This window comes from Oenanthe melanoleuca, chromosome Z (genome assembly GCF_029582105.1).
Source record: "Oenanthe melanoleuca isolate GR-GAL-2019-014 chromosome Z, OMel1.0, whole genome shotgun sequence".
Taxonomy (NCBI): domain Eukaryota; kingdom Metazoa; phylum Chordata; class Aves; order Passeriformes; family Muscicapidae; genus Oenanthe; species Oenanthe melanoleuca.
In genome coordinates this window covers 21,875,169-22,163,526 of record NC_079362.1, presented here as the reverse complement: position 1 = coordinate 22,163,526, position 288,358 = coordinate 21,875,169, and the positions used below count along the sequence as shown (strand labels likewise).

The following is a 288,358-nucleotide window of genomic DNA, read 5'->3' as shown; positions in this document are numbered from 1 at the left end:
AAGAGAAATCAATTTTCAAATAAAAAAGCTGTACAGGTAAACTGTCTACTTTTGTTATCATCTGAGATCACTTCCTCCCACTAGCCAAAATCACGCATTTTCAGACGCGTGCCTCCAGGTTTTGTGTAAAAAGTATCTATTAAAAGTAACTACAACCTGGCCTGCAGAAGGTGACAGTGATAGAAATTTAAGAACTCAGACTGTAGAGATAAAGAGTTGCTGTGCCACGTGCCATGTTATACACCCAAAGACGACAAAACAAAAAGGAGCAGCCAGAATTGAACTTGGGCAGACTCAACTCAGGTATAAGAAACTGTCTTTTTGGGAAGTGTTTCAGAACCAGAATAAAATTCTAGCAAAATGGAAACCGGTTCTCCCTCTCCTGGATTCGCAAATCATGACTAAGCAACTTTACAGAATACATGTTTTACTAAAACTCCAGGATTTTACGTCTACACGAAGATTTTGCTAGGCCATCTACTAAAAAAATGCTGTTAACTTGAAAATGGTTTGCCTCATAGTCAAGATGTATGTGTTTAACTTGGGATGCCAAATTGAAGCTATTTTGTGATATTGTTTCTTTACTGATTATTTGGTATGAGCGACAATTCTCTAAAAAATTAGCTAAGCAGGACAAGGCTGCATTTCACTACAACTGGATTTAAATTCTCCTGCTCTGACGCTCATCGCAGCGGGCGGGGGTCGGGGGGGGGGAAGCAAACAAACTTTCTCTCTTTGATAGAAGGCACGTCTTTGAATCAGCTTGTGAAAAACCTTTTTATACTTTTATTTGAGAGGTTTTCCACTACAGTTCCACGCCCCTATCGGACATTCCGCGCCACAGCACAGCCGCGGGCTCTCAGGCCAGGAGGTCCGGGCCGGTACCGGGGCGGGGCAGTGCCCGGGAGAGGCGGGTCCGGGCCGGGACCGGGACGGTGCGGGGCGGTGCCGCGGCACAGGAGAGGCGGTGCCCGGGGTGGTGCCGGGGCGGGGTAGTGCCCAGGAGAGGCGGGTCCAGGCCGGCACTGGGACAGCGCGGGGCGGTGCCGCGGCCGAGGAGTGGCGGTGCCCGGGGCGGTGCAGAGGCAGTGTCGGGGCGGTGCGGGGCGGTGCCGCGTCTCAGGAGAGGCGGTGCCGGGGCGGTGTCGGGCAGTGCGGGACGGTGCTGCGGCCCAGGAGAGGCGGTGCCGGGGCGGTGTGTGGGGCGGTGCGAAGGCAGTGCCGGGGCGGTGTGTGGGGCGGTGCGAAGGCGGTGCCGGGGCGGTGTGTGGGGCGGTGCGAAGGCAGTGCCGGGGCGGTGTGTGGGGCGGTGCCGGCGGCGGAAGCGGCGGGGCCGGCGTTGCCGGGCGGAAGCGGCGGCAGTTGGTGTTTAAAGGCTCCGCGGCGGCAAAAGGGCGGCGAGTGGCGGCAGGGCGGGCGGAGCGGCCCGAGGGCTCCCGGTTCCCTCCGCTCCGCCTCGGGAGCGGCAGAGTCCGGCCGCAGCGGGGAGATGGTCTCCAGAGCCGCCGATCGGCTGCTGATCGTCGTCTCCGTGCTGGAAGGTAACCGGGCGGGGCGGGAGGGTCGCGGCCTCTCTGTCCCCAGTGGAAGATGAGGGCTGGTCGCTGCCTTCGCGGTGTTTTCTCTGGTGGCGTGAGCGGGGCAAGCCGAGCAGCCTTGAGTAAACCGATTTTATTAATAACGCTTTGGACGTGCGTATCTTAAGGCCAGGGTTGGCTACCCTCCCTTAGGTTTTGGAGATATTTACGCAATGTACTGTTTTAAAGGAATGAGAAAAGTAGCTATCCTTCCGTGAGGGCTTAGGTCTTGTTGTTTTGCTTGGGTTTTTTTAAAGTAGTAAAAAGGGATGTTTCTACCCCTTCATAGCAATCCGCTCTAAGCTTTCTTTTTTTTTTTTTTTTTTTTTTTTCTGTATCATTGGCTCAAACGTATATCTAGTTATTCATCTTGCATTTCTACAGCGTTTAGTTTCTGTGGTTTGTGCGTGTGAATTGTTTGTTGGCATGTCTTTTTCTGCTTTAGGATATTTTGATGATCAGTGAGGGTTTGGGTTGTTGTGGCTGAATACTTTCTTTTTGTCAAGCAAATCCTGTTATCTCTCTGTCCCTTTATGTAGTTTCCAGAGGAGCTTCCAAATAAGATCCCGTTGTCTGATATGCTTGTAGTATCATCTCCCCACAATGTGATATAAGTAAATTTTTATTTTATTTCAAATAAGAATACTGGATGATCCTGAACCCAGGACCGATCCCATACAGTTTTAGGCACTCTCCTAATCTGGTAATGATTTTTATTTTTTTAGCAAGTGGCAGGAAAAACACCTTTCACTACTTTTATAAGATCGTGTTTTTCTATTTTGATGTCAGACAGTCATAACATCTTCACTTGAAGTAAAACATTCAGTCTCTTTCTCATGCCTGCTCCTTTACCTATTGCCAATCATTAGATTTCTCATATAATTCTAATTGCTTACTACTTTGTTCTTTGTTACTTAATTTCCTGTCTCTTCACAAATAGTCTGTTTCATGTTACGTTCTTTCATGTTTCTGCATAGTGCAGACGCTTTTTCTTTAAAGAACAGGGCAGGGAGGGCGATATAGGAAATTAATTTCACATAGCTGGTTTATGGCATAAATCAGAGCTCTTGTATATCTTTTAGTGATTGTGCATGCAGTGCTACTTTTTTACAGGACGCTGTTTCCCAAAACGACCCAAGCACGTGCTTATAGTTGAAGCCAGATTAGATGGTGAGCAGTTGGCTACTGACCCTGTGGAGCATACAGATCAGCCAGAATTTGCTACAGAATTGGCCTGGGAACTTGATAGGAAAGCACTTCATCAGCACAGGTAATATTAAAAACGGAAGTCTAATTTGCAGATAAAATTTAATTTTCTTGTTTTTGCAGTTAGTAAAATACAATTTTTGTGTTACTGTACTCTGAATTGGTTTTTAGAAACTTTCTTTTACTTTTATCTACCATAATGTTGTGAAAAAATGTTGTAATGTACAAAAAAAAAAAAAGTATGTGGCTGATAAATGGTGTTTAAAAATTCTAAAGGGTATATTTTTTCACTACTAAACAACACCCTGCAAGCTTTTAGAGCAAATTTATAATGCTATAATTCAAATATTGCAGTCAAGCTTCCTTATGTATACTGTGACACAAAAATAATTTAACTTCAAATCCGAAAAGCCTATGTAAATAGTTTTTGAATATGTCATGGAATTTCTCATTTTGTGAGAAATTGAATGTTTCCATAACTGTAATTTGATTTTACAAGTCTTATACCCTGTTGTAATATGTTATAATATTATGATATTATTATTAAAGAAGTTAGGCTGTATTGTTTTTATTTGACACAGATACCTACATTTGCCAGACGTCTTATCTGTGCCTCGAAGTAGTCAGGTGCTTTACACAAAAATATTCTCCACAAGTCCTGTCTCTAAGATGCCCCTAAAAGTGAAATTCAAATTTTGTATGAGGCTTGGTGCTTATTTCTTTTATGTGGATGAGGTATTTATTTGTTGCTGATGTCTTTTTAATAGTGCTTGAGACTCTGAGAAACCAACGCACTCTTCTTAAAAAATTAAGCTGTATGTTCCTTCCCTCATTTAATGATTTTTTATATGCTCAATATAAATTCAGTTTCTGACCTAATGAAACTAGTTATATAGCAAGTTTTGTATCATTGGCTTGCTGGAAACCTAGGAACTGTCTTTGAGAACTGTTTTCAGAGATCCTGATTATTAATATTTCAATTGCATTACTTTTTCAGGCTCCAGCGTACACCTATCAAACTCCAGTGTTTTGCATTGGATGCTGTATCTTCAGCTAAAGAGAATATAGGCTATATTGTACTGGATTTGAGGGCTGCACATGAAAAGAAGCAGGTATGTTACGGGATGTAGAGATTTAAAAATTTGTTTTGACAACAACACTATTACAGATAATATGATTTGAATTAAAGCATAGGCTAAACATTTGAGTCCCATTTTGGAGTATGACTGATCTTCTATGGGAGATTTTGTTGCTTTTCTTAAGAGAAGAGATATCTTGACTCTGAGAACATGTGCAAATGAAAAAATACTGTTGGTACTAATCTTGCTTACTTCTGAATTGGATAATTTGATCACTAGCAACCAATTAATCTACACAGTCTCATTATTCAATCAACTGGAAAGTTTTATCTAAGCAATAGATGTGGAGCAATTGAATTGAGTCTCCATCATCAAATCATCTCTTAAGTTGGTTTTTTTTTCAGTGGGCCTCCATGGAAAAAGATGCATTAGGTGATCATTTCTAGCCCCTTAATACAGCATAGAGTAAGCACAATATAACTGTTTATATAAATTTAATTAGCTCGTATCAAGCTTGATCAAAACATAACTTTGATATGGGTCATTCGAGGAGGCTGGTATCCTATTTTGCAATCACTCTTCTAGAGAATTTTCAACTGCCTATTGTGCAGTTGGGGACTTGAAGGTTTTCTAAATAAGATTTATGATAGAGAAATATATCTAACTTTTGCACTAAGTCAGTAGAAAAAACTCAGTATGTTGAACTAGTTATCCAGTAACTATTCTATAGAATATTTTATTGTGCTAAATAGACCAAAATAGAAATAAAAACCAAAGTGTATTTCTGTAGATGATGAAGTAGGAGTGTTAGATTAAGACTAAGTTTTCTGTAATAGTAGTATATTATTTTTTTTCTGTGGTTTTTAAACACTTTTGGGTCTCTTTTTTTTTTTTCACTATGTAGGCACCTAAATGGTATCCTTTGCTTAGTAACAAGTACCCTAAGTTTAAACCCGAAATACAAATTGGTGTTGCATTGGAGGCAGATTCAAAAGCACTAGTTGAAGATTTTAAAGCAAAGGAGGCACCCCCTAGAGAAGGGAAGGGTAAGTAACATGACATCATTTTGAATTAAAAATCTTCCTATGCCAGATGAGATCACTTGTTGCAAATGTGTTTCTTTAAGTCTCAAGAGAATTTTAATTTCACAGCAGTTCCTGTGTAAATCCTTTGCAGCTGATTAATGTACCTTGCGGAAGTAAGTTTTTCAAGGATTCCTTACTATGGTAATTGTGTGACTTTTAGGGGTATTTAAAATGACAATCAGGGGCTCATAGTTAACTCCTTTGGGTATTTAACTTGTATTTATGGGCCTTGGAAAGTTATGAAAGAAATAAAAAAATAGTTCTTTATAGAAGGTAAAGTTTCGGTAATTGGGGCTTGGAACATTAGTAAAATGTCTCATTTGTTGGGTAGGTTTGCTTCTTTTTTGGAGGGTTCCTCTTCTAATCTTTAGGCGTTTAAATTATTTACTATTGTTAGGGTTTTTTTGTAGTAGTGTCTGCTTACTGTTGGAACTCATTCCAATTCTGGATTCTCTAGTTCATTTTTCTCAAAAAAAAAATCAGTGAAATGTGTCAAATCTATTGCAACTCAAATGTTAACACTAGTAGGTACCTTTATGTGCTGTATTTTCAAATCACTTTTTCATCTGTGACTTTTTTTTTTAAACACAATTTTGTAGTTGTTAAAAAAAACAAAAACAAGGTCTTAGAAACCTGATTTAAAGAGCACCAAAACAAAAATGTATTTCCATCTTGCCCTGATCTCTCACCCAAATGCATGTCAACTTTTTGAAAAATGAGCCTTTTGGTACAACTAGTGGATTTTCTCCTGCATACCTTACAATACATTTTATTCTTGCCCTGAAGGTACCTTTTCCCTTATTCTAAATCCATCATCTATCTGCTGATGTTCTGTGGCTGTGATTTTGTAAAAGCAGAGTGGTCAGTGGCAGTAAGTGTTTTACAAGCTTCTGGCCCAGAATTCACTGGCTTGGCTGCATTTCAAGATTGGTTAAGACAGGATTTATGCTTCGGTGTAAGATAGCTTACTACATTCTTTCAGGTTTACAACAAAACACAGGGAACTTTACACATTGTGAAATCTATTAAGGAGGAAAAGAGCCACAGTAAATTATTCTTTAGTCTGCACTACTCATGTGGTCTTTTTGCCTACAAGTTCTCCTATTCCTCATGACACTGGCAAAAAATAAAAGACCTTTCTGTCTTTACTTATCACTGTTTCCCATTTTATGCTTTCTGTGGTATAATAGGTACAAACAAATGTGCCAGCTTTTTGTTTTCTTTCATCATGTCAAAATTAGTCAATATCATATTTATGTAATGGGAAAAACAAACTTCTGTGTTTTCACAGTTGTAAAGTTAATGTTCCAGGGATTGGGTATGACAAAGCTGGATTACCTTGTTCTAGTCTAGTCAGATACTTTTCTATTTAGTATTCTTATATCCTTTTTTCCTTTTCTGGCTTAAGTTGTCTAAAGCTTCCAGTATTTGAAATGGAGCATTTTTGTTCATCAAATGCTAACCTGGGGGCTGGATGCATTGAATTACTGGCTCTATAGAACAGAAACTAACAAACCAGCATACAGTGTTTTATGCATTGAGGATTTCAGGTGAAAAATCTTTAAATGAAATGTTCTAAAGATCTGTGGTATGGCACACCATACTTGTTCTAATAAGTTGCATTTTGCAGTTACTGTCGTGCATTTTCTTTAATGAGCACAGTAAAGAAAGAGCATGGTGTACTCTAGCCTAGTGAAATAAACTTCTAGTCACTTTAATGTTTCTCATTGTAATACAAAATAAAAATAGGAACTAGAATTCTGTCTAGTATGGTGTTCAACATAATAGTTGTGAATATAAGTTAATTTCAGAATTTTTATAGCTGTTCTGAAGTATACCCAGGGACGTTTTTATGTTTTGGAAAACTTTGATACCAGGCATCAAAATCTTTATTTGTAATTTTTCTTTCTGCATGTAATTTCCATGTGTAATGCTTAAAAATAAAATTGCAATTATATATCAGATTGCTGAAGCAATTATAAAGACCACTAGTCACTTATGTTTATTTCTTATCTCTTAGCACTCACCCTTTTTCCTGGACTAGACCCTAAAAGTATTGTGCCAGTCTTGAATGAAGAAGAGGGCTATCATCAAATTGGACCAGCAGAGTATTGCAGAGATCACTTTGTCTTGTCTGTAACCATTGCATTTGCCACACAGTTGGAACAGGTCTGTTTCCTTGCTCTGTGTAGTTTTTAAGAAGTATTATCCCACATTAGTATTTTCATCTCCCATTCCTCATTTGTAATTAGTTTTTTTCTATTATTTTCTAAGTTTATTTCAAGAAATAACCTTGTCCCATAGTGAATTTATATTCATTTTAAAAGTTTATTAAATTCTTAATGTGTCAGACTGCAGATGAAATACAAGTCTTTTGAAATGCTAAAGCTGTATTTACTTTAAATTATGCAATTTGATGAAATATATACTTCTCTACTGCAATATAGTTTAAAAACTCTGTGTATGGATACCAGTCTTCAGCGTGGTGCCCATGCACTGGGGTTCAAACGAGGTGAAATAGTTTTTAAGTATTTAAGACAGAGTTCATATATTGCCTGAGGGAAGGACTTACTAGCTTGGATGAAGTGCCATGCTAGTGGTTGTTTCAGCTTTAAACCTCAGCTGCTGTGTTTATGCTGTACTGACAGCATGGTTTTAATTGGTCTAGAACTTATGGTGTATGATAAACTCTCTTCAGCCTTGTCATCTTTCTTTTTTTCAGGGAAAATAATTTTCCATTTCAGAATTACAGGACCTTGAGAAGTAAAATTTATTATGATCATTCTGGTGAGGCTTATGCCTTTTTAGGCATTGAACTCACTGTTGCAGTTGCCTACAGGATGAAGTAGCTGTTTGTCTTTTTCAGTCTTTTATTCCATCACATAAATCATACAACAGTATCTAATATGCATTATTTATATTGGAAATATTTTATGAAAGCACAGCTTATTTCTGAGTATTTGTGCAGTACTTGATGTTATTAAATACATGTCTGTTAGAGCCGTTGGTGTTGTCAAGTCTTAAAGTTAATTCAGAATATTTTGCAAGTTGCTGTTATGCTTGTAAATTAAAGTTTGCTCTTTTTATTTCAAAAGAAGTAAAACATTTTTGAGTATCAATATAATAAATTATATGTGGAGTGCAAGCTGGGATTTAGGTCAGCTGGTCACTTTAAGCTTTAATTTCCAATCTAATGCTTCAGAATTACTCTTTCAGAAGGAAGGAGATACATTACTCTCTTCTTCATCTCTTCCAGTTAGTTCCTAGTACTATGAAGCTCCCTGATCGACAACCAGAGTTTTTTTTCTACTACTCATTACTGGGAAATGATGTCACAAATGAACCTTTTACTGATTTAATTAATCCAAACTTTGAGCCAGAAAGAGCTTCAGTTCGAATACGTAGTACAGTAGAAATTCTTCAAGTTTATTTTTGTGCACAGTCAAAATTGCAGGTAAGTTTTAATTTCAAATGTGTATGAAAATAAATAATTAAAGAAATAAAGTCTGTCTCAGGCTGTATCTATGAAGCATTTCTGTTTCCAAAGCTAAGATTGTATTATAGTATTTTAGCTCAAATATAAGTTGATTCTCTTGCTGATATGAGGGAAACCATAGCAGCAAGTTTCCTAGCTCAGGTGGAGTGCTGTTCTTTTAATTAGTTGCTGTTACAGCAAGCTGGTTTACGTGTAGTGATAAAAGGTGTTGTTGAAATATGATCTTCCCAAAGAGCTAATGTGCCACTCTCAAGAGTTCTGAGCTTTGGGGCCTGCCCTGTAATCAGACCATCTGCAACCCAGCGTCCTGCTTTGTGCTGCTACCTATGCCAGCTATGGTAGTCCTGTGCCAGCTGCTCAGGTCACTCTTGCCTAAGTTCTAAAATCACTTGGTAGCCAAGTGCTGTTTCTAAATACACTACAGACAGTTTTGGTCTGTTACGGGATATTGCTTATCTTTAGCTTTGCCTTTAAATGGGGGACGTGGTTTACTGGTGGGTTAGCAGTGTTAGGTTAACAGCTGGACTCAGAAGTCTTGAGGGTCTTTTCCAAACTAAATCAATCTATGATTCTAAATATCAGGTAGTACTTAGAGTGTTTATGGCCATCTGTGCATGGCTCAAACTAATTACGAAACAAGAGACTGCTTCATTGAGTGAGGGTGGTGTAAGGTTTCTGATAATGTAGCTGGTAAATAAGACAGTATTAGTTACACAAAATTTGTGGGTCTGGAACTTTAAAAAGTTACTTTTCTCTAGGTTTATACACTCCATTCTAGGAGTTTTATGCAGGTGATTTAAGAATGCTTTTATTTAAATCTTGTGTTGTTTCAGGGGTTTTTTTTGCTGCAACTTTAAATATTTTTTAAGCAACACATGCGCTGGCATCTTTGAATTCATTCTACCTCTACAGTCTTAAAATAAAGTGTTTAATACAGCATATATGATACATATGTGCATATATGGAGAACTATGCATGTTTGCATCATGCATAAAGAATGACTTTTTGAAATAAAATGTGGTCAGATCCACATTTTGATTAACAGTTTTCTTTCTTTGATTTCTCACTCAGCATCTTAAATCTTTGGATATATGATCAGAGCACTGTGTTCTGATTCTTAACTTCAACATATTTTTCCAAAAACGAAGACTTTGGTTGTAAAAGGTGCTTGTTGCCAGACTAGGGTGTGTGTCTAAATGCATTGTATGGCTGTATTTGTATGTATGTGTATAAATATACACATTGGTGTATATATACTGACAGCTCACCCTTTCAGCCGTTTTCCTTAAGTGCAATAAATATTAAGGATGAAATTAGTGGTCTGATCTGCTAAATCAAAACTGAAGTGACTCTTATTTGGGAAAAAGCAAGTTAGTATTTAAGTTTCAAAGAGTAACTTTGAGGGAAATAGATTACCTTAGTGTATCTTGGTTTTTCTTAAAATCCATCTTTCCCTTGTATGTATAAATATTAAGCTGAGTAAGGAAAAAACAATTGAGTCAAGTTTTCAAATAATTATATTTACCAGGAATTAAAACCACAGTTACTTAATTCCAAAAATCCTTGCTACTTAAGTGGTGTCTAAATATATGCCCAAAGCCTTGAAGTAACCTTTTTTATTACATTGCAGTCATGCATTTTATATGCCTATACATTAAGGGCGAGAATCTGTGCTGTTTAGAAGCCACAGAGTTCTGAATTTATCGTACAGAAGGAATGATGGGACAGTCCTCAGAAGGGCAGTGATTTGCTGCTGCCCTGTCAGTGAGCAAATCCCACCTGCTCAAAACTGACATTTCACAGCTGTTCTTATTTTCAGTGTGCAGGGACTAGGCTAGGGGGTGATAACTTGTTGTATTTATGCTACCTTTAGTGGAGGGTGTACAGATAGTTCCAGTGCAAATCACATATCCCAGTTACTTTCTAGCGCCTTTGTGTATGTGCAGATCCATCTTTGCTGTGGGGACCACTCTCTTGGAAGCACTGAAGTTCCCCTGTCTGGACTACTAAAGAAAGGAAATGTGGAGATTGACCAACACCCTGTGGCAATAGAAGGACCATTTGTTCTTGTTCCACCAAATAGAGCTAAACAGAAACTGTCACAACTGCCTTTGGATCTGGCTCCTACTGTTGGGGTATCTGTAATTCTTCAAAGGGAGAGTCTGACTACCCAGGTATGTCTTACCCATTCATTGTTGGTTTAGACACTGTTTCACAATTTCATGTTAAAAAAAATTATTGGTATTTTTTAATCAATTTTGACTGGTTTGTGTTAAAAAAAACAAACCTAAAAGAATTAATTGCTTTATATGAATAATCCTTCCATTGGCATTCTTCTGTGTCTGAAAAATAATCTCATTCTATGAAATTTCATAGACAGAATTTTTCAATGCAAGCCATGACTAATAAGAAAACTAATTTAATTCAGCCTTTGATTCCCTTAAATGCTGCAACTGAGCCCAAACAGCCACAGGAGAAAGAGCTTTCTCCTGTTAGTGGACAAGCAGAAAACCAGCAGCAGAGATCCCAGAATGTCCCATCTCAAGCTGACAAGTCTTCTTCAAAAGAAGATGTAGCAACAGAAAGTGAAGTGGAAAGTCTTAAGTTTGAAAAAGGCACAAAACCAAGGAAAAGAGGTATGTGGTATATAATTTTTTGCCCAGTTGCCAGGTGTGGGTCTTGAATCCTGTACTACTCCTTTCTAGTATATTCATGAAGTAGTATTCATTCCTGGTGATGAATTTCAAGCAAGTCAGAATTATTTGCATAAAACAAATAACAGAAGGGGGATAAATGTTGTGATTAGAACGTGATTGTTGTTAAATACATTTGCAAGAGCCAGATTAGGGATTTGGGGGTGTGTAGATTACAAGTAATGTGGATGGTCATCAGCTTCAAAAATCCTAAAAAAAGTTTTTGGAATTTCCTGAAGTTGTGAATGAGGTGGTTTAGTGCAAAACTTATGAAGAAACCGAACTTCTTAATAAGGTGAAATGGTCTAATGTTAATTTATTCAATAGAATATGCGATTTTTAAGTTTTATAAGGGATTTACTATGTGGGTAATAATTTGTAGACAAATATTTGTATGGTATTTTGTCCAGATTCCTGGACAAAACCAAGCAACTGGATTATTCTGTTTGTTTTTACATGATCCTTTTGTTTGCATTGGTAGCCCAAGCTCTAGGAAGACTTATTTCTGATTTGAGAACTGGGTAGTGGAAAAGTGGAAGAGGAATAGAGATAAGAAGTTCTATAACAGAATAAATCTCAAAAAAAATGTTGTTTTGCTAAACAACATGATTCTTACATGTTACTGAACGTGAATCTTCTTAAGAGATGGTTTATAAATGAAGTGGAATTTTTTTTTTTTTCTAATGATATTTGTATTTCTGATCTCTTGAGATTCGTCCTAAAGGCACACAGTTCTGTAGAGGAAATTCTGTGTCCTAGAATGGGCTTTCAGGATATGTCTGCTAATTCAGCCAAATTTTCTTTTAATCCTAACTGATCTTTTCTAAGCAAGGATTAAGTCCTTTATATGGAATATAAAAAAAAAAAAAAAAAAAAAGTGTTGTGAGCACAGCAGCTGGTTTGAATCTCTTGTTAGGAAATTCAGGATTGTGCTTTTTTATTAATAGTAGTAGTAATTTTATAATTTTGTTTTGCTGAGATGTAAAGCATATCATTTTACATTTATCTTTCAGGGCTAGTGGCTGGCTGCCCTCAAGAGGTTAACAAAAAGTCTCTTGAAGAGCTTCCAGCTTTGAAGTCACAGAGCAAAGCAAAGTCGCCTCCATTAGATCTGCAAAATCCCAGTAAGGCAAAATTTATTGAATTTAGTACATTAAATGAAATTTGACTATAGTACCAACAGTAAACCGTATGGACTTTTTTGTTTTGTGATGACCTTAAAATTCTACTCAGCCACTTCTTTGTACCGAACAATCTACTAACATTTTACCTGAATCACTTAAAATTGTTTAATTCATACATTGTATTAACTAACTGATGTTGAAATATTACTGCATTTTTCTTTTTTGTTATCAATGCAAATAAAACCCTTAGAAAAAGGAGGAAAGAATAAAGTCTATGCTAGTAATGATGTATTTCTTTAAAAATTACAAAAGTGGAAGTGTTATAAATAATTATGAAGGAAGTATCAGAACAAGTAGCACTCACAAAAGGCAGTTGAGTTCTTATATGACACTTTAATTCCCTCTTTTTGTAGGGGCTTGGTAGCCCAAATAGTCCTTAAAGACTTAAACAAAATGTCCTGAATGTTTTTCAAGAACACCTTTTGGAGATGTGTCTGTGGAACTTGTAGTTTGATGTTTTTGATGTCTGAGGGCAGTATTGGGTCTCAATGTATAGGTGTGAGATGTGCCTGGATGCAATCGGGCAGTTGCTTCTGCTTCCTAAATTATAAAATGCATGTCACAATATGTGTGTTCTTTGACAGAAGCAGATGTGCTTTGCACATATTAGTTTGCCTCAGCTTGGGGCCAAGGGTGGTGATGCATTGCATGGGCACTGTAATTGATATGTTAATCTGTCTTTGCAATTCCCCTAAAGAAGTTAGTTAATTTTAAAAAACCCTGAATTGCTAAAAATATTTTTTCCTATGCATGCCCTCAAGTTGGCTATAAGCAATTAATATAAACTGAGGTCTTATGACATCTTTCTGAAGAATTTCATATCTTTGATCTTGGTATAAACTTTTTTTCAGCAAGTTAAACCTACATGGTTTCAGAGATTAATAAAGAAAGAAAAAATATTATGATGCTATTAGAAGATTTAAAGTATATTGGGGCTTTGGTGTTTTTTTTCTTGGAAGCAGTAATTTACAGGAGGAGTGGTTATTTTTCACAATATTCATTTATTTTACGAGAAATAGAAATCTCTTAGGGAAGCAACCTATCTACTTGCATTTAATATGTGGCACTAATCTTTGATATATTTTGCTTTTTAGGCAGAGCAAGTTTAAAAAATGTACATGAATTCTCTTTTGTGTTTTCAGCTGATAGTGGTCCAGTAGCTATATCTCAGCCGAACCCTGTGGGTGTGTCCAGTTCTTCTGAGCCTGTGGCAGCACAGAAAATTGTTATTCCAGCAGCCTCTCACCATTTTTGCTTTTCAATAGACTTAAGAAGTATACGTGGTCTGGAAGTTGGATTTCCAATAAATTGCATGTTAAGGTACAATTAATTTTTGTTATTCTTGGTAAATACAAAGCCTTCATAATCTGAATGATTGCTGGCATTATGCTTCTCTCCTTCTTGCCTTTTACGTATTATTTTATGATTTTCAGTTGCAAAATACTTTACAGTGTTCATCTGCCTTATCACTAAACTGAGCATTAAAGATTAGTGTGTAAAGCTTTACCTTTTACTGTAACTGGTATTAAATCTCATTTAATTGTCTGAGCTCAGACAACAAGGAACATGAGTCTTTAAACAAAGAGAAGAATTACTTTTCATGTTACTTTCTGGCTACATTTCCAGCTGATTATTTTTTCTTTTTCTTTTTTTTTTTCTTAGTTTTCCAAATTCCACCAAGAGCTACTTATAGTATTTTAGTAAGAGATAGATCACTGGTTTGTGTATGAATCCAAGGGAAGCACATTCTAATTGTAATAGAGATTCAGTGTATTAAATGCATTTCTGAGAGATTTGTAGATACAGGGATGATTTTGGTAGTTTAAAAAATAAATTCTACTTTTGTTGTATTAATTGTTGGTGGTGTATTTGAAGTCAGTGATTAATAACAGTTTCTACAATTTATCTTCCCATTTCCGTCAGGGTGCTTTTGGTGTTTGTGATGAAATAAATCTTTAAATGGTGATTCAGTCTGAAAGCATTGAGGGTTTCTGGCTGGGGAGGTGCCTCTGCACTTACTCTGCCTCTTTTCTGTCAGAGCTTGATTCATACAGTTTTAACTGGGAAGTCTAGTTGTGGTGGTGATTCTTGTGGTTTAAATTTTGTCTGAACAAGCTTGAAGAGGTGTGGATAGGATGTAGGGGTGGAATATTTTAAAATACTGCTAATACAGAGTACATCATTAATAAGTATTTTCATATAGGCTACATTACTAAATAGTATGTTAAAGCAATGTACAATGTTCTGCAACATTTCAAGAATTAATTTGTTTCAGAACACTAACAACACACAGGTTTTTTTTTAGTTTCATGCACTTGACTTTTAATAGTCAGTGATGAACATGGCTGGAAGGCAAAGAGGAGAAACTTCCAGATACATAAATATTAAGAAAAATTGCAAGGTAAAAAATTGCATATTCACTGTAGACTGGAAACATTATTTTTTTCTAGTCTAAACAAGCTTGCTCAACAGCTCTATGAAAGGGGAAGAATGCAATTTTTATATAGAGAGGCATCATTTGATACAGCTTTATATTTTTTTTAGGAACTTAGCTGACAGCTGTCATCATCAGTTTGAACAAAATGAAGTTTCGGAGGCTCATGGCCTCCCCTTTGTTGCTGTTTATCATACACTGAAATATGCTGGTAGAGTAGATTGAGGCCACTTTTTAGGTCATATTGTAAAGTGATTTGACTCACCTTTTAGTCAATTAAACTGTAGAAATGAAAAGTTAATGAAACTTTCTAATGGTTGTGACACTGTGTATGTATACCTAGTTATCAGTTATTGCATGTTAGTCTGGTCTGAACTGTAAGTGTAGTTACAGATGTTCTCAAGTAGCAATCTACATGTGAATAGAAGTTTTTCTTCTGTTTGCTCAGGTATATAATAATTGCAGAGTTCTAGTAAAATATGAATTCATCTGGTTGTGAACATACAAATTATTAAAACTTGTTTTGTCGAAGCAACAGCCAATATAAGGAAGCTGGACCATCCCTGAAGTAAATGAAAACATGAATACTTGAGAACTAAGTTCTGCTGTTCTATGTACAAGTATAAATTCGTCAAACATGGATACCAGTCATGCTTTAGTAAATGATGTCTAAACTGGTTTTAGGTATAAGAAAATTATCTATTTGTAGAATTATTATTTTTCTAATTGTTTTTATTAGGTACTCCTACCCATTTTTTGGCAGTGCGGCACCTATTATGACTAGTCCACCTGTAGAAGTTAGAAAGAACATGGAAGTCTTTCTTCCAAAGTCATATTGTGCATTTGACTTTGCAACTATACCTCATCAGCTTCAAGATACATTCTTCAGGTAGTAATTTGCAATTTTTTATCTTAATTATGCATTGCTAGATTTTGTTGTAAATGCAGTCATATTAAGATTATCAATTCTAGAATTTAGTAAATAATTCAAGGGCTAGTGCCAATAAATTCTTAATACCCTATTCTTCCAGTTTCTCTATAAATTACATTTAAAGTCAAGAATTCTATAGTTCTTGGTTTTATTGCTTGCATAATTAGGTATTGTTGCTTACAGAAACAAAATTTTAAAAGTAAAAATTGATAGCATCACTTTTGGCAAAGTACTTCTTGAAATATATAGATTTTTTTTTTTTTTCTTTTTAATATGCAATGACTGATATCTTTGAAAATACAGCAGGTATCTGGAAACCTCATGGTGTTTTCATCTGGAAAGCTCATGGTATTGGGGGCTGTAAAAAGCAGTTCTTGCAGTAGTTCTACCAGCTTTCAATAAAAGATTAAGATGTAAAAAAATAGCTTTATTTTGAAAGTAGGAGTGGAGGGAAATGTATTTTGGGTGACAGTGGCTAAAGTTCGTTTGTAAGTATTTGTAAATGAAGATGATCAAGTTGTGTTAACATTATTCTGTCAGTCGCTGTCACCATAACATTTTTAGTTCTTAATAATTGAAGAAAGGAGTGATAATCTGACTGAACCAAGTGATTGAGAAGATACAAAGTCAGTCGGTCTTATTCACTCTAGGTAAAAGGCAGTAAAACCAACTCATTGTTTGACATTTGCAGCCATCTCTGATTTACAAAGTTACTTTTAGAACATGAGGCTTTTCTGAATAAGAGCGCTTCCTCTCTCATTTTGATGCCTGACGCTAAGATAATTTCTTTGTTCCAGATTGCCTCTGCTAGTTGAATTGTGGCACAAGGATAAAACAGCCAAAGACTTACTTCTGGGAGTGGCAAGGCTTCAGCTTTCAAATGTTTTGGCTTCAGAAAAAACACGCTTCTTAAGTGGGAATGGTGAACAATGCTGGCGTCAGATTTGTAATGAAACAGTCAATTTCACAGCAGCACAAGGGTAAAACTATTTAAATATTACTTAACTCTGTAACAAGTTTTCTAGAGTTATCTATTTAGTATTTCTCTGAAAAAGAGCAAGCTTTTCCTGCTTATCTTTTTTGAATAGGGTGAACAGGCTGTAGAGTACTGCAGTATGCAGAGTGGGGAGTATCCAAGAGATGAAAAGCTAAATTGCCACTTCATATTGGGCAATATCTATGCTACTTCCAAAGTCATTGTAGTAAATCTTTATATAATCATGATTCTGGTAAATTAAACTTCACAGACAGATTAAGAAATACTTAATTGGAAAAAACTGTTATTGAGGCACTTCCTTAAGTAAGTTACTCAATTATAGAAAGTGTTGTTATTCCACAAAATAGTTAACATTGTTTGTTCATATTATGCTTTTAGATGCAATTAACGAGTGAAAGTTAGAAGGACAGATACACCCAGAAAATGGAGACATCTCCTGTTTTCAGTATAGTAGCAGGCGTTTCAGCCTGTGTACATCAGAAGGAGCAGCATTAGCTAATATTCTGTCTGAAGACTGGTGTTCATCTACATAGAGAAGTGATAGGGTTTTATATATATGTATAATCTCTGTGTATACATACATTTAAAAAAAATTGTAGTTACTTCTGTGTCATTGTTGAAGATAAATAGTGTTCACAATCAGTGTCTAGACCCTCATCTTTTCTGTGTGATGATAGAACTTGATTATGCACTTAAAAATAAATGCAATTGCTATTACGCCTGAGGTCAGTTTTAAACCGCTAATGCAACAGATTTTTAAAAATGTATGTTGTATTTTCTCACAGGAAATTTCATGTTAGTGACTGATGTCCCCCTCCTCCTCCCAACTTAATAGAAAATTAACCTCTGGCTTTGTGTAAACTTCAGTGGAAAAGCCAGCATGACCTGATTCTGTTAAGAGTTACTTTAAAGTCTCACTATACGTTAAGCTTTATACTTCTAGAGTTCTTTAACTGAAACCTGGTTTTGCACAAAACTTAACCACTAGATGGCATTCTCAAAATGTAATCAGGTCTGTGTTTTACTGAACTGACCCCTTCTTATCCTTGCTCTTGTTGGTGTAACCTTCTTTTTACACTGGTATGTTCAACAGACTTGTTGAGTCAATTACTCAGATTTCTGATGTCCACTAATATGAATCTTGTTTTCTTTTTTAGTTAGTGGCTGATGGAAAGAATTTAATGCTGCAATTTATTTTAAGTGAAGTACAAGCATTTATTGGTTTTTTTCCTTTGCAAATAACTGCAGAAGGCTGCACCCTTGTTAAAATCATTTTAGTGCTGTCTATCTATATTTGCTGAAAGTCAATTTCTGTGAGAGCTTTAGCTGTGGTTAATTCCTTCAGCATCTTGTTGCTTGATGCGTTTTGCAGCTTCCAGGTGACAAGTGATTGTGTAATTTGCCTTACTGAGTTATCACTGAAATCAGAGGTTTTCTGTTGAGCAAGGTCTACACTGCAGCATACTTTCATATGAAACTTTTGTTGATTTAAAGTTAGAGGACTTCTGTGTCTTCCTTTATACCTTTCTGTGCAGAAGACTGACTTTGTTTGCTACATTTTGACTGCGATTAGAGATGAGGCAGTTGGAAACAAATTGCTCTGCAGAAACCTCACCTGCTTTTAAATTATTAGAATATCTGTTACCTAGGCATTGTTCCACTGTACAAGGGCAGGTGGAAATTTTAGCCTCTAAGTTACTTAAAGTTGCCAGTTCCCTGTGCTGAAGCTTCCAGAAATGTGTTTTTTAATAATCCAAGGACAAATTATATGCTAAGATACTTATATTGTGGTTAGCTAGAAGGTTACTGTTAAAGTCTAAATAAGGAAAGCTAAGGAAATTTAATGAGTGTCTTAAGTTGAAGTCAGCAGCAATGCCTGTATATTAACAGTTATGTCATTAGAAAGATTTAAGACTGTAGATACAATTTTTTATTATTCCCTTGTTGCAATGATGTGTTGATTATAGTAATCTGTTAATTAAGTAGGTTTCCAATGGCAAATTATCTGTTTAAGTCAGAAAGCTTGCTGCACATTCACAAACTAGGCCCTAACAACAACATACATAGAAAAGCATGTGTGGGTTCTGACATAGGCAACTGTTTAGAGATTCTGAGCTTGCACAGAACGACTTCAACTTTGCTGTTTTGTGTGTTGCCTTACAATTCTCATTTTGTATCTTTAGGCAGTTTTAATTAAAATAACACTCTAATGCTATTTATAGGTCAGGCAGCAGGATAGCAGAGCTTTCGTATGTCATCACCTTGGAAGACTACGGACTTGTCAAAGTGCAAGAAGTTTTGGTGTCAGATTCTTCTCAAGTAAATTTTATATAAATCCTTTCTTTTTCCTATGAACATTTCTTTGAAAAGTTGAGGTTCCAATGAAAAATCCATTCTTATTATGTCAGGATATAGGTGCTTGTCTACAACAGCATGTCCCTCACACTCAACCTCGCCGTGCCCCAGGAGACCATGCAGAACCTCGAGAAACTCTGGAATACAAAGCAGCACTGGAGTTAGAAATGTGGAAGGAAATGCAAGAGGACATTTTTGAAAATCAGGTTTTTGCTCTTTTTCATTACCCAAATTACATGACTGTCAGAGAAGGTTTAGCAGAATTGGTACGGAGAATAACATCAATTATATTCTACTTTACCATTTCAAGTAAGAACTAAATTTACTCATACAGAATATTAAAACTTCAGATGTAAACTACTCCATCCACAAATTCTGTGGTGTTAAGGAAGAAGGTTAATTTGAAGTAAACTAAGGTGCTAGGTTTGAACTGCAGAATACCATCTTCACGATTTCCCCTTACTCTTTATAAAGTAAAATAGATTCAAGATTCAAGCTGTTGATGCTAAGTATTAATTCTGTATTCCTTTAGTTGTGTCTCCACAACCATTGCTGTCTACTCTTAAAGTCATTCAAGGTGTTTTTGTTTACATGCTTCTTTTTAAAAGGCAGTGAAAATCTAGTATCTCTTTGTTTGGATATTTTTCTCAAACATGCATTTTGTACTTCAGTGTAAGAAATCTTTCAGTATCAGAATCATATCTTGAGCTGTACAAGTCAGCTTACAAAATTCGTGTTTGAAGACTTAGGTCTGCTAGTACTCTAAAGCTGCACTTCCAACGGTTTTGATCTGTTTTGGGGGTTTTGTTTCTTTTTTTTCATTGAAAAGCTTAAAAAGAAGGAAATGGTCCATATGCAAGCACTTGCTGATGAATGGAAGAAAAGAGATAGAGAAAGAGAGGCATTAGTGAAGAAAAAGGTAAGGAAATTCCTCCTTATATTTGCAAAAAGTCTAAATTGTTAAAAATTTAACAAGGCATTTGGTAACATGTAACAAAGGATGTTGGCCTTTGCACCTATTGATATGCATACATCTAGTCTACAACAGTGCAAAAGAATTAAAAGTAGCCTTTAATCACAGAATATTTGTTAGAAGTTTCCTTAAGTTAGCTTGCTGTGTTTGGGAGCTCTTTATTTGCATTTGCTTGCTGGTTGAAAAGCTCTTCTATGGCCTGGCTGTGTATGACAACCCATTAGCCTGTAGTGAGTTAGAAGGATTCTCCATTGCAAGTTCTTAATTAAGAGCTGGAGATTTGTTTTATATTTCTAAAATATAAATTTCTAAATAAAAACTATCAGTATTTTCCACTTTTTCCTTCCTTTATTTAGGTAGCAGAATATAATGTTTTGGAAGAACAGCTTCAGAAAACCCTGAGAGATCTTGATAAGCGAGAGCGACAGCTTTTTAGTGCTGAATCAGAGGTAAAAACTGTTCATATTAAACAGTGTAATTGCATTAGCTACTTCTATAAGTTTTGAGTTTTCACATAGTGACAACGGTGCTCTGTGTGCAAGATATTAAATAGCCAGATTCATAGTGATACATAGATGAACACTAGTAATTAAGCCAAGTTTTGTTACTACTACATTTTTTTACTGAAAGAGAAATTCAGTGAACTTTTAAATGGATTGCTAGAATTACATAACTGTAAACCTTCTGTTCTTGACAGAATTAGTGTCAGTGCAGACATTTATGTAACATTAGCATGTCAGTTTTAAGTTTAGTACTGTCAGGTGAGTATTCACCTGAGGCTCACAAGAGCACCTCACTTCAGAAAGTAATTGCTAGATTAATTGTTGAAGTAGGAGAAGGTGACAAGGAGATCTGGGAGAAACTTCAGGTTATCCAACATTTTCATAGTTCCTACATCTGTTTATTGTTTTTTTAATAGTGACAGGGTCTAAGAGGATGCAGGAGAAACCAGTAACTACCAGTGTACTAAAACCCCCAATCTGAGGAAGTGAGGTGTGACTTCAGAGGTGCTGATCATATGAAAAAAGAAAATAAATTGCCTTTCAGTATTTCAGAAGTATTTCAGAAAAAGTATTTCAGAAAAAACTGAAAATTATGTAGCTAAAACACTGTGGTGTTTTAGCTGCCCAACAAACTTTCTCTTTCCTCATTGTAAATCAGATTAATTTTCCTAGCCTACTAATCCCTTCTGTGCCTGTAACAAAATTGAGAACTCCCAGCACAGAACTGGCTGGCTGAGCCTGTGTCCTGTTCAGTACTCAGGTTATCTGTACCTCAAGGTGTAGTTTGTGCTGTAAATAATGTTTTGACTTTAGTTTCTGTGCAGGAAAAATCTGGTGCTCAGGTTTGGCCAAGTAGATTTCAGTCTGAGTAAAAGTGGCTATTTTGAATGTCATGTATATTTCTCCAAAACTTTCTCAAAGGTTAGTGAGATTCTAACCTGAGAGCTAGATATGATAAAAATCAGTGGATGCAAAAAACATCTGGTCAAAATGATGTAGTGTTCTGTTAGCAATAGCAGTTTGAGAAATGGGCCATTGGAGAAGTTTCTATCCTGTTAGCAGTTATTTGGGACAGTAGCATCTTTCTAAATAGTTCAAACATGTCAAGGATTGTTCTTCTATTTAGCTTGATGAGAAATTATCATAACATGCTCAGTTTGAGCAGTGCAGTCTCACTGACCTAAAGACATTTTGGCTGCAGCTGTGACTTCCACAGTCTCTGCAGTGAATTGAAGTTGTTAGCTTTCCATTTGTAGTAGGAAGGTAGATGTGAAATCTACTCTGAGCAAACATGTAGAATGTACAGAAGAGCTCCAGAGAGCTCTGTTTTCACAGTAGTCAAGCAAGGTTACATTTGTAGCTCACATAATAATGAACATTTGGACAATGGGAATTTTATTGTTTAATTTCAGAAATTAATGACAATTTTTCTGTCGTGAATAACAGTAACAGTTGTAAGAGACTTTTCAGGTTAAACTCTCACTCCTATGGATTAATATAAATGACTCTTTTTAAGCTTCAAAGAGTAAAGAAGGAGCTGCAGGCAGAGCATGAACGAAATCTGCAAGTGCTTCAGGATTCTGTGCGTAGAGCCAGGGAGGAATGTGCACACCAGCTAGAGCTAGAAAGGTCAAAAATCAAACAACTGGAAGAAGACAAGCTTCGCTTACATCAGCAGGTAAGTACACTTATGTTTTCTAATAAAAGTGAGCATTTTTCTATGTATATTGAGTTAAGCAGTGTTAGGAGGCAATTGTATTGTGGCAACTTTGTAAGAAACATTTTATTTAAATTGGGGAGCTCTATGCTGAGATCCATCCATGTTTGTCTTGCTCAGTTGTATGGCCAGTTTGCAGTTCAGCGCTTGTAATTATTTTTTCAGCAGTGAAAATCAAGTTTCATTTAAAAGCATCCATTACTTGAAGAACCTGAACAGCACTGTACATTTCAGTAACTTAAAAAATTGTTGGCAGCTAACATCTAAGTAGATTGACTGTGAGGTTAGTTTTATTCTTCTATTGCAAAATAATATTTCTAGTATCCTTATTGGGACAGAGGGGGAAACTCTCTTGTTATTGCAGTCTTCTATTCTGAGAGTAGTACTTTCTAAACAGAAAATTTAGACCATGTTCTGTTGCCCCGTAAGATGACTTTGGCACTAACAACAAGGATAGTCTAGCTATTTTTCCTGACTATAAAATAAACCATAGAAGTATTTATATTTTTTTAGCTGTTATAACATTAGACACTTAATTTGTTATTACGTAGATTAAATCTTACTAATGCCTAAGTGTTCTGAAAAGTACTTTGTTTGTGTAGATTTACTTGCATTGCTGTTTTTCATGTCTGATAAGTGATAGTGATAATCCCATATTAGCTTTCCCTGTTTGAAGAGCTGTGTCAGCCAAAGCCACATTTTTGTATTTAGGAAGAGTTGTGATTGGTTTTCATGTGTTTTTTTGTTCTGTGTTCAACACTGATATTAGTGTACTTGTTTTCTTGTTAGCATATGTTAACTGCAGTACAGTGAAATTTTTTTAAAATATAGCTGATACAAAGATGTTGCTAACCTCAAAGATACTCCTTTTGACTATGCTGCTCGTGCAGTCACTGAGATGAACAGTTTCACACTTCAGAATGCAGTTGTCTTCAAAATGATAGGTGGATCACTTTTGCACTTTATATGTTATTGGCAGTTACCAGTCCAGACATGACAGCCAGTAGTTCCTCTTGCTCTAGTGGCTAAATGCCATCAGCTTGTATTCTTATTTCAAATTCATTCTTTCAGCTCCCACTGGCCATTCTTAGCTTCAGCAGACCTTTTCTAAATAAAACATCACAATCACTTTATTTTTCCTCATCAGAACAGACATACAGTTGTCAGACCAAAGATCATTTAGCTCAGTATTATGGAGCAGCAATGGCTGGATTTAGAGGATGAGAAAATAAGAAGTGAGACTGTGGAAAAAATGTAATTTTGATATATCCAGCAATACCATCAAGGGTTATATGTACTCTTTGCCAGAGTACTTACTAGCCATCAATGAAAGTTTTCTTTGTGATTTCATATGATTCCTTTTAAAAAGTATTTAGTATTGCAACATCCTATGGCAGTAAGGTCTAAAATTTAATTATGTCTTTTATATTTGAAAACTTTTTTGTTCATTTGAAGCATGTTTCTTAATAATTATGAAGAATCCTTTAGTGCCTGTGGAACATTCTGTTCCTGACTGCATAGGTGGTTGTCATCCTGTCATACTCTCTTCCAAATACAAGCTTCACTATGTTTTCTCTTGTTTTATATGAATGCAGTTTTTTCCAGACCATCCTGGCTGTCTTCCTCTGTGCTGTTCCTGCTATGCTTCAGTATGTGGTGGTTGTTGCCACATATTGTACGTGAGACAGGCTTTTTTTCTTTAGCGTTGTTGGGGGTTGGGTTTTGTTTGCTTACTTTGGAGTTTCACTCCAAGACCCTGCTTTTTGTATTGTGCATGAACAGAAACTTTGTTGCTACCAGATCAGTCTTTTTTATTTTAAGACCTTTTTGGATGTGGAGTTTTTGGTGTGCGTGGCTTTTTTTGTGTTGTTGCTTTTGGTTTTGTAACACAGAATGTTCTAGAATAAGTAATCTTATTTCATACCTTTTAAAGGGATTTGTCAATACACAATTTCCACACTTAGATATTTAGAGAACTGTAGAATTCAACTTGTTTTGAGGTAAGCCCCACTCTGTACAAGAGAAGATCCTTGAAGCATCCAGTTCGAAGAACACCCTTACTTTTCGAATAAGGAAGTTGCACTTTGTGGGATTTTTATAGTTTCCTCATGTCCACATTTCTGAGGTCTCATGAGAAATTCAATTTTTTAAAGTGTTTCCAGAACCAAACGAGAAATTTAGACATTGTTCTAGAAGTTCTAAGGAGAACTGATATTTCTAATAGCAAAACAAATTAGTTATTGTCTTTGGCATCATGTCTGTAGTCTGCTTTAAAAATAAATAGGTAAAAATGAAAGGTGTTAAACAGTGGTATTTTTGTTCAAGTTCAATAGGCTATTGTAGTTCTGTGAGAAAAACAATAGCAGCAAACTCTGGTTTTGTATGGCTCCCTCGGAAATGTCTTTGCTTTCTTACATCCATTCTGTAACAATTATAAATGAAAAAAAGCAGAAATTTGGGAGAAAAATAGAGGTGATCCAGTTAGAAGATCCAAAGAATTAAAATATTGTTGTACAGAGAAATTGTTGTCTTTGAAACAGAAATGTGTTCTCTAAGGCATTTTCTCCCAGTATTTAAACTGTTGGATACAATTCATTGAAGTAATTACATTATCTAGTTGGACATAAATAGAAGATCAGCATGTGGAATCATATTCTGGTAAGGAATGCTTCAGTTCCATCAGGTGTATTAAGGCTGAGTAATATTTAACAGAAGAAAACATTACAAGATATTCGTAGTATCTTTTAATATATTATAAAAAAATGCTGTTAAACATCTGACTTCCTTACTTTCTCTGTAGCAAGTAATTGCATATGTCATCATTTTTCAAATTACCCATTGCCTGTAAAAAGCAAAGCACTCTGTTTATAAAAATCTTGGAACTGTGGAAGTACACAGTGAGGGCAGAGGTACCCAGCATTAAGTCATTAGTCACTGAAGCCTTTCTGCATCAGCCTTTCTTCTAAATCATTTGACTGTACAAAGTATTAGTAGTTTCCTTTTGAAGACATTCCTAAAAAAGTTGTGCTATGAAATTGAGTAAGTAATAAAACTTCATATAGTAGATAATGCTGGCTTTCGTTAAAGGATGTCTAAATCTTAGTATTATGCTTTCTGTATTTCTTCTGCAAGTTGTTTTAGAAATGAGAACAAAAATGTGCATAAGTCTTCTTCTTATGTTTATGAGGACAGACTTGTTTTTTTCTTTCCAGTACTGAGGAAAGATCCTATTTAAAACTCTTCCTATGAAAACATTGCTGTGTGCCATCATCAAGAAATCATTAATTATGAATGTGTAACTTTCAGTGTCTGTTTTATATCAGATAATTGACAGTAAAATGTTTGTTCCAGGGACTAAGAAGTAACTTAAATTTTTGATCTGTTTGTCTGTGAATGGGCTTTTCTGCTAACTTGCATTTTGCTTTCTTTAATGTAGCTTTATGAAGCAGAAAATAAGTATAAGACTTTGGAGAAGGAGTTCCAGCAATACAAAGAACAACAAAGTACCAAACCAGAAATCCAGCTACAATCAGAAATAAATCTTCTCACTTTAGAAAAGGTATATTGAATTTTTCTAGTATTTAAAAATTGTCACAATGGTGTGTTCACTGATAAAGGGGATGTAGAATAATACTGTGTGATGAAGTAGTTAACCTGTCCATTTTGGTTTACTTTTTCCAATAATTTTTTTAGAGTTTAAATATTCAGATACAATTAAGGTCAACTGTGGCCTTATTTCTATAGATGAAGCAGTAACATTAGAGGCTAAAGCAGGAAAAAGTCTAACCTTTATCTTTAAATAATGAATTATGTTGAGGTCTCTGAACATGCTGTTTAAAAAACAGAAAGATTATTATTTTCTTGAGGATTAATTTGAGGTTTTCCATTATGTGCATTTTCATAATTAAGTATTTCTGCAAAGAGATTGTGTTACTTATAAGTAAAATAGAATCACTGTCATAAGTTGATTTTCTTAAAAGCCCTATATTCCCACAGTAGAGAATTGAATTAAAACCACAGATGTGGACATTTAATGCTCAGAATTATTGTGAACTTTGAGTAAAATTGTTGGTGAAATAAGCTGAAAGAAAATTAAGCCAGCCTTTTTGGCACAAAATATACTCAGTGATATGGCCAATCTGTATGTTACTTTGTGTTTTAATAACGTCTAATTATGCAAGCAACTGATGCAAAATATTTTTGTTTCTACAGACTTTTTAAGTTGTGCATTTTTAGATTTCCTATTTTAGTTAGATGCATTAAATGAATCAGTGCTTTAAGATCTTCAAAATGCAATGAAAATTTGTCAGATTAAAAAAAAATTACTCCCTCAGATGTTAAAAATACCTAATTTTTATTGTGTTTTGTATGCTTCCTAAATATTTTCTTTTACTTTTAATACATTTTTTTGCATAAATAATAAAATAAATCTTTTTAGTGGCAAAAATTTTTAGATATTTATTTAGTTAGTAAAATCAAAAGGTCACACTAGATCCAGAGATTTTGAAGAGTGGTTTAAGCAGATGGTCTTTCAGAGAAAAGAATGTAGGACATATCATCCATCAGCAAACTAAAAAAAGTCTATATACCTCTTTAAGAGAGATTTATCCATCAGCATTTTGTTAAATTAGTATTTATAACCTTACTTTGAATAAAAAAAGGAATGAGGGGACGGCTGATTTGAGAATCTTAAATTTAGAGGTTACATCAGCAGATTTAGTGCTAAAAACTAATCTTTTTCTTTTTGTATAGACGGCCATCCAATAAAAATAAGGTTATATTTTAAACATGAAAATGTTCTTCTGCCATAATATTTATGTTATATTGTATAACAGCTTTAGATGATGTTGTATATTATGCTACGTAAACACTTTTCTTAAACCAGACCCTTTGTATATATACATCTTTCAGTGATTGTTACTGCTGTTATTGCTTCAGCTGATATGATTTTAATTGCTTTTAGGTTGAACTTGAAAGAAAGTTAGAGTCAGCTACCAAGTCAAAGCTCCACTACAAACAGCAATGGACAAGGGCTTTGAAAGAACTTGCAAGGTTAAAACAGGTATGCAGGTTTCCTTTGGTCACATTAGACAACCAAGTTATTGTCATGTTGGAAGCTACTAGGATTACTGTTAACTACTGTTTTCATGTTAGTAGCGTTTGTTTTTGCAAAGTAAAGCTCAGCTATGCTTTTAATAAAAATGAGAATAGCAAAACTGGCTTGTGTTTGATTTTGAACTCAGGAAAGGCCACAGCTCAGACCTGCGAAGTAGGCTGAATTAGTTAAAAGCAGATGTGATTTTTAAAAGTAAAAGGTTTGATTTAATCCCAAATAATTCTTGTGCTTCAGCACTTTCAGGGAAATATTTTGCCACAATCCCAACCATCTTGGTCAGTTACAGTCCTAATAGCTGTTTTGTATTTTAATTGTATAGTGAATGAAGGATAAAGGTGAGAAACAAAGCCTCACTTCTGGAAATAAGGGTTTGAGTTTTGATGAATGCAGTAAAATGAAGAACTCAACTTAAACTGGAAGTGAAATTTTTCTCTGCTTTCAGAAATTCTAACCTCTTACTAATGTGACAGGCTATTTTACTGCTAGGTTTTAAGAGCTCTCTATCAAGTCTGTAGGCATCTATATAAATACAGTTACATACTTTTGGCTTGAAATTACTCTGTTTAAACTTGTAGTAGAAGCTGCTTCATCCTTGTTGAATCTGTATTACATGTTGTGTTTTGTCTTCGTCTGTCTTTCATGAATTCTAGTAAACATTAGCTAAACAATGTTCTTAAGAATGGTTAGCATTTCCATTGACCCTGAAAAACAAATTAGTAATTCGTTAATCCCAATTTATTCATTAACAAACATTGACATGAATACACGAACACAAAGAATTCAAGTTTAGTAAAAGGTTTTTGTTGCCTGTATTCACACTTCCTTCCAGCTTGGGAACAATGTTGGGTTTTCTTAAAGATTGTGGTATCTACTTCATTTCTACTGATAGAATAATCAGGTTTTGGAGAGGAAGAAGTTTAACCCATGCTCTTCTAACTTATAATGCTTCTTTAATCTGTTTTTCAGTTTGAAGAGTCAATGCACCCTGTAGTCATTATTAGTAAGTTAAAACTAACCTTCATTTGCAATCTTCAAATTGTACCTTTTTTGCCCAGTGATAAAAGGAGTCATCTCTGATTTTTGAAACATCTATGCTTGAGAAGGTGATAGGAAGAAGAATACTCTGATCATACTGATTAAGATTTCTTCAGCAGTCACGAAATATCCAGCCTATTTTTTCTTGCCATGTTTTGAAATTCTCATAGAGTAAAAGCAACTTACCACACTAACACTAATGTATATCACTATCAGGTTCTTGTTACAAATTTCATCACCATAGACCTGATGATCTGAATTTATTGATGTGTTGATGGTTTCAACTGAGCCTCTTGATGAAAGTCTGACCATGAAATAAGCTGGCAGGTACAGTGTATTAGGCTACCTAAAAGTTCTACAACAGAACAAACACTTTCAAAGTAGTTTTTTGCGGTTTTTCTACTCCTGTGCTTCCTCTATACTTAGTCTATTGATAAAAGCTTTAATTGACTTTAAAGAGCCAGATAAAAGTTGAAGCAAATCTGATAAAAAAAAATTTACTGCGTTTTAAATATAAATTTGGAAACTGTACTTTAAGGAATTTTAGATTTCCTTTAGTCCAGATGATTTGTGCAATTGCGCATAGTCTGACCAATTTCTTGTTTGAATTGGATTAGTACCATGTTAATTTTGCGTTGCCTCTGGTGAATAGCCACAGGGCTGTAATCTGTGCCAGTAATTTGTCACACCAAAGCTCTCTAGAGAACTATACAAAACATTTGTGTAGTGAGGATTAGACGCTGAAAGCCGTATCTTAGATTGTTAATAAATGTTAATGACAAAACCCAGCTGGTAAGCCTTGGAAATAAGATCTAATGCTTTGTGCCCATTGCCAAAAAAATGTTTAAACAGAGATTTCCATTACTTAAAGGTGACCTGGTGCAGTCAATTTGTGAATTAAAGAAGCATAATCTACAGGCTAAGCATTTAGTAAAATGCTCTTCTTATTTGCAACCATAAAAGTCAATGTTTCCTTAATTAAAAAGTTTTCTTTTACTTTGGAACTAGTTCTTAGCACACATCTGGGATAGTTTTATATTTTGCAGAATATGAGAGACACAGCACATAACTTAAAGTATGGGACCGTTAATAGAATATGATCTAAGCTTCTCTGTGGGTAGGATTTTGAATGCCAAATACGGTGCCAGTTTTACTGAAGTACATGAAGGCACACATATATCACACTTACCTGTGCTTAGAAAATAGAGAAGTTAGTTAAATTTAAACAGCTTGTAAAACTAAGTGACAATAGTCTTCACCCAGCTTACTTTTCTTCTCTCTGTTACTCTGTAAGTCTGTATTACTACTTCAATTGTTATATCCCTATTCAACTTCTAAGGAGAAAAAAATATCATCAAATTAGCTACATATCTGTGCACCCAGGTAAATGTTATAATTTCTGGAGATTTCAAAAACTCTTTCAATGTTTGCTGATTGGGTGATCTTAATACTACACAAATGAGATTTACCATTTTTTTTTTAAATTTATGTGAGTGTTAGTTCTCAGAGGAATCCCAGCTATTTACACGAAATTTCATCCATGCTTACACAGAACTTATATATATATATATTATATATCAAATTTAGTACCTGTCCGGGTGCAACAAAGATTATATCAAAACAAAAATCAAAACTGGCAGAAATGTAATTTTCAGCAGTTGATAATCAGTTAGATTTAATCCAAATAGTCAAAATCTCAAAATGTGCATGCATCCAGTGTTCTGGAAGTATTTTTAGAAGTTTTCTAATGTGTTTGTGTCCTATAGACCTGTTAGAACCAGCACTGAGGTATTTGTTTAAAAGAGCATAGACCATATTGGCTGGCTGACAATTCATTCTGTCTTGTCCAGTATCTTGCTTACCCACTCAATAATTAATTTGATTAATTTATAAGTAATTTAGCCAAGGATAGGATGTAAATCTTTGTTAAAAAAAGTAAAAAGGCACACACACGCACACAAAAAAATCCTACAGTTGAAAGTCTAAATCTTGGTTAAAAACTGTGTCTTGAAACCATCCAGGCCCTCCTACTGACTTGTCAGCTCTGGGTTATTTTCAGAAAACTTTACTTGAGTTCCTTAGCTTCAATTGTAAGTTTTTCCCACAGACTTGCATGGTATGTATGAGTGGGAGAATGAATAGTGGCTGCTATTTAGCCATTGTTTAGTCTAGCGTATGTATGTTTACATCTCCCTTTTGGATTTATAGGCAGCTATGGCAAAATAAAGATTGTGCTTCCTTGATTGAAGAGCCTCTTAACTAAAGCACCTGGTGGCATACAGGGATTCTTTAATGATCTGATTATAATTCAAATTTTGATGGCTTTTTATTTTCGGTTAATTTTTATTAAATGCTGATATTTCTGTAGTATCATAGGTTTCAAAACGTGATTGAGATTTCTACCACACAGGCTTCTAAACAGTATTCCATTCCTCAAGTACTACATAAGAGATGAAAACTGGTGAAAAAAAAAATAGTGAAAACCTTGGAGTAAATTACCTGATAATTAGAATGCAGACTTGTTTAGTATGGGTTTATTTTGTTTGTGGAGGAGGATGGCAAAATATGAAATTAATAAGTGAAAGGAATATTGGTGATGAGTTTTACTAAAGGAGGTGAGAGGGGAGCTGAAGGAAAAGGACCAGGAGGAATAGCAGGATTAGCAGTGCTGAGAAGGTACCTGGACCAACTAATACATATTGCAGAGATAATTCTTAGTATTCTTTCACATAATATTCTTGATTCATCTGTTACTGCCCTGCTATGGGATTGTTGCTGATATTTGGGTGATGGTGCAAGTGTAATATATTTCCAAGTGTTCAGAGTTTATGGTTTTATATTCTACTCACAAAGTTGCCTGTAGTCCAGCAGCTGATGATTCTGGATCTTAGATGAAATGTTTAGAAACAAAAATTCTCATACTTCTTATTGAGATTTTAAATAGCCTGACTGTCTAGAATAAGCGGTTGGGAATAAATCTGAAATGTTACTTATTTTAGGATATATCATAGGAGTAAAGTTTGGAAAGTTAGCCAGAAGATCTTGACTGAGAATTTTCAGCATGCAGCATGTATGTTTAAACTTGAGTGTGCTGAGATACACGTAGCGAATACCAAGTATTCAAATATATCTTAATTTTTCAGTATACTCAGAATATAATGAAGGGAGGTTACAAGGGGATTTAGAAATGTTTGACTTAATTTTATGCGAAGTAAAAGAGCAGAAGTGTTTTGTTAATATTGTTTTTTTACTTCAAAACATCTCACAATAAATTCTGCTACATTTCAAATCCTACTACACAGTAGAGATCTGTTCCTTCTCTATTTAAAAAAGAAAAGTGTTTGTTGCTCAATGGATTATTACATTATCATGGGAGAAGTGGATTTAATACCTGAGTGTCTGACAAAGTGACACCGCGGGTTTCATCAATGAGATGAATAAGATATCCTTCCTTCTCTTTCACCATAACAAAATACAATCTTTTTATGGTCCCTCAACATATCATAACAAATTTGTATATAAATTAATTTAAAGTGAGCATGCCTCCCTTCTTATCAAACTGTTGTAAATCCTTTGACATCTTCTTGTATTGATGGATTATTAGGAAATGGGTTTCTCTTGCTCTGCTATGAATGGTGTACATAGAACAAGTTTTCTGTTATGTACCCTACAAATTGTTATGACAGACTTTTTAAAGGAGTCAAAGACTAATGTTGGGAAAGACATTTGAAAATCACAATATGAAGTGTGTAATGTAAATTGCACACAGGATCCATCATGAAAGAATCCCTTCTCACTTGTTTTAGTGTCTGTTTTCCAAGCTGTACTGTCATGAACTGAATGATAGAAAAAATCTTACTTCAGCAAGTGTTGTTTTTTACTGTTTTTTAAATTTAATATTATTGTGCCTAAATGTTGCTATTCAGGGCCATAGCACGGCATGCCTCTAAAATTCTTGACTTTCAGCAACTTAAATTAATCTGGGCTTTTCCCTCAACACACCAAATAAGTGCATCACAACTGTATTAGTAATCAAGTTAAATATCAAATCACATTTATCTGAAAGGAATTCCTACCCAACATTAGCTTGGAGACAAAATGTACTGATAAAGGTGTTTCTCTCCTCTATTGAGAAGACAAGAATTAAGCACACACTGTATTTTATCTTGCTTCCCTACGAATCTGGGGCTATTATCCTTAGCAAAGAGTGTGCTCACTAGTGACACTGATTTTGGTTGGTTTTGTGTTTGTTGGATTTTTTTGATAGAATTTTTCTCCAGAGAAAAATATCAAAAGAAGCAGGAACTGAGCAAAGGATTCTGCAGAAAATTGCTTTTCCTTCTTCTCTCATTGGCTTCATCATTCTATATTGTCTTTTTCTTGGTTTAATTAGACATTAAAACATTTCTTAGAGTTGTGGTTCCAAAATGAACTCGTTCAGTGAGGATATGAAGTACCTATCTATTAAATAAGGTCTGATCAATAGGAAAGCATTGGGACTAGTGTGTCCTCTTTCTGGTCTGATTGAGCTTCAGGCATTGTTCTGGTAACCTTAAATATATGTACTTCTTCTAACATATACCTCTCCTATGAGCTAGTCTTAAAAAAAAAAAAAAAAAAAGAAGCTGTTTTAGATCTCAAATTGCCATTGTGAACATGTTGCTGGACAGCAGAAAGGTATGGATCGTTGAACTTCCCTACCTCAAATAGTAACACATCAACATGTCATGAAACCTGTGGTCCCACACGCTGCTTCTGGCCAGAATGCAGTTAGTTATGCCTTTCTTCTGCAATGCAGGTAGAAGAACACTTTCAAAATTTTCTCTCATGAATCTGAGTAATATACTTTGCAAACTGAAGGACTGGATTAGAAGGCTTCTCAGTGTAGTCACAGCTATGTGATGATTTGTGTTTATATGAAAGTATTGCTGTTCTAGTAACAAGTGCTACTCTGTTTTACATTAGTTTTGCAGTATTTAGTTTTTGGTCAATTTTTGCACAATGTTACCTGCAAAATTAATTCTCTCATAGAATTTTTGGGATACACGAATTTGGCAGACTTAAGATTGATACGCCAGCTTCTCATGACAGTAGCCCTAGTTTAAAATGGGACAATGAGAGCATGAATAAATTGAATTGCAGAAGGAGTTTTCTAAACTTAATCCTTGTCTCACAATTTTTAAAAAAATTTATTGGACTGTAAAATGATCGTATTGCAAATCAGCATAAGTTGATAGGCTGATAAAAGAGGTAATGGCAATTAAAAGTCCTCTCTTGTATAGTGTTGAATTTTTGACATCATCTAAGAGGAAAATAGTCTCATCCTCCACGTAACAGGATGGTTTTCCTACAGCTAAGTCAATTTCCTGTAAATGATACTATATAATTTGTTTTGAGTCTTTCAAGACTCTTACTGCAGTTAGATAATGTCAATGGGAAAGCCAGGATGTACTAGACATTAATTTCAAAGCCACAGTTTGGATATGCAGGGTATACTGTATCTATTTCAGTGATATCTGTTGTTTCTTATATTTGTTGTCAAATCTGGAGAAGTAGCTAATCACCAGCCTGAATTTCTGGCTTCTTTACCTGTAGAGACAGATAACTAGAAATTTCTGAATTTGTTCTACCTGTTCTGTATTTATACAGGTCAAGGACTCCTCCCCTGAGACTAAATAGGACTTCACAAAGGAGATTTAGAGTACTCAAAATTTTAGGTCTCATGTTTGAGTTAAGGTCTTAGTAGCAACTTTTTTTTTCCTGAAACAGAGGTATTTTAATTTGCTTAATTTTGTAAAGGATTTAGCTTAGGAAATTGAATGGGGACACTGAGGATAGTGATTGATGGTCTCAAGAAGTAAATACTAGCTTGTCCTCATACTTTTAGATTCTGTTATTGAGGTAGTCAGATTAACTATCAGTATATGCACTTGTTCTGTTAACTGAAGGTGAGATGGTTTTGTAGTAACCTGCTTAAGACAAGATGCTCGGTGTGTTTTCTTACTACCTGCATTTGGCAAAATAAACATTATTTCAACTATCAAAATAGTTATGATAATTCCATTCTTCCTCACAGCCCATTTATTCCATTTTATACTTGAAATATGGCTTTACTTTCTGGGTACTGTTGCCTATTGGCAACAGACATATTTGGGAGCCAGAGAATAACATTGTGATATTTGCTGGGGCTTTAGGGGAAAGAAAAAAAACAAACCAACAAAACCCACTCTCTGCCTCTTCTTTTCAATACTTGAACAGTACTGCTTTATTTTTTTCAAGAATAGATGTCTATCTTCATTCAAAACTTTCTGTGATCAAGAAGCTCCTAGCATGCTCAAGCATGTTGCTTAAGTGATTAATTTCCACTCTTAGTAACTTGAATCATGTCTCTAATTGGAATATACCTAATTTTGAGGTTTCAGCCATGCTTTCATTGGATGGGAAAGACTCAGCTAGTGAACCGATGTGAAATGTCAGTCTGGTCCATACAGAGGCTGGCAGTAGATGCACAAGATCTTAAAACAAGATATCTTGGATATCTTTGAATAGCTTCCAGCATCCCCCAGTCAGTCAGTTAAGTACATTGTGAGCCAGTAGTTGCATTCAGACTATTGTCTTTAATGGGCATAAGTGAATGTTTCCTTTTCATTTTTGTCTCTGTAATGTCCCATTCTATTCTTCTGCTTTTTCCACACTGAATTGCATTGTATCAGCAGCAAACTTACATAGGGATTTTTTCATTTATGGATATGTTGAAGAGTAGATTCCTGTGGAATTTCCCTGTTACCTTCTTGCTCTTGTAGAGATAATCAATTGCTATGCTTTCCCTGGTGTTACAAACCCCGAGTCAGCAGAGAGTACTTTTAGCTGTGGCTGCTTCGTTGTGTGTTTGGTAGGAGATTTCTTTAGTGTGGTGTTTGGTTGATTAGCATGTTAAGATTAGCAGGAAGAGTGACATTTCTATAAAAGCTAGATTCATTCTTCTTGATCTACCCATACACTCTGTTAAGTTTGGATTTAGTTACGGTTCAACCAGTTCAGCCACTATGGAAGTTAAGTTCTGCTGGTACTTTCTGGGTATTTCGAAAGCCCCTGTTTAAAGAAAGAATAAAATAAAAAATGGAAAAACTGTGCTGTCAGCACCAGTTATGGTGAAGGATTAAGACTAATTTCCAGTCAGTATCACAACTTTTTGTTTGAATTTCCTTAGAGCTCTTGAAAATTCTGTATAGTAACTGTTCTGTAGTAACTTGTTTTAATATTGACTTTATGTATTTGTCGATTATTATTAGGGTAAAGCAGAACAGGTTTTATTATCGTATTCTTCTACTCTTTCCCATATAAAAAAGGGTTTCTCTCACATGGGAATGCCCTTCTGCAATGAATTCTTGATGGGGAAGGAAGGACTATGGCCTTATCTTCACCAAGTGCTTTTTTTATGCTTCAGTCATCTATCAGCTGTAGACTCTTTGGCAGGATTCCTGCTTCTGGTTTTTTTATTAGTATGTATCTCTTTAGCAAGGTGTTCTTCAAGATTTATAACCTGTCTCACTGAAGTTCTAACATTTAATTTGGCTGCCTAGTGTATTGAATGTAGTATAAAAACAAAGTTTTTAGAATCTTTAGGGTTGATTTCTTGTGGCATACTCATCTATTGCATTGTCTATTCACATTAGCAGTTAAAGTCTTTTTTTAATATCAATTTCTTTTGAAATTCAGATTTTCTTGCCCTTTATTGATCATCAACAGGTAGTGTTTAAAACTCAGGCAGCTGGAATTCAGGAAACTACCCGATTAAAGTCTTTAAAATATTATGAGGTTAACTGTATAAATAATATGCTTACACATATCAAACAAAAAAATTACCTTTTTTTACCTGCATTGTAAATATTATACTGATTCTATTAACATAATCAAACACTCCAGATGAAAGCAATGTCAGAATTGCAAAGATAAACTTGCACTTCATGATATGCCTAGATCCAGGATGTTTGTGTAACCTCTTGTCTTATTTTTTAACTACTTGAGGTCTTCTGTCTTATTCTGTGCATTAGACTGACTGCACTCAGTTAGTGCAAAAGTATGGAAAATGACTGGGAGGAAAACAAGTGGAGAGAGGACCACGTTTACTAAACCACTTTAATGTCATGTAGTGGTAGTGGATCCAAACATTAGTTTTTTAAATATCTGTATAGAGCTTAAAAATTTAGAGCCAAGCAATCTTTTAGAATGGATAGACTGATTTAATTAAATCCACAAAATAAGTTATCTGAACCTTTACATAGTGCTGTACAAATGTGAAAGCACATCTTGCCAGAATTTTGTTTCCAAGCCTTATTTTTTAACTACAAGTTAAAATTTCAAAAAGCAGTTCTTGAAGCTTTTATACTAGGCACTATGGGGCTGATGATGGAAGTTTCCTGCAGCTATTTCATTTTTATTTTCTGGAAAAAAAAAAAATCATATACTATATACTGAAGAAGTAAATACTCAGTAGCTCAGTTCCAGAGTTGTAAGTTTTGTATCTACCAACTTAAGCCAGAGTTAGTAAGAGGGTTTGTTAATAATTTTGCTGTTTTGTTAAAGGGAGGATATCTGTGATTGTGCTGCAGGTGATCCAGCTTGGACAGGTTTACTGTGATGGTGATAGTCACTGATCTTAAGCATTATAGATATCACTAGCTAAGACATTGTTAACTCCTACATTTCCAAGACCCCTGGAGATGGAATTGTCATGACTTCATTCCTAAAGTTCTGCTCTGTTGCTATAATTAGCACTTTTACATGTAATCACATAGTCAACTGAGTTATGTCTTCACCCTTTCCCACGCAGCGTGAACAGGAAAATGCAATGGCTCACCTTAAAAAGCAGCAACAAGAGCTCGAGCACATGAGGTTGCGCTATTTGGCAGCAGAAGAAAAAGAGCTGGGGAAAACAGACCGACAAGAGCTAGAGGATATCAGAAATGAACTTAACAGGTATAAAAAGTATTTGTAAGATCCTTCCCCAACTGTCCCCTTTCCTTTTTTTTTTTTCTTGCTGTCAGTCTCAAAGCAGTAGAATATGCAATTAAACCAAGATTGTAACTGGCCATCAGTTCAGTGAAAGAACATAACTTAGTGTGTCCCTTGGGTAAAGATTGGAGATTTGTAAAACGCAGCAGTACAGCGGTATAGAAAAATCCATGTTTAACACTACCTTTATTTTTTTAAAGTCATAGATGTATAGCACCAAGCTTTTTTCTATTTTAAACCTTCAGTTCTAAGCACAGCTGCTATGTTAAGAAAAGAACAAGGTGCATTTTATTCTTATTTTGAATACATTAAAATTTTAAATTTATCTAATGTTGTTCTCCAAAAGCTGTCTGCACTGGTTTTGTATGTTGAACCCTTTTGAGTGCAGTTTACATTACTGAGCAGAAGCGTTGACAGTGAATATCATAGTTATATATGCACAGATAAAAGGTTTTGTTAGTATTTAAGTATTATATTAGTATTTCTTTTAGGTGTAGTTGTTTTCCCTAGAGACAGAATAATTTTTTACATCTTACAGATTTCTTTATTTTACTTAGCAGTTCAGTAGATAAACTAAAAACTTAATGCAAAGACATTCGAAGTGGGGATTAATATTCTCTAATTCTTTCTATTTTATTGATATCAGGCTAAAGCAACAAGAAGAGAGAAAGAAATTGCAGGATGCTAGAGATAATTCTGCTGATAGAGTGGACAGTCTTCATTGTAGAAAACTAAATGAGAATACAGATGATTATCTTTCTCGTCTGATAGAAGAGAGGGATACCCTGTTGAGAACAGGAGTCTATAATCATGAAGACCATATTGTAAGTGAACTTGATCGTCAAATCAGGGAAGCTATTGCAAAACGGAACATTAATATTTAAAAGCAAAAAGTTTTTAGAGCCAGAATCTGAATAGAGAGACTTTTATAAGCCTATAGTACTTTATGAACTATGTAACATCATGCTTTGTTTTGCACATTATGGTCAGCTCTCTTTGAAGTCAATGTAAATATTTGCAACATGTCAAGTTAAGCACAGTTGTAAGTTTTATGGGGGCAATGACTGGTTTTTAATGTTTTTATACTCGTATGTATATATAATTGTGTGTGCTTGTGTGTGTGTAAATATATTTATCTTGTGCACCCTCTTCTGAAATGTTTCTTTTTGCATCACCCTGACTAGGTTTATTTGTAATAGTTTTAGTATTGATTCTAAGAGTTTTTAGTCAATAATGTTATGATTTCATTCGGTTTTTAAAAATATCTCTTCAGCTCTAATGCGGCAAAATTGCATGAGCTGTTTGCTCTGACAAAACTCTTAATTCTGGACTGAATTAAAGCAACCAATGTTAGTTTTTTTACTAAATGCAAAGTAGTAAGTTTTTGCTTCTTTGCAGATAACATAACTAAGTTATGTTAGCTGCAGTGAGAGAAGCAGTCAGTAAATAAGCAACAAGATTTTGAGTGTGAGGGGGAAAAAATCAAACTGTATGAAACTAAAGCCGAATCAGTAATTAACTATCTTGATTGTACAGGGTTGCCCCAGCAGTTTTGCACATGTCCTGGTAGGGGTATACCCATAAAGGTGAAGACCTTATTCAGAAGTATTCATGCATTCTTGTATCAATCCCTAATGCAGAAAGATACTTGAAGCCATAATTCTGAAACAAACATAAAACAAGAGCTTTTCTAAGTCAAGATGTTTTTTTAATCAGGATGTAACCACTTTCAAGTTACTTAACAAGTATTTCAAAACATGTTATCTCATTACCAGTTAAATTGTACGTAAAGTTTTGTTTGATTATGGAAGTACAAACAGCGTGCAAGGGGGAAATCTACAATTAATGTTAGTTTGTGCATAATTGCAATTGAAAAACTTTAGTTTTCCAGCTTTCATTCCATTTCTGTTACGTTTGGTGGATTTACCTAAATAACATTAACTTACTTACCACTGTCCATTCAATAGGCATTCCTGTCTGTCCTGTAGTCACAACTGTTTCCACTTGAATGTCAAGTACAAAAATCATCTTAGGATTTATTACTTTTAGAATGAATGAAGATACCAACGGAAAAAGTAGTGGTTTGGGGATTTTGCATAAAATAGTGAACTTTCATAGAGAGGCTTGTATACATGTGACCTTCCTGTTTTGTGTGGTATTAATTATAAAATGGGAGGAGGGATATTTGGATCTGGCTTTACCTCTCCATGAATTGTTTCTCCTCCTCTTTACCATGAGTGTAGGTCCTGCTGAATAAACTATTCATTTAGACTCCTTAGATAAGTTACAAACAAGCTGTATAAATACTGAGATCATATTCCCTGAGGAATACTTGAATACTTCTCAATACCAGACTTTGTAAGACTTTTGTAAATGTATTTTTCTAAGTAGTATGCTTAGAAATCCCTCTCCACTAGTTAAGAAAATATCACCCTCTTAAATCCCATAGAAATCCATGAAATGCAATTTTACATCATGCTGTGTCATATCACTGATGCAGGGTTATATGCAATTATTGTAAATGATGCAGGGAGCTTCTATCTTGACAGGAAAACTTGTTCATGGCTTTTTTTCTTCAAATGCTTGTGTAGTTTCTTCTCTAGACACTGGAGGGTGCCTGAGACTTAAATATTGCAAAGACAGTGTTGAGTAAATTTTTGTAACTGGTTGGTTTTTGAACTGGTATTTTGACTTTTCAGGTGTATTGTTTTATGAAATAAAATTCAATTTTCAAGTAAATATTAAGGACTTTGCATTTATTTCTAACTATGTATTTGAGCTAATAGTTTTGTTTACTATTTTCAGTCATATTACAGATTTTAGTGCTTGAATTTATAAAATAATAAACTTGTTAATCAAAGTTAATTTAACTTTTTGGTTTTTTAATAATTATTTTTTAATAGTCTCTTCTGTGGCATGTAAAAAAATTGCAATCATGTTGCTGCATATTTTGAAAAGGAACTTGAGTTTTCTTTCTAGCAAATCAAAGTACTGAGTAAATTAAACAGAATGCTGTTTAACAACATTTATAAACGTCATAATTTAGGCTATTTGCATCCATTTAGCCATTTGAAAGATCACAGCTTACAAGGTGCAAAGCATTAATTTTATGATTATTAAAACAACTTATGTCAAACATTTGTTTTGTTTTATAATCATTACTCATAGTGTTCATTGTTTATATTAGAATGAGGAAATTAATGATAATCTGAGCTGTATGTTTCAATTTAATTTTTTCCAGCACAATTTGTCTCTGCCTCAGTCTGAAGTAGTCCAGAAGCAAAATATATGTTTGTAGTAGATATGTCGCAGACATGAGCTCAATATTTCTCTCTTTCAAAGAAAATTTTTATGTTTGGTTCCATTTGCTTTTTATTGTCTCAAAGCCATTTTAGAGCTTAAAGTTATTCAGTGGAAAGACCAAATGCCAATTTTTAATCAGAAATGTTTCACAATTTTTATCTTAATCTCTCTTCATTGCACAAGAAATGTAATTTCAGCCAGATGCACAGGATAAGAAGCCCATTTTAATTTACCCAGCATAAAAAGGCTGCTGGAAGTGGGACCTGTGTTTGCAGGTTCAGTCTTGGTTCCATAGGCCAGAGAAAATGGTGCTAGATCCTCCTGGAATTCTGGCAAAGTACTGTTGATTATTTTGCACCCAGGTTTCACTAGGGAAGCTGATGGAATTACTTCAAAACAAGTTCTCTTGCCGAAATGTTTCTGTGAACCCGGGTGGCGGGTGTGTCAGTTCCATGTCAAATCAGTTCCAGCTTCATCTGCCTTAGGATTTGGGCCCAGAACTTGCAGTTCACTTTGAATAAGGAAAATTTGGTTATGGCCTGTACCTGTGCAGTCTAATCTAGCAAAAGCATTAGTCCACTTTGAAATTAGGGCATTTAGAAACACTGTTGTTTTTTCATTATGATTTTCGGGAAGATGATCCCTCCCTGTGTCTTTATGTAGTAATTTTTCTTCCAGTGGTAAGGACTTGCTGTTGCCTCAAATTACTTACTCTGGGTTTAAATGTAGGGAAGGAAACCTGAATGTAGTGTTTGATAAGGAACATTCGCTAGAATTTGAGAAATCTTACAAAGGAATAGAACTTTTTTCCCCTGATAATTGTTAGGCTGTTTCATAGAAAAATTGTGTCTAAATTCTTATTTACATATTAAAGCAGTGAAATGATTATACATATATTTATGAAAAAAATATGTCCAGTTATTTCAGAAATAATATTGTTTTGTTTTGCTTTGAATCTGAATTATATAAGTTTATAGTTACATATTACTGATCTTTATAGTATTTTTTTATTTTGGAGTGAATCTCTAACTGCTGTTTCTATAATATTTCAGCAGTGATCCAACACTTTTAACACTAATACACTTTCTAAACTGCTGTTGCAGAAAAGAAGCATTGTTGTATCTGGCACTGAGCTTTCAAGTATTCAATCTGCAGTTCTCTTTCATTGCAGTTTAAATGCCTCTCCCTTCCATCCCCCGAGATAAACCTTAATGCACGGCTAAAAACAGAAGTCCTTTATCATATCTTCTAAGTGCTACTGGAGTATTTATACCAGTTATTACATATTTACACAATTATTTATTTTGCTACTACTGTGCCTAAATGATTGTGACCTGTGTCAAGGCTTGGATGGGTAGCACTAGCCTCGCTATTGTTAAAGACAGAGCTGTAGAAAGGCGGCTGCATACTTAGATCTCATTTCATTTGTTTCTCCAGGGGGTTGTATTAGTAGTGTTTTCATTAGAAATGTTTTTACAGATGTCGGCTATCCAGATATGAAGTCCCTGTAGTGGAGAAGCAGTCAGGAGTTTGGCATTCAGAACAGAAAGGGGGAAAAAAATCATCTTTGAGAGACTAATTTATAGAAAAATAATTTACTGACTTTCTGATGTATAAATGTACAGTAACCCCATGGCAGCTTTAATGCAGAGTAATTGAATTCTTGCGAGTTCGGTTATTTTCTATTCTGAACTTGAAAAAATGCTACAGCCTGTCGTTCTCTGTCACTGAAGACTAAAATAGTCCCCATTAATAATGCTGCTGGAAAAGTGATGTCCCTTGCTTTGTAGTCCAGTACTCCTTTTTCCAAGTGAAAAACGTGTAGTAGTTTTAAACAATTTATGTATTGCTACAAAAAAGTTTTGTTCTAACAACAGACATAGCGAGTAGATGGTTATGGAAGTATAGTGTCACTGGGTGTTTGATCAAAAGGCTTTAATGCAGTTAGTGAGACATAACTGCATTGACAAAATAATATGGCATCAAAATTTAGAGTGGGCTTACTGGGGCAGATGGAGTCTAGGAGAACAGTCCATAGTCTTCCAGCAGTTACCATACATTCCTTATAGCTTGAAATGCACAATAAAAAAAACTGTTAAGATTTGAAAATTGTTATGCATGGTGAATATCAAAAATTTTGGCTTACAAAGACAGATGTAAATAAAGCAGCAAAATTAAATTACCAGGGTTTTGAGGAGCAGGCAATGAAGCTAATAGGTGGGGTTTTTTAATATAAAATTTGAGTTTAAGAGGTAATGGTAAATCTTCAACACTTGTGTATTTGCTTGATAGCAGAAGTGAGGGTCATTTTTTGGTTTGGTTTTCTGATCTGGAGAAAATAATTTTATTCATCTCATGTGAAGAGATGTTTCTTGTACAGACACCAGACCAACAGTATGTTTCCCTGAAAAAGCTACTTTTTACTGTAATACAATAGGTCATCCAGATCAGGGCTGGAAGGCACCATGAGCTGCTACTTGCTTTATAATTAAGGGTGGACACAGCCAAAGTTGTGTCACATCCATGTGAGATACAAAGTGGACACGATGCTTCTCATCCAAATGAATAACTTAGCTTAGTAGTTTGCTAGAGCCAGCACTGTGGATATGTTCTCATGAATACCAGTGTGCATTTGGTGTAAACCACAGAGCCTACCTACTGCTCCAGGAGCCCTTCAGGAGAGGTATAGGGCATATTTGGTCTAGACAGCATTTTTGATGTTCCCATAGCAATAATGGTTTTTACTGCAGTTTACCTGAATATGGATGCAATGATTTAAATACTCTAACTTACTGTTTTTTCCTGAGTCTCTGATAATGAACTTAAAAAAAAGGGCTAATAATCCAAAGTAAAAAAAAAAAAGCAAAATGTAGAATATCAGAAGCAAGAACATACCTGTACACTAGGGAACTGGTAGATACATTTCTGTAAGAGGGCACTGCAGTTTGTGGAAAAAGTTGCACACCTGAGCAGCATGATTATGTGTCTCTAAAGTGAGTTTTACCTCCTGTCCCGTCCTAATACATCTTGCAGAACACATGGTTCTTTTTTTTTTTCTTTTTTTTTTGGCTGACTATTTTCTTACTGCATATGTACAGCAAATCATTAAAATGTTCCTAAACTTTTACCTGAGGATACAGCATTTATACTACTGATCCCATTTAATTTACTTGTATCATCATCAAGGCAGATGGCTTGTAACTGCCTAATTAGAAATAGATAGGCTTAGCAGGAGTGCATCTTAAAAGCCATTATCTGTCAAACACTGTGTAAGGGGCTAGCAATGCTTTGCCATCCTGACCAAGAGCTTAGCTTGTGTTGCAGTACTTTGTGCAGCACAGCAAAATCTCTCCTGAGTTACTCATGAAGGTGATCCCGCTGGTAGGCTGAGGGTTGGACGCCAAGTCTGTGGTTTCTCTGCCCATCTTGGTTATAGGGGTGTTGAGTGATCTTAAACAGGGCTCTAGGCTTTCACTTCCTATCAGCAAAATGAGAATAATGTGGGAAAAGCTTTTCTGTGTAAGTGGTTCACAAACTGCTTTAAACTTCAGCTATTTGTGTTGTTTGCAGTTGTCTTAATGCCCTTAAAGGGGTAGATACTGGCTTCTACTGAGATGCTTCTTCAGCAAATGAGTACGAGCTATTTACTTTGCTCTTTTATAGTAGATAAAGCAGAACATTCTTTCATTCTTCTTGCTAATTACCAATTCACCTGAAACCTTTAGAAAAAAGCAAAAATTACTTCAGTCCTTCTTTATAACTCTAATTTCTGGGGAGGTTAAGGGAGTCGAAGGCTGCAGCTTTCCCTGAAAGGCTAGGTTAATCTTTTGATTAAGACATTATTTAAATAATATTATTTGATGAGGGCAGGAAGAAGGATAAAATATCTGAAGTTTTGGGTCTGCCCCAAATAAGATTTTTTGCTGCTATGAGACAGTACTACTTACTCTTGTTTCTCTCTTGGTAAGATGAAGGTGATTCCTCATTATACTGATGCTTTGATGAATAGCTAGTTAATACTTGGTTGTTACAGCTATTTGAAAAAGAAAAGGTCAAGCATTTTTTGCCATATCCCATTTATTGAGTAAATAAGTAATTGCAAGGATTTTAGTGAAAACTTTTATAGGAAAATCATTTCATGACTTATTATTATTGAAATACTAATAAAACCAAATTCCTATTATCCTAACAAACGTGACAAATACTTCTGGAAATGAATCTTGAAGGTGGGGGGAGGCCAACTCTTATCTAAATAACTCTCCAATGCTGTGAAATCAACAGGCCACTGCCCACTTGCCAAATGGGACTGTGCCCATGAGATGATCACAAACTCTCTATCCTGACCTGGAGCTCTGTACAAAAACCTGAGTGTTGCTGGGCCCCAGTGGGGGGAGGAGGTGACTTTGCATCATTGTACTTTCCATCACATGCTGCTCACCAAACCTTAGCCTTGCCTGTGTGGCAAGAAATTCCCATTTCTTTGCCAGAGTTTAGACACACACCCTTTTTTCTTTATTTCCCCCCTCTCCTTTTCCTGTTATCAAATATAACCACATGATGATGAGAATAGCAGATTTCTCTACCAAAAAATTAATTGAGCTGTTTTTATACAGTGAATAATAGAAAAGTTTAATAATAAACATGCAGAGAAATTATGTGCTATTTTTATTATTGTATTTGATCAAGCAACCTTGATCAAATAATTATTATATGAAGAGCAGTATCTACGTAAAATGTTTATTTGCATTTTAAAGATAATTTTTATGCTTACTCAAGCAATCTTTCACTAAGGTTGGGGGGTTTTCATGAGTTTTCTTTTTTGCTCTTCCTTTAATGCTCATTGAGTAAGTCATTCACATCATCTGCACCATTATTCCTGGAAGTATCTCACCACTCTAAAAGTAGAATATCTTTGCAAAAATAAATGCTAGTAGAATAAAACAACAGCAACAAAGAGAGAAAAGCCTGTGCTTGTGTTTAATTTGATTGCTGCTTATTTTTCCACTCAAGTTTCAGATAAAAAGGCATTTCATGCTTTATGGAATGCAATTTTTTACAGAGCATGGACAGCATACTAACTTATGTACCACAAAATAACAAGCTTGTATGAGTACAGGCAGGGCTGCTGTTTGTACTGCCAGATTCAAACTTTAAGTCAGATAGTTTTTGGCAGAGAAAGCACCTAGTCTGTTACTTACACACCAGTTAATCCTGACTTAGAAAAAAATTATAGTCCATCTAGGGCCTTTAAAACCTTAGCTAACTTTTATACTGTGTTAAGAGATGATTTAGAATATGTCACATTAAAGACTATAATTCTTAAAATCTTCCCGCTGTTGTGGGCATTAGGTCTTAAAATGCTAACACTTTTTTTTTACACAAAAATGTAAGAATTGATACTAAGCCAAAATACAAGTAAACTTTTAGTGGGCTTAGCTTAAAATTTGCTCTGTGCTAACATAGAGCTGAGGAGAAAGCAGGCATTTTGTGTTGTCTGCTTTTTTAACAGAGGAGCAAGGACTGCAATGAAGAATAGCAGCATGAAGGAAATGGACTAACCTATGTGGTTTGAACAAAAGTGTGTATATATGTGTGTGTGTGTGTAAATATGCTAATAGAAGAAGAAATATAGTAAAAAGAATCCACAGAGGTTTGCTGTGGTTTTTTTTAAGGCAGAGAAACTTTCTTATCTCGTGGTGCTTTCTTGATTTTCTTCTGTAGGACAGAGCAGTACTTTAATGGCTCAGCAGCCAGATTACATAAAGTCATTTTAGAAAGAAACAAAACTCTCTTTGGGGACACAAGAGGCAACATATAATCTGTTTCACAATATCTTCCACTTCTATTTCTCTGCTTATGAAAAAGAAACCCCAACTAAATCAAATCCACCCGTCTTTTGAGGGTTTCCTTACAGAGATTTCTCAAATCTTGCATTTATTCATATAAGTCTTATCAATACATATTTTTAAAATATAACAACCTTGACTCCCTTTTCTAACTCCATTTTTATTATCACAATATCTATTTTAATGGCTATTAAGCTCCAATGTCCCTACCTTATCTTTGTCAGTTAATGTATCTAATTCCACCATCCCAGAGGGAATAAACCTGAAGCTAAAGCCTGCAATATATTATAGAATCAAGAACGCTTATGCAGAACAAACAGAGGATTTAGCTTGGATAAACAGCAGAGAGCTCAGTGTCTTTTATGTCCAGAGCTCGGGACTGGATGAAGAAAATGACTATAAATCATCCCTGAGAAACAACATAACATAAATGTTGTATGTTTATTTAAAACTTTATACAATCATTTATCTGGGCTATAGCTCAGTTTCAAAAAGTGGTCTGCTGTAATGAGGTACTGAGTCTAGCAGTGATCAAGAGCAAAATGATATATAGTCTTCAACCAGAATTTGCTTATGGGAAGAATGGAAAGCACTTAAGCAGACACCAAGTATCTATAGCTAGTAGATCAAGCGGGAGGATAATGCAATAATAACAAAAACTTTGATAAATTTTTTCCTGTTTCTCTTCAAAATATCACATTTCTTGTGGTGTGACATTGTTTTGAGAGCTAAGCAGCCAGCAATTTATGCCTAAATTTTCACATTTGAATAAAGGCTGATTTGTTGTGAGTGTCTGAGGTTTGATGTGATCTTCCACCAGACTTAAATTTTTTTAAAAAGAGGCTAAATCTTTGTCTTGCCTTGCATTCCAGGGACAAGCGCTCTTTAAAATGTGCTGCTGCTTTGTTGTGGTTTTTTTTCTCACAGGAGCAATCACTTCTGTGATTTCATGGCTAGTAATGGCTAATTTTTTTACTTTGGGCAAGTTAAGAGCCATTGATGATACATTTACTACCTAAAGGAGACAGGCAAAAAAATATGATGCTGCTTTTACTTCAGAAGGAGATTTTTCCTGCAGGTACTTTGCACCCTGGAGTGCTCCAGAGGAGATCCTGTGATGTCCCAGAAGATGCCAGTGTTTGGCCCCAGGAGTGCCCAAGCAGCCATGAGGCTCCAGGGCAGGGTTGGCTGTGACATCTCCAGCAGGACTGGCGCTCCTCCCATGGCGTGTGGGCACACTCTGGCACACCACACTTCCCAACACAGTGCCTTTTGCTTTGCATCTCAGTGCTGTTCCAGCAGACTTCCTTCGTGGAGAAGATCCTGTGTTCTGTGGCACAGAAGGTCCCACCCAAACCTTGGAAAAGTGTCTGTGGCAGTGGCAGATTCTGATGTGACTGCAGGCACTGTCCCTCTTCCCAGGTGCTGCATGCAAAAATTTTCAACTCTGCCTGACAAACCTCTCATCACCTTGACAGTGCATTTGGGCCTGAAACTCTATAAATTGTTCATTTCCTCCAGAGATGACCCAGTGGCAATTCAAAACCTACTCTCTCTTGCCAAATTAATGTTAATTCAAGATCTCTCAGTTACTAAATCAATGTAAATTAAGCTGCTCTGTGTCACTCTAGCAGTATTGCTGGACTAATGTCAATTTGTTAGTTACTGAAGAACCAACCACCAAAAAAAAAAAGTAAGTCAAGTCACACCATTTTCACCTAGATATTTTTATTTATTTCGTGGTCCATGAAGTTGCAGACCTGCAGAGATGGGGCTGTCAGAAGCACTGTATCTCCTGACAAGAACATCAGAGGTGAAACCTTCTACCTCCTGTTTTCCCTCCACAGTTGACAGCACCCTGTAAAACAGTGCTGCAAAGAGCACAGGCTCATAAATACTTCTATGCCTATGCAGCTCCGGATGTTTTCAAGCAAATATATTTATTATGTCAATAACTATTAAAAAAAAGATTACTTATTCAATAATTCATAATGGTTTCAGAGCTGCTGGAGGCTAACATGGCTCACTTTACTTTAGATAACTTATAAATGTAGATTATTTTCATGACAGACTGAAATTACTTTCTGGTGAATATTTACTTAAGCTTTAATTTTCATATTAACCCAACATGTGCTAGAAAAGAAGCTGATGGTGCTACTGTCTGTCTTGTGCTGCTCTCCCAGACACAAATAGCAAACTCTATGAGAAGTGTTAGTGGAAGCAAGGCCTTAAAAATTCCTCCATGCCATCAACAGCAGAGCAAGCTCTTGTTGGTTTTTTTGGTAGCTGACATTGTTTTGTATTTCCAGTATCTGAGTATAAACAAACATCTCTATAAGAGTGCTGGGCCACTGCTCCCCCCATGAGAGCTACTCCTGAACCCTGCAGCAGCACTTGCACAATGCCCAGGTGCCCAGGACAGCCCTGGCAGAGCTGGAGCATCCTTTGTGGCCAAGGCACCTGAGGGAGGGATGGGACAGTTTGGAGACAAGATAATGTGTCAGGCACTTGCATATCCTAAGGGATGCAGGACACTGCAACAATCAGACCCCTCCAAACCTCATCCACATGGGATAATGGCCTGATCCTGGTCTGCCCTTTGCTTGCACATGGCACATACTGAAACAGAAGAGGCGTCCAAAATCCTAAAAATAGTTTAAATTGCCTCTGGAGTTTTCCTCTTCAGAGTAAGTAAAAGCTGGAATATCTTCTGGAGAGGAGAAGCAGCAGAAAGCAGTCGGAAGAGGAAAGAACCCCACACAGAAAAACTCAGCACTTGTCCCTATGGCAGGCTGACTTCCTTCTCTTTTTCCCTAGGTGAAATATCGAATATAAGATACTCTGTTAAGTGTGTATCTATGTCCCAACAACCACAACATTCTAAGTGAGAACTGCTGTGATGGTGCTTGAGCCATCTGAAGGAAGTTTTAATTTTACACACAGGAAAACATACTGGGAGCAAGTTAAGCGTGGCTTTTCTAGCTTATTGTTAAAAGTTAAACTGTACAAATGAATAAGTTTTGAATTTATGAATGCCTTTTCCACAATCTCTTTATTTCAAACAGGACACATCTATTCTATTCTTCTCCAACATGAAATTGTTTCATTAATTTAATCTTGCACATGCAAGAAATATGCAAGCACGGGAATCCATAAATACAGGCACGTTAAAAATAAACCTTGCCCTAACACCAATAAAAGCCAGCAACAAGTATTTGAAAACTTGAACTCTGCACAAATATGCAAGAAATCCACTTAGAGCCAGCTTGGAGCCAGTTTCTGGGCAGAGAAGGGTGACAGAGGAGCGTGTCTGAGGCCGTGCACCCCTGGCCAGAGCTGGGGTTGTGCGCACGTGGCAAACCTTCCCAAAACGCGCTGCCGGCTGCTCGGACAGAGAGCACCCTCTCTCTTTAATCACTTAAGAAGTTACTTATGATATGCAACTAAATATTTAGTTGTGCAGAGGACAGCTTGTCACAGACAGCTTTGTTGCTAATGTATACAAATGCTGGTATGGCACTGGCTTCCTCCCTGCGCGCACAGAGCTGCACACACACTGACCACAGCCTAAATAAGCTGATTTATTTGTTTCAGTTATTTGATAAGTGCATCATACCTCAAACCCTACGAAACCACTTTAAGAGGATTATAAGTTTTATGATGTGAAAAGATTACCCTGAGTGTGCTGGGCAAAGTTTATGTTCAGACTGCGCAGGAGGTGAGGCGTTCACAGAGGCTGGAGAAAGAGGGGCTTGATAGATCAAAAAGGGATTTTCTTTGTTGCTGAACCACTTGCTGAATTTTTTTCTTCCATTAAAAGAATGGCAAGCCCCAGATTTGCTCACCTTGTGACACTCCTCTGCCAGACTCTCAACAATGGGAATTTCAGAATCCACATTTTTTTTAAAAGTAAGAAGCCATCATTGCACTGGCAAATGAAGAGAGGGGAGAGTTGACTCTGGGGGTTACCTGCAAAGCGTGTCTGTGAGCCTAATCCTGAACTGGGAGTGTGGGGACAGAGGCTCAGCCCAGTTTCCCTCAGGATTCCATGAGTACACGACTGCCAAGCACAGTGCCCAAGGAGGCTGGAGCAAACAGGGCACCTGTAGAGAAGCCAAGGACTCACCCAGTCTTTGGGAGGGCTGTCCCATCACCCTTCCCCATGGTGGGAAGCCAGCATCCACCAGCCTCAGTGCAGCTGAGAGTCCAGAGTGGTCAGCAGGTGAAGAGAGAGGTGACAACAGGGCTTGGCTTTGGCTTTGAACTGACAAAGTTGTGCTCATCTCATGTGGCTTTGTTGGGTTCAACACCAGTGTCATGGCATGGCAGAGAGAGGAAAATAATTTAGCCTTCTTACCCTTATTGTTTAATGTTTGACAGATGCTCAGGGAATAACTGTAAATAGGAGGAGGAACAAAATTGCTGGTGTATGTTTCCACCCATCCTTTTGAAAGGAATGGTCTTTCACAGCAAAGGTTTAATACTGTGCTCTAATGATGTTCTTATACTAAAAGGGCAATGTGAATGAAAAGGGCAGCACAAGAAAGAAAACAGGAACAGCAAGCAGAGGTAGTGCACATAACATCATAGGGGTCTGCTGTTCTGAGAGAGCTTTGCTCAGGTGCTGGGGCAGCACTCAGGGAGGGTGCCTGAGGGTTTACCTTTCCCATAAAGTCCTCTGGGTCCTGCCTGACCTTGTCCTTTCTGTTCTGGCTGCATAAGAGGAGGATCCCTTATTACCCTCATCCCCACCTCCCTCCATCATGTGGTTGGGCAGTGCTGCCCCATGGAGCTCTATCAGAAAACATGCCCTGCACTGCACAGTCCACACTACTCTGCTATTACTAAAAAAGCATTTATATTATATTCTGTCTCCTGTGTCTTTCATAAGGGAGTTTTTATGTGTCACCAGAAAATACTGGGTAACACACTTTATTAGCCTCATGATACTGTGGCCCATCAATACTTGTCGAGGCCTGATGAGATCATGCTACGATTGTTAATCAGAGCAAAGGAAGGAGGAGGAGTAGTGGGAAATACCTTTAGGAAAGAATCAATTAGAGAGAACAGTACTGCAGGTAAGCATGCAATGTGTTTTCCAGTGTGAAACAGCAGGCAGCTGCTCAGCCCATCACTGAAATTTAAACATAACTTTCATTTAATAACAAACATTCCTTTATTCAAGGAGAGAATAAATACTGCGTTAGCAGAATATGCTTGTGATCAGTGTGTGGCTCTTTCAACCAATATCAGCCTCCTTAAGATCTGTTATTTAGGAAAGTACTTGGGTGCACAGCTGGCTTTAAACAGATGGAGTGTTGTTGGGACAATCTCATTTATTCTTTGTTAGACTAAAAGGTTTCAGCTTCAAAGACCTTGCCCGGCACAGTTCAGGACTGATTACTCACTTGGAAGGGTGCTCTTGACTTGGGCTTTTCCTCTTCAGTGAGGACTGGTTTCCTGGAGAGGGAGGTGAATTATTTTTCCTTCTTTGCATCTTCTTAAAAACTCAGAGCAAAGGCTGAATGCCAAAGTGATCTGGGTGTCACACAGGTGAGGTGAAGGGTGTGGCGAGATGGTCAGGATGTGTTTAAGCAGTGTGGCTTAATTGGTTTTCAAAGCCCACTATTGTTGCTTGATACTGAGAGTGCACAGTTCTTCTCTGATGTATTTTTCATCCTGTCCAGGGTCAGAGGAGGGTAAAGTTTTTTGTGACAGAACAATGAGATTTAGTACTCATATGACTTTTCTTGGGCTGCAGCAGAAGTCTGCAGCTCTAGTGCTCACCTCTCGTCTCTCCAAACTCTTGCTTGAGCTCCTAGGAGGACTCTTTATGTTTTTGGTCAGTGTGAAAAGCCCAAGATACTTCGATGACAGCTTGGGTAAAAACCACGGAATTTACAGACCTGTAAATTTACACGCCTGGCTAAGAATGGGACAAGGAGTTCAGTGGTTCTCATCCCTCCAAGTAATGCAGACCAGGCTAATGACAGATGCCAGGCTGATTTCTCTGGTTTAAGAAGTAAAAGTATCTGTTGCTCAGAGATTCCTTGATGATTTGGTGCCAAGTGGAGAATTTCAGGGAAAAATGAGGAAAGAATCAGATCAGACCCTGGTAAATCACACTGGCAGAGTGCTTGAAACACATCTCCCTATACTTTTCTGAAGACACAAATGGGAATGAATCTTGCATGGCTGGAACCAGCCATCTTTTACTAGGAGAAACCTAGAAATCCTATTGCATTATTAGTACAGCAACATCCTACTCTATTAATTTGGATCCTAGAGCATTCCTGTTGAGAAACAAATGGGTGCTTAACAGTCCTAGCAGATCAAATACAGAAAAATAAGCAGTAAACAATAATACCTCCTTAAACAGCTGAATATTTCAGAGTCCCCAGAGTTATTTTAGGAAATTCTCATAGACAACCCTTGATCTGATCTGTGTCAGCACTTCTGAGATTTCATAAGGACTCTTGGCAGAAGATACCTCATCAGTGGTTAATACTGTCTCTATCTTCACAGCACAGTGAAAGCTCTCATGAATGTTAGACACAGCACCAAACTTGGGGCTTTCATTAGAGGGCAGATGTAGTTGGGTTTTTTAGTGTATTTCTCCAAGTTTGAATTAAATACATAGGTTCAGTAAGTAAAAAGAGAGCAAGAAATCTCAAAAACAAAATTCCAAGTGATAAAAATCCCACACCACTAAAACAAACAGAACAACAGAGCAACCACAAAACAGAAAGAAACAACTCTCTAGAAACCAGAGGGCAGCAATCATGAATCTGTAGAGGCTTTCACAAGCCAAACATACTTAGTTTTACTAAAAGACACCTTCCTGAGCTACTGACCAAGGGAATAGAAATCAGTGGACCTCAATGAGCTGAAGATACATTTCCCTGTGACCCCTAGGAGCTGATTATCTTGCTGTGTATCTGTACTCTCATCTGCCCTGAAAAGAGCTGGGACTCTGCATTTAGCAACAGCAACCTCATTCCATAGCTTTTCTAGAGCAGATGTAGTCAAAAGCATTTCTGTGCAAGTCCTGATGTATTTGATGACTGCACTGGGTACAGGGACCACAAAGCTGTTTAAAAGTATAAATTTACTGTCCATTGATTAGCACAATTCCAGAAGGTCCCATGATTTTTTTTTTTTTTTAGTGGATATTAGGTACAAGAAAAAATCTGTGAAATGAAATACAAATCTGCTTTACTGAGGGCAAAATTCTGTGTTCATATTTAATTCCTATGTGTCGTAGAACTATTGCAATTAACAGAGCATCTGATAAATGGGAAAAAAAAAGTCCTAAATGCTCCAGTTTTGATGGAACATTTCAGTTCAGAAGGGACCATTAGATCATGCAATCTCATTTTTGTTCATTAGGGGGCTTTCTATTTAATCTAGCTATACTTGGGTAGGGCCCAGTGGTCCCTTTGGCTAGAGAACACTTGCTTTGACTTAACCATATCTTCTAGAAACATTCTCTAGCCTAATTTGAGGACATAGGCTTAGACACTAATCATCCTGCCTGCCCACATGCAAAACCTATATATCTCTGCCAGGTTGATGGGAAGGGAACTCTTCAGTAAGTCTGAGCAGGGCCAGATCCTGGAGCAGCCAGCAAAAGGGAGAAAATTTTTCTAAGCCCATTTGCAAACAATTTTCACTAAACACTTCCGTAAACCTTCTGGGCTCTGTAATTCAACACTGGCTTTGAGCTCCAGCCTTTTATTGGCAGTGTATCTTGGCTTGAACTTATGCCTCCAATGTTAAAAGCCAAGTTTTGAAAATTAAACTGTTGGGTTGACTATGGGTTAGATACACCCTCGATCCAAGTACAGCAGTTTTTGGATCTGTTTGTACTGATTTACAATGAAATCAGTCTCTTTTTTTCCCAGTTTTTCCTCTTTTTCTATAAGAATAAATAATAAAATCTGTTCCTTTAAACTGCCTTGCTTTCTATTGAATTCTGGAATCCTTATGGACATACGTGGCTCTGACTGCTGTAAGACTGATGTTTCCAGTGCTTTCAGGTAATTCCCTCCCCCAGTCCCTCTCATGGCAAGTGAACATTTGCTGTGAGTAGAGCAAAAGGTGATGGAAACAAAAGAGAGTGTGCAATGGAGACATACTTCAGGAAGCAGGTAAAGATGGAAAGAGTGAAGAGCAAAGATGGAATCCATACTCCTCCTGATCAGCAGTGAGAAGGAATGAAAGCTCTTTGTTTAGATCTTGCAGTTCACTTGTCACGGGCAAGAGAACCTGGTGAGATAAACTAGTTTTGGATTTAATATAAAGAAATATTCACACAATTTTTTTTATTACCTGTGGGCCTCATGTGACACCTCACTCTCATGTTTCCATGTGTTCTGCCATACACTGACATTCACTTTTCATTTTGTCCTTCTCATGGACAAGAGATGATCTCTCTGTTCCCAGCACTCAGGGCTACTGAGCATACTGGCAGTGCATTGGACTTCCTGTGCCCTTAAAATAAAATGCAGACAGGAGGCAAACAATGAAAGACTTGCCACCTGTGTCTGGGATAAGGGCAATTTAAAGCAAACAGAAGACATATGTATGTATGAAATATGTATATGCTTGTCCAGATTTTTTTTTTTACTGGCTTGTGTTACTCCCTTCATTTTTGCCTGTCTAATAATACAATACCCTGTTAGTTTAAAGCTAACTTAGGAAACTATGCAGCATAAGGGACTCATAACTTTGTATTCTTCTGGGAACTTGCCGACACACTCAAAGTGTTCCCACAATAAGGTGGACTAAGTGTTTGCTGGTGAGACATCATATGGCAGCTTTGAGATGTCTATCACTCACCATACCAGTTTTCTAATTTTTTCCTTACAATTCACTATATCTCTTGGGAAAGTTTACCTTAGAAAACTGTTGTGGGAGTAGAACGAATTGTTTTGGTCTGGTAAATGGAAATGTGAAGTTTTGATCACTTTCCTCACCCTAAATACCACAGAAGCTCAGCACAGCTCTCCTGTCAACCATCCTCATCAACCAGACAGGTGCTGCTCTACTTCTGCATTCATTTAATCCAGGGCACGTTTGCATTTCCCATTAATTTGTCAGCTTCCATTTGGGGAGCATTCTTTCACAAATACTTGCAGGGGCTGTGCCTAATAGGATCATTCAGGCAGCTGTTGACCATAGTGTCCCAGGGATGGGAACACATCCTTGGAGAAAGCTCATGCACATTTGAGTGTGCACAAACTTGTGCACTCCTCCTCACACACCCCTTCTTTCCTCTGCTCCTTGGAAACCTACAGGGACACACGTGGCCTCAGTGCATGTGCTGTGCTAGGATATCACTGAAGCTAGAGTTTAACTTCCTCATATGAATAAAACTAATGGTGGTATTTAAATACAATAAAAACACGCAGAGCTTCTCTGCCAAGTTGTGCAAGGTCACACTGCAATGTGTCGGCTGTAAAGATTTCTGAGGAGCCTGTTTTCTTGAGTAATAGCAGTTGGAGAAATGCACTTATCTGAAGAATGAGACTGTTAGAGGTTTCTGTAAATCAAACCCTAGCCAAAGAGCAGCTCCTTAACATCCATTTTCCACTCCAACACTTTGACTGTGGCACACACACTGGGCTAAATCCTGCCCAGCTCACACAAGCAGCCCACTCAAATTGATGCCAGCATGACCAGCCCTGTGTAAATGTAGGAGACAGCTCAAGTCACTCCATGCAAGCAGGAATGGAAGGGTTTGCTGCTCTCTGCTCACGAATACTGGAAGCAATGCCAGTCCCAAATTTCTCTTTTAGGTGGGCTCAAGCCATACAGGGCTGCAGATAAATGAAGCTCGTGGGAAGTAATGTAAATCTGGTGGACTGAAGTATAAAAAAGCAGTGGATCCACAACTGCCTCCTTTTGGGGTTCTATCACCCCTCCTGCACTCTCCTTGGGGTTCACAGTGGGTGATCACTGAAAGCTCTTCAAGGTGCTTTTGGGATGGCTGTAAAGTACTTTTCCCTTTAAATCTCCTCTTGTGGTTGTCAGTGTCAGGGAAATGAAGCTCCCATCCAGCACAGCTTCTTGCCACAGGTGTGCATGAGGCTGGCTCAGCTTCCTCCTGTTTGGGGAATATTTGGGCAGGATGAAGAGAGCTGCTCTGGGGAACGCCCTCTTGTGCAGAGCTCCCACGAGCAGTAGGTGTCAGTGGGATGTGGTGTGGCAGGGTCCAGTGTGGGAGTGGGAGTCCATTTGGGAGTGGGAGCTGGCCCGTGGCATCCCGCTGCTCCCGGCACCCAGCGCTGTGCCCAGCATGTGGGGCTGCCTCCTGGGGCAGCCCTGCCAGCCAAACACACAGGCATCTGCAAAGGGCTTCTTACAGATCCTGTTAAATGCCATTATTCACAGGAAGCCTTAGAAAAATCTAACACTGCATTCACTTCTGAGGTATAATAGATGTAAAGTCTTTTTTTTAAATCATTTTAATGCGATCATTTGTTGGGCCTTAGGGTAAAATTACATTTCACAGCTCCCTTGTTCCCATGCTATGTTAAAAAAGAGATTGATGTCTGAAATTTCAACTGTATTTGTCTTACGAATTTGTCCGACTCCCTGGAGAATAATTGTCTCATATCATTTGAAGGCTGGTAATTCCTTTGGAATGACCTCTGTGTTATAATTACAGCAAGAGTACTCGCATGTAGCTAGGCAAAGTGAAAGTTAATGTTCTTGGTTTCTAGCTTTGTTATTTTTATTAAACTGTTCCCCTTTAAAAGAAATACCTGGAGATATGGACTCTTACTCAACAGGGCTTTTTGCAGATAACACAGAATGTCGTTTTTCCTGCAAAACACTTACATGCATTAACAATTATCTGAAGGTTGCAATGTATTCTTAAAGTCATGTGCTTTTCTGGAATATATTAGAAGAATTGGAGGCTTCAACATGTCATTTGCCTCAGGATTATTTATTTTATCCCACTTCAAATGTTTTGAAATTTTTTGAATATATATTCAGCCACAGCTCACATCGTTTTTCTATCATGATATGGGATTGAACTGAGAATAACTTAAATATACCTTCTCCTTAGGAAAGAAAATCCTGCAGAGCTGGGAAGAAATCTGGAGAAAACTGGTGAGCAGATCAAAAGGCATAGAGAATTAGAGATGCACTTGCAGAAGTAACGAGAAAGAGGATGCAATTTGGCATCCAGCTTTGTCCTGTTTGTGTTGGTCCCTGTGGACCACCAGCCCTGAGTCTGAGCCGTGCTGGGGCTGCATGGGGGGGTGCAGAGGGAAAACCCTCCCTGCAGCCCTGGGGGCACTCTCACTGAAGTGCAGGCACTGGGATGTAGAATTACTGTTACCATTACAACGATTTACATGCTCAAATCCTGTCTGCCTCAGCAAGGTGATAAATACCTCAAAATATTATACATTATAGGGCCTATTCTATTCTTGATTTACAGGGTCAATTGCCTATACTAGCCTCTCTTAATGCTGGTGGGAATTTATTTTATAAATTTTCAGCACACCCAGAAAGGACATGGGAGTTAATCTGTCGTGATTATTCTCTTTAGGGGCAGGACCAGCATCTTACTTCTCCCAGCCATAGTCCTTACGCACATTTTTGGGTGATATTTGAAGGTAAAAATGTGGTTTGGTGAGTGGGATGGGACTGCATGCTTCATTTAAAAAGAAAACATAGACTCTGCTTAATACATTTACTGCATTATAGTTCTAACATGGGAACATTTATCATTTGTTTTACTAATAGCTGAGATATTATTAGTATTTTTTTAGCCTCTGCCCACTGTGAAACTACAATATCTTATAGTGGATATCCATTATTTATTAGTGGATAGGTTTTCATACAGGTTATGGCCTTAGAACAGCCCAGTTACAGCACTGAAACATTAGAGTAGCCTATTTTCACTATTAAGAGATGCATATCTATAACTGTTTAATAATGACTAAAAAAAGTAACACTCCATCTTTTGTATTCTCTTGGACAATGTCATTGCTCAATGTCCTTAAGCAATGTCTTCTTTTGTCTAGTGAGTGCAAAACCAAAACTGAGACTTCTGAAAGCAGCTGATGAATCTTAAAGGATAGTCCTTGCTCTTGCAGGCGACAAGAAAGTTTTGATCTGTGTTTCAGCAGTTGAGTTAATCTTTATTTTTTCTTCATATTCTCTGATAATTCTAGAGGGCTATGCCTAGTTTCCAACCTAGTAATTACAGTATGTAATTTCATATTTTTTGGCTGATTTAAAACATATATGCTTTTTTTTTTTTTTTTTTTTTTTTTTTTTTACTTAACAAGAGGAGGGGCTCAAATTCGTGTCATAAATGGCCTAGAACACTCACAAATGTATGGGCATAAAGTCACTAAAAATAAAGCTTCCCTAAGTTCTTTTAGTTAAATGACTGGATATATTTGTAAAGCAGTCTTGCATGGAGGCAGTATGGTGACAGAATTAAAGGAAAATGAGAAACTTTGTTGAAGCCTAATGAGAATTAATGTTTTGGCCATTGAACTTGATGGATATGTTGGAAAAATAGTTAAAGTGCTTGCTGTGTTAATGTCAGCTGACATAACAATTGTTTCCAGAGAACTAGACTTCTGAATCCTCATATAAAGCACTGGGGAACATGAACAACACAAAAGAATGTAAGGTTTGGAGAGAATGGGGGCAGGGGAAGGAAAGAAAAACATTATATAAGTTTAGCTACTTCCAGCTCATTTTTCCCCATTGAAATAATGAACATAAGGGTGTCTCAGCAGCAGTCCAAGCCAAGTTTGGAGAGAGCTTCAAGACTGCTATCTTAAGGATAAGAACCATCCCATGCACTTACCAAAGAGTCTTTAATTCATGTTTGTAGTCCTACATTGAAATGAAAAATGGGTTTATTGGATGAAAGGTAATAATGACCTTGGGGAAAAAAACTAAGCTCTGGACTAGCTGAAAACTGCTCTCCTCACTGAACTCAGAGGAGCCAAACGCAGTGCTCAGAGCCTGGTGCTGTGCATGCACAGCAGGGAGGCAGAAAGACAGCCCTGACCTTTTTACACAGCACAAGCCCACCACTGTCCCGCTCATGGAGATGGGGGAAACAAGAAGTATCTTCAGTGGCTGCAGCCTTGGACCCAAACTCTCCATTGCTCTGAAGTTTTCAGTCTTCATCTGCGTTGTGCTTCAGCACCCAGGCACCAGCCATGCCCTGGGGGTCCCCAACAGCTCCCAGACATCTCACACCCTTTGTAAACTCTTTCTGCAAGGAAATTTAGAAATTTTTTTTTTTCCCCCCTAAGTGCATCATATAATTCAAGATGCTACAGAGCAACTTTATTTGGTCTGGATCAACTGGTGTTTGAGCTGGCAACTGGTCCCACAAAGGTCCTCTGCCATAGTTATCATGTTGCATACACTCATTAACCTCCCTGTATAAAATAATGGGTAGAATATGCACAATGTTACCAGTTTTTTGTAAGTTCAAAATCCAGAAGAACACAAAAACCACCAGAGGGATAGTTTTCAGCATTGGGGTAAATTGGAGGACACATCTATTACTGAGCCAGAACCAAAAAAAAAAAAAAAAAAAAAAAGGCATTTTCATTCTGAAGAAAGATGTCTTCATTCTCACACCACACATGTGAAAAATAATATCCTGATGGTTTCCCATGGACTGGAAACCTACCAGTGGAAAACGAAAATATATATACTATCTCTACCTTCTCTCCCTCTCACTTTTTCTGAAGCCATGAAGAAGCCTTTATGCCATTTGTTTGGAATTGTTCATGTATCAGGGCCTTGAGTGGATCTAAACAACACATTTTGTCCAAAGAGGAGCTTTGTAGCTCTTGCCTCAACTCCAGTGTTCAGCTCTTGTGATCCAGCACAGCTGAGAAAGGGGTTTTGATGGAATGACTCCTGGTTCCCACCCACTACTGGAGCTGTGATAATCCAGGTTGTTGTCCCAGTCTATTTCAGTGACTGCCAGAGGCAGCTGTGAATCATTGTGAAATATAATATGTCCTTACTGCATCTTTTTGAAAAGCCTGACCTAATGAGGGCAAGTTCTTCATTACAGACTTAAAGTTTAGGTTTTAAAGCTCTCCTGATCCCCATACAGGACAACCCTGCAGGCTGCTCATACACTAATTTTGCTTACATATAAGGCACCTCCATCACTTTCTAAGTAGCCAGCTTCATTGCCTAAAATGCTTAAATACCCACAGATTGTATTTCACAAGATAACAGCTCTGATTATTCCAATCTGCATATAAGTATTTTTGGTCATGGTGAGTGTTAGCTGTTTCTAGAAAAGCAAGAGGGGTGACCCTGGTAACAGCAAGCCTGTCAGTCTCAGTTAAGTTACTGGTAAAATCACAAAGATTCTTCTGGTAGTTGAAGGAAAGTACCTGAAAGACACGATTGTCCTGCTCTGCTGCTCACATGGCCTTACATGCAGTTTTGAGCACCACAACACAAAGACACTGAGCTGTCAGAGAGTGTCCAAAGGAGCCGTGAGGGTGTGAAGGGTTTGGAGGGGAAGCCGTGTGAGGAGGGGCTGAGGGCACTTGGTCTGTTCAGCCTGGAGGAGACTGAGGGGAGACCTCACTGCAGTCACAGCTTCTTGTGAGGGAGCAGGAGGGGCAGGCACTGATCCCTGCTCTGTGGGGACAGGGACAGGACACGGGGAATGGGCTGAAGTTGTGTTAGAGGAGGTTCATGTTATCATGTTATCATGGATATCAGAAGTTCTTCACCCAGAGGGTGGCTGGGCACTGAACAGGCTTCCCAGAGAAGTGGTCACAGCACCAGCCTGACCAGAGCTCAAGAAGAATTTGGACAACATTCTTGGTCACACAGTATGATTCTTGGAGTTGTCCTGTGCAGGGCCAGGAGCTGAATTTTGATGATCCTTATGGGTTCATTTCAACTCAGCATATTCTACAATTCTATGATTTTCAAGTCTCATTGTAAACCTCATTTTAGAAGAGTTTACCAGCCCCAGTTCCAACTTTTCCATCTTTCCTCACATAGATAACATGAGAAAAACACGAGTCCCTTTCCTTGCATGGGAAACAGATTGCTGGCAAACCAAACCCTACAGCAGCCTTGCAGCAATTCCACTTACCAAGAGGAACATAATTTCTGTTTGGCAAAGGCCCTACTGAACACCATACTGCCCACATTTTTTCCTTTTCCTTTTTCTGTCAGTGTCCAGTACAGGCTGAATGAGCAAGACAGAGCTGTGCTCACATCACAACCCCTCTTTCAGAAGGATGTTAGTAGCTAGGATGTTGTTAGCCTTAGGGGCTGAGTTCCCCAGGCTGCCATCAGAGACTCTCTGAAGGCAAAATTTAGGAACAATTTAGAAATTATAGACCAGATCATAGAGCTATCATAAAGCTTTCATCAGTCAATAAAACAGGCTTTCCTTTTCATAAAAAATGCTCTCAAACATTTTTGTCTTATAAAAAGAATATTGATGCTGGAACCCTGAAAACTTAATCTGAACTTTTATTTTCTCTGCTTCTCTTTTCATTTCCTGTTTTTCTTTTCTTTCTATGTGGTGAGTGCTTTCATGAGACCTTTAATGCTTTTTGATCCACTTATGGGTGAGGTGTCTCAAATAACACCTCCATGTTGCCTATCTCTGATTTCTACCAGCAGGTCACCAGGCAGCCATGACCTCTTAGAAGTTGTGAGGGGGATGTCATCTTCACTCCACTGCATCATCCAAAGCTGAGGAAGAGATTAGGTGGGGAGAAGTATGGCAGTTCTAATTCCTCTACCTTTTTTAACACTGTGAGAATGGCACACACTGAACGACCTTCTTGCTGTCTTTGCAAGGAAAACCTTCTTCCTGAGAAGCGCTTGAGCCAATATCATCACAAGATACTCCAGCCAACACACAGAGCAGGTGTCATATTTTTCCATTTCAGTTAATGTTCCCTTCACAGGTGGAAAACACAAGCCAGTTGTCCAGCATTCCCCTCTGGCTGAGCCCCACCTTGCCTCATGCTGCAGCCTGCAGAGCTGCTGGTGTTTTTGCTGCTGAGGCTGGAGCCCCAGCCCTGAGCACAGGGTAAACACATTGTGGCTATCCCATTCATGAAGGCAGTATTCAGGAAATATTTGGCTGTGTTTCTCCAGTGTTTGTACTGTGGTTAAGCTTTTTTTTTTTTTAAATTTAAATCTTTCTTGTTGGGATAAAGGCAGTGCTTATGCCTGTTTGTGTTATACCCAGAGGTTGAGTGTCTGCTTTTAATTGTTGACAATCAAATATTACTAGAGTAAATAATGATAGCAAAGAATTACAGCTGTTTTCCCCAGGGTGGTGCTGCATAGGTAAAGCAGAGAGCTTTTCATATGATTTGATTACTGTAATATACTCATTTAGTATTTGTTGACACATTAGTATTTCAGCACAAATCCTACTAAGAGTTTTGACAGCATAAATATTTTGAGTCTATCTGTCATGAAGATATATAAAGAAATCAGGACCACAGGGAAAAAAAAAAGAAAAAGAGAAAAATTAATCACATAACCTATTTACAGTGAATAATTTGGTTCACTCCATCTCTAACTCTGTACAGGCAATACTGTACAGCAGTTGAAAGCCCTGGGTTGGTGACAGTCAGGAAATCAGTTCTCTGCACCATTGTCCTCTTTCCATGACTCAAACTTTTACAATTTAATAGTAAGGGATTTTAAATTATTGCCGGACAGTTGATTGAAAGTTGCTGTACCTGTTTTCAAAATGTTGTAAGTAAAAATTGATGTGATTTTGAAAATGGAAAACTATTGTATGAAACTCTTTTGCATCAAGAGAGCTTCCTGGACTATAGCCATAAGCTGCATTTGCTCAAGTCAATTTTGCATTAATCAGTGTGCCTGGAAGATTACGTCCTATGTTTTTTTATTTAGTGGGTCATATATTTTAAAAAGTGCCTTTAAGTGTTTTGATGAAACACATTAAAAATCCACTGTAATGCCTAGGTGGCTGACAGTGTTAATATATAGCAGGTACCTTTGCCTTTGCTGTTTAAATAATCTGGAGGAGATGCTTCCTTATTTATTTTTAAATTTTATCACCAGAGATCTGTAATATCTGAAAATCAAAGTTATGGTGGTTGTCTCCACTATTTTCTAAAATACTAATGAATGTTTTCCAGTCACTCAACCACAAAATCAGACTTTTAAAGGAAGTTTTCCAACTAGAAATTACATAAATGATCTGATATTCTTTTACACTACCAAGAGAGCATGCAAATTGACCCTGTCTGTCTTTGTACTGCCTATAGAGTCCACAGAAGGCGTAGTGTAACTTTTAGTGAAATGGCAAAGGTCAGGCCAAGGTGTATCCTGATTTTCTAAATATTCATGGGTCTGTTGTTTTTCTGTATCCTGTCCAAACATTTTGGTCACAAAATGGACTCTTCACAACAACCAGACTTTATCTGAATTTCCTAGTTTTTTTGTGAAGAGATCTGGCTGTCTTCTACCAGCAGTGGAAGCACTTTGTAGCCTCACCTCCATTCCTGGCTTATAGGTGAGTACATGAATTAAAGGCTTTTGGGTTCAACCCTCCATTCTAAGTTTAGACAAATATGTGGAGGCATGTCCTCTTCAACAGACAGATGACAATCATGAGAGACAAAGCAGTGTGCACATGCTGCTTTAGCCAGTAAAAATCTCTTGGTGCCTCACATTGGCACAAGCTGGTGGTGCCTCCACACAACTCCCCTGTGCCCTGGCTGTGGAGGGAAGAGCTCCCTCCCATGCCCTGGCCAGGAAGAATGGAAGTTTTCTGTTTCAGACTGCAAGTTGCAGAGGCATGAAGAGACCTCCCAAGACAGCCTCGGAGTCTCCAGGGGTGTGCCAGAACTGTGTGAGTGTGGAAGAGAGGTGAGAGCAGCCACGCCGAGAGGTGTACTTCAGTCACTCCTCAGTAGGAGCCCAGACAGTGGGTTTTTTAGGGCTCTCTAGAACATCTTTGCAGGGAAAAGACCAGCCCAAACCCCTGCAGTAAGAGCAGCCTTGTTCACGTCCTGGAGCTGCCTGTCTGCTGAGCTGAACCCCTGTGGGGAGGAAACCTTCTCCTGCGAAGGGGCCTCCACGGTGGGGAGAGAGGATGGCTGCAGCAATTGCAGGGACCCAAGCTGTGAATATGAATATTCACAAAAGTTATACTCACAGCTAAATGCAAAGGACTGGCTTCAGCTCAGTCTAGGATTTGAGCACATATTTTGTTTCAATGCTAGTCTATCCAAACTAATTTGTCCATCTCTAGTAATTTTGCCCAGTGGGCCCCATCTCACAGCTTTTAGTCTTTATTCAGGCTATAAGCCCATTGACCTCAGTAAAAGCTGTGCCAGGATAAAGATTGAATGAGGACCGCAGGATTCAGGCTGAATATCTTGAATAGCATTTAGATATGATTTCCTGTATAAAGTTCTCCAGATTTTTTAAAATAAAATCATGGAGAAGTGGGAGGATGATAACAACTTCAGTGACATGGTTCAGAATAATCACTTCTCAAATGTAGACATTAGGTAAAAGATAGGAAATTAACCTTGTGAAAGAAATACAGCCTATGTAACATGCTGGGAGTGGTCAATGGGTAAACAAGTGCTGGCAGTGGTGAAGTTATGTGAATACACAGGAATTATTTAGTACTTTCCTCTGACTAGAAGCAGGACCACACAAATACAGGCCTGTCACAAATATATATGAAGGGCACGATGACTCCAATTCATTACATTTAGTAGGATTCCCTGTGTTTTGCTGGGCTCCTGACCTACTGCAACAGTATTAAAATGCACTGGGGCGCATTTTTTAAATTACAGAGGAAAAATGAGAGGAGCCTTTAAAAAGGCTTTGCATGTACAGCCAAATCCACAGTGGGTGCAGCTCTCTGAGGCTGTACTACCAGTAAGGCTGAGTAAAGTCCTGGGACTGGAACAGAAGTATTCTGCTGTCCTGCAGAAGGTCATTTAGCAGGTTTTACAAGCTGTTCTCTAGCCATATTTGAGCTACTCTAATTTTGCATTATTGTGCAGTTTTACATCCCTTTCTATGTCCAGCCACTTTTGGAGGTTTTTCTGTTCTTGGTTGCCATTTGTTAAAAACAGAGGGAGTCTGGAGTGGTTCACTCAGAATGCAAGAGAAGAAAATATGAGAGGGCTGCATGCAGGGCTTTGAAGAAATTAAAGCTGCAGATCTAGTAAGCCTGAACTCCTCCATTTTGGCTAGCTCTGAAGTTGAAATTTGTGGAGTTTTCTTGGCCTTCTGTCCAGATCTGACCTATCCTCTGAGAGTATGTGGATATTTTTGGCTTTTTAGAATATACTGCACAGATCACAGATCAAAAAAATTACAGCTGGCAAAAACTTTTCCTCATTTAGCTTGGCTGTCTGTCTGAGAAGGATCGTTCCCTAGAGTCTGTTTTTTGTAGAATTCATAACACCATCTAGAACTAGTGAAAAGGGGAAAGTTTGTCCAGAGAAGTCTGCTATTTAAGAGAAGGGCTTGATTTGGATTTTTATTTTTGGTTGTTGCTGTTTTATTTTGTCTGGATGAAATGCACTAAAATTTACACTGAGAATTGTTGAGCAACTCTGTTTGCCTTGGTACAGGAGAAGATTTGCATGGCTATTTATTTTTGGGGTAACTTATGCTTCAGACAGATCTGAAGAATCTGTTAACCACCATCACAGCTGATATCCACCTGGGTGAGAATGAAGGACCAGTGCATGACATGTGAATAATGCATCACAATAGAGGCTGTAATCTAGTATTTGCACTGCAGTAGCACTTTCCAGTCCTTCAGAATACACAGTCACAGGTAAACAGTGCCCAAACCAAGATTATGACTATAACAAGGCAACATCTTTCACATCCCATAAAGTCAAACAAACAAACAAACAAACCCCAAAGATACAAAACACTTAATAGAACCTCCAAAATGCCTGCAGTCCTTCTGTCTTGATTGCTTCTAGGTCACATGGGAATGCACTTCAGGGAAGCTCCCACAGTGCCTACCCAGAAATGGGGGCTCCAGGTGGTAAAAATCCCTTAGGCAGCCTGGTTGCACAGCCTTTTTCTCCCTGCTTTTCACACCATGTGGAGTTTGTAGGCTCAGCCCTCTAGATCTTGCCTGGCAAATGGATAAGTCACAAAACAGCACACTGCTGGTCTGATTGGTAATGAGAAGGTGATTATATAATATCCTCACAGAATTGTATTAAACTTCCCTTTTTCCGTGTTGAAACTGAGAAAAATAACCTCTGCTTTTCTCTTGCTTTGGATTACCAGTCCAAGGTTTAACATAATGCTTTACAAATTGCATGAGCCCCATATTGTAGCTGCTTTTTGACAGGTCTGACTATGCTTCATTAGCTGGCTCCTTCTGGCATAACACTTTCACCCATCAAATTTACCTGTTCTTAACTGTCTTGAAACTCCAAACTGTGAGTAGCAGTTAATACTTCTCTCTGTACCACATCTGGTATTGCTTAAGTTTATGCATAGGCTCTTAATAGTCATTTTCCTTTCTGAAGTACAAAATGAAACATATTGATTATAATTTGTTTCCACTCCCTTTTATCTTTTTTTTTTTTTTTAAATCAGAACTTGGAAGAAAAATATTCAGAGAGTGCTTTTCTCTACTTTTTCTTTGTTTCTGTAGCAAGCTAATTTCTATGAAAAGTAACTTTCAATGAAGGCAAAAGGATAATTTTCATTGTGACTTTGCCAGATGCATGCTTTCCCTTATGAGAATCATCTAATAATCTCAAAATATTGGATAGAGATATTAGAGTTAGGGCACAGAATATAAATCTAAGCATCCCTCAGAGTTCTGTGGCATTATGAACCAATCTAATTTTGCTGTTGGGTTATCACAATGACTTTGTGAATCATGTGGATGGCTTTCAAGGTGGACTGAAGGGCCAGAGTCAGGAAATGTTACTGTCTTACAAACAAATGAGTACAGCAGCATAAATCTGAGAACATGAAATCTCAGTGAAGTCAGTGGGATTTACATTGCTCATGAATGAGGAACTGAAAGGGAAATTGGCAGCTGACAAAAGTTTCTTCTGTCCTATGCCCCTTGATAACTGCTCGACTCTGGATTTGCTTTTCAGTTTTTTCCTATTTTCTAATTAAAAAAAAATAGATTACAGCATGTTTAAGGATCCAATTAGCTTCTGTAACAGATCTGGCATCCAAATTATTAAAGAGAGAAGAGTTTGTTTAGTAAAGTACTGTGCTTATGTTGCTTTTGATTTGGAATTTTTCTTAATATCCTCTGTTACTGCAGAGGAGGAATCAACAAAGACCTTCCAATGATAGGGCTCAATCTAACCTGGGAGATGTTTTAACAGTTTAAACCCATTTTTTTTAAACAGTTTTAACCTGGTTCCCATGAGAGGTGTCCCATCTGACTCTGAAATGCAATGGGGTCCAGTAACTATTGGACCCTTTTTCCCTACTTCAACCACCTCTGCACACTCCAGCCATATCCCTAATCCAGATAAAAAATGGAGATGAAACTGTGGCATGTGCCATGCAGTGCACCTCTCCCTGACCCAACCTGGAGGACTATTTTAAGCTTTATTAAGTTAATTAAGGCTTTGAACTGAATTTTAAGAGATTTTCTTTCATCATATTAGCTTTTAAACTATTCCCTAACAGTACACCCTTTCGACCTATGGAAGAGCTTTGCTACAGCCCATTGCAGGTGTTCTTCAAGCTACTTCCATTTCTATTTCTTAATCTGTTTCCCCTTCTTTCTTTCTTTCTTTCTTTTCTTTCTTTCTTTCTTTCTTTCTCTCTTTCTGTGTTTCTCTCTTTCTCTCTTTCTCTCTTTCTTTCTTGTATTTCTCTTGCACCAGATTTACCATCACCCCCTTGCCTCTTTCCTGACATGTTTTTCCCATGAGGAGTTCCCCAGCTGGGCCTTGGTATTAGGAAGAGAGAGAGTCTGACCAGTCTTTCATACTGTGAATAGTGTTTGAATGTGCTTTCTGCATTTCCAGCAGCAAAAGAAACACCAAAATTCCAGGAAAATGAGAACTATATCTTCTCAATTCATTCCTTTGCTTCTGTCTTCCTCAGTGTCTTTATTAGGGAGTGGGATTATTTGGGAACAGCTTTCCTGGCAAGGACAAATATTACTGTAGTGATGCAGCCATACTATTCCTTGGCCTCTTGGCTGGTGAATTTCCATTTCTTATACCATATCCAAAACATGCCTAATTTGATCACTTCTTTACTCTAAGAGATATTTGCAAATGATTCTAATGTGATATTTATGGAAAACATCTTCTTTATTCTGTTAAGTTTATCTGAAAAAGAAATATAAACAGTGAATAAGGTACAAATGTTTTTGAGAATAGCCTTATGGAATGGTAATTGAATTATCCAATAGAGATGGTATGTGCCTTTCTTTGCACAGTGAAATTTTGTTTTTTGATCACACTTTTCATGAATAGAAGATGTTTAAGTGCCACCAGTATTACCAAGAGATTCGCTATACTTGTGGTACCACAGGATGATGAATTCAGGCATATCTGCTGGGAACCAGGCATTATCAAGAGGACTTCACAGAAGAAAACTAATTATTTAAAGGAGCAGCTGAAATGTATTTCTGTTCTGAATGTCCCCTAGAGCCTGGCTAGTAGGGACATTCAGCCCATAAATATGGACTAAACTCTATTTTCATAATTGATTTGCAGTACATCTCTAAGTGCTAAGGAGGCCAGGTGGTTCAGCAGTGACTGCAGCTTGATTCCTGTACAATAAAGAATCTGTGCATGCTGCACTCAGGCAAGTTATACCATGGACAGTAGAGGCCAATAGGAATCCATGTAATAATTCTCACTCCATCATTTTCGAACATTAGTGACTTACAGGTCCTGATCTTAGTTCTGAATTTGCCTTCGTTTTCATTGATTTTGTGGTATATCTCATGCCCACTGCAGTAAATTACTGAGATCATAAATGATGACTCATGAAGCTGAGAGTGAAGTCAATCCCATTGGGGTGAACAAAATTAATGGATGCTGGTGGATGATCTTTGTGCTTTCCTGTATCTGTTGTTTGAACCTTTTCATTGCACATGGGCCTTAGGAAGCCTGGGGATGTGATCATGAAAAATAGCTCCATGGCTCAGAGTTTTCTTTTACCTCAGTAAATGAGCAGGGGGCTGAGGAAAGAATTTCAGTCATTTTTAAAAACTTCTTTATTTTTTAGGTAACAAGGTGATGCCGATATAGTAGTACCAGGATTGTGATCTTTACAGCATTAGGCCAGCAGAAATTGACATAACATTACCTAAGAAAGTTATAAACTTCCAGCAGCATAAGGTTCACCTATATTTGGAATATTTTCCTCCTTTTTCAGGGCAGGAGGGAAGAATTCTTACTGTCATATTTATTGACAGTACTGCTGAGGCAATCTTGTTGCCCAAAAGCCTGGCATTATCTTTCCTTAGGAGGCCAAGTCACTCACAGCAAACAATAGTGGACTCTTTGAGAAATGCTTTGCATATTGCTTAATACACACATTGGGAAAAATGTTTCACTTTCCACTAGAGATTCTTTTTTAAGGAGGAAAATGTAGTCCAACTGGGAGCAAAGGATCTTACATGGACTTAAAAAAATAAAGGGCTCTTTGATAGAATTAAACCAGCTGCTACCACAGACACCACAGAACAACATCTCTGGTCATATGATGTGCAGCAATAGAGGTTGCATTAATTTGCAGTTTAGTGACTGCAAAGTAACCATCAGTGTTTGGATGGCTGTGCTCCATGACACAGACACAAGTCAGCATTTGCCACCATGGATGTGATGTGGATCTTTCATAATCCTGGTCACATCAAAAGACCCTTCCAGAAATGATGGCCAGTTGTCTCCTGTCAGTGACAGTGCCCCTTTTGTGGAGAATACTGGGTTTTCAAGTACTGCAAGGTCAGTCAGAAGGCTCCTAGACATGTCTGCACCCAGCAGGGGCATCACATGAAAGTAGTCTCAAGAACAAAAAATCTGATGTTTAAACAAAGAAACTATTTTAACTAAGCATAAACAATACCTGAAAGAAACAGACTGGGATTTAAAATTACATAATTCCTTGTTGCTTTTGGCATTTTGATGTTGCCACCATTGCAGTGGTCAGCTGTGGAACAGCACTTGAATGGGAAAGCATTTGGTCACGCAGTGACCCCTCTGATCACATACAATGCCAGTGCAAGTCTTGGGATTCCCAACATTATAAGCCATATAGAGAAGCATTGTTACAGAAAACTTGCCAAATCTAAAAGACCTTTTAAATTCTCAAATAAAAAGCCTAAGAAATTTATGACTGTGTTGCTAGATGTGGAGGCCAAATAAACTCACAATGTTGATCTTAGTTGTGTTTAAATTTCTCCTGCCTTCTGGCACTTTGAGCTGTAGTGGAAAGAAATCTAGCAGCTTTCTAGCAGCTTTAAGCGTTTGGAAACACAGGGGCAACATGGAAGAGCATTAAAAACATAAATTAAGTGGTACAAATGGTCCCAGAACTGGTGTTGGGTGCCTTCCCTCTCAGACACTGCAGATCTACAGTGACATATGTGGGCACATTAAGGAAAAGCCCTGAACAAAATTCACCAGCCCTTGGGTTACTGGCTTTCAATGTCAGGCTCACTTAAAACTCCGTTGCAAGCAAACAAATAAACACAAACTTTGAGCTTCTAACCCTGAAGTTCCTTGCTGTAAACATGATTGCCTTTGTTAGGCAGTTGATATTCAAAGGCATTCTTTGTTTATCTGTATATATGCATCCTTTTTGAACATAGTTACGTTTGGAATATGGAATATAGAATGCGGTCTTCCTCTTCTTGGGCTTTTAATTGCTCTGCAAGTTTCACATTTAGGAAAGAATCTATTCAGCTCTTCACCCTATTAGAGATGAGAGGCTACAGAGAACTCCTGGAGCCCCCAGAGCAGGGCAGCTGAGCAGTGAGGGTGCAGTCCCCCTCTCCAAGGCAGGATATGCTGGATGAAATCTCCTGGAGCAGAATAGCAGTCATCCATCTCCTTTGGAAAGGTTTTGGTTAAAAGAAGCTTATTTTTCATTCCTTTATGGTGCATTTAATTTTAAATGCGGGGTAAAGATTGTCAAAAAGCCCCAAGTACTACTGTGTGTAAGAACAGTCAGATGATCTATCATGTGGAAGATTACCTTGATTTAATGCAAGGCAAAATGCAGTTTGTTGAACTCGGGGAAAAATTAAACACTTATCTCAAAAGTAAATTTAATGAAAAAATTATGCGTGACATATTAATGTTCTGGTTAAGATTATTAAACTTAGTAAGATTTCCCAGTAGAAATTTTCTTTCTTGTTTTAACAAGATCTCAACTATATCACTTTATTCCCTTACCTTTGCACTCTCTTTTCACTCTGAAAAATCTGAACCCTTTGAAGAAGAAAGAATTAATAAAGATTAGGGAGGGAGAGAATGAGGGTGAATGCCTGCATGTGTACCTGGACACACACAAGGAAGAGAGTGTGTCATCCATGAGTTACACAGATCAGTAAGACTATATGCTGCTAAAGACACTTATTAAGAAAAATATTATAGGTAAAAAGAATATAAAACCAATATGTCTTAAATCTGGCCTAGATCTTCAGTTGTGTTCAATGTGATTAAACCATCTCTTAAATTCGTTACAAGCCATGCTACATTTCCAAACGTGAAAACATTTATTTCTATGCAATCAGGATTTTTTCGTGTTGCTTTTTTTCCCACCTTTCATTTATTTTCTTTTTTATGCCCCCCCAAAAAACCAAAAGATATTTTAGCTTGAAAAGGTATGTTTCTCTTTCCTCATTGCAAGTCCTTGGTTTTGTACTACGCACAAGACCTGAGCAAAAAAATCTATGCAAGAAAAAAAATCTCTTTACTCTCTGACCAAAATTTCATGTGATTCTGTCCAGAAAAGATTAGTCGCTGAAGTTTCATTTTTTAATGTAATGAGATCTAGTGTTTTTCTTTGTTTAAGTACAGAATGACTGCATTCTTCAGCAGCAGAGACTATTATTATTAGTTTATTCCATTTCTCGTGATCAGTCTATTAAAATGCATGATTATAGTTAGCCAGAATCACAGGTACATTTTATTTTATATTGAAGCTGAATAATTTTTCTGAAAGTTCACTGGCTGTGTTCTCTGAGCAAGAATATGTTGCCTGCAAAAATAGATCAGTGAGGAAAGAAAAGAGATTTGGTGAGGCTGTGTTTATTGTTCAATAAATCACAGTCACTATAAGTGACCTGCTGACTTCAAGTTCTTTAGGTCAAGGAACCCTTTGCTATTCTGCAACTTCACCTCTTTGCTGAGCCTCTTAATCAAAAGTGTAAAGCCAGAAAGAACATCAAACAATCAAGAGCTGGATGATTGGATTGGTTATTTTAAATGACTACAGCTATGGTTGTGACAGATTTGAGGATAGATTGCATCATCTCAGCCTGACTAAGTAGGTTGAATAGGTTGAGCATTTTGTGAAAAACAGCTCCCCTTCCTCCAAAAAAAAATTTACATGAAACCATCACTCAAGGTACTTTGACAATTAATTTACTACTCGTGTAAAAACTGCAGGGATTAGAAAAAATTTCCAGTATAGTGACACATCAGCTTTGCTGTAATAGAAATGAAAGTTATTTTTTAATGTCTTTATTAACATATATTTGCTGTGCTTTTTTATTCAGGCTTATATCCTGATTCAACCTGGTAGTTTGTATTGGTTCCTGTGATTTTACCTGTGCTGTTAATGACACATTCAAATATGAGAGGGCTGCAAACAAAATTAAGGCACAAAGAGATTAAGATTGATGCAGATTCCCTTTCTCCTCTGCAATTTCTGAGATGTGTGATCTCCATGATAGCAAACATCACAGTAGAAAACAAGGTAAAATGAAAACCATCATCTGGATCATTACCATGGGATTGTTTTAGGTGATGAACCAATAACATAAAGGAAGCTATGCTGCCTTTTACTGGGGTGGAAGCAGATCTGGGAATTTTTATATTTGAAGACAATCTAGAAGTAGCATGCTTCTAGTATGCTACTTACTGAAGCATCCATGGGGCTGCCATGGGATTTTGTGGGCAAAGAGCCTTGTGCTTGAGCTGTTGGCAGAAAGGGAGCTAACCTTATTTAACACAGGAAAATCCTAAACTAGAAAGTTGCCAGCAAACAAAGGAGACAGAAGAGAAAAGCCACACAAGGCTCAGAATTTTTCCATAATCTACAGTATAACTTTTTAATACATATCATGTGCACAATGCATTCCCTCCATTAGGACTTAACCTGGGGTGAATTAAGGCCATATGACCATGCAAGGCTGATAAAAAATTATTTTTGCAGCCACAGTAAAAATAAAGATAAAGATTTTAAAATCAACGATATTACTCAAAAGCTTGCATAGAAGAACCAGCCACTAAACTCTATGGAGAGTCATGATTCGTGGTATAAAAGCGTTCATAATTTTTTGCTTTAGTAATTAGGTCTAGACAGGAAGCTTCTCCTGAAATATTTTTTGATGAAAATGAGCTCTTGAAGAGAGGACTCTTGCACAAATCAGCCCGTTTTATAGAGATATTTTACATTATTTCCCCCTGAAACTTATAGAAGATATTTCTCTATTCCTGTTTCTTTTTCTCTTATTTTTTCTCTTTTTTTCCACCACTTCAAGCAAACCCTTTACTTTTCTAGAGAGCAAATTCCTACAGCAGAAATGAAAAAGTGCCTGAAAAATCTTTATTGATAATGTGCACTTGAAGGAATCTCTTTCTCTAGGAGCTCTACCATAAACACAGAGCAAAGCAGAACCAGGAGGATGGAGGGCAGACACAGTGTGGTTCTAAACTTCCTTCAGAGCTTAAATGCCCCAGGTCTGCTTCCTCCCAAAAAAGATGAGTGCACACACTCTCCTACCATTAGCTTTTAAATAAAAACAAGCTCAACAAACTGATGTTAATAGCCAGATACTGCTTTCAGTTGTGTCTGCCTATGGTCATGGAACATATATCTTTGTCATATAAGCTATTCCAAAGATTGAGATGGGAGTTACATGGTGTTGTTATCACAGGCTGGTCAGACACTACTGCAGCACTTCTTTGTGCAGAACTATGGTGCATCTACTATTACAGCAATATCTTATCCCCATTCTTGAAGATTTTATGCATAAGTAGAAGAAATTTGCTTTATATATTTTAAAGAAAAAAAAAAAACCAACAAGGAGAAAATTAAGAGAGACCCAAACAAACATACAGACATTACAAATATGGCTCACTGTATGCATTTATTGCACTCTTTTTTTTTTTTTTTTTTTTTTTTGCTTGATAAAAAGTATTTTTCTAATGAAAATTTTAATCTACTGCATATATAATCACTGTTATGCCATGGGAAATACAGAAAACGATTGTCCTGTTACAAGGCTAATAAAAAAGAAAAAAAGCTAAATAGCTTCCAGAAGAATTATTTGATCTCTTTAGTGTGTGCTTTAGGCTAAAATGTTCTTGGCTTCCTAAAAAAAAAATAAATTCCAGGTTGAAAACTCTGCATGACTATTACAGTTTGACTCATTCTATTGAGGCTAAGATTATAAAAAAATGTATTTCTGTGACTTGTTGTGCCAATATAAACAAATACAAGTTCCTTCCCTGGTCATTTGCAAACTTATTTGGAGAAACTCTAGAGATGAGAAGAATGATTGAATGCAGTAATGTCAGAGGGGAAAAGAAAAATAGAAGTATAATAGATGAAAATTATAAAAGGCAAGATGGGAGGAGGGGAGAAGACTGAAGACTGGAAAAAAGTTTAAATCCATGGAGAAGTATTGCTAACATTCATCTGCTGTGGTTAGTGGAGAAGACAATACTGGGGAGAAAGGCAGTGATGCAGCTACAGCTATAATGGATGGCCCAGGCTTTATCCCAAGACAGCAGGTGTCTCTAAAGTTATGTTATCTGCAATAAAATTAGTTTAAATAAAAATTAAGGTTTAAATAAAAATTAAGGTAAATGCCTTCTTCAAATATAAGACACACTGAGTGTGAAGATTTTGGTTCCTTTCGTGTTAGGATGTATGTTGCTCTTCCCCTCCTATGTCCTTGGACCAGTTACAACCGTATTTGGTTATCTAGGTCTTCTTCACTGTTAGTTTTCTGATGACCGACCTTACACAGGTAGGAAATCACCTGGTATCTGTGGTCATTGTGTTATGCCTACAAAAGTGATCCAGACTTAGAGCAAAGCAGCCACCTGTGGCTGTCCCTTGACTGGCTGCCCAGGGGTTGTCCTCAGGGCTGACATTAGGAAATACAGAGAAAAAAAATAAAGCCCCCATCTGATGCACAGGTTTGTAGCATGTCTGATTTTTAGGGAACTAATTATTATTGTGCAAGAGTTGGTGTCTATTTTCACCAGACATCTGGGCATGTTAAGCACCCTGCATTGTATTTGGCTAGTCCAAAATGCTGCCAGATCCCCTGCAACCAGGGAACACTAGGCTGGACAAGCTTGCTCTCAAAATGTTTTGCTTTTAGCTAATATGAAAAGAAGTAAGTCTGAGGAGGGGGAAATCGATGCTGGAGGTACATGGAGGTCAGAGTGCAGCTTCAGCATCTGTATGTCTTCAGGTCAAGTGTGGCTTGGGTTTGTGGTGTTAAGAAGTCATCATTCTTGCTCTAACTGGCCAAGGCTTTTTGGTGGCAAGGAGGCAACCTAAGCAGCGTGTGCAGTGACTTGGGTGCTGCTGGTGTCTTGTCTACTAGTTTGGGAATATGTGTCCACTTTATTTGGACAAAAAAACATCAAAAACCAAACATTAAAATTGATGCTGTCTAGCTTTCCTGGTCTTTTGCTCTTTAATATTCGATTCATTCTTCCTCAGATCTCAGTGAACACAATCAGAAAAGTAAGAAAGCAGCACACTGCTGGTCCTCAGTGCTGCTAAAAGAGTTCAGTAGATGAGTTAAAAGAAAAATATTAGCAGAACTGAGACTCACCCCTTCTAAATCATGCACCAAAGAGTTTCAAGGTGGTGGACCCCAGGACTTTTCTGTATCATGGACTGGGCCATCAGCCAAAGGACTCCTCTACCTGCCACCCCCTTCAGACGTTTGTGTCTCATTAACTCCTGACAGATTATGCAGGTTTGGTGATATAATCTCATATAGCATGACTCAATACAATACTTTTTAGAAAGAACTTTCCTCATATGTGTGGAAACTTGCCTTGAATGATTGACTATCCCTGCTACTTGTAAATCAGCAGGCAGTCTGCTGGCCGATTTACCTGAGTACTTTCTCAAATACAGTAGTTTTGCACAATTGTTCCACCATGGTTGTTCTTGTGCTTATGTAAAAGGTCATAAAACATGAAAAATGACAGAAACTGACATACTTTTCGCATACTCAAGTGATTTTTTTTCAAGTGGAACAAGGGATAACTTAGTAAACTAATTGCTGCTGTTTGACACACACAATGGCAGTGAAATAATGCTGAAAAAGGCACTTAGCAGTGGAGCATGGTTACTGCTTTTAGCTATGGATTTAGAGTGATTTAGGAATGAGTTCAGAGTCCACATCAACTGAAGTTTGAAATTCTGCCTTAGTCCACTAGATGGTGGTCCTTTTAATCAGGATTCAGATAACCAAAAATGACTGAAGCCATCAACCACAAAAAAGCCCAGCGCTCGAGTGGAAAGAATAGAAGAATTTGGTTATAATATGGCATGACTTACATCATAATCTGTACAAAAGTACCCCAAAATACCTTTGAGAAGTTGCTTGAGCACGACTGCAGCATTTTCTCAGCAGGTGACTCAGTGACCAAGAAACCTAAACTTGATCTCATTCTCTTCTGACTGCAAGAGTTTGCAACTTCCAAGCTGCAAATACCTTTTGGAAGCTGATAATGACAACTACACCCAGGCATGCTGATTATTTGAGGCTACCTTCAATGCATGATCATTCAAGCATATTTGATTTTCTGCAGACCACAGACAAAAGTCCACATGTAATACTGACATAAGACAAAGGCTCAGGGTACAGTAATAGAAATGTTTTATTAATCAAATATATTTACATTTCTTCATCTTCTTTTTGAATGTGTGCCTGTTATTTTCATTTAAACACAATGTAATCTTTACATTTGATATCACAAGAATACAGCTACATGCATATGACTTAATTGGTCCTTTACAGTAAAAAAGAGGCAATTTTATGAAGTTTAAAAAATGCAAGCAAAGTATTGATCTTTCTAATTACAGTGTTATTATTTTCATTACAACACAGGACCCCTTCAGCATACTCTACATCTATAGGGTGGATTTATGGACTTTTTCAGATTGACTTGATGATGTTGAAACTTCCAAAATTTAGGAAGAAAAAAAATTTTATGCAGTCCCAGAATATTATATTTTCTGGAAACTTATCCCCAGAAAGGACTTGCATGGAACAGAATATCATTCTAATTGTAATTTCTAAATAAATCAGAGCAACTTAACTACTCTTAAAAGCAATGAGGACTTGATTTTGGACATTCACCTATTTATTTGTTTGAAATCACACCATTTTTTCAGCTAAAAGACAGCATCACATAATGCAATGGCACCATACAAAAAAATAAATATTAATTTAAAGGAGAGATAATGTTACCAAAAGTAAAAGGGATACACATAATTTCTTGTAAATTTCTAGTACATAACGTGCTGTAATTTATATTATTCCAAATTCAGGTTTCATTCATGGGAAGAAAATCAAATTGTATTTAAAACTATCATCTTTAGGGGCTGTAAGTAGGCTTATAAAGGACCTAAAGTCTTTCTGAAAGGTATAACTCTATGAACACATAAAATTTAATTTCACACTGAAAAAGAACTAGGCACAATTTTTAAATATGATTTCCAACATGTTCAGGGTTGGACCAAAAAAAAAAAAAAAATCAAAACCAAAAGCTTGTATTTTTTTTACCAGACTATAAAACAGAGATGCCAAGTGCTTCAGAAATTCTGAAATGGCAGGCACATAATCACTACATTTAAAGATAATTGTATTACACTTACTGCTTCAGATTACTGTGTGCAAACACATATTGTATGCATAATAGACCTAAATGTACAGTTGTTCTGCTGATACATTAACTGAAACTCACTCAGCATTTGGGAAGCCCAGACTGGAACTGAATTCTGTTTAATCCAAACCTAGAACGCATTTCAGCTTGTTCAACATTGTTTTTTCATTTGCCATACTGTATCAGAATGCCAAATGTGGTGCTCGAGAAAACCCCACTATCAAATAATGGATTTTCACTGTATTGCTTTTGTATGCTGCCAAATCTATTGTGAAAATGCAATGCATAAAATAATACAATAATTCAAATTTGTTTTAGGCATATGGAACAACATAGTGATTTACACTAGAAAGAATTATTTGGAAGGAAAATAAAGTAAGTTCTGCAGACATACTACTCTAGTGCATTTTTTAAAAAAATCCAGTACAATATTGAAACAATTGACCTTTACTTCACACCCATTCAGCAGAATATTTAGACATGTTTAAATGAAAACATACAAGTAAGCCTACCTGTAGTCAGCAGGGAACTTGCAATATCTGTAAGCACATACTTAGGTACTATTTGCACTACAGGATTTGAATACAGTGGAGTGCTCTTCACTGCCACAAACCTCACCCCTGACCATAAGAGCATGGTTGGATAATGCAACAGCACAACTCACTGATCTAACACAGCTCACATTTGCTTTTCAGAGCATGACATTTTCCCACTTACTCCATTTGTATATTTCCTGATCTCTTGTTCTTTAACTGTTTGCTTGCAGAAATGACCAATAGGTACCGTTCAAGTAGTTAACTAAAAGTTGGTGCTCCACCAGAATGTTCCTTTACATTAAGTCACTTAAATAAACGAAAATATGAACTACCAGGCATGAGTGTCTGAAAGGTTTAGGATTTTATTTTGGTTTCTTCTGTTTCATTAACCTTGCTAGGAACAAAACAATGTTCAAATAGTCACCTTTAAGTTACAAGTCTTCCTACCCAGCTTCCCATGCTTCTTTGAACCTAAAAACAAACAAACAAACAAACACATTTATATAGTAGCTAAGAGTTTCTCATAGTTTTGAGGATAGAATCAGGCAGGTGACAGAATCGCTCACTCCCCATGTCTCTGCACTCAGAAATACAGCTGAAAACTCACAGGGATGAAGCTTCTTTATGAGATAATCTGGTGTTAGAACAAAGATTAAAAAATCTTTTTTCCCCACAATAGTTTTTACATTACCAAACATAAATACTCCTGAAGTAATTCCCTGCAAAGCTTTGGAAACTCCATATTCTGCAGTGTAGCTTTTACCATATAGTAAATTAACATCATGCAGTATGGATGTCTTAGCTTTTAAACTCCTTTTAAATGCATTTGAATTTTACTGTAAGCTCTTTTTCTGCTTGAGCTCTTTGCAGAATTTCATAAATGGTCTGAACCTGGTGTTAAATTTGTAGCTGATTCTGTCTAGCCCTTTACAGAACTGGATACTTTATTCTCTACATATTTAAAGTCATCCCCATAAATGTGTTTAAAATATTTAATATAATCAACTGAGCCCTTATGAGCCACTCAGCACTTCAGTTTTGGTGCAAAACTGAATTATTCTGTTTTAATCCCCATATTCTCCACAATTTTATTTTGTAGTTTTACCTTATGATAAAGCATGACCTCAGACTGTTTAGGTTTTTCTTCTTGGTCGTTGTGATTTTGCTTCTTTTATTTTTATTTTTTTTTTCTCTTTTTTTTTTTCAGGTTTTTTTTTTTTCTTTTTTTGTAACATTTTTATCAATCTACAGCTCTAGCATTGAGACATTCAATATATAAACAAACGCTGCTGGTCTCTAAAAGTGAAAACATAACTTGATTAGACAAAATTGTGAAATCTGAAATACATCATGGAAATAAAGCATGGAAAAAAGCCAATATGGAAATTGTTAAATCAAACCAATGTAATGACATCTAAGCTTTTTACATTTATGTTGGGAATATTTTGGCTTTCCTTCATTCACTGCACCAGGCAAATTTCCAGGAAGTGAATGCTATGAAGCCTCCAAGAAGTTTACAGAGTATTTGTATTCAGATTTATCTTTTATTTTGCAGCTCAGCCCAACTGTATTGAAAGCTTCATCTAATACAGGAGCATTCTCCAATTTGATCTCGATAACAGACAAAAAATATCAATGGACTATAGTTTGGATTTCAGTTTGGTTTTCCTAGAAATCAACATGACACTAAATCAGTTACCTAAATCAAAAGTATTTTCTTGGTTTTCTGCTCCTTGTAATATGATTTACACATGGACTGGAATATTTAGTGTTCAAAATACTTTCTACCACCTCTGTCTTTCATAGCTATTAGGCTGAATTTGGAAGCTCTATTAGTTTAACACAGTTTTCCTACTAGTTTCTTTATATAATGTATATTTGCAGATATACAACATTCAGTTATTTTACTATATTTTCTTTTTGGTTTTGTTTTTTTCTTTCTTTCCCAGAATATCTATGCCAATGCCAATGCAAACTACCTGCATGAAAAAGTGCACACAGTGTGAGGCATGAGACTATGGAAATGGAATGCCCTTTGGTCTGAGGTGGCTGACACTGACCCAGGTATAGCTCATGATCATTTTCCATCCCACACAGCAATTTCTATTACAGCCATGTCAAGATCAGCCCAGCCCAGCCAAATGTACAGGTAACATCTGGGTCCTTTGAGTCACATACAAAAAAAGGTGCAACAATAAACAAGCCCATGTGCATTCTCAGTCATAACTATGAGCAGAAGAACCCTTGAGATTCCTCACTTTGGCATTAAATAACAATTATAAAGGCTTTTAGAATTAAAGCAATACATGAAGGGACTTGAAATGTTAACAGTCCCAGGTAACTTGTCAATTGAAATAAGACTCATCCCTAGTCATAAATAAATAATCTCTTTCCTGGTCTCACTTCCATGCCAGGATCAATATCTCTTAACATCTTACTTATTTTATTACTGCTTTTGGTTTTCTGGGACTGATTGAAAGTTGCTCAGAGGAAATCTTTGGTTTTGCTTAAGTGTCCGTGACATTTAATCATGACTTTCCTTGCAGTTTAATTCCAACCAGTCAATCAGTTAATCCACTTCAATTGATTCTGTGCTCTCTGTTATTGGCTTGCACTCATTGGGCATCCTCTGGTGTCGACTCAGCTGGGTGGCTTGTGTGAAGCTCCTCTCACACCTCTCGCACCTGGTGAAGGCAAGAGAGAAAATTGAGACCAGGGAGCTGCCCCAGGGGGGGTGATGGGCTTTGTCTCATCCTGCCTAATCAGAACAGACACTCAAAAGTGGCTTCAGATTTTACTGGCTCAAGAGGTTTAATTGGTGGCTACTTCCAAGGCCTTGATGCCTATGATGGGACAAGGCCTGTCTGATTCAGAACAGAGGAATCTGTCAATAGACAGGGGGAAGGTGATTTCTCCAGAGAGGCCTGTCCTGCTGTAGCTCTGATCACTGTCAGTTCAAATAGATAAAGAACAAAAAGAGATTTTTAGGAGTGAGCCATCAAAGAGGCAGCTTGTCTGCAGTTTTCTGCTCTGTACCCCCTAAGAGAAATTGATGACAAATAGAATTTCACCTGCTTTTTTAAAATCCACAATTGCCTATTGGAGGATTAGAAATCACCAAACGGTAATCGTTCAGTCCTAGAACAGGAGAAAACTCTTTGTTTATCTGATGTGACCATGTAATGGGATTAATTTTAAAAAGGCACATAGAGATAGTCGTTGCTTAATTATCTGCAAACATCCACACTATCTGAGTAATCTGTCGGTTGAGCAAGAACTCAAAACAGCCATCAGTGCTGCTTCAGTTTTGTATTGTCTCTCTTTCTACCCTGTCCTTTCTTAGAGAGCCAGAATCTGCAAGAAAAATACTGTGTGAATGTATGAACAAAGCCATTGAATTTTGCAGAGGACAGGGGCTATTGTTGCCTTGGAATTAGTCCCTTATCCCTGCTCTTAAAGACAAACTACTTATTTAATCTCCAAATGCTGCCTTCGTGATTTGCATTCTGAACACAAGAGAGGGTGTTTGATGAGTGACAAACATGGATGGAGCAGATCCATCTTGTATGGTGCTTGCTCCAAAAGCCATCTTTATTTTAATGGTACCATGTGATGTTTATCTCCAAATAAGATTTTCATAAAGGTATCACTGCAATGAATTCTTCACCTTCAAAGGACAAGTGAGGACAACAATGGACTCAGTGAATACATTTTAATCTTTCTCTCTTCACTGATGTGAATGCTAGAAAGTGAACTGTCAGTGATCTGCTTTAAAAAAAAAAAAAAAAAGATTTTTACACATATTTATAATTGTGGGTATTCTTCACATTAATAATTTAGTGATAAAGTTCCTCTTTATCAGGAATATTTAGCACAGACATTACAGAGTCATTCATCCAGGTTACTGTACCAATCTAAAATGTCAACACTTTGAAGTTGTATTTCCTTGATTGTCTTTCATGGAATATTTTTAGCATCCTATGCCACTGTTAAAAACTGCACTGTGATCTTGACAAATGTAAAATGTCAGCTTTAATGTATCAGACCTATCAGCTCAATGAAAATAACTCAGAAGTATTGATTACTTAATGATTTTTGGGGTATTCATTAAAGTCTATGTGCAGATCATCCACTCTCCAGAGCTCCTGAAGTGCTGATGACACATTAGTGCACTGCTGATTGTTTATTAGAAAACTGATTACTTACTGGATTAGTGTGTCGAAATATACTACCTTTCATTGCCTGACAAACTTGCAAATTATTGTATTATTTTTATATACATACATATATATCTATCACAGAGGCATCACAATCAATTTTAAGGCTGGGGGTTTGACTTAGTCTGTGTGAGATATTACCGTCTACTTGAACTTGATAGTTTTGTTATTTTGATGTCTACAAAGACAAGTACTTTGCTTGATGAGTAATAGGAGCCTTGCATCCTTGCCTAACTAAGCTGCAAGTGATACAGTTGCAAAAAAACCTATAAAATCAGGTGTGGCAAATCTTGATTTTAAGAGCCTGGCCAAATAAACAAAATACAAGGGAACAGGGTGCCAGGCAGCATTAGTGACTCAGATAAAGGCTATAGACAGTGTTACCCACTAAAATAATTTGCTGTGGCAGGCCTCCTTACCCTTTCTGGAGCTTGTCTGGGAGGCTAGAATTGGGCAGGCATCAGCTCAGTACCTTGCACTGCTAGTGAAAAAGTGCAGGGCAAGGTTTACTGTATTTCTTTAAAATACAACTTCCCATCCTTTATCTACAAGATTCTTCTGTTGTGGGAGTGCTCTACCTTCCTAGCTACCGGCTGATGCAGTAACACAAAGGCACAGGAAAGAAGGATGGTAAAGAGAGAAGAGAAAAAGGATAGATGTCGTGATACAAGCATCTACTCTTTATGAATAGGAGGGCTCTGGGTGCCAAGCACTGCTGCTGGTCAAACTGTGATGTCTGCCCTTACACAGCCCCTGGGCAAAAGTCAGAATGAAGCCTCTGGAAAGGCACTTAGTTTCCCTGTCCTTCTCTGGTACTTGGATAACCTTCAGATAGTACCCAAGCTGCTAGGATTTTCTAGGCACTTCCAAATGGTGTGGGTGGTGCTTTCAGGACCATAGGTTTGGATATATAAGTACCTGGCTTATGGGCAGAGATCTGTATTAGGCTCCTGATTCCTCTTTTCAATGCGGTCCAGAGAGGCTGTTGCTGGATACAAACTGATAGAAAAGGTGAAGATAATAGTGTCACAGCAGTCAGCATTACTGTCTCACAGTAGGTAGGAATGGGAGGAAGGGCAGGAATATTTTTTTTCTGGATTGTGATGTACTCTAGGCAGTCTCTCCCTCTACTAACCATTCTTTCCCAACACATCACAGCAGAATAACCACTCCCATAAGCTCTGTCCATGAGACTGGTGAGTATGTGTGTGTTTTTGTGTGCACACTACTGTAACATAACACATACATGTTTAACTTTGTGTTGGAAAGTCGAACAGTAGTCAAAATTGTCAGAAAGCAAAAGGAATCCTAATCTCATGTGATCACACATCAGGCAACCATGGGGCTGAGCCCAAGCCTGAATGCTAGATATTCCATATTTTGGCTAAGCCTGCACTGTAGATACATATATTGGCAATAATTACACTTCATGACACTGATACACAATTTAATTTTCACTTAGGGCCATCTGATGGCAGTTGAATGGAATTTAAATACGTCCAAAGCAATTCCAAATTTCTCAAACAATAAGATATCATCAGTGAAAACCGGATCCATGTTACCTTCTTTTACAATGTATGTGTACATTGTAATTGTGAGGAACGATGTACTATAGCAGTCTATCTCCTCAGCCTCAAGGCTTCACTCTGCCACAAGGCTTCCTGGTATGGTTTGCTTGGGTGGAGCTGGTAAATAGGATTGTTCTTAAGTTCACAAAGTGCACCAATAGTGCTGGGATATTTCTACAGTACTGGGGTTTCTGGTTTTGTTTAGATAGTCTTCATTGTTACTGGTCTGCTTATTTGCTTCACAGTGCTTTCAAAACATTGGCAGTGAGGATTATAGAGAGGATTGGTTTAATTTGCACGTTTATGTCAACCCCTGTGAAAGACTTTGGATAGAGAAAATGCTGAGGATCTGGTTTAGAGAAAAAGGCATTAATTTGATACTCTCAAAATAAGCATTTTAAGATTTCATTCAAGTACATTTCACACTACATTATAAACTCCTTTGGAAGGGTATCAAAAATCCAAGAAAAACTATCAACCAAAGAGACTCCCCCTTGTCAATACTGAGATGTCACTGCAGGTACAACATACATATTCAACCTAAAATGAATTGCTCCTCAGCTTTGCATGTCAGTAAGAAACAATGTTAAAAGAGTGAGCTATTGCTGGCTGAAAGAATCTTTCCTCTTAGTTCTTTTGGGCTGACTCCTAAATATAAGATCTTTGCATAACCGTGATTCTGCAGGCAAGTCCTCTCACTATTTTTCAATTTTGCTGAAATGGAAACAGGAAGGGGGTGAGAAAAATTTAAGAGAACAGAGGTGACAAATAATTTTCCTTTTTCTCCTGCATTTTAATTTACTTAAGATCTTTGTTCCCAGACTAGCAGCCATAGTGGAGACTTCAGTAAGATAAGAATACACAAAAACTTTACAGTGGTCAGGCTGGCTTGATAGCTTGTGATGACATGAAAAGTCAAATTCAGCTAAAGCTTTGACTACAGATAACCTCACTTAGCATTGTTATCTTAATGAAAAGCAAATACAAAAGTTTTCCACCATACGTCCAAATTTACCAAGGACCTACAAAGAAAATGCTCTTTCACAGAAAAAGCTTTTTAACCAATCCCAAACATCCTCTTATAAAACAATTAATCTGAAATATTTTTTAAAATACTGTGACCATATGTTCACCATTTTTAAAGCCAACTTCTGGAAATAATATGCATACAAACATACTTAGTATTTAACATTGCTGACTTAATCCATGCTCACTGTAATTTGTTTATATACCACTTATGAACATAGCTGCCTTACCGCATTAGAAATCATGAGATTACATTCACAGCAAAAGATTTTAAAACTGAACTTAGTAACACTTTTTAAATTATACCTGTTATTTTAAAAATAACTTAGCTAAAATTTAAGAAATTTATCATTATTCTTGCATGGCAATTCTTTCTAATATTAAAAATAATATTTTAAAGAAATGTGTACATCACCACAAATATAAACTTCTCTGAGGTACAAAAATACTATCTCATTGGACTTTTCCATCTTGGTTGTTTTTTTCAGGTTTTTTTTTTTGTTTTATCATTTTTGTAAGTGTACACTCAACATTCCTTCATAAGCAAACATTTCAAACCTAAATTGCATGATCAAGAGATAGAAATTTTGTTTGTTCTATTTATGTTCTATATATGTCCTATTTATGTTCTTGCTTAATAGAATTTGTTGAGGGCTTTTCCCTGAACTTTCTTAATACCAGATCTTGTGCACTCTTTTCCAAAGGAGGATATGAACTGTTAAGAGACATCTAGATGAGCTGCAGCTCTCTCTTTTTCCTCCGGCAGAGATAATAGATGATTTCTGGATAAGTTTTCTGCCCCTCCTCTCTCAAATGCAAGCAGTCCTGCATGAGACAAATCTGTCCTTTTGAACAGCTTGCAGGATCAAGCCTTGTGTTTCCTCTTATCTGACTAGCAGGGATGGGAAGATCTGCAGCTCCAGTTTTAGCTTCACATGAAGTTACTAGTCAGCTTACTGCAAGTATTTCAACAAGCCTTCCAGAGAGAAAATAAAACTACTGTTTCTTGTGCGTAAGGAAGAAACTGAAGGAAGATCTTGCACAATTACAATTATGTCATACATCATAAAGAATCAGTACAAAGCACACACTTTTTTTTTTTTTTTTTGTTACTCTGTCCTGCAACTTAAGGAATAGTCAGAACGTCCTAGAATACTTATACGCTTCCACACGAGCAGGGTAAAACAAAACAAAACAAAACAAAAGCAGAACCCAAACAAACAAATCCCAGACCTCTGGTTAGTTGTGCTACATACATTAAGCTCTTTCACAAATGAAATGGTGCTGTAATCAAGCCCATTTTGGAAAAGGGTAAAAAAATTAGTTAACCAAAGGGGAAAAATAATGACTCTAAATGGGACAAAACAGCAGATCTATTGGAAACATGACAAAAACAGGATGTTAAGGAAAAAAATTAAGTGGAGTCAACAAGGTTACACATAAGTAACACCTTAACATTAAACGAAATCTATTTTCCATTTTGACCTGGAAACCTCTTCCAGTAATTACTAAAATCTATTTACACAGCAACTAGATAAAATCAATCTGATTGCTCACACCATTTTTGGCTCACTTTCTGTGGGCTCTGACATTCAACAGACTGGCTCGAGAGAAGTCGATACTTGGATGTCCCGAGTTTCCATGTTTTGCTTCCTACAACACTATCCTGTCAAGGATTTCTGCTACGCAAGTTTTTCTGTAGTGGATCTGCAGCGTTTTGTTCCTGGCTCTGTCCCCTTGCCCCCAGCAAAGACATGGATGTATGGAGAGCACGCTTCCTCCCAGCCTTATAAGGAGGCAAAGCGTGCTCTCCAGTATCTCTGTCGGGCTTGTTATGAGGGGTTCTGACAGGCCCCACCACCGAGCTCCCTTACACTAACCAGATCAAAAGCACAGTTTGGCAAAAGTAGGAAAAAAAAAAAAAAAAAAAGACAAACAGAGAAAAGCAGACAGAGAACAGACAGGACTCGGAGAACTGGGAGAGACAAAAACCTTCTACACTATTCCACTTCCTCCTAGGAACATCCAGGAAGTTTCCAAAAGAGGTGATATCAATACATTAGGTGGAACTGCCCCAGTGGCCACATACTCTGAGCCTGTCAGTTCAGCCAAGGCAAAGACACAAGTATGGGATATATTTCTTCTGCTTTGGAGAACACCTCCTGTCACGTAGGCAGGGTCTTGCACAACAGAAGGTAAAACATACCTGGATCAGCTGTACTATGGCTAGAAATGAGGGCTGCTGGAAGATTTCTGAGACAGATATGTGCTTAGCTTTAATATCAGTAATTAAAAACTTCAAAAATTAACAGGTGACTTTTCTTTTTCTTCTGTCTTGAACAGCTGAAGACTATCAATTTATTACTACCATCTTTCAAAACTTGCGCCACAAGCCAGAGCTACATTTTCTATCCAGTGATTCTGAGACTAAAAGAAGGTGCATATTTTTTGCCCATATATAACTGGAGCAAAATCAGCTTTTAAGTGAAGCTCCATCCACCTCAGCATATAGACATCAAAGAATCATATGAATGTTTTTACAGCATGGCCTGTCTCTTGATCATATTTTCAGCTGCGGCTCCCTGGCAGCAGCTTGCCACTTAATTACGAAAATCAAAGTATCGTTAGAGATCAGAAAATTGTGCAAGGCTTTCAAGAAACCCAAAACCAAACCCGTATAAATTCCGATTTTAACAGCACCACCAGCTGTTTCACCTCGCGCTGTGACCTCGGCTTCCAGGGGAGCCTCTGCCGAGCGCCGGCGGCGCTGCAGCGAGCAGCAGCAAGGCGTTCCCCAGTCTAATCCCAGAGCTGCTGGCCCCGTACTCACTTGAAGGGCTTTTCCCCGGTGTGCGTGCGGATGTGGTTGTTGAGCGTGGTGGCGCCCGCGAAGGCGCGCCCGCAGTAGCCGCACTTGAAGGGCCTGTCGCTGGAGTGCGTCACCACGTGGTTCCTCAGCTCCGACGGCTGCGAGAAGGACTGCGAGCAGTGGCCGCACTGGTAGGGCCTGCGGGGGAAACACAAACAGCGCCGTCAGGGCCTGCCGCCTGCAGCCCCCGAACACAGCTGTGGGTGCTCCTCCCCAGAACTTCACCAGCTCTTTAACAAGTGCGGAATTCTTGGGCGGGATTTAGCTGAGGGCCTGTGGGGCCCACGAGAACCGCCATGCAGCCAACTGCGCTGCACACCAAATGTCTGCCTCAGTTCTCTCAATCTCGGTACTCCTTAGTCGAAAAAAAAAAAAATCCACACACATTGGAGCTGAGGGACTCAGGAAATCCTCTGTCTGTTGATGCCAGCTGCACTCTTACTTGTAAATGCGTATCTAATGATTATTTTTATGTCCAATCTGTGCTTTGTAGCTATTCACAATTAAACTCCTCATATTCCTTTGCAGTTTTTAAAATACCACCTATTTCAATAAGAAACTTAGAAAAAAGTGACCACCGTATTGCAATTATTTTCCTGTTTTCTTATTTCAGTTGAAAATCTTTAAATTTTATTCATGCTTTTCTCCCATCCAGACTGAAAATGCCCTTTTTGGGGACCTTGAAAGGAAACCCAGAACCTGGATTTTCAACACATCATGCTAAAATAAACATGACAAACAGACACACAAAATTGACTGATATATTGCAAATTCAGAATCATAAGAAGCAGACGGCAAACAGAAAAAAAGGGTACAAAACAGCAATGTGAGACTGGTCTGCTGAAATGCTAATTAAAATAAAATGCCAAGAAAACATGTCTATATATTTCTCTTCAGTAAAAGTGGCTTAATACCAGAATCCTAAGAGGGTGTTTTTTTCCATTGCACATTTGTTTTAAGTTAGTAGCAGAGGCCTGAACACTTATCAGACTTTTTGCTAAGAAAATTAAGGTTTTTTTCTGGACGGATAATGATTTTTACCCTACACAACATTTTAACTCTTGATGTCTGAGTTTCCAGAGCCACTGGCCAACACAGCTTAATTGCTCTCTCTATAATAAATGTATATGTTTAAATGGCTAGAAACCAAAGCTAAAGGGAAAGAGACAATGGTGACCAGGCATGTACAATTCAATTAGGTGCAAAATAAAGTGAACTATCTCATTTGTCAAGTGAACTGCTTAATTGTGGCTACTTGCATCACTGAACACAAATACTATTATTTTACAGTGCTTCAGAGCACTGAACCCTGATTGTAGAATTTTTTAGCTTGATTAATAGCTCGGTATTCATCAATAACTCAATAGCTTACAATTTTAATTACTTGCATTTGAAAATCTAACCACTCTCCAACAAGTTTGAAAGTGATATATAAAAGCTGTGGAAAGGTAATTTAGATGATATGGCCCTTAAAGATATACAGATATATGTAAAATAATATTTTAAAAAAACCAACAAAACAACAAAAAACCCCAAGAAAGTGTTTCTCTGTTTGTCTTACTGGAAGACAAGTAATAACATGTCTAGTTTTCACCTTCCTTGGAGTCCAAAGTTAATTTGTACAGAAAATATTTATCAAATTTGGTAAGAAATTTCAAGAGTTGGTAAAACAGAGATAATTGGTGAATGCAGTAATCAAACGTGTTTAAACAAAATAGTGAAGTAATATATTCCATATCAAAGAAACATTGATTTTTTTAATAGTGAAGGAGACCATTAACATCTATTAGCCTCTGGTTATCTATTTTTAATGGCAACCACAAAAAATGATACAATACTACATAAAACCAATTAATCTTTTTTTTTAAAGTGAGAAATAAATCAATGTGATTAATTTAACATAGTGAAGATTCACAATGTAACTTGTCTGCAAACAGTCGAAATTTCAAACCAGATATAAGTGAACATTGTGATGCCAAACAATATGGGTTCATTGGCTCAGAACCAAATGTCTTCTTTACAAAATACTCAGAATATATTTCACTGGCTTATGTTTAAGAAAATATACCCTGGAGAAGATCCTCTATCCAACAATCCTATTGTTGGGTTGCTTCAACTGCATTTTTCTGATTCATCCACATATTGGGAGAAAAATTGTTAAAGAAATTACACTTCTCTTTGCTGAGGGTGCATTTATCCAATTTATACTCAAGTAATTCTAATTAATACTAAAATGAGTAATTTTTTTAAAGCTTAGATAAATGACACACATTGGGTAAAATTAATTTTAAAAAGGGAGCCTAAAAGTGCAGTCAAATACTGTAACATCTTAAAATGCTCTAATTTGCACCACTGCAGATTTAAGCATGCCAACTTCTGACAACTTTGGGATTTTTCAAAGAGAAAAGAAAAATTAAATTCAATAAGTACGAAAGTACAAAAGTTATTCTGTTCTCTGGTAGCCGTTTTACTGTGCTCAGAATTTTTTTTTTCCCTTGGAAGAAAATAAAATCAATATGTTATTTTTCAAAAAAAAATGAAAGTGGTGCTGAAGGACTGAGCGCAAGCAGTGCTCGGTTCAGTGAGTACATTGACATGGGCAGAGCATGCCTGCCTTTGATGTAGCAGTTATGTCTTCTGCCATCACTTTTGTCTGCACTGGGACAATGAATTAAGATGGTGACCTCGCTATAGCAGAGTTTTGCAGACAAGAAGGAGCAGCAGCAAAGTGACAGAAATGCTGGTCTTCATAGGCTGTCCTTTCAAAAATCCACTGCTGGACTGAATGCACTCCCTGCTCAGAAAAACTCATTTCCTTGGAATAACCAGTACATGTATTGTACTCTTTTGAGCTTCACAGTACCCATGTGAATCAAAATCTTATCAGATAGTAATTTTAAATTACAGTTAAGAGTAGCTAAACTGATTACAGCAATGTGCAGAGGAGAATGATGTTCTGACAGCCACCAAAAGTGGTTGTAATGTTTTTATTAAACACCTAGTTACATGGGAGCTTTTAGTTCCACATCTTTTTGAGCTTAAAAAAGGGAAATCTACTTACTGAGAAGAAAATTTTCCTGCTGGAAAAGTTACACTGTTGTTACTAATCCCATGCATCTTGATAAACTATCTAGGTTTACTGACCTTTGGAATCCATCAGCTTTTTCTAGAGACCCTAATCCTACAGTCTCTGGCTGTATGATGGCCATACAGGAAGACAGGCCATCTAAAATTAAATTCTGAGAGCAATTCTAATGTAATAGTTTTCAGGATTTGTGGTAATTTATACTTTGAGCTTTTCTGAGTTGCGAAAGACACATTTTTCAGAATGAGAACACTAAAGAATAAATTCTGCTCTCTAAGCTAGAGAATCTCTTGAATGATTTTGCCCTTTGATGATGTCTTTCCCTGTCTTAAAATTTTCTTTTGCAGCTGATATTTTTCTGGGTGAAATTACATCATGTACAGGACCAGCAAAAAACTCATGCTTCCCTATAAGGCCTACTGAACCTCACCAAAGCTCATGTTTTGGGCAGGGAATTTAGAACCCCTAACATTTACAAAGCATGTTAAGAGAATAGAAAAATCCATATGATTTCACCTGAAATACTTACTGAGAGACAGTTACACATTCAGATTAAATCTTTCTATATTTCCGTTTAGCAAAACTGACGTAGTTTTATTTGTCTTTTACCATACCTCTGCCAAAATAATATATTTTCCAAATTCTGACTCCTAAGTATATCTAAGTGTTATAAATTTATTTCCTATGTCATAAATTATTAACTCTTTGAATTTTTAGAACCTTGAAAAACCCAGTCATTATTTTCCACTCCTTTTTCTAATTATTTCTTTTATGATGAAGAGATTTTTAGTGTGGCCTCTTCAGAAGGGAATTTGTCCTTTTCAAGGGGCATATGTAATTCTAGTTCAAAACTTAGAAGAGAAATTGCTTGTAAGAGGGAGTTCCTGAATATTTGTAACTTTGTCATTGAAATTCTCTCAGCCCAATGAGACAAAATAGCACAAAATATTTTCACTCAGAAAGAAGAAGAAAAACACCAATTGAGAGACTGCCATGTGATTGAAAATATTTTTGTCTCTTGTTGAAGACTAAGAAGCGAAAAACTAACATGACCATAGAGTTATAAAATGGTCTGTGTTGAAAGGGATCTTAATCACCATCTTGTTTCTAACCCCTTGTTATAGACAGGGACGTCTTTCACTCAAGGCTCCATCCTATTTGGCCTTGATCTTTCCCAGGATGGGGCATCAACAGCTTCTCTGGGAAAATTTCAAGTCTGTCTCATTACCCTCACACTAAAGAATTCCTTTCTTACATCCAATCTAAATTTACACTCTTTCAGTCTAAAGCCATTATCACTTTTCCTATTTGTCCTCACAAGAAGTCTCTCTCCAGCTTTCTTGCAGGTCCCTGTGGGCTCTGGAAAGCTCATATAAGGTGTCCCTGAGCCCTTCTTTTCTTTACACTGAACAGCCCAAACTCTCTCAACCTGTCTTCAACCCTCTGACCATCTTTGGGATTGTCCTCTGGACTCTCTCTAGCAGATCCACATCCTTATGTTGAAATCCCCAGACCTGGATGCAGTGCTGGTGGGTTTTCCAAGGATGCAAGGATCCCAGCTGCATGCATCCAGGTTGGGTTTCACAAGAGTTGAATAGAAGGGAGAATTATCTCCTGCCCGTGCTGCTTTTGACACAGCTCAGGACATGTTTGGATTTCTGGACTGTGAGTGCACATCTGGCTCATGTCCAACTTCTCATCCACCAGCACCTCCAAGTCCTTCTCCTCAGGGATGTTCTCAGTCCATTCTCCACCCAGCCTGTATTTGTGCTTGGGGTTCTCCTGACTCACATTTAACACCTATCACTTGCTCTTTTTGTATTTCATGACATTGCCACAGTCCCATCTCTCCAACCTGCCAAGGTCACTCTGGATGATATCCTGTCCTTCCAGCACGTGCAAGGGTGCACTTAATCCCACTGTCCCAACAAACACTGTTCTGCTGCTGAATAGCATCAGTCCAAATAGCAGCCCCTGGGGAACGTCCCTGGTCTCCACCTGGAAATTGAGTCATTGACCACAGCTCTTTTGAGTGCAGCTTTCCAGCCAATTCCTAATCCGCTGAGAGATCTGACTATCAAGCATCTCTTCACTTCAGAGACAAGGCTTCTGTGTGCAAACTCTTTGCACTGGTACAGGTAGATAACCTCAGTCTCTATTCCTTATTTACCAACTCTGTAATGTTGTAGAAGGCTACCAAATTTGTCAGGTATGATTTGCCCTTAGTGAAATTGCTGTCATCAGTCATCACGTTATCCTCCATATTCCTTAACCGAGTTGCCAGGGGGATCTTCTCCATGCTCTTGCCAAGTACCAAGGTGAAACTCACTGCCTTGTAGCTCTCCAGGTCTTTCTTTTTAACAGTGGAAGTTTTGTTACCCCTTTTTGAATCAGCAGGAGCTCCACCAGACTGCCACAACCTCTCAGATATGACAGACAGTGGCTCAGCCACTCGGTCCACCATTTCTCTCAGGACATGCACATGCTTCTCACCAGCCACCATGGGCTTGCACATCTTCAAGTTCTTTAGATGGTCTTCAGTCTGATCTTCTACAGCTGGCAGTTCTTCATTCTCTCAGTCCCTGCCTTTGCCCTCTGTGATGTGGGTGGTGTGACTGGAACATTTGCCAGTGAAGTTATTGACTCAGCCTTTTCCATGGCCCAGATCAACAGACCTCCTGCTTTCTTTTACAGAGGACCCACAATTTCCCTCGTCTTCCTTTACCACCAATGTAACAACAGAATTTTTTTTTGTTCTAGATGTCCCTGCCCACATTTAATCCATTTAAGGCTACAAGGGCTTTGGCTTTCCCAAGGGCATTCCTGACTGCTTAGACAATTTGTCTGTAAGTCTCCCAGGTTACATGTCTCTGCTTGCATCCACTGAAGGCTTTTGTCTTTGATTTCATCCAGGAGTTCTCCCTTCATCCATTCATACCCACCATCCTGGTGGTTGTGCCTGACTTCCTCTATGCTCCTGGGCTTGGAAGAGGTGATTGATGTTACAGTCTCAAAGAGTGGGACACAGGGCTCCCTTGAACCCTGGACAGCATTTCTCATTGTTACAGGGCAGAGACTGCCACACCACAGCCCAAAAGCAGGGCAGGTGAAGTGGGGCCAGCATCAGCTTTCAATCATCTGCTACAAATGTTCAGCAAAATAAGAAAGCCAGCACGCTTGGAGCATCTGCAAGCTTCTGTCAGGGACAGCTGCTGCTCTGTACACCTGTTATTGTTATTGGCTCTGAGTGCTGGGCACTTGAGAACCTTTATGAAAAGATCATGCAAGAATCAGCATTAAATGCAGCGTGAAGTTTACTTTAACTGAGCAATACTCAATAAACAGAAATAGGCAACTCTTGCTCAAAACTCATATTTTTTCTAAGTCTGTTTTGGAGAGGTTCAAATCAATTAGTGGACTTGTGGAGAACATCAAGGTCAAAGATACAGAACCTATAAAGCAAATATAAACACAAAATGGACTAAGCCATGATCTTGGAGAAAAACGTCTATTAAATTGGTAACTTCAACTTCCTGTTAAGAAAAAACAAAACAAAACAAAACAAAACAAAACAAAACAAAACAAAACAAAACAAAACAAAAATGCTATTTAATATGGAGGTGATATTGCAAAACATGAGTATAATAATATCTCTTGAGTAAAGAAGAGTTGTGCGTGCCAGATCACACCCATAATCTATGAACACATTTATGGAGTGTGCTTTCCCTCAGTTTCTCAGCTTGAATCCCTGGCAATCAATGAGAATATATATCACACAGATGTACAGGTTGTACATGAAAATGTGCCACACAAACTCTTGAGAACTGAAGACTTCTGCCTTCCCTCAACACCATTCTGTCCTGAATCTAGTGATCATAGTGATAGGAAAGCATGATATCATTAAAAAAGGCTGACATTATCAGAAAAGTGGTTACTGCTAAAAAAACACCAATATCAACTTCTGTAAAAACTGTTCATTGTAATAAAGAGTTTTAGTTGCCCCCTTTTTGAGCCTTCCAAACAGTATTGTTAGGAATTTCTGCAGCAGAAGGGCAGCAATAATAATTTTTTTAAAATTTATATAGATAAATATAAAAATATGTATTAAAAAATTAACCCTCCAACAAAATAAACAAATAAAAAACCCTAAAAATATATATTTCCATAAATATCTTCTCAAACTGCTTCTGTCTGGTCAAGGCTAAACAAGTCTCAAAGATTCAGAAGGTCCCTGAGTTCAGGATTTTACTGATTTGAATTTCCACTTCCCATACCCACTTTAAGTCCAATTACCATTCATTTCAAAGAGAAGCCCTACAAAATGTAACGAGCTGAAAAAGATTTGGTGGAAAGGGATAAGTATATAATTAAACCAGTAAACAATTGAAACTTATTTTAAATTAAAATCTGGATCTTGAAATATAACAAAAAGCACAGCAGATTATTTTAAAAATTTCTCCTATTTGGGATTCACAATATTTTTAAACTATTTTTATTTTTTAAGTGATTTGCCAGTTAAATAGGATCATTCATTTCTTACTATTTTATGAAATGATGTATATTGTGGCCTATTTTACATCTGCTCTCATTTAGATGTTTTCTTAATCTCAATTGTTGTATTATCTTTGGTTTTTTCAAGCTTCAGGTAGTCTGCTTTTCTCGAATTTCAGACCATGAGTTGGATTTCTGCATGGATTCAAAGGTGTTTTTCCTGCACAGCATTGCTGCAATACAAGTACCAAGCCAGAACAGATTGACCAAAGTCTATTTCCTAGAGGCAAGGGAGCAGCCCTGCTGCTCCAGTCATATCAAAGGTGCAGGGACTGGTGTGCTCACAGACTGCTGACAACAAGTGCGGAGTTGTTTATCAGCCGGAACGGCACTGCAGATGTCACTGAGAAAATGAAAACCAGAGAGTTGCATCCAGTACAATGGGCTGGTGAGCAGGTATTCTTTCACAAATTGTACTCTGATTTCGTGTTTCCTGGGAATTTTGTACAACACCGTAAAAATTTTTCATCTAGAAAAGTGTGATATGTTGAAGAAACCAAAGGCCACTTTTTCTAGACTGCATCACTAAATAACTGGTATCTGCTAAACACAAAAAGTTTCCTGTGATGCAAGCTCAAACTTTAATGATTTCTAAGCAGGGATATAAGAAACCAGATCCTAGGGCAGTACCTGTTATTCATGGTCATTTCAAACACAGAATGAATTGCAATGACCTTAATCATAGCAAGATGATTTCCTACTATGCTCTGGGGTATTCTGAGCTGACAGTCCTCCAGACTTTCCTGAAGAAGCTGCAGGCTGGGCAGGCACGAGAGGGACTGAGAGGTAACACACCATGAATCAGAACCCTTCTAATGAGAATGTTCGCTTTTAAGAGTGAAGAGCAGAAATTCAGTCTGTGTTTCAGTCAATATTTGGCACAAGCTGCTTAGGAGGGAATAAATAAAAATAAATAAAATTTATTTTAAAAAATTAATCTCTCACCTCCAAGATTAAAGATATAATGGTAAGACAGACTTATCCTCATTTTCTTTCTCTGACAAAATGAGTATTTAGCAGTCACTTAGAGTGAAGAATAGTGCCATTAACAGAGACTCTCCTTGCACTAACTGTTATCTGCAACTTATTTCTTCATAAAGGAAGACACAGGTTCAAGTAAAGGATGAAATCTAGGTGTCACAGCTGACTGGATGAATCACTGAAAAAGTATATGGAGGGCATCACAATATGCCTTTTCCAGTCTCAATACTCTTCCAGATGGTTGTACCATTTTATGCTTTACAGTATGCTCAGGATGCTGTAAACACAAAAGTCTGTGATATGTAGGAGAGGGGACTTTTCAGGACCAATATTCTGTTAAATTACCAATTTTGTCCTATAGCTTCCTTAGCAAGGCTTTTTCTTCTGCTGAGGCAAGCATAAAACCCAGAAAAGTGTTGAAAGGGCTTGTTTGCACTCACAATGTTATCAATTATTTAATTTCTATTAATATTAGCTTGGAACCTAATTAGCCTCTTACATGCTTGACATTTCTTCTTGAAAAATGGACTTATTCTCTCCATATCCATAGAATCATACAACCATATTCATACATGTAGATAGTACACAAAGTACACAAGGAGACATAGACATGCACACAAACACATGCACAGACTCACTCTTTGTTATATTTTAATAGTGTTTTGTTAAGTGCAATTCACAATTAAATGCTGCTTTTAGAACAATGTTCCAGGGATTCAGCTGTTCTGCTCAAATGTTCACAGCTGAAGAAGAGACAAAACACGGGCAGCCTTTTTTATTGAATTAATTTGATTTTTGTCTTTTGTCCTGCCAGCTATCAAAATTGTCAAATAAACCAGCTTTGATTCATAAATAATGGTTCCATTATATTTACTGTGCCACCGGTCAGAGTACCTGAAATTTTAATTCACTTGTTCAGCTAAATTTCATCCTCAGTTCACAGCCATAAAATTCTGTATTGACAAACTTTCAAACCAACTTTGACTCTGAGGTATCTAGTCAACATTTTTCTTCTGTGTGGATATTAGTTTATTGAATAAGTGGCATCTGTTTTCCTCCACATCACTGGCGGAGTAGGTATTTCCTTTTGACAGCTTTGTACGATTTATGGGTTTGCATGCTATGAAGAAAAATAGTACTAAGCAAAAAATTCCAATTCATTACCTCTTAGTACTTAATTAAGTTCATACGCATTGCACACTATAGGTGAACCCTGAAATGACTGTGACAGCCACTGAGCAGCAAGTTAGATTATCTTTGGAAGACAGAGAGACTTTTAATTATCTTGACCTCATTTTTTCCATCTATGATATTAATAAATTTTCATTCTATTTTGTTGCCTCCATCAGATGTACCAAACCATTCTAAAAACAAGATTATATCCTTAGCTATTTCCTTTTATCTGCACATTTAGGCACCGAATGCTTTTATAAATAGTGAAGGCAAGCAATCGTTTTTATCAGCTTATTTCACGTAGCTGCAGATTTATGTCATACAGGCTCCTCATAATAATGGTTTGGTTTTGAAAATGATAACAGCTTGATAAAAGAAGAAAGCAGTGGATGTGGCTATCAGTAGATACAGAAATAAAGAGAGCCTGGGCTTTACCTGTCGGGGTTCTGTGTACACACATGCATCTGTAAGAGGATCCGCTGGGTGAAAGTCTTAAAGCATTGCCCACATTTCCAAAGATGCCAGTCACTGAACTCAGAATTTAGTTGGCTTGTTGAAGTTGGGCTCGCAAGAACTCGTTGGTTTTTGACACTGATCTGGTTAAATCCTGACTCGATGGACCCAGACTTATCCAGGAGAGAAAAATTTCTGCTACACGGAGTCTGTGGAAATACTACGGATCGCTGTGGAGTGGCAGGGGACAGTTTGCTACTTTTATTAAAAGGCTGTAGGGTGTCTTGTCTGGACATGGCCTCCATTACAGTCGAAGGGACATTCACTGGGAGAAAACAAGAAAAATATATAAGATCCTTTTTATGCCTTTTCAAAACTGATACAATTTTGGGAGACACCAAAAAAAATAAAATCAATATCCATTTTCTTGACACTACAATGAAACAATTTTATTTTAACAATGTACAAAAAAAAAAAAAAAAAAAAAAGGAAAAAAAACGAGGGAAAACAGGGAAAAAAAGGGGGGGGAAAGAAAATAAGGGCTTGAACGAGACAGTGATCTAAATGGATGGTGCTGATTCTGTGACACAGAAATGAAAATTCATGCAAGGGAGTGACTGAGACTGAAAGGACCCAGAGAACCCTGACTGTGATATATATTTATTACACCATGGGATTGTCATCTGAAAGAAAAAGCTGCACCACTTGTGATACCCTGACTCTGCATGTTGCAGTCAGCATGTCTGACTGCTATATCACAGACAAGTGTGGATTTTGAGAACATGGAGAAAAAAATCCCTGCTTGGGCACTGCTCGGGGTACAACAGGGATTAAACAACTACTGCAGCAATAGTTCCCTTATCCTATGAAAGGGCAGACTCTAAGGATATTTTATTATTACATCTCCCAAATAGTCACACTGTCAATGTAGTAAGAAATCAGGACTCCATCATGTGTCTTATGCCTGAGGTTAACAGCAGGTAGGTCACCATAAAACACTGCAAAGTGCAGGCAGAGAGATCTTTCTGCATCAGTTTCCCACCTACAAAACAGGCATAAAAGTGTTTTAAAGTCCCATGAAAATTGTTTCTAGCCATATGATCATCAATTAACTCTGTCTTATGAGGCACTCAGATATTTCAGCAACAAATGCAATATGCTTTTCACAAACAAGTGATTTAGTGCTGAATCTGAATGTTTTGTGATAAGAAAGGCAGGAGGTCAAGCGAGTAGGAGAAATTGAACAGCTGCCTCACACCTTGAGAACCATGAATATCATACAATGAATGAGGCAAGGTTCCTGTGGAAAAATATAGTCAGCTGACAAAATTTGCACCACAATGTGAAAATAAACATAATTTAGGCCACCTGGACCAAAAAACTTCTAATGCTTACTAATTTTGGCTCACTCAGGCTCATGAGCTAGTATTTTAATGGAAATTTTTAATTAAATATGTTATATGCATACAAGTCTGTACACATATAAGTCTATACCAATTTAGTTACCAACTGTTTATATCTACCAATAGGTACATAGCATGTATTAAACTCATTATCAGAAACTACAACTCTGTTTTGGTAAGCCATGATTATAGATTTCTAAGAGCAAATGAAAAATTGCATTTGTAAGCTGGAATCAGCCAACATTATTTAATATACAAAAAAACCCAACCAAACAAACAGACAAAAGCAAAGAAACAATAAAAAACCAAAACAATTACAAATTAATATTTGGTAATATTTTAAATCCTGCCAGTTGCTTTAGAATTATATTCTAGTATCTATGACCAATCATAACAATTCCAATATTATATTATTACAAGATATTTAATTTATGTCAGTTGAGGTCTTTCCTAATCTATTCTTTTTAGTAGTATCTGAGAACCTAGTTTCTAAGTAGAGATACATCCATGGAGCTGTCTAGCACAAGTTTCCAGATGCAGAATACATCTAAGTCTCTTCAGTACCAGGAGCAAGTTGTATACTATCATTTTGCCTTTATAGTCAGAAGAGGGAGATAACTCTTTTCCTTTCTTTACATTGTACTCATAAAAGTCCACAGAAGCAATGAGATCAGGCTACTGAAAACCTAAGGAATACAGGCAGAACTTGTGCTGCTGAAAATACCTCTCTGCAGAAGATAAGCAGAAGGTACATTCTGGGAATTTAAGTGGGGCTTAAGTCCTGTGCCATTTTGCAGCTGGCTCCATAGTCAGAGATTAATTTCATCTACTCATGTCAATATCTCTGTGGATGAAGCTCTGGTTTGTCTCACAGAAAAATAGCAAGAGACAATATTTACAGATTTTAGCCATAATGCTTTTGTTTTCAAATAAAATTTTTGTAATCCCTGAAAGAAACAAATAATATTTCTATATTCTACACTGCAGAACATACCTTTCATCAGCAAATATTTCTGCCAATAACTAAATTTCTTTTAAAATTTTCTCAAGCCCAACAGACTTGAAAACTCAAAATGGAAAGGATGTTTATTTTCAACAGTTTAATCCCTGCTATCTTACTGTTTAATTGCTGCACATTTCAGTATTGAAGTTGCTACAAGACACTAACTAGTTCCTCCTAGCAGTTCATCCTCTTTGATACCCAGTTTAAGTAATTTACAAAGTGTAGGCAGTCACAGGTTTACTTTAGACCAAAGTCAAGGAGTCCATTATTGTTTTCTTCCACTTCATAGATACATATAGTCACCAAAATGGATACGAGCTCCAACAAGTCTCACACACAGGCAGTAAAATGGAAAGATATGCCTGGATCACCCTTCTATTACAGACAAAGGTATCCAGCACTGCATTTTGCCTGTATTTTAAGTAACCATGCACACTTAGTTTTGTGAGGATCCCTAGCAAACTAGAAATAAAATGTTGAGAACAGGTAAAAGAATGGATGAAAATGGGGATGGTCAGGATAGAATAGAGATTTATTGTCGTCTCGGGGTACTTACACTCAGTTGGTATTTTTTAAAGTAGGTTTTTATGTCTAACCACAAGGATCTAACCTCTTAAATCAGCCAGCCAAAGCTTTTCTCAGCATACTCAGAGGTAATAGAAAAAGGAATCACCAACAGAGGCCCTGTGGGCTCGTAATGCATTACTTTTTTGGCAAGAGAGTGTTTTGTGATAGGTTTGGTAACAATGAGGAGAACCAAACAAACCTGTTTACAATAGATTAATTAATCACTTATGGTTCCAGCTCCCCTGCCATGGGCAGGGACACCACCAGAGCAGGTTGCTCAAGGCTTAATCCAGACTGATGTTGAAGTTCCAGGGACAGAGCACCCCATTAAAACACTCTATGAATATCTGATTAGGCATGAAAAAGGAATTATGGCTTACACAGGTAGAAATGCAAGGAAGAACTTACAATTTTCGTCTTGTGCAATGCACTGGAGAGGGATTCCAAAGAAAGATGTGTAGCTGTCATTGTACCACACTAACAGCTCAGTGCCCCTGGGGATATCTATACAAGCCCGGTAGAATATGTTTGACCTAATCAAGAAAAAAGAAAACATTGCATGATTTAGCAATAAAGCATTCTCATCTTATAGTACATGATATTACAGTAGAAGTTCATTGTTTTGGATGCATTTCTGCAGATAACTAAATGAATTATTTACTGATTGTTTTAAAACCACATCTGTGGAGAAGGACTTTGCTCCTGTAGCAAACATTATGGACAAGTTGTATCCAGCATATCTTAAAAGCAAAGGTTTTAGAAGGACTAAGATACTATAAAAATACAGGTATTTTCTTGCAGTGTCTGCTTCTGGGGTATTTTAGAGTGGCACTTTTTGCTTATACAGGGTAACCATCTGAGAGGTGTACACAGATCAACAAGTCCAGCCATTTAAACAGCTCTGTATTTGTCATCTAAGCTGAAATTAAAGTATTTTTGGGTAAACAGAGAACAGGTCTTTTACATGAGTAAGTTCATTTAACAAGATCTCTGAAGTAGTGTGAAGTGACCTTTCATGGTACTAATATACCATCAAAAGAGAGATCTTGGGTTGTTGAGAAAATCAGACTTTGACTTAGTTGATCATGCAGTGCTAAAATCTTCCCCTATACAGAACATGAGGTCAGTGCCAATGATTTAGTATGTATAAAATCAGTGTTACCATACGTGTGATATCTCATTATTCCTATGAGAGAAGACTGGGTATTTCTAGACCACTGAAGTGGGAATTGAGGGTGGGCAAAGAGAAAAATCCTAATGTCTTTAGCATAAAAACAAGAGCCTTATCCTGGTCTTGCACTGATGTAAATAGCTTCAGAGGGATACTTCTGCAGTTAAGACATTTACATGGCAGCAAAAACTGTGGAAGATTAGAATCAAGCACAAGATAAAAGACAAATGTTATCAGTTTGCAGTGGCTCTTTTCCCTTACACTTCACATAGAACAGTAAAACACACTCCTGTGAGATGGATAGAAATTCAATATATACAAGAAGAACAGTCCACTCTTGCTGAAGGATTACATACCAAAGTGATACAGTCAAAGTACCAAGAAATGACCATTTTTTATAACAGCTTATGTAAGGCAGAAAAACATCTATAGACAAAAAAAAAGAAAAGAAAAAAAAAAGAAAGAGAAGTTAGGCCTCAACCAGTTTTCTGAGTGAAGAATGGCTACAAACATTATTCTGAAGTTCAAGATAAAAGTGTTTAGGGTTGGTAAGCCTTAAATTTAGACTTTCTATAAAGAATTGGCTGTAGCAATGCAATTTGTTCCTTGTATAACACTGCAGACATAAGGAGAATCTTCTACCACATTTTTCATGGCAGTGAGATATGCACTTGTCAACATATTTTGTCACCGCAAAGTGGCTCTTGGCAACAGGATCATAAAGATCAATAAAAAAGTGCAGATTCTCAATATTTTACTAGCAGCTGCAAAAATTTCATTTATCTTGTTATTTTCCTCGCTTACTGCCACCCTGTCTCAGGAGGGCACTGCTAGCTAAGCAGAACAGTTTTCTTAGCCTTCTATGAATATCTGACAAAAACTCTCCCCTTTGTGTCTCCCCTTCGTCTTCCCTCCTCCTCCTTCTCCTCCTCTTCTTCACTCTCTCTTTCTTCCCAGAGCTTTGCATTTGTTAATTCTTTCCACCGTTACATAAAAATGAAAATCGGAGCCACGCTATAAATTACCGGCATCTCTTAACTTGAGAAAAATTGAGTCTACTTTGTACTTCACCCTTGTAACATTTCATCTCTCAGTTTGGCTTCCCTTAACATAAACACAGCAGCCCGGCAAATGAATGTGCTAAAACCAAATGACACACTTTGCCGCTGAAAGAGCAGAACTGTTTTTGAGCAATGGGTGGTCTGTGGGGCTTGGAGTAGGCAGGCAAAAAAATGTGTAAGTGTACACCGTCCCTTACAAGTGTGCAGAGCTTCCAAAACTCGCAGAAATCTCTGCATGCTGAAGTACATCAAAGGGATTTTTCCCTTTTCGGATAATATTTCCTTTGCTGACATGTATTTAGTATTGTGGTTGGATGACTCATAAAGATAGCTTCATGGCGTCCCAACGCAGTTGAAGCAGAACACATGCCAACAAACATTATTGTCAGCCTCAAAATAAAAACAAAACGTTCAGCTAAGGGTCAATCAATCAAGAGCACTTTGAAGAAAATTCCATTTAGATATTACAAATCATAACAGAATGAATTTAAACCAGCTGACTTTCTGTGAGGAGGACGTCCATGTACAATAAAAATTAGGCTGGTTTTTCAGTGTCCAACTTTTCTATTTTCTTACACTTGGATGCAGTCACTGGTGATGGATGCCAGTTTTTTAAATTGTGTTTTTGTAGTTCATTTTATAAAGATCTGAAGTAATCGAAAACAGATCAACAGAGGGAACTCTAAGTAAAAACTCCATCATGAAAGGAGAGTTGTAAAATCCACTTAATATTGACAGATGTGTAATGACTTTCTCATGTTCACTTTTCATTTAGTTTTGTCATCTAAATATATATATATATATATACATAGGCATATTTTTTCTTTTTTTATATATATATACATGCACGTACACATAGAAAAATAGTCCGCAAGATACCTACAAAAATACTCTTTCATCACAACAATCTTTATTCATCATCCAGTGTGTTTATTTAAAATCCTATGGTATTTTAGCTATAGATAGCAGATATTTAAGTATATAATAAAAGATTTGTAATGTATAAATAGGACTGTTATTTTTTTAACTGCAGCATTGTTTAGTCAACTGGCCAGAGAATAAAAAAAGTTGAAAATGCAATTGAACAATTTTACAATTGTTAAATTGGATCCCTATGGGTTAATCAAACTTTATATATTTCATTTTAGCTTGCTTTTGTATGTTTTATTTTTAATTTTAAAGATAGTTTAAATAAGTTTAAGATTTTTTTCCTAAATAAAAGAAACTGCTCTCTGAAGCAACCAGCAAAAATCGTTGCTCACTACAACTGGCAAGCCTGGGGCATTCTTTGATGTGCTTCCTACCACATTTAATAAGGCCAAGCAGTCGCTTCTGATTCTAAGGCAAAAGGTTTGTTTACAGCTGAGATCATGTATTTATGTAATGTGTTGTCTGGGTTTTCTGGATCTATTTGCCAGTACAAAGCAAAATGCATAACTTCTTTACATTTTTCTTCACATTTTGGCTTTGTCCAGCCAGCAACACGAGAGGTGCAAGCCCTCGCAATGCGGGCTGGCAGGTGCACTCAGAAAAGCACGAGATGCACACACGCCTCGTGACTGACCCTCAGGATGCCTCTGGGTGCCACTTCTCCCCCTCCCCTACCACGCTCATCAAGGGTGGAGAGCTGCTTGTGTTGGCTTGCCTCTGCTGGAGTGTTTGAAGAGGTGCAGAGAGCTCTGTGTGGCGGGGTGGCCCCACAAGTGACACTGGGCTGCCCTGGCTCCCCGGAGCGTCCCCGTGCCAGCACATCCTCCACAGCTCTGACCCTGCGTCTGCAGCCAAAGGCAGCAGTGCTCCTGATGGCTACAGGCTGCCGAAACAGTCTCATTTTGTGTCGTGGGGTGAAGCAAAGATGACTTTACCTGTACTGAACCACTGTCAGGTTCTGCTCCCCACAGTGCCTGGCGCAGCGGATGTACCTCATCCAGCTTGACTTGCTGGGCTCTCCGCCGTCGATAAAGTGCTGCAGTGTCCCATCTTGGTCGTAAATCTGGGGAGATGTCACAAGATCAGGTAGTTAGAACAAATCACCAGCAGTCATTTTCACTGCTTTGCTGGTGTCGGCTTCTCCAGGACTCTACTGCCGTGAAGTTTGTCATCTGTGCACTAATACTCTTAGAAATACACATTAACAAGCAGAGAAGTATTTTAGGGGATGCAAGTTTATCGTGTTTCTCTTATCAAGCCAATCTTTTCATATTAAAAATATTTGTGGTGTCTCAAAGATGTGACCATGTTTCCCAAAGAATATTTAACCTATTTTGACAAGCTGGCCTTAAATAATGAACTGCCAGATAAACAAGAAAATCTGGATGTAACGTGTGCAATAAAATGGCTGGAACATCTGAGCAAGGGGCAGTAGTAATCTTTAAATAAGAATCCCTTCTTTAACATCTCAGTTACAGCAAGAGCATATACTTCAGCAACCTCACATTATATGTTAGGGAGTTGTAGGATTTGTAATATCAAAACAAATGAGAGTAGAAGGAAAAATGGAGTTGGTGATGCCTTTAGGAGCTCCCTTGAGATATATAATTTTTTTGAAGTACAAAATGAGAAACCAGTCCTGAGGGAATAATTGTTTTCCTAAACATGACATCCCTGCTAAGGACATGAGAGCCAGTTATAGTGATTTTAAAAAAGACAGTGTTATGTTTCTATTCAGAATGGTGCTCTCTCTGAAGTCCACAATAGAGCTGCTCTGGAGGCTCTGAAATGAAAAGATAAATATATCATGCATACCTGCCCTCCTGACTGCTTAAGAAAATGTTATCTAGGTAGGTCTAATCCTAGTAAAAGCATGTGATCTCACAAGACTTTTACTTGTTACACAATTACTTTGGCAAACATCTCAAATGCATCTGAACAATTAGGTGCCTATCCCAAGTAAATCTCATTTTCATGCCTTTTTCCTCTCAATGAACACCATTTGCTTTAATATTTAAATATTTAAATATTTAAAATTTTTAATTTTACCCCTTTTGGAATTGTACGAGCCTAAATTGATGTCTTCTTGAAAGTATTAATTCTGCTAACTAAAGAGGAAGAACATTTATTACATTGAATTGAACATTTCTGGTATATACAGGTTAATAATCTTTAATGTCCTTTTCAATACCAAGAGAATAATCTCAGAAATTTTGTGACTACATTCAACACTTATGATTTTTTAAAAGAGGATTCAATTCACAGAAAAATATAGACAGGAATCAAAACCTAGTTTTTTCTTCCACCAAAGTAGAATCTCAAATTCAGGAGCCAGCCATGCTTTTGCTTTTGGCCAAGAGGGACTGTGAGTAATCAGGAGGAATATTTCCAATGCAAGAGCATGAGAGACACAGAAATCAAGTGTCTATGGCGATCCTTATCCTTTTTTCCTGAGTGTCTGTGACAAGGACCAGGTGGAACCTGGCCAAATACTCCTGTGCTGGATAAGCAAGATGCTACCCCAACATGCACTGAGTGGAATAAAGTCACAGAAATCAGGAGTCCTCAGAAATAAACAAATATTCGAATCCCAGGGATCAAGTTTATTATTTATAAATGGTAACATGCTGATTATCAGCAAGGACCTATTCTTATGCAAATATCTTAATGTATGTTGAATATATGAGCAAAATATGTTAAACTATAAAAATCTGTGTAGAAATCAGAAAAGTTCTACAGAACATTAGCCTGTAAAAAGGAAGAGAAGGAAAAATTAATGACCAACAGTACTTGGCTGAAACCATTTTGGCAATATCTATGCAAACATTCTCAGCAGCATTTATTATATCCATTTACATGCTGCTTATTCACATAACAATACATGACTTAACATGAGGCAAAAACAATTCCCATAAATAAAGAGCTCATATCTTCCTAATTCCCAGATGATATGAAACAGGAAAGACAAAGAGGTCTGCCATAATCAGTAGTGACACCCAGATCTTGGCACACAGGGCCCTACCCAGAATTTTATGTAAATAGACAGTCATTAACTGATACAAAAAATAAAAATCTGTCATGACAACGTAGGACTGGACCTTTCCTGGGCCTTGGTCTGGAATTGGAAGGACTGTGCTGTAAGACTAAGAGTTTTCAAACGCTTTATTCTCGCAAGCACGATGCATCAAGTGACACTGTGCTCCCCTTTCCTAGGAGGGCATTACTGGCATTGCTGCAAAGTCATAATCTATCCAACAGTATTCTTAGCCTTGTTCTTACAGGACTGTAAATCCATCTGTAAGGAAGCAGAGGCCCTAGGCTAAGAAGCTAAATAACAATACTGTGTTGAATCTATTTGTCAAATTGCATAATACAGGTTAAAATCCAGGAAAAAAAACCCAAGGCTCAGACATGGTTATTATTTTTCATGTCACCATCATACAGGACTTCTTATTCATTTTACAGTTATATAAATCAGGAAACCAGTGAAGATATAACTGCCTGAGGAAATCCTCACAAAGCAGCAAACCATAACCTGCCATAACAGAGAAAAAGCAGACCTGTAGCACAAGCTGTGAACACAGCACTCCAGTAAATTATGGATATATATATATTTATTCACATCTCTATTACACATGCATATATCCTCAAACAGTATCTATTACAGAAAATTCTTCAGAAAACTGTGATAAACTAATGTTACTGGAAGGCTTTCACTACCTCACTTGATCAATACATCTATCTACACTGGCATAATTTTTAACACATTGCAATAGCCTCATGGCAAAACAGAATACCATTTCTCCAAGCCCCTTCAGACTCTGCATTTATTTTTTCTGTATCTCACGTCAGTCACTGATCTAAGTGGTGGAAACACAACCAGTTATTTCATTTTTCTACTTTGATTGCATTTGGAAGTGTTACCTACTGGATCTTGATAACTGTTTGCTTTACTGAGTTTTAAGGGTTTGCTTTTTCTTGTGTTTTTTTTTTGTTTGTTTTGTACTGGAATTAACCAGATTTGTGGAAGAAACTGGAATGATAAAAGAGGTCTGCACTCACCTCATTTGGCATGCATTATAGTCCCCCTTAGTGGTTACCTTATAGTAATTAACTTCTTAATAGGTTCTTGACTGTTTACAGATATTTTACTGGTATGTTGCTAATCAAGAGGCTCAGAATGTGATATGTACTTCTCCTCTATGGATTTCATCCTTTGATTGCAGAATAAAACAGAAACTGCTTCATTTTCCAAGAAAGTCCAAAGCATAGTCATCAGAATACAAGTCTTCTCTTTTTGGTATTTTCTATTCCCTTCCTTGCAAGCACCGCTTTATTAAATAATCGAGACATAAATAGAGGTCAGATTCCTCTTCTAATGGCATGCAAACATACATTAAATATGAAGGACTGATGTTTCACTTGATGGATTGGTTGAGGATAATTATTTGAAGGACTTAGATACTGTTACTTTAATGACAATGATAAGAGTAACGCACAACGGCAATAATAAAATAACTTCTAAAGCACACTGCTTCTCATATAAGTGATGCTCTAAAATCTCTCAACAGCCATAACTAACATAAATAACAGAAGCAATATAAACATGCACCATCTAAGATTTAAGCAGCGTTAAAAGACAAGGTAGAGAGCTAAAGAGACTTCTGAAAACCTTTGATTAGTTCAGCACTGATGTAGTCATTATTGCTCACTTGGATCAATGGGGCAAATTCATTCCAATGCTAAAAACAGTTCCTCCAGTTTCTGGTATAGATGCCACAAAATTTTAGATTAAAGAAGTTCAAATATAATAGCACAGCTGCAGAGAAAGCCAAGTTATGAAGCAATTAAAAACAATTTCACAATTTGCATTTCACCAATGCAAGACCAAATTTTTTGTTCATGTTCTTTCCTCCCTATCTGTTTACTTCTCTTTTTCTCTTTCCATGGTGTGCTAAAGGATTTTGTCTTTAGAAATTCTTCCTGCGTTTTATTTTTACATTTAGTCAGATCAGAAAGGTATTAGCAGATAATGATTTGGCTGCTCATTTTCATTTCAGGCAGTCAGGGAATAGAGTGATCCTGGAAACATAATTTTTCATTGCATGTACATTTATAAAGTAAAAGTAGCTATTAGAATATTTGTTTTATGTTTCAAGACATCAAAAGAGATGTAAAAAGAACACCACAAAATATACAATAATTAATCCTTACCATTATAGAGACTCTTGCATTTTGCTGTTCACTGCTACTCTTATTAGTATCACATGCACAAAATAACAGAATTTTCCAGTCACTTACTATGAGCCTTCTCCTCTCTAAAGAGGTTTTACTCTTAGCTTCAATGGGAAGGTAGCAAAGAGGTACCTAAAACTACTGGCAATGCAGTGAAAAAGCTGTAACCAGGCGTGTTAGGTGGGGTAGCATCCATACAAGTTATATTGTTCCTCTATCACTGTACGAACCCGCAAGCCACAGTTTCGCTGCAGGTTTCTTCTTTGCTAACTTGGACATCAGAACTCAGTAAGCTCTACATTAGCCAAATCTCACTATTGTGAGACCCTACTTTTGATGTAAAAACACTACAACATCTTCTGAAGGCGTCTATTCTAAACAGAAATTTAAAACTATGCCAAAAAGGGTTATAAACCTGGCTATTAAGCTGACAGTCTGTAAAAGATGTGCAATCATAGAATCATAGAATTGTTTAGGTTGCAAAAGACTTTTAAATCGTTGAATCCAACCCTTAACCCAGCATTGCCAAGCAGGGTTGAAGTCCCTAAATGAATTCCCTAAATGCCACATCTACACTTCTTTTGAATACCTTGAGGGATGGTGTCTCAACCACTTCCCTGAACAGCCTGTTCCAGGGCTTGACAACCCTCTTGGTGAAGAACATTTCCCTAATATCCAAGCTAAACCTCCCTTGCACAGTTTGAGGCTGTTTATTCTTTTTCTGTTGCTTGTTACTTGGGAGAAGACACCACCTTGCACACTCCTAGAACTTCCTTTCAGGCAGCTGTACAAAGCAATAAGGCTCCCCCAATCCTCTTTTTCTCCAGACTAAACAGCCCCAGCTCCCTCAGCTGTTCCTCATGGGGCTTGTGCTCCAGACCCTTCCCCTGCCCCACTGCCCTTCTCTGTGTGCTGCAGAACCCCAATTTGCTTTTGGTAGTGAGGGGCCAATAGCTGAACACAGGACTTGTGTGCCCTCACCAGTGCCAAGCAAAGGGTATGGTCACTGCCCTGGTCCTGCTGGCCACACTATTGTGGACACAGGCCAGGATGCCCCTGGCCTTCTTGGCCGCCTGGGCACAGCTGGCTCATGTTCAGCTGCTGTCAACCAGCATCCCCAGGTCCTTTCCCACCAAGACATCTTTCCAGCCCCTCTGCCCCCATCATCCCACACCATCATAGGGCTGTTGTGACTGAAGTGCAGGCCCTGGAACTTGCCCTTGTTTGACCTCATAGACTTGGCCTCACCCTGTCAATCCAGCCTGCCCAGATCCCTCTGTAGAGCCTATCCACCCTCCAGCAGATCAACACTGCTATGTAAATTAGTGTCACCTGCAAAGTGACAAAGGATGCACTTGATCCTCACATCCAGATCACAGATAAAGATATTGAAAAGGGATGTTCCCAACACTGAGCCCTGGGAAACAGCACTTGTGACTGGCCACAAAATGGATTTAGCACTACTCATGTCTATTCTCTGGTCAGGTCCAGCTTCACTTTTTTACTTGAAGAGTACAAGCCATTAGCATCCAGTTTTTCTAGCAGAATTCTGTGGAAAATGGTGTCAAAGGCTTCACTGGTAGACAATATCCACAGCCTTTCCCTCATCCATGAAGTATGTCACACTTTCACAGAAGACCAGGTTGGTCAGGCAGGACCTGCCTTTCATTAACCCATGCTGGCTGTGCCCAATCCTGGTTGTCTGCATGATGGCATTTAAGATTATTTGCTCCATGCCCTCCCCTGGCACCAAGACCACTTACAGGCCTGTTGTTGCCTGCATCCTTCTTCCTGCCTCTCTTGTAGCTGGGCTTTACATCTGCTGACCTCTGGGTCAACTGGGACCTCCCTGATGAGCCATGGCCACTTATAAATGACTGAAAATAGCTTAGTGAGCTCCTCCCTCAGCTCCTCAAGACTTGTGTCAATCCCATCTGACCCCAGAGACTTACGTATGTCCAAATGGAGTAGCAGGTCTTTCTCTTGATTACAGAGAGAATGTAATCAGCTTCATTCTGCTTCCCACATCTGCCTTACAGCTCAGAGGACTGGTTATTCAGAGAAGAACTGTTCCTACTATCAAAGACTGGGGCAAAAAGACGTTAAGCTCCTCAGTCTTTTCCTCCTCTCTTGTCATTGTTTCCTCACATATCCACCAAAAGGATTCTACTTGGCCCTCCTTAAGTTGCTACACAATTTATAGAAACCTTTTTTATTTTCTTTTACAGCAGAAAAATTCTACTTGGGCTTTGACTCTTCTAGTTTTCTCCCAGCATAACCTCATGACATCCTTGTAGTACTCTGGAGTTGCCTGCCCCTTTCTTTTAAAGGTCACAAACTCTCTTTTTTTTCCCCAGCTTCCAGTCAATTTTCTCTGTTTGACCAGGCTAATCTTCTTCCTCACCTATTCATCTTTTGGCATATGTGGGCAGCCAGCTCCTGTTCCTTTCAAATTCCCTTCCTGAGGCACATCCAGTGCTCCTGGACTCCTTGCCATTCAAGGCTGCCTCCCAAGGCACTCTGTCAGCCAGTCCCCTAAACAGGTCAAAGTCAGCCCTCTGGAAGTCCAAGACAGCAGTGCTGCTGATCCTCCTCCTTACATCTCTGAGATGAAAACTCTACCATTTTGTGATCTTTGCTCATGACAGCCTCTGACCACCACATAACCCACAAGTCCTGCTCTGTTCACAAACAACAGGTCCAAAATTACACATTCCATAGCTGACTTCCTTACCATCTGTCTCAGAAAGTTATCTTCCCCACACATCCACAATCATCCTGGATTTTCTTCCCCTCTGCAGCATCCCATTTCCAGCAAACTTGGCTAAACTGAAGTCTCCCATGGGAACAAGGAATGACAACCATGAGACTTCTCCCAGCTCCTTACAGCATATTTCACCTGCCTCTTCATCTTGGCTGGATGGTTTAAAACAGACTTCCAGGAAAACAGAATATCTGCTATATTGGCCTTCCTCTTTGTTCCTGAGACTCAGATAACTGAACAGTAAAATTCAGTGATTTGGTTTGCCTAAGGCAGTAATTGTTAAGCAAAATGCCAATGGACTCTGGAGTTTATTATGATATGTATACAATATTTATTTGTTAGAGCTTCTAATAATGTCAAACTGAAAGCAAACTGCATTGTGTGCATGACTTGATAACTCACTCATTTAGGTTGGATTTTGTGTAGTGTACTGGTGCCTGGCTGGCTTTGAAATCAGCACTCTGCCAAAAAACCTCATTATCCAGAAAGCTGGAAATCTTCAGAAGATGTATGAACCAAAAGACAGAGGACTACTAACAGAATTTGCTGAAAATATTGTATTTAAGGAGCATAGTTTAGCCTGAAAATGAAAATACAGCTGGGCTCATATTGATAGAACTAGTGTTCAAAGAATGAATGCTTTTCAATTTTGATTGCCTTAGTATTTGGAGGTGGGCATCTGCTTTAGGACAGGAGAGCCCTTTTAAATATGTGTACTCTCCTTGTTACACACTGAATGAGAAGGGTGAATAGAAACTAACATGCATGTAACCATCACTTCTTTCTCATTTCTTTCATTAACTTGATGACCAAGTAAGGGTATGCAGCAAACTTTCTAAGAACTCTTTAGTCTCACTGTATAAAAGAAAAATGAATCAAAATAGAACTCAGAAACAAACTAAAATGCATGGAAAAGTCTCCAAATACAGTTTAACTAAAAAGAAAAACTATGTTTGTTTATGACAATAATAATATTATATAATCACATATTTTGCAAAGACCACATCTTAAACATTGAAGTATTTTGTAAATTACATGCTATGTTCTAGGTTACCTATACAGTGAACAGGCTGAACAGCCAGAATAAAGAAAAGACTATTCATCACATTCTGATAAAACCACTTTTGGTGCCTAATAAATATTATTGAATCTGTAATAATCAACCACACACGTAAAACTAGTATACAACAATAGTAGTATACATGTCATCTACCTCATTCTGCTATAAGTGGAAATGCTTGGACAGGTTCCCTGTTCAATTGCACAGCCATTATTTCAGAAAGACATTAGTTATAAATACTGCTCATAAGTTCTACTATTTCTTGATAAGACTAATTGATTTGCTTTACAGTTAAAGTATGCTTTCAGACTATTTATGGACAGACAGTAGAATCAAAAATATAAATATGTTTCAGATAACATTCATGCTTGTTGTCCTAGGAGGAGATAAGGATGCTTTGGTTTACGTAGAAAATGAAAACCAGTTACTATGGTCTTTATATCTATATGAAATAAATCCATGTCAATAACTAGTTACATGCTTTGAAGTGCTTCTGTTTTTATAATAATAATGATGGTATCTCCTTGCCATGTAGAAAATGCAAAAGTCCATTCAAAGAATGATTTTTCTTTGTTGTGATATTTGCTTATATTTAGAATTATCATCAAGCTTTCCAAAGCAATTAACAGAATAGAAATCTGAAATAAATGAGCAAGGAGGAAATATCAGGAGACCTCACTGGTTAAAGTAAAAGCAAAATTTTTGTCCAACTGGATGCAACCTCTGTGAAAATGCACAGAAGTACATCCTGACAGCCAATGGTCTTCTTTGACTGCTCACACAAATCAAAGCAATTTTCTAAAATTAGCCATATCTGATATGGAGCATACATCTTGCAATATCTACTTAATGTTTTTCTCTTTAATCTAGCAAGCATCATCTAGCAAATTTTATAAAAGAGAATACTTGCCAAATAATATTAAAAGCTATTTAGTTTTAATGTTTCTCAAAGGATTATGGCAAATGAAACTATAAACATTGGTTTGAACTGTCTGTGCTAGGTGAAAGGCTTCATCTCTCACTTAGACCTCAGTCCAGCAAACACTTCTGCACATGTTGTAGTCCCATTGATCTCAATGGGACTACTCGTGTGTGAAATCAAGCATCTGTGTAAGCAGTTGGAGGACTGCGGCCTTATTCCAGAAAGTGTCATGAAAGCAATGCCCTGCTGATTATGTGGACTTCATAAAATTACTTTTTTTTAAGTCAAGTCTCAGTGGTTTGTTTTGACATTAGCCCGTGGAGGTCCTGGAATAGGAAAGAATTTCATGCAACACCACAGTGTTACTCAACACCAGGGCAATGAGAGGAAGACACAGAGCAGAAGAACACCCCACGCATGAAGCTGGGATCTTACACACATGTAAACAGATCTGTAGATGCTCCTGCAACATCCACTGACATCACAGGGCCTTCCCTGTGTTCTGCACTCTCCTGACAGGTCCAGTGATAGGACAAAAAAACCTGTGGTGCTCCAGCCATCAGTCATTCCACAATGGAGGCTTTTTTGTTTAACACTGTTATTTCCACCACAGTGTATTTCACTACACTGTGTTCCTGTGCAGCCCTGGTAGCAGAAGACCATGTGGAGGCAACAGGCTGAAGTGGTTTTCTCCAGTCTTTTCTATGTGGGACAAAAGAAAGTGTTACCAGTCGAAGCTCACTATTCAGAGAGACCATGAAAGAAACCAGACTAAAAAGGAAAAGATTATTTAAAAACAGGGAGGCAAATTATCAAAGCTGAAATAATCCAAAAGGAAGACTCTCACACCCATTGACTGGTAAATGCACATTGTAGTAAATATGACGAGGAAGGACTTACAAGTAAGGGCTCAATACTGAAAATCCTCATTCAAGGAAAGAATCTATGAACTTACTCAGTAATAAAGCTCCTAAAATTATACTTAGAGCCAGAGAATCAAGACAGTTACAGTGATTCCTTCTGGCTCCCACAGCCTCTGAAAACAGAGCACTATTTCCTTTGCAAGGTAATGACAGAGCTTTGGCCATTTTCTTGGAGGTTCTCAAAACCATTAGACATTGAAAAGTGAAATTTAGAAGTGTTTTTTTCATAATTTTTCATTCCTTTACACAACAAATATTCCAGAAGGATTTTGGCAGATTTAATCACTCAGCATCAAGCTAGACAACACAGCTGTAACAAGTGAGCAGGTACACACTCCTGGGGTGACTTACTGATGACTCTATGACCTCAGAGAAATCACTCAGGACCAAAAGAAACTCATAAATGAAAATCATTCTAATTTGCCCTGATTTTTAAACATAAGACAGAACAAAATTATGGAGGGTCTGTTCTTCAAACTCAAGGTTTATCTTGCCTGTAAGAGGAAGCTGGTGGCTCAAGAGGAGCACAGCTTTTCATCCCTCATTCCTATAATTTCTGTTGAGTGTTTTCTCAAAACAAAGTTCCAAATTGTGTTTTCATAGTTTTGTGTATGAATACTTCTAGAGAGGTAGCAGATCTTAGACACATAAATCCTAAACTTAGTTCTTAGAGATATTTTCAGACATACTGAAATATGGTGCATAGAACATATGGTACAATTATCATTCCATAATTGATTTTAGTGTGGTTTCAATTTGCAGCATTGGGGCTCCTCATTATTTTCTTTACCTTTAGGATTTTTAAAAGCTCCAATGCCATGTTCCTTTAAGCATTTTAAGAACTAGATTATAAAGGTACTTCTCAAGAACAAAGCTGCTAGAGATTCTAAGTGATCTGAAGGGAGGGTGTGAAGAGGATGGACTCACTTCTTGGTGCCAAGCAAAAAGACAAGAGGCAATGGTCAGAAACTGATGTACAGGGAGTTCTACATTAATATGAAGAAAAACTTTATCACGAGGATGACTGACCATTACAGCAGGCTGCCCAAGAGGTTGCAGTCTCCTTCTAAGGAGATATTCAAAAGCTGTCTGCACACAATCCTGAGTAGCATGCTCTTGGAAACCCTCCTTGAACAGGGAGGTTGGACATGTGGCTCAAATGGTCCATCCAACCTTACATAAAAAAATCCCAGCCCTAATGCAGAAATGCACTACATGTGAAAATATTCCCTGAAAAGAAAGCCTGTCCACAAGTAGCCTCCCCTAGTAATGTCAAGGACATTACTTTGTTCTAAAACAAGTAATGCTGCCTAATGTTATGCCTGTGATCCACTGATACTGGTTTGTTCTTGGACTAGGGCAATTGTAGTTATATTCAGGTGTGTAAACTTAACTTGCCACTAGTGATTCTGGTGGGTTCAAGTATTCCACTAAAGCTCCATGACTGCTCCAGATGACAAGCAGTTATCCTTAAGTTCTGAGCATTACTTGTCAGTCCTGTCTGTATGTCTTAGATACTTTCCAGGATTAAAAATGCCACTAAACACCTCCATTCAGACACTTGAAATGCTCTGCAGATGCCTGGGTTTAGCTCCAGCCCTGAAAACAGTTTGTCACATGGCTTACAGCAAGTACTTAAAGGCTTGATCCTGTGGCTGTAGAAAACAGGGATTTTGATAACATTTTTGTGCACCATTTGCTTATCTTCACTCTGAGTTTGTAAGTAAATATGGATAGGGACTGTGTTTACAGTGTATGTGTAGAACATCTATCACTGCAGAACACCCATTTACTACTACAATACAGACTCCACAGATAATTCTTTCAATCCTTTTTTAAACTTCTCATTAAGGCTTACCATAAATGAGGAATTTCAGTAAAAATTACATACCTTGAAAAATATAGTTAATTCCTTTGTGAGTTTTAAATAATGAGGCACAGTGATATTTTTAGTTTGGAATATTTTGGAATGTCTGGAATGTCAAGTTCCCCAGATGATGATTAAAAGGTCAAGTAATAAAGTATATGATAAACTGTGCCTAAGATTCCTCATAAAACAAATGAGTAATGGCTGTACAAACTGTGTTGCCATGTTTTCATATCAAAAAATTCCTGGAGTCTATTATTCCTTCGAATTCATTAAATTACAGGATTGTCAGAAAAACAGCACAGGAATGGCTAGTTTGCAGCTTCATTGGGGCTGAAGTCAGGCTCAGGAAGGGAATGAAAGGAGGGCAGTAAGGAACAGTGCTGATGCTGCCAGGGGACGTCGTGGTGGAGAATGTGAAAAGGGATTTTTTTCTCTCCCAAGTGCAGGTCTGGTGTTGGTAAGTATCATGCTAAGTTTCCTTAGAAGTGTGTTTGTTTCTGTGAGGATTATAACATTAGATTAGAACATTGCTTGAGACGCAATCACAGGAGCCCTCCAGAGCTGTCAAGCATTTGGCATATCTCACTTATCTCTAAGGGTGGCAGGGGCCATCAATACAAAGTGGACCATCAATCAATATGGGGTCTTCTTCAGACATTGCCTGTCAGCTGATCAGAGGGAGGCTTTAGGGAATCAGCTTTCCATTATCAGGATTTGGTCTGTGATCAGAACAAGCCACTAAACCTTTTACTTTTCACTTGGCAAAAACATACACACTGGAAAAAAGTCCTGACAGTTCATTCATTTTGCTCCATCACTGGAGCCAGATGATGTTTGACTGGGGAGACCCACCCTCTTTGATGTTGTACTCTTTTGAGAGTGCCCTGCTGTGAAGAAAATTTTCTCCTTCCAAATTAAAGAGAAATATTTCTGTGTCCAGCTGTTAAATGTGACGTTTGCCATTTTTCAGTGCACTGGCTTTGTGCCATCTCACAGGCTGTGTTTCAAGCCTATCTTTTTCCTTTCCCCTTCTCAGCAGCAATATCCACAATGTGTTAGTGTCTCCAACTTCTACATACATCAATACCAAAAGGGAAAATACAAGTAATACTGCATTTCTCTGAACTGCAGCAGCAATATTTACATGTCTCCTCTGATTTTTTTAATTAGAGCCAGCGATCCTTCATGCAATGAAGGATAAAACCCTTAAATATGATCTATGAAAAGCCGACCTCAGTTTCATTTTGATTGCAGTAGGCAAACCACGCCGAGCAAAGCCTTAGTAGAAAACATTTACTGGTTAAATGAGTGTGGATATTACTAAAACTTGTTTCATGTCCACATCAAAAAAATGGCACCCATTCAGCAGCCCTAGCTCTGTTTAAATTTAGACAAACTTCTCATGAAATCTTGAATAAATATTTAGGTTTATGTAATCAAGAAAATCTGTATCTTCTCATATTTATTAAGTGTAATTTTTAGAGTCACAAAACCCACTGTCACAAACTGTGTATACAGTAAATAAAGGGTGAACTCATCATTAGGACAGTTTGCCTATCCATTGAGGTGGATGAAATGTAACAGGTTCCAAGTATTCTTTAGCTCAAGCTGCCCATAATCCTTTTCATTTCCATATTTGCTGATACAGAAAAGAATCAATGTCTGATGGATTTTGGCAAAGTCATTATTACAAACCTGTGTTCTGTAATTAATCTCAGACTATGACTAGCAAATCTGAATAACTGCTCATGTACTCATCACATCTTCATGCTGTGAAAATTAAAACCTGACTGAGAGCCTCAAAGGATGAGAATGAAAACACTTAATTTGGAAAATTACATGAATGGTAACGAAAACAAAGCACTTCCCCTTTAGGTATCCACTTTGTAGATCCATGCCAAGAAAGAGTATTTTCAGATAGATCTGATCTAGAAATAAGCAGTAAAGATGCTCTTAATTCTGAACTACAATGGACTCCTGGACACAGTTTTTGAAGTTTTAGAATGGTGCAGGTTTACAAATAAATATAAATTAGCCTCTCTCCAAAAGGCTATCAGAGAGCCAAGCTGCATTCTGCAGGACTTCAGGCAGCTCTCAAAAGCTACCTGGTATCTCACAAAGGCAGTTCTGGGACAGCAGATGTCCAAGCAGCACAGAGACACTGGCTGTAACACTGCTGGCAATTGTACAGCAGGCATGCTTACTTGTTCCTGGAATGAATCAATCACTGCCACTCCTAAAACTGCAAGCAGCACATATATACTCTACAAATGGTACATTTGGAGCTCTACATTATGCTGGTTCCATGACTCTGGTTCCAAAGAAGTGACCTTGTTATACAAATATAATTTATACTGCTATGATCCTTCTCTATCCTTATTTCTAAAATGATTAAGAAATAATTTTCTTAATGATAATTCTAACTTTCTCTTATTCAGGTAGATAATGTTATCAAAAATTTTCTTTACTTGCCTCTAGTTCTTCCATCAGCCACTGTTTCACCATGTTCCTTTTTTCTGTCCCTCAACCAGAAAAACACCCAAGAATACCTCATTAGAGAGAAAATGAAAGACTGATTCCAAAGATTTGTGTTGGACTCTTTCACTATTGCTTTCTGTATTACTCTCTTTCATCTTTGAAAGTATATACCTTACCCTTATCCTTCCTGCTTTTCTCAACTCTCCTCTCTGTGCCAAGACAATTTTCTGTAAAAGGGAAACTTTTGTCCAAAACAGGTATGAGTGAAAATGTATAGGTGGCTTACATGGCCAACACAGATGAAGCAGGACTATTTCAGAAATAGTTGAGTAGTTTGAGTAGCAAATCTGCTGGCCTTAAATGACCACTTTTTTACAAAGAAACTCAAGGCAGATGAAATTATTTCAAACCAATAGAACCAGTGATTATAATCCATCTTGAATATTTTAGCAGCAAAATTATTTATACAAGGTAAGTTTTATTTTTCCTCAAGACTAGATTTAAAAAAAAATTAAAATTAACCAACTGTTTTGATGATTTTCCCACACCCCCAAAATTTAATTTAATTTAACAAAGGGGAATATTATTTTACCAAGACTGCCTGTAAAATTATTTTGCTGTATCTGTTCAAAGCCTCACAATGTCGCAAAGCAATAGCAATAACAAAATATTTTGGAGCAAGGGTTTTTTTGTTTTGTTTTTTAATTTTGATTATTTTAAGATTTTATAAACCAAAATATAAAGTTTCAAGATGTTATAAACCAAAATATAAAATATTATAAGCTTACTGTGCCCTAAAAATAAAAGGAATTTTGAATGGAGATATATATTTTCTGTTTAGAAAATTTAAGAACTTCATATTTAGATAATTTTGAACTATTTTTCCCTATTCATGTTTTATTCATGAGAAATTTCCATGAAATTGACATTTTTTGTGCAAAAAGTTTTTTTTTTTTCTGAGCATTCACTTGGAGACAAAAAATTGTTTCCTTGGGAAATTCCAACAATTTGTAACCAGCTATCTGTTGCACTCCAGTTAAAGACACACATAAAAACAGTCATGGCACATAAGAGCTTGCAATCTGAAAGATACAGATAAGGCTAAATGAATTGAGAGACCCAGAAAATGTGATGAAAGTGTAAGCTTTCTCCACTCCTTTCCTGTATCTTTCTCCATCATGCACCATCACAAATTTTCTCTGCTTAAATATAAAAAGAATAACAGGGAGTACGACTTCACACTTTTCCTGAGTTAAGCAGGAGTTGCCATGCTTCCCCTCTGCCAGACAGAAAAGCTTTGGTTTCCCAGTGGGTACGGATCTCTAGCAGCTCCCTCCTATTCCTGGGGAAAACAAACCCTGGATGTATCTGCAGGCAGGTTAAAATCTGAGCCCTTTCTTGGCCAGCTGGCTTCCCCTGGCTGTGTACAGGCAATCCAAGCCAGATGTGTGTTACTCCAGGCATTTGGGGACAGAGGGAAGACATGCTAAAGAAAGGGCAGGGAAACTACACAGTGTAGAAAACAGATATTTTTTCAAGGAGTTCCTCAAGAACCCCTTGCTGATACTAAGCAAATGAGTCCTTGTTCAGCTTCTTTTTAATGCCTCAGAGACTGTATACTTACTGTATGTGGTTGACTCTCCTAACTGGTTTGACCACTATATTTGTAAGATGAGAGAATATTAAAAATAACTGTGAGCCAATTCTTAGCAATACCCTCAGACTAACTGTTTCAAAGAATTTGATGAAGCTGTAATAAAAATCAATTTATCCACAGAAAGAAGCACTTCTTGTTCTCAAATGACAGATTTACGATTTCACGCAAGCGTGAATATCCTAGAGCCCACCCTTTTTAATAAGGAGCCTTTTAAAAGACATAAAATATTTGTCCTAATGAAGTAATAGTTTCCTAAGGTTTTGCTTCTTTTCTGTACTGCCTACAGTTTTATGTCTTTGTTGAAATGTGTCACTTCTTAAATTATGATGTTTTCCTAAGTCTACTATATTCTTTTTCTAACCCACACTAAGAAAGCACAATTGTCAGACATTATGTTTTGAGGGCGAACTGACCTCCAACATATTGTGGATAACGTAAATTTAATATTTTATAGTTATTCTGAAAACATTCCTAAACTCAAAATCCTTGGTTGCTTAGTATTTTTAACTCGCTCCACCTAACAACAGTAAACTAAAGAGGCCAATCAATGTTTTCTGCAGAAAATCAAAGTAAAAGGTGAGAGGCAAAGATGAAAAAGTACTTTAACTTTTAGGGAGTCACTGGTATTACAGAGTCACTGCCAACTTTAGATAAGACACTGTGCTGAGACAGCCTAAAGAGCTGCTGCAATCCCAGGACTGTCATCTGTTCAAATTTGTCTAAAAATTCTCCAAGAAACTGGGAGTATAGGATGAGTGAGACAGGAGAGGTTAATGCACTGTGATTCTAGCCTCTGCTGGCTCATTCTGTCAAGAAAAACTGAGGTTCTTCCAACAGAATATGAGTATGTCACTGTGGTAGATTTTGCTTCTTTTTCTCAAACACTTTTCATTCTCCAGTAGAGAGCAGAGAAGGATCTGAGTTACTCCAGGCTTCAAAGGAAAGACATTTATTTTGTCCAGATAAGTAAATTGTCTAGTAATCCCATGTGGCATCTGGATAGGAAATATATTATACTTACTAGAAAATTGAGCAAATCCTTGGAATCAAGGATGAATAAACAAACTGACTGAGAGGAAAAGACACTTACCAGAGTCTTAATAATGAGATACATTCAGGAGCATTCCATACTTTAAAGGGTAGTTTTGCAGTGACTAATGAAGCCTGGTTTTAGTATGAATGCATATTTTTTGTCCCCAAAACATTCACTGCTGTAACAACCTCTACTTTGACACTGATTCCAGTGTATGACACTGATATGTAAATACTTTTCAGTTATTATGCACTTAGCACTGCTGCTATCACTGGAAGTTCAGCATGCAGAGAATCAAAATGAACAGCGCAGTCTGTCACTGTGAGTGAAGGAGGAATGGGGCTCTGGGGCACTGGGCTTGCAATGTGTAAGCAGAGAGAGCTCTAGGGGTGACTAAAATTGCTCCCCAAAACACCCAGTAGCTTTTGCTCGACAGTGAGACATAGATTGGGTCACTGAGCTTTGCTGAGCCCCAAAGGGCTTTTATCTTTTCCTTGAAACCATCCCAAAAGCATGTAACTTCTAGATGTCACTTTGTGTAATGTGAAGTAGCAAGAATGTGAAATCTGGAACCATGCAGGGCAGAAAAGTCCTGGTTGAACAGTTTGCACATGCTCAACAAACCTCATGTGTTCTACCAATTGCACAGGCAATAGGTGCAGATTGCAGCGATTGTTTTCCCAAATCTCTGGGAATTTGAGATGCCACATATTTGGAAATGTACAGTTGCCATGACAATACCAAATAGAGTGTGCCCTGTATGCTTTCCATATTTACTTCACTATATATACAGGATATCCTGTATTATACACGCTGTCTGGCAGTTCTAGAAGACAAAAACTACATTTCCTTTTTTCTTCTTTTTTTTTTTTCCCTACTTTTTCCATATTTCAGGAGCTTTACCTTCTCATCTATGACATCAAAATCAGTGAAAATGCAGGAGCAATTACTCTGTTCCTATGAATATAGTTCTGACTGTTAATTAAATCCATTCTGAACTTTACAGGTAAATCATTAGCCATAACACAGTTCATATAGATATAGATATAGATATAGATATAGATATAGATATAGATATAGATATAGATATAGATATAGATATAGATATAGATGATATAGATACTTTCCATAACCATTAAATTTAAATGTCATGTTTTGTGACATCTCAATACAAAATGTGTTTTACCTAAAAATGTTCAAAAACAACAGTAACCAAAACAAACTCTCAGATTCTAATAGTTTTTAACACTGTAAATATGACCTGAATCAGACCCAAAATTGTACTACTATGAGCAGCTCTGAACACAAAATTGCATGGAAGTTCTACAAACAGTGTCAAAAGGCATAACACTCCACAATGCAGAGCATGTGTATTTCAGTTTTTTAATTACAGTGTAAATCCTCTAAAAGTCAGTGCAATAATAACCAACAGAAGCAGATAGCTAGCAAAAATTTAAATTATAGTGGTGATGGAAGAAAAAGAGCAGGAAGACTTACCACACTTATAACAAATGATTGAAGCACTTTTCACCTATAATATTACAAAGATATGTATTGCAATTCCAAATTTACACCTGATGTAAACCATACCATTAACTTTGCAACTCTGCTTAAACAGTCTGTCAACTTTAATGTTACATCTACATATACTGTTCACATAAATGAGAAAAAAACCCAAATCTCATCACATATGTCATTCACATGGTGAATACAGTCAGTTCTGCGATTTGTATTGATTTAATATCCTTGAGAGTAAAATAAACAGGACTCAAAAGATCCATCATGATGCAATTATCCAAAGTTTTCCTTTCGAAATGCATCTCTGCTTCATTCCTGACAAAATAATTTTAACTGTAAATTTGCAAATGTCTCAGTTATAAAACTGCACAGACCTGAACTATAATAGCCAAAGCTCAAATGTTTTATAAATACATTTTAAATATGGCATTAATATAAAAATCCCATATCATACAACCAAAACAATTTAATATAACTTGCTATGGCAATAACCAGGGCATTTTAAAAAAAAATAGATAAACTCCTTTATGTAATTTTGAACTTCTTCTGACCTTCTCATGGCTCTGATTGAGAACAAATGTTACCCAATAAATACATTGGCAGCCTTTTATTTGCAAAAAAAAGAGGACAGTTAATTTAAGCAGCCTTTTTTTCAGTAGGCATGTCTGATGCATTCCATAGGAAACAATACCAGTCTCTCATGTATATCAGTTATAATCACAGATTAAAAATCTTACTGATTTAGAGCATACCTGCACTGCAACCAAAGTGACAGATGAGTACAGAAGAGTCTGTTCTCTGGGTGTAAGTCAGTTACCTAGGTCATGACAGCAGAGGATGTGCTTAGACTACTTACTGTGCCTTACTGAGAGTTTGCTATCCTGTGGTAAACTAATTTTTACTGGACTTACATCACTTATGAGATTTAAATAATTACCCTGATTAAAATGATTTGGCTTGTGTCTGCCCAGAGCTGCAGAAACATCTTAGGATGTGGTGTAATTTGTTCTGAGTGAATTTGCAATAGGGGAACCTGGTAATAAAAACTGGGGCACTATTGGTGATTTCCTTTGTTCAAGTGTAGCTCAAAATGAAGCTTCATACTCACTTGAGGGTAGGATTCATTTCACATAGCCCTAACCAGCAAGGGTTAAGTATACAACCTCACTCTATTCCAAATGTCCTTGTAGAGACAACAGAGACAAACAGGCAACATCAGAGGGCAATACAAAGTAATCAAGGTTAACTCCAGTAGATGAAGTACTTACTGATATCCAGTGTTATTGCCTGATGCTGCAAGCACAACCTTCTGTAAATTGCCACACCCGAGGTGTGGACCCTAGTCTCCCACTGAGACTAGTACTCAAAGAATTCAGCCACCTTTTGTATTGCTTTCTCATGCTGTTGAAGAAAAGGGTGTGAACAATCATCTCAACTTTGAAGTGTGACTACTGTAGTACACCTTTTACTAGAAAAACAAAAAAAAAATCTCTATACAAGTACATTTATAAGTAAATTTACAGAATCATGCCAGTTTTAAGATAGTCACCATTATGCTGTCAACCACTCTGGAATTCGGAGTTTTTAAATTTTTTTCAGCATTCTTTCCAAAATATACTTCTCCCTTTTTTCTTTTTTTTTTTTTTTTTTTTTTTTTTTTTATTAAGTACACAGAAGTAACAGCGGTTTTTAAGAAAGCTGTGGTTTCTAAGGCAGCTGAAAGCTGCTTCCCTAAAATAACCTTTTCTACCCAGTAAATGATTAGTGCAGGGCAAAAGGAAAAAAAGCAAAAGGGGAAAAGCCACATTTTCTTATCATATTGCTCACAAAACTACTGTGTTGGTGAAGCTTTTCAGACACATGGTCAAAAGTTAAAATAAACAAATAAATAAACAAGCAATAGTGTTCCCCTTCCACTCAATTTTAATTTGAAGACTTGACAAGCTGGCACATCTCAAGCCATCTTATGGAAGCTTTGAGATAATATGTGGTGGCAAGAATATGGGAATGTCTGGAGCATGACAAGAATGGGGTACCACTGCTTGAACTGCAGCAAAATCTTGATGCTACAAATGACAGCATAAAATAGTAAAGCCTGGTGAGTCTAACTGTTTCAGCCTTATCAAATAGAGGAGCAAAAAGCCTTTACTTAAAACCAGAGGCTCTAATTCCTCCACTGGGAGAAGGGCCAAGGGAAGACATAGTTTCCACATGGAAGATGCAGCGGCTCCAAGCAGTCCATCTGACAGTCCATGTCAGAGCAGGCTGGTCTGGGAGGGCAGGTGGAATTCTGGCAAAGCAGCTGTGGCTGTGGCTGTGGCTGTGGCTGTGACCTTTTCTCTCAGTGACACCACCCCAGCCCACCCAGCCCGCCCTGTGCCCCGTGTGCCTTCCCAGCTCCCCAAAGGCTGGGCTCTTTGCAGGGCTTTCTCTAAACCACTGCTGCCAAAACTGGGTCTCTTTGGGACACAAACCATGCTCAACCTCGTACAAAAGAAAGTGCCAGCTCTGCCTTCCAGCAAAGTCTAATTAGAAAGACTTAATCATAAGAGAGAAAATCATCATGATGCTGGTGCTAGTATGAACTAATTGGAACTGAATCACGGGAGAGAGTACAGCGCATCTACACAGGCACTAAGAAAAATGATTGTGTGAAACTATGTAACAGTGTCATCTAGTGACTCTTGCCTTAATCTTATTATCCAGACAGTGCAAGCAGCTGCAGGGAAGGCCGGGTTTTACCCTGCTGTAGGGAGCTGTGCCCACACACTCTATTGACATTTGGCATTCAGCTGTGGCAAGATTCACAAGCAAACTGAAAGCCTGCATACACAAATAGGGCATTTGCAAACAATTGTCTGGTGAGCACACAGACATCCTTAGCTCTGTGTGCGGAAATCACAGTGGAATACCAATGCAAGGCATGGTATAGGTCCTGTCTTGTGTCATGGAAAGCATCTGCCATGATGACAGTGCTGAAATACAGCCCATGATTGTACCACCTAGGGAGACTCCTTTGAAGTCAGTCCTTCATGTAATCTGCAGGACACTTCACACGGTCCTGCTGACCACCAGTGAGCCATGGACAGCAGTTTAGTAGCCTGTGGTGAAAGCAGCCACAGCTACGAGCAAGAACTCAGCTGTCTTCTTTTTCGGGTCTAACATCTGACCCTGGCACCAAGGACTACCCTGGAGTGCTCAAGGCCAGGATGGATGGGGCTTTTCAGGAGCCTGGTCGAGTGGGAGGTGTCCCTACCATGGGAGAGGGGTTGGAACCAGAGGGTCTTTAAGGTCCCTCCAAACCCAAACACCCTATCATCATGTATCAGTAACCAGTGACTAAATCCCATATCATGCCTCCTTATTTCTAAGCATGTTCACTTGAATGCAAACTAACTGCCCATAAGGCTCATGAAAGCCCTTTAGCATGACACTAGAGAGTTGTTTTTTCCTTTTTTTTTCATTCTTCTTGCCTGAAAGTCTGCTTCCCACACAAGCAACCACATAACAAAGACCATTAATAAAAATGAAAAAGCTTAACTAATATATTGGATTCCTTCCTTTTCAGAGTTATGAAGCTCTTCATGAACTGAAACACTTGCCAAAGAATACAGTTAAAGGCATGAGCATTTTGTTATATTTCCATAATAATTAATTAAACTGTCAGAAACATTGTCCAAAGAGCATTCACTCTGACAAACTTGGAAAATCTGGAAAATGTAATGCAAGTCTGTAATTCATGCTCCAGTTTACAAGGGTATTAACTGCATTGCAACTTTTATTACCTGTTTGTAAATAAGAACAAAATAGAATAAATGCAGTTTAAGTGCACTGGATTTTTTTGCAGAGACATTAATTTTCAAATCATATTCACCTCCTTCCTTTGCTTTGCATTGTACTGCTTAGTGCCTTAAATGATATACATCAAAACTTAATGTAACATTCCAGAAAATTAAAAAAACTTTTTGTCATTGGTTTGATAATTAAACCAATTTTTCTGATTCTGCTGTAAACTTAATATTTGAAATTGAGTTTAAAACTCGCAAACGCACGCACACACAAATACAAATAATTTTAAAAGGGTTGTCATCCATGTTGAGGTTTTCTTACTTGAGCTTTGTACTTACCACATAGCTGAATCATCTTTGGCATCTAATTAGGTAGCATCATAGCAAAGGCTCAGAACAACAGGCAAACTGGGACACCTTTTTTTTCCTAGAGCACTTAAATCTTGTATCCACTTTAATCACCAAGCTCTGCTCAGAGCCCTGATCATTAATTTGGGTGCTTACAGAATCTCAAGCCTTCCAAAGCTGTGAGTGCAGCTCAGTGCCTCACACTCAGGCACCCTGAAAGGATGAATCCAGGCTAGCAATACTAAAAACTCGCCTATATTGTGTCATGCAGGTGCAATTGTTCATTCAGAAATAACCAGCTCAACACCTCATTGTAGAGGATAAATACAGCCTGGTGAACAAAGGACACTAACATCAGAGCACACCTCTGGTTTTGGTGATATCAGCTCAGTTCTCTCTATTAAGTGTCTGTGCACAGCGATCTCACAATTAGTTCTAAATGGCAACCCAACAGAAAATAAACTTTAAAACCAAAACGTGGGAGGGGGGAAAAGAGAGAGGAAAACACTAAAGTAATGCTTTTAGAACTAGGCTGAAGACAAACTGAAAGAATAAAGAGGAAGAAAGAAGGTTCCAGACAGTGAAGGAGTCCCTTGGCTTTCATTTTGAAACAAAGTTAGAAGCACTTTGCTTTGCCAGAGCAGCCTTAGAAATCTGTAACAAAAACAGAAGGAAAGGAAAACACCTAGGAGTATTTCAGCTTCAAAAAATCCTGAACCTCCTTTCTGTACCATGAATAAAAGAACAGGCTGCTCTGCATCCTTTCCCAGACCTGATCCAAGGAGCAGCTTACCAAGGGACCCCAGGGCCAGGAATAAGCTGTAGCCAAAGCTAAAGCAACACAGCCTGCTGCTTTTAGGAAGAGGAAATCTCAAGGTATCACAAGCTGTTCTCAGGTTCCTCTTCTCAGGGGGAGCAGGAGGGCCAACACAACCACTTCTTCAGCTCAGCATCTCAGGACAGCTCATGTCCAGCTGTCACCTCATGCTTCTCATCTGCAACACTGCTGATCCCTCCTTTCTCACACTGCCTAGATACATTTCTTCATTCCTTCCCTGCCATCTCCCTTTATCCACCTATTCTTTCTTTTTCACCTTCACACTGCCTTCTTTCTCAGGCTTTTCGTCCCAACTCCACTCTGCATTCCCAATATAGATAGATATATAGATCTTAATATTCCTTTCCAAAACAGTGAAGCCTTTGGATACCTCAACAATCTGTCAACTGGCATGTAACAAACCCAAGAAAACAGGGTATTTTTGTTGCCTTGAAACTCATCCCCTTTATCTGCCCTCTTCCATGATTTCCTTTATGGCACCACAATGACCATAAGCTAGATTTTTGTTGGAACATAATTTATATATCTATCAGGCAGGTGACTCCAAGGCGCTGAAAAAGGAAGCACTACAATGTAAAATGTAAGATGGAAAGAGATTCTTCTACAGTTAGTTGGCTTAGTTCTTAGTCCACTTTATGAGAATAAAATATAATAATGCAGAGATTGAGAGAATGCTCTGAAATCCTTTAGCATATGAGTCTGGGGTCTAATTTCACACAAGTAACACTCTAGAAACAGCCACATGTGGAACTGCAAGACATGTCTGTGAGAACTACTAGACTGAAATAATTGAATTTCAGACAGTAGTTTTTCTTCGTAACTGCAAGGAAAAATCAAACACATATGAATGATGTTCAAAGAAACAAAGCTAAATTTATTAAGATAATACTGACTTAGAATATTTATAGCAAAATAGTGCAAGGTTTTGTATGTGCTGCATAGATTTATTAGTTAAAAAATATATTTAATAAGTGACAAGCCCAAATGAAAAATTTTATGTAGTACTGGATACCCACCCAAGTAGTTAAATCAATTCCTTTCTGTTTAATTTTGCTATTTGTTTTTCTATCTGAGCTGCCAATTTTCTAACATATTAGGAAAGAAGTAGGAAAGTCTTTTTGATTGATAACAAGTTCAGATTTTTGTGTCAGATCTGTAGAGGTTTTTTTTTTCAAAGTAAGAATTTCGTATGTTGCTTTTACATTCTTAGACAATTATTCTACAAAAATTATTTAAATGCTCTTTTTTTAGCTGCTTTGACAAGAACACCAAAACAGTTCACATCACCCTTGACCTGCAGGGTGTACATCATCTTGTCAACATATAAACAAACACATGATGGGCTGTATTTTAATAGATTCTGTAAATATCAAGATCCAATTCATCAAAAGGTTTGCCAAAGTGACAGCTGTGGGGGTTGCAGTATGTGGCTGCCTGTCCATTCAGCGTTCTCGCAATAGGATCACTGCAGGAAAACCCAGAGCTACTGTTGCTATTTCTTCCACATTATTATTTCTCTGGAAATCTGGGTTAAGCTGCAGTCTGTATATGCCACGTCATGTTTAAGAGAAATAGGCAGACTTCCGGGCAGAGCCACAGGGACAGCTTTTATAATAATCCCTCTCCTCTCTCCCCATCTTTATCAGACAGCTCCTCTGATGTGCTGCACTCTGTCATAAAAGGAGGCTGAGTGGAATTTATAAGCACAGAAACTCTTACTTTGGAGAATGAACAGAACTCAGTTTAGATAAGGTTTACTCAGACACAGTAACTTTTCTTGGTTGTCTTCGTAGCTTTATGGATTTCAGAGCTAGAAGGGACTCTTAGATCATCTGCTCCAGACTATACTTCATAGGCCATTAACTTCTACACAGGAAAAGACACAGAAAAAAGAGAGGGGACCAGTAGGTGCTTGAGGACTGAGTGGCATGAGTACCTGGTGCCCCTGTAATGCCAGGGAATTGCTAAGGGAGTTAACAATCAGTGCCCTGAGGCCCAGAGAAAGCCAGGACAGCCACACCTGAAGCTGTAGAGGTCGTGGCATGTGTGCAGGGACAGTGTCAGTCAGCCTAGGGCACAAATGTGCTGGCTGTGAAATGAAAGTTTAACACCTCACATCACTGCCCTGAGCCAAGCCCCAGTGACAATTCTCTGGCTCCCAAAAAAACACAGAGAAAGCAGAATCTGTCTGGGTAGCTGAGGGAAGAAATTCTCTGAAAACACTCCAGTAAACATGAGATTCTTGTACAAAGTACTATACAAGGTAGATGCAGACAGTCCTCCTCTCCTCATGTGCAGCCTGGGAGGTAAAGTAAAGGTTTTGGAGTTACACAGGCACAGGAAGACAAAGGCTGAGATTGTTGAATGGAAATAGATGCACAACTTGACACAGCTAATGACCTTCTAAAAGTCAAAGGTGCCAGACTCCTTTAGCAAGACATTCTTATGTGTTACTGCTAAACATATTTACCTTCCTCTTTTGAGATGCATTTCATCTAGCTTCAGCTTCTAGCCATGGTATTTTGTTTATCACGTCTCATCCATTAAACAGAAAATCCCTTCTGCCAGGTTGGATTTTCTTTTACATATGTAAGTGTCTAAACCAAGAAGTCAAATCAACTCTAACCTCTTCCATAATGAAGGCAATACATCACGCTCCATTAAGAACTATACTCAAAGGCTTTTTTTTCCAGAAGCTGATCACCTCCACAACCACCTTGTACTCTTTTACCACAGCCCTCTGGTTGTGGTCTCTAAACACAAGGTAACTTTTCAAACACATTTCAGTCATGTTATACAATTTATAGCTACATGATCCTTTGCTGGAGAACTGAATGCTGTAATGCTCGTGGGCAACTCAAACATAAATTCCTATGCTCACGCACAAAGCCAACTTCTCTCTCCTTGGCCCCTGGTGCCTTTCCAACAGACTCCTCCAGGATGAAAAGTTTAAGAGACTGATGTATGAATTTTAAATATTTGTCTCTCTTTTAAAGTCTGAGCATTTTTGGTTTTGCTTGAATGGAAAGTAACATTGGAGTCTTTTAGTAACTACAAAGTACAAGCAACCATGAAACACAGAATGAAAATACCTAAAAATTCCTGCAGTCTGACAGCAGGGTGAAGCTCAGAAGCCCTGATTCTGTAAGCCACTTCATACTTTCTGTAAGCTCCTCAATACCACCAGCTCCCAATAAAGTTGAAATGAATAAACGAAAACTCAGAATTTTGCAGCGGTATTGTGATATGAGCTGAAACACCCAGGCCTCCATTCACAGTATTTATAGTTGTCACGCACTCAAGAGAAGGGTCTTCTAGCCCAATGGGTTGTAATTAGGCACAGCAACTGATTCTTGGTTTGGTTTAGTTTGGTTTAAATACTGAAGTTTACTTGGAGTTCTCAAGACCTTAATACGAAACCATTCTACTTTCACCCATAAGATTTGTGATAAGTTTGAGCAAATGTTGCAACTGATTTGGCCCCTGTGTATGTGCAAAACTGCACACAGTGCAAGACCTCCTCTGGCATTTGCAGTTGTGCCATTTGCTCTTGATTAACTTAACCCCAATGAGCAGCCCAGTCAGTGCTACACACAGGATAAAATCACCTGCAGCTGTAAGTGAAAGATTGAAATTATCTCTCAGTTTTCAGAATATCTACTAAGGTGTTGACCAAATAGCCACAATTTTTTTTCCCAACAGGCAGGGAGCAGAGTCATGTCAGAAGGCACAGAGACCCAGCTCCCTCTAATCATAATAAACATTGCCTGGGCACAATGGGGTTTCAGCCCATAAAACAACTACACTTGAAAGGATTTGTATTCTTGGGCATGGCACTGTACTAGCAGACACGTGCCCACAGCTTACAGCTCACAGCAAGCTTCTGTCTGGTCAGCTTAGACCAGAGACAGAACAAACTCTTGCCCAGGTGTTCCTGCCCATGGTCCACCCTTGGTGTGGATACCATGTTTCCTAGTACAGTGGCGGGAGCACTGAAAGATCTTTAACAAAACCTTGCATGTTCAATGTTCATGAAGCTACCTTTTAAAGTACTTGCTAGTTTTGAAACCTTGACCAAGGTGAAATATTTAAATTCATCAGCAAGAGAGTGGGAAAAATCCAGAACCTATGAAAATTGTTAATTCTGAAGGCTATCACTTTTTAATGTTTTGCCTGAGACTTTCTGTAGGATATCCATGACTTATCATCAGACAGCACCAGCACAAAAACCAAGTAACAGATCAGCAGTGCAATGCTCATGAAAGAAGTCTAGCCTGGTTTGTGAGAGTGCTAAAATTTCCTGTAATCTTTGAGAACAAAGAGAAAGAATAGCAGTAATCTTCTACAATACTCCTAGTCAGAGAAAGCTCTAGCTCTTTCTCCAAACTCATTGGCATTATACTGCCCTGCTGTCCTATTCTTCATCTTCTTCAAACACATTGTTTTAGCTGCCTGCATCTCTCTGTTGTCCCAATTTTTCCTGTGATCTAAAGGTCTGCTTTTTCAGCCTATATTGGTACTTGAATTTGCTGAGAAAAAGATATCTAGCTCTCTGATTTTTACATTGAGACTTTCAAAGGGTGTGAAGGAGGCAGAAAATCAGTCAGTCTTTCAGTCTGTGGCAATCTGATCCTTGGACACTGAACTACAAAGTCTTTCTTTTATAAAAATTTCTCAATAATAATATATTAGATATTTACCAGATAAGTTAATATCAAGTTGCAATGAATGGCTGTAGCATTCTTTTAACAAAACAGTGGAATTAACCACAGAAATGTTAATGTACATCCAGACCAACTTTGCTTTTGAAAGAGAGCACTTTGTTCCACTTGGTTTTTTAGTGTCAGATGACAGATTGAATGGATGCTCCCAACAGCAAGCTTACAGTGAATTCTTCAAGTAAATCAAATCACCATCGCTAGAGAAGGAAAATGCCAAAATGTTCATTCCCTTTGTAGTAAGTCCTAAAATAAAAGCATACCCTTTTGCATAAAAGATCACAAGAATAATTTTTACATCAGATTTTTACAGTAACAAAAAATAAAATAAATAAGAATTTTATTTTAAAAAAATTTAGAAATTAGTAAAACAAAAGTGAGAAATGTTAAAAATTAAAAAAACAGACACAGTGGTGGTCCATATAGACACTAAGTGTCTATAATCATAAATAATTGCCAAGACAACAAATTGCCTTGTCTTAGCTATCACTGTACCCAGCTACTTTCTCTGCAGATGCAGCAGAAATGTTGAACTCTTAAAAAAGATGAATGAAAGCCAAACGTGGCAGGGAGAGGAGCATTTCTCCTGACCTGCCTGCCAGCCAGTGGCTGGGCACACAACAGGAGCAGTGTTCTGCTCAGCCTCAGAGGGAGCAGGAGGCGCTGCACAAACCTCTTCAGTGGCTGCCCCTGTTACTTCCAATTGTGATTGATAGCATCCTGAGAGGCATTGCTAACTATTTCTGATCATGAATACAGCCACTGGGTGCAGGCCACAGGGTGTAAATGACTGGTGTGTAGTATAATATGTGGAGCTGTGAGATTTCAGCAGAGGTAAGTAATAATGTGGAAGAAATATAAATTAAGAATGAAGGATTAAGGAGAGTAAGACTCTACCAAAGTCTTTAAAGTGACTCAAAATGGCAGCTACTATAACTCTGAATGAGAGACCATCCGGCTTGGCTTGGCAGCAAACTGTAAAATTGCACACAAATTAGCCTTTCAAAAGTAGAAGAAAAATCAGTTTTGGATAATGAGGTAAAGCTTCTGCAACACTATTGCCACTGGGTTTTGTGTAATTTGGGCATGAAAATTAACATCTTATTGAATAAACAAAAACTCCCAAAGGTTAAGAAAAGAGACAGACAAATATGGTCTTTGGAGGAAAGGAGGCTACAGACCTCAGCCTGACCTTCAGCCATCTTTTGTTGGGAATGGCAGACCCCGAGGTCAAACAGCTCCTCAGCCAGAGCTAGTCTGAGCCCACCCAGGCTCAGGTGTAGAGCCTGCTCTAACGCAGGCTCTGCCCTGTGGTGGGCTACAGACACCCCAGCCCAGGCTCTGTGGCTGCTGCTGGGGAGTCCCCACTGCTCAAAATCCACCAAAGCCCCAGACTGGGGGCATACTAGCACCAGGAGAAACAGGCAGAAAGGTTAATATTCCTAAAACACAGCCTTTCATTCCAAGAAACTTGAATGTGATCCTGGTTTGATAGAATAAAGAATGGAATTCAGACAAGGCAACACTGATGCAAAGATTTCATCATCTATTTGGTACCCATTTTTTTCCTATACTATTTTACCCTATACTTTTCATTATTAATTAAGGAAATACCAAGGTTCTCTTCATTTTGCTTATCTTTTTGATAAAACTCTACCAGAAACTGAGCTTTCTAAACTCTGACTTTTAAACATGCTGAAAGACACGCAGCAAATTAAACTCCACAGTGCTGGGCCATGAGCAAAAGAAGAGATTCAGCTGGGTGGAAAGCTTTAGTCCCACACAGAAAGAAGACCTCATGTTTATCAGGGAGAAATAATGCCAGAATCAGGGCATGGTATCTAATAATACACAGGCTTGGGTCCATGGAAAAAAAGAACACTGCTGAAAACAGCTTCAATAACTGTCCCAAAAAGTCACAACAGCTTCAAGTGAAATTTCTAAATTTGTGTAAATTTTTGTGTATTCTATTGGAACTTGTCAAAGCTAATCTGCAACTTACACTTTTGAATGAAAACCACACCTTTCTTAAAATCAAACTCTTTTTTTTTTTTTTTTTTCAGGAACCTATTAGTTTTGTGTAAGTATTGTGATGATATTTTGACATCTGTTAAAAAGAAACACATTCATGTTCATTAAATGTTAGTGTTTCTTCCTGAACTTTCCAAATGCATGCCATCTAGGAATCCTACCAGTCTGCCTGCTCTGAGATGGCCAATGGCCCTAAGTCTGGATGAGAATCTTTTTGCTCCTATTTAAGGGTTTGGGGTTTTTGTTGGTTTTTGTTTTTTGGTTTTTGTTTTGTTTTGTTTTGTTTTTTGTTTTTTGTTTTTTGTTTTTTAATCAAATGTCAAATCTCATAATTTTTGCTCTGAAAAACAAATAATTTTTTTACTGGCAGAAAAATGTCACTTTGTGCTGTAGCTGTCCCTGAAATATTGCTGGTCACAATGAAATGAATTAACACAAACTCAAGCTAAAATCTACAACTGTCTGTCTCTTCACCTCTCCAGCTGGAAATTAAGATGTGCTTTATTAGAAACTGATTATACAAAAAAAAATAAAAATCTGAGTTCTCTCATTTTTGTCAAAGTGATTTAGCATTTCTTTAATCTCTTTTTACTGGAGCAATGGAAATGGGGAGAGCATTCAAGACAGCTTAAAATAGAAATAGGAATAGGAATAGAAACAGAAACTGAAATAGAAAGAGAAACAGAAATAGAGATAGAAGTAGATAATAAAAATAGAATCTAGAAAAGAGAACACTTAAAAATTATTTTTACTTAAATGGTGACCTCTTTTTGAAAAATTATTTCTAAAAATGGTGCCTGTCACCAGTCCATACTGCTATAAATTCCTTTCACAGATTGATAAAAACTAATACTCTGCTTTCCACAGTGAATGCTGACATGGCAACAGGCAAAAAATACATATAAAATATTTTAAAAGACAAAACCAGAGGCCTTTACAGAACTGGAAGATTAGTCTAGGTAAAAAACAGTGAACCTTAGATTTGCTTATTTAATATGTGTTTTTGATGACACTTCACTTAATGGAGGATTACTAGTTTAGGATTGTAATACTGACCACTACTCTATTTACAAATCCAGGACTCCATTACACATGAACATCAGGAAGAACAGAGCCTTCCAGGGCCTCTGTTTCACAGGAACTGGTAGTCATGATAAAACCACTTTTTTCTACTTTATAGTTCCACAAATGAAATTCAAAACATTTTTAGAAATAACCTCAGGTCAATAAATTTGATTTCTTATACACCAGTAGGTTTCCACACAGAAAGTATCAGGTTAAATTACTGATAAAACACTGAATTGTTTATGTACACGTTGCTAAATCCAGGCAACTAATATGCAAGGTAGTACCAACAACAAATTAACGACCGACACATTTTTTGCAAGTTACAGAAAAAAAATGTGTTTCTTTGATTCTAATATTCATCAACTAAACACAATGCACTACTACATAGTTACTGGCAGCACAAACCTCCCTTTCTTCACAGCAAAATATTGTCTTTAGGTCGAATGAATGAATTTATACAAAAGTCCCTCTGCAAATTTACTGCAAAATTGTTGCTGTGTAGACAGCAGAAGACAATATGCAGGTGGTTCTGCCAATCTGAAGGAGCTACTAACCTATCTTCTAAAAAAGAGATTTAAGAATTGTGATTACCTGGTACTATGTTATTCAGTCAGGCCTGAAGCCATCCTTAAATCAAAGCTCCTAGTGACATCAATGGCTCTCTTGTCTAGGCAAGACTGATTAACAACTGGATGTGAGTCCTGGAAACTCCTGATATGCATTTAATACAAAATAGCTACGACTGGACCTCGTGTACAATTTGCAAAAAGAAATTCCTGAAATCACCTGCATTTTAAGGTTTTTACCACGCACATTGCTTATTTCCATGCAAGTAGAAAACATTGTGGTTTTGTGGTTGGTGGCTAGTATTTAGTGGCTTTATTGTACTTGTTTTAATATAGGAAAACTTCTAGAGCATATTTGCTCTGTGATATCATTTCCTGACTGTGTCTTGCAGAAATAATTGACCCAAATCAAGTTACTGTACTCTATATCTATTGGATAATTAGAGCTTTAAGATGCAACAAATAAAATACACTATTGACTTTTAAATCTTCAATCAAATAAATATTTACAGCTGCAATTTGCCAAAATTATTTACCTTTCAATAACGGATCACAAAAAGTATATGTGCTACAGATTCAAATGAATGCCTTGGCTGTCAACAAACAAATTACAAAGAGAAGGAAAAATAAGTGTTCCGGCTATCATTACAGGCTATAAATAGCTGATGTGGTTCTCCTTTAAAGATGTGTGATCTTCTACATTAGTAGACTTTTTCAATGCATAATTGACCTTGAGATGGAGAATAACCTCTCAGTAGAGTGGCTTTTCTTTTAAAGAACAATGAGTATAGGTATTAGAGGATGTGCCTGTTGTCAATGATCACTGCTGAAATCTGCCTATACCACACTGGGACAATCAATTTTGTAAATGATTGCAATAATCAAGGAAATTGCCTAATTTATAAATCCTGGCATACAGCATTTTAATGGATTTCTACATTTTAATGCTGATGCTTTCAAAGCCAAATGAATTGTTGTCCAAGCTGTCACTACACAAAATGATAAAAACATTCAGTCTTGCGGGTAACTACATCTCATGGATATTCAAGCCATCAGGTGCATAATCACTCATTAGTGAAACCTGTGATAGTTTGCAGTCACAAGCCAATGGCAAAAAACCCTCACAGTTTCCTTATGAAAAAAACCTTCTGGGAACAGAGGATTAAAAATAATTGAGAATTACTGAAACAAGATTCCTAGCATCTTTTATCCAGGTAAGACAGTGCACTGTTCTACCCCCTACCCCCTTTTATTTTTTTTCCATAGGTAAAAAACCAGAATAATCTTATTTCTTTAACTAAAAGACTGGTCAACAACTTTTAGACTGTGGATTCTGTCAGAGCAGACATTGTTCCAGCAGGAGGAGAGCAAATGCAGGACACGATGCCATGGCTGTGGCTGGTGGGTAATTCCACCTAAACCACCCTCCAGCTCACTCTCCACCCTCAAGCTGGCTCTGCAGACTAGTCATGCACGCATTGCTATTCTCAGTTAAACCTTAAGCAATTGATTTCAGCCAATAGTGGGCTGGCAGTGCTTTACTTACTGCTCAATCTCACTAACCTGACATTTATGGTGTACTGATTGGCCTATGTCAGTGGTGGTGGTTGTAAATTCACTTTGAAAAGCTTTGTGTTAACAGCCTTCAACCAGGCTCCGAGACGAGTATGAGCAGGCAAGCTGACAATTGCTCGACCTCCTGCCCTTATTACAGTGAGTAAATCAGGCTTTGAGCCATTAGGCTGGAGCCCCAGGCCCACGCAAAAAGGATTGACATGACTAAAGGTCAACCTCTGTCACACATGTGTAACAATTTGGATAATGGAATTCTGTAACTTATCTGGAAAAGGTGCCAAGTGCGTGGAGGGAAGGCATAGCCTGGGCTGAATTTTCCAGCTTTTAATGTTAAGGGATTACTTAAAAGTCTGCACTTTAAAGTCCATGCGCATTTGATGCCACGGAATCTGGGGGGACTAAAATTTGTAGAGCAGTGGTTGAGGCAGTTCTGCAGAATATTGAGTGTCACCACCACCTGGAAAAGCACACAGCACTATTTTGCTTAATCAGATCTATAATAAATACATTATTAACCTCAGGCCCACAACACATATTGGATACTTGTATAGGTCACTAAAGTACTGCCTTTATTTACCAGTTTTGAATCAAAAGTTGGCATAAATAATTGCCTGTTAATAGTATCATAAATTAATTGCAATTTCAGACCTTACAAACTGGTCTCATCCAACAGTGGAAATTGCTTTTATAATTAATTAAATGAAAATATCAGATTTTTCCATAACACTGGTGCCTAGTCAGCAACACAGAAAGGTAGTGGTCAAATAAGGACAGAATTGAGCTTTTATATTTGTTTGTGTTCCACTTCAGTATTTTTACATATTACATAATGAAATCTCCAAGGTGAGATTATGTGCCATGGCAAAACAGATAGTCCCTGCATGATCTAGCAATTTAGAAAATATTTTTTTTTCTGGGAATAGCATGTGTCCAGACGCATGCATGCTCCATTCAGTCCTTGGAATTCCTGTTTTCAGTAACACTGTTAAAATTCTGGGGCTGTATCCAACTCCAAACACCAAATTTTGTGCCAAACTTCACTTAGTTCAATAGGAAGAGAATCTGTCCCAGTGCCAAATTAGATTTATTTTGTAGCACATGTGCTTAGGCATACAATACATACATTGTGTAGACAGAAAACATACCAAAAACATGGAGATACATGAAGATCATGTATGAGAAGGTCTTGTACAAATCACAAGTCTTCTAAAAGAAACATCAGAGTCTTTTTAGCTTTTCTAAGAACAAAAATTATTAAATATAAAGTACCTTCCACACTTGGGATCCCACTAAATTTTTATGGGCCTTAAGAAAGGAGTTTGTAGCTACAGAAGTCATCTGGGAAACTGTGTTAGTAAGTGATCCAGAAATGCCAATGACAGAGGCTGCTTTGTAGATGCTTAGTGCAGTTTTCTTCTAAGGTACACAAATTAAGGAAGCTGTGGTGCTGAACGTCTTTTTACTGAGCTTATGGCTTAGCATGCTACTGACCACAACATTAGGGACATTTTCCCACAGCACAGGAACTTAAAATCCATGTAAGAATAAAAGTTACTGGGCTTTTTCAGTGGAAAATAAATGCAAGGATCACACATCACACAAAGTCCTCAGAAATGGCAAAACAAGAAAATAACATAACGCTAACTGTTACTCTGAATCACTCAAGATACAATAGTGAAGTAACTAAGGAGGTTTTTCAAAACAAAATTACTTGAATTTCATGAACATGACAAATTTGAAATAGGGCTGACAAGCAATCTGGAATACTAGATGACGGACTGCCGAGAAACATAATTTTCACTTTATTAGAACAACAGCAAGCACATAATTCTATCCCTCAATGCTTTTCTGTAACAGCAAATTTAGTCCAAAACTGCAGCCTAGAGAATCTGAATAGGGATCTATCAACATAACTGGAATGAGTGCTTCATTTGAAGGGTAAGGATTCTCTGTGCATATTAATTTGTTAAAAAATACTCATTATTTCTGCACGGGCCCTGGCCATCGTGCATCCCAGCAAAATGCCTGCTCTTGGTCCAGCAGAAGGCAGAGGAAATATTTTCTTTTGCTTCAGCTGAGGCACAGGAAGGCCAATAAGTACCCACATGGTGCTTTATTAAGATGACACTGGCACTCTTTCTTGTGCCAGTTAATTTGGAGGGGAAAGGGGAGGGAAGGAAGCAGGGGAAGAGAAGGAATTTTTTTTAGGGGGAAAATCATTACACAGGTTTACCATTTTATATTGCTAATGAACACCCTGATACATATATGTATGTATATATTTATATACATATAACTTTGCTCATTCCTGTAAAAAAAAAAAAAGAGCTGCATATGAGAAATCATTACTTCCAAAAATGCAAAACTTCAATTAAGTAAAGTTGAAATAAGTGAAATAATACATTTGACATTCTTAGGCTGTTGCAATTAAAAAAAAAAAAAAAAAAAGCCATTTGACCACTCATGAAAGAAGAAAGAAGAGACAGCAAACTCTTTATCAGGCACATGAAGAACAGGAAACTATAAGACTGTATCCTTTGATATGTCTGTCAGTAAAAGTTTTTTCATGTAAGCTGCATTTGCTGAGGAAAAAAACATTTACAAATTAGCTGTTTCCAGAATTAACAGTTTAAATTTGGGATCCTGAAAAATTTCTACTTCTGAAATGTATGTACATTTAAACCTCAGTGTTTTATTCTAATAGAATTTAAGTGTATATCATATGCATTCCTTAAGTCTACTCTTATTAAACTTTGATGTTAAACAGAAAGGGGAAACCATGTGCAACTAGATTAATTTATCTCCAGGGAGTAAGGACACATTAATAATTGAGATAATGTTTTCGTATATGTTGGAATCAAGTGTGCCTTTCCACTTCTTTATTAGAAAACACATTAGCAGAAAATTATCTCATTCTCATCAGTAAGACCTAATTGCTAAGAAAGTCTCTGTTTCTTTGCAATAACAAAAGGATTATTCTCACTACTTTAAAAAAAAAAAAGGGATCAGAAACATTATCAAGCACTGCTGGAATAAATGCCTGTATTACCAAAGAGACTGTTTATTTAATACACCCAGTCCTGTTTTTGTTTTAAACAAATCAGAGTTTATTGTATTTTTATAAAATACAAGCAAACTCTGGTTATAGAAGTGGGCCAAAGGGGGAAAAAAAAGCACTACAACTGAAATGACTAATATTTTTGGCTTTCTGAAAGACTGATCTTTCTGTAAGTTATAAAAAATTATCTTGGCTAATTGTGAGAGAACTCAATAATTTCCCATGAACACCCATAGGTGTCAAGGCCTGTTGTGAGGTAATGGAATGGTATGTAATTTACTCTGAGTCGTTGTACATTATGCTGTATGGATTACATACAAAGCAAACATCGAGTGCATGGTGGGAACACTCGTGCAGACAGGCTGAAGCATATTTCCACAGCATTGAACTATACATCAAATGCAGTGCTTCTGATGTTTCCCACAACAAAGAGTATTAAAAAAAAAAAAAGCAACCGAAAGAGTAACTATGTTTAAAAGTGTTTGCCATAGCCCTTCTGTTTGCCTGGTGTACACAAAGAATTGTAAACTAAAACAAATATCTATCAACTTTACAGCGCAGTGCTGAGAGTAAAACATTAAAATGCAAGTTTTGGTACTAAAAATGTAAAATTCTCTCCATAAGGTCCATCAAGACCTAATGCTGAACAGCTGATCTGCAGACAGATTTGCATTTGCAGCTGTCTGGGAAATACTGGTGGAAGAGAATTTACTAAAGTCACAACTTAATAAAGGGATTATGATGATACATTCCTTTATCATTTACAGTGATTTAATCCACAGTCCTATGCCATGTAGACTAAATGAACACAGACTATTTAGATATATACTGTCATTTGGTCTTACATATTTTCATGGATCAGGTTTTTTAATATCAGACACACTTTCTGATTACTTTCTTTTAATATATTTTTCTTTATTAAACATTGGTTTCTGATAGATAAGGTGCCCCAAACTGAAAGACAAAGCAAACAAGAAACAGCAATATTTTGGCTAGAACTTAGAGTATGTGTTTCTTTGATAACAGTTTTTGTCATTGACAGAAATAATCCAAGACCATGAGCTGCCCAGCAACACATTATTAAATCAAATTGAATTCTTATTTTTCAGATAATTCAATTAAAATACATGCATTAATTTTGCTAGCCAACAGGAAATCTGTGTTGTATGCTAACAGCACAAGAGTAATCCTACACAAAAACTCAGCTGACAACCACTTGAAGCCTGAATCTGGTACATACAATAGTACTGGTTTTTATTTTTTCCTTAGCATATTTTTGATTTTTGTTTTTAATTTTTTGAAAAAGCTTTTTTCATTGCTTCAAAACAGCTTTTAAGTAACCTGAAATAGGAGTTTAAATTCTTGCTTATTTAAAAAGATATTGTCAAGATTTGCAAATTCACTCGCATAAAACTAATTAATAGGTTTTTAAAAATGGAATTGATTATGTAAATATTTAAGAAAGATTATCTGACTCCATTTCTTTTATATACATTTCAGTATTTTATATAATATGTGGATCTGGCAATCTCATTTTACTGTTATATATTCTGTTAATTAGACTAGTCTAAACCACAATACCCGTGTTAACAATTAGAGCCCCCACCATCATTATAAAGTGTTCCATAAAGAATATTTGATTGATAATATATCCCAAAATACTGTAATTACAATCACTTTGGTAGGAACAGATTTAAATCCAAATTATCAATATCTGCTGTGCAAGAGAAGTTCCACTTCCACTGGAGGCAGCCACAAAATTCCCAATTCATCCAGTTCTGAGACTGATCTTTTTAAAGTGAAAGTCTCCTTCTTGCCACAAGAACATTTTTGGGCAACTACCTTGAGACAAAGACCCTGATGTGTTGTTTAGTATTTGTTTACACCTAGGAAAGCATAGGAGCTCCTGCTCTTCCACACTACAAATATCTCTCAAAGATCCATTCACTTTCACTGTACACACACTGAAGACAGCAAAAACACTGCAGCTTCGTGGATTCCTTATATTCTGAAGATTTGGATTTGATCTGGATAAGCAGATACTACAGTTCTACGGGCGTGTTTCTACTGACTGTTGCAGTTTGTTTTGAGGCAAACAGAGATTGCAGCTACAGAGAACTAAGCAGAACTAAAAAAATTATACCTCCCAGTACAAATCAAAGAAGAAATTAATAGCAAATGGCTAGGAAGAGAATAAGCTCTTTCTGACACACAGGCATTGTAGGTTTTCCCTAACAGGTATCACTGTTACCCTCTCCAAGACAGATATTATTTAAAAAATAATAAATAAATAAATAAATAAATCAACTTTGAGATATCTGAAAGTGGCTTTCACACAAAAGTACTGGAAACTTCATTAGGGGAGTGCATGGTAGGGACAGGACCAGAGCTGTACTAAACAGAACGAGCCCCAACTCCTTCACTCTGCAGAGGGCTGTAGAGCAGGGTCCTGGGCAGGTTTCTGCAGCTTTCTTGGACTGGCTGGGGGCCACAGCAATGGTGCAGCACTCCATCCCAACTCACATGTGCTGCTCTAGCATGCTACATCTGGGGATGCGACCCGAGGGCTCCGTCAGCTCCTGTAACTCAGGCCAAAATACAGAAAGCACTGGGTGTTGTAAAAGTTTCAGACTTCTCTGATCAAGTCTCTCAAGCACACATTACAGCACCTCCAGCAGTCAGCTCTTCCTGTGCAGACCAATCGGAGCTCTGTGCTGCCCACTGGCTTTCTGGCTAGCTTTATCACAGAACGGCTTTCCTTGCACTGGCTACACTTTCAAACCTACTTACGCTATTTATGTGAATTGTGGGTCTGCTTGCTTATTTTCGTGGCTAGTTCTGGTGTTAGCCCTGCATACAGTCACACCCCACGTTCACCTCAAAGAGACGAGATTTGACAAGGAAGGAAAGACCATAACTTACTTCCCAGAGGTGCTGCGTGTTCCGGATGGCGCCGGCTTGGACCTTCTCCGGCAGGAGCAGGATTCCCTGGAAGGGCCCGATCCAGGTGCCCTGCTGGATGCGCTGGGCGGCGCAGATGCCGTAGGCCAGGCCGGGCACGGTGCTGGTGCACAGGCACACCTCGCGGGGCAGGTCGCGGAGCCACTCGGGGATCTCGGGCGGCGGCGCGGCGGCGGCGGCGCTGCTGGTGCCCACCAGCCGCCGCAGCGAGTGCAGCGGGCCGTGCATGGGGCACTCGCCGTTCCGGTTGTCCGCGCACATGTCGCAGCCTGGGGACAGGGAGGGGAAGGCGCTGTCAGCACGGTCCTTCGGCGGCACGGCCGGCGCTCGGACGCGCCGTGCCTTTGGTGCGCTCGGGCTGGGTGCCCAGACCGCACCAGAGCCCCGAATAAGAAATTCCAAAGGCTGAGCAGAAATCCTGCGCTACGCTAGCCTGCAAGCCTGGTGTATTCACAAACCTGCCAAGATTCATTTACTTTAACAATGTTTTTAAAGATGAATTTTTTGACTAATATAAATAGGCCAGCTAAACCATCCCAGTGTGTTTCAGTGAGACATTTTAAAACAGTCACAGTGCCTTACAAGTCCTCTCAACTGCCTTACCACAGCCCAAGGGCTTAATGGGAACAAGATTTAATTTAATCCTTATTTTAGATGAACATTTGCTCTGCTTTTTACATTAACATGTGTGTGTGCATGCCTGTCTGTTTGGAAAATAAAATAAATAAACCAGAACCTCGTGAATGACAAATTGGAGCCTGCGTGCACATTTACTTTCCTAAAGACAAATCAAACCTTAAAACTGAAATTATGCAGCAAATTCTACTAGTTCCTAGCACTCATTTGAAATGTTATGTATTGAGTGAAAATGCGTGTTCTTTGCTTGTTACATGTAACTGAAGCCAGGCAAAAGACCAAAACAGCACGTCTGAGTTTGTGAGCAATTCCTGTGAAAAAGACCCATTTATAAAAGTGTTGATTTCCCTAACTGTTGCTAATAATGAATGATGTGCCTCTATTTTGGGAAGATCCTACCATGACTTCTCTTTTCTGAGCAAAGAAAATTTTGGTTCAATGTGTCCACCGCACACTGTTCCACACACCACAAATGTACATCTTCCAGGAAAATGTTTCATGTTCAAGAAATTAATTTCTCTGGAGATATGCTGAGTTAACACAACAATGTATCCCTTGAAATAAGTTGCCATCCTCTTCACATTTCATTTTTGTAGCACAATAAAGGTTTTTTTATAAATTTGTTCCAGAAATACAAAGAAAAACCCAGTAATTATGGTGTAGTACTCTTGTAGCAAGTCCTACATCTTTCTCCTAATAATTTTATATACCACTCCTCATAAAAACAGAGCACAGCATTCACTACAGAAGCTGGAGTTTCTTGGTCTATGCCACAGATTTAGACTTGCTAGACTGCCTGCAACCACAGTTTCAATTCTCAGGGGCCCTGACTCAGATGTTCCTCTTTCCAAAGTGGATGTACTGTGTATTAAGTAGGCCTCTTTCCTACAGACCCTTCAAAGGAAAACCTGCCCCTCATTTCAGCATAAGCTGCTAAAGCACAATAAATGATGCATCTTCAAATTTTGGCTTCTATGAGTATTCTCCAGTTTTAGACATGCTACATAAACACTTGTTCCTGTAATCCTCTTTTAAATTTTACCATTGAAAAAGTGGTTCAAGAGTTCAGCAACAAGACATTGTCACTAATTTATACGTGGAAACTAATTTCTCTCAAGACCATTACACCTTTGGGTCTTGCAGAAAACACATGCCTCCAGCTGGTGCTCCTCTGTTCAAATTCCCTACCTGCAGCAGCCATCCTTCACAGGGCCAGGCAGGAGGCAGGAGGCAGGAGGCAGGAGGAGGCAGGAGGCAGGAGGAGGCAGGACGAGGAGAGAGGCAGGAGAAGGGAGGAGGCAGGAGGAGGCAGGAGGAGGCAGGGAGGAGGCAAGGAGGAGGGAGGAGGCAGGAGGCAGGAGGCAGGAGGCAGGAGGAGGGAGGAGGAGGCAGGCGGAGGCAGGAGGCAGGAGGAGGCAGGAGGAGGCAGGCAGGAGAAGGGAGGAGGCAGGAGGTAGGAGGGAGGAGGAGGGACGCAGGAGGAGGGAGGCAGGAGGAGGGAGGAGGCAGGAGGAGGCAGGAGGAGGGAGGAGGCAGGAGGAGGGAGGCAAGAGACAGGAGGCAGGAGGCAGGCAGGAGGACGGAGGAGGCAGGAGGAGGGAGGCAGGAGGAGGGAGGAGGCAGGAGGAGGGAGGCAGGAGGAGGGAGGAGGCAGGAGGAGGGAGGCAGGGAGGAGGAGGGAGGCAGGGAGGAGGCAGGCAGGAGGCAGAAGGCGGGAGGGGGGAGGAGGCAGGCAGGAGGAGGGAGGCTGGAGGAGGGAGGCAGGAGGAGGCAGGAGGGAGGAGGCAGGAGGAAGCAGGAGGAGGGAGGCAGGCAGGAGGCAGGAGGCAGGAGGAAGCAGGAGGAGGGGGGAGGCAGAAGGCAGGAGAAGGGAGGAGGCAGAAGGCAGGAGGAGGGAGGCAGGAGGCAGAAGGCAGGAGACAGGAGGGAAGAGGCAGGAGGAAGCCAGAGGAGGGAGGAGGCAGCAGGAGAGAGGCAGCAGAGCCGGCCGGCACGGCAGGACAAAGCCACCTAGTGGGGACGGTGCTTACGCCGTCAGAAGCCTTGGCTGACTTTGGCTGGAGGTGCAATTTCGCCTTGCCTTAACGATATAATCCCTGCCGCAAAACGACTTCTGTCGGGCTGAACCGCAGCTGCAGAGGGGTTTTGCTCTCTCAGCCACGTCAATTAGAGGTGCATGCAGGATGGAATTTTCAGGACCCCAGGGGAGATATTTCTGGCTAGTCCTAAAAGAGTGCAGCAGATATTCCTACAACCATTCTGAGGCATGATGAATAAAAGGCATCAAGTATATGCTGGGGGGTGGGGGGAGAGCAGCTGGGGTTTTTTTGTTTTTATTTCCACAGCTAGTTTGGAAAGTGAGGTACCACTACTGCATCTTTTCTTGCCTTTGCTCTTCAAAACTAGTCATCAAGAAACCCTGTGGTTTTGGCACATCCAAAGATGTTAGGGGCAGCACTGTGGTTTGGCACTGGAGGTCACATAGGAAAGGATCCCAAATAGGAAAAGGGAAGAAAAAACCCCAAACAAGAAAAAAAACAAACCCGCAATCCGAAATAGTTTGGCATGTGATAAACTCTAAACAGATTATGGCTGAACTCTATGATCTACACTTGGACTTGATGACTTCACAGATCTTTTCCAACACAAATTGTTCTATGATTCTATGAAGCTGGCATCTACCCACACAAGTTAGAAAGAAAACATCTTACAGGAAAACTGAGAGCTTAAAGAAATTATGTCTAACCATGATGTCAGTTAGCACCTAGGGTAGGCCCTTGAATTCTAACTGTTTGCACTCCTTCAATATTTTCTAGATGTGTAACCCTCCTCAAAACTAGCTGATTACAATGGCTTTCTTAGAGGAACTGTATCTCTGGAGAAATTTACATTAAACATGCTCAAGTATCTTCATGACTACAGTCACACAATTTCAGTGTCAAGTTCTTGCATCTGGCCACTAGATATACGTAGGTTTTCATGCGCAAAAATTTCAGTACCTGCCTAGAACAATAATTTCTTAACTTCATCCTGACTATTCGTGTGCATGAATGTGGGTTAAATATTTTATTTCTACATTTCCAAGAAAAAGAAACTAAGAAATTGTCAAGAAGTATAAACAAACCCTGTGTCACTGTCATTTGCCCTTACAGAAAGTCACACTTGGTGATATTTATTTTCCACTGTCCAAAAACAGTGGTAATGTCTTAATGCTTGGCAGTCACTGTATCTGATCCCCTGCTGTGTTCCTTTCCCTTTGTCCTGCCAAAGTTGAAAATTTGGAAAACGGAACATCTTTTGAAACTGTTTTGGCTAATGGCTTGTTGATGAGAAGGAAGGAATCTGTCTTTAATACTAAGCAGTACTGAAATTCGTCTCAGTTTCATGCTTTATACATTTAACTTTAGTTGTTGGGTAGTTGTACAAGTAAAATCTTAAAGAATTCTCATAAATGTTATAAGGAATGGAAGCCATCCTAGCTATATTTTACTGTGCATGGAGTAAAAAGCTACTGTGCACCTTTTCCTCTTCTGTGACTAACTTTCGTGTAATAATGTGGAAGTGTCCATTTAAAGACCATAACTGTAGTATATTCCTTTGCCTCAGAGAATAAGGGAAGGATTTTCTTCATATAAGATTAGGGGAAAACACCAAGAACTCCAAGACTTGCACACTATCCTGCCTCACAGAGGATCAACAGCATCATCTTTGTATACTGCAGAGCACGATGTGACACACTGCACAAACGTGCTTAACAAGACAAGGGAAAAAAAACAGGGGTTTGGGAGGGAGAGTGCTTGCTCCACTGACACCACCAGAGTCTCCAGAATGGATGGTGGCCACCATGGGCCCACCTGGTGTGGGGAGCTCACACGAAAGGGATGCTTGTGCAAGTGAGAACTTCCCAGGGGATGGCCACACAGGGTGACAAGTGGAGGTGCACTGTGCCCTTCCTCCGGTTTTGGCCTCAGAGAGCTGCTGAGTGTGAGCACAGGGCTTCACTGAGAACAGCTGAAATGGGTAATTCCACTGTCTGTAATAGCATCAGTCAAACCCCAAATCAAGTCAAGAAGAAGCAAGAAACGTGAGAAAATTGGAGGACTTGCTGAAAATGGAAAAATAAAGGAGGACTGCAGCCAGAGCAGAGTATGTCCTGATAAAATCTAGAGATGTGGAAGGTGAAGTCAGTGGGAATACTCCATTGCAGGCCCAGATACAGCCAAACACTTTGGAAGGAGACCAGTTTCTTATTTTATACCTTCATATTCTATAGATAAGGAGGATTAAGGAAAGGAAGATGCAAGAAAAAGAAAATTAAAGGATTTCCTAGTGGAGTTGTTTGGCAGGGTTCTTATGGAAGGACTGCAATATGTTACTGTTTATGTGCTTCCAGAGAAATGAATGCAGTGTAATGCCAATACTATAACTCGGTGTAAGTACACTTTAAAGTACTAAACCTAGGCAAAAAGACGTATCATTGCCCCCAAAATGTAATTTTAAACACGCACCAACATAAATAACACTACTACTGCACTCTTTAAAGCAAATCTGAAAGGAAAAACCTTTCGTCAGTGAAAACTAGGGTTTAACACAGTGTTTTTACCAGCAAGCCAGCTGTAACAATAAATGAAAGAAATACATTTTTTTTCTCGGCAATAACATGCTTCAAAGGTGCAGTTAGACTGGATACCTGCAGTTTACTGGTATTAAAGAAGGGTGGCCTCTGACCCTCTGCTTCATAATTCACCACAAGCATGCAGGTATCCAGTGTAAGTGGCCATCATTTCACATGGTATTACTCACTTACAAGTATAAATCACTACGACTGCCCCTGCATCCCTGTCTGGGCCCGGGTACCCAGCTAAGCAGGAGGGAGGGCTGGAAGCGACAGTACCCTTTCGTTTCCTGCGCTTTCCAGGGAAGCACAGCCTCCCCCGCGCTTCAGTTCCCTCATCGATGAGCTGGTATCTACCTCCTTTCACCATATTATTGGCAGTTTCTTTCAGACTGCCTCGCCGGAGGCAGACTTTCGCGGGCACGAAACACAGATGCGCTTTCCCGTCGGGCGGCCTCTATTTATTCACTTATTTACTCTAAATACCCTTTGACCGCTGACCCACGGCCGTCCCCGGGTGCCGGAGGGCCTCCCCCGTGTCTCGCAGGGTTTGCGGTCCCTGGCCGCTCCTTCCCCCCGGCCGCACGGGCGCTGCTCTCCGCCGCTCCCGGCGGGGCCAGGCGCATCCCGCTCCGCTCCTCCGGGCACGATGCTGCTCGAGAACCCGCCTGGGCGCCCCGGAGGGAGTCAGGGGGCCGCTCCGCCGGCAGAGAGCTGTCGGGTTATTTTAAGAGGCGAGTGAGGGGCGGATTGTGGAGGTGGGTTTGATTTTCTCTGCCTTCATACTGTTAGGTATGAATGAATTAAATTTCCGTGTCAGGTATGAGAAGGGTAGGAGAATATTGTGTGTAGATAAACCTTGCCACCCTCTGCCCCTGAGAGACCCCCATATACAATGTAGAGATGATGAATAGGCGCTAGGAGAGGAGATCGAAGTTCAGTCCGCACCGGCTCCACTCTCTCCTACAAAACTATAGGGCAATTAATTGTGGCTTGTCCCCTCATCCTTCATCTCCTGGTGGCACATATCGATGGAGATTACTGCTGATGGACCATTTTATCACCCTAAATAAACAGTCACCACCTTCTCTAACCTCAATCTAATGTATGGCTATCCGCTATGTTTAAGGGTGCTGGGTAACTAATGATGTAAAATAGCTAAATCATACAGGTTACCAGCAGTCCAGAGGGGAGAAAAAAAAAAAAAAAAAAAAAAAAAGCCCGAATATTTTCCACACCGATCCACTTCACAACATGTTATACATACACTGTCTCCCCATAAATTGAATGGGAAAAGGCGTGCAAAGTGCTTGGTCGCGTGACACTTCTGTTTACACAGCGTATTTATTACCGCGGCAGGTTGGTGCCTTCTGCTGAAGGTGGGGGAGTCTCGGAGTTCTCAGTGCCGAAGCGTCTCCCCAGAAGCTAGGGGCAAGCCTCCAAGGGAACGAGCTGGTCCCCAGCCCCCGGGCTCGCCCTAGGAGATCTCCTCCTGGCCGCCCGAGCGCCCCTCCCCCAGCACACAGAATTACCCTCGTCCTTCCACATTCAAGGCTGGGAAGCAAACGGTCCCCAGCCGCCTGCCACATTATCGGGGCTTTAACATAATCCCCTTTACTTCCCTGGGAGAAAAGACTGCTGGGCTCTAATTAGGGGTTTCTCTCTTGATTGCTTTTTTTTTTTTTTTTTTTTAATTATTTTTCCCTAGCTAACCCCCTTTCAATTTAAAACAATTACATACAGACGCTTAACCCACAGCTCCTAGGCGGCCCTCGCCCCCCTCCCTCGCCCTAGACCGTGCCATATCCATTGATATTTGACGATCAAGGCGTGTGTCTACTGGGAAGCCGCCGCCCATCCATCTTCCCGCGGCGGCCGCCCGGCGCCGGGCTCTGGGGAGCGGGGCCGGGCGCGGCGGCCGGGACAGCCTCGGCTGCCGCTCGGACTGCCCCGAGAGCCCGGCCACTGCCCCGAGAGCCCGGCCACTGCCCCTGCCCCGCCGCGGCCCCGCAGAGCCGCCGGGACACACGCGGAGTTCGCCTCTCCCGAGCGGGTGGGAGAGCAAGGGGATGCTCGGGATGGACAGGGGTAGTATTTGGGAAAGTAGGGGAAACGGGGTACTCGCTCGGTTAGTGAAAGAGGTGCGGCTAAGATTAGAGCCCGAGAAGCGGACGGAGGCCTGCTGGGCCCGGCAGAGAGGCAGACCGACGCCCCGGCTCCGGGGAGGGAGTTAATCCCGCGGTCTGGGTGTCCGTGCCGGGCTGGGAGAGCCCGCCCGCCTCGGGGTCTCGGAGGGGCTGTCCGGAGGTGGAAGCGCACAAACAAGTACTACTCAAACTAAGGTAGAGGGCTGCTCATCTCACCCAGAGCCCCCACCTCGCTCCCCTCAGACGGGCAGTGAGGCCGGGAGTGATGCGGATCGGGAGTGAGGGTGGGAGTGAGGGCGCTGGGGATCCCGCCTGCCCGCGGGCCGCTGGCGTGACCCCGGGGCGCTCGGGACAGCCAGGCCCGTGCCCTGCCGCTTGTTCCCTTCATCGGGCTTGGAGTGCGTGGCACGGCACGGGCTGCAGTCGCGGCACTCCTTGCACTCCTTCTTCACTGGCAGTTTACTCCTTTCCTTTTCTTGCTCCTTTTTTTTTTTTTTTTTTTTTTTTTTTTTTTTAATAAGCACGATTTGCCCAAAGCAACTGCACTTGGTCCCAGAAGACTGGAACACTGGCGTTGAAAGTTTCGCTCAGAGGCTACTAATAACCCTTGGAGCGAAAGCCTCCCTGCAAACAAGTAAATTATAAGAATGTTTAGATCTAACTGAAGGGGGAAAAAAAAAAAAAAAAAAAAGGGCGAGATGGCTCTGGCTGGCCCCTGCCCGCCCTTCCGACGGCGACGGCTGCCCCGTCAGAGCCGGACGCGATTCACAAGCGTCCTTTCCGCCATCGACCCGTTTGCTTTCCAGAGTCCACCTTTAACATCGCGCTCGAGAAATTATTCAGGCTTCGCCTCCGGCTCTGTGGGGTGCTGTTATTCCACTCACTCCTTAAAAATATTCCCCCCATAAACCGCTTTTTAATATTCCTTCCTCCTTTTAAAACCTCTACCCTTTAGATTTATAGAGCGGCTCCGAGAGGCAAAACATGTATTGTCCGAACTATTCGCTTGTCAATTAGAAGTGCATTTCGGACTCAATTTTCTGCATGAAATTTATAAGACCACATTTTCTTCACCCGAGAACGCAAAATACACGAACAGGTTTGTCTGCAGGGTAAAACTAAGCATGAGGAACTCGCTCAAAATAAAGTCGACGTTCAATATAGAAAGATTTGCAACGTTACGAAGGCGGGAAAAATCTCCACCAAACTCCGACTCAACTTTCCTCCCGCACGTATGCACAGCGCTGAAGATGAAGCATCTATGCAGTTTAATTAATACAGAACAGCGTGTCATGGAAACTTTCAAAACAAGCTCCTCATTTGAAATTAAATTAAACGAATCTGCTGGGTTTTTTCTGGGAGTATGTTTAAGGATTGCTGGTTGGGGGTACCGTTTGTCTGTTCAACAGCCTTCCTTAAACAGACTTTTGGGGAGTGGTGATTGAGAGGGACGACGAAAATAAACAGTTAAATAAATCTTAGGGTAAAAGAGTGTGTTTGAAACAACTAAAAAAAATGCATGGGCCAAAGCCATGTGTTTTAAGAGGGACAGATCTGTGTGCTCTGAATGTTGGTTATGAAACTGATGAGCTAACAGGAGTTCACATAGTTCTTTTCATCCCGTGAATTTCCTCGGTTGCATCGTATTGATAGATACAGGGGGAAAAAAGACAGACAGAACCAGTTTCTAAAATTACAAACCTCTCATCCATACAGATGTTTAATAATGGGGGCGCCCCATCCCCCCACAAAAAACCCTCCCAACTGTATAATTGGCAACAGCAGTATAGAATTCTTTTTAACCGCCAAATCCTAAATTAATTCTGACACCCAAGAAGACTTTTTCGTATAGAAAATCGGCTTTTCTCTTTAAATGACCATGTCATGCTTTTCCGTAGGGGTAAAAACTAAAACCAGCGAGATGCTGACGAGGTCTGAAAGGAAACGATACTCCGAGATAAGAAAGAGGAAAACTTTGCCCTAGACCATCTGATGAAAACTGCAACTTTCCTCCTGCCCATCTCGGAGGAGTAAAATTTATTTCTGTTTCAGCCACGCCTGGGCTTTCCGGGCGGGATTGGAGTGGGACATACAGGGCAAGAAATGACCAGTTTTGTAGCTAGTTGCCCTGAACCTCTGCTGAATCCATTTTCTAAGCAGCCCTCCGAAAGAAATCTACCCCCACCACAGCCTTTCCGGGGAAGCGTGCCTTCCAGGGAAGGACCTGGGCTTCAGAAAGAAAAACTGCTACTGAAGGGTTGCCGGCCGTCTCCTCAAAAGACTGGGAACAACGCAAAAACTAAAGGAAGGGAAAGGCGAGACGGAGGATGCTCCTCTCGGAGTGAGAGCGGTGCAGGCACCAGCTGCGGCCCCAGCCCGGAGCGGAGAAGCGGAGGGTGAGGGGCGCCGGAGGGCGAGAAGGGGCACGATACGTACGGTTGTTGGGGTCGCTGGTGTGCTGGTTCAGGGGGATGATCTCCATGCGCTGCTGCCCGTACAGGTAGTAGTCCAGCTCCTCGGCCGTGCAGCGGTACCGAGCGGCACCACGGTCGCCGCATTTGCCGCCGCCGCTGCCGGCCCCGCACAAATCCTTGCCCTGCAGGGGAGCCGGCGCTCCCCCGGCCGGGAGCTCCGAGCTCTGCAGCGGCCCGAAGACCGGGAGCTGGGTCACGGGCAGGGCGGTCAGACCAGCCAGAGAAGCCGCCGCCGCAGCGACGCAGGACGAGGTGGAGGAGGAAGACGGAGTGGACGAGGAAGAGGAGGAGGAGGCGGAGGAGAGGGAGGTCGGGCGCTGGCGGAGATTGTCAGCCTGGGGCTCGGCTCTCTCGGGCGGCTGGAGTTGGGCGAGGGGCCCGCTGCTTTTGAGCTGGCTACTCTGCGGGAAAAGCTGCTGCCAGTGCTGCAGATAGGCGGGATCCACCTTCAGGAACGCGGATCCGCCGGGATCTCCGGGCTTCAGCATCGCTCTGCCTGTGGAGCGAGGAGGAAGGGGACAGAAGACGTGAGACCCCCGCCCCGCCCCAGCAGGGCCGCCTCGACCCCGCGGTCGGACACACGCTCGGACACAGCGGGACACGCGTGGACTCCGCGCCGCGGCTGTGCGGGATCGGCGGCCGGACCGTGCGCCCGTCCCTTCTCCTGCCCGTGGCCAGGGTCGTCAGGAGAAAACCTCGTCCCTAAAAGCCCCAGGACGAGAAACGTGGTGGCCGGGGCGACAAGGCTGTCCCCCGGTGCCCGCCCCGGAGCACGGGCAGGACGCAGGCGGTGGCGGCCGCCCCTCAAGCCGGAGAGCCCCCCCGCCACCCGCAGGGCGCGCAGCTCACCCCGGCCCGGAGCACGCACTGCCTTCCCTTTTCACTCCCTTCCCTCTCTGCGCGGAAGCAAACGACTCTCCGCTGACAACAGGGAGGAGGAGGAGGAGGCGGAGGAAAGTTCAGTCACACGCACACACGCGCGGGGCTCTCCTGTCCGGGCGCGGCTGTTTTCCGCTCGGGCGTTCACAGGCGGAGGGCGCGGGCAGCGCCCTGCCCCCGGGAGAAGGTGCCCTGCCCCCGGGAGAAGGTGCCCTGCCCCCGGGAGAATGTGCCCCGCTGTGCCGGACAAGCCGGAGGGCCCCGGCCCGGCTCTGCCTTACCTGAGCGGGGAGAGCGCTGCTGCGCGGGAGGCGTGCGGAGGTGCCGGCTGCCCCGGGAGCCTTCGAGCCGGACCGCGGCCGGGAGCCAAGACTTGTCTGGTCTTTGTCCACGCTGGAGCGGGGCGATCCTCCTCCAGGTGCCGGGGACCGGCGGGCCGGCTAGCTGCGAGCCGCCGGGCTCCCTCTGCTGTGGCTGCGCATCGCAGTCGCGGCCGGGCGCTCGGCTCGGCTCTGGCAGGCTCCGGGCGAGACACGTGGGTTTTACGACAGCGCAAAATACAAGTGTGTGTGGTGTGTACGAGAAGGAGGGGAGGGATCGGGAAGTTACCAGCGAGTCTGGATGCAGAGCTCTTTTTTTGGCAACTTCCCCCACTTTGTTCCTAGCTCAACTTTTAAAGGTGCCCCTTTCTTCCCTTCCTTCCTCTTTCCCTCCCAACCCCCAGCCTTCTATCTCTCTCTCTCTCTCTCTCTCTCTCTCTCGACAGTTTCCCTCCCTCTTTCTCTCTCTCTCTGTCTTGTTCCCCCACCCCAGCTCCGAAGTAGAGTCACCCCGAAAAAAGCTGGGCTTTTGGCTTTTATCCTGTCCGGAGAGGAGCGGTGGCCCGGAGCCCTCCCGAGCGGGATCCGCTTCCCGACCCCAGAGCCGAGCTGCGGGAACTCCCGACCTCGCCGGCCCAAGCGCCTCGCACCCGGACAGCCTCCCGTGAGCTGAGCTCTTGCCTCACTTGCTTTCTGCCCCTCGGGGTAGCTAGGGTGGATTTTAGACACCTACCCGACCCATCCTGATACTCTCAGGCAGTTCACTGAACACGTGTGCTGGATGACATGCCTCCCTTTCCCCTCGGCTACCTGAGACCAGTCCCAAAACAGCTGAGGGAACCCACAGCACCAGAGTCTCTCCTTCCCCAGACCATGCATTCTCGAGCACCACTAGCACGCCTCATTCCTGCTCCTTGTACTCGGTTACCGCGCAGTGCAAGAAGTGTGCCAGAGGGAGATGCAACCTGTGGCGAGAAACTTCTCATCCCTAGTGACTTTTCTTCCCCACTCTGCTTAGAAATTTGCGTTTCCCGGCCCGCTGCTCACTTGTTGAGCTCGCGTATCAGTGAGTATTTAACAGGCTTGGGGCTTTTTTCAGTTTCTTTCCTACACCATATGAAAAACCAGACGAGAACTATAATCTCTTAGGTATATAGCACGTACATAGTACGTCTTGCATTTAGAACAAAATGCACAAACTGTGTATCTTAACAAAGCATCTCTGGTGCCAGAGGAGCCCTCGTAGACAGGTGTTATGCTGACACTGAATGCACAGTTGCCTACAAACATAACATGTGAGCGTGTAAAATGTTTTCACCATTCTCCCCATCCTGTTTCTAGTTTGTTTCTTTCCCACCCTCCATTCTCGCAGAGCCTGGGAAAGCTGCTGCTGTTTAGACTTTGTCTGTGTCTAAGGCAGAACATTTTAACACAAATTTGAACAGGAATGGGGCAAAAAATGTTTTGACTGGAGTCATTTTGACAAGGTCATCCGTCATCTGGTGTATAGATTGATAACACCTAAATTAAAGGCAAACACGAGTAGGAGTACCCCCACCACCCATTTTTAGGAGTTATAAAGTAGGATATAAAAACTTTCTTTAAATCTTTGATCAATTCCGTTATGCAATAAGTAATAATTTTCATCCCTCTCGCTCTATTAATCCTCTTTCTGAAGTTCTGCAGCGCTACCGCTCAGCTGAGGGACAGAGGTGCGGGTTGGAAGTCTGTTCGCACTGTCGCTGGCGTGTTAACTGCACTGACAGTGGGCGCGCTTGGTTTCCTCTGTTTTCACTGCATTAATACAACGTCTCGTCCCTATCCAGCTCCTTCCTGGTCACAATTTTCCGCCTCTTTCAAGCTTTTTTTTTTTTTTTTTTTTTTTCTTTTCTTTTTTTTTTTTTTTTTTCTTTTTTAGACTAGCACGTCTGTGCGAAGGTTGTTTTACTTACTGGACTTCTTTCGAAAACACTGAATTGCTTTTAGTGGTAGCAATCTCAAAAATTCGTTTCGCGCTAGAAAAATGTGATGAAGTAGAGGAAAGATCCTAACTAATGGACTTAAGTACATTGTCAATACCTGCATTTGCTTCGAGTTGTCAGCAGAAGTATTCCATGAGGGTTTATATAGTCAAGAGTACTTCAATCTGTTGCTCTTGGCGTTTTTTAAACAGACAGAAAAGTAGCGCTTTGAGCGATCAAGGTGGCAGAGTGAAATTTATAGGCTCCTTTGACACTCCGGGACCCTGCTGAAGCAGAGGAGAGGAGGCAGGAAGGCTGGCGGTCCTTGCCGGTCCTCAGGCCGTGCGGAGGGCAGGGGGGAGCGGGTCCCTGCCCGCTGCTCCGGCCCCTCGCTCGGCGGGGGCGGCGGGCGCACTGCGCTGGTCATTTTCCTTTTGTCCTTCGCGACAAGAAGCCCCGCTGCGGCCGGGGTGGGAATGGAGGAGGGCACGGCGGGGAAGGAAGGTGGGTGAGCCGCGGGCGGGCGGGCGGGGAGCGCGGAGCTGCTGCGCCGGGCCGGAGCGAAGGGCAGCGGCGAGCATCGCCCGGGCACAGCACGGCTCCTCGCCCAGCCGCCCCAAAGCGCCGCCGCTCCCCGCCCCGTGTCCCTCGGGAAGGGCAGAGCGGGCACATCCGCCAGCAGGGCTCCTGAGCCTGCACCTCCCCGAGGTGGCTTCAGCCAACCCTGACCTCTGGTCTCGCTTCCCCAGGCAGAGCGGCTTGTGCGCGTCCCTTCTGTCTCTCCCCAGTTGGTCTGTTTGTTACCATTTCTTGGGTTTGATTTTGTTGTGAGGTTATTTCTTAAAATATTTAGAATATTTTAAAAAATATTCTATTTCTTTGCTCCTGGATATAAAGATGAAAGGGGAAAACTTAAAAAAAAAAAAAAAAAAAAAAAAAGGAGGCTTAAACTACTGCTATCTCCTTCCTCTTCTCTCAAGCTTTTTCATTATTTAGAGGACGAGTGCTGAAACAAATCACATTGACCGTTTAGAAGGCGATCAAACCTTTATAAAAATCCATCGCCTACGAATCGATTGCTGAATATTTGCTAGGAATTTGTTCAAAAGAAATAAATAAGGAGGGTAAGTGTATTAAATGCAAAGGGGGAACACGGTGGTGTTTTTCTTCATTGATTAATGACCTCTAAAATAAAACAAGTGGGAAGAGGAGCCAAGATCGATAAATTAACTACCCAAATTCATCATTTTCTCTGCGCTTTTTTTCCTTTTAGGGTGTTTGGTTGGGTTTTGTGGGGTTTTCTGCTTTCTTGTTTTTTTTTCTTTTTTTCTTTTTTTTTCTTTTTTTGGTTGGTTGGTTGGTTGGTTGGTTGGTTGGGTTTTGTATTGTAAACAACACTTATGAAGGATGCACTTCTCTTTGGAAAATTCGAGGGCTTTATTTTAGGTTTGGGTTAGAAAAGGGAGCTAGCCCCCTTTTAGCAAGGGATTGAAACGGGGACACCCTATCTGATTTCGTTTGACACACAATTAAAAAGTTTGCCTTTCATATTAATTAATTCTCCTGATCTGGGGAAGACAAATGGTCGGTTACCTCTGACAGGAGTCCGATAAAGGATTCAGCAGCTTTCCTTCTTGCCCTAGGCGTCTCCTCATTCCAGTTTTAAGGTCACGAGCGGCCGAGTTAATAATTCATTAATATAGACATTTATTCAGATGGGATTCACGGGGATTCGCGCTCTCCTACATCTCACCACTTCGGATTCCAGCTCCCCTCCAAGAGGAGGGGGAGGAGAAGGGATAGAGGAGGGCCGTACACAATGGCATTACACGGACCTGTCTCCACGCGCGTGTTTCAAACGTGGTGCTCCCACGGCGAGCCGTGCCGGGGCAGCCCAGCCCCGCTCCGGCGGCGCCGCTCCCCGGGCCCGCGGGCAGGGCGGGCTGGAGGCGCCTCCCGACCCTTCCCGAGCCGGAGCCAGGCACTGCCCTCCCCCTTCTGCTTCCCCGGAACCAGCCAGCCGCCGAAGCGCCGCAAGAGTCCGTGAAACTGCCCGAGAACGCCGCTGGCAGCGCGTCCCGGGGCCCGGCACGGCGTGCGGGCAGAGGGGGCTGCGGCCGCGACCCCCGAGCCGGGGCTGGCCGGGAGTGTCAGTGGGGATGGCTGGGGGTGTTAGTGGGGATGGCTGGGGGTGTCAGTGGGGGTGTCAGTGGGGGTGTCAGTGGGGATGGCTGGGGGTGTCAGTGGGGTGTCAGTGGGTATGGCCGGGTGTCAGTGGGTGTGTCAGGGGGGGTGTCAGTGGGGATGGCTGGGGGTGTCAGTGGGGTGTCAGTGGGGTGTCAGTGGGGATGGCTGGGGGTGTCAGTGGGTGTATCAGTGGGGATGTCACTGGATGCATCAGTGGAGTGTCAGTGGGGGTGTCAGTGGGTGTGTCAGGGGGATGTGGGGGTGTCAGTGGGGTGTCAGTGGGTGTGTCAGTGGGTGTGTCAGTGGGGGTGTCAGTGGGGATGGCTGGGTGTGTCAGTGGGTGTATCAGTGGGGATGTCACTGGATGTATCAGTGGAGTGTCAGTGGAGTGTCAGTGGGGGTGTCATTGGGGATGTCACTGGGGATCTCAGCGGGGTCTCTGCCGGCGGGTCTTCGGGGGGTGCAGAGGCCGTGAGGAGCCCCCGGGGGCTCCCCCGAGGCCCGGCGGGGCTGGGCTGGCCGGGGTCGCTGCCGCCGCTGCTTTCCCCGGGTCTGGGGGTGTCCCTCGGAGCGGGTCGGGGCGGGCGCCCGGCCTGGCTGTGTGACACGGGCTGTGTGACACCGCTGTGTGACACCGCTGTGTTACACCGGCTGTGTGACACTGGCTGTGTGACACGGGCTGTGTGACACCGCTGTGTGACACCGGCTGTGTGACACCCTGTGTGACACCGCTGTGTGACACGGGCTGTGTGACACCGCTGTGTGACACGGGCTGTGTGACACCGGCTGTGTGACACCGGCTGTGTGACACCGCTGTGTGACACGGGCTGTGTGACACCGCTTGTGACACCGCTGTGTGACACTGCTGTGTGACACCGGCTGTGTGACACGGGCTGTGTGACACCGCTGTGTGACAGTGCTGTGTGACACCGGCTGTGTGACACGGGCTGTGTGACACCGGCTGTGTGACACCGCTGTGTGACACGGGCTGTGTGACACCGCTTGTGACACCGCTGTGTGACACTGCTGTGTGACACCGGCTGTGTGATACCCTGTGTGACACCGCTGTGTGAATCTTCCGTGTGACACCCTGCGTGACTCTGCTATTTGACACCGCCCTGCTGCCCCTCCCCGCGGCGAGAGCAGCCGCGGTCCCCGGGGCTGAAGGGCTCCTCCACGAAGGGAACTGTGTCCCTTCCCGGGAGCAGACAGCAGGAGGCTGTGCGAGGGGGTGTGCTGCGGGGAAGAACGGAAAACACCTGGCCACGTGGAACTGGACAGCGAGTGCTAAATGATTTGGCAATGGCCACGAGGCAGATGCCAGCCAGACCCGTAAAGACTTTCTGCCACTATTGACCTGATACGGATGTGAACTAGTGACCCTTGGGGCAGAATGTGCTGTAGTCTATTACCAATTCCCCCAGCCACCAAATCGTCCTCACAGACAGATCCAAATATTTATGCCCGTCAACAAAACAAACTGCTCCAAGAAAGGCGCACTGAAGATGGGATGAGAAAAGGAATTCTCAGTTGTAAAGACCAACCAAAAATAAATCAATGGCATGAAGGAAGTTGCCAAATTTGGGTTAATTTCATTTCTGCTTCCACACAGAACCCATCTGAAAGTGCTCTCAATTATTTGAGAATTATAGGTGGAGTGTTTTGTTTGGTTTTTTGTTTGTTTGTTTTGTTTTATTGGGTTTTGGTTGTTGTTGTTCTTGTGTGGTTTTGTTGTTATTGTTTATTTTTTTTTTCCTTTTTAAACCCAAAGACAGTGTTTGGTCTACAGTGCAGTACTTCAAGATGTTTTTCCAGATAGGATTCTAGAACTTAAAATCCATTCTCTGGGTAATGAGAGGATTAATAGGCAGAATACTTTAATCACCTCTGCATCTTTAAGGCCAGAAGTGTAAGGGAGCAGTCTGAAAGGCAGACCTGCTTTAAAATCCCTGATGTCAAGCCTTCCAAAACTAAGTGACTCAACATTTTGAATGCAACTCTGGGTGGCTACCTCAAGCAGAAAAACAGTCTAGAGCGTTTTCCTTTATCTAAAAATAGCTCTCAGAAATACAGAATCTATTAAATATGATTGTTTGCATATGACATAAGAACGATAAGGTCTGGACAAAGCTGCCATAATATTTGCAGAAATAAATGGAAATTGTGGGGTTTCCTTCCAATTTTGGTGCAGGATTGTAATTGTGACTCAATGTTTTGGACAGAAAAACCTCACATTCTCTGTTTTCCATTTAAGTACCTTTTCAAAACTTTTACTTTTCTTACAGATTTCTCCAGGTCTGAAATCTAGTAGTTTGTTTTGGTCAGAGATTTTTTAGGAGGGAGAGGGATTGAGTTTTTTGTTTGGCTTCATTTTTCTTGTTTTATTTTGTTGTTTTTTATCCTTTACAAATCACCACTAAATATATTGATAGGCAAAGGAAAAGACTGACAGTCCCAGGGAACACAAGTTCAAAGCAGGGATTGTATCTTCCTTTGCTTTGTGTAGTAATGAAGTAGTAGTAAAAGGCTGCAGGTACAATTCTGAAATACCTGCCCTGCCAATGTTCACTTTTTCTTACAGGTCTATGTCTGGCTGATGATCTTTTGCTTAAAATAAGACCATATGTCAAACTAACTTCAGTAAGTCAGATTCTTAAATACAATTGTTCATTCTGACACCATTATTCAGGAATAGTTATTTTGGATTTTATGGTTTAATCCCAGCCAGCAGCCACTTGCTCCTCCTCCATCAGTGAGATCAAGGAGAGAAAGGGAAGGGTAAAAGCCAGAAAACTCATGTTTTGAGATAAAAACAGGCTAACAGGGAAAGCAAAAGTTGTGCACACAAGCAAAGCAAAACAAGGAATTAATTCACTGATTCCCATGGGCAGCCCACTCCAGGACAGCAGCACACATAAAGCTGACTTGGGACAAAAAATACCATCACTGCAAGACTGCATCCTTTCTGCCTTCTTCTCCCTTCACCTCATGTACTGAGCATGGCATCAGATGGTCTGGAATATCCCTGTGGTGGGTTGGAGTCACCTGTCCCAGCTGTGTCTGCTCCCAGCCTCTCATGCACCCCCAACTTCCTCACTGCCAACTTCTGTGGCAGTATGAAAAGCAGAAAAGGTCGTGGCCCTGTGCAAGCCCTGCTCAGCAATAACAAAAACATCTCTGTACTGCCAACCCTGTGCTCAGCACAAATCCAAAGCACAGCCCCGTACCAGCCACTGTGAAGAAAATTACCCCAGCCAAACCCAGAGCACTGGTAAAGCTTTGTGTGTGGAGAAGGAACTGGGGAGAGGGTAATAGTCCTGGAAGAGCTGCTAATGAGAATCACGATGTGTACCATGAATACTGTGAAAAATGTCTGGTCACAGCTTTAGCACCAAATACAAAATTTTAGCTGCTACAACATTATTGCCAGATGGCACCTTATGAGCAATGGAGTTTTTTAGGTAAGTGAATAAAACTGAACATTATATGAAGACTCAAGGATTATCTAAACCAAGAACTGAAATACCTAAGTAACTACAGTACAGTACTTGCCTTTCCACCACAGTTGCTTTAGGTCAGTTTCCAGTGTTTTACCAGGCAAATGCTTGTTTCAGTTCTTCATGTGGTTAAATGTTTTCTATGAAGTTATCTAGAACTATAGAAGTCCAAAACTGAATCCAGAAATACAGATGTTAAAAACTAAATTACATAGATAAAACATCTGGCTTTTCAGGAGAGACCAAGCCTACCGAAGATGACGATTTTCTGCAGCAACGTTTATGTTCTGACATTCTCTAGTGTAAATTAATAAAGGCAGGAAGCCCAAACCAAAACAACTGATGTATGGAAATATATAGAATTACTGCACACATCAGGTGCTGCCTAACTACCTCATTGTAAAATCCTGCACTTAGGAGAATCAGGTTTTCTAGATTCCTGTTTGGCTTCTGACAACCAGACTGGCCTTGTTATTTCATCTTGTGCACCTGAGCTAAATCTATACAAGGAGCTAACCCCTTGACTGAGAAAAAGAACTAGGCTTTTTGTAGCCTGTCACAGGTACTAACCTTCCATCCAGCTGAACTGATATTTAAAAAATGGACAATCCTAAAAGGCAAAGCTTTAGACACATATGATTTTGTAAACTGTTCCACATTTTGGCTGGAACATGTTAGGTGTTCTGCTACACTGGCAGTGCAAGTACAGATTTTGGGTTTAGATAAGAAGAGAAACCATAGACTGAGAAGGAACACTTTGATTGCTGAGTTCAGTACATTGACATTGCAGTCAACTGTGGAATAGCTGTTAAGTCCAAAAAAGTTTAAAAATAAATAATTAGAAAAAAAGAGCAGCATAAAACTTCAGAATACAATGCACCGTTGGTGAAGAAAGGGAAAGAAAATTGATGCTACGGACCTCTTGCACTGAGACAAGAGTTGGTTAAGTGGTAATGCCCAAGGGACCTTAGAAAGTGAATACCCTACAGAGAAGAGAGGAAATAAAAATGTCAAAGTGTAATAATAAGGTTTATTTTATAAAGATAAAAAACCTTGACCATAAAACCATAAACTCTCCAAGACTTGGAGCACATCAGTGCACTTTTATCAATTCCTGATATTTGAAAGAAAAACAAACACAAATAATTTATCAGAGCATGATTTTGTATCAAGAAAAAATAGAAAAAGCCCTGATACATGGTGGTATATAAAGATTGCATGAAAGAAAGAAAAGGAGGTGAGAGTCAGCCTATAGCAGCTGGGATCAGGCAACACCTGTCCTGGCATTTGGGGGTAACCACTGAGGAAAATGCAGGGCTAAGAGTCAAACAACAAGCAATAGAATTCCATCTAACTGCTGGACAGCAAACGATGTAGGAAAGCATCAGAGACTCAGGCAGCAGCTACCTGCACCCCTGGCACAGTCTGCAGAACAGCTGGAGGCCAGAAGGGCAGGAGGAACTTGACCAGAACGTGAGGACTCAGGTAGCATGCTGCTCCACGTGGAGCCTCGCTGAAGCAACATGGACAAAATTTCAGTTTTGCCTGACAACCACTGTAGACAAATCACAGTTACTATGGCTAAACTCTGCTCCTCTGCAAGAACATGACACATCTCTCACAGCCACTGCTGTGGCCACGAGATCTCAGCTCCATCCCAAAGCCAAGTGCTGTTCCTCCCACACTCCATTTCTGGCATGCAAACTGTTCCTCTAGGATGAGTGAGGGATATCTCCTTCCACTTAATCCCAAAAGGATCACTGCTGCTAAAGAATCACTGTTCCAGTGAAAGAAATTCATTGCAGATACATTGTCCTGATCTTCATGACAGCGGAGCCTGGAGGTTCTTGGAATTCACAGATCACGAAATTTGTTTTCCTGACACTCTTTTTGTTGGTTATTTAATTTAAAGTATGAGAAAGTGTACCTTAAGACAGGTTCAACAGTTACTACAGGAAATTTACAGGACAACACATGAGTAGTAAGGTACAGGTGTTTCATATGTTGGTAACTTAACCAAAGTATTATACTTTCACTTTGAAATTTATTCTCAGACCATAAAAAGCTATTGTCCTGAAATAATTTTACCACATTTCTTCTGGAGCTTAAAATCTGCAGATAGCATTATGAAAAGGAATCACATCCTTAGTCAATTCCTGCCAGCCATACTAATACAAAATACACTCAGAGGCAGGTAAATGTAAGTCTTGAGCTGAGTGACAGGGACCTCCCACATTGATTGTTCTGCTGGTTGAACATGTTGTAATTTTTAGCTGTCAGGTGAAAAAAATAGACAATAAAAAGTTGGTAAATTCTTCTCAGCTGTGTGGAAAACAAAGGCCATGAGAATTTGCAAAATGACTTCTACTGCTATACACAAGGGCATTTGGGATCCATTTAAGATTTCCTTGCTCTTTATTAAAGAGAATGTGCTTAGTGCTAAACTTGAAAATTTGTTTACTGTTACCATATCTTAAGTTAATTAGTCATATAAACGCATTCATTTTTTCTTGTAAAGTTCCTAGTAGGACTATTGCTTCCAATAGAGCCTTTATAAATTTCAAATTTCCCTAAAGGTAATAATTTCAACCTGTTAAGTTTACATTTCCAGGGAATGTAAGATAATCAAAGTCATGCTCTCAATATCATGTATGATAAGGAACTTAAGGGACAAGCAGCTTATGCAGCTCAGTGGAGCTCTTGCACAAGTCATGCCTTGTGTTGCCTCTTTGCAGACATACAAACCCAAATCACACTTCATAAATAGATACAGATTACTGGGCTATTTATGTGAAATAGATTTATAAAATTCTGGAATGTTCTCACTGCTTTTCATATGAAGCAACCCATTTCTTTGATGAAACAGACTTATATTGCATGCCAGGCAAATTAATTGACCTAGTGTCCTCCAACATTCAAAGACTTCTGTATTTCAGAATAATTTCCTGTCTATTCTGCACCTGCATGGATTATTGCAACATTTCAAACAAATCAATACAATGGAACTACCAAAGATAAAATACCCTAAAACCCACTGATAGCATAAAAATATTAAGCTTTAGCTAATAGTATTTGTAGCATACTATATTTACACTAATACATACAAGTGATCTTCATTATAGAGAAGAAACAAATGCAGTCACCACACAAATCTAAACCATGTCCTAGACATCTAAACTAAACCTACTAAAGTACTTTTATAGTACTTTAAAAGCTCAAACAGATTCTAGCAAGAAATTTGTTTTACATTCTGTGTTGACAGGTTGCTGTCCTTCCTGTTCCTGAATGGTAGATTATAGTTACATCTCCAGGAGGTGAGGTGAGTACACTCCTGGTCTTGCTCTTCTGCTCTGTTAAACTTCACATCCCTTGAGCAGCCCTGGCATGTACCTTTTCAAACTTATTCTTCCTGTCATTTTCACGGTTAATTTGGTTGTCCAACATGTAATCCTACTTTCCGTGAAACTTCCAGAGTCCTTCAGATTTGCAAAACCTTTAGAGAAGAGCAGAGGCAGGAAAGTTAAGCAGCTAGCAAGAGCACTAGAGACACTACTTTCAGAAATTAGCATCCAGGAATGTAAAGGTACAGAAGTAGTGCCCAGAAAACCAATTAGAAAAAAATGCAGATGATGCTTTTCCTGAGTATCTCCTAGTTCTTTCAGGCCACAAAGCCTCATATTAAAGGCTTGACACATTTAACTTAGGACTGCAATATTAGACTCCCTTCAGTGAATGCAGAACAATGTAAGGCGTACAGACCATAACAAAATGCTATGTCAAATCATTCATTTTATGATTGTATTTATAATTGCAAAACAAAAAGTTATGGGACTGGAAGAGAGGAAGTACCTCAAAGACAAAGCATACGCTTCATGAAGCTCTCTTATATACTATATATTATTTCTTTTTTTCTATTTAATCTTTTGGTAATCAAGAGTAAAGAGCAACAAGAGTGGGCAAATTCTGACATCATCCTGAGTCTCACTGATTTCAGCAGGACAAATGCTATAATAAACACTACTAGGCACTCAGAATTCAAAGTTTGCATTTTTAAATCAAGCTCTCATTTTCCATCTAAGAAAAAACTGAGGATCTGAAAGACACGGCTTTGATCACATGCTATAGACAAAAGAAGAATCATTTTAAAATAGATTTATGCCATAACTAAAGACTGCAGTAATTCTCTTGAGTCATTTGGAGGGAAAATGATTCCTCAGCTAAAACCACATGACTTGAAGAAATTACAGAATCACTATTACTTCTTTTGAAATCTGCCTAATCATGTACAAAGGGAGACAACATTAACAGGCTAATTCAGAATACCTAAGAACCTCTTTCAGGTTCAGCACAAAAACTGGGCCTTTCAACAAAGTTGGTTTAGTCTTTGGACAAGAAAACTTTAAGAGACACATTTTTCAGAGTGTATCTTCCATGGAGAGTGCTCAAGGGGTATTTTCTGCAATAATTTTTATAAAACAAGCTTTTCTAGAATGGTCAATGGTATGCCAATGTGTGTGTAGGCAATACAGTGCCCCCTGAGTGCAATTTGAACTTGAGTCCCAGCACGTTTATCTCCATTCATTTCTGTTAAAATCTGCACATACAGACAGATATAGAATTCTGGAAATTAATCTGACAGCTATGCATTATGTTACCTTTGTATCCTAAGAAGCAGATTGCAAATCAATAGGGGTTCAGACAGAAGGAATAGCCTCTGCATAAAACAGAGTATGATACTGGATTTATTAGATCTGGTTTAGTATTCAGTAGAATCTTGGAACATATTTCCACTTGCAAAATGACCAAAGTATATACTTACACCAAGATATATATATAGATACACACAAACACACACACACACACAAGGAATATAAAATTGTATAAAGTATATATATAGATGACTAGGTTTTTTTTATACATATTCATCCCCTCGGTTTAATAGACCTCTGGAAGTCGCCATTTGAAAGAAAATTATTACTGTTAAGTGTACTTAATTTCAGCTTCTTTAATGGGAATTTGACACTGTGCTGAAAGCTGGCCCTAAGCCTTTTACACTAAGATTGGTACAATTATATCTGTATAAAACCAAAATGTGACTGTACTCAGGAAAGTGATTACATAAAATGACAATCTTCCAACAGCCTTACTCCTGGTCTTCACTGAGTCATAGTTGCTTTTCCTTCTTCTGTTTTTCTGTGATTAAAATATATTTTTCCACCACTTTTAATTTCTGGTAATTGTGTAGAATCAACACAGTTGTAGAATTAGGTAGATAGTTTTCCATTTATATGAGATAAGCAGATTTATTAGTTAACCTCTGATTCTTTAATCTTTATTATCTGTGATATGGTGTGATCAGAAAAAAGAAAAATGGTTTTCATTTCAGGTTGTATTTTCAGGAATAGCTGCATTAAAACAATTTTGAATTTCTCAAAATAATAAATGCAGTGTAGAAAATCTAAGAGACAAAGTAAAATACAACCTTCAATACTGTATAGTTACAGTCCCTTAGCATCCATATTTAAGTATTTTCCCACATAAATTCTGTTATAAAAAATCACCAGTATTGGAAAGCTGGGGTGTTCTATTACTGAACTCATCTAAAATATACTTTTTATTAAATACATCCATAATATTTCATACAGTCTTATAAATCATGGAATTAATGACCCAAGAAGGATGGAATTAAGTTTTCCTTTTTCTAACCTTTTAAGGCTTTTTTTTCTGACTTGAAGAAAGTCAGATCACTGACTAAATATCCCAGATACTTTCAAAACAATCTGGAGAATAGATGCTGACATTGGGAGGACATGGTTACATAAAGCATTTTAAAAAATGTAATCTCTAAAGAGAAATGAAGCAGTATTTTGGTAGACTTTTTGAGAAACACGCTCTGTTGGGTCTGTTGCACACAAGAAATACCAATTTTAAGTTAAATAAAAAGGGCTGAGAATAATAGTTATTAGTTTTCTATAAGATAAGAGCTGGTAGAACAGGGCATTTGATTTATAAAGCAGGAATACCTGGAGTATCAATACAGAATGCAATCAAGGCAACTATATGCAAAAACTTTCTGGAACCAATGACTGGTGATTTCACTTTACACGTCTTTGTTTTACATTTCCAGAGAAACTGAGAGAAAGACCAGTGCTGTATTGCAAAAAGAAGGGATCTAACACCTGAAGACCTAAGCAGGCCTTCCAGACCGTATAAAATTAAATTATATCTGAGCAGATAGATACCCAGTTGACAGTGCTGTCCACAAAAAATGGCATGGAAACTAACAAAACTACACACAAGATTTGCATTGTGACATAGAGAGTAAAAAAACCAGGACCTAAACCTGTTTATATCCTGAATAGTGTGCACAAAACTGTGTCAAATAAATAGGTTGAGACAGGATGGCTGAAAAACCAGGAGAGCTCTGTAATGATCCTCCTTTCTTCATGATCCCATATCCCTGGTTTCTGTACCCAGGCTAACTACTTTCCCCAATAATGTAATAGGCAAACCTTCCTGTCTGCAGCAATATCTCTACAGAAGTACTAGTTATTACTGACTTGTAAAAAGCTTTGATGTCTTCTGGTGAAAAACAGTGTACATGCTAGGTTATAATCTGCTAATAGAATGGCAGTGAATGAACACACACATTGGCCAGGAGAGCTGGTTATTAACCATCAAACCACCTTTCCTTGCCTGCTTTGTGCTGTGATATGTGTAAAATACTCCAGAGAGTGTGTGCCTGTGAATACATGCCTGAGAGAGACGGACAGGAAGAGAAAGGCAGAACTATTCTGTGCATAAGAGATCTCAATGAAAACTAGAACAAAATCAGTCTGAGTTGCCAAGAGACCTAATGTTCTGTTATGATCAAAATAGTGTCAAAGTAAATCGAGAGGTCAAGCAGCAGCAGCAAAAATTCAACACCAGTCAGGGTACAGAGATCAAAAATTAACTCTTCAGAGTACTGCTTCCCAGTGCACAGGACAGGGTCCAGCTTGAGATGAAACCAAGAAATATTCTTTGAAAGATATTGCCACATTTACAGTGTACAGCAATCACAAGGAAAAAAAAAAAAAGATATTTAATACTAAATAGCAAATGTAAGATCTTCTATTGGTAAATTTTCTTTTTAAAACTGGACTGATAATTGTTTTACTTTTTGTCATTATTAAGATGTTCCACACCATCAAAGAAAGATTAACAATGTGAGAATCCAGAGGGATTAGAGAATGAAGAAAAACTGTAACTGTTTAGACCAAAGATTTGGCAAAACATAATAGTGCCCTGAGGTGTTGGAACATAAAACGCCAAAAGTATTTCTAACTTGAAAATTTTGACAGGCTCAAGATTTGGAATTTGAGAATTGTTAGTGTTGGCAGCTTTGTTAGGGGGCAAGTAACTCACAATGATCCTAATTTTGTTCTCAAAGTGGGATGTGAACAGTTCACAAAGTTCTGTTGATGGAGGAAGAGCCAGATTAGTCAGCTTCCCTGCAATAAAAAGTTACAAGAAAGTAGGGCAGTCTGCCCGTTCAGCAATTAAGTTGGAATAATAAGCAGATCTGGCTTGTTTCAAAACATCTCTGTACACATTTATATAGCACAAACTTGTAAGAGTACATGCAGACAAGAAGTCCTCAAACAGCATTTAACTTACAGCCCAGAACATTGACTTTTGAGTACATCTTCCAAAAAGAAGTGTAGAGAATTGGTATGCCTGTTAGGCATTATGAGGATGGTTGAGCTATTTTATTTTTAAGAGAAAATCTGGAACATCCTGAAGCAATTGGTAGTATAAAAGGAAGCTGCTTTGGTCTGACATACAACTACATTCAGTTAAAAATGAGTGGAAAGGTAGGATATCACAAAACTTACTTAGGTTTTACTCAGGTTTTACTTCATTAAGTGGTTGAGAGGTGGGATGTTGTTTGTTTTGGTGTTGTTTTTTCTTGTGTGGGTCTGCATGGCTTTTGGTTTCATTGTGTGTTGTGTGGGAGCTTTCTATTTGGCTAAGAATAAGTGGTAGTAATAAGTAAAAAAAGAAATAGTGGCAATTAGCACCTCCATCAGAATTTTTATCTATAAAGCCTCTTATCAGTATCACTAACTGCACATGGCTGTCCTACAGATGAAGACACCAAGTTAGTTAAAATAATAGGTCTTGATCCTGCATGGATTAAGTATGGCTTTAGATTACTCACACAAAAATATATCCTTTGAAACCAACGGAATAAGTGCCATGTGAACAGCTAAACATTCAGAGGAAAGTGGTCTAGAAGTGAGCATATTTCCTTTGCCTTTGTGCTTAAATTTGATGAATACAGACTTTGGTGGAGCTACTGAAAGTTCTATTCATGGCAGATACATCACAGTTGATAGATCACAATGTTGTTCTTGGAGCTAACAGGACATGTAAGATTTGGGGTTTAACTATATAATCCAAAATATTTCCTTCACATTCATATAGGTTTTGTCTTGTTTCTCTTACATTTTTACCATGTTAATTACTAACAGAGAATCCTTCAGTTATTTCTGCATAAAGAAGATGAGGATAACATGGTGCCGTTTGCTCTATTTTAGGACACTAAGAAATTTACTTCACCCTCGATGCCTTCAGTGTTTATTTTGGTAAGATTAAAGTCAGAGTGCATATGGCAGTAATTCTGGCATTCCTTCTTGTGGATGAATCATACAGAACATCAGACACATTCGGAAATCATATTACTGTGTAATTTATTATCAGAAAGGGTCACAATTGGTAAGTGATAGAAGTTCAAACTCTCAGTAAAAGCAGGAAATTATATGGTATCCTGGAACAGGTATGATGGAGATAATCAGATGCAACCCCCTGCTCAAGCAGGGACACCTACAGCCAGTAACCCAGGACTGCAGCCCATCAGGTTTTTCACATTTCCAAGGAATGTGGCCCAGGTTCCTACCTGGGCTACCTGTGCCAATGCTCAGTCACTTACAGGAACTAAGTGTTTCTAGGTGTTTAGACAAAGTATGTGCCCACTGCCTCTGGTCCTGTCTCTGGGCACGTCTGAAAAGAACCTGGCTCTCTCTGCACACCAAATGGAGCTGCCACTGCAGCTTCTGAGATTTTATAACTATTCAAGTCTGGGTCAAAGAGATGGATGTCACAGTGTGCAAAGCCTTTTTCCTGCTTCTAAGTCTAAGAGTCCTCTTACAGGTATTATTATGATTTCTGCTGCTCCAGGACTGGCAGCTGCCAACAAACAACTAAGGTCTGGTGCTCCTTAAAGTTTGTAGACAAAATGTTTATAATAAAACAGCAAATAATTAATGATCTGTAGCTATCTATGATCATTTCTTCTGAGAAGGGACCTGTAGCTGATTCTGAAACAGACATCTTCTTCCTTACCCAAGGCAATTTTGAAAAACAGTTCCGTGGGAAACCCAGAGTTCTATTAACAAACCAGGAAAACACCTACTCTTTGGTGAAATTGAGAAATTGATGATGTAACTTTAAGTGTTGTAACCTAGAAGAATTTTGAGGAAAAAAGTAAGAGCAGTGAGAAAGCTGCTATCAGGGATTGTATGTGTGAGCATAGCTGCATGCCTTAGCTCAACTACCTGAATGTTCTGATCAAACCAAACCAAACAGCACCATTTACCATGTATACAACTTAACCTTTTGTAAGAGTCTGAGTGCTACCTTGTGTGAGAAAGAGGAATTAAAGACCACTGCAGCCATTCCAGTTCTGCAGGCCTAACAAGTGGCCAGAAGTGGTGCAGAGGCATAGAAAAGGAAAATGGCAACAGCCAGTAGGCAAGTCAACACCAGAATCTACAGCAAATCCTGATAGGACCTGTGTTGCTGAATTAGGCACTGGTTTTTGCAATGCGTTGGAAGGAAAAATACAAAAGCATTTGTGTATCTGTTGAGTGGAAAAAAAATGTGTACAGAAGGGTCCAGTAGACTATGAGATACTAGAACTGAGTCTGTCCTGCTATTTTTATCTACCTGTTGTGTACATAACAAACCACTTTTCTGCTATCATTCTTTCACCAATGTAAAACTGGATCTATTTATAGTGAGGCTTTCAAGTGAGATGTTCTGGTTCACTGATCCATCAAATAACTGATCTACAAAGAAGAAAGGTATATTCTCCATCAGATACCTGTATTGATAGTATTTCATGTGACATAAAGAAACAGATAGAGTTTGTCACTTGTGAAGCATAGGAAGAGAGAAGGAGGAATGGCATCACTATTGCCAATAGCCCACAGCTGAGTCAGATTAGGTACAACACAAAAGGACATCTTAGAAATAGATGTGTAATCAATGTAGTTTCTGATTCTGACTTGCTCTGTTACACCCATAAGCACTCTCAGAAGTCTGGCTTTACTATACCACATCACAGACCCTGCCTCCCTCAGGGAGGTCCATGTTATGGGCTATGTGTTAGTTCCTGCACCACCTTGTATTTTTTGTATTAGCTCCCCTTTTCCATGACCAGGGAAAGTGCCTTGGAGAAAAAACAGGTTAAGGAGAGTAGACTATGAAACTACTAAAAATAATGTGTAGCTGCAGTTACATTGAAAAAGGATAATCTCACCAATGTTATCAGCTGCCTATCCCTCCATAACATACAGCAACACAATGGGAGGCTAGTATTACCATTAATGAGGGAGTTACTCAGACTTGTTACCTATTCCTCTCCAGTTCTAACTAGGAAAAAGGTCATCTGTTGAAAAATTCTGAGGAATAAGGAGTAAATACAAAAAGCCCTGATCTTGCAATACCCCTTTCCCTTCCCCTGAAACTCAGTAGGAAACACTTCTTAGGTGACCTTAGGATATAATGTTATAATGATAGCTTCATAGGCTTGCAGCTATGCTAAAGTTACCTGCTGGGCTGGTGAGGTCAGGAAACCTTTGGGAACTCTCCTCTTGCTGAATAGTCATGGTTCTTGGCCACTAGACACTACACTCAAGAAGGAAAAAAAGGGGTCAGTAGAAGCAGCTGAAATCTATTTACAATACTAATCTCGCAGGCTCCTGTTCTGCCATGTCAAAAGAAGAGGAAGATAGCTCTGTCAGTAGGTTTCAGGTGTCTCTGGACTGGCAACTTTTGAGACACCTACTTCAGTCCTTCTGCAGAAAAAAATCCTTTACTATCTAAAGAGTGCTCCATTCTAATCTAAGTGACTTCTCCATTATCTCCTGTATCTCTTCATTTTTCTCCAAATCCAGTTGCACTACTCCTGTTTCCTATCAGGTTGAACCAAGGGAGGAAAATGGAATGAATAAAACTTAACATAATGCAATTAAGCAATCTATAACAACATTCCCCAAAAAAGGTTATGCCTCCATGATTCATCCCAGCAATTCTTGAGCATATTAATCTGTGAAATAGTATGAACCTGTTTTTCCTAAAACAAAGCACCCCAGATGTATTCTATTAACTAGAATTTTATTAAAGGCTGCATTTTATATCATCCCTTCTGATCCTTACTCCTTTCAGAGTTAATGGTAGTAGCCACTAGGGCTATATGTAGTCAATGGGAAACTTTAAAAACACTTTTCTTTTTCATTCAAGTGAAAATGGAAATAGAAGGCAGAGCTAAAAATATGTATTCCTTAGTGTACTTTTGTCTTGTTCTCATTACTTTGTCAGTTTCTCTTTTTGTGCTGCTGGCATTTCTTACACAAAATAAATATGAACTACTTGTCTTTCCAATGAGTCTTCTCTCAAATTTATGCCTTATTTCCAGGATAAACAAGAGTAAGTCTGTTCTCCAAGTCCTATTGAATTTACTGTACTGATCATGATACGGGGATAAAAGTGTTGTTAAGCATCTAAGCATCCAAGATTTGATCTATACTGGTTTTGTGGTGAAACTAGTCTGAACTAGGTCACAATGCAGTTATTGACACCAGACCTTTATTCCTGAGTAGAGGCCTTTTGGAATCAGCTTTGTATGACGGCAGTTTTGATGACACCTGAAGTGAAGCCAGGCATTCTGTTAGCTCACTCACTCTACTCCCCAGGTATCTCCTGGCTACATTTTTTAAACAATTTCTTTCAGAATTTCTTGCAACTCTTTCTAGGCTGATATATAAAATTCTGAGTCTGTTTTGAAATTCTCTTTTCAACTGCCAATTTTTTTTTTAATGAGAGAAATAGAACTGCCACTGCAGCTTCTGAGATTTTATAACTATTCAAGTCTGGGTCAGAGAGATGGGCACGACAATGTGCAAAACCTTTTTCCTGCTTCTCAGTCTGAGAGTCCTCTTACAGGGATTATTATGATTTCTGCTGCTCCAGGACTGGCAGCTGCCAACAAACAACTAAGGTCTGGTGCTCCTTAAAGTTTGTAGACATAATGTTTATTATAAAACAGCAAATAATTAATAATCTGTAGCTATCAGTTCTCCTGAGAAGGGACCTGTAGCTGATTCTGAAACAGACATCTTCTTCCCTACCCAAGACAATTTTGAAAAACAGTTCCTTGGGAAACCCAGAATCCTATTAACAAACAATTCTATTAATCTGAAGTACAATGCCTTCCCAACACATCTGATGTTCAGAAAGCAAAATGCAGATAATTTGCAACTGGTCAGTAGACTACAATTTTAGAATCAATGATGTGATTTAACTGAATACAACTGCCCAGAATACTGAGCATGTGCTTGGTCTTATAGCCATCTCCTGCATAATATTAGTGACAGCAAGTGATATTACTCATAGCAGCCAGGATTGCTCATGCAAAAACCTTGGTTTATTTTGTTGCTTCCCCCTGCTTCAAGGCATCACTTTAGCTTCTGCAACTCTGAATGCCTGTGAAGAACCTTTGAAAACTTACTTTTCTATTAAATTTACTTGTCTTGCTGACATTACTGCTAGGTAGACACATAAATGTAACATTAGTAGGTGATAGAAGCTGGAATTTAGAGAAGGGTAACTGCTTTCTTCCTCATTCCACTCACTCAGACAATACAAGACTTTGCAGATGATTCTGCTGAAAAAGGAGATGCAAAACTGGATAGGAGCTCCGTGACTGATGGTTTCCTCAAAGCCTCAGGCAGTCAGCTTCAACTGGAGCAGCTGAGATTGTTCAAGATCTCAGCAAAATACAGTGCTTGCTTTATCAGGTACCTTGCCCAGCAGGGAGAGACACAGTTTCCAGGCAAGATAAATGTTAAATAAAGCAGTTGTAGATACTGACACTATCTGGTTACCCAATTTCAGACAGGATGCCAAGGCCCCACTGAGTGACACAGAGCTCTGCACGCTGCTGCAAACAGTATCTCAGGCAGGTCGTCAAAGGATCATCTCACAGCACAGTTTTGCCCTTACTGTGAGTCAGAACGAGCTAATTGCATAGCAACTTTCTTGTCAGAATCCTCACGTCTGAATAGAAGAGGCAATAGCACCCACTGGAAGATGGAGACACAGTCATCATTATACTGCTGGAAGCTGCTTCACAGGGGACTCACCATTTTCTCTCCCAACCTCTGAAAAATACAGATGGAATGTGTAACTGAGCCACTGATGTGTATGTAGCATGAGGTAGACAGATGAGCTAAATTTTTCTGAAAATCTCAGAAAATATCAGAGGGAAAAGAAGAGAAAGAAGGAAAGGGAATGTGAAGTCCTAACTTCATGTTTATCCCGGTTTGCCACAACGTGAACTTGTGCCTGTCTTCTTAGCTGTTCTTCACAGATGCCCTACTCCTGTTCCAGCATTCACAGAGGAATTATTTCTAATTATTTGCTCTGAAATCCATGGTCACCTTATTTTCCTCCAGAAATCAGGACTGGGACACCTTACGATTTTTCTTACTCAGTTCATGGCTAAAATAGAGCATGTGATAGTATCTGTAGTCACACAGTCCTATTCTAGGTCTGAAGGGAGAAGCATGAATCACACCTCTATCTTTGAACTGGTAAGACAGACATAACTATGGATAAGCTTCATTTAATCAGATCATAGCTGTGTAATGTCTTTTCTACCACTCATATCTTCTGGCAGAAAAGACCACATGTGGACACTCTTAGCCTCACTAGAAAAACATCCTTAGCCAAGTTGATCCTTAAAGGCTGCCAAATATATAAATCTTACACCAGCAAATGTAAAAATCCTACTCAGACAGAAAATGCAATTAATGGGGAAGCATCACAGACAGAAGACAGAAAGAAGAGAAGGTCAGCCAACAAGGACGCTCCTGCTGGAATGCTTCACCCGCGCGCTGTTCCTGTGCTCTGGAATATCCTGCTCTGACAGAGGCAAACACCACTTCGTTAGAGCTGAGTTTACACTGATGCTAAGGAGGCAGAATAAAGACCCAAGTTCTAATTTACATTTCAGTCACTTTCCCAGTGAACTTGTTTTGCTTTTGTAAATAGTTTGAATTTAATTTTTTAATGACATTGTAATTTATGAACCATGCCATTAAAAGACAACACTTTAGCTGAGGATGACATTGTTTATCCTTTAGGGGAACATTTGCTGCATTAGCCATAATATACATAGCCAAAGTGTTTATGAAACAAGTACCAACTTAGTCTTTATGTTCAGGAAAGCTTTACTGGTTCAAATTTACAGATTGGTGTGAAAACAGTAGTTTGCATGTCACATGATACATCCATCTGCTTTTACAGCAGTGTATAAGCACAACAGTTGTGAATATACTCCGTGTTTACAACACTACTGAGGTCTTCTAAAAAGAGATACATATAAAGCTGTCATTTCCCTGACTGTTGTCTGAAGTTAGAGAATTTTGACGCAGAACATTGCTGAGTCTAAAAAAGTCCTGGCTTTCCTGTCATGGGGAGACAGGGCCCCGGACAGGGAAAAAAATCTTTCCTAGAAATTAATTTTAAGTATTCATTGTAATCCCGTGTCTTCAGCAGCAGCTACAACTGGCAGTCTTAGGGCTGACTTTTTTTGCACTTGTCAGATTGATGGAAGGAAAGATATGAAGGAAGAGATCTGTAAAAAAGTGAGTTTCCTAGAAGGCTGCAATGCCAATGAAATCATAAGAATGCTAATGTTTAAAGAAGCCTGAACATTTTGGAACAAAGCAGTACATGGACTTTATCAATCTGATGTTTTAATGAGAACAAAAATGCCACCACTAGTTTGCCAAGCCAAAATTTCTCTATTTCTAAGAATACCATTGACATATCCTTAGATACAATCAGAGAAACATCTGCTTTGTTTCTACTCTGATGCTGCTTCTGCTAGAAACCAGGACTGTATTTTAAGATATTTTAAAACTGACATAAAAATTAGTCAGCTTCCAGGTAGCTTTTCTGGGATTACATTTAAATCCACCAAGGTCTATTTTGAACTGGAAACCAATAATCAACGCAAGCCTTTGGGGCCTCTAATGAAGATTATCTAGAATTTAATGGATTAAATAAGGGGAACTGTCCAATCCGTTTCACCATCCAAATCATTAGTTTGTCAACCAAAACTGTGTGATATGCCATCCAAAGCATTATGATATTAGCATATGCTTCCAGACACAGAGAAAATATAGCAAAGTATAAGCCATCAAAAACAGAAGGAAAAGCAATGCTTTCAATGGTGATAACAATTACACTTAGTATTTTGGCACATAAAATACAATGTGAAATTATATTTCTGAGAGTATTTTCCAGTGAGGTGCTATTAATACATCTGATCTTTGAGCTATTTATCCCAGGTTCCTTTACTTGCAGTCATGACAATCTATGAAAATTTGATCATTTTCACAGAATGATAGAATAGTTTGGGTTGGAAGGTGCCTTCAAAGTTCAGGCAGACCAAATGCCTGCCATGAGCAGAGACATCTTAGATAAACCAGGCTGCTCAGAGATCTGCTCTGTTTGCTCAGACCAACAGAAATTTCCCAGACTGTTCCGACCTTTTTCTTAGAGTTCTTCATATCAATGGGTGACAAAAGTGAAAATCAAGAGAACATTTAATGACAATATACTAAGAAAAAGTACTGACATTCAAGGCTTAGCAGTCTTGCTTCATAGGAAATACAGAGAACACAAATGGCAAGTGGTAAACTTGCCATCAGCATCAGTTTCTCATGAATTATATATTGAGAAGTGTAATTTGAAGAATTTGTAAGAGCAAATTTTCATTCCAGACAATTGCATTTCCATACATTATGCATATTCTATGTATTTTGTAAGAAATTCTTGTTTTAAAATGCTTTGTGGAATCTGCAGGGCTGAGAGGGCTGATGACACTTTTTAAAAAAATCATTAAAACACTAGTCTTTTTCACCAGCTTAACTGTAAAATTAAAAGCAGTACTGAAAAGTTCCACTATGGCTGAAAGCTCCTTTCCAAAAACCGAGCAATGTGTTCAAAATCCCCAACTTTTCATGTCAGACCTGAGCAGCCCTGGCAGAGCACCAGTACTGTCTCCACAACATTCTGACATTCTGCCTCCTCCCTCACCCCAGCAACTGGTAATTTCTGAGAAGTGGCTGAATATCACCTACAGATGGGAAGTAGACAAAAAATCTTTTGCTTTCCTTTGCTTCCATGCACAACCTATTTTTTTTTTAAATTAAACTTCCTTTTTCTTAACTCATTGCTGTTTTCTCCATCTTATTTTCTTCCACCTCATCCTGCTGAGGAGAATGATAGAGCAACTTGGTGGGCATCTTGTACACAGCCAAGGCCATCCCACAGAGAGGTCCTGCTGCCATCAGTGTAGCTTTCCAAAACTGTGAGTCAGAATTATTTCCAAATTACCTACAACTCCTTTTTCAAAAATAACACACTTACACTTCCATTCATTACAAGCACTACAACAATGAAATGCAAGGTTGACTGCTGGAATAAGCTACTGGGCAGAAAATGTAGCATTTACAAACCGCTTGACAATAGGATTTTTATTGAAAAAATCTCTTAAAAAGAGAATAATGAATTAAGCATATACAATGGTAAGAGAAAGAAGAATGGTTTCAATGCTATTTGAACATACACAGTAAACACCACAAAATGTCAGTACATGCAGAGTTATTGTAGTGTGCTCATCAGAATATCACATTTTATTTTAAGTGTGAGATATCATTACATTTTCCTAGATTCTGTGACATGGAAATTCTTAAAGAACATCAGTGTAGAGAATTTTACCTGTGATTGACTGTAACACTGTTCAAAAAAAGAGTAAAAACATCAACTACATATATTTGCTGTAACAGCTGACCACTTAATTCCCACCTTGTCCTTTCCTTGATCCTTACACAATCTTGGCAGAATTCCTGTAGCTGTTGCACAGGTTTAATATACAAAAAAATGTACACAAAATTATTTCATATAGACAAAGGATCATGGCAGGTATTTCTCAAAAATTTGGTCTCTGATTGACAAGATCTCTAAGAAGAACATTACAGCTCTAATAAAATACTTTGTTTACTTCAGAGTATATTTTCTGAAAGACCTGAAAATGCAACAAATAGGGTAGTATCTAAGTCAAGTGCATGCAGTTACTTGTATATGCATAAGAATAAAATCTTAATAAAAGTTAAAGTAATATAGACGTGAAAAACTAGACACAAATCTTTCTTAAGGTAGATTAAGATACCTTTTTTTACACAGTGTAATCTGTCAGATAGCAAATTAATACAACTTTTCAGAAACACTGCATCTTATTGAATAGAAATTAGAAAGAAACTAGACATATGAGGTCCTTGATCAGGCACTACTTTTAAAACAGAACTTCAGGGACAGGGAAATGACACATATTTTTTTTCCCTGTATCTTCTAACCCATATTTCCTGGACTAATGAGGCTAGCTTTGTACTTCTGTCAGCACAGCAGGCTCCAGAGTGAGTTGGAAAGAGGAATATCATGTATCCTCACCTTTCACACATCTTGAAAAAAACTTCTGTTTAAAACTATCCTGGCAGCAGCTTCCTCCCTTGCTCTAGATCCTCAGGTATTTTCTAAAATGATCAGTTTTCATACAAAATCTCTCTAAATATTCAATGCTTTTCTTATGATTTGTAAAGGTAAAATTCTAGTATTTTTCACTTTCCTCTTGAACAGCTTCAAGTCTCATTTTCCCTTTTAATTGCTAGAACCTCATCTGGTATTTGGAAGGCAAGGGCCAAATCCATTCACATGCCTAAGCACTGCTGATTATGTTTGTTTTTTTCCGAGTTTTACACCTGGGCTGCCATTTACCCCCCAGACAATTAATGAGCTTTCCCTGTTTCACTCTTCCTATGTCCTTCTTTCCCTACCTATTCCTTGCTCCCCTCCACCACAAAGAACAACTGTAATTAAAAATATCACATGAAAAGAAACAAACCAGCAACTATTCTTCACCATAGACAAGTGATGTAATGATACTTTTTCAGTTTCCCATTTCCATATTTGAGGAAGGAATTCTATTTTTTTCTTAAGAGCCTAGAAACAAACCATATATTCTGATTTGCACCTCTGGGCACTATCAAGCTGAAAGTATCAATTACTGGAACTTAAATTTATTGGCAAAGACATACTTTTCAAACACCTACATACTTACCTTTAGGTGTAAGTAGTTCCATGGAAAAGAGAACACAGCCATAATTTAGGGATATGCAGCAGTGTTTGGAGAACTGGAATGAACAACCTACTATAATTGGAAGTAATATTTGTGGAAGGGGAAAAAAAAAGATCTTATGGAATTTTAGCTTTTTTTTCCCCTAAGTTTTAGCTTTTTTGCCCTGAAAACAAAGAAATCTTACTGTACATTTCCTTACAGCTATGCCTTACTGAAAAAAAATTTTCAGTTTTGCCCTAAGGGATCTCTTGCAACCACAGATGTTATGAAAAACAGAATTTAAATGAATGACTATGTGCTAAATGAGATGTGCAATTACAGATAGCTCTGATATCCTGTAAACATATAGCCTCAAAATGGCTCTGCCTCCAGCTGCACTATTTTGAAAACACATTGCTGGTATCACCTAAATAAATGCTTTGACCATTAGAGTGGAAAGGGTGACACTTCAAATCGTGTTTGGATACAAAATTGAAAAAGCTTAAAAACTATTCACCAGAAGGAAGACACTTATCCGGAGCATAGGACACATTTATTTTGCATAAGTGCACTAGATGACAGGAGCAGTCTAAGCCATTTTACAAGTGGTTTAATAGAAGAGACAGCACATATGATACACTCCATCTTTCTGAAATCACATAAAGGAAAAGACAAAAACACGCAAACAAAACTTCCCATAAACCTCCTCCTTCATTATTCATGAGGGCCATATAAAGTGACTTACAATTTTTTTTAAAACTGTTGCATGTCAGAATCATTGTCAGGTCACAATGGCTCTGCTCTTTTAACATTTTTAAGCATTTTATAATTCAGCTGGTATACAAGATGTAGTGGGGCATTTCTTAGTCTTTATGGGATTAAAGCTTGGCTTTAAACCTATGATTTTATTCCGCCAGTGATACATTAAATAAACAAGAAAAGGAACACGACGGCAGTGTGAAACTTTATGGACAAGGATCAGTCCTGGAAGGGGTGACACACTTGCAGTGAGAGCCTTGAGAATCATAAACTCATTTCAAAGTGAGAAAATAAAAATAAAACTCAGTTACAGCAGTCTTACAGGACACAATGCCTACTCCAAGTTTTATCCTGGCAGCTATCAAGCAGTTAACATCAATGAAAGCGCCTACAGAACCATAAAGCATTATTATGTGTACCAGAATTCTTTTACCTGTATAACATGATATACTAGAGCAATTTGGAAATGAAATATTTCTATATCACTACAATAAATCATAGCTCATGTCATACCATAGTGCTGAAGGGAAGTGCTAAAATTACTGCCAATGCTAGTAGTACCAGAAATCAAAATCTGTCAGACTCTATACGCTCAACAGCTCTCTCTCCTGTACCCATTTTAAATTGTAGAGAGTCTATAAGAAACAATGAAACATCCCATTACAGACACTATTACTGAAATCGAAGACTGTCAAACAGTAGCAAATTATTCTTTTAAAAGGTTGGTGACTTCAAGAGACAAACACACAAACAACATAGCAGCTAGTCTAAAATGCAACATGTCCTGTGCACCATAACACAAACACAAGATAGCCTGATCATATGCTTTGAAAGGGCTACACAATCTTTGCCACAACAGCCTTATGTCACTTGGAAGACTTAAAAATAAAGGGGGGGAAAAAAAGCAAGAAATGACAAGGAATGACAAAATGTGCTTATCTGTAGCTTCTTCTCATGTATAAGGACAAAGGTAATATTTCAACTAAAAGCTATACATCCAGATGACGCCTGCTCTATTACTTGACCCGTGTGGAAAGATAGAAGGAATTGGGGTTGTTTAGTCTACAGAAAAGAAAACTGAGGGAAGAAATGATAACAGTTTTTTCAAATCAGCTTCACTGAAGAGGTGAACAAACTGCTCATGGCTAGGAAAGATGGACCATGAAAGAATGGTTTTCTGTTGTAGACCCTCTCTTGATTTTGCACTTTTTTTCTTTTATTTTAATAAGGAGAAATTGTCTCTGTGCAAAACCAAAGTGAATTCAGCATAGTTCTCAGCACACTGTATCCAGTTGGTGTAAAGAGTTTGCAAAGACCTCCAAATTCTTCAAGAAAACTATGAGTAATTAAAGCAATTTTTACACATTGTCTAGTTTCATTGCAAGGATTTCTTTATTTCCACAGCTAGCACAAAGTTTACTGTTTTTCTGGCTTTTGTGTACTTCCAATTTGATAGTCATGACATCAAACTCCTACAAAAAGAACATGCACTTCTTTTAGCATCAGGAAGAGATTTTCTGTGTAAAATTGACTTTTCACTGAACATAATAAGTTTCTGCGTCTTTTCAAGATTTCCTCTTTAAACATTGTTTTATCTTCTTCCAAAAATTATTTAGCAGCATCACCAGTATGCATAAACTTTCCAAGATAATATAAACCAGATCCCATCTCATCTTCTCATCTTGCTGTTTTTAAATATCTTCAGTGCTATCAAGCTCTGCTTTCATTCTTCCTGCCTCATACTGCCATCTTGTACGTGGTTGAAATATATTTACACTTCAATAAACAGGGAAGTCATCCTTGCAAACAGCAACATTTTTATTGAGGAAGAGTGAAAGGGAACGCCTGGGAGAACTATGACTAGATAGTGTCATATCTACACCTTTATAAACTCTGTATAAAGCAGTAATAAATTAAGGGGCCTCTCAGCCAGATCATCTTTTTTGTGTCTTTCCAACTCCTTGTTCATTCTTCTGCACCTCCTGGTTTGAATCAGTGTACAACTCTGACTGAATTGCTCTGAGACAATATAGTCTCACCAGCCAGCCTTGGTCTTCTTTCAGATTCTAAACCTTGAATTAGCTGTGGCTCCACCTTCTTCCTTATTTTTTTACACATTCACCTGGTGACCCACATGCATTTGAAGTATCAAAAATGTTCTGTCCCACACATGCCAAATGTAAAAATACTTCAAATTAAAAGATGAAAAGGTTTAGGTTAGATTTTAGGAAAAATTCTTTATGGTGGGGATGGTGAGATACTGGAGCAGGCTGTCCAGAGAAGCTGTGGCTGCCCCATCCCTGGAAGAGTTCACAGCCAGGTTGGATGGGCTTTGAGCAACCTGGTCTGGTGAAAGGTGTTCCTGTTCACGGCAAGGGAGTTGGAACCAGATGACCTTTAAGGTTCCTTCCAACTCAAATCATTCCATGATTCTCTAAACAGAGATGGAAATGGTAAGTTTACACCTCCTGAATTTTAACTATTGAGACTTATGTAATTAGATATATATGTATACTGAAAATGTTTCTGTCATTATTAGACAGAATCCTTAACTATTGTCTAATAAATTTATACAGCAATATAGATTTTTTACAGTTTATATCCAACTAATGGAACGAATCAGTAAGCCTTTGGACTTCATTATATTTCTGCAGTAAATCTTAATTCCAGAGTTAGCTGAGCATCATTGCTATGTGTTTGCAGTGCAACGAAGGCAGCCAAATCATAATATTAAATTCTCAGTACCTTATCAAACTGGCAAGAATATAAACACACATGCAGTTTACTCTGAATAAGCTCTCATACTAACATACCTGCTGAAAGTGAACAGACATATCAAAGAATATAGAGTAACAGATAAGTTTCCTTTTGGGCCTACTTTGATACTTAAAGAATATGACTGTGCAATATTGTGCTCATTAGCAATGGGATCAGAGAAGTACGATAATCACCTATACACACATGAAATAGTTTTGGTTTACTAAAATGAACGTATCTAAACAGCTGCAGGATAAATGTCTTGAACCATGCCCTGAAGCCCCGTATCCCCTAGTGCTGATGGAGTCCCCAGGGCAAAGGTTTGGTAAAACCCCCAGTTGCACAAAATGCCAGCATATAGGTCAGATGTCAAAGTTAAGTCCTAGATTAGTCCAGATGGCTCTTTGACTAAGAAACTAAAAGTATGCTTTACACCGCTTGAGGAAAAAGATTCTATTTGTGCCCATCATCAGTTAAGCAAGATGGTAATTTGGTGTTTCTGCTCATGTGCTATGTAGTGTAGAATCTGTAATCACTGCCTCTGCTGTGCCCATGAAATTAATTTTTACTTTAGTCACCTGATGAGAAATCTCATTACACTCAGATACACTAGTGGAGGCAGCAGAATGGGAAAGAGCAGGAAAGTTACAATTACACCCCCTATCAAAGACAGTCTGTGATCAGCCCACATAGTCAAAAATGAGCATCAGGGTATGCTATGTTTTGGATGGGATGAGGAATGAATTTTGAAGTGGGTCTTTCCAATGCACTAGCTTACCATGTTTGGTTGCCATACACGAACCAGATGCCTGTCAAATGTCTACATAAGAGAAAGTTTTCCACAAGCAAGCCTGCACTCTTCAAGTGTTGCAGGCATTTGATCAGCTGCACAAGCCGCCTGAAAACACACAATGAAGACACTGTCTGTTCATGGACAAGTGCCCCTTTGCTGCCCAAAACCAGGTGGACAGCCAGGTCCAGAGAGTGGAGGTGGAGTTACACCCAGCTCGTGGCCAGTCACAAATGCGGTTCCCCAGAGCTCAGTGTTGGGGACAGCCCTGTTTAAAATCTTTATCCATGATCTGGTTGTGGGGATCAAGCGTCAGTTTGCAGGTGACACTAAGCTGGGTGGCAGTGTTGATCTTCTGGAAGGTAGGAGGGCTCTGCAGAGGCATCTGGGCAGGCTGGATTGATGGGCTGAGGCCAGCTGGATGAGGTGCAATAAGGCAAGGAGCTGTGTCCTGCCCTTGGGCCATAACTGCCCCAGGCAGTGCTACAGCCTGGGGGCAGAGTGGCTGGAAAGTGGCCCAGCAGAAAAGGACCCGGGGCTGCCGGTCAACAGAGGCTGAACGTGAGCCAGTTGTGCCCATGTGGCCAGAAAGGCCAATGATTTCCTAGCCTCTGTCAAAAATGATGTGGCCAGCATGACCAAGAAAGAGATTGTCACCCTGTCAGATGCTGGTGAGGCCACCTCAAATTCTGGGTTCAGTTTTGGGCCCCTCACTTCAAGAAAGATGTTGAAGTGCTGAAGTGTGTTCAGAGAAGGTCAACAAAGGTGGGGAACAGTCAGTTGTACTGGTCTGATGAGGAGCAGCTGAGGGAGCTGGGGATGTCCAGCCTGGAGGAAAGGATAACCAAGGGGACATCTGATCACTCTTTACAGCAATCTGAAAGGAGGCTGTAGCAAGGTGGGAGTCAGCCTCTTTCTTGCAAGTAGCAAGCCTTAGGACAAGAGGAAATATCCCTAAACTGTGATAAGGCAGGCTTAAGTTGGATATTAAGAATAATTCTTCCATGAAAAGGACTGTTAAGCACTGGGATGGACTGTGCAGGAAGTGGTAGAATCACCAGCTCTGGAGGTATTTAAAAGACATGTGGATGTGGTGCTTAGGGACATAATTAAGTGCTGGGTTAACGGTTGGACTCGATGATCCTAAATGTTTTCTCTCAACTAAACCATTCTATGACACTGTGGCTATTGTCTCTACTACTTGCCAGCTGAGGCACAGTCTCAAGCAGAGGGGTTTGGCAGACATGCAGAGCACGTGTGGTGGTGCAGAGCACATTCTCCCTTGGGCCCTGCACCTGAGCTCTGGGCTGGCTTTGCCATTGCTGGTGTAAGTGCTATGCCATATACCAGAAACACAGCGCTGCTGGGTTTAAGCCTGAGTGTGTTTGCACTGACAGCTTCCTGCTTCAGTGTATAGGCATCTATTATAACTTTCACATGCTGGCAGCTGAGAGGCCACAAAATTTCAGTGTGTGCTACAACTTACACATTTTCTAGGGACTGCAGCAGCAACACCATCTGAAACAGGTTCTGAACGCAAATGTTTTTTTAGCAGGTAATAGCTTGGGAGAAATGTTTGATGAATTCTTTTAGTACTGCTGTTATTGTCTGAAGCCAGAAGCACAAGCTGACATGGGTGCCAAGCAGTGCACCACCGCTGCTAAGACAAAGGTGCCTCACAGGTTCCTGCTTCTACTCAGCAGATTAAATACAGCAAAGATGAAAGACCAACAACCTACTCCCAAAATCACAGAATCAGTGAACTGGTCAGGTTGGGAGGGGTCACAGTAGATCATGTGGACTGTCCTAGAGCACATGGCACAGGGTTGTACCCAGATGGTTTTTGAGTATTTCCAGTGAGGAAGACCCTGCAAACTCCTGGACAATCTGTTCCAATATGCAGTCACCCACACAGTAAAGACGTTCTTGCTTGTAATCAAGTGAACAACTTAGTGCATCAGTTTCTGCCTGTCATCCTATTGCGGGGCACCACAGAGCCTGGTCCATCCTCTTGACACCCTCCCTTCAGATACTCATAGATATTGATGCGGTCCCATCCCAGTCATCTCTTCTCCAGGCTGAACAGGCCCAGCTCTCCCCCCCTTTCCTCAGCAGAGGAATGCTCCAGTCCCTTTCTTGCCCTTTGCTGGACCCGTTCTGGGAGCTCCACACTTCTCTTATTCTGAGGAGCCCAGAACTAGACACAGCACTCCAGACATGTCCTCACCAGGGCCAAGGAGCAGGATCACCTCCCTTGACCTGCTGGCAACGCTCTTTCGAATGCAGCCCAGGACACCAATGCCCTTTCCCACAAGGGCACACTGCTGGCTCAACCCCTTGAGCGTTTACTCTTTTTGCTACTTCACCCACATGCGGACATTCCTGGGCACATAGCCTGGCCTAAGCCGAGGGCTGGCTGGTCGTGCCTCCCTCGGGAACGCTCCAGGAGGAACGTGCTCCAGCGACCCACCCAAATCCAGCCAGGGCACCGGGCCCGTCCTGGCAGCCCCTGTACCCAGGCAGCTCCTGCCGGCACGGGTGACCGATCCCTGTGATGAGAGATCCCGGTGCCACGGGTGGCCTCTCCCCCGGGGAGATGGCCGCTCCCCGGGCTTGGCAGCCCCTCTCCCCCGGGACGATGGCCGCTCCCCGGGGCGGTGGCCGCTCCCCGAGCCCGCCCGCCCGCGCAGGAGGAGCCGCCCTTCCCCGGCGCAGGCGCCGCAGCGCTCGGCCGCCGCCATGGCCCGGGGAGCGCTGCTCGGCGCCGTGGCCTGTCTGTGCTTCCTGGCCCCGGCGGCCGAGGCCTTCAAGAGGAGGGGACCCAGCGTGACAGCCAAGGTGACTCTCGCCCGCGGCGGGAAGGGATGGCGCCCGGGGGAATGGCCCGCGGCCGTGGCGGCGGTGCCGGGGCAGCCCGTTCCCGTCGCCGGCCCCAGTCCGCACCCCGGGCGCTGAGGGCTTGGGGCGGGCTTGGCCGGACGCCGGGACTGCACCGTTTTATTGGGGTGTTTTGGTTGGTTGGTTACTTGGTTTTTAACCCCTTTTGGCATGCCGCCTTTCTGTAGGCGCTGGCACACCGCAGAGTTCGGTTCGCACAAAGCCTCGCTCTGGCTCGCACAAGTGGAAACTTTTAAATTCCTCACCCGTGCAGCGCGGCTGCGGCCTCTGCTGCTGCCGGGGCAGTTTGGGGCTGCCGGTGCTGCCAGGCTGCCCCGAGCCGGCGGGTTTCACTGCGCCGGGCTCGTCTGTGCCATGGGTTTATTCTTTCTCCCTGCCCTCTCTGCTGAAACTCCTGAGAGGATCCAGCGGAGGGCTACAGGCTTGATCAGGGGAGTGAAACAGCTCTCTTGCCGGAAGGCTGGGGAAGCTGGACCCGTTCAACCTGGAGAAGGAACGACTGAGGAAGAACCTTATCAATGTCTGTGAGTGTGTGAAGGGAGGGTTCCTAGAGGATGGACCAGGCTGATGCACAGGAATCTCCAACTGAACACAGGGAAGAACTTCTTTACTGTGCAGGTGGCTGAGCACTGCAACAGATTGCCCAAAGAGGCTGTGGAGTCGCCCTCACTGTAGATATTCAAGAGCCACCTGGACACAATCCTGTGCCCTGGGATGGCCCTGCTTGAGCAGGGAGGTTGGGCCAGGAGACTCGACGTGTCTCTTCTACTGTCCTATTCTGTCATTGTGTGAAGCAATTGGTATTGAGAGCAGTCCCATTGTTGGCCCCGGAGGAGGTGAGCGTGGTCCCTTGCCGGGATCCCATCTCTTCCCAAAAAAATCTTTGGTGCAGGAGGTGGGGTGTTCAGTCCAACTTCGGATAAAGCAGGAATTCCATGTTTCAGCCCCCAACTGTCTTTCCACCTGCAGTCAGGAGGGAGTGTGTCCATGTTGGGAAAGACACCTACACTCATGAAAGAGGGACTGGGAAGGGCAGGGCAGAATTGCTTCCTAGCATGGCTTCAGCAGCCTTGGCCATGGACTGTGCCTTTGTCTCTGTACTTCATTGCCACTGTTGTCTGCAGCTGCTTACAGTTTCATTGCCATGGACTTCTAGACCACAGATTTGATTTTTTTGAGGAGGAGGAGAGAGGGTGAATTTGACCTCCAAATAATCTTCTGGCAATATATTCCCACTCGCTTATGTACAACATACTTTACTTCTTCATTCCTTTTGTCTGGGCTATAATTTTTTGCTCTTTTCTTATTCTTCTGGCACATTGCATTGCCAATTTTCATGTCCTAGACAGTGGTAACTTTACAAAGCTCATCAAATCACGCTAGTTTTTTCTCTTCCAGTTTAAGTAGTTTTCTGTAACCTTTCTTCATATGAAAGTTATTCCATGTTGAGCTGTTGAGCATCTGTTCTGCTCGTTTTTCTACATTGTTTTAGGTTGGTTTTACCATTCTGCAGCAGAGAAGCCAGAATTACATGCAGCACTCAGGGTGTGAACTCACAGTACAGGTGTAGCTATGCCCATCTCTTTTCTGTATCCACTTAAATTATTTCCAGTATTTATTTTCCTTCTCTGACCCTCAGAAGCCCAAAGCCAATCCTTTCACTAATGTGAAAGGATGATTCCAGATGTATTTCAGCCCCTGTGTTGTGGCTCTACACCATATACAGTATTTTTGCATTTATGAGGTTACTGCATTACCTGATCTCTAAGAATTATGAGATCTCGCTTTCAAAGTCAGCTTCAGTTTCCCTGAATAGTTAAATGCCCTTGTCCATTTTTTCAGTTAGATGTGCACCATCTTGTGTAAATTATATATGAATATATTTATGAGAACCAGCCACTTTTACTGGTGTGTTCTTTTTTATTTTAGTTCTGCAATACTTAACTTCAGATTCTAAATATGATTAAATATTTATAAAAATAAGACTGAAAATGTATAATATATATAACTTACTTACTTTCTTCCAGAGTTTTGGTGAAGAATTTGGCCAGATGTTTTTTGAGATTTAAAAATGCTGTATCAACCAGCTCACAAGTGTCTGCATGCTTACTGAATTTCCAGAGAACCTTTGGAAATACACTCATGAGAACATAGCTTTTCTATGCAGAAATAGTGTCTAGGGCTATCAGATACTTACTTCTCTACTTCATTTTGTGGCCAGAAATACACAGGGACGCATTTTTAAAAGTACTGGGTTTGCTGCTTAGGCAAGCAGCAGTGCCACGTATGAAGCCTTGTGGTTGTGCCAGGCTTACAGTGTATGATGAACTCGTCTTCTTTTCTGTCAACAAAGTGTGTGATGTTCCTGCTCTGTGGGGTGATTGTTTGGTCTTGTTACTTACATATGCCTATGTATTTCAGGCAGTCCTACTAGAACAACATTTCTAGGCAAAGTAGAGAGGCAATGGGTTTAGAAAATGTAGGAAGGCAATACCCCTTACCTAGATACCCCTGGCCACACAATTCAGAGAGGTTTGTTTATAAAACTGTTAAAAAGTTAGTGAAAATGTGCTGTTAATACTTTGGGAACCACACATCCAAGAAGCATGTTATTCAGTGCCAAGTGCCAAGGAAATGAATGAGGTGTATCAAAAGGAATCTTATTTCCTTTATAGCGCTTTTATAGTGTTAGCCAAAAGTTCAACAGTCAAAACCACAAGGAAGATCAAGAAATGGTAGAAATGTTTAGTAGGAGAGCGTAAAAGAGGCATTCACATTGGAGAGACTGTGGTCATTTATTATCATTATTGGACTAATTTCTTAGCATTACAGACAAGTAATACTTGGTTGAGTGCCACAAGGAACAGCAAATACCACATCATAGGAATACACATTGCTGTTTCCTAGAAGTTGTAATAGCCTTTATGTAACTTTTTCAGAACTTCAAAATGCCTCATTTCCTGACAGCTGTTCCTATTTTCAGTAATTATTGGAACATTTTTGCACGTAATATGCATTCATAGATTCTGAACTATATTAAAATGTCTTATAACTCATTTGTCTTTTTGAAATTGCTTTTCAGCGACATATACATTGAAGCTTTTAGGCAATCAGCTGAATAATCTGGCCTGGCTATTTCTCTGCTGAGTTTGAATTAATGTTTAGGAAGGCGACTGCTTGCTTGAGCCATAGGATTTTCTTCCCACAGTCAATTCAATGGAATTTAGGCTTGTACTGATGCCTAGAACAGTGAAGAATTTGTGAGAATTTGAACTGTCGTTTGTGAGGAGTGTCAGTACTATAGTTCCTTGTTATTTTCCCCCATATGGGAATAGCATTGTTGTTCTTCCTTACTTTCCTATTTCATTTTTTCCATTCAGCTTTAAAAACTTATCTGTGTGGGGAAAAAATCTTCTTGAACACTATTTTCAAACTTGAGGTGCAATAGTCCCACTGAGCCATTAAAAGCAGTAAGAATCAAAACATAGAGTCACCAGTTCTCAGTTTCCTGCAGAACCTGATTTTGGTAGTTCTGAAAGGATTTCTCTGAAACAGCACCCTTAGGAATTGCAGGATACTAATAATATAGACCAGCCAGAAGTAATGTTTTACCACCTTACTCTTTGAAGAGCTTGGCTGTTCGTTGCACTCACATCTACATCACTTTTGTTCCCTTTACAAAAATATTCAGGTGTTCTTTGATGTGAAGATTGGAGACAAAGACGTTGGCAGAATTGTAATTGGATTGTTTGGAAAAGTTGTCCCAAAGACTGTGGAGAATTTCATTGCGTTGGCAACTGGAGAAGTACGTTTGCGGTTTTCTTCTACTGTGTACTCAAGTTTGGCTTGGGAAGGCAGTGTTTGTTCAGTGCTGTTTGCGTTGTGAACTGTGGATCTTCGTTCACTGGAGCCTGTGCACAAGTGCTGGCCCCAAGGATGTGCACTAGTGTGTGTCTTCTCAGGTCCTTGGTTCACAAGATGTAATTATGAGATGCTGGCTATGAGCACCTCAGTCTGTCCCTGCCTTGCAGATCTAGTGTATGGAGTTATTGTGGTCAGATACCAGTCAAATAAAGACAATGGCTTTGATCATGTGAATAATACCTTCTCTGTGGCAGTGCAGTCTAGCTGAGTTTACCCGCATCTCTGTTTAATGTGTTTCTTATCCCTGTATCCCCTAGTGGTATATTCTGTGAAATCTAGCCATTCACAACTTGTGTATTTCCTTATGATTGTATATAGAAATGGATCTTATATTAATTTAAATAATTATTTCATTTTCTTAGAGAGGATATGGATACAAAGGAAGTAAATTTCATCGTGTGATCAAAGACTTCATGATTCAAGGAGGAGACTTTACAGCTGGAGATGGATCAGGAGGTAATATACTTGTATCTTCCAGGTTCCCTTTTCTTTGTTCAAATGTCTGCTGAAAGTATGGGCAAACCAGCATATTCCTTCATGGTTTCTGCTCAGATAAATGAAAAAACACCAAACCAGCCCACATTTGTTTTAGAGCATCTGATACTTTTCCGAGTATCTTGTAGCCTAAGCTGCAGCTGTTTGGATTATCTGATTCATGAGTTTGTGTAGCTCTTCCTTTGTCCTCAATTTTTGCAGATAGCTCTTTTCTGTCTGTGACTTGTCCCCATTCAAGAGGCATGGCTTTGCGTGCTGGGCTGGAGCCACGTGACCAGCTGAGCTGCTCCTACAACTTACCGTCTCCAAAAGATGGATGTCTCCACCCTTCCCCTGCTCTGGCTTTGTGACAGCGCTCCTTCCCTGAGGCACTCACTGATTGCATGTATAGGTGAACCTATTCAAGTCATCCAGCAGAAGCCTAATCCGTGATGAAACAGTGAAAGCGCGTAGAGGGAAGGCAGGTAGGGAAGGAGGCTGTTCTCTCTGCCCTCAGCTCAGTGCGTTCTGAGGAACCTCTGAAATGTGCTGTGAGAAGGAATTTCATGACAGGGAGAGAGAAAGAAATTAGAAGATGAGGGTCATGCCCTCTCCCCATTTTTCTCTTCCTAAACTTGCTGGTGCTGTGAGTCCTGGCTGTGTGTATCACTTCTCCCTCCTGAGCCTCCAGAAGAACAGTCCACTCAGGGGAGCAGTGCCAGCACAGCATCTCTTGCACTGCACTCACTCTGGCTGCAGATTTCTTCTCTTCCTTTACATGCACATTCTTCATTTGAACTGTCTGCATGAACTGTTAGTGATTTCCCTGCTGGGATAGAATGAAAAACACACATTCCTTTCCCTAGCAGTGAACAATGGGGAAGACCCTAATACTGAAGACAGTTTTAGCATTAAAGGTAGCATTTATTTGCCTGCTGAGGTTGTTTATTGGGATAGCATCTGGTGGTGTTTGGAACAGTGTCTCCATTTTGCTAGGTACTGCACAAATAGAGTGATGGTTTAATCATGAGTGATGTGTTTTCTCTCTGAACTATTTTAGAAACATCAGAATCTTTATGTCATGGTTGTACACATACATACCAAGTATTTTAGTCGAATTTCATTTGGTCTTGTGTCTCTAAACATGCCTAAAGCAATTTCTTAGTATAAGGGAAAGGTTTAAATATTGAAATTGTCACAAAACATGGCAGCCTTATTGTTAGTGGCCATAAGTAAGTACTTCAGTTTGCTCAACAGGATGAAGTATACTATTGTTCAGTGGTGTCTGTAAACCAGACCTGTGAAATTATTTAGCTTGCTTAAATACAACGGAAAAAGCATCGTCAGCTTTAACTATTCTCTACTTATGTCTGGTGGTTTGGCTTACCTTTACACACAAAATTATTTTAGTTACGGAGTTGCTGATGGTTGAACAGCCGTGCTGCTGTGTTTACTCAAACAATGAATCATCAAGTCCTGAATTCATTATTTTGTTTTTCCCATTTTTGAACAAAAGGGATTTTGTTGTTTGTTGTTTTTTTTTTTTTTTTCAGTTTGCTTTCTTATTTTTTTGTCATAGGAAGAAGCATCTATGGAGAAAGGTTTCCTGATGAGAACTTCAAGCTCAAACACTATGGAATTGGATGGGTTAGCATGGCTAATTCTGGCCCAGACACCAACGGATCCCAGTTCTTCATCAGTGTGACAAAGCCTTCCTGGTTAGATGGAAAACATGTAGTATTTGGCAAAGTCCTTGATGGAATGGTAAGTTTAAAGAAGTGGTTGATCAGGACAAATTGTGTCCCATTGTATCCCTGTTAGCATGGTTCAGAAACTGTATTCATCTAATATGTACACCATGAAGAGCTCCAGCTGGACAATTTAGAGCTGAAATAGCAGAAATGGAAACCTATACAATGCTTTTGGTTTTCACAGCCCTTATTTCAGACTGCTAACCACTGAAATCCACACTGACACTTTTGCAGATTACAAATAGAGAAAGTTCAGCTCCTCCTTTCAGTAACACTGTTACCCTTGCGATAATTCTTGTTCTACAGGCTAAAATCAGATTTTGTAGTGCATGCTAGTTATGGGTAACACTTCACTGTTAAGGGTTTTTAGAAGATTGTGAATGTACAGCATGCAAACACATACTGATGAGAGGCCCAGTAGAATTTTAAGCTAAAAAAATATATTTTCAAGTGATTGTACTTTTATTAGTCTGCTTTTTCTTAAAAAAATATTCCTTTTTTTAATCTGTGTTTTGAAATTATTGGAGAAAACATGAGCTGCTGGATGGACTTTGAGGAGTTTGAAAACTTCATCAGTATACTTGCTCCTCACTCCAACATACATACTGAGTGCCATTTTCATGATCGCTACAGTAGTAGTTGTAAATTTCTGAGAAGATATTTTGACTTAAGTTTCAGTTTAGTCAGATTAATGGACAAATGTCCAAAAGCAAGTTGTCAATATGCCTAAATTAATTTTGTCCTTTAAAAATAATTGGTGGCATGGTACCACACTAAAAATCTGTATGTATGTGTTATATGCTAAAGGTAAAAGCAGTAACCAGACTGGAAGCACAGTTATGCTGTATGATAAGAAAAACAATATTCTTGCTTTTTCTGTTCTCTGGATTCCCTTTCTGCTCATGGACCACAATTGAATCCAGTGTGTGCCAGCTTAATCAGCTGAATATACATTTTCAGTTGCCCCTTCAAAATGTTTCTGTTGGCCGAAAGATTTTCTAGGATGGCAAACATCCTTCCCTGTGCTTCTGTCAACTGTGTGTGATTTAGAGAGTGGCACAGCTGCTAATGGGGAAAAAAAGGATGTGGGAAGTTGACAGGGTAAAGGTCTTTGTTCACAAGCTGGTTAATAAGCAGTGATGTTAAGCGCACTTCATTGTTTCTGTGGCACCAGACTTCAGCCACAGGAGTTTCTTTGGCTAAACTGACCCTTCTGTTCGTTCTTTTTTTGTTTGACAGTCTGTGGTGCACTCGATAGAACTCCAGCAGACAGATGAACACGATCGGCCCCTTCAAGACTGTGTGATTGTGAACAGTGGCAAAATAGCTGTAAAGGAACCATTTGTAGTTGAAGTGGATGACTGGTGAGACCAAAAGTCAGAATGAAAAGTAAAACTTAATCACTTTCCTTTAATGCTAGTTTTTGACTGATCTCAGCGATCCACTGAGTTTTCTCTTCAAAACATACAAAGTTATATTTAGGGAATACTTGTCATTTGTCAAATACAGAAAAGATATGATTATTTCTATAACTTGTTGGAGCTGCCACTCCTTGAAATTCAAGACATATCCCACCAAACTCTAGATCTTGCAGAAAAAGTCTTTAATGAAAATTTATAGCAGTAATTCTATTTTTTCAAGGTTTAAAATATAATAATTTTGTTCTGTTTGGAAATTTTAGTAATATTTGTTTTTCTCTTTTCAACTGAAAATACTTAAACACTACCAGCATTTTTAAAAGCTTAAAAAAAAGGTAAAGTGTAGATGTGTTTTGAATAAATAAACTTTGGTTTTAAATAAATACTTGAGAGCATTTTTTACTCCACCCCCAAAGTCTTTTTTCTCACCTCAACTGATTTCACAAAATATGAAGAGGGTTTCGCTTTTCAGGAGATAAGGTTGTAAGGATAGAGCAGAGATGGTAAATTTTCCTAATCTTAACATGTTAGATAGAGTCCCATTCAGAGAGCTACTGTATTCAGATACCATTCTGTGACCAAGAACAAGCAGCTTTTCTGTCTGTTATTAAATAAGATAATCAGTTAGAAACTGATTAAAACAAGAATCCTTGTTTTACAGCATAGTGAATTTTTTAACACCTAACTAATGTTGCTTACTGTAAAGCTCAAATGCTTTTTCTTTAAGTTTTGCTCTGTTTGAGAACTTTAGTTTCATTTTTTTGTGATGCTTTGTAAAAATCTCTTAAGCTGACAACTGTAGCTTTCAGAGGTTAGTGCAGGGTAGCACTTAAGAGACACCTGTGTTAAGTTCTGACAGAACTCCATAGGACAGATAGGTGGATTTCTTCCTTTTGAGTTGACTGTTCTAGGACTCAAGACAGAAGAGGCAATGCCAGGATCTGATGAAGTCACCCACCAGCAGGCAGCACACCACTCCTCTCTGTAGTGACTGTTTCCCTGAAGGGTGTCCTGGAGCCCATGTGAGGTATCCAGAGCTAAAGTGATCCAAGGTGGAATGAGCTGCTGCAGCACAGAGCTCGTACGTACCTACTGGCATTCCACTCACAAGGAAACAGGAAAAACTTGAGGGGAGGGATTTACCCCAGGTTGTCCTGACATGTCATTTGCAGTTAGAGGATACTCCTTCCAGTTCTTCATCCTCAGCTCTGGGGCCTCTCCTGATGGTAAATACTGATGCTTCTTTTCAGAGACCTGTGAAAGGATTATTGTCCTCTGCCAAACAAAACTGGAGGATAACTTGGCAAGGGCATCTAAATTTGCCTAGTGCTAGGCAATCAGATTTCCATTTTATCTCTGATCACTTTTCTTTCTATTAGCTGTTTAAAGTAAAATTCTCTGAAAGGCAGCTCTGGGAGCAGGGATAGCAAGCAGGAGTGAGAATGCCTCAGACTGCTTTGCCCAACCAGCTTTCTGCCACTAGCTGGACACTTTTCCTGGAGGCTGAGCCTACAGACCTCATAAAGTTATGCCACCTGAACAAGTGCTGCAATCACTGGCCTACCTTTCTTCCAAGTCTGAGTCTTCCACTCTCCCCAAATGGCTTCCAAATACAATTAGTAGTTAGAGCAGGCAACCCACGTGTCTCCAGGATCAGACTAATGTTTGTACCCAGCTTTGCCATTGCTGCTTCAGTGTAACACTCCCTTCTGCTGATGGGCCCAGTGACTCTGTGTTCCATTACCTTGACTTTTTTTTCACAAAGACATAGTTTTGTAAAGGCTACCATGTTCAGCTAAACTAAGAGCTAAGAGTTTTAAATGAGCAGACACAGGTATTTTCTCACACTTCATGGGGAGACAGACATCTGTGAGACCATCTCAAATTAGAGAATTTCACAAAAACTTCAATAGAAAAGCACAGAAAAACTCACTGAAGTGGTACATTCATGTCCTAGTAATTTATTTTGTAATATCCAGTAGCACACATACAAGTTTCCAGTTAAATCTGAACATACATATTTATGTATCAGTTTTAGTTTGATCATTATCTTAATAATATTCTTGCTTTAGTATACCACAGAGTTGTATGTTCTGTGACTTACAAATTGTTAATACATGGAATACAGTCAGAAAATTGATGTGGAGAGTAAACAAACACACAGGTTAGATGTCATAATTGAATGGAGATGTGCAAAAGCCACATAAAAGCTCCTGGTAAGTAAAATAATTTCAACTGAAATCTAGAAAGTTTCCTCAGAGAGTACTGTGTTTCAGAATGTTTCCAATTCTGCATATTCTCTCTTCAGCACTTTTAATCCATCCAGTGCCAGCAATGGATAATGTGCTGGGAAAAATTCTGGTGCAAAATGATTTAGTGTTTGCTTTAATGGAAATTATAGAAATAATTAGTAAAATTTTTCTCTTCAAAGGTTAGCATAATTCAGTGTATGACTTAGAACATTTAGTGTTAAATACAGCATGTTAATATATAGAAGGTATAAATAACTTCAATACTGTAGTTTCCATATATTTTTTTTAAAGCAGCAATTGTAATGACAGTGATTTTATTTAAAAAGACATAATGCTTGAACTTAATCTGAGGTTGTGCCTCTTGCTTCTGAGCATAATTTTCACATCACAGAATTTTATTCCTGTTAATTATATTAACCATGAGTCAGAGACTTGCTTCAGCTTCTTCTTGCCTTGTATTACTTCTACCTGGGCAGTAAATGAGGATAAAATATTCCATGTAGAATGCCGTCTATAACTACGTTCGGAAAGTCATCTGAAAAAAAAAGGAAAAAAAAAAGAAAGAAATTTCCTTATCCATGTCAGTACAATATAAGTGTTTTGTGAAACTTAACTAGGTAAGGCCACATTTACTTTGGGTTTCTGCATCACTCTACTGTTGTCCATGTTGGGGATGTGCTATTAGTAATGCTGTTTCAGCACTAAAGCCACTTTAGGGTAGCACTGGGCATTGCATGAATGTGCTGCCAGATTTGTAGCTTATTGATTTAAAGGGATGTTCTAATACTTAATGCTGCTAGGCTCCAGCTCTTTATCTGAATCTTTTCTCACAAGGAAGATGGATTACACTGGCAATTCAGTTTCTAACAAAATCTCAATATACTTGAAAAAATTTCAAGATTACTACTGGGAATACTTCAAAGCTGTTTTTTTGTATTGTGGTTTACAGCAGTGTTTAGACTGAGAAGACTTGAGGATGCCTGTATAGAGATGATTATTTGAGGCAAGAAATTTTCAGGTTGTCCAATCAGTGTAAAATGTCGTATGTTAGAAAACGTCATCCTACAGTACTTGAAGAAAAATATTCCTACTGCTTTGTTGTCATGATGCAGAAGAAACTGCGTTAATTTTCATGTTCCATTTGGCATGAAAGAATTGCCTGATGGAACACAGCAGCAGATCCATATATGTGGACGTACACTGTTGAATTGAAAAAAAAAATTGAAATGCACCAACATCTGAGGTTTTAATGAAGGGGGTATATAAGTCACCAGGCATTAAAAATAAGAATTTCTGATCATATCTTACAACCTTAAAATTGTTCGTATACTAGAGATGGAATTCTATGAACAGACTGGTTTTGATGTGAAACTTTCCACACTAATTAAACTTTCAACTATCAGCCTACAGGATATTCACAAGGGGGAGATGCAACTTTTATAAAAATAATTAGTACTTGATAAATTAGATCACTTCATGTGGGTAGGAAGTAGGGTTTGCCCCTAATTCTTTACAGAAATAATTTTGTAAGTAAAATATTGAGCAAAAGTAGACTTGGGCCCTATAAATCCTTATTGTCTTAAATGTGTTATTTCATTGTTACTAATAAAGTGATTTCAGAATATTACAGATTTTATGAACAGAGATAATTAGGATGTTTGCATGAACTGTAACCACCACTATAAATATATGCATAATTCTACTCAGCTTCTCATAGGAAGTCATAATTATAAATGACTTGCTAATATTTTGAATGAAATGTTTCCTCAAATCCCGTAAGCTCATCTGTCCCAAATTACCCTGGTAGAATAACCCTATGCAGTAGTTATTAATGTTATCAAAAGTACACTTGTAAAGGTGATCTGATACTTTCCTTCTAGATTAAATGATGCAGTCCCAGAAACCAGTTTGTATTGGTTCTTCTGTAACATACACTATATATAGGACTGATTTTCAAAATTATACAACCTCACAACATCAGATTTAATGTGAGCCTTTTCTGCTTAAAAAATCAAGCATATAAATGCAACTAAAGTATATGTACATAACTTAAGTATAAACACAACAAAGGACAGTCTTGCAGATCTTTGTGATATTTGCGTGGCTTAAAGAATCATCAGAACAATTTTCAAACAAGTGACAGTAAATCTAAGATCTCATTTTTTTAGCTTCCGAGGTATCATCTCCAATTTGGAGCATATTAGGTTTTTCCTTTATTTTTCTTGAGAACATTATTCCCCCTCCATAACCTTAAACAAAAAGTAATGTGCACTTGGGCACTCAGACTGTTACATATATCATGAAAAAGGGAATCTGAAAATCAATGAGGTTTGTAACTGTGGATCTTATTTTTGTAAAAATTGTTTTGCAACTCAACAGTGCCTAAAGCCCACTCACTGGAATAATGGCAAAATTCTATTCTATAAAGGCAAGTAACAGTACACTGACAGGGTAAAAATGTTCTTTGAGTATTGTATTCCAGAAATATTTTATTTAAAGTTCACACTATTTCATATTTATTGAAGTGTGTTAACACAGGTATTCCTGTATCCAGGAAAAACTTCTGAATGGAATTCACCTTTTTCAAAGAAAACATACAACAGTTATTTGTTAATGGACACTTACTTTTGGTCATAGGCTGCACAACCTTGGCTGTTTTTACAAAGGAATCAGAGTCTATCAAATAAGAACTGATCTGAGAGGGAAAATTTTAGAAAGCTCATCTATATTTTCTCTGTGCTGCAAACTAAAAACAAAGAAGAAGAATTATAAGCAATGGTAGTTGTGTAAAAGCTTTGTTTCTTTCTAACTAGACTTGAGCCAACTAGTAGAGCCTCTAGACTCAGGACTTCAGTTTCTTCTTCCTTTGTTAAACCACAACTCACATTCTAATTTGTGTTTTAATTAACTAAGTTATAGAATGGCTTTCAGTGAATTTTATGTTTTATAGTTTTCAAATACAAAGAATATTCACCTGCCATATAAAATTCTAAATACTGTGGACCAAGGCCAGAAAATGTCTCAGCAAAAGTCTGAAATGTCTCTTGTTTCAGATGTCATTAATGAGACCTACTCAATATTTAAACATATTACTCATTAGAAGATATCTTTATCTTAGTGCTTTTTTGCCTTACTTAAAAGAACAGTTATAAAATTCATTGGAAGGTTCCTAACGATTTCACAAAAAGGAAACTTAGCCTACTCATAGTACACATTATGGAAGGGAGATAAATGCCATCACAGAACTGCAGAATCTTGAAGTCTTACAGCAAAATCTTACATGGCTGGAAATACTAAGCACCATCTCAATTTTTTGGGATAACTGTGTATGAAATCCATTTTCTCTCTTCAGAATGGTATGGACTTACATGATGTTAATGATTTATCCAGGCTCTTGAGGTAATTAGGAGGAGCATTAGACACTAAGATTAAGACATGCAATGTGGCTTATTCTAAATATTAATATAGGCAGCATCTGTACCAGATTTTAAACAGAGGTTACTCTGTGGGTGATTCTTCATTACTGTTGTCACTTGGGTCAGACATGACCCTGTGCATTGACCCCTCCCCTTACTGTGCTTTGGTTCATCGATTTTGTGATTTGCACTTCAGCCTCAAATGAACATTCAGTCTGTGAGATCAGACTAGTGCTAAGTAAAAGTAAAAGCTAAACAACCTTGTAATGTGTCTTCTGATGTGGACCTGTATCACTAGACCTCTGCTGTGTGTGTTTCAGCCTAGTTATGTGTTGGAGTTTAGTAAGACTTCATAGGGTTAAGAGTGTTTGGCCCCATTACTAGCTAGCGTGGACATTGCCTGCAAGAGAGACTACTTAACCCTCCAAAAACACCTGAGCTTGTCCCTATGGTTTTGATAAACAGCTTGAAAAGACAACAGAACCATAGAATAGCTGCAGCTGGGAGATGACTGGAGGTGATCTGGTCCAAACCCCTGTTCAAGCAGGAGCACCTGCAGGCAGTCACCCAGGACATGGCCAGGCAACTTACGAGTGTCTGCAAGACCCAACACCACTCTGGGAATCCTGTGTCCAGGCTTGGGAAAATGTTCCTTATGTTCTAGTCCTATCACTGGCAGCACTGAAAAGAGATTGGCTTTGTCTTCCTTATACCCTCCCTCAAGTATTTATAAACATATTGAGAAAATCTCAAGGAAGTACACTCTATTGTCTAGGAAAAGCAAAAAAGTGTTCTTTCTTAAATTTATTCTTAAAAATTTAATGAATTTCAAGGCAGTGTGAGAATCTGATTTCTACATGGTATTTTGTAAAATGAAATGAAATGCCATATTCAAAAAAAAAATCTATGTGCAGCTCAGGAAGAAAATTCTTTTCTGAATTTATTTTTAAATATTTAGTAGAAACAACAAGTACAAACAAGTAAAATGACAAAGCCAAGAGAAATGCACCCTAAAAATGGTACTTTTTTCCCTGTGTACATTTAATTTAAGACAAGGTAAATTCTCTGAATTATTAATTCAAAGAAATTTTTATATTAAAGAGTTTTTAACAATTTCCAACACTCTTTTGAACCATGTAAATCTAATGTAAATGTCCTGTGAAATACATCACACTTAAAAGTACACTTTTTTCCCCCATAAAGAACTCCAGAGGTTATCAATGATAAGAAATAATAATAATAATCCAAATGGAAATACAAATACGTTTGCAGTAGATCGACTGGAAGTAGATCAGTGTTTAGGGAAAAAGCACTTACAAAGGACTGGGCCTCCAAGTTCAAATCCTTCAGGCAAAACAGCCAAAGGGTCAACAATAAGAAAAGAAAAGCAGTGTTCTTCATCTTTTTGTTTGAATTCTCAGTAGGATTGCCTGAGAGAACAAATGGGGGAGAAAATTCCACCCTTTTACAAATCACCCACCCCACTTAGTGTTTTAATGGTTTCTTATACAAGAACTATCGTTTTATTGGCAGGTTATTAGATTTTGGACCAGTGTCATTTGACTAGGCCAGTATTAATAATAATAATGTGGTTTATGCAGTGCAGGGTCAGATCAGTAAAGTGCTGTTAACAGATGACAGGTTTGATTACCGTTGGCTTTAGGCAAGACATATGGATCCCTTAGGAACAGCAGCACAGGCTGGTGGGACAGTTTGCTGGAAAGGTCAAGAACAGGGATGTCAGTATCAAGGGACAGCAAACAGACTACTCTACAAACTAGCTTTGATAAAGTGAGGTGGTCGAGCTGCCAGGAGCCGTGCAGTGTGGTTCCGCACACGCGCGCTGCCCAGAAGGGCAGCCTCCAGCTCCTGGAAGCAAAGCTTGCTGCTCCTCAGCCATACAGCCAAACCCTCAACGTCAAGCTGGAGTGGAGGGGCTGCATACAGGAGCAGTGGCCTGCAGCTGGCTCAGCTGGCTCTGAGACCTCCTGATTCTGCTCTGCTCCCTGGCATGTGGTGTCATGTGGGCTACAAGACTATCTACAACCAGGCTACATGTCTAGAGGCTCTTCAGGCCACCAAGCTGACTCAAAATGTCACACCATATTCTTACAGCCCCCAAAGCAGTTGCTGTACCCATCACCCATGAAGATAAGTCCCTGGGAGCCCCCTAGGCCCGACTCCTGCCCCTGGCCACGGCATGGACAGCCTCCCCCCGCCCTCTCTGCTCTGCTGTCTACAGATACATTCCAAGTAGTGCAACCAGATAAAGATGAAGCTCTATCAAATGCAAAGGGAAGAACCCAGACCTCTAATTTCTTCTGCTAAATATTCTTGCTACAAAAAACACATTCCCATATATATTTCAGAGCTGGCAGTATTCTGTCAGTTTTGTAAGGAATTTCTCAACACTAGCATAAGGATGTTCAAGCCACACTAAAAATGGATAGATATAGCACAGGTGATGGTAATATTTAACAAATACATCTAATTTTAATGCTAAACTACATCTAATTTGTTAACTGCAAGGAACAAATAAAGTAAACAATTTAAATTAAATTAATTAAATTAAATTAATTTAAGTAGTTTATTAATCGGGTGCCTTATATAGAGTAGAAATCAAGCTCACCTTGATTCTTCAGATTCTGTTTCATCAAAAGAGCTGCAAGTAAAGCGAGAGGAAGCTTTGGTTACAAAAAATTAATTTTACAATAAAAACCCCCAAATCCTTTAAGAATTACCAAAGGGAGCAATCTTCTTCTGGTCATTGTCTACATAACACCATATAAAGAAATATACATGGGAGATTGTATCATTTTATAACTACCACTATGGGAAAATGACAGCATCCATTTTACTGTAACAGATTAATTTCCATCTATCTATCTATCTATCTATCTATCTATCTATCTATCTATCTATCTATCTATCTATCTATGAAGTGTTGGGGTACAGTTCCACTGAGGATACTGCTGATGTCATTGACTGCAAGTGAAAACTACAAGCTTCTGAATCACTCTGGACACTGCCCTGGGCCATAGACACCTCCAAGCCTAAAAGAAGAGCGCCTCAAAATTATCTTCAGGTAAACTTGGCTTCTCACCACTGCAGATCCAAACAGCCTGTCCCAAAGTGGAAAAGGTGGTTTTCTGGGGAGCACGTACTGCTAATGTTTCTCCATTATCAACCCCATCCTCTTACATAGCAAAAATTCTCCCTACAAAGCTCACAGCTGCAGATAGTAACAGAGCTTCCAGTTACACTGGTTTGGGCATTTCTGTAGTTGGTACACTCATCATACTAAGATTCACTTCCACCATTGTGGTTAGGATCCCTTCCCTGGTGATGGGCAATCGGGTCACTGGGGTAATGTCATCAGAAAGGTCAAAGAACCTCATTTGAACACACAGAGCAAGATCATAAAATGATAATGGAATGAGCTTCTATTTTGTGCAGAAACTATGATCATAAAACAGATGCAAAGGCTTTCTATGTAATTTTAGTTAGTGCTTATGAATATCCTACATTTCAGTAGATACTTCATGGTCTACAAGAAAGTAATATTTTTCTCATCTAAGCGCTCCTTTGCTTTCCAAGAATATTACACTAAACTTCCCTTCAGTCTTTGAACTTGCTGGATTTATTTTACAACCTTTTGGGGATATATAAACATACTTAACATGAACCTAATGCCCATTTATTTTACAGTGTTAGAGTTGGCAGTAAGACCATTTTAAGTCAATGGAATTGCATCAGCACTGAGTGGATATAGACCTTTTGGCCTCCATATATTTTTCAGTAAAGGAGAGCTTACCCACAGCTTTCTGCTTTTGGCAAGGTAGGTACATGACGAACATTCAGAAAATCGAGAAATATCTTAGGGAGCTCTTCATTTTCTAAAATGACTGTCTGTTAAAAAAAAAAGGCATAATAGAAACCCACATTTTAAAAATATTTTAGATACTTTAGATATATATTAGATATATATTTTATAGATAGATACATATATATATTTTAGATGCAGTTCCAGTCAAGCTACTCTCTTTCAATACTTTGTAATTCTCCATTTTTACACCTATTTTGGAATGCTTCATTCTTGATAAATCACTTAGAAATACATTCAGCTTATGCTTCTACATTTTTCACCTGCCATCACTGGTGCCAACCTATATACCTCTCAAGAAGAGATGTCTGATTCTGGAACTAAGTTACTGGCACGCTCATCTGTGAATAAAATACAGTTTATTAAAATATAAAATAAAACAGACTCAGCTCAGTGCTTTCATGTTCACCTCACAGAAGACTACCATCTGGCTTATGAGCAGAAGTCTTCACTTTGTGCAGTTTTATTAATGCACATCTTGGTAAATGACAACACGGGAAACTCCTTGCTAGGCTTGACAGGTCAGCTTACAACATACTCCATGTACCTGCACTATGGCTCCGAATGACAAAGCTCTGACCATGCAGCTGCTGGCCAGACTTGCCACATTCTTCCAAAATTGTGGTACAAAGGCCACATAATGGCCAGATTACATGCTCTCTGTGTTTTTGTTTGATGAGATGACTTACAGTTTTCACAAGGCAAAGAAAAACAGTTCATAAATTCAACCGATCTCTCACCTAAAAGATTAAACCCCTAGTTCTTTACTGTTCATACTGACATACATTCTGAAAATGTGTACTTCACAAGAAAAAGGAAGCCATAAGCTTTTTCAAAGACATTTTCTTCATAAATGCCTGATCTGAAGTGAATGTATGTACAGAAGAAACTTCACTGGACTTAAAATTAAATTGACTCCTAGCAGCAACACTTTTTGTGTTCATCCTGTTCACTTTTCCACCCTACGATAGAAGAAATAAATATAGAGAAGAAACAAGTCTGGTGATGGAAAGACACATTACTCTTACATTCTAACTTAGGTAACTTACTCCTGCTTGTGTATTCTTTTACATTACAAAATCACAATGGAGAAACGATGGTATATAGAGGATAGCAGGATCACAAAAAAAAAAAAAAAAAAAAAAAAAAGTGTTAAGCCTTTCAGTTCACCTCTATATGAAGAGGCTGCATTAAAAAATGCCACTTTGTTTGCATTCTGCAAAATCAGCACTCTGCTGCTGCAAAATTTATCCCGTTCTGCATTCAGCTTATGCACAAAAGAAAGGTGTGGAGGTGGATGCATATTCAGAGGGTGTGTGAATTGCATAGAAATGACTAGCTCAAATAAAACCATCTTGCAAATTATATGCAAAGAGGAACTGCAAAAAGTTGTAGAAAGATGTTTAAGGGCATCCAGTGCTTATATGCACTTCATACTTAAAATTCTTGATAGCTTTTTCTAAAAGCTGAGATGTCTTCTGAGGCTGCTGAATGGAGTAGGGAAGAACAGAAGGATATACCATTTTATAAAAGGAAAACTAATGACAGCTCTTACAAGCCTATTTGCTTCTACTTTCACTCACTTAAGAATATTATCTCATTCTATTTTTTTTCCCCACAACATGTATGAAGTCAACCCAAGCCTGCTAATCCTGGTCTGTCCAAATACTTATCACAAAAAGATGTAAAGCAAATAGTATCCGTTTTAGTGTGTTAAGCCATTCAGTTTGTCAGCTGTCAATAACTCTGCTTTGGTAATCACTAAACTTGAACATGTAGAATTTGCAGAGAAGCAAAGGTAATTTTGCATTGCATTGTATTTGCACATGACTTCTGCTGATTGGGAATTTTGTCCTTTCCAGAATTTTATGAAGGAAGGAATTACTGCATTGACCAAAAGAGGATTTTGCAACTGATGTAATGTAATGTGACATGGATTTTCAAGCATTAAAAATAAAAAAGATGAAGTTTACAAGTTAATTATAGTAATAGGGGTCAAATTATCTTTTGGCTTGACTTCATTAGCTTTAATTCAACAAGGGGCAAGGACATAATATTGCCATTTAAAATACATGGTGGAAACCAAAGGACAAGAGAAAAAAAAACGTCTGATAAGAACAACAATAGAATGAAACCAAAGAAAAAACAACAAGAAAACCACACAAACCCCAAACCAACCAACCAACCAACCAACACTAAAACAAAACCTCCCACAAGCACCAACCAGCAACAATGAATTAGGTGTGTCTGCCAAAACATAATTCCTAACTCTCGTGGAGACTCAAAGCAGATCTAGAAAAAAATCTAAGCATTCTCAGCTTCCTATTTAAGTTAAAAAAAAATTACTCTTAAATCAGAAATGTATTATAATTGGGTTAATTTACCCGGAACAGCCCCTAACACAACACATTTTTTATTTCTGTCTGAAAACTTATAAGAAATCCATATTTTGCAAACCTGATGATCTTTAAATGATAAGTGTGCAGAAAAGGAACCAGCAGGTAAAGTTTGTCAACTACTACCTATAATTTGTGATTGAATATGCTGAACTGCAGCATTTGTTCAAGTGAGTATGAGACACTGGCTTGTAAGCATGACTAGCTACCTTGTTTGCTCTGTCATCAGAAACTGAAGATAAATATTTTCACAGAAATAAAAGCTTACACTTAGTTTCTTTGTAACATGAATTTTTGTTGTATCCAAATTCTGTCAAGATCATAGCAATGAATTTTAAATATGGGTCCCAGAGTGCCAAGTAGGCTAATTTAAGAAAAAAACCCCAGGATATTTCCTTCCTAGAGTAAATAAAACCCTCTCTTCCCCCCAACTAAACCAGCTAATACAACCTCTAGCAAGAGATATGGGAAGTGACTCCAGAAATACACTTTTCAACTCATTGATTTCAGCTGAACTACAAGTGCCATATTTTCTTAGAAAATTGTAAAGGGTGTTTATCCGTTACTGTCACACTTTAATGGACTACTCTGTGCTTCAGGAGAAAAACCCACAACACAACGCAAGGGAAAGTCTGATGTTTACATCAGCAGAAATGTCTTTTTTATTGGAAGGGTGCAATTATTATTATGTAAGACAAATCATAAAATCCCCGATTTTTCTACCTTATCAGTTTCATAAAATCATGTTCCCTAAGGATGTCATTGATTAGTTGCACATGTTCTTTCAGTGACATCTGAAATACTTAATTGTCGGTTATCTTTTCTTCTTCAGTAAGTAAAATATAGTCTCAAAATTGGGAAGGGACTTGTTCTGACTTAACCTTAGCTAGATGCCATCATGCAGTAGAAAACAGTGCTAAAATATCACAGGATAATGCTCTCCAACAAGGGAGACATATAAACAGCATAATGATTTCCCATGAGTTTCCTTTTTAGAAAATTGTCACTAAAGCCAGGCTAAATGCTGACATATCTTCACAGAGGACACTGTGAAATCGAACACTGGCATTCTAGTTAGGCCCAAACCTACTCATCAGCCAATTATAACAGTAACTGAACATCTTGCTGAAAACCTGAAGAAGACCACTTCGCTAACCTTCAGAGATCATGCCACAGAAATGCATAGTTATTATTATTATTATTATTATTATTATTATTATTATTATTATTATTATTATTATTGCTGTTTTTAATGAAGAAAGATTTAAAAATCAATTTCTTACAGTCATCTATCACACTTTTTTGAGGTTGCTGGATGAGCTGTTGGAAAGGGAGAAAAGAGAGAGTGGAAGCTGAGTTACAGGGTTTTTACAGACTTTTCCATTCATTCGGGTTTAGTTTGAAAGGCTCTGCTGTTAGGGTGAAAAAGTTCATGACAGTTTTTCCTCTCTTCACAGGGAAAGATGCTTCACAATACCTAATTCAGTGGTGCAGCTAAAATGGGGGAAAAGAAAATCAATACATTCCAGCTACAGTAAGTAGGCTGGAGTGTCAGTCTCCACTGGGACCAAAATCCACATCTTTTGGAACATTTTAGAGTCTATATTCTTCTATTAACCTGCTTTTCCTGAACTGCTTTACACAGTCCCATGAAATGATAAAAAGGTTATCAAAAGAACACATTAGCTAAAAACCAAGTAGACAAAGGAACCAGACTTGTAATATTACAAACCTCTCTTTTTTAAAGTAATAGCAGATACAATCATGTTTTATAATATCCATTGTGAAGAACTATGAAGAAACTCACTCCTTGTTCTGTGAGGCTTGTGAGAGGTTATTGACTGAGACTAATTATAAAAAGTATTTCTACTTTTCATTACTACCAGAAGTACTCACATAGGTAAGAATAGAAGGAGGTTATCAAACATGCTTAAAAACCCGTATAAAGTTTCAAGAAGAGATTCAGAAATGATGCGCCATATGAAGCACCAGCTAGTTAACACTCCCACGCTATGTATCAAAGGGAAGTCAGCAGTAATGGTGATATCCATGCAGTGGAACTTGAAAGGGAACAAATATTTACTATAGATACTATAAAACAAAATACATCCAATGAAGATTCAGAACTATCTGAAAGATAATGTAAAGTTCATAAGAGTTTAATAAAAAGGACAGAGGGGAATTGTATCTCTAAACCTCAGGACTGGAGGATGCTTCCTGTGAGTTTAAAACTCTTCTGGCATCTCATGAGTGACAAATCCATCTATCATAGTAATCTCAAGCTATGCAAAGGATAAATGAGATGAAAGGGAAGCCAAGTAAGTTAAATGACTACTGGATCATCAGTGAAAATTTGTATGCAGAAATTCATGACAGTGTCTATAACTTACACTGAAAGGCAGTTTACTAATTTTGATTGAAAATACTACCACATAGGTCTTGAGACCACTTTAGTTAGAAAGCTAGTTGAAATCACAGTTACAGTTCCGACTAATATTTAACTACTAACTGCAGACTTGTGGCTAAGTCTACAAATATAACCCACTATATAGTCTGTAAAAGTCTACAAATATAACGCATTTGATGTGAAAAATAAAATATTGCTTTTTTTTTTTTTTCCAGAAAACTGGGAACATAATTTAGTGGGAGCAAACAGTGAACTTCTCTTCAGTAAAAGAGGAGACTAGTCCTTGAAAGATTAGAAACAAAGTGCAAGAACAGTTCCTTTGAAAAATACAAATGAAAGGAAGCAGTCAATACAATTTCCTGAGCCACTGCTCAAAGGATTGGAGGTTAAGACAAAGCTGGATGAGAAATGAAGAAATCAACGGAGCAAAAGGAAAAGAAACTGGCAGAAAGAAAAAGAAGGGCAGGCCAAGTTAATAATAATATAAAAACTTAACAGGAACAAGAAAGGTATTTAACAATAAGTAACAGGAAAAAGTAATACAAAGAATGAATACATACACTAGTGACAGACAAAATTAGACACCGAATTCAAAATGTGTAAATTGAAGTATTTTTCAGAAGTAATTGAGACAATGTGAATAGTGGTGGTGATAACAAACAGGTGCAGAAATACTTCAGATAACTATATATCTATTTATATATAAATATATATATATAAATATATATATATATATATATATATAATTATATATGTATATATATAAGTAAATCCAGAAAATACACATTTTAGGAAGATATAGAAATTAGGTAGTTAGGTTTGGAAAAGTCTTCTCAAGAGTACAGGACAAGAGGGCTTGTAAAAAAGCAACCATATTTACAATTACAATACACAGTAGAACTCAGGAACACTGAACATTCAGGAGAAGCAAGGTGCCTTGTTTTACCCTGCCCTCTGCCACTCCCTCTCTCAAGGCAAGCTCCAACGGATATTGCCATGGAGCACCTGGATGCTCACCTGAGACAGGCAGCATCTGAGTCCTCTTTCACAACCCCTCAGACCAACACAGTCACTGGTAAATGCCAGAATTTCCTCATAAAACACTGTAAGTACAAACCAGCCACAAGAACTGCACACAGCCCAATGTCACCAGAAACACATGTATTTTCCCTGTTCAGGAAGTTTCTGCTGTCCACTACCAGAGCTTTATGAGACAACAGTTATCTATAAATTATATTTTGAGAAACATCAAAGAAAGAGACCAAGACAAATAGAAAAGAAAGAAAGAGAAGAAATCCAAGAAATGTAGTTGCAAACTATAACACCTGGCAAATTTCAAAACTGATAGGTTTTTGTTTTCTGTCAGTCAGGTACTACCCTTCTTCTATGCTGATGCTTGTGCATCAGGGAGAAGGTTGCATGGGGAAAAGAAGCAAAACCCTGCAACAGATCTGACCAGGTAATTTAATACTATCATAAATACCTAACATACTCTATGGTGGAAATGTCAGTTCTAGATTTTCCAAATTTGCAAGTCCTAACCTTCTTCCTCTAAATACCAGGGTTTAGTATATGTTCCTGTCTACTTAGTGTGTGACAACCCTTTCTTAGAATTGTAGATTTAGGTGGGAAAAGGTCTTTAAGATCAACTCTTAAACAAGCACTGCTGAATCCATCTAAATCAAGTCCCTAAATGTCACGTCTACATGTCTTTTAAATACCTCCAGGGATGGTGACTCAACTACTTCCCTGGACAGCTTGTTCCAATGCTTGACAACCTGTTCCTTGAAGGAATTTTCCCTCATATCTGATCTAAACCTCCCCAAGCCCAACTAGAGGCTATTTCCTCTTATCCTGTCAATTCTTATCTGAGAGGAAACCAACCCCCATTCTGCCACAAACCCATTTCATGTAGTTGTATAGAGTGATTGGGTCCCCCCCGAAGACAATTTTCTCCAGGCTAAACACCCTCAGCTCCTCTCCACAGAACTTGTGCTCCAGACATTTCACAGCTCCACTGCCCTTCTCTGGATGTGCTTCAGTGCTTCAACATCTTCTTGAACTGAGGGGCCCAGATCTGAATCCAGGATTCAAGGTGTGATATTACCAGTGCTCAGTACAGACAGACAATCCCTGCTCTGGTCTGGCACACTACTGTGGCCAGGATGCCATTGGCCTTCTTGGCCACATGGGCACAGCTAGCTCACATTCAGCCTCTGCTGACCAGCACCTGTCTTTCTTGAAGTGAGGGGCCCAAAACTGAACCCAGAATTTGAGGTGGCCTCACCAGCATCCGATACAGGGTGACAATCTCTTTCTTGGTCATGCTGGCCACATCATTTTTGACAGAGGCTAGGAAATCATTGGCCTTTCTGGCCACATGGGCACAACTGGCTCACGTTCAGCCTCTGTTGACCGGCAGCCCCGGGTCCTTTTCTGCTGGGCCACTTTCCAGCCACTCTGCCCCCAGGCTGTAGCACTGCCTGGGGCAGTTATGGCCCAAGGGCAGGACACAGCTCCTTGCCTTATTGCACCTCATCCAGCTGGCCTCAGCCCATCAATCCAGCCTGCCCAGATGCCTCTGCAGAGCCCTCCTACCTTCCAGAAGATCAACACTGCCACCCAGCTTAGTGTCACCTGCAAACTGACGCTTGATCCCCACATCCAGATAATGGATAAAGATTTTAAACAGGGCTGTCCCCAACACTGAGCTCTGGGGAACAGCATTTGTGACTGGCCACGAGCTGGGTGTAACTCCATTCATCTCTCTGGGCCTGGCCAGAGTTTGCTGGGCATCCAGCAAAGGGTGTCTGTCCAAGACATGAGCAGCCATTGTGAAACCATCAGCATTCATCACTGTCAGATTTAAACTCAGAATACTCAGCATGTATTTCCATTTTCCCTTTTTTTTTTTTTTTTTTTTTTTTTTATTCTCATCAAAGCATTTCTGTAGTTGAGATCATAAAACACACAGAAAGGTGTTTGCTTGCTACAGTAACAAGTCAGCAGGAGCACAGTATTCCTTCAAAGAAAACTCAATTTATTCATTTTCTGGATTAACACTGATGTATAACATATTGTTTGTAGCTGCTTTAGAACTGGAAAACTAAAAAAAAAAAAAAAAAAAAAAAGTGATGATGATGATGGTAACAATAATAGTAGTAATAATAATAATAATGGCAATAGAGTACCATGAGAAAACTGGGTATTAATAAAGTGGTATGCCTGTACCAGGAAGTTAATAACTACAATAAAGAACAGAGTTATTGGGAACAAAGATAAACACAACTGAATGGAAATATATCACAGAACTGCTGTGATCGAAACAAAGAGACTTTGGTTAGATGTTTACTGACTAGATACTACAACAGAAGAAAGAAACAGTTTCAAAACTTACTGCAACCCCTGAAAGCATAGAGCCTGCTTTCATTTCCAGAAAGGTTTCAACTGCTCACCCCCCTGCCCCCCCCACCAAAAGCCTTAAGGCAAACTCAGCAAAGATAAGTAAGTTATTACAAGATCCTTGCAAAGATAAGTTGATACAAGACAGGTAAGAAGAACACAGCTCTCAGTGATGCATATTGGAAAAAACGTAACAAAACAATGATAGACTTTAGAATGACCATTAGTGACTGGGGGAGTGAGTTGCTGATGGCCATAATAGCATTTTTGCTTCTTTTTAGCTTTGTAAGAAATCTCCCACAGCTCTAACTCATTTTTCTGACTTTGCTGAGAACAAGGAGAGAGACAGATGTTTGATAAGGTCTGAGGAACTTATCTATGAAAATAAGTCCTGCTTTCCACAAGAATGATAATTTCCTGCACATCTCATATCAAAAATTTGTCATCTGAGAATGATTTCCTCATCTGCATGGTTTCTACAAGATACTGTAAGAAAAATGCTATTCAACTCTACAATAACTTCTTATTTTGTCTCTCTGACATTTTCTTGTCAGATGTTTTGGGTCAGAGTAAACTCTTGAGAAATGATTCTACATTCCCTTTGAAACTAATTAGACTAAGCAGCAGGTAGCCACTCTGAAGTCCAAACAAGAGAATGTAGAAAGCCCAGGGAATTCACTGCACCTGGGGTTAATGCACTCAATTGTGTCATTTTTGCAGAGGTAAAGCAGGGTAACATAGCTGAAGAAATATGTTTAGATTTATATGGTGGTGGTTTTTGGGTTTTGTTTGTTGGTTTTGAGTGTTGGTAGCCCTTTCAGCACAAAACAACAATGCTGAATAAATGCTGAATGTTGAGTAACTACTCTAGGATATTTTGTAGTGCTGGCAGTGTAGCTACAAGGAAATTGGCAAGTTTTATTTTAAAAACTCTAAAGTTTACTTAAATTTTATCAACTTAACAAGAAAATACATGTTGTGTGCAAGGTATTTATTTACCTTTATCAGCAAAAGAAAGGTAAAAATCTGTGTGTGGGACTTTTTTGGTTGGAGTTTAGTTAATATACTTAATATAGTTAACACACCAACAATTTACTTTTGATATCTTAATTCTGTACTCGAGGAGGCAGTTGCTATACAATAGCAAAGAAGTGCAAATTATATCTTGACCACTGACAAACTCAGAAATGCAGAAAATGAAGAAAACTGGAGTCAGTCCTAACAGTACAGATAGACACCACAGGTACAGAACAATATGAATATATTTGTTTACATTTGTGAAAGCCAAGGGCTTTCTCCTAGTAAGAGAAAACCCTGCTTTAAAACACACACACACACTTATCCATGTTCTTTATATTAACTTCTGTTTAACTTATGTTTCAAACATTTCCTTAGCCCCACAAAAGACCAAGACCAAATCAACTCAGAACAATGCAATAAATGCTGTGCTGACAGCATTAGCCATTGATTAAAAAACACCTGTTTTCTGAAAAAATCACAAAGGCTTGCTTTGAAAAACACTCATAAGAAATGCCTACGATGTATTGGAACCAAAGGTTAGAGTCAAAGATTCAGACAATGTCTTCTTGCCTGCTTATGCTACAGAAGCATCATAACAAATGGGCAAGATGTAGTGATACTTAACCATATGGATATCAAAAAAGCACTTCCTAAATTAAACAACCAAACTGAATCAATGTCAGAGAAGAGAAATTTGAATAGATGAAGTAGAAAAATTTTAAACAGATACTGATAAGCATGTTAAAATTAAATTCCTGATAAATAACCAGCTACAAACTATGCTGTGAAAATGTTTTGCCAAGGGTCATAACTCAGTCATTATTTTCATTAAAAAATAATACAATATAAACGAAATGGAGGACAGTAGAGCTGTCATAATGTAGTAAATGATATAATTTAATTTTCCTAAATAATAAAAGAACAGGAAGATGCTCAAGGCTGTCCAAAAGCAACAGTAAGCATTTCCTGCAGTGAGTCACTGCAGAACAGTCAGGTGGCCAAGAAAGGTTTTAAAATGTGTTGTCAAAGCACTTAACTGGTCCAGTTTTGTCACCAAGAGTCTGAATTTAACTCTCATACTACAACACTTGTGGATCTTGACAGATGGGTTATTTCTATGTGAAAGCAGATTGATCGAGGACTGTAACCTGCTCCTCAGTACTACTCACTAAACTACTCTTTCAGGAATATGACTACAATTAAATAAAATGTTTTGTCTTAGAACAAACATGCCTATACTATATTTGCTCACAGCCTCTTCTATCACATATCTACATTTTGTTAATGTCTGCCAAAAAATTAGAGATCTTGTTCATGCCAAAATTCTGCATTAAATATCTTTCCACATAAATTTTCAGAGAAAGCTGACTTTGTCATGTCTGCATGTCCTCCATTACAGGAGAGATCCAGCAGCAAATTATTAAACTCTGTATTCTTCAGTGAAATTAACTGTCAGCAGAATCAACATATTACAGTATGATTTTTGTCTTTCTAATGAATCAACATTCTTTACACAAATAGGACAAAACAAACATGTATAAATAAAAAACATAAAACTTGTGGTGTGGAGCTTGTGATGCTAAATTCTGGCTATTTTTAAAATCCTCAGTACTTCCTTGCTCATAGATTCAAGCAACATCAGGAATTTATGTTATCAGGAGTGCCAGAACTGGATAAAGTAATTCCAGTTGCTCTGCAAACACAGAAATCCTGCTTTTTCTTTGCACAGGGCTTCAACGCTTTTCTTGTAAAGAAATCAGAACCCCAAAACAATCCTCAAAACCCCCCATCCTCCCTTTTTTCACTCCTGCCACCCTGGCAAAAAACCTCACCTCTCTTTCAGAGAAATGAGCATGCCTTGTTACATGCTGCTCTGTAACTATAGGAGCAAATCAATAGCAGCTGAATGCCATCTGCTTCGGGCAGCAGAACAGCACCAAAAGTGTGAGCAATGCATCTTCCCTTATTGAAAGGTTATTTTATGCAAGTAAACAATTCATCGTCTTCTTGCACGCTTGATGCTCATTTACCACTTTTGATCAATAAAATATGCAAAACAACAAAAAAATTGAATCCTAAGAGTAGTTCTGATGCCAGTGTGATAGGTAATCAATACCAGGTCTCTGTTCAGTAAGGCAGCCAGTAGGGTAACTCCTTTATTGTATGAACCCAAGAGAAAGTGTGGAAATGTGTCTCGTTACCTATAAAATGCAATAAGAGAGTGAGAAACACAACTTCTATCCTGGAAATTTAAAAATTAAAAAAGGAAAGGAGAGCTACTATTTTAAATGTGCTTTCCTCCTAACTATGCAAAGGTTAGTAATGTCAACTTGCTTGATCATTTCTTGCAAAGAATCTGCTGCTATAGTGTTGATAGAACTTCACTATCATTAACACAGATATTTGGTTAAATCATAGTCATACAAGACATACTTTGGATGACAATCCTTCTTTCTTCTGAAGCTGCTCTACCTTATTAAGCCTCAGTTTTCAATGTATTTATGGTTCAGGTGAACTCAGTTTTTCTGTTAAAAACAAACTGCTATGGGAATTTCTTTTGCACAGTGTTTCTTTTAGTCAGACCACAAACTGCCTTATTACATTAAGCCTCCTGACAATTGATTCAAGTAGAATACTTCTCTCCCAACAAAGAAAACAACATCATTTTTACAGATACTGCAGAACAAAACCTCCAATTCAAACAGTTTCCTAAAATGTACATAAAATACTTGAAATAACAGTTGCTACCCAAAAATTCTCTTTAGTGTACCAGAGATCCTAATACTTAAAAAAAAATAGTAAAATTACTACTCTCTAATTTGAACAGCAATTTTGCATATTGTATCATAAAGCCACAAGTTAAGCTGCACAACCTATATTCTGATCTGCACTTAACACCAAATTGTCTTAAATCTTCTTTCCTGCATGTCTCTAGAAACACAACTATCTGGGTATGTGACCTTTACATATATTTGGTTATAAAGCTTGATATTCTTCTGCAGAAGAGCATGTTATGCAGGGCTTCCATTTAAGAGAACTAATCAGTACAACATTTTTAAAAACCCAAAACCCTGAAACCCTGATTTTTTTAGGTATTTGCAATGCAAAGACATTTTCCAATGCAAGATTTGAGAAAAGTTCTACTAAAGTGAAACCAAGAAATAGTGAATAAAACACAATTTTACCAAATGATTATAGCCAAACTTGTAGTCAAGCAGCAGCACTTCTACACAGAAAAGGCAAAAAAAATCTCTTCATAACAGTTTAGTTCTCATTATTATTAAAAAAGGAGACAACAGAAGAACATATCTATAAATCAAGGTATATAGAATTTTTAAGGTGTCATTACTGGTAATTAAAAAAGAACATAGTCACACATGTTGAAAAAGTCCTTCTGGACAATCAATGAAACTTACTGAATGTAAGAGAGATTTGGGTTTAAGATTTATTTAAATCTGTGAATTAGAGGCAGGTTTGTTAGCAACAGTTCAAAATTTTTCTTTTATAACTCTGTAAGACCCTAAGCATTTGTAGTGGTAACAAGCAATTGCCCCTTCTGTATAATGTAGCTTGGATCATGTTCCTCTTGCATTCCTTCTTCAAAAATGCTTATGAGTTTATATGAATTTCAATAGATGGCTTGCACACATTTATAGAAGCCAAAACAACTTTGATCAAATTAATAACACAGAACATAGTAGGGAAAGTGCAGTAGCTTGGAGTCAATGACCCAACTAGCAGCAAGGGTATAATTTAAAGTCAGAAATTTCCAGTGCATGCACCGTTAGCCACAGTGAACCTGTTACTGCTCTAAAGGGAATTGTTTGCCTCTTATTAGATTTTCTACAGCACAGCCATAAGTGATAAATGTACTGCTGTACTCACTGTCAAGTTAATCAATGCTGCCAAAGTTTTGTTGACCTAACAGTAATCCATAAAGTGAGCGGCATTTTCTCTATCCCTATGACATCTCAGTCCTCAGTGGGGATACAAATCTTACAACAGCTTTTCAAAAAAAAAAAAAAAACCAAAACAAAAAACCCCCAAAAAATGAAAAAAACAAAACAAAGCAAAGCAGGGAAAAAAAAGATATTTTCAAAATTCTGTCTTTAAATTAGCAGACTGTGAGAATGCCTTGCTTTTCTGACAAATTGCTTAAAAATGATAGCCATACAATGGAGTCAGTTTGATGGCTAAAATACTAGCAAATGGATGACTTCATGGAGGATGGAGCCTTGCCTACTAAAAAGAAGGTAAAAAACAGCTTCATGAGTCTTTCAAGGAAACAGTTGTGAACACGATTTACATGTAACTATAGATTAGTGCACTGGTTGGAACAGAACACATTGTGGTAATTCTGAAGACACTAATGTGAAAACAATAATAAAAAATCACCACCTATAAAACGTGTCTATTGCTCTGTCTAGCTGTAATTCACAGTCCATGAGAGGCATCACCACTAGAAAGAAGAAAAAGTCAGGAAACAATCCCTGGTAGAACAAGCTGCTCTATAAACAAACTGCTGCTATGCTCTCACAAGCAATTATAGACATATGAAATATGAATTGCCATTGATTTTTCTTCTAGAGGTCACTCCGCTCCATGTTTTACGCAGTCTAGGCATTTATTTGGGTGGCAAACTGACAAGTTTTTACAGAATTAACAGAGCAATGTAATCCTTGCTCAATCACAGGTACTTCATTATGGTTCTATTCCTTGACACTTGTCCCTCCCAAAACTCACCAGCAAGGGAGTCCTTAATAAAGGTAAGGAACGATGCAATTACTCGTGAAAAGAGACTATCCTAACTTGCTCAGTGAATGCTTATTTACCTTTTCTGTGCTGATGGCACAAGCAGCATCAGCTGGAAGGCTGCATTTGTCACACCACAGCAATTCTGTGGACAATGTTCTGATTTGGCAAAAACCTCTCCACATTCTTGTTATTGAAAGAGGGATGACTTCTCCAAAACAGAGGAAAAATATTGCAATTTAGCTTGCTAACAGAAGCAGAAGAGCTATCTGTATTTCTGTTAAAAATTAGCATAACATTAGATTGCTGCAAGAATGCCAAGATGTTCCCTATAAATCCCTTATTTTTGATGTTATATTCTCACTTAGCAATTACAAGATGTTCCTCACTCAGCAAGCAGAGAACTACTTAATTATGGTTAGTAAACTCAACAAATGAGGTTGAAATTGAGATCACAGATTAATGAATCATATATTCTGCCATTTTAGATAGCAATCTTCCTTATTTCTATTACTCACTTTGGCACAAATACTTGGTCTCCATGTTTTGCACACAAGAAGAATTCATAAAAAATGCTGTATTGCAGCTCTTCTTCCCAGTACTTAGTCTTTCTCTGAAGGCTCTTGTTTACCTTACAAGAAAGCTTTAGCATCTGAAGTTAGGTAAAATTATTAAGTTACATAAATTAGTTATTTATTTGGTGCTTCAACAAAAAGGCAGAATAGTACTATATACAGTGGTACAGAGAGGTTAATCAGATTCTAGACTCCATGATGAGCAAATAAAAGTGAGTATGGCTCCTGATGTGGATGTAGTGTAACAGTTCAGAAAGGATTTATAGTAGAATTGACATCTACAAAAAACCTAGCATTGTCTGTTGGCTGGCCACAGAGATGACCTTCACTATATGATCATCAGAAGACAATACTATAATTGATATGTAGATTGAATAAGACTGAATAAAATCAAATGGTCAAAATTAAATTTCAGAGGAAAAAATCAACATAAAAAGGTTGGAAGATGGAGAGCTGAAAGGATCTGAAGTTGAAAGAATCTGCTATAGATATAAAAAAAAATAATATGGTGGTTTATAACTAGTAAATATGCTGCAGGGAAAATAATTTACATGTCTCCATAAAGACAGCAACAAACCCATCAGTCTTGTCTGATGATAGACATCTTTCTGACTGCCTTGGTGAATATCACTGCTTCATAAAACTTGGCAAAAATAATTGACAAACTAGAGAAATCTGGATTCTTTTGGGGATTTTTCCCCCCTTAAAATCTGGGTTGAGATGTCAAGCCCAGCTGCTGGACCTCTTCACAGAAATGTTGTCTGTACTTTTACATTAATATTCCAGTTCCTGAGTATCTGCACTGAACCACAGTTATCAAGAGCCTTCTACAGCATTAGAGGGCAAATTAATCATAAAACCCACTAATCTTTTTTTCCAATACTACAAAAAGTCCCTAATATTTTGTGGTAACTTACTCTTGCAGTAGGTATTCTTGTGATACCAGCACTTAAAGCTGGATAACTAATTCAGGTCACATAATTAAACTTGTCTGAATTTGATGAATTATAAAAAAATCCCCCTGTAAAGCAGGTAAGCACTACTGTGTAGCATTTAAATATATTATAATATCATTACAGAAACACAAATTGCTTCTTAATTGTGAAATTACACAACTGCTGCTGTTCAAAAGTATTAGCACATATCACTGCTTGACCTTGACTCAGTTCAAATACACAGAAAAACATCTGATGGGATAATGTGGAGATGGCTGCTTAAATGCTGCTGGTTGCAAGATTGTAGACTCTGAATTCTGTGCATGGTCTTTGTTCCTGCATACTCTCCTGTGGCTTTGTGAATGTTATTTTTTAAATTAGAGTTACACCAGGAACCCTTCCCATTGAACTATGTGTGAGAGCTGGATCCCACACTGAAAGCATACTTAAAGATCTGGAAGCCTTGACATCTGAAGAAACTTGGAGAGGTTTCACTTGTCTAACTTCCTCATGATTTTTTGGAGATAACCTGAATATTTTTCAGAAGCCAGCATTAAGGAGAAGCTGCTCAGAAGACCATGGTTACACAGAATACAACTGTGATCTTATTCAGTTGTGACTTGCCAGAAAGGATACAAAGAAAAATACTGTAAATTACCTGTATTCCAAGTCCTATGTCTGTTAAAGCATGTATCTAATCATCAGCTCACAAGCTGATATGACACCATATTATGGTTATGAACGATGAATTCCTCTAATGATGATAATATTCCAGAAATAAAAAAATATGAAGCTTAAAAAATGGAAGATGAACTCTCCCAGTCAGATACACATAACTGGAATGACATTTTCTCGGAAGGTTTTATTGGGAAAGTTATCACTGACCTTTTCATTTTCCTAGAATAGATGTACCCAGTGGGTTGCAACAGCATAAGAAATAAGATTTTTATCCAATCATTTTAAAACTGTAATTCCGCAAAAGCAGACTCCAGCCACATTGCTACTGTAAAGGCCAGAGATGCACCTCACAAACTGGTGCTCTAAGAGAGCAGTTTTAAAAGTTGTGGCAGCTTGTATATTTGTGCTGTCAATTTATGGGAATGATGCCAACACACAGAGCAGCAATATAACTTATCTAGCCAAGGTAGTTCTGTAAAAACTGACAGAAATTAGTCTATTCCATGTGCCTTCTTCTTGACGGAGTACATTTTTCCAAAGCAGAATATTCACAACAATTAGCAATAAGCAACAAATTGTAAAACCTTTTTTTACCATATTAATGCTCAGAGCCTATGAGTTTATTTCTATATCTAAGGTGTCAGAGAGACTTTCTTCTCATGATGATGTGTGTGCTGTCAAAATGCTGACATGTAAGGAGAACGTCCAGGTGCTTTTCCTGTCTTTTATCATTAAGAGAACTATTCAGACAACCCACATGCAGAATGATGTTTACACCATGTGGACCAACGCTATCTGGCATGCACAGGCAGCTGAAAGAAAGGTCTAGATATATAGAAAAACAAACCTGTACTAAAGGGGAATCAAAATACCGTGTGTAGGCTAAGTCTCTACCAAATACAGGGCTTACTGATTATTAATATAAGCAAAGCACAAGTGTTGAAGTATATGCAGGACTTTCTTATGCTTTAGATGCAATTGGAATAATCTTGTGATGGTTCTGAGTTGTAGGATCTGTGATTTTCTTTTATTTCTATATCACATATAAAATTTTCTTTTGTGCTTAGTGGCTTCTCTCAATTCTATTTTGTTGCATCAGTGCTTCTTACTGCTTTACGTAAAATTTGCATTCATTGATAATGTTGGTTCAGTCTAACTGTTACACTGAGCTTTGAACTAATTGCTCTCAATTAATCTGTTCCACTCTTTGATAGCTTATTTATCAGATTGGGAAAGATAGATTTAATGGTGCTTGCTGGAAACAAGTTCTTTAATTGGAAATACCTGAGTGCTTAGCTCACTTCGTGCTCTAGCAATTAAGGACAATTTGGAAAAGCGTTTTTCCCCCTACTTGATTAGATATCCAAAGAAGCAGACAAAACAAATGACAACACCACCTAGCAATATTGGTTCAAATAAAAGCCCAGCAGCCAAATTACTTACTATGAGAAATGTGAACCATCCCCATCAATTCCAATGCTGTGTTACATTCATTTTGCTGTATCTTTGCCTCCCAAGTAGGTAAATGGCAAAATTTCTTTCAAAATGCATAGCTCTATGCCTGCCTCTATACAATTATCCCTTTCCACAAATAAGCCAAATCAACAGAAGAAATTATTTTTCTTGATTAAGCTCCCACATTTCTCTTGGGATGAAACAAAACAAACAATTAATCTTTCCTTATTTGTTCTCAGAAGAACCTGCATCCCTTAAACGTACAATAACCAGGGTACCTGTGGCAGGCAGTCGGCAGCAATTAGGCTTGTGCTGAAAACGAATGGACTAGAGTCAGAATGCCTAATCTGCTGAGAGTTTCTACAGGAGGGCAAGGTTAGACCAGGAAAATTCCCTTGCTGTGGAAACACTGTTAAAAATTACCACCTGACTTCAGCATAATTAACAAGGTTTGGGAATTTATATGAACTGAGTAATTGAAAAGAATTAGCAAGAGATATATACATTAATCTTCGCCAGTTACAACATGCCTAATGAAATTAAAGGTTCTACTTCTGCTTCATGCTTTGTTTCTGCAAACTTCTTTCAATTACAGAAGAAAAAGTATATTAGATAAAGACAATTATAATTATGAGAAATTAAAAAGAAGAGAATATACCACAAGCCTCAACTTCTACATCAATACTTCTTGAAAATTTTCTTATTATAATTTACAGTATTTATCATAAGTAATTCTTGAAGTTTCCTATTTTAATGTCCATATTTCCAAAGTCTACAGGAAAAATCCATATCAGAGTTATAAATTTAGGAATCATTCAATAATGTGTATTTGTTTGCAAATGTACCTTCACAGAAATCCAAGCCTGTCTCAGTCAAAAAATTCTGCAATGGTTTAGTGTAAAATGAACTTTTTTTACACGTACCTAAATCTATATTATATTCCAACAACAGAGACAATAAGCAAGCAGAAAAAAAGGAAGACAATCAATAGTGAAGTGGGTAGAGATAGACAATGCTAGAGAAGATAACAAGCATTTGTTACTCTCCTAAGCTACCCACGACCACAGGACCTTCTCCCCTTAGTTCACACTGAAATCCTTCAGCATCTTTCAGAAAGGAGTCATGTAAGACTGCATAAATGCCAAGGAAAGGCAGCACACACAGACACACGGGAATTATACCTAATGCAGGAGCATTCAATTTACTGCAGAACCAAAGGAGAAGGCTCACTGACCACCCTGCCACAACCTATCTGAGGAAGATTATTCCTCTTCCTCTGCTCACCTCTCTTAGCTACTGATAGACCAGCTCTCATGTTTTGCTTAGCAGTCCTTGCAAACAAGAAAAATTCTTCTGTTCCTATGCTCCTTCCTTTCAACATCTAAAGCAGAAGGTCAAGAATTACTGCTTATTTATTTCAGCATCTTTATGGTAACCCCCTGTGATTAGTTCCACAGCTTGCTGAGTTTTGTTTAGTTTTGGTTTTTTTTCAGAATGGTCTATGTTAAATGATACAGACAATGTTGGACAATAAAGTTATTATAGCACACTAGAATCAAGCTTTAATTCAGCTTCTTTATGTATACGGATTTATTTAACATTGCTTACATATGTAGCATTATCCTACACTACTTTTTCCTCCAGAACGAGTTCTTCATCCAAAGCACATAATAAATGGCTCCGGTTTTCAGCATATATTCTATATTTTGTTTTCTGCCTCTGGCTTCCAAACACAGCCTGTGCCTTAAGTGAAGATTCAAATCTTTTAAAAAAAGAATTATTCGCCTCTTCATGAACATTTTTCCTCTGCCCTCACGTGCAATTTCTAAATGTGTGAAAAATATTAATGGTGGATCTTCACTCACACAAAAAGTGTATGAAAAAGAATGCTACCAGATGGCAAAAAGTCAATGCAATCTAGGTATAGACTACATTCTAACTTAGTGCTGTATACTACTGAACAACCTTAACAAAACATAGTGTGTTATACTATATATGCAATTATAAAATACTCCTTCAGATAAGTTTATCACTTTATTAGCAATTCATTAACTTTACAGACTAATTTTGAAGCAAAAGCCCTTAAAATTTAACTTGCTTTGAAAGTCCAACTTAAAAAAGGAGTAATCATTTTTACATGTAAATATAAGAATTACATTACGTAAAACAGCACAGAATAGGAACTTAAAATCTGTTTAAAATGCCATGGATTGATTAAAAAGATCAGGGAAACCTGAGTCTTTCAACCAAATTTCAGGTAGTGGGAATAAGACTGTAGGAATCACTGCACCCTCCTTCCTTCTTCACTATAATCGACATGAATTTTTTTAATTCCCTCAACCTTCACCAAAGAGCTCAAGCAAATCTATTAAATATCTATTAAGGAAAAAGAAAATTTATTGCCTACATATCAAATGTGGAGCTGCATTCAGGACCAAATTTTCTTTCATCACAGCTAAATAAATTAAGTATCTCACAGTTTGTATGGATTTAGAAGGAATCAGGGCTGTTAGAACAGTCATCAGCAGACTACAGGTGTGTGCCAGCCTTCGAGTTTCATTATCCCTAGTTCTGCTTTCATAGACTCTGACTTAGACAGAGAACTTAATTTCTTTCTCTCTCCTCTTAAATATTTTCCAGTTATTCTGAGCATGTGCAGTCATGACAGAGACCATTTCTCACTGTATGGAAATGCATGATTAGTATACTTTGATTTTCATCTTAGCTTGGGCAAAAGTATGTAATACAGTATCATTATGATAAACAGCATAATGAAAAGAGAACAAGCACTTAGACATGGTTTCTAAACCTGTCATAACTACTAATGTAAATTCTGTACTTAACTGAGTAAAATATATTTTGATCACCTCTAACATGCAAGAGTAAAATGAGAGAGTTCATGCAGCACAATTCTATACAGCAAAAATAAACAGATTATTGAAGGAAAAAATATTAATCATAAATTCCAACAAGCACAAGTTGAAAAGCAAAAATTTAACTCCTAAAACACAAGCCACGTATTTTTCTGAGCATGCTTGAAAAATGGTTCAAATAATTCTTCATAAATCTCTGAAGACAGACATTTTTAATAAATGGGTCTCCTTTAAATTATCTACAGAATTATTTTGCTTCCCTGTTTTCTTTGGCTTTCTGCTTCCTTTTAACAAATATGCAATCCTGCATGTGTCAGGCACACTTCTTTAAAATCCACAGCCATCTAAACCCAGCTATGTATCTTTACGACCAAAGAAACACGTATGCACAACAGAATCTTAAAAAAGCCAGTTGCAGCAATGATGGATTTAAGTTATTAACCGATCAAAAAAAGATGGATGGTGGTCTGCTTTTCTTAATCTACATCATCATCTAGATCTATTTAAGGATATGTGGTACACTAACAAACTTAGTTAAGGTTTCGATAAAATCAGTAGAATAATCTGCCCTGTTACATTGAGACTGTATCGATCAATAAAATCACTTGTACTAGGAAAGTACTGTTAAGTACTGACAATCCCAGCCATTAATATTATTTAACACTCTGCTCACAATCTTTAATGAGGACAAAGAACATTTTGTCTTTTTATACTTATCATACCATTGCTTTTAGAACTCCTTACAGGAGCTGTTCAGCCTTGATAACTGCACAGTAAATGGAGTTAGAGATGGAAGACACTGAATAATTTTGGATAATGGAGAGAATTTTCAATGTGATTAATAGATGTGGGTGATTCAACAGACTTTTCAGCAAAACATCAGTTAAATCTTATTTCAATGAACCAAATTTTTTTTTGCAGCTTTCTTATGCTAGACCCTTTCTTCTCTATATATTCACCTGCATTTAAAATAAAACTGGTTTCCAGAAACAGCAATCAGGAAGATAAGCATCTATTCTGGACTTGAGGGGATTTTTTTTTTTTCTGCAAATAAGCCAATTTGATCTTAAATTAGTTAGAAATAGATCCCAACAGTGAATGTGTACATAGGACGAAGGGAAGGACTGCCTCTGCAGAAACCTTTGTGGTGCCTAATGAATGATACAAGGAAGTCAAAGTGATTTCTATCCAGCTCCTGCTCTCAGACACAGAGAATGGTTAAACAGAAGTCTAGTGGGAAAAAACCCACAGGGTCAGGCACACACAGAATAAGGTGGAGAAGAAAAAAAATAAGCCCACATTTTGCACAAAACTTTTATAGCTTAAAATTTTAACCTCTGTATTCAGCTTTTAAATATATAACCAATTACCTCCCATGCGTAAAGCATTTGGTCTGAAAAAGCATTAGCCTTTACAAGTGCCTTTGCACAGTCACATCACCTGCATACCTCTTCATCCATCCATCCATCCATCTAGATATATCTCAATTATTCAAATATATCTTCTCAACCACACAAGTAACTCCTTTTTCTTTTCAGATAGTGTTCATGATATATAAAGGACTCAGTTCTTGAAAACACATTAATGTTTACACAAATTTAATAACAAGCTGAAACACAAGCATGGCTCTAATTACTTTAAGGATTATATAAGAAAGGTCATTGCTTCAGACTGAAGATTCATTTAGTTCTGTATCCTATATCTCAAAATTGTTATGAATGGATACCAAGGAAGAGTGTAAATGTGCAGGACTACCATATAAGACATTTTTCTTCAAAACAGCTTCAAAATTAACTTCAAAAGTTATTCCCAGTTAGGAGACCTATTAGGCTGTCTTTTCATATACCTTTCCAGTCTTCCAATTGAACTCAAAATTTTGTGTTCACAACACCCATTGGTGAAGGTACACAGGTATATGGGAACAATTAAATGCTTGATAGGGAATGGATTTTCGACAATATAAAGGAAGAAAAATCGGAATGAATGGACATAAAATGGATAAATGTGATGAATGTGAACTGCACAGAAATAAAATTTAAATACTTGAATGATCATTGAACTGTTCTAAAATCACTTTGCCGTTGCATTTCCATATTACATAGTAAGCAACTTGATTCGATTTTATTTGGGAAAAGGTAATAAAATGTCTCATAGAAGTGCACATATTACACACAGAGATCTCAATAATTTTAAACATTTCCAACAGCACCAGTTCACCTCTACAGACATTACATATGTAACATCAAAAACTGTTCCACTTAGAAATCACTTACAGTTCACATCTGAACCTAGAGATCTGTATCAGCTTAAGTCACAATCAAGATCTTCCTGTCTTTATATGAAGTCCTAGTTTTTGTTCTGTTTAAGAGAGCTCAGATAACTTTTATGTACTACCATGGGACCATTTTTACCTCTACTTCACAAAGAGAAGAGAAAACAATGAAAAACCATATACATCACCAAGGATTTCTTCTCCCCCAATAAATTTATTTTCTTTTCTGATCCTACTCCAGGCAAGAGAGCTCTGAAGTAGTATTTCAGCTGTAGTTACAGAAAAGGTGTATTTGGCTATTGAAAGGCAAAGCTCTAGCAAACACACCATGAGGAGTACTTGCACTGTGGCATCAGGAGCCTGGATGCATGATCTTAGAGTAGCTCTCTCCAGTCCTCTTGACAATGGACAAAGTTCTAAATGGCTGAGTTCACATTCCTTCTTGTTAGAACAGCAAGAGGTCAATAGAAATTGAATCAGTTAAGCAGCGAAGAACTAATGAAAATCCCCACAAGGTGATGGAAAACTCTTTTTCTTCACAAATTGATAAAAATCCTGAGAAATCACATTAACACAGCCCTCAGAATGATAGTGAAAAGGGGCAATGACTGAAGCTCAAGGAAAGCACAATTCTTATCTCCACCTGAATATGAAATGCAGCATTAGGTCTGAAATGCTCTGCAACAGAGTTTTCAAATCAACAAAAATAACCCTTCAGTATTTTTCAACTGAATCTAAAACTTGTGAAGTAACACCACAAAATTAGAACAACTTAAAAGAAAATAGTACAAAAATTTTGTTCATATCCACTGTCAAGTCAGAAAAGGTTATTTACTTATTTAAGCTTTACCACAGGGAATTTTGTATCAGTGCTTCTTGAAGTAAATCAAGAAAATCATAACGGCCCATGAAGAAATGACACCCTGACCCAAATTGTCCTCTGTAGTCTGACTAACTACAGAATTAGCTGATTTTTCCTCATTTTTGCAGTTGTGGTTGAACTGTTCCCCCAAAAAAGAGTAAAAAAATTGCAATATAATAATGCATGTTTTTCTTTTTTATATTTCTGATGAGCTTACTCAGAAAGCAACTACGCGTTCTTCATTACATTATTATATCCGCTATTTTCCTAACTCCACCCTGCTGGAAACTAGGGCAGCTAAGGAGTATAGGATTGGATTTTAATTTCTTAAGGGTAAAATCATAACAGATATGGCTTTACTTATGTTTTTCAGGAAGGACTGGTAGTTAAAATATTTTTAAAGAGAATTGCATTCAGAAGAATACTGAAATATAGGTCAAAGTGCTTCTCAGATCTCCAGATTATATCCTTAAATGGAAAACAAATCTCTAGTCCAGTTTCATAAGTGCCATAATTCATTTTTAAGATTTGGATTCTTGAAACTGCTGGAATGTTGAAGTTCATCAAGTCTTCATGTCTCACAGCCAAGGAGCACTTTAACCAATCTTATCTCCAGGAATCAGGACTGTTCTCTTTGTAAAAAGTTCAAGAATAAATAAAAGGCAAGTATGTTTTCTTGACCTCAGCCAAGAGAGAAATATTAGCTCTACATATTAACTCTGGTTAGAGACGTATGTACATAGAGACCCTACATATATACAGAGCACTTCAGAAGGTCTACAACTCTCTGTTTTATATTAGAGCCTTGCTAGTCACAAGAAGAATTTCTTCAGGTCACCCAGACCACATGAAATGAGTTAGTACCCTGAAACTAATAAAAAATATGAGCCTCCTTCAAAATCTCTCCCTATAAGCAAATTATTTCAGCGAGGACTAGCAGCAGCTACCAAGTCTCATGCTGAGGTGTGGGTGCCACTTCACAGTGAATTCTGTTAACGATGCTTGTTATCTTGTTGGACTGATGATATCAGCAAATTATGAGATTTCTTCAGCCCAAGGGGGTTAGAAAATATCTATTCCATTGAACTTTAAAAGGCAGACCTGTCAAAGGGCAAGTCCCTGGGGCAGACAGACTGGATGGCAATAACATCCAGTGTCAGCTTACTGGGACAAGGATATGACCTAACTCCAAATGAGCAGGTGGCTAGATCAAATTCTTCCCCATTACCAATTCACAGGAAATAAGCTCTGTAAAAGCTGCTCCTCAAATAGTATATCATATCAAATGTATTTGTAACAAATATCCATCAGATCCAAAGCTGCAGCTGATCTGATAGCCAGTTAGATCCCTTCCAGTGCCACCTTCAACATTGAAAATAAGACCCCAACTACCTGCTCACTTGGTCCATCTAAAAAATTACTTCTTGAACTCAGACATAGTAAAAACTGTAGAAGAGGGAGTTTTCAATTTAAATACATACCAACCAAATTATACTTCTGTATTGCTTTGTGATAACAATTAGTCCAAAGCTGCACAGTGGATGAAAGAAAACCCAAACAAAACAAACACCATCCAGAAGCTACAATGCTGGTTTATCAGCCTGGTCCATCATCTTCCATACATTCACCTTCTGGTACTTTCAAGCAAATACATTTATCTACACTCACTATTATGAGGAGTTACAGACTTCCAGGGCAGATCCTTTTGGCAGCCATTCTCAAATTATAGGTGCTTTATACAACCAGCTGCTTAAAATCCTTATCTTCTACCTTTCTTCAACACCAAGCTCCTCATGAAGCTCATCAAGAGAAGCTATTTCTAACCATAAATAAATATTAAGCTCAAATTTTACTGCAGAATAAAATTACTATCAAGGCAGATTTTTGTCAGCAATGGTGTAACCCAGTGATTTATTTTACAAACTTTAAATCAAAACCACCTGGATTCTCATCTTAGCTCTACTGCAAGATACAAGTTCAGATATACAAGTAAGTAACTATAAAGTTACCTAGTTGATGACCACCAGAAGGTTATAAAAGCTGGTTTAGTGCTCTTCTATAGGCAATAACAGGCATTTGGAGATTTAAAGGAGACAAAGGGAAGACCTCATTTTCAACATCCTCACGAGGGTAAAAGGAGGGGCAGGCACTGATCTCTTCTCTGTGGTAAGCAGTGACAGGACCTGAGGGAATGGCCTGAAGTGGTGTTAGGGGACATTTAGGCTGGATATCAGGAGAAGTTCTTCACCCAGAGGGTGTCTGGGCACTGAACAGGCTCCCCAGGGAAGCGATCACAGCAGCAGCCTGACAGAGCTCAAGAAGTGTTTGGTCAGTGCTCTCAGGCACATGGTGTAACTCTTGGGGTGACCTGTACAGAGACAGGAGTTGGATTCAATGATCCCTGTGGGTCCCTTCCAATTCAGTTTATTCTGTGATTTGGTGATTTTCTTATTTAGCCAAGACTAAATCAGATCAGCTTAAGTCCTTTGTGCTGTAGTTTAAGATCACGCAGAGAGACATTTACCATGATAAGCATAGTAGCAAGAGCTTATTTCTTTATACTAATTTGCTTGAATGTTCGGGGCCACAATCTGTCATTCACTTATCTTTGCATCTGTTTCCTCGTTAATAAATTAAACATAATCCTTCTTTCCTCTTGTCAGTCAGTTGATTGTTCTCAGTGTTCACAAGGACTCTGTAAATATTATTATACATGCAGCTGAATTACTAAGCGCATTAGTGCTTCTAGTCAATTGTTTCACAGTATAAAAAACAAAAGTTGCACATTCCAGTCAGACTTGTAAAATATGAAAGTCTTACTCAAAAATAGTGTAAAATAAATCATTCTTTCAAAATTCCATTTTAACTGGTCTATTATAACAAGAAAAAGTCCTATCCCAACCTTTTAAAACCAGAAGTAAAATAAGCAATCTTATGACAATCAGCTGGCAGTGGCTACGGATACATAAAAAAAGCCTATTCTTTGTAGCTCACAATTTAGTAACACTTCATTTATTTGTAATTTTGCTACTCTTCAGAAAGATGTAATGAATTTTTCTGAGCTCCTGTCCATCCACTCCAAGAAACAAACAACCTGTGCTGAAAGGATTTAAAAGGGCGGTTTCATCATGAAAAGGTCACAAAGAAGTAATAAGGTCCTGGCAACTGCAGCACCTTCTGTCTTAGACAAGGGAATGTCTTGCTGTCTTTACTACTTAGTAGAAAGTGATTCTACTACTCTCATTTCATGTCAATATTTTTATCTGCATTGAATTATAGACAACTACTTAGTTAAAAATATGTTAACAACCCAACATGGTTAGACCATGTCAGGTACAGGTCCGTATTTGATGGCCATCTGAATGGCATGCTAAAACAAATACATTGAACATTACATCTGTGCAATAGTTCAGTATTTGCATATGTTTCTGGCTTGTTTTATACAAAACAATTAATGACTGGCATGGCTTCATAACAATTTGTCTGCTTCACAAATGTCTGGCTACAAGCACCACCACTGACTAGTGACAGTAGTAACCAAACAGCTCCTACAGATTAAATGTCAGCTGTAATACCTGAAAACGTATTTGCAATACTTTACATACATGGTGTTAAATAAAAAACTGAGCATGTCTTCTGAAATGGTATATTTCTACACTGTGCCTTGGTAAATGCTTGGCACTATTAGTATAATCTCATAACTGAAGTGCCTTACTGTGAACTTTCCATTGTCTAGAACCAGGTCCTAATTATCTTAAAAGTAAAATTTCACTGGTGATTAATTCTGCTTTTTATTAGTGGAAACAGAAATGAATTACTTTGACAAAAGTATTAATGATTTTTCTTCTTGTTTAAATTAGTATGCACATCAGTAAGGATACAACTTAGAGGCTTTTCATGTTTTAAATAGATGCTGCCCAGCAGCTCCTTCCAACCTAAACCATCGCATGTTCCTATGACAGTCAACAGCAATAGAATAGAGGAAGAGTTAATTAAATGTGCAAGACTGTAAAAGAACAAGAGTTGACTAACTCCTCCAGTAGGGGGAGATGTTCTTTTACAGTTTATCAGCAATTAAAAAATGATAACCAAATTACCTTTCTATCTTTTTAAGGAAACCAACCGCTTAAGACAAATTGGTGTACGTGCCTCAGTAGTGATTATGGCCAAAAGAAAGTTGTATGGAAATCTGGAATATGGGAATCTGTCTGAAAGATGGTTATTCTTGCCTTCCTCCCAAAACAATTATGTTTTGACACATTATTTCTATGATCCTCTTCAGTAAAACTGCACTTGCATTAGTGCACCTGAAAGTGCAGTGAACTGGGAACATGTTTAGAGTAACACCTTCATTTGGCTTTGCCACCAGTGAAACACCTGTGAACCTACACCATGGGGCATTTTTTAAAGCAATCACGGCAACAATAGAAATTCCATTTATTAAAAATGAATGGCATTTATTCCTGATATATTTAGATTTCTATACAACTGCATCATTCCTGAAGACGCCTTTTATTGTCTTTATCATAATCATGACCCATCTAGTAGAACCTAAGACTTAAAATGCAAATGTCCAAACCAACTGAAATTAATATGAGATGACAGGTGCCTATTTCAGCTAGAGGAACAACTAATATACAGGCATGTAGAGCAGAGTGATATGAATTGGATGCGCTGATGCTTCTCTAGTCCATCTAAACAGAGGTGAGCTGAATAAAGCCTCCTTATAGTTCTTCTGCAACACTTTTGATTGGTATAGTCAGAAAAACTTTGGAAAGAATAACATTATTTTCCCCATTTTAGGCAGAGGAACATGAAGGTTCACCAAAGTCAATGATCAACCTTTGGAAAAATCAGGAAAAAAAATGCAAAACAGTCTGCTTTTCCAGATGGTAGTTCTGCTAAGAGAAAAGAAATCACTGCTACTGGTAAGTATCCAGACCACTTCCCACCTCTAAAACTGCCTATCAGTAAAACACCACACTTCGTGCTTTCTAATGCTCTGGAAACAGATGCTGCTTTTAGTTGCAGCAGGCTGCAAGGGGACACACCTGCAAGTACAACTCCAAGCCTTGTCGTCGCTGCTCCAGGACCTTGGGGACCCAGTTTCTCACATGCTTTGAAGGGATCTCTGGTGTTCTTATGAACTTCTTGAGCTGAAAAAAAAAAAAAAAATACAGGAAAAAAGAAACCTAAACAGAAACGAAGTATAATAATGTCTCTTTAAAATAAATAAGTTTATGTTAGCAATGTAAAAAACCTATGCATTAAAGAACAACAGCATGGAAATGAAGTACTTAGAATCATCTCCTGGAAATAATAGCAGATGTCATACCTACAGAGTGTTGTCAAAAATCTTCACATCCAGCTGCCCTGGACAGGAAAGAGGAACCTAACTAACAATTTTTTGTGGCTCATAGCCTGAACATAAAATGGTAACCACTCCAGGAAATACCTGAAATTGGAGTTTCCCATTGGACTACCTGGGACAATACCTCACAACATCACCACCAAATAACCAGAAATTATCTTGCTAAGTGCAATGAACGCACCATGATGGCTTCTAACTCCAGATTTAGGCAATTATGAACAGGTGTGAAATGGAATGCTAACTATTTCTCTAGAGAGTTAACAATCAAGAGAGTAAAATATCCATGCTCTCAAAGTGTACCAAAAGATTGACAGCCTGTGTTTAATATCTTATACAGAGAAAGAGCAAGATTGTCACTGATTATATTTCAAAGAGATCTCCATAACTATTCCTCTAAAGATTCCCACAGGAAACCTTATACATGTGTCTACATAGATCTATATATAATGTGTATCTATATAGATCTACACACACACGTACGTATATATATTTACATATATGCGTACATAGGATTGTATATAGATAGACACAAACATGCAACCTGACAACACTAAATTCTCTTGCTGCAGCAACGTATTTTTTTTTAAATCAAAAAATATTACTATTTTCCTCAAAACTACAGAGCAAAATAATAACTGAAATAGACTCTATTGCATTTTAATAGAAGGTGGCATTCTTTCTGTTGGATATTGCCTCTGAGTAAATCTGAAGCAAAGAATGCAAGGAAAGAAACTCAAAATTGACTTTGACATGCATACCCATGGGAGACTGAGAATTTACATTTCATCTTCAAGCTTGCTGAGATGTCACTATAGGAAAAAGCAGTGGCAACATATCAACGTCTCTGCAATCAAGTATGGAAGCTGCAGCCGGGAAACCTCAATTGCTCTGGAAACATTCTGCAACTTCCTTATTTCTAAATAGTGCTAAATTACAATTAAATGTGAAGTGAGAAAAACAACACTTCAAAATAAAACTCCAAACCCAGCTACGTTCACTGACTGATCTTAAAAACAGAATACAACCCCCTGTTTTTCCCTCTAAATTGATTGGGGATGTTGAAGAAACTATGGTCACTGCAGTTGCAAACTGTGACAGCACCTGCAGGTGAGCAACAAATGAGGAGAACGCTCCAGATGAGTGTAGACAAATCTGAAACTATACAAACATCCACCAAGACCTAGCTGTTTACAAGATAAATACCTGTGGCTGGCAACCCAACTGATGATTAACAATCGTTTTGTGCTCTGTGGCCGTGTTACATACAAAACATCCAAAACCCAACTACTTAATGTGCTGGCATAGATACCGGTCGTAAGCATAAAGGCAACATTATATAGATACACAAAAGATATATTAAAAGTCCACTTTCTTATTGGTACAATAATCCAGTAATATATATTGCAACAAATAATTGTAACAATGCCAAAGAATATTAAGCAAAACCACATATGCATTAGCTGTATTAGCTTCACACCTGTCCCAACACAAAACAAAACATATTTATCTGACAACTATTATTGCCCATAGTACCTTCCTGTCTGTAACACTGACCTAAAGCCTATTGACATACTGTAGTCTGTTTCTGAAAGATTTAAAGATAGCTCACATTATCAAGTAAAGAGTTATTTGTCCAATTGTGAAAAGACAATATGATCTAGAGTATACATTAGTTATTCTAAAATTATAGACAACTTGCAAAACAAGATGTTTTAAACTTCAGATTTTTGCAAATTTCACTGCAGTACTTTTAACACTGTGAGCCTCTAGCTGCACTTAAAAAGAACTAGCAATATTTAATAACGCATAAAGAAGTATAAAAAGATATTTGGGAATAAAAATGAACAAATGATTGTATTTTTAACTATGTTATACACCTAGAAGTAATTTAATTCTTGCTTAGAAAACTTCCAAGTGAGTATAATAGCACTTTTGTTCAGACCAAAACGTAATACTGTAATGTGAATGGTGCATAGCCCGATAGGCAAGGTTTGTTATTCATGAGGGCAAAGCATAATGGCCTATGGAAACTATTTCACAGAAGCCAGCTTCTGTGGGTGGTTTCTATCAAAAGAATAATTTGTACTCCTAGTATAACATGTAAGTCTTGAAAATATTTTAAACCTTTTCCACTACAGCCAGATTGCACAGGAAGTGGGGCTTTATTCTTTTACACAACTGGAATCTATGAATGACTGAACCCAAGACAGAGAGAGATCCAAACATGTTTTTGGAAACAGCTTTGTTTAAAAAATATAATTAATCAAAACATTGATTGGCATTCTGATGAATAAATAATACCTTCTATGAGCAACAGAGTCTTCCTTCCTCCACACAATGCTAGTGAGGCATGCTGCTCTTCAGCAAATGGCACAATCCTCTCCTCTTGCCAGCTTCTACATCCATTTTCTACCACAGGTGTTCTCTACAGAAGCTTTGTTTCTCCTATGCATTACAGACATCTCCAACCCTAAGGGCACCTTGAATATGTAGCAAGTCTAAAGAGACCTTTCCAACTGCCATGTACTCACAGCAATTTAGAATGAAATGTACATTTTAAATTAAAGGGGAAGAGAGGAACAAAAGATAAATACCGTATTGGCATGCTGATAGCAAACTGATGCAAATGCTTTCTTTAGGATTTCTGTAAAGCTGAAAACACTAAGACAGGTTCAGAACATGATCTGTTCAACAATACTAACCAAAATTTTACAACTTCAAAAAGTAAGACTTATTAAAAAGGATATTGTTGGCAAAATATGCTATATGTTTTGCATCCATGCAGGGAACAAATAAGGAAAAGTCTCTATCCATTTTCAGAGTAATATAAACAGACAGCAAGTGAATGAGAAAATGAAACAAATTGAAACGCAGTGCAAAGTGCCTGGTTAGAATATTTGTTTTTCAGGTTTGTTTATTTTGCTGCTATTTCTGCAGAGGGATAAAGGAGGCATCATTTAAGGGGTTTTCTTGGTGTTCTAAGATATCTCTCCAAAAGGAGTTATTGCAGTGAAAGTAGTGTACAACAAGAGAAATCTGACAGTGAGACTGCAGCCATCCATGACTTTTATGTGGAGTAATTGTGCAGCTCCAGAAATTACAGTGAAGTTAGAGCTGCTGTCCGGACAGCTGGGAGAAGCCAGTTATGTGATGCAGACCCTCCCCCAGTTCTGCTACCTCCATCCTGCAATGGGCTGAGAACAAGCCCGAGTACCCCCTCTGCAAGAGGTGGATACTGTCAGTCTTGCAGCTGGATGATGACTGCTTGGAGCATGTCACCACACCCCCTATGACATGAGTCATTCACCAGGTGGGAGTGGCTCTGGCACATGCAGCTGCCCAGGGCTTCCATCATCCTGGAGCACCCTGAAGGTGGGCTTCAAGGAGGAATGCTCAACTGCCTTCAGAACGATGCAAACAATTCTCCTCCAGACACTGCAACCCTGGATCCATCAGGAGATGGAGATACTTGGCAACAATGTTGGATGAGCCATGGTGGAAGACACCACCACAACCATCTCAACCACACACAGGATGGATGCAGAGCTGCTGGGCTGGATGCTGGGAGTGTCCCTCCAAAACTGCACAGTGACATTCATGCAGCAGTGTGCACATGTCGCTGTGCAATGCACCAGCAAAAAGGTGACCTCCTCCACTGCTGCTAGTGAGGGATCCTGGCAGCCACTCCTCAGCTACCATTGCCATTCTACAGTGTAAGAAAAACCCCAGGTTGTCAGGTAAGGCTGTGCCCAGGGCTGCTGCTTCCAGATGATGCAGTAAATGCTCCCCTGAAGGGTCACAGAAAATCCTGAAGAGAAGGGAAAGAGACCTCCAAGACCTCTCCAGCAAACAGGAGCCCAAACACCACATCAGTGATGTTGGAAGGTGCCTTGGAACATGGCTAAAGCAGGAATGGGCCATCAACTGTGGCACATACCAGCCCTCAAAAGCTCCCAGCCCCAATTATCAAAATAAAATAAATGCACAAATCTACAGCAAAAGTCTCAGTGTTATTAACAGTTTATATTCTATCCTCACTGTTTTTCACTTATTTTGCTAGGTAAGATAGAATGTTAATGCTGATGGGTCCTTCTACCTTGTGCCAGGTACTGTTTCATTATTCCTCAAGAGGCAAGTACTGCCCAGCTCCATGCCTGCATCTTTGCAGTTGGTCCTGGGACAGGTGTTTCCAGCTGGGGGTCTCCAGAGGCAGCCTCTGACCCACTGCCCATCACCTCAGGCCTGGCCTCTTCTCTGTACCTTCTGCTCCATGTCCCTGGGCTCTGCTCTCCTACCAGCCTGCCTCGTGCAGCCTTGCTGTGGTGGTGCACAAATCTCTCCCCTTGCCAGGAGTCAGAATTTGGTGCTGCTGTACCCTCCACAGCAGAAGCCCAAGACGGGGAGGTACAAAATCCTGCCCCCGTGAAGGGACAGCCACATGTGGGGCAGCTGCCCAGAGGGTGAGCATCCTGGGAAAGGCTTCTGCCCAAATCAACAGGCTTTCTTCTCCCTCTTCCAGATCCAGCTTTGGTGTTGGCTTTTCTTCTCCTCTGATTGCAAAGGACCCACCTGCAGGTGCTCAGCAGATAGATGCCCAGTGGCTGAAGACACTAAGTTTGCTTAGTTTGGAGGATGACGAGGATGATCTCATTGCTTCCTGAGGAGGGGAAGTGGAGCAAGAGGCGTTGAGCATTTCTGGGATTTCTCCCTGGGATCCAGTGACAGGACATATGGGAATGGCTCATATATGTGCCAGGCAAGGTTCAGAGTGAACATCAGGAAGCATTTCTTTACCAAGAGGGTGATCAAACACCAAAACAGGCTTCCTCAAAGGTGGTGGATGTCCCAAGCCTGTCAGTGACATTTGAACAATGCCCTTAACATAACGCTGTAATTTCTGGTAATCCCTGCATTGTTTAGGCATTTGGATTATATAATTGTTGTACATTTTTTCCAACTGAAAATATTCAATTTTAATTCTAATTCTGTACTACATCACATTATACAAATATTGTACTATTCTAACAACAAGAGACTGCCTACTTGGATAGGGTGCATTTAGAGGATATAAGTCCTGATTTTTCCCTCTTAATGTTTCCTAGCCTATTTCACTGTATAAACTCTATTCATCTGCTTTACCATCAACTGCAGAATTATTCTTGTCTGGAAAACAAAGCACTCATATATCTCAAGGCTTAGTAGTGGGTGAGCAAGTTATGTTACTGTTTCTGACCCTGTTGCTTATTTAGTTTCATATTTAATATGAACATAAGGATGACAATATCTGAGACATATCTGTATTAAAACAACAAACAAGGAAATGAGCATCAATAAGTGGCAGGTGATACCACTACTGAGGCAAGAAGCAAATAGGCAAGAAGACCTAGCACATCTTAATTATGGTACAGTAAAGCAAATGGTTTTTGTCTTTGGACTATTGATGGGTCAATAGTTGCCTTTTGTTCAGATAAGTGTGCCTAAATCTATACAACTTACAAGCCTGGCAAAATCATCCTCTGTAGCACCAGGTTAATGCTTCTTTCCTGAGCTAATTCAGGACCACCAGCAAACATCCTGGTGGAAATAAACTCCTCTGACATTGCACTGACAGGAGCTGTAAATATCCATGCTGGTCTCCATTGTTTGCAGAAGTAGCTTTCCCATAATGAAGGCAAGCAGCATCAGTCAAAGTAGCTGACTGTGCCCACACTCCAGTGCCACTCAGACCTACAAGCCAAGAGATGTTTAGTTGACTCAGATCCTAGGACTGAAGCTCTTCATTACAGCCCCACTGCTGGGGGCTGCAATGCTCCTCCAGAATTCTCCTTCACAATACTTGGCCTCCGTAAAGCAGAAAAAGAAAGTAAAGCTTGACTTTCAGCAGCATAACTGCACAGCAGCATTCAGTTCAGCTTGGAAAGAAAAAAAATCATACTTTTTCTTTAACATTGATCAAAGCAATTTAAAGAAGTATTAGTGAATAACCAGCCTTGAAAGTACCGAGTTCCCTTCTATATGTTACTAAGATGATTCAGTAGACAAGCTTAGCAAATATTTTATATTACATTGAGACGATTTACTTGGTCATTTTCATGTCTGGTTTCCTTATGTACAAAAGTTGTTTCCTCATCTTTACATATGGCAGGTTAGCAACAAAATTCATAGAACTAACAAATTATTTGCCTAACTGGGAAAAAAACCCACTCTACTTATTTGTAGTTGGAACGTGACTTTACAAGACAAAAAATACAGACAGCATTTTAGCCAAACAGCAAGTAAACAATAATCAAAAAGAAAAGGAGACGAAGTAACATGTGAGAAATCATCATGTCCTTCTACAAAACAGAGAAGAAATTGAGTTTGTTAGGAATTAATTTCCAGAGGCACAAATCACAGCATGCATTGAAGATAAACAATGTATAGTAACAATTACAAGAGAGAGGAAAACATCACTGAAGCAAAACAAAGCTACATATTATAAAGAAAAAAATCAGTACCTTTTTATGAAGTGCGTGGAATTCACTATACCTCTTCTCTACAAAATGTTTCCTTCCATTCATCAGCACTTCTATTTTAAAGACCTGAAAATTATAAATAATAAAAAACAGGATAATGTTACTTGCACTAAACAGTTCAGTGATATGACTCTGACAGCACATTTTACCACAGCCATTCTTCTAAGTAGTCCCAAAAAAACCCAATGTGCTTCATGGCTTGCAGAAGTACAACAGCAACTAATGGCAAATATGGCTGAATCCCCTGTTAACCTGTTTGTTCAGCAAACATATAAAAAAACACCTTAAACATGGACTATATGCTTTACACTAAAAACTAAGCATTAAAACATCTCCTTTCAGAAAGATGCAACATACTTTGAACTCATCAAAAAAATAAAAAAGAATGGTAGGAACAGAAAAAAAAAGCAGGAAGAGAAGAAAGAGTTTAATTCTTTCCCCCTTCTTACAATCTTACTAATACATGCACACATGTTCAGTAAGAGCTGCATAATACATGCATTAAGTCATGCATGGAATATAGAGAAATAAATGCAAGTACTATATTCTAGCCTAATTTCCTCCTAACCTATAAATTCATCTCTAGTCTCAATTGAACTTGCACTATGTACGCTCTAGGAAAAAACAAAACAAAACACACACATGGCAAATACTTGTTTTCTTTGTATGATACATGTGACAGCTTTTGTTGCTGCCTCTGGAAGGTTGAAAGGCCAGCAGAAGCAACTCTCTGGATCCACTAATTAGTAGTCACTCACATGACATTTTCTTGATTCTCAGGTCAGCAGGTCAGTTTTGAGGGCAAGTGCCTTGAAATATTTTGAGGTACTCAAAGAATACGGTCTATTAAATGAAGACAAAATCAGCTGAGAAGTAATACAGAAAAGGTGCCTGTTTTATCTAGGAATTCTTTGTTTTCTGTTTTGCCCAGAAAATGCTGGAAATAATTATTTTCAGGACAATGAGAAACAATGCTCAGCACAGATGATCACCTCAAGACCCAAAACTTAGCCAAATAAAATGTTCTTTGAAATAAATTTGCAAACAGCATTTATACCTGAACGTAGAAAAAAGGGTTTTCTGTCACAACATGCTCAACACTGACATACCATACTGGATAAACACTTTCTATTGTCCACTAGAATCTGCCTTTCAAATAGGTCAAAATGCTATAGTTTTAACTGGCTAGCCAAACAACATTAAAAACAGACAGCATTTTATTATATCTAGATTGAAATGCTTTTTACCTTTGTTTTACCTGTATTTACCTTGAATGCAGTATGGATAGGACCATAGTCATGTCACACTAATATTCACATTAGCAAAATTAGTTTGAATCACTGTAATAACCCGTGCTACATTCTACATCTTTGAATAGGACTACACCTGTGTCCTAACAGTAGGAGCAGATGATCTTATTTGGGTGCATTGATTTTGGAGTATTTTGGAAGAACAGTCAGTGGCTATTAAACATTTTTCCTCTACACATAAAAAAACTACAAGGCACCCCTACAACTTAATTTATAAGTTCAGAGATGTAAAGAGAATCTTATGCAAAGGAAAATTAATGTAGATGTTTTTCTTTAGTTAAGACTTAACATACTAATTAAAGGAGAAGAAAATATTTACATTTCAGATTCTACTCACTATATGAAAGAAATAGTTCTGCAAGGAACAATTTTTTTTGGATTGCACAGGAACAAAGGAGTTTTAGGGATAACTTATTAGAAAAAATGGATAACAAAATATGAAAGTAGTTAAATGAAAAGTGATCATGGGTCCCTAGCCGGGTTGCAAAAGTTTTGTATTTAATTGATATTAAATCTCCAGGAATTATGAGGAACTCATAACACCCATTTACACCTCAGTTACTCGCCACTCACCACTTCAATTTTAGCATTTCTGTTGGCTACAGGGTTTGCCAAGCAATTTGGAGAAGTCTAAGGGGCTCCTGCCTCAGCTATAAGCACTCCCTTGACAGGTTAACTTTCTTGTGAATCACAGGTTGGCATGTGCAGTTCCATTTTGATTTTATTAATACGTGTGTCTTCAGAGAAATATCTGTCCCTCTGAAACCTAAAAATCCATCTTTTCATGAAGGAGAATAATGTGATTATAGTGTGAAATGAAATACAAATCCCTATGCGGACCTTCTTTTCAAAGCATGTACCTATTTTGTTCTGTCTCGTCATGGGTTAAGTAACTACATAAATGATTTCAGAACACCAGGAACTATGCTAAATATATTCTTCCTCCTGTTTTAATTACAGTTTCACAATTTTTGCTAACGTCATGACACTGAACAATATATTTGACAGTTACTTTCATAGAAGGTGCAAGACAAAAGCAAAGCTTAGCATGCAAAGTAATGTTATTTTAAAACACAGACACTGCCACACTTATACCCTCAACTCCTTGCACCAGTGTAGAGGCTTTAACTTGCCCCTCACTATCTAGAGGCCTCAGATCCAGCTTTAGAACAGAACTAAAACTTACAAAATCAACAATTCTACTGTGCTTGAAGTTGAATAGCACTGTTTGAAAACAAAACTGTGCAAATTATTTTTCTTGTCTATTCACTGTGGCACCTATACTTCAGAAATATAAAGCAATTTGTGATAAGAAATGTTTTTGCTTCATTTAAATCTAATTATTAAACTGATTTACAAAGTAATTTCTAAAGCAGAAATGCAAAAAACAACACAATTGTGTTTATAAACTTGTATTATTCCATGGCTATTTAGACTGCATAAATTACAGGTTTGCCTCCTCACTGTTTACCAGATCAGAATTCACAAGGGCAAATTAAAAGTATATAAATTAGTTTCTGTGCCACTGTTTCATAAAATGACATGGCTGTGTGCCAAAGACAAAAAGATACATACATTAAGTTGGGGGAGAGAGATAGGATCTTTTCATGGATACAAAATAGCTATAAGCAAATCTCACACAAATTCAACCATGCAATTGCAGGCCCTGGCAGAAAAACAATGCAAGGAAACTGGTGAACATAGATGAAAGTGCCAAAATAAAGACGGAAGAACTATGGGGGGAAAAAATGCAACATTGCTAGGAAATTACTTTTCTAGTAAAAATGTTCGTTGAACAGATAACTCTGATAAGACATATGACTTTTTGTAAGTGACAGATAATTAAATGAAAAATGCGAGAATTAATCTCTGAATTAGACAAGCAAAATACTTTTCCCATAGTCATTGAAATACCAGAAATTACACTGCACTGAATGTTTTGCAGTTCACCCTGACTAGGACACAAGGGACCAGAGATTTGAAGACACCAATTAGAAAATTCCAAGAGTACTTTGAAACTAGAAACATCTCATTGTTCTTGTATGGTGCCACAATACTTGTCAGCGATGTCTGCACATAGTTAGAAGATCATTCTCCATAAAAGTATTCTTCCAACAGACTTTAACCCACATAAATAATGTATGGAGCAAAAATCTCTGAAAATGATAATAGTATGAATAATGCCAATCTTTGAAACTAGCAGAACTGCAGATCTGCAACTGTAATTCATAACCACCAAACTTGTGTCAAAAATTTCAGAAAAAGAATTCCTAAGGTCTTTGTTAATAAAATAGTAAAAACTTTCAGGTCTGGGCATAAAACAGTTTTACATATATTTTCTTTTTTCCTCTTCACTTTGTTACAGTTATATGGACTATATTCAGATTCTGGAAACCATTTTCTTCTTATCTGTTTCAGATCATTACCAAATCTCTAAATAAATGATCCTTTCTCAGTATTTTCAAGAACACATACATTTCTCTTCTTATTGCAGAAACTAGACAGTACTACGTAACAATTAAACTGGATTATATATGGGCAAAAAGAATTGGTACTTTATCACTGTAAATTTTGAAGACAAGAAGTCCAAATGGAAGAAAACAGAAACAATTAAAATGTACAAGAAACTACCCAAGAGTGCATACCATGAATTGTGGGTAGCACTGACACTGCCCCCCTTCATTCTTACCTACGTTACATGTGTACATTGGATACAAAAGGACATCTTTTATTGATAATCTGATGCAAAAATATGCAGCTCCAGTAACAGTCTCAAAAAGTCCTACAACGATCAATTAAAAAAAAAATGCAGACAAGAATGACAAACACGACCATGAACAGGGATGAAAACTAACAAGTATAGTAACATCTCAGCTTGTTTTTTTTTTTTTTCCTTAAGAAATACACAGATGACTGTCACACTCACTCATGGAAATGATACTGGCTACATAGTTTACTATTATGGTAAATTAATCCTAAGATATTGTGTATACTTATACATAGAAAAGTGGATTGCAACACTTTTGAAAAATTACAGTTGAAAATGACATTTGGGGCAGTGTCATTTGGAATAAGGAGATACAAAAAACAGAAGCAGAAAAAGATACATTTAAGAAAACCAGATACATTTGTCTAACATTCACCAGGAAAGAAAACCTCACAAAATTCGTGTCATGTTTTTATCTCTCAAGACCAAGTTTACTGACCCTAATTCTATTTAATATATTACTTACAGAAATAAATACACTCCTTCAGACTCTTCAGTATACATGACAGAATTTTGTCTGAGAAACAGCTAGTGTATTCGAAGTGTCAAGAAAACTCAACCTTAAACCTTTGCCATGACCATATGGAAGGAATTCCAGAGCAAATGAAATGACAGCTACGGTCCATGAAACACTAATAGGATTTCCACGTGTTTAGTGCTTCATTATTGCTCAGACAACAGCACATTTTCTATCACAGTTGTGCTACGACTATGACTAGAAGAAGACCGCAGAAAATAGCAGAGATCAAAAGATAACTTTAAGACTATTTCCATGCCACTGTTTCAGAGGAAAACAATATTCTACACGATCAGTAAGAGCACTTGGGTGGTGGTGGTAACCAGAGATGCATGTAGCTGCAACAGCAGCTCCGAACCTTAGGAGTGCCAGTGCCTCATGGCAATGCTCCACACTTCCGAATGCCCTCCACAGCAAAGGTGGAGACGAAGATAGTATTCAGAGCCAACTCAAACTTCAGAGTAGCCCTGATAAAACTGAATCTCACTATTCCTCAAATGAAAACACATTAACTTATTCTGACTTCATCTTTTGGAAAGCAGGGCAGCAAAACTCAGTTCTGTAGTGGGCACAGGGCAGCTCAAGGGCAAAGAGGATGACATGGGTCACAGACATGAGGCAAGGGAAATCTCCCTTTTGCTCTCAAACCATATTCCCCCCCCAATTCTAATTCTCCTTTGTCTAGCACCCAGTGTTTACTTTGGTTATAGCCACCATTTCAAATTCTTGAGACTTAAGACATTCTGTTCCTTGGGTGGGTTGCTTATAGTCACATCTGTTGACTCCTCTCTTTAGAAATTGCTCTTCTACACAAGCAGAACTCTTGCAGTCTGCCTGTAAGGAAAGGACCCCCTTTCTGCTGCAAGGCAAACGAGTTGGGACACAGTAAACAAGAAAGCAGTATAGCCCCAAAGAGACCTGTTTGCTCCGTGTGGTTTTGCTTTGGCCCTCAAACAAGAGATGAGAGAGTCTGCCAGAGGCAGTAAAGGAAGAGAAGTGAATGCCTGAGGAACTGAGAGTGTTGGGAGGGAGTATGAAGAGGCACAGAGCTCAGAGTCATCCACCCTTCCTGGTATCATCTTCACACATGCTGAACATTTTCCTGATGGCTATGAGAGCAGGTAAAAAGCCAGAGCTGCTGTGGGGCAACTCAGCTGGTGCAGGGGTTGGTCCTTGAAGCTTCTTCCACCTCCCTCCTGACCTGGGGCAGGTGCTCCTCATGCCTGCACCTCACCCTCCAGCAGTACAGCTCTGCTCAACACACATTTCCGTTCTACTAAGGGGCGCCAGAGACTCAGATCCTCTGCATTATCAGTTACAAGACTTGCTTATCTCACCTAAAGTCAGCTCAAAAGATGGGCTGAACTCAGAGTCCCTTCCCTCATGCCAAGCGCTGTTATCTCTGTTATATGAAATCAGACTGTTTCACTTAGTCCCAAGTAAAATGTACAAGATTAAGTTACAGCACAAGGAAAAAAGTACACAGATTATTGACTATGAAAATGAAAGCATTATATTACCCAATTATGACACTGCTTTGTCCAGAGTTTGTAAGGGAGAAAAACCATGACAGAGAAGTGAAATGTTCGCTGTAGTATTTCCAGGGAGTATTTCCAATGGCTCCAGCCTGTGTAAAGCAGTTACCTGATCCATTCTGGCCTGGGAAAACAGCCTTCTTGTGTTTTACATAGAAAAATAGATTTTCTACTGTGACATAAGAGAACAAGTCTGTTGTTTCACTGACTCCTTCTGTTTAAATCTCATGTTACTGCAATCTAATTTGGGCTTTCATTGTTAAAAAGAGTAACTAAATTTAAGAAATGTGTACGTAAGAACAATCACTTTTTCTTATAAGTGTGACTCCTAATTCAAATTCCTTCTTACTGATTTATACAACCTTCAGCCACATATTTACTTAAATAGTTTTCTCTTCCTTAACAGTTACCAGTTTTACTGATACCAGTATCTACCTAAATCAGATTACAGTCTCTTCAAGAACCTTCCAGCACGCAGTTTTGTAATTCCCACCAACAATACAAAATTGTTAAGGATTATTTCCTTACTCTTCCCCTATGCTCTTTCGCTGTATGAGGCTCCTCCAGTTGTTAAATGGCAGTTTTAGTAGGAATTATGTACCAAAGGTGTGCACAGGATTCAGAGATATTCTTCCTGAAGATGGCCTTTTAGAGGTCTGTCATATTTCTTAGGGTTTGGAGGAAGAGATAGTAGAACAATTTATACTGCAACACAGTCAAGCAGTTTTGTAATTCTTATAACATGGGAAGCTCGAGGGAGGCTTCTACAGAGCTGTCACTATTGAATGAAAGAGTAGCTGACATGTGAGAGTAAGTAGTTTTCTGATTTTTTTCAACTCTCTTTAAACCAATCTTTTCCAAACACATGGTTCATAAAATCCCATAGGAACCTCTCTGTCATTTCCTGAAAAATAACTTACTTGGCTTTCTAAACTAAAAAACCTCTCCCTTGCCAATGATACACTGGCTATGGAAATCTAATTTGTAACCAAACCAAGATGCTACAAGATCTGACTTGTATTTGGAATTTTTCTTTACCAGCCCTGCAGAGGACAACTGTTACACAGATGACAGACACCCTTTCAAAATCTCATTGCCACCATGGTTACCTATTTGCTAACTTCCTTACAGTCAAACTTAAGGGAAAATGTATTGATCATTTACTGAAAAAGGAAAAAGTTTACAACCCATGCTAAAGCCTATAGTTATACAGATGAAAAACAAAATTAGCTTTCTCTGCTCTATTTGCTCATCTGGATCATCTCAATGTCTCTTATCATAAATGTTCTACTAATAGAAAAACTATAAGCCTTTTTATGGAAAATATTAGCTTTCCAATAGAAACACTAAATTGGGATAAAATACTTGAATACTGCAAAAAATAACTGATGCCAGAAGTATATTAACAAGAAACAGATTAAATCTAAGTTGAATAAAATATAAGGAAACTTCTATTTTGTCACAAAATCCTTTGCTATTTTCTCTGGAGAGTCTGTAATGAATCCCCTCTCTTCCCAAGGCAGGATGCAATTCCTAACCACAATGAAAGTGCCCTCATACTGCAGCCAACTAGCAGCAAGAAGCTCCTTTTTGTGACAGGTTAGACACAACACTAAGGTTTTTTTTCTAGAAATACTGAGTCTGTGTTATTCTGTTTGCACTTAAATTTGCTGTCTGGAGAACACCTGGGTGGTCTAATGTTTCCAAAGCACAGATATTTTGTTTACAAACAGAAATGTAAATGGTGCCAAAGAACACATAAAAAAGATATACAAGCAACAGGGTAATAAGCATTTCAAAGCAACTGACTTTCTATAGTCTCATTTTCCATGGTATGTCTACTATAGTACATGAATTTAGTCTTTAGTCAACAGGATTTAGTCACAATACCATACACACACGCTATTAAAATCAGCTCCACATTCATCACAGTGATTAAATACCAGGGGAAAAAATATTGTATATTCACTTTTCACCATTTCTTATTAGGGTGTCTCTGCAGTAATCCACCTGAGAAGTCTCTGCTACTCATTACTACATAAGCAGCTCATCCAAATAAATTTTTAAGAGCAGTAGTCAAAGGAAGTTAGTTTTCTAAATGTCTGTGTAACTTAGCAAATATCCTTCATATATTACATTTAAATACTGTGATTATGGTATCTTCAGCCCAAAAATGAAGGATTTAAATGTTATTCTGTTAATAACAAGATAAGCAGTCAGGATCCGTGTAATACCTTCAGGCACCTCCTTTCACTGAGTTAAATCATCCCAACTTCCACTAAATTGGCATTGGTCTGTCTTCCAAAATGGAAACCTCATTATCTCTGCAATTGCTGGCCACCTATGTTACTCTTACACACAACTAACAACACTGCTTCAAACATCAGCACTCATTTCTGGAAAGACAAGTCATTGCATCAATTTATCAAAGAATGCCATCCTGCTCACCAAAGGTTTCCCTTGCCAGGTCAATCTCTTTGGAATGGTAGCTCAAAGTGGGACAAAGAAACAAGCTTGAATAGATATAAGATAGTTTTGTTACTGGACTAAACCTGCTGTGCTGAGACAAGACCTGAAACTGGTTACCAGGATGTGGGTATCGATGTATCCAGCTGCAGAAAGTCAAATGCTTCTTCATGTGCAAGGAAAGTAAAGAGAATGGAAGTGACAAACTCTGTAGAAAAACTGAAGAAAATGCAACAGCAGCTACCATAAACAGTGCTCAAAAATAATAAAATATTGCACCCAAATTGAGATTTAATTTTTTAAGCTTATGAATTTACATGCTGTGACTAACAGAGTATAATTGGCTTGCTGTACACAGTGAAAGCAAATATTCCTGAGCCAGATTTAAACTGGCTCAGGGAATGGTGACAACATGAATAGTAGCGGCAGCATGGGCAGCACACACTGCAGAACTCATCAAAAAGTTTGGACAAAGCTTAGTGACAAGAGGGCTGGCCTGGATTTGTCCCAGGTACGTCTATGGGAACTGCAGTCAGCAAGGTGCAGGCATATCACAAAAGGGAGCAGGTGAGCATGAAGTTCAGAGCAGGGTTTGGATTTTATTTGAACATAAAGAAATAACACAGGGAAGATAAACAAATATTTTCTAACTTGCTTTCCTTACATTAGAAAACACAGCAAGTATGTAAATCAAAGCCACTTCAAGCAGAGAACTATATTGACGTTAATGGAAGAGCTAAGGTAGCACAGATTTTAACTCAAACAGCCACATCTGAGAAAAGGCAACATCTAAACCATTTATGGGATCTACTTCCAGTACACTCATGTCAACAGATCCCATAGCTTCAAAGGCAGTAGAAATACTAATATAAACCAATATTCAGCATAATACATATATATAATAAAACATCCTATCTGTAATTTTGTGATACAAGATTGAATAGCCTATCCAAGAACATTGGTTGCATAGTCATGTATTCATCATTTCAAAAACATGAAAACTGATTCAGTGAATATTATATTATTTTGCAACTGGTCTCTCAATCACTTAGAAGAAGGCGAAGCAAATATCAACTAATTATATGCCTGTACAAATATTCAGCCAGATAAAGTTTACATATCCAGCACATTTCTGAGAGATTTTAAATAAGTTATAAATTATAAAATTATATAAAATTTTATAATTATAATTAATTTATAATTTAAATTATATATTATAAATAAGTTATAAATTGAGTCTGATGCAGGAAATTTGTAAATAAAAGCAAGCATACTGCAAAAAAAGCAATAGGATGTGGATGGATGAAATTGTGCTGTTTTTAACTGCTGTCGCTTGAACTGATAATACAATGTGGCAGTCTCCTCCAATGTTAACTCAAAGCATCAAACAGTACTATTCACAGGTCTAAAAATCCACAACTGCTTTCTCCTCAATGAAGACAAAAATAGATGCCACAGCCAAGCACAAGACTACCAAAGAACTAACTTGATTTGAACACTTTAGTAACAAAAGCTAGTATCTTTCTAAAAACAGCATTATGAGGAAACAGAATCCATACACTCATTTAAGATTAAACTGGGTTATTGCGTGTGAAAGAAATTTTCATTTATTTTACTTGTAAACTTCATGTTCATCACAAGCAGATAATACAGATAGTACAAACAGACTTAAAACACTAAATTCGGTTGGACAGAAATACCATTGAGAAAAGATTACAGATACCACTAAGTCTTACAGGTACAATATGATACTGTCACAGATATCAGTCCTTCCTTCATTCTGAGAATTCAAATTTTCTTCTTGCTTTATTAGGTACTAAACGAAAACTTCACTCACCTATCCAAACCTCTTTGAATCTTGCCTTTTTACTTGCTTTTACTTTTCGTACTGAACAGAAAAACTTCTGCCATTTTTATTCACACAAAACAGTGCCATAAATAACTTTTTCTAATATTTTTCTGTTACAAAGGCTCTATTATTATGAAACTGCAGTGTGCTGCTCCAGAAGGCAAGCAAATGCCTAGTTTACTCTAAGTTCTTATTTGCAGCAAAAGTTGATTCTTCTATATATTTAGAGACTAAGTGTCACGTTTCTATTTACAGGGCAAAAAAATACAAATTACCCTATCCTAAATGTGAATGAGAAGTCATCTCCAACTGCCTCAGCAAGAAACTACTCATCTTTCTGTACAGCCTCTTTCCCTACTTATCTTTTCTTTCACCCGCATGTTTTTCATGGGAAGAATTCTAAAGTGGTAATGAAGGGGGACATTCATCTTGCATCAACTAATTCTTCCCCCTTCTGTTTCATGCTGCAGCTCAGACACACTGCTGCTATTTTTCTTTTTACAATCTCAATAACATTTGAAGAGGACCTGAGATGGAAGTAATTTAATAAAACACATTATAGAATTCAATGGCAGAGCCAGGAGCAATTAGAATAATCTAATATTTTCCATTACAAGACTGTTCTCGGTTACTTATAGTTTTGCCAATCTTTAATTTTTGGGCTTAGATTTTCTGTATCAGGTATGTGATTCAGACAGAAAATATTTTTAGAAAGTTACAGCTGAGACACTCCAAATACATACTTAACGAAAAATACATTTTACATTATCCATGCCAAAAAACCTAATCAAAACCCCAAAACCCAATCCAAAACAAAACCCAAACTGCTTCACTCAAATTTCTCCAAGATGTGGACAAGAAGACCAGGAAGACATCTGGGAGGCAAATTTGGCCAAGTCATAAACTTCTGGAAAACTGCCTAACTACTAACAAAACTTTGCACTGAGTATGTTGATAATGTAGTTTTTCCAAAAGGATAGTCACTGCTGGTGCTCTGTTATTTTCACAGCATGTCTGATCTGATTGAAAGTTCATGGTTTCTCCACAAAGTTATGATAAATTTCAGACCTATAGAACTTTTGTACTCAAGAGCAGCTATAATGTTAGGAAGCAGAAAAACAATTGGAGGACATTTTAAAATTTTGTATAAGAGAATCTACGCAATGGCACAGGGAAACAACACTTGAGAAGACTATACTGTGTTACTGTTAAGATAAAGTGGCCAAAGAAGAGAAAAGGGCTTATAGTCTGAAATACTCCCACTCCTATATTCTTAAATGGAATGCACAATTCTACTGTGCGTGAACCAGGAGTGTATGTCACTGCATCTTGCTCTGAAAATCCACTGATAACTCTTGGTACCCTGCTCCCTCCCTCTGGCACTGCTGGTGGGGCAGCTGGATGACAAAAACCCAAGTGTCTCTTAGTCAAGAGGCCTGTCTTAGGGACCTCAAAGGTCCACATCTACCAGTCGCATGTCTGGCAGTCCCTATACAAATGATATATACCCTTCCCTTAACTCCCACTTACCTGCTCAGGGGTGAAAGAAGCAAAAGGGTAAACTGTTAGGAAACAAGGGTTGTGAATTTAAAGCTCAGTGTCTTTTAAGCTTTTCACACAATGCAACCCACACTGCTGCACATACCTACTTGCAGCAGTCAGTCACACGCTCCTTTTCCCACTGAGTGTCCATTTAGCTCATCATGCATGACCAACTGTGGTGGGAACAAATGAGCAAAGAACAACATCCTTATGGGCTCCTTCCACGTAAGAGCTAAAAAAAAATAAAATTAACAAGGCAGAAAAACCAGACATAGAGCAAAGTGTGACAAATAGTAACATCATGGTTACTTTGGAAACTTTAGATCCAAAATCCAAGTGCTTCTGCAATGTTGAATGACTTATTTCATGTTTGCTCTTAGAAAAACCTACTTAGAATATCCATATTGGGCACAATTCAGAAGCCTGAAGTTGAAAGTCCAAGCCCTAAACCCTTATCTTTCTTTTATATTAGGATATTCAGTCATAATTCTACTCTAACTCTATTCCCACATCTTTCTTTTTACTGGAAACATTTTCTATCAAATCTTCTATCCATTCTTTTTAAAGACCCAATGAAAAATTACTGCATACAAAGATCACTCAATTTTTTCTGGAAAAATAAGACCAGACCTGGTGCCAAATCCAGCTTATTTAATAGTTTCATTGGAAAGTGTATATTAGATAAACACTGTAGCTGGGGCCCAGAGAAGTAGTGGAGAAAGTCAAAACATGATAGGACATGACCCTGTGGAATCTGATCTACATTAGCCCTGTGTGGAGCAGGGGTGGTGGTGGGGGGTGTGCCTGGATTGCCAAGGGCCCCTGCCAACCCAAATGACCCTATGATCCTAAGAAAGCTCCTTCCAAGGCAGGAGGAAAAGCAAAAAGATGAAAAAAATTGCTTCTTTTTCTATGCTCATTTTTGGAAGACACTTAGAAGACCCAGTTATGCATTCATAACTGTCACACATTTTACAGTATTTTGGGTTTTTGTTATCTAGCAGCAATTTGCTCTTTAGATTTGCAAAGTTTCTCTGAAGATCCTGTTGCAATATTTTATAGAAGGAGAATGGAATGGAAGATTATAGACATTCCCAGTGGCTTCATACTATTTCTCTTCTTAAGACACTTTAATCTTTCCCACTAGGCATGAAAAAAAAACCATTTAGGTCCAAAAGTTACTATTAAAACTGCAATTTATTTGCAACTGACAAATCCCTTCCAAATTACAAAGAATGATGGTTTGTTCTTGTGGAAATTGAGATTCCCAGGAAGGAATCTCAAGCATGCCTCACCTCTCTGGTTCTTTCCGTTTCCTCTGTGACTTCTGATGTGCTACCTTATAGAACTATTATTTCCATTCCAAACAAGGAAAATAATAGCCTTTGAGCTCTACAAACAGAAGTGAAATGTGTCAGACCGCAGGTGATCTAACAGCGGCTTCATTGCTGTTATCACCGCACAGTATAGTACTCTGCCTTGTAACAGTAGCAGTAACTGGAGCTTTCCCTACATCATAAAAGTTGCTGGATTAGTGAAGGAGTCTATCAGATTACCAACAGTTACTATTAATTAACTTAAAATTACACACTGATTAATATACATGTATAACACAATGAAAGTTACTATTTAATCCTGTGCTATATGACTAGGATTTTAGGCAAAGTTTCTAGCTGGAGAAGCCTTTTCTATGTTCAGAAACCTGCAAACCATCAACCTATGTTCAATGACATACTAAAAATTAAAAGTTTAGCAACATTTCACAGTAAAATGAATTTAATATCCAAGAAACAGTATAAATTTACATAATAAAAACTCCTCTTCCATGTTTATCAAAATTGATTGACAGTGTAACAAAAATCACAAGATCTATGCTCCACTAATCGACACCAATCCAAGTCACACATTCAAAATGTGCCCAATTCTGTGTATGCATTCTAAAATGCAGCAGAAGAAAGTACTATGCTGGCAAAGCAAACTATCATTAAATGTGCAGCATGTAAAAGGAATTGTAGTGTTGGTTAAAAATAAGGGTCTCCAAAAATGCTGAAAGTGTCAACCTTTTTTTAGGTCCAGTGTCTATTCAGCAGATAACTGAAGCCACGACCAATCTCAAAATGCTACAAAAGACCCAAAGATACCCAAATGATCTTTATCAACAAAAACTAGCTCACCTACTAAATGAAAAAGGAAAGTATGCAAGAGCCAGAATAGTTAAAAAAAAAAAACAAAAACAAACAAACAAACAAAAAACCCCCCAAACCCAAAAACAAACAAACAAAAAAACAAAACAAAGGAAAAAACAAATCTTGAAAGCACAATATTTTACATCCAACTAAAAACACACAACCATGAAATGATCTGTTTACACTGGCAGATCTATATACATTTTCAAGTTTGGGTTTTGAGGCATTTTTTAAATTTGGAGGAAACACAAAACATCTAGCAATTCATGAAAACACTGTGCTTAATACATCAATCAACCAATCAATCAGGCAATCCCCTGCCTGTTTGATTACAAGAGGCATTAAAAATATTAGCATATCAGGAACAGAAGCCTGAAAACAGTTTTCATGTTTACCCTTGTTCTTAAAATGGGAATTCAAATGTCTCAAATTTTTGGCAAAAAGTCCCATTACTGACTGAACAATGACACAATACCTCCTCTCCTCCACCCCCTTCATACATGCTGATTCACAGTGCTGTGATGCCACCCTCAACAAATATTCTTCCACAGTTCTACAATAAGAAATTAAAACATGTTTCTTCTTTTCCCACCTTGCCTTAAAGGTATTTTAATCAGTGAAAAGTTAGCACTTTCTAGACTTTTGTTAATGTGAAGAAAAAGGTTCTCTGACTAAAAAAACCTCAGGTGACTTGCTTCCAAATCAGATTTCTAGTGTCCCCTCTCAAGATACCTATTTACATGAAATCTCTTATAGTTTCTCTGCCTGTATAAAATGCAGATGCCACTGCACATCAGGCCTGTGTTTGCCTCTTTGCACAGACAGTCCAAAACAGTTTTCCTGATCTGTTTCAACTTGAAATGTTGTCAATATATGGATTGTCTTGCTTTCTAATTCAGTGAAAAATCTAGTTTTCCATTAGTCTCTGCCTTTCTAATTTTCGATACAGCTTTACTAAATGTAATTATTAAAGGCAGATTCAAGAAAGCAATTACTGAGCTACTGGTTTGTATCTCTGAAGTCTTAATAAGGAACAAGAAGTTGAAGTGACAGAAACACTGCAAAATCTGTAAATTAAAAAAAAAAAAAAAAAAAAAAAAAAGAAGCCAAACCAAAACACACCAGGTTATGTGCTTACCTTATTGTGTACAATACAACAGAGAGAAAAAGAATAGTATGGAAAATCACTATATGTTTGGGGCAACCACACAACCATCTGTTACCACAAGTGAGTTTTAATCTTTTTTATCACTGGGTCATGCATTATAATCACAAGTATTTCAAAACTACATCAGAAATAGCTCTAGAAAGAATATTATAAATATAGACCCAGAATGGGACTGCAAACCATGGAAAGGGCATTTCATACCCTCTTTTTGGGAGGATTTTCCATGTGTTCCGGAGGTTACAGTATTTGGAGGTGATGTACTAGGCTATTAGACATCTAATCTCACTTGCCAGTATAAGGAATTAAAGGGGGGGCTGGGGGGAAAGCAAACAATTACACTAGTTTGGTCAAAACCTATAAAGTATCCTAAAGCACAGGCAGGTGCTAAGTTGAAGCAGAGCCTTGGAGTCCTCTTGCTAGTTTCTAGAGAATTTGAATAATTCTCAAGATTTGAGTCCAGACATAGAAGACTGCATATAGAATATCTTCCTGCTGTGTAATGACCCCCTCCACTCCACAAGTCAATCACCTCACCTTCTACTTCCCAAAAAGTGGGTAATATCCTGGTCACAATGAATCCAGTTACCAAAGTCCTGCTTAACAGCTCCACTTTGACATCACCCTTTCTATTACCATTATTGAATACACACTAATATTGTTTGGCTGGTTTTGTATCAGAAAAAGTAACATTTTGCAAGACCACAATACTGGTTCTGAGTGACCTCATGAGGTAAATTAGAAACAAACTCAAAATAATTTTTTAATTTAAAATAAACATCAGCCTACACAGAGCTGTCCAGCAACCTCTCTTTCACAACAACAGCTCATAATACACAGTAAATTAACTGAAATATGCTAGCAGAATAACAATTGATGACCTGGCATCACATACTTCGCATTCCATTGTGCTCCTTACAAACTTATAATGGCAGGTGAGAACCTGGTCATTCCCTGTATACACCACAAAGCACCAAAAAAATGTCAATATAAAGAAAAGGTAGAGGTATGATCTAATGTCTGAGAGAACAGGGAATGCACGTAATTTAGAGTGGTTATGCTTGGCTATTCTTAACCAAGTTTCATGCCAGTCTCAAGAAACCTGTTCTAAGTGTTCCAGATAAGGACAACTATTGTCTGAAAGCCCTGCAGAAAACCCCTTAGAGACAGCGGTGATGGAAACCAGATAGCCCAAATGAGAACTCAGAAGCCACTGGGAATCGTAACACCCACTCTGAATCCAGGCTTCTCAGCTGAGACATCCTGGCATATATCAAGAGTATGGCCAGTGACTGTTGAAGACCCAGTCTCCATTACATAAGCTCTGACCTCATGGTACATACCCAAAACCTGACACAGCAGAAGCACAGGCTTTCTTCACACAAATTACACTTCAGTTTAGTGGATAAGAACACTAAAGCATTATTAAGACAGCAAAGATATTGAAGAGTCACAAAAGGGGTTTGGGTTGGAAAGCAGCATAAAGATTATGTAGTTCTAACTCCTCTACCATAGGCAGTGACACCTTCCACTAGCCCAGGTTGCTCAGGGCCCCATTCAACCTGGCCTGGAACACTTCCAGGCACAGGGCATTCATAGCTTCTCTCAATAACCTGTTCTAGTACCTTACCATAATCACAATAAAAAAATTATTTTTCATGTCTAATTTAAATCTTCTCTTTTTCAGTTTAATTCCATTGCCCCTTGTTTTACCCTATAAAATCTTGTTAAAAGTCCCTCTTCAGCTTTCTTGTAGACTCCCCTTAGGTACTGAAATGTCACCAGAAGGTCACTACAGAATCTTTTCTTCTCTAGGATGAACAATCTCTGATTCTCTCAGCGTCTCCTCACAGATGTGGTGCTCCATCCCTCTGATCATTTTGTGTCATTTCCCTGGACTTACTCCAACACGCTGGTGCCCTTCCAGTGCTGGGGACCCCAGAGCTGGGTGCAGCACTGCAGGTGGAGTCTCTCTGGAGTGGAACGAAGGTGCAGACTGTGAGCTCCATTATATTCCTGTATGCACATGCACACCATCATACAGAGATAATACTCCCACTTTCCCAGCAGTTTTGCCAGTGGCCAGGAGAGCAAGGTAGAGTGCAAGCTGGTATCAATGACATTGCTGTTACAAGTAGGCCAGAGTTCAGATCATTCTGTCAACACATCAGCAGGTATTACTTTAAGTTACAAAACCCATAATTTTTTAGAAACAGACTTTATTTTACTTACATATTTAGTTTCTCTTCAAAATCATAACTTCCATATTGTGCATCTTAAACAACATAAGTAAATATAGTAAAGACATATATATATATATGTCATGCTTAGGAAGGATTAAATCAGCTCTCAAGATGAAAGGCCAAATACCATGCACACGTTCAAAAAGCTTAAACGTTTATCTAACCTCAATCAACTATTACAGAAACTTCCTCTCAACACAGAAAACTCTGTTCTGGAATTCATATAATAAATTTCTTATGGTAAAACAGGAGCAAGTACGTCCCACAGTGCAATACCCATAATACAGCAACTATAAACAAAAACTGAATAGTGCTAAACTCTTTCTTCTTCATCTTAATTTTTGGCAGTTGATCTTCATTGGAACTATGAAGTGTATCAAAAAAACTTCAAACTAGAAAAAAACATGCACATTTCACTATGGAATATAACTGTTTTCATAGTTAGTCCTCTACTGCCATTTTTGAAAGTATTTTTAAGCTTCTTCACAACTGAAAAACAACACAAGCAACCAAAATACCTCCAGTTGTTTGATTTTGTAGTGAAATATTGAAGTAAGTTCTCTAATGCTTTGAAAGACTGTCTTAGCATGAATAGGTATTTTACTCATTGTATGCTGCCTCCGAGAACATTTCTAACATTTACTTATTCTTCCTTCATTTTAGCATTAAGTAAGACCCAAGATTTAGTACCAAAACGCAAGAATAAAAATAAAGATAATTTGTAAGTGGGCCATTTTGTTCAGTGCTGTCCTGCACATCCTTTTTACTCTCTTTGGTCTTTTTGAATGATTTGACTTGTACAAGCCAGAATCATTTTGCAGCACACTTATGGAAAATGAAAAATCTTGTCTGTAGCAATATCAAATCATTTATACACAGCAGACATCAGCTGTCATTTCTGTCTATCCCAGCAGTACACCCCCTCCCACACTTCTCTCTTTAGTCTAGGTGAGCTGTCAAGTTTCTAGTTTCTGATGTGTATTTACATCATTCAATGACATCTGACAGTAGTGAAAGGCCACAGAAAACTGCTTATTGATCAGAGCAAAACTAGTTGACGGAACAGATGAGGTTGTATCACAGAAATGCAGCCACACTCAGGTGATGACATTTTGCTCCCTTGTATACAAGTGCTTAATGGAATACAACTTCATTATATCATGCCACTAGTGTTTAAAGAATTGCACAGTTCTCATGAGTGTTTTGTCTATGTGGTGATGAGGACAATCTATTTGTACTGGTACCAATATATTACTAACCTGTTTTGCTCATGAACACTTGCAAACTACCAGCCAATGTGTCCTGATGAATATAATAAGAGACACTGAAGACTCAATCTTGCCAAAATCTAATTGAGCTGACCTTTTAAAAAAAGATGGAATTACCATTTAGGGAGCCAGATCTACTTGAGATTTAGTTCTGCAGAATACTGTGCTGCTTAGTAAAGACATTTTAAATGACCACTTTTATGCTTGGGACCGGTACAGTTTCCCAGTGGAAGTGATAACTCATTATTAGTATTTCAGAGGTTATTATATCAACTTGTATGAGAGTCTTTCAAACTGTATTGATTTAAATGCTGAGGCATTCATGAGCAGAGGCTCTCCATACAAAATGTCCTGCAGCTAAAATATTAATTTTCTTATTTTCATTACTTTCTTCTTTTGTTATCTTGAACAGAAAACTCATTTTCCACAGAGTAACCTGTCAGGGTGTAATTACACTATGAAACCATTTCTTACAGAATCTATGTTTGCATTAGCAGTCTAACCAGAAAACTCAGGACAATGTTAGCACTAAGTAAACTGCATTGATTCAAAAAAGCCAACCACAAGCAGTACCTGTAGGGCTTGAAATCACGAAACTTCTAGGAGTAAGCACAGACATCAGAAGAACTTTCTTTCCATTTCATACCTTACAGAAGGCAGCAGCAGCAGGTTTTCATTTCCAAGAAAAAATCCAGGAGAAAAGATGCAGATAGTCCAAAAGTTGTTCTATCCTGTAGGTAAGTGATGCTCAACCTTTCTAAGTTAAATCTTGCATTCAGCCTAACTGCTTCTAAATGAATAGTCTTCTGATTCAAAACAAAATTATTCACCACCTCAAAACCAGAAATTTCTTTCCATTTCCAGGGGAAAGAGATAAAACGCTAAGTTCTCAGAGAAGGCATTCCCAATACCATTCCAACTTAGGCAAGCAGCATGAAATCAGAGGTTGACTAAATCCAAATCTCACACAACTAGAAAAATCAAGCTTCAAAAATAACAGAGAAATGCATGTGAATGATGTCTTAAACAAGCAGAACACATTTTCTGCTATTTCACAGCAGAAGCAATATGGACTAATCTGTACAAACTCATTGACAACAATGGAAAAATGTGAAAGCAGTCTTGCTAATTTTCAGTCCAGTTGTTATCACAAAAACTTCTTTCAGACAAAACCAATAATGATTAGATGTTTCCTGCTCTTTTCTTGGTGTTCTTGTAATGCAGTTTCTGAAAAAAAACTGGAATAATCTTGCTTTCAGACTCAAAAAAATAGTGGTAAACTTACACTTTCAGAGGCCATTTGACTAAGGCTGAATCAAGCTACAGGTACAGAGAAATTACTTTTCCAACTCTAATAAAACTTTCTAATTCCCACTCCAAAGAGGGGAAAAATAAGGAAACACAACAGTTACATGATCAAATTGATTTTATTTATTCTGCAAAACAATTTTTGCAGGTTTTTTTTTTGTTGGTTTTTTTTTTTTTTTTTTTTTTTTTCTCAGAAGCAGATTAATTATCTCCTGAACCTCAGGAATTTCAAAGTGTTGAATTTATTTGAAATTATTTGATAATTATTTGTGATGGAAAATTTCAACCCAGTATTTACAGTTATTCACAAAAATGAAATCAAGAACTCCTTCTCAGCAAACAGCTTTCAAATACATCTTCAATATTTTTCACAGGTAGCTCAGTTGGCATATAAAAGAAACTGTGTCATCTCAGATGGTTAGCTGTCAACATTTGTTTGCACATACACAAAACCATGCATATTTAATATATACAGATCTAAGGGGAAAATGGAAGATAAAGAAACAGTCATTTAGTCAATGCATATGATGCCAAAAGTCTAGAAAGCAAACTGTCTGTCTTCTTGAAGTTAGTGGGAAGGAAAGAGCAAGTACCCAAGACAATGAAAAAGCATAGATAGGATGGTATTTTAGGTATATTTGTGAAACTTATTTTAGCCTTGATGTTTTTTTAAACAAAGAAAACAAAGTATTCTGTATTCTTCTGTAAAATCTTTTACTGCGTAAGTTTTTACTCATGAAAACTCAAAATTATTGAGAAGAATAGAAGAGTATCTTTAGACAAGAAGTTGAAGACAAATTACATTTTGTTCTTTCCAAGTCTGGTGAAATTCTCTTCATCTCAGTTGTCTGATATGCATAAATATCTGGGCTGAAAGCCTTGACACTGATACTGATGACAGCAGCAATTCCTAACCAATTATGAAAAACAAAAATCCCTATGTGAGCCTACTTTTAATTTAACCCTGGATCTAAAACTATTTGTTTTATTTGAAATGTAAAGTATCTGTCTGAAGTACAAGAAACATCTATTTTAATTCAATGAAGTCACCCTGAAAATTAAGAAAACACCGTTCAGTACTAATAATTTCCAAATAATACCTTGGAGTCAGTTCTCTCAGGAAAGATATGAAGCCATACATTTCCACCCTATTAGAACCAGAGCAAAGAGAAATGGAAATAGAGACTGATGACATAAGGATGTATAAAGGATGTGCAGCACTTGAAAGTGAATTACAATGAACACACTTCACTCTTTCAGTATTTTAAAAATATAAAACAGTTTCACATCTAATAATGTTATTACTTAATTTCTTTTTGATTCAGCTTTTATTTTTCTATGGCAGATCCTAACTGTATCATGCAACAAAACAAATGGCATGTTCATATTAAGGGCACCATTTTAATGTTCCTTGATTTCGTGACATAAAAACGTTATCACAGGCATTTTTCTCTGTTTTAGATGGTATAGAAGACCTTTTCTTCCCTGTGAATAATTCACAGAAAGCCACATCACTTCAAAAGAATAGAAACTGACTCTTTATGACAGGGATATATGAACTAGGTAAATGCCCAAGCCATTGCTCAGAGCATGCCTGTAGCAGTATCATCACTTCTTCCTGGACAGGCACACTTAGCTGAAGCAATGACTTTTCTGTTTTCTTAGTTAAACTCAGTGGAGTTAAAGTCAAAGTCAAAAGAAAAAAAACTAATACTTGGATTCATTATGCATTAGAGGCATCTTTCTTTGTTAGTGAATAAGTATAGATTGTAGTGCCATAGACTGGTGTTTTATAAAAGGTTCCCAACACACCAAGAACCCAACATTTCTAAAAGAAATCCTGAAAGCCTAAGGAAGACAAATGCATATAGTCACAAACATTACAATATTTACTATTTTGCAATAATATACAGTTTTCTCTGTAATTTTGAATTCCAAAGCATGAAACACTCCAAGCTGCATCAACCATATCAATACATCTTTCCAGTGGAAAACATCACTTGGAGGGCTCTTTTAAACAAGGATTCATCTTTGCACTAAAGGAACACCACTCTAACGGAATCCATTTTGAGAATCTGTGACAACTTCAGCAGTGTCTCTTTCTGATGCTTCTTTGTTCAGGATCCATCTTCTCACTCTGCTCCTTAACAAAATTATCAATTTTGTTCTGTACAAAGGTAAGTGTACAAGAAGAACTTCCAAAACCAGTACGACATTTACTACTGTATGATGTAATACATCTTTTCACCATCTTTAGGTGAATTGATTGACCAATTCCCAGTTACATTACTGCTTGGGCCTTTGAAATATTTTTCCTTTAAAAAATGTTGGTACTATTTTTTACTATTTTTTTAAAGTTAAGTTTCAAGCTTTTTATGTTAAATACAAGTATATTTGAAATGAGATTGAGTTTAAAAAAGGTAAATTGATACACGTGCGATTTAAGAAAAGCCTAAACAAAATCAAAATTTATAATGTACCTACAGAAAAGCAATACGTAGACAAAAAAGGGATCATATGTTTAAAAGAAACCATAAAAATACTGTTCCAGTAAATAAAGTGATAAAATAACTTTTATCTTCTCAGATCTTATAACCTGTTCCCTTTATATGGTCTGAACATACAAATCTGGTGATTTTGTCAACACTCTTTAAAAAACAATTTTTTAATATATTTTAAAGAGAGTCCATCTTTTCTCTATGGATGAAGAATCAAAGGAATGGTTTGGCTGGTTCTTTTTTGTTATCTCATTCACCAGATTCCTGTATGAAAATATAGTTCAATATGTTGATATTTTTCTTATTCCTAATTCATATTAAACCCCTGAACTCTCCTTATTTCATTAAACTTATTTTATTCTGACTCCAAATAGATAGCTTTTTTCAAGAAAAAGGTGCAAAAATTAATACAAGTAATCACTGATACAATCAATTGCTGTAACCATATACTTCTTTAAAAAAAGAAAACAAATACAAAAAAACCCCAAAACCCTATAATCTCTGAATTATCACTACTCATTTATCATTAACCACTAGAATAAATAATCTGTGGATCATGTTATGTAATCTGCTGTGGTAAGTATTAGCATTACCTAACTGAAGCTAATAATCTCTGTGCTATCATGTTAGCAACAATACTGTAAAGCTACTGCAGGATTTTGCTACATGCATCAGTCAAAGATGTGGAAATACTCCCATGTTCACTCATTTAAAGTTATTATAAACATAATAAAACATAATCAAGTATTTGAAACTAATTTGAAATAAATTTTGGTGGGAATTTGGAGTTAGACAAGCAGCCACATTACGGTACACTGGGCCAAAAGGATCATGCTTGATCCCCACTACTCCCTCTGAATACTCAGCAGAAGAGAGACATTAAATTCCTGGGGTGGGGCCCACTGAGGGCTTCAAAGGTTTTTAGAGGACTGGAGAATCTCTCTTATGAGGAAGGCTGAGGGAGACTGTTTGGCATTGATAAGAGACAGCTAAGAAGGGACTTCATCAATGCCTATGAGTATCTGAAGGAAAGGTGCCAAGAGGATGGATCCGGGCTCTGCTCAGTGATGCCAAGCACCAGAATGAGGTAATGGGCAGAAATTGATGCACTGGAAGTTCCACCTGAACATGTGGAAGAACTTCACTATGAGAGTCACTGAACCCTGGAAAAATTGCCCTGAGAGGTTTTGGAGTGTCCCTCACTGCAGGATATTCAAAAGCTATCTGGACATATATATATATATATATATCTGAATAATGTACTCTATGGGACCCTACTTGAACAGGGATATTGGCCAAAGTGACCTCAGTGGTCCCTTCTCATTTTAAACATTCTCTGTTTCTGTGAAAAGGAGAGCAAGCTTTTCTATCAAAGATCAGTTTCGGAGAAATTAGGGCTACATATAAAGTCATTAAAATATGTTAGGCTTAAATGACCAGAACAGTACACCTGGTGGCAGAGAGAATAAAGAAAAGCTATGATTTATTTAAGCCATAATGAATTCACTGGAAATGCAGAAAAAAATATATTTCAAGAAGGAAAACCAAAGCAATTTCACTAATAAAAAAAACCCTAAAGTTGAATAAAATTTGTGAATTCAAACAACATTTGCTGGAAAGATGCTAATAGTTTTTATGTTACGGGATTACAAGATTTGTTATTCCATTCCAATTAAAAATGCAGCATAGTAATTTGAAGACATTTCTCTGCTTTTAAGATACTAATTTTTGGACTATTTAAAGAAAAGAAGTTAATGAAAAGAAGAAACTATACTCTTTATTATAATAAAAAATTACCAACATAAAAATAGAATTTCAACCACTGAAAAAATGGACACACACACACACTTGAGCTGGTCATTTGTTTTCTTGTCAGAGTGCAATGTATGCAAAAATGATCAGCATGAGTTTTCAGATACCCCTATCAATCAAATTAAGCAAATCTCATCAGGCACAGAAAAACAATCAAATGCTGCTCCTTACTACCTTGTTATTACTTTTTCTGCTCCCATCTGCTCTTGTGCCAGTATTACTGAAATTAATCATTTTATCCTTACAGGCAGACTCTGAAGCAAAGATCATGAATATTACAAATATATTCTTACTCTTTATCTCAATTTCACCTGACTCCACATGATTATCCATGCTTTTCTGAGGCAAACTATCAGACCACTGTGCCTTGCCTGAGTCAGAAACTGAAATGGATTTCAGCTAAGCCACCAGATTGGAGTGATTTTTGCTGGGCTTTTCCCACAGATCACTCACATTAAAGATTCTCCATGGCTTACAACACTTTTGAAGTAAGACCTGAGCTCACACACAACTGTAGCACAGAAAAGCACAAGTACATAAACTTCTGCAATAAGTGTGGAAGAGGAGGTCATGGAAAGGATAGGAATATAAATAGCATAGCTAGTTATATGGAATATATCCCTCACTAAGAAATCTTAGTAAAGAAAGTATTACAAAGTACAAATCTCAGTCTTTAACTTAAAACTGGATAAATGCCCCATTTAAGAAAGGATTACGTCCTTTCACAAGCTCTAAGATGCTTTCAGCTTTCTTCAATCTTATATGGAAAACATTTTAAATCCTAAGATATAGATTTTAGAAGAGAGCAGGAGAAAAAGATATATTTCACAACGCTGCCACTACAGAAAAACTGGAAACAGATGGATCTTATACATTGGTTTGAAGTGACCACATTGATCATCAACTAGCTGCACAATTAACTGCCTGGTTTAGAAGACCAGGATATCTTGACCCATCTATTTCATTTAGCAGACGCACACATGCTTCTGCTGGAGTTTAAAAAACGTCCTTAAAGTTTGACTTTGAGAGAAATGAAAGAATACATTATTGAAGCATTTACGTGGCACGGACCAGCCTCGCCAGATTTTCCAGCCTCTTTTATTGAGTTGGGGCATGGAAATACAGTAACCCCAACAAGAATCCCTTTCTCTTCAGCACACTCTCAACAAACTGTGAAGTCTCTCTCAAAGGCTCTTCTGAAACTGTATCATTAGATATCCAGTCTGTGAGGTAGCCAATGCTTCACAGTTAGGTTACAAAATGTTAACTAACAGACATGCTTTGAACAGACACTCCCAACTCAAAGGAAAAACAGTAATTTAATAAACGATTAGTAGAATTCTTCTCTAGGATTTCTTCAATTGTACTAGCATATGCAATTAAAAAGAGTAATTAAAATTGTTCCCTAAATTCAATGCATCGAGTGACCCCTACTGGTCTGTTAGAGACCCCAGCAAAAATACAAAATGACAAGAGCCATCACTCCAAGGACTGAACCTGAGCTAACTTGCATGGACGACCCTAAGGCTGAACAAGCAGACCTTATCCAAGCTACGGAATAACTAATACAGTAACTTAGTAGAGGCAAAAATACTCCAGTGCTTGCTATGGCCTTTTAAACCTTAATTCCTCTTGTTATTATAAACACCAAAAATTATCAAGTAAATGGCTTCAAAAGAACACTAAGTATCAATAGCTGAAAACCATATTATTATGAAGAATTTTAATTAAAGAGAAAAAAAACCTTAAAAACCACCCAGTAGAAACAAACTTTAGTTTAGTAGATGTTTCTAAATGAGAAAAATGTATACTTTCTGTATATTCACAATTGAACATGAATGGGAATTACAAGCCCCCATGATTCATATTTTGCTTGTTACTCTTTTTATTGTATATATAAAAAGCAAGTCACAAGAGCATTTAATTATTTGTCTCAATACTGCCTGCTTTAATGCCCAACTAATAAGTGAGGTAATCAATAGTGCTCCATAACACAAACAATTTATCAACTAATTATTTTTTTATTTTAATGCTGTAGGAGAATCTATCCAAGATCTTAACACTAATATGAGTACATTAACAGGAAAGTAAAAGAAGGGCATGGCTATTCATTTGAAGTGCTGAATGCTCTCTTGTATTTATAAACATATAAATTAAACACATATACACATACTTGGATCAGAACCCAGCTAGAATCAAGAACAAGGAAACAGCAAAATTAAGCTAAGCAACTAAATCTAGGACTAATCCCAACAACCTAATAAGACGAAACAGTGCTGATTCCCTCTTCTGAGGAAAACCTTTGCTTAGAAAGGTTAAGCAATTGCTCTGCTTCAAAATTCCTGCTAATTAAAAAGGAATATTATGTAATGACTGCAAGTTTCCATTGCATCTAAACTAAGTCAGCCCAATGTTGCTTCACATGTGCTCATACTGGCAGCTTACAAAAAAGGCTGCTCAGGAGTAGCTGAGTTAGCCTCCAGGTCCAGAGGAAAAAACCAGACCTCCAGCTGTTTCGCAGTGGCCACCAGCAGGCTGACTCTGCACTCTGGCTCTTACTTCTGACCACTAGTCAAGCTGTTGAAGCAAGTAATTATAGCCACAAGTTATTTTTAAAATGCATTCAACCAGTTCTAAGTTAGTACACCAAATCCTTAGAGCCTTCAACAGGAGCTCAGCATTTAAGAGATTTTATTTTTGGGAGCCATATTTAAATATTTACAATGTTACACAAAGGAGAATAAAAAGAATAAAAAAGGAACCAACAGTGACATGCTATAAAACATTTAAGAAGCCTGAAACTCAGCTGTTTTCTCATCAAACTATACACTGAACTTTTCTATTGTTTTCACTGAAATACTGAGTAATACAGCATTCACTGTTAAAGTATAAATTTAGGTATTATTCCATCAAAAGAAATACAACAAAATCATTGAGACTGAAAGACAAGAACTCCAAAGTCAAAGAATTCAAGAAATAATCCTGTCCATTTAATCAATCCCATTGGGCTTACCTCAAGTGATAATTAAAAACTTATTCCTCAAGATCTTTGCATTATTCATTAAGCAAGCATTCTACCATTGTTGAGGTTGGTCTCACTCATGTCTGATCCCAGGCCTTGCAAGTGCCCTCTAAACACAAAACTGAGCTAAGCTGAGCAGTGCAGTTAACTTGCTGAAGAAAAGGGATGTCATCCAGAGGGATTTTGACAGGCCTGACAAGTGAGGCCACATGAACGTCATGAAATTCAACATGGCCAAGAGCAAACATGGGTTTGGTTAACCCTCAGTATCAACACAGACTGGAGAATGAATGGGTTGAGAGCAGACTGGCAGAAAAGGATTTGGGCTACTGGTGAATAAAAAGTTGGGCACGACCCAGCAGTGTGCGCTTACAGCCCAGAAAGCCAGCTACATTGGCATCAAAAGCAGCATGGTCAGCAGGGAGGAGGAGGAGATTTTCCCTCTCTGCTCTGGCGAGATTTCACCTGAAGTGCTTGGATCCTCAGTGACATGAAAGACGTGAATCTGTTGGAGCAAGTCCAGAGAACAGACACAGAACTGACCAGAGAGCTGTAATATCCCTTTTGTGAAGAGTTGTAAAGGAAAAGAGATTGTTCAGCCCAAGACAAGGTGGCTCCAGGGAGATTGTTTTGTGGCCTTGCAATATATAATGGGGGCTCACAAGGAAGATAGAGACAGGCTAATTTTTACTAGGTTTGTAGTGACAGGACGAGCGACAACATTAAGCCATAATTTAAGAGCACAGATTTAGATTGGAAAAAAGGAAGAATTTTTTTTTTATGAGGGTGGTGAGACACTGGAACAGGTTGCTCAGAGAAGCTGTGATCTAATGAAAGGTGACCCCGCCCAAGGTAAAGGGTTGGACCAGATGATTTTTAAATCAAATTTTTCCAATCCAAACAATTTCACGATTCTGTTTTACATTTCTAAGCTGTCTATATCAGAAAAGGGCCCCAAGTCCATTGGGAACTTCAACTCCCTCTCCTTAGTAGTAGAAAGTAGTGCAATGCCAAAGCTATTACCAAGCCAGCTTCAGTACCAAACATACTACTATGACAGAAGGCTAACTGATTGAACTACAGCTTTTACCTGTTTTAGTTTCAAAACCCTCATCCCTGTACAGAAGTGCAAAACTATGGTTTGACTGCATGGGTACAAAACCAAATATGGCTGACTTGGGGATTTCCCTCCTCAGCTCCTTTTCTGAGTATGCTTTCATGGCACTTTGTCTCACTGCTCTCCACCAGCAGCTGAGTAGTCCATGCACGCACAGAGCTCTCAGGTTAAAAACACTCAGAAGGAGGTTAGTCGGTAAACACGTGAAATCTTGTGTCTCCAGTGCTTGCAGGATCCAGTGCTGGGGCCTCTGAAAGGCTGACAGTCAATATATGCCAGCCATAAGACAGCTTACCTGCCTACAAACTTGTATTCTCCGGAGAATGATAAATTAGTTCTCAATGCTTTTCTGCAAGTCTGCTCACAAATTGCAAATTGAATCATATTTTACTGTCTACAAACAAGAAATTAAAAATTTTTGTAATGTAGGAGGTAAAAATGGGTTTACAACTGGGGACCTAGTACATGTCAACTCATGTTGCCTACTTATCATGCTGCCCAGCATAACCTCACCCTGTTACCTTGGGAAGTATAGAAACAGCCTATTTGAGCTATGAGAAGTAAAAAAAAAAATATATATATATCACTGTAATCATATGCCTTGTCAATGACCACGATTCTTGCATACTATGGATAGTTAAATCACTTAGCATCAAACTCCCAACTAATGACAAAGACAGCAGTGAAATATGAGAGGTTTCTATTTAGTGTTCAGGACTGTGGAACATCACCATACTGCTGTGCATCCAATATTCTCCACCAAGCCTTATGTTTTAAGGTACTATTTTTGCTGAAACTGCAGAAGATTTTTTTGATGATTTCCATGGTGTGAAGGGTAAAAAGCTACATCTAAACATGGGCAATAAATGTATTACATACATCAAGAATGAAGATGAACTATCTGTGTAGCAAAGAGTAGAAAGACAGAACTAAAATGGCAAGTGATGGAGCACTATTCTTTGGCATTGCTGTCTTTAACTTCTGGCAAAGCACACCATCACATCATGGAATGTATCATAGCAGTGCCCAACGGAAAGCACATGTGAAGAAGCAAACAAGAACTCACTAGTGAGAGTCATCACACCGTGCCTCCTGCACCGGGGCAGAGACAAGATCTGTATTGCCAGTGAACGTGCAAGGAACATCAGGAAACGAAGATAATGCTGATGCTTGAGCAAAAACTGACAAAGCAGCAATTCTTACCACAAAACTAAAAATATGTACATAATTCATTAATAAAATGCAAGACTAGGTGATACCTACAGTAAGTTCTGCAGATAAAAAATTGTTCCCTACAAATCCCTCTGAAATAATCTTTAAAAAATAAAATTTTTCATCAGCTCCTGAAAATACTTGGGAGTAAATGGCACAAATTGCTTGCTTTTCTGTTATTTGTATCATTTAGTAAATCTGAAGAGCTTTCTACCTTGTATATCTATCTTGCAGTCAATTCTCATGCCCTTCAGATGAGACAGGATTGAGACGAAACATATCTGTAAGCAGGACCGGGATTAGAGACTCAGGTCTCTGATGGGAGTCCCAACCCTCCTGTCCCTGCACTGCTTTCTGCTTCACAACTAAGCCACCAGTCCAGTCACCTCTTAAATGCCACGCATCTAGCAAATTAAACACTTGAAAATACTTTCCTTTTGTGGCAAATACTATACACAGGAAGAGGCATACTGACTGAAGTAAGAGCAGCACTGAATTTTTGCAGTTTTTTGACTAGCTTATAGAGGGATATGTCAGCCCTGATGTTCTGCACCTCCCTTCATTGTTATGTACATTTACAAGTATGGAACCAGATATATGCAGTCCAATTCTGAAGCACTAAACAGGTAACATACCAAATGTAAACACTTTACTGAATAATATTAGCCAAAAGGAAAAAAACCAGAATTTTTACCTCCCAGGAACATCTGGGCCAATCAACAAATTACATCTTTTCTCTTGCATGAAGAAACAGAGTTGGAGAAGCTCATGATTGTTTAAGCAGCTGTTCCATTATGAGATGCCCCTACATTTCCCAGAAGAAGAGAAAGAACTACTCTGTGTGGACTCTTAAATAACAGTTTTTGAAAGCCACAGAATTTGTAAGAGATAAAAGATTAGGGATAGATACAAACAAAAATTTTGAAATAATGCAAAGGATGACTGACAAGGGTGGGCTCAAAAAAGGAGCTCTATGTTTCTTGGAGTTACCTGGCTCTTCCTGCTGTCTCCAGGCAGGACCAACTGTACTTCTTACTCTTGACAGAAACTTCCAAGCTTCATATAGACAAAGCTTCCATACCCTGAGGAGTGTTCTGGTGCTCTAGTATCTTTAGGATTCAGCACCACAACATAATTACCCCTGTACTTCTGATGGACAGGACAGTTAAGATCATATAAGACCACAAGACTGCCAATACACACACCGACTGCCTCTGTTATTGTTACTCGGGATTGTCACAGTTCCTACTTCTGTTTCTATTTTGTTTTCAATCTAAAGAGCTCCTTCACATTGATCAGAGATCCAGAAAGCAATGTATGTGCTGTATGTGCTCCTATGTTGCCTTCATTTGTCTACACTTTTTCTCATACACTCGCATGTTCTTAGCATGCAGTACCTAAACTGGACACACTACTCCACACTTAAAATACATTCCACATCATTGACCTTTTTGTTACACTTATCTTTTGAAACCCCAATAAGTGTTTGCCTTGTGGTCTGGCCATCCTGTGATGCATGATAACCCCCAGATCCTTTCAGGAATAACAACTGCCTAATCTTTTGGATGTTACTCCGTGTAACTGACTATTTTTTGACAAATACAACACTTAGCACCAGTTCCTATTGAGTCAGCACCCCATTTTCCCTTCTTAAATAAACTTTCCATCTTATCAAAATTATTTTAAATTCTATTCTTGCTGTCCAGCATGTTCACAGTCACTTCCACCCTAGTGTTGATGGCAAATTTGAATAAGGATGTTCTCATTCCATCATCCACAACACTAAAACATCAAGTCATACTGGAATTTGAACAGACCCTTCAGCACTACAACCCAATAAATCCCTCCAATGTTGATATATGTATGTGCTTCTGTGTATCTGTACCCATAAACATGTGTGTATGCATGCCCATCTAAGTTTGACCCTATCTGAATATAAGGATATTACACTGACCACAGTACTTTGTTGGTTTTGATATTGGTGTAGAGGCAACTGATTTAGGTTTCCTGGTGTATAAACAAAGCCTGTGATAACAGCATGCTCACTGGATTTACTAACTTGTACTCTACACAACTATCCCTAGGAAATCAGGCAGACATGTTTTACTGATGCTCAAGTAACAAAGCCTAGTACACTGTAAAAATTTACAAAAAAAATTGTTTTAAGAAGTCATCCACAGAAAACTTCACCAAGAAATATAAGCAAAATATGCTTCCAAAAGTTAGCATCAAGCTTAAAAAGAAACTGGTCATAACACAGAATTATTCTGAGGAATTGTATAAAACAACACTATTTTTATGAACATATTTAGGAAAATATGTTCAGAAAAGGAAAAAAATGCAGGCTCATTATAAAAATTTGCTTAGCTATGCAAAGCTGCTAACCAAATGTGAAAGCTATTGCAGGAAAGGCTGTAGCAGACTTACACAGACTTGCTAGCGGGGTGCTCAGAGTTACTGAGCTGTCAAAAATTCCCCAGGTAAACATAAAAAGAAATAGTTTGTGGTGAAGCATTTTTATAAATTCCTCAGAGATACTTTAAATATTAATATGTACATATTTTAAAACAGTTTTTTAAATATTAAGGCATGTGCATGTATACTGTGTTAATGTAAGATTGAATAAAATCTATTCTTTCCACAAGACTCACTTCAAGGTGTGGGGTTTTTTGGGTTTTTGTTGTTGTTGTTGTTTTTGCTTTTGTTTGTTTTGTTTTTTTTGTTTAATTGTTTTTTTTTTGTTTGTTTTTTGGTTTTGGTTTTTTTTGGTTAGTTTGTTTGGGTTTTTTGATTGGAGCTTTTTGTTGTTTTTGTTTTGTCTTGTCTTTTGGTTGTTGCTGTCTCTCCAGAGAAATCCTCGTTAACTCAAACTAACATGTTCAAAATAACAAAATCCAATGATCTGGCAGTTTTTAAGAACCGATTACTGACATGGTTTTGAATGTTTCTTAGATGAAATCACTAACTAACACCTTCACATTAATCGATTGGTGTCAGCAGAATTCTGGAGAGCTATGCTGCAGGCTCCAACACCAAAGTAGTAATCAATTAAGGAAGTCAGCTGAAAAAAATGATGCAAAGATCAGAGTTGTCAATGGCAAAATAATCTCATCTCAGTGGTGTCAAAGGAAGAGTAAAAAAATGCCACATACTTACTTCATAGTGTAAGAAAATAATTACAAACAAACATTTAGTAATCAAATCATTGTCAAATAAATACATCAATTAAAATCTATGAAGGAATTCTACAGGAATTCATCTTTTAGGCTATATTTATGTAATTTTATAAAAGATACATGTTAGAATAAACTGCACAAGCCTTTTAATTTCATTTTTTTTACAGTATTATATAACATACTTGCTAAAAAAACCCAAGGATTTTTATTTAGAAAGTATTAATACTTCAAACAAATGGTAAAAAGGTAAACACCAAAACAATATACAACCAATTTACTTATTGGAAACTAATTAAAATTTTTACACATTTTACGCCCTTTTTAAATAGGGACAAAAAATGCCACTGTTCTTCTGCTGTATCTCTCATCCATAAATAACACTGAAGCACAAATAACACTGCTTTGGTGAGCTGCTAATTTCTTGGACCTGCTGAGTTAGCAAGGATGTCCACAGCGGGGTGCCGAGAAGGGCAGTGTTAAATACTATTCAAAATAGGGTTCTCATTTCTTCATACTCTTTGTTTGGCTATCACCATCATGAGGGCCTCCACCAAACATGCCATAGAAAGCTACCTGACACAATCTGTAGTGCATTCTTTACCTTCCACAAGCAAACCATCAGAATCTATTAAAATTACTTTACGCCGATAGCACTAGAGACATGACAAATCACAGGCCAAGAGTCAGATACCAAAGAATGTGTCTCAGGGCGTTGGGGCCAGGCCCATTTGCAAGCAAATGATATTGTGCGAAGCTGGCATGCTCAGTGCATGACAAACTGATGCAATTTCAGTACTGTCGGAGAAGCTGGGTGAGATTTCTCTGATGCTGGCTATGGTTAGTGTACAGAATTGTGCAGAGTTCCCAGATTTGAATCACTTGGGGCCTGAAAGGGCTTCACTTGACAAGTCACAAATAATTACACTACACTCTTTCTATTGTACTCTATTACTTTGCCCCTTATCTCTAGGCTTTGAGCACTCATGAACAAGCAAGGTCGCTTCTATTTTGACCATGATGCAACAAAACATTGTTCTTTTGTGATATGATAAATAAAACACAGCCGTGCAGACTAAACATTTTTATCAGGTCCATTTTCCACTTTTATAAGCAGCAACTTTGGGAGCTTGTTAGAAGAGTGGAGGTTGGAAATAACCATGCAGGCAAGTTCATGAGCTTTTCACTTAGGAGTGTGATATAGTTATCTCGTTATTGTAAAAACTCATTTGAGCAACAGGGCATTAAGTTCTTAGCCCGTAACAGATAACAGCTGTATCTGTGATTACTTTAAGCAGGTTTTTACCCCCTTTCAAATCAGCAACTTTTGACAATTTAGTAGCAAAAAATAGCTTTGAATGTGCAGTATGTTACCATTTCTTTCCTAGACACAAAACTAACATTTTCCTTATCAGTTAACAAAACATATTATTTAAATACTCAAAAAAAAGTTTTGTGTAAGTGGTATTATCCTGGCCACTACTTTCAAGAAGAGTAATGCTAACATTCACAATGAAAAGAAAAGGAAAAGGAAAAGAAAAAGGAAAAGGAAAAGGAAAAGGAAAAGGAAAAGGAAAAGGAAAAGGAAAAGGAAAAGGAAAAGGAAAAGGAAAAGGAAAAGGAAAAGGAAAAGGAAAAGGAAAAGGAAAAGGAAAAGGAAAAGGAAAAGGAAAAGGAAAAGGTAGTGACTTTCATGGTTTAAGTACCAAAATTCTAGTCATCTTTTCTTAGCTTACAGAACAATTTATTTCAGAAGAAATTTCCTACTTTCTCCCACTGGCTAGACAAAAAAATCACTTCTAATTTAGAGTTCTATACTGTGAACCAGATGATACCAGGTTTTTTTCACCCTTAAAACTATGTTTAGAGGTTTTCTAAAGCTGCTATTAGATACAAACCTGGAAAGGAAAAATTCAAATATGAAGACTAAATGCACACAGAGAAAAAATTATTCTAACAAGAACCTTCAAACTGTTTCTGATCTCCATTATCACATTCTCCTTATTTTACAGATAAATACATAGTAGCAAGTAGGTAAAAAAAATTAAACGTTAAAAGATGACTTTGCCACAAATGCTGAACTTTTTACAAAGTATATTTAATCTCTAATTCAGGCCAACATAAGGACTGGGTTGAGAGGACAAAATTACTATCTGAAATAACACTCTCATCAAGCTCTTGCTGAATTATTTTAAAAGACACATAAAAATATTCACTCTCTCTTCTCAAATAGCAATAGGAATTCATGGCAAAACTTGGATGTCTGATATTGAAACATTTCTGACAAGGGAAGGCAAAACCAAAATAAAGAATACGTTTTAATAGAGAGGACAAATATGAAAAGGAAATTTTAAATAAAAAACCCTAAGAAAAACCACAAAAAAACCCAAAAACCCAAACATCGAACACCAAACCAAACAACAAAAAAATCCACCCCAAACTCAGCCATACTTCAGAATCTACTTGAGCTTTCTAGTTACCATGTAAGACGCAACGGAGCAAAGACACTATTCTTACCAACCACATAGTCACATCTACATTCTGAGCACTCAGCAAAGGCCTTTGGTGTTTTCTATCCAGCACCAAAAATAGAGGTTTTCAGTAATTACTGACTTTTTGTGCTCCCTCACTAGAACATAAATCCAGAAGGCAGGTCTTTGGCTTTCAGTGAGAGAATGAATCTCTAATTAGAAACCAGTTTTCAAATGTTCTCAATCTTGTTTGTAAGAATGAAACATTTTGAAGTTTTACAAGAAGTATGCCATCACAGGAGATAATGTTTCTTAGAATTTGGAACAAGTAAAAAAAATAATAGGCTAATATGTTCTCTGATTCTATAATGGCATAACTTTCAAATTCAATGTTTATGTGCATTTTTTTCCCGAATATCCATTTTGTATTTATCCATATTTAAAGCAAAGCTAATATTTTTATTACATTCCCTGACCTTACCATAAATTTACTAGTTCATTAATTTATTATTAAACTGAAGACATATTACTTTTTTTTTTTTTTCTCCACATCTTAAAAGAACAAGAAAATCAGATAGTAATTACCATCACAGCTCAACTGCAAGTAAGACACATGATCAGGGAGTCCTATTCCTGGTAAGAACTTGATTACCCAACAAAAAGTAGAGAAGAGAATCTATGCACAAAGAAAGAGTCCTGTGCAAAGCCAGAAGTAGAGGCAGTTAGCTGTATTTCTCAACACATGTGGTTCTTATTCATAAAAGCAGTATTGTAATCAATGCAGACTTGCTGCTGAACAATTGATTATTTCATTACTTAATCAAGACTTTGTTATCCTTTTGTAAAAGATTATAAAGAAAACTTTAAATTTCATTATTTTCCAATGTGAAGATACTGTTGCACTTGAATGCCTCTTGCTCTGGTATAAAAAGGGGTTCTATTTATTAAAAATGAATCAATTACAGGAGAGACAAGAAATATAAAAAATAAAATAATGATCAGCAATTCTTATCTTACCATTTTAAAGGTAGCCTAGTGGAACAAAAGATTTTCACAGAAGTTTTATACCATTTTCACTTTATTAAAGAATTAAGTACTCAAATAGTAAGAATACCTTTTTGGATATGCAATGCTTTTCATAGCATGTCATCAAGAAACAACTATTATGAAGTGTAGGCAGCCCCTTTCAAGAGTGACTTTTCAAACTCTATGTAGCATGTACATTAGTCCATAACCGTCTCATAGAGGCCCTGGTGATGTCACAAACACTGTGACATCTAAATAAATAATATATTAGATGCAGGTTGTAGTGGAGATTTGGCTGTCACTTCTCCTAAATTGCTAATATGCTTTGAGAGCAAATTCAACCAAAATAATCTTCTCACATTTCCTATTTATACACTCCTAGAACTGAAGGTTTTTTTGGACGAGAGGTGGAGCTCTCACTGCACCAACAGAGGAGGATGGAGAAGAAATATTCTTTGTTTTGACTCTGGCATGGACTTGGTGCTCCCTACTCAATGGTATGCTCCTTTCGTCTCATCTTATTTCAATGCCTGAAAATATACATCGATTGTTGTGCCCCAAACACATTATTAAAAAAAACCAAACCAACAAACCCACAACACTAATTGGTTTATGTAATGTGAATTTTATAGCACAATATATAGGTTGAAATATTAATTTAAAAATGACTGCTCAGAGGAAGAAGGTATTCATGCTCTAGCTGCAAGACTTATCACCATGACATCTCAGAATAAATGTATTAACAGGCTACATACACTTCTCCTTTCATTTTCTATTAAAAATACAACGCCACTTTCAAAAGGAATGACAACACTTATTTTGTCTTTAAAATCCCCTCACAGACTGCTCTCCAAACCACAAAAATTTCAGGCTTATAGAAAACTGAGAGTGAAAAGTTGATACAAGTCCTCATGTAATTCCTGTAAACGCAAAAAAAAAAAAAAAAAAAAAAAAAAAGGCTACTGATAGCAAAAGTATTCAGAATATGGTGGCTTGAAAGCCTCCATTAGCACACTTCTATAGTGGACATCTAAACTAAGTATTTCCACTGTACCTAAATGCAGCACTGAAGTTATCCCACCAAGCACTTTGCACAGAAGCACCTCTTAGTTATCATACAGTGAAATTTGAAGATAACTTAATAAATGCCATAACAATGGTGAGTATTTATCAATTAAACCTGGAATTAATTACATCAGTGCTAGATGGTGCTAAAAAATTCAAAGACCAATTAGAATCTCACTGCAGTAAGAAACACAGAGAAATTGATTTCATCTTCCCTCATGTTGCACTTTAAAGCCTGGTGTACTCTCACTCCTGGATACTGAAAAATGTACTAATGTATTATGAAGAATGAATGACTTGATGCTATCTGGAAACATCACCAAGAGCAGTTAAGTATGAATCCTCTGATGAAATAATTCCACTGATAGTATTACGTTACTAACAAAATTTTGTCACCAAAACTTCCTAAAGATACAATGGAATTCAAACATATCTATTGTGATCCAAGTCTGAATGTCCTGCTACCTCCAATCTTTCTGAAAATCTAAGTTCCTCATTAAAACTGCAAACCAGTAGATACTGTGAGACAAACGGGTAACTGATGCTTTGCAGTCCTAGTGTACTGACAGATTGTGTCAACTTTTGCTCTTTCAGATGGAAAACTGATAGAGGGAATCATGCAGCTGCTTCTCTACTCAGCTGTCGACCCTCCCATCACAAATAAAGCAAAAGGTATTTCCTGCGCAGAAAAATCTTACATGGCCCTTTTCAATAAAATTCTGTGATTGATTCCATGTGAATCAGGGGAACAACAGCAACTGGAGATCACTGGAGCTATATGTCTCCATCTGATCTGTCCACAGCTCTAACTGTCCTCTGTGTACAAATTCAGCCAGTTTTCACCTTGGTTTTACCTATGACTAGTTTCTGCCTTAGCTGCCATTGCATGCACTGCAAAATTATTTGTGCCTGTAGGTTCCCACTGCATACCAAGTGGTTAGTTTTATATCACTGATGAAGTCTGTCAAACAAGAAAACTGACTGGAGGAAAGAAATTTAATCATTACTGCTGAAAAATGCACAAGTTACTCACTAAAAAAAAAAAAAAAAAAAAAAAAAAAAAAAAAAAAAAAAAAAAAAAAAAAAAAAAGGAAAGAAAAAAAGTATCAAATTACCAAGTCTTTTTTTCCCCCTAACACATGCACCTTCACTGGAACATCAAATCCACCAAAACCAATGATCAAAATAGCATTTTTCTGGCATTACAGAATCACTGACACCTGTCAAATTATCTTCACCACCCTGCAGGAGAGAAATGCATCTGTAAAGACCTACTCTGTCTCCCTTTTAGAGAAACCAGGACACTTGACACTAAGACTGTAAAAAACTCTAATTAGATCTAATAGATCGAATACTTCCGTTTAACTTCCTTGAACTTGGTGTGCCACTGATTTCAACAGTACTTGTGACACAAGGTTAATACATGGTGAGCTTACAAAAGCCCAACTGGCAAGCAAGTAGTCTTCACACTGGCAGATTTCATACTCAAGGCACTCAAAACCTGTTTGATTTTTCAAACCTACCAAGTTTACAAAGTCTAGAAAAGTGAAACTGAAAGGGCTAGAACCATAATACTTTGAAACCTTTTTACACAAACTCATAATTATTCCCTCCATACTTTGTAACTAAAAAATTTTTAACCCCTTTATAGCTTGCTTTTGTGGCTTATTCTAGGTCTTCGTGGAAGAACAACTAAAAACTTCAATTTTTGACTCTATGTACATTTATTTTAACAGTAAAGAATGCTAAAGTACATAAACTATACCAAACTAGATCCTTGTGGTTTTATACTTCCATAGAGAGAAGTACAGCCTTATAATTAAACTGCTGCTTCTATGGAGGTAAAGCCAATGGATTTTCAAAAAACCCACATTAGTTTTTTGATGTTACATGTCAGATCTTGCTTCTACATTTGCAACTCCAAGAGCAATTTGGAAAGTAGCACTGGAAGTGTTAATTAAAAATGCAGTAAGCACTTGTGTCAGTCAAGTATGCCCTCTGCTCTACAGCACATTTAAATGTATGTCACCTTGACCTGCAATATACCACTGTAAAATTTTTTTGGTCAATATAAATCAAATGTACACTAATTTATTCAGTAAGTTTCCTGGGATCTGAATCAACATTAGAAATCTAACTAGTATTTATTATTCTGTTATTGACAAAGGGAGCATATTTAAATGACAACAAGAACACGTGGGTGTCATTTCGAAGTTGAATTGTTCTCTAGGGACATCCTTAGTAAGCGCCTACATTTAAAGGTCATTCACTGCCAAATTATGAACAACTGTTGCATTTATTAGCACAGGCTCAATAGTTTAGAAGCTAGTGTCATCAATTTAAACTGACAATGAAATTTAATTGTCCACCAAGAAAACTGACATTTCCCATATTCTGTGTTTCATCATTTTATGTATACTCCAAACAGAACTGGAACAAGTGCCAAGTTTACTCTGTGGAGTTTTTTCAGGTTTTTTTGTGAAGAAGGAAAAAGACTTTCAAGATTTTCTATCAGATGAATAGTGCTTTAGAAAAGCTGAGCTCCTGAAACAAACACTTTTGAAAGAACTGTGTTTCCCACTTACTGACAGAACCCAATCTCAAGCATTGCATTAAAAGATTTTTCAATAATTTTTCTTTCTAATCTTTTATGTCCCTAATATTTTATATCTCTGGTCAAGATCCCCTTTTCTATTTCTTAATTGCACTGTAGTTTTCCCTCTGAAAACTACTTTCTAAGGCAAGTAATTTCCATCCTCTCTGAAGAACTGATAAATCTCTGACCATTCCGCTTCCCAAGTGCTGCCTAGCCACACCAGGGAAAAAAAGAAAATAATCTGAAACAATGGGCTTAATCTGAAAACAAACCAGTAATTAATTCCCATAAAGAAAAGGACAAATATCCCTTCTGAGTCTTTTCTTTCTAGGAAGTAACACACAGTAGCAGTTTGCATCCAGGAGAACTGGATTCTGTTCCACTAAAGATAAGGAACCACAAATGCAGGGATGCCAGAAAGCATGTTATGGTTGCAACGCAGAGCCTCCAGAGAGGAACAGCTCTCCCTTCAGTCTCTCATTTCATCCAGGCCACCACCTTCACTGTTTCTAGCAGAGGCGTCAGGACAGCCATCACCACTCTTCTCAAAAAACCACTCTTGACAGCTGCTTGTCTGCAATGGCCCCGGCAGTCACAGTGCAGAAGGCACCCTCTGTAGCCCACTGGCATGTGACTGGGCTGGTGGGCAGTCAGCAATCTTCTATCTGCTTCCATCATCCTTTTCTGCTCTTAGTTGCATAATCTCTGACAGTTCCTTGTTCCAGCTACTCCAGTCCAACAAAACACTTTGATTTTGAACAAGTTAGCACATATGGGAAAGACAACAATAAAATTATAAACTGTGTAAAGTGGTACTTCTGTTATAACAGAATTGCGTAACAGTTTCAGTAAGAAGGGACTTTTAAAGGTCATCTAATCCACTCCTTCTGCAATGAGCAGGGACATCTTCATCTAGGTCATGTTGCTGAGAGCCATCGAAACTGGCTTTGAATGTTTCCAGGGATGGGCCATTTGAATCTCTCTGGGCAACCTGTGCAGGGTTTCACTATCCTCACTGTAAAAAACTGTATTCTTTATGTCTACTCTGAATCTACCCTCTTTTAGTTTAAAAGCACTCTCCTTGCTCAACTGAAAAAGATCTTCCAAAAAAGCCTGTCTTTCTTAAATGCCCTGTTTATTGCAAAAATGGAGAACAGGAGTCCTCTCTTCTTCAGGTAGGACATACGAAATCTCTTAGGCTTTCCTCACTGAAAAAGGAAAGCAGAGGTGCTCCATGCCTCTGGTCCATTTTTTGTGACCTTTCTCTGGACTGATTCTAACAGTCCTCTTTCTTGTGTTAAGAACCCCAGAGCTGGATGTGGCAGACCCCTTCCAGGTGGGGTTTCACCAGAGCAGAGCAGAGGGGCAGGATCCCCTCCCTCCCCTGCCCACACTGCTCTGGATGCAGCCCAGGACACGTTTGTCTTTCTGTTCTGTGAGTGCTCATGGCTGGGTCATGTCCAGCCTCTCACCCACCAGCACCCCCCAGTCCTTCCAGCAGGGCTGCTCTCAATGCCCTCATCCCCCAGCCTGGGCTGATGGTGCAGCAAGGTGCAGCACCTTGCACTTGGCCTTGCTGAATCTCATTAAAGTCCCACAGACACACTGCTGGAGATTATCCAGGTCCCTCTGGATGGCATCCTGTCTTCAGGAGTGTCATCTGCAAATCTGCTGGGGGTGCACTCTATCCCTTTGTCTATGTCATTATTGAAGATATTAAATAACACTGGTCTCCGTTCACACCCCTGAGGGCACCACTTGCCACTGATGTCCATTGGAACCCTGAGCCATTGACCACTACCCTCTCAATGTGACCATCCCACAAATCCTTGTGCATCTGACAGTTGATCTGCAGAATCCAGATCTCTCCAGTTTAGAGAGAAGGATGTTGTGGGGGACCATGTCAAAGGCCTCATGGAAGTCCAGATAAAATACTTCTGTAGCCCTTCCTCATGCACTGATGTAGCCACTCCATCAGAGAAGGCCACTAGGCTGGTCAGGCAGGACTCACCCTTGGTGAGCCATGCTGGCTGCCTCAAATCTCCTCCCTGTCCTCCATGTGCCTTGGCAAAGCTTCTAGGAGGATCTGTCCCATGATCTTCCCAGGCACAGAGGGAAGACTGACAAGTTGGTAGTTTGAAAGGTCCTCCTTTCTATGCTCTTTAAAGATGGGTACTTTTTTCTCATGTAAAATCCACCTGGGATTTTACATGGCTTTTTAAATATTAAGGAAAGTGGCTTAGCTGAAAACTACATCAATTCCCTGAGGACTCTGGCACACATCTCGCCAGCATCAATAGACTTAAGTATGTTCAGCTGCTTCATGACCCCTATAATCTCTTACAACTTACTTCCCCATTCTCTGCCTTGCAGTCCATCCACTCGAAAACTGTGAGAAAAACAGATTGCAAGTGAAGACTGAAACAAAAAGTTAAGTAGCTCAGTCTTTTCTTGTCCTTTGTTACCAGTTTGCCAGTCTTGTTCATCGGGACATATTCTCTGACCTTTAAACCAAACTGTTTGAAATGCTATTATTGTAAAGCTGATGATGAAAACTAACTTAAAGTGAACTGCATGTATGATTTCATAGCCAGTACAGAGAAATGGTAAGCTTTCATTAACCTCAGTTTTGCTGGGAAGGAGGAACCCCTTGAATTTCTGTACTTACACAATACTCATGCAAATTATTTACATAATCATAAATTGGCAATTACATTGGCATTAGCCTTTCTCATTAATTGTCCATAAGCCCTTTAAAACTCAAAGAACAGACACAACATTATCAGAGCAGTTTTCAACGCCCACTCCTACAAGCATGCCCAAGCCAGACAAACTTCAGCTACAATTCCTCATACAGCTTCATGGTCAGCACAAAGTATGATCATGTTTCATATGGGATGTAGACTAGAATCCTCTCACCTGACTATAATGGCAAAATAATCATGCAGGATAAACTACCAAAATCTACTGAACGACAGCAACTTTCAGATCCATGAGAATGACTCACCACCAGCAAATGATTTGAGAGGAAAAATGCAGTAACAATCCACAGTGTTGTAATAGAACATGTTCACACTCACAACATTTTTTTGGAAGACTCCTAGAATTACTTAGTTTCATTTCTGATTTCTTTGAAGCTTACACAGATTAACACTTATGAAATTTAAAAACCCAAATCCTCTAGACAGCACAAGTAGCAGAGAGTGTCACATTTAAAGAAACAAAAATTTAATAAAAGCAAATACTAAAATAAACATTACTATGAAAAATCCCATTTGTGTAATATGCACATCGTAGAAATCACTCTGTCATTTCAACTAACCTGCCCAATTAGGATGTGGTGGGATCAGTCTGTGCTTTTGTAATTACACTCAATCACATTCAGGCAAAATGTTTTAAAGCCAAGTCCCCAAAATGACACAAGTATCTTGTAAGGAGTCACATTTAAGATCATCCAAGAGACAAAAATATTAATGTTGTCACAGTCCCACATTAATACACACTAATAAAGTGGTTTAACTTTTGCAAGGCCTGCAAACACTTGCTAGCAGTGAGGACCAAATAATATGCAGCATTAAGTATAAGGAATATGAACATGCTTCATGGAACTATGCCTACATGGATTAATCTTCCACAAGTTCTTCTAGGTTCAATTTTTTTAAAACTACTAAATTAATATATTTAATATTTTTTTTTTTAAATAAAAGCTTTGATTATCTACTTTCAGACAGATATCTTGGGTTTTGGTCCACCTGTCCCCACCCGGGACCATGTGAATGTGTTACTGTCCTACAGTTTTGTGGGATGAAAAAACTACTGGGAACAAAAAGGACCTCTAAAAATTGTGCAGACTAATCTGCTTGTTCAAGGAGGGTCAACTAAACAGCTAGTTCTCCAGGATATTGTCCAGGCAGGTTTTGAGAACCTGCAAGGATGGAGACTTCACAGTCCTCTGGGCAACCTATACCAGCGCTTGACCACCCTCATGACAACAAACCAGTTTTGTCTTATGTTTAAAGGGTGTTCCGTGTTCTGATGCTTGCCCACTGTCACCTCTCCTGTCACTGGGGACCAACACAGAGTCCGGCCTCCCCTTTTTGTCCATTCAGATCATCAGCACACATTGAAGAGACGCCCCTGCCGCTTTTATTCTCCAAGACGAGCAGTGCCAGCTCTCTCAGCCTTTCCTCACTCAGGAGATACTCCAGCCCCTTCACCGTGTCCGGACGCCGCCGGGCCGAGCTGCCTCTCCTGCCTTGCCGGTCTCCAGCCGCTGCCGCCGCCGCCCGCACAGCAGAGCCGGGAGGCAGCAGGTGTCCGGCCGGGACCGTCCCCGCCGTGCCGAGAGCGGCAGAGCAGGGGCGGGCTGCGCTGGGCAGGGCTCGGCTGGGCGTGGAGAGGCCGGGCTGGACAGTGAGCTTGTACACCAGGGCTGGGATGTACAGAGCACGGCTGGGATGGCTCTGCAGGGCAGGGCTAGTCAGGGCAATGCTGGAGAGGGCAGGGCAGGGATGGGGAGAATGGGGCAAGGCAGGGCAGAGCTGGACAGGGCTGGAGGGGCAAGGACGGGCTGCGCTGGTCGGGGCGAGGCCGGGCCGGGCAGGTCGGGGCTGGCCTGGGCAGCAAGGGCAGGACGGCCCCGGCACGCTGATGCCTGCCCGGCGCTCCAGCGCAGCCCCCGCTGGCCGCCGGCACATGGTGACCCCGAGGCGCGGGCGTGCTCCGCCCCGGCGCACCTCACCGTGTATCCCCGCTCCAGCTCGCTCTCCTCGTATCGGAAGGACGGGATGAACACCTCCATGCCGGCTGCCCTCACCGCAGCGGCGCCGCCGCCATCTGCGCGCCCCTCACGTGACCACCCGCCGTCACGTGCCAGGGGCGGCGCGGGAGCCGCGCTCGGCCCCGCCCCCCGCGCGCGGCCGGCGCGAGGCGGGAGAAGCTTCCTCTGGAAAAACGTGGTTTAAAGCAAACGGTGCTCGACAGCGTCGGCTTCTGGCTCAGCCGGAGCTGCACCACCACTGCGGAGCGCACAAAACACGGACGGGAAAAATCTAACTTTCAGAGAGATGAATTTATCCACTTCAAATTCACACCGCAGCTCAAACCTGAATGACAGAATCGTTAGGTCGGAAGAGACCTCTGGAGATCATCCAGACCAACCCCACGCCAGGGCAGGGTCACCTGGAGCAGGTGACACAGGAATGCATCCAGGTGGGTTTGGAAAGAGGGAGAGAGGAAGATCCAGGTCCCCCCTGCAGCCTGTTCCAGTGCTCCGCCACTCTCAGGGTGAAGTTCTTCCTCAGGCTGAGGTGGAATTTCTTGTGTTCTAGTTTATGGCCATTACTTCTCACACTATCATTATGCACTACTGAAAAGAAATTCACACAATCTGTCTTTGAGGTATTTATATGCGTTGATGAGATCCTCTCAGTATTCTCCAGACTAAACAGGCCAAGCTCCCAGATTCTCTCC

The 288,358-nt window shown here is 38.6% G+C and overlaps 4 protein-coding genes across 8 annotated transcripts; 2 read left to right on the top strand and 2 right to left on the bottom strand.

Annotated features, from left to right (window-relative positions):
- The first annotated feature begins 1,329 nt into the window (after positions 1 to 1,329).
- CEP120 (centrosomal protein 120) lies at positions 1,330 to 40,145 on the top strand. Its single transcript, XM_056514238.1, has 21 exons — positions 1,330 to 1,541; positions 2,691 to 2,847; positions 3,781 to 3,895; positions 4,767 to 4,908; positions 6,968 to 7,116; positions 8,204 to 8,401; positions 10,390 to 10,617; positions 10,872 to 11,079; positions 12,150 to 12,260; positions 13,463 to 13,640; positions 15,494 to 15,643; positions 16,483 to 16,665; positions 18,905 to 19,001; positions 19,091 to 19,243; positions 19,867 to 19,956; positions 20,367 to 20,459; positions 22,030 to 22,191; positions 25,667 to 25,789; positions 27,194 to 27,292; positions 37,215 to 37,360; positions 38,043 to 40,145. Exons 1-21 carry the CDS (start codon positions 1,490 to 1,492, stop codon positions 38,278 to 38,280), a joined length of 3,072 nt encoding a protein of 1,023 aa, XP_056370213.1. The 5' UTR covers positions 1,330 to 1,489; the 3' UTR covers positions 38,281 to 40,145.
- Positions 40,146 to 77,703: 37,558 nt separating this feature from the next.
- On the bottom strand, positions 77,704 to 156,938 carry PRDM6 (PR/SET domain 6). Of its 2 annotated transcripts, none has more exons than XM_056514663.1 (8): positions 156,709 to 156,938; positions 155,511 to 156,044; positions 145,638 to 145,945; positions 106,201 to 106,328; positions 102,512 to 102,636; positions 99,113 to 99,455; positions 88,849 to 89,025; positions 77,704 to 81,891 (listed from the first exon to the last, which is right to left on the bottom strand). In XM_056514663.1, the coding sequence occupies exons 2-8, from the start codon at positions 156,034 to 156,036 to the stop codon at positions 81,777 to 81,779; spliced, it is 1,722 nt and encodes a 573-aa protein (XP_056370638.1). In that variant the 5' UTR covers positions 156,037 to 156,044; positions 156,709 to 156,938; the 3' UTR covers positions 77,704 to 81,776. The 2 variants fall into 2 exon arrangements, with proteins under 2 accessions (XP_056370638.1, XP_056370637.1); XM_056514662.1 differs by lacking the exon at positions 156,709 to 156,938 and adding an exon at positions 156,398 to 156,456.
- Positions 156,939 to 189,910: 32,972 nt separating this feature from the next.
- On the top strand, positions 189,911 to 198,081 carry PPIC (peptidylprolyl isomerase C). Its single transcript, XM_056514668.1, has 5 exons — positions 189,911 to 190,047; positions 193,799 to 193,912; positions 194,394 to 194,487; positions 196,085 to 196,269; positions 197,496 to 198,081. The coding sequence occupies exons 1-5, from the start codon at positions 189,949 to 189,951 to the stop codon at positions 197,622 to 197,624; spliced, it is 621 nt and encodes a 206-aa protein (XP_056370643.1). The 5' UTR covers positions 189,911 to 189,948; the 3' UTR covers positions 197,625 to 198,081.
- A 1,526-nt stretch (positions 198,082 to 199,607) lies between these two features.
- On the bottom strand, positions 199,608 to 287,765 carry SNX24 (sorting nexin 24). 4 transcript variants are annotated; one of them, XR_008842618.1, is made up of 8 exons: positions 287,628 to 287,740; positions 242,721 to 242,804; positions 235,904 to 236,008; positions 207,157 to 207,251; positions 205,972 to 206,004; positions 204,994 to 205,058; positions 202,552 to 202,672; positions 200,301 to 200,461 (listed from the first exon to the last, which is right to left on the bottom strand). XR_008842618.1 is itself a non-coding variant. In XM_056514669.1 (7 exons), exons 1-7 carry the CDS (start codon positions 287,685 to 287,687, stop codon positions 200,391 to 200,393), a joined length of 513 nt encoding a protein of 170 aa, XP_056370644.1. In that variant the 5' UTR covers positions 287,688 to 287,765; the 3' UTR covers positions 199,608 to 200,390. The 4 variants fall into 4 exon arrangements, 3 of the variants coding, with proteins under 3 accessions (XP_056370644.1, XP_056370645.1, XP_056370646.1); XM_056514669.1 differs by lacking the exon at positions 202,552 to 202,672 and having other exon boundaries at positions 199,608 to 200,461; positions 287,628 to 287,765; XM_056514670.1 differs by lacking the exon at positions 202,552 to 202,672 and having other exon boundaries at positions 199,608 to 200,461; positions 287,623 to 287,728.
- Positions 287,766 to 288,358: the final 593 nt, after the last annotated feature.

Bases quoted from the DNA above. Each gene is read 5' to 3' on its own strand.
- PPIC (XM_056514668.1), top strand. From the start codon at position 189,949: ATGGCCCGGGGAGCGCTGCTCGGCGCCGTGGCCTGTCTGTGCTTCCTG. The intron at 190,048-193,798 runs GTGACTCTCGCC...AAAAATATTCAG, and splicing joins GACCCAGCGTGACAGCCAAG to GTGTTCTTTGATGTGAAGAT. The intron at 196,270-197,495 runs GTAAGTTTAAAG...TTTGTTTGACAG, and splicing joins GCAAAGTCCTTGATGGAATG to TCTGTGGTGCACTCGATAGA.
- CEP120 (XM_056514238.1), top strand. From the start codon at position 1,490: ATGGTCTCCAGAGCCGCCGATCGGCTGCTGATCGTCGTCTCCGTGCTG. The intron at 2,848-3,780 runs GTAATATTAAAA...TTACTTTTTCAG, and splicing joins AAAGCACTTCATCAGCACAG to GCTCCAGCGTACACCTATCA. The intron at 19,957-20,366 runs GTAAGGAAATTC...TCCTTTATTTAG, and splicing joins AGGCATTAGTGAAGAAAAAG to GTAGCAGAATATAATGTTTT.
- SNX24 (XM_056514669.1), bottom strand. From the start codon at position 287,687: ATGGAGGTGTTCATCCCGTCCTTCCGATACGAGGAGAGCGAGCTGGAG. The intron at 236,009-242,720 runs GTACTGATTTTT...TTTTTTTTTCAG, and splicing joins TCCACGCACTTCATAAAAAG to CTCAAGAAGTTCATAAGAAC. The intron at 206,005-207,156 runs GTAAGCTCTCCT...CTTTACTTGCAG, and splicing joins CCAAAAGCAGAAAGCTGTGG to CTCTTTTGATGAAACAGAAT.
- PRDM6 (XM_056514663.1), bottom strand. From the start codon at position 156,036: ATGCTGAAGCCCGGAGATCCCGGCGGATCCGCGTTCCTGAAGGTGGAT. The intron at 102,637-106,200 runs GTAAAGTCATCT...TTTCTTGATTAG, and splicing joins CTGACAGTGGTTCAGTACAG to GTCAAACATATTCTACCGGG. The intron at 99,456-102,511 runs GTAAGTTCTTCC...GTTTTCTCCCAG, and splicing joins CATTGCACAAGACGAAAATT to TGAATGTCCCTTCGACTGTA.